At 49.7% G+C, this 284,692-nt stretch overlaps 2 protein-coding genes across 8 annotated transcripts; one reads left to right on the top strand and one right to left on the bottom strand.

Annotated features, from left to right (window-relative positions):
• Positions 1-76,214: 76,214 nt before the first annotated feature.
• On the bottom strand, positions 76,215-182,844 carry WNT3A (Wnt family member 3A). 7 transcript variants are annotated; one of them, XM_068145826.1, is made up of 5 exons: positions 182,583-182,844; positions 180,028-180,209; positions 119,397-119,638; positions 84,544-84,809; positions 76,215-82,435 (listed from the first exon to the last, which is right to left on the bottom strand). In XM_068145826.1, exons 1-5 carry the CDS (start codon positions 182,730-182,732, stop codon positions 81,956-81,958), a joined length of 1,320 nt encoding a protein of 439 aa, XP_068001927.1. In that variant the 5' UTR covers positions 182,733-182,844; the 3' UTR covers positions 76,215-81,955. The 7 variants fall into 7 exon arrangements, with proteins under 7 accessions (XP_068001927.1, XP_068001928.1, XP_068001929.1 ...); XM_068145827.1 differs by having other exon boundaries at positions 182,592-182,844; XM_068145828.1 differs by lacking the exon at positions 182,583-182,844 and having other exon boundaries at positions 180,028-180,510.
• A 35,975-nt stretch (positions 182,845-218,819) lies between these two features.
• Positions 218,820-280,746, top strand: WNT9A (Wnt family member 9A). The gene is made up of 4 exons (XM_068145824.1): positions 218,820-218,948; positions 255,315-255,574; positions 261,304-261,566; positions 275,468-280,746. Exons 1-4 carry the CDS (start codon positions 218,854-218,856, stop codon positions 275,939-275,941), a joined length of 1,092 nt encoding a protein of 363 aa, XP_068001925.1. The 5' UTR covers positions 218,820-218,853; the 3' UTR covers positions 275,942-280,746.
• Positions 280,747-284,692: the final 3,946 nt, after the last annotated feature.

Below are 284,692 nucleotides of genomic sequence, written 5' to 3'. Positions count from 1 at the left end.
AGAGTTATAGACTCATAGACATAGAATCATAGAATGATTTGGCTTGGGAGGGCTCTTTAAGGCTCATCTAGCCCCAAGCCTCCTCATCTTCAACTAGAGATGAGGAGAGCTGGATCTCCAGTTGGATCCCAGCCACGTTTGGAGGAGGCAGAGCCAGCAGCAGGCAGTGGCTGAGCAGCACCAAGCAGGGCAGAGGTTAATATATGCAGTTTTTCAGGTGCTCTGAGCTGCACACAGGAGTAAAAAGCACCTTTATGCAGAGGGCTTTTGCCCTTGTGAAGCCCTGTGTGTGAGCAGGTCAGGGCTGCTTCAGAGGGGCAAATTCCACCCTCTGCACGCTGTGCCTTGCAGCCTTGTCCTCCTGTGAGTGGAAACAAATACCTATTGTTGTTGGGAAAATAATTAGGAGCAGGTGAAAGCATATTTTTAATGATCCTCTGACCAAACTGATGGTTAATTCACAGCAGGAATATTTGCCTCTCCAGCTCCTTGCCTCTTGCTCCCAGATGTTAATCATGCTTTGTCACTCCCACGTCTGTTGGGTAGGAGGGGTTCCTCTGAGTGATACCCAGTGCTGACCTCTGCCTTGGCATCCTGGAGAGCACTTTTCAAACCATTCTTTCTCTTTGGAAGGTTCCTAACATGATTGAGCTCCAGCCTTTGAGATGGAGGAGGCAGCTGGAGCATTTCGCAGCCTCAAACTGCACCAGGGGAAGTTTAGGCTGGAGGTGAGGAGAAAGTTCTTCCCAGAGAGAGTTGTTGGCCATTGGAATGTGCTGCCCAGGGGGGTGGTGGAGTCCCCATCCCTGGAGGTGTTCAAGAGGGGATTGGATGTGGCACTTGGTGCCATGATTTAGTAGTCATGAGGTGTTGGGTGACAGGTTGGACTTGAAGATCTTTGAGGTCTCTTCCAACCTTATTGATTCTCTGATTCTATGATTGTTGAATCCCTCATTTCTATATGAGCTTCTCATATAACCTTAATCTGAGGCAGCCTGTTTCAAGCAGTCTACTAGGCCTCATAGTCTTGGGTTTGATGCAGTCATGGGACTCTGTCTGCCCCAAAGTCTGGTGGTTCTCTTGGCCCAAGACGAAGTCTCCATCCTCAGAGATGGAGACTCAGGTTGAGGTCTGAGGTTTGCCAAACAGCCTTCTGCTTCTCAGGCTTCCTCAAATCCTCAGGTGATGCCACATCCAAGTGGGGGTTTTTTTCAGATTCAAGCCCTGGCCTCAGACTTTATGATGTCTCCATCCTTCTGTGGTCCCTTCCCAGCTAAATGACACCCTGGATATCACAGATTTCATGGGAAATCTGAAGCCAGCAGCACAGAAAACACACAAGAAAATCCTAAACTGAAGTCCAGCAAATGCAGTGGGGGTGAAACTCATCTCACCAGCCCTTAGGTGCCCACAGGCTTGTTTGCTTTGGTAGTCTGAAGCAGTCATCTGTATTTCACTTGGTTGCCCAAGGCAAAAAGGTTTGCTCAATGGCATGGAAGGAGCTAGAGCCACAACAGGGCAAGGCTGGAGGAGAAGAGCTGGTCAAAGCAATTGTCCCAGCTGGCAATGTGTGGTTGGAGATGGATGTGGTGGTTTATGTCCAGCTCCTCTAGATGTCTTGTTTCACAGCTGAGGGAGTGACCAAATGCTTCCTTGGCTGTGCCAATAGGAGCCCTACAATTATCCAATAGCCTAAGCAAAACCCTCTCACAAAACCAGCATGGGATCAGCCAGGGCTCCAGTCTAGGAGGAGCTCCATGCAGGGTTGGTGTCCAGACACCAGGGGAATGAGCTGCTTTAGAGCCCATCATGCATTCACACAAGGCTCGTGAAGCATCACATTGCAGGGACTGTCAGAGAAGGCTAACATGCCTCCACTCCCCACCCTGTGCTAGTGACACAAGGGTGGTGTGGCACTGACATCCCTCATCTGTGGCTGCATCTGGGGAAGGGAGGATCAAGGCTGACTGAGCCAGCTTCTCCTGGTGGTCAGCAGCCTGGGGTTTGCAATGTCCCTCAGTAAGAGAAACCTTTTCCTATGGGCTTGGGAGCACTGGATGAGAGAAAGCCACATGAGTTAGAGGCAGGTCCTGCAGCATGGCTGAGCTGAGAGATGAGAAGGATTTCAGCCCAGGACTACTCACCTAAAGCTCATGCCAGTTTCATAGAATCATTGAATCAACCAGGTTGGAAGAGACCTCCAAGATCACCCAATCCAACCTATCACCCAGCCCTATCCCATCAACCAGACCATGGCGCCAGGTGCCTCCTCCAGGCTTCGCTTGGAGATCTCCAGGGACGGAGACTCCACCACCTCCCTGGGTTTAACAGTCCTGGTGGGGCTGTGGTCCTGTAAAACCCACTGTGTAGCAGTCCTGCAAGGGAGAGAGCAAAGAAGCCTTTACCCAGGGGCATGCAATGTCATTGGAGGAGCTGGGAGCAACCTGGCATCAGCCAAAGCACTTGTTTGCTCATTTGGGTGGTACCTCCAGCTAGCAGCAGGAGCTGCCAGGATTGCTTGGCTGGCAGAGCTATCTGGAGACCTCCTGCTGCACGGCATTAGTGCCTGCTGGATCTCATCCAGAGGGACACCTGCATTAGCAGAGGCTTCTCCTGGTGCTGCCCGGGAGTGCAGAGCCGGGGCGTGCTGCTGCACGCAGGATCCCACGCTGACAGGCTCTGCTCTCCGCAGGCATCTCCGCTCCTGCTGCTGGGGTGTCCCTCTGCACGGAGCTCTGCCACCACCTCTCTGCTCCCTGCAAACTCTTGCAGAGCTTCTGCTCTGGAGTCAGACTGTTGGAAACCCTCTCTTGGGCTCCTGCTTCCTCCTCCCAGCTGTCCATGCAGGCAAGTCCATGTCCATGCAGACTCATGGATACAGACTGGCTGTGTCCAGTGAGAGCGCAAGGGGCAGGGGTGGAAGGTGAGGCGTAGGAAGTTCCAGGGAAACAGGAGGAAGAATTATTTCCCTGTGAGGGTGACAAAGCCCTGGAGCAAGCTGCCCAGGGGGGTTGTGGAGTCTCCCACTCTGGAGATATTCAAGAGAATCTGGAGATATTCAAGACCTGCCTGGCTGTGTTCCTGTGTGGCCTGCCCTAGGTGATCCTGCTCTGCCAGGGGGCTTGGACTGGATGATCTCTCAAGGTCCCTTCCAGCCCCTGACAATCTGTGATGATTCTGTGTCCTGTGTCAGGGACTCCTCACCCACAGCCCAGCACACTTGCAGGTCCAGCCTCAGGAAGGAAAATGGCTCAGCTGGCAAGAAAGATTGGACCAGATGAGGCTTGAGGTCCCTTTCAGCCTGATGTTCCATGATTAAGGAAAAACCAGGACACCAAGTTGTATTTCATTTTAAGCCACACTAGAGCAGAACTTCTGCCCAGATGTCTCCCACCTTACTAAAATGTGGATCCACCTTGGAGAGCTGGCTTTCCATTTCCTTGGAGAGGGAGAGACCTCTCAATTGGCAAGTCAGATCCGAGGTGACCTGAAAAAGCCATTGGGATGAGGTTTCTGCATCTCCCCACAGCTGTAGATGAAGCTGGGTGCAAAACCTGCCTGATCATGGGCATCCACAGAGCGTCTGTTCTTCTCTGGGGACAGCAAACCCAGGGCATATTCAAGCTCTACCTACAGGAGACAGGAACACTCAGCAAGCAGGACCTGAAAACCCCAGTTTGCTTTGGCATTTGAGATCCAGCACCCATGGAAGTTCAAACCAGCGCCTCCAGCAGGTCCTTGCACAGAGAACTGTGACCACAGAGCAATGAGTTTCTTGCAGGTGTCCAGAGAAGGGCAACAAAGCTGGGGAGGGGTCTGGAGCACAGCCCTGGGAGGAGAGGCTGAGGGAGCTGGGGTTGCTTAGCCTGGAGAAGAGGAGGCTCAGGGGAGACCTTCTTGCTCTCTCCAACTCCCTGAAGGGAGGTTGTAGCCAGGTGGGGGTTGGTCTCTTCTCCCAGGCATCCAGCACCAGAACAAGAGGACACAGTCTCAAGCTGTGCCAGGGGAGGTTTAGGCTGGAGGTGAGGAGAAAGCTCTTCCCAGAGAGAGTTGTTAGCCATTGGGATGTGCTGCCCAGGGAGGTGGTGGAGTCTCCATCCCTGGAGGTGTTCAAGAGGGGATTGGATGTGGCACTTGGAGCCATGGTTCAGTTGTCAGGAGTTGTTGGGTGCCAGGTTGGACCTGATGATCTCTGAGGTCTTTTCCAACCTTATTGATTCTATGATTCCATGACCTGCACTGGGTGCTTGTGCCTCCCAAGCACTCCTCATGCAGCTCCTCACCTCTGTGTCAGCTGCCCACCAGCAAACCTTCCCTGTCTGACTCCTGAGACCGCAAACTGCTTTGGGGGGTGCGGTGATGTCTTCTCTTGCACGCAGGCAGCACCAGGGGGGCTTCGCCTCCCGAGAGCCAAGCTCCAAGGCTTTGCAGCTTCACCACTCACTAATCACTGCTAAATAAGAAAAGGGGCAGGGAGGCCACTGAACTCATAACAGGCGTGTTTAAATCAAGGAAAGAAAAATCAGAGGCCAAAAATTAAGGGGCTTTGATCCTCGATTTCATGTCAAGAGAGACGAAAGGAGAACACTAAGTCTTTTGACTTTTTACCAGCTGCCTCTTGAAACAAAATAATTGGATAATTAAAAGGCCTTGCCTTATGTCAATTTGATGTAGGTGCCTTGATCCACTGATGGAATGTGTCATTGATAGAAGGTTTAAGAGCTCATTAGAAAAATCCCAGAGATAAAGCCAGGGCTCAGCCCCTTCAAAGGGCTGTCAGCTGGGAGGGGAGCAGGGATGCTGTCCCAGAGTGGCCCAGCAGAGTGGTACCACAAGGCAGAAACTGTGCTGGGCAGCAGCTGGAGAAAAACAGGTTCTGCCTTTAGCACAGCCAGGCTGCAGGTGTGGTGAACCCCCCACCCCCTCCCCAGCCCTCCCTCAGCACCTCATTTGGGTCTGAAGGAGCAGATTTGCTCTCTGTGATGGTGTGGCACTTTTCCTTTGCAAGGTGTTAGTGTTCTGGTGGGGGGTGACCACGACATCCCATCTTAAAGCCACTCTTCCATCCCTGCCAGGGGAGGTTTAGGCTGGATGTTAGGAAGAAGTTCTTCCCAGCAAGATTGGCCATGGGAATGTGCTGCCCAGGGAGGTGGTTGGAGTCACCATCCCTGGAGGTGTTTAGGAAGAGCCTGGATGAGGCACTTGGTGCCATGGTTTAGTTGATTAGATGGTGTTGGGTGATAGGTTGGACTGGGTGATCTCAAAGGTCTTTTCCAACCTGGTTAATTCTATCCTATCCTATCCTATCCTATCCTATCCTATCCTATCCTATCCTATCCTATCCTATCCTATCCTATCCTATCCTATCCTATCCTATCCTATCCTATCCTATCCTATCCTATCCTAGTTGTTCTCACCAGCCATTGCCTGCCTTGTCTGATGCTGTCAGTTGGGGCTGGACAGGGCTGAAGACCCTATAGAAAATAGCATGGTGAGCACACCTTGCCCTTCTCCACCTCCCTTGGCTCCCCAAGCCCCAGTAGCTGTTTACAGGACTCAGTTGCCAGCTATTAATGACTCAACAAGCTCTTGCCTCTTTTGAAGCCATCACCACATTTAATAAAGACACTTAATGCCTTGCAAGGGAGATGGGCTCCTGTAGAGGAGCTCTTGCAATAATCTTTAGCTCTTTTAGTCTGGAGAAGAGAAGGCTCAGGGAAGACCTTCTTGCTCTCTACAACTATCTGAAGGGAGGTTGTAGCCACGTGGGGGTTGGTCTCTTCTCCCAGGCAAACAGCACCAGAACAAGAGGACACAGTCTCAAGCTGTGCCAGGGGAGGTTTAGGCTGGAAGTGAGGAGAAAGTTCTCCACAGAGAGAGTTGTTGGCCATTGGGATGTGCTGCCCAGGGAGGTGGTGGAGTCATCACCCCTGGAGGTGTTCAAGAGGGGATTGGCTGTGGCACTTGGAGCCATGGTTTAGTCATGAGGTGTTGGGTGACAGGTTGGACTTGATGGTCTCTGAGGTCTTTTCCAGCCTCATTGATTCTATGATTCCTTGTGTGCATAACACTTGGACTTGATGATGTTTAAGGTCTCTTCCAACCAAAATGATTGAAAATGCCTCTCTTTAGAGCTGAGGCTGAGGCTGATGATGCAGAGCTCCCCCCAGGGAGGCTGGTGCCTTTGCAAGAATCAAAACATTTGGGACAAAGAACAATTCCTTTTTTATTTTGTTTTTAAGTGTTTCTTTACCTTGATGGATTTTGGATGGAAGCTGCCAAAGACACCTGAGCAGGAACAGGTGGTCCATCAGAAGCACATCCCTCACTCTCATCACAATGTGAACCTCATCACCTTTGGAAGGAGAGCTCAGGGTGCTGAGCAAGGAGGCAGTCTGGGAAAATGAGCCTTTAGCTGAAGTCTCTGCATCAGTTTCTTGACACTGGAGATATAATCACAGCCCTTGCTGACTCTGTTTCCCTCTTTATTCCTCTTGTGACCCCAACAAACTGCAGCCCCCAGCTAGAGAGATGATGTTGTGTTGCCTGCACTGGTAGGACAGGTCTCATGCTGTCAGTAGGGACACAGGTAGCTTAAGCTGCTCCTTTGGCCCTGTCTTGAGATGGGCAGCTCTGGGGCCTGGCACTTCTGGGTCAAAATAGGACCCTGCACCGAATCCCAGCAGGGCTGGGGTAGGAAGGGACCTCTGGAGGTCATCCAGATCCACCCCTCTGCTAAAGCAGGGACACCAGGAGCAGATTGCACAGGATGGGTTTGGAACATCTCCAGAGAAGGAGACTACACAACCCTTCTGGGCAGCCTGGGCCAGGGCTCCAGCAGCCTCACAGCAAAGAATGTTCTCCTTAAGTTCAGATGGAACCTCCTGGGTCCCAGTTTGTGCCCATTGCCCCTCATCCTGTCCCTGGGTACTGGTGAATACTGACTGGCTTTGTCCTCTTGCCTCCCACCCTCTAGCTCTTGCTGAGCATTGCTCAGATCCCCTCTGGGGCTGCTCTTCTCCAAGACAAATAGTCCTAGGGCTCTCAGCCTTTCCTCCTCACAGAGATGTTCCAGGCCCCTCAGCATCCTCTCTTGGACTCTCTTAGGTAGTTCCTTGTCTCTCTTGAACTGGGGAGTGCAGAACTGGACCCAGTCCTCCAGCTGTGACCTCGGTAGGGCAGAGTGGAAGGAGTAAGAACCTCCCTTGGCCTGCTGGCCACACTCTTCTCCATGCACCCTCAAAATACAGTTGGCCTTCTTAACCCTGAGGGCACATTGCTGGGCATTTTGCCACGAAGGCAAAAGGGCTACAGTAGGCTTTGGTCCTGACTCTGAAGGAGCAAGGGTAGTAGAGGCAGCTCCCTGCACCTCTAGAAGTACCAGAATCCCATCCCTGGCGCTGCTGGCGCCGCTGGTGGGAGCAGGTCTCCATGCTGTGTGAATCCCAGGAGACTGTGATCCTCACAGCAGTGGGTGGTAGAAACCACAGAGTGTGAGCTCTGCTCTCTGCTTTATTGGATTTGTGACTGATTTATAGGCTCCTCTGCGGTGGAATTGGCTTCCCCTGAGCCCACTGTGGCTTCTCGCTGCCATGGCTGGGAGCAGGGCTTGGCTCTGATCTCCTCTCCCCCAGCTTCTCCCTGCAACAATCCGTGCACTGCTCTGACATGTGGAGAGATTATGCTGTTGGCTGAGGAGCTGATTAGTCTGCATGATAGCTGCATGATAAATATCTTTATAAAACACTTTCCTGAGCAGATTTCATTAGACATCCCTCAACGAGCACCAGGGCTTGCTGAAGGAGCAGCCACCGCTCCTCAGCCCTCTTTTCCCAGGACACTTACCTCTGGGGCTCCTCATCACTTCAGAGACTGGCTGTGCCTGCTCTGTGGGGTCATGGGGTGAGGGATAGCTGTGGGGTGATGCTGTTCCTTGATGCTGTGCCATCTGGTACCTTGGCTGAAGGGCATGAGCACAGCCCTACGAGGAGAGGCTGAGGGAGCTGGGGTTGCTTAGCCTGGAGAAGAGGAGGCTCAGGGGAGACCTTCTTGCTCTCTCCAACTCCCTGAAGGGAGGTTGTAGCCAGCTGGGGATTGGTCTCTTCTCCCAGGTACCCAGCACCAGAACAAGAGGACACAGTCTCAAGCTGTGCCAGGGAAGGCTGGAGGTGAGGAGAAAATTCTTCCCATCAAGAGAGATTGGCCCTTGGGATGTGCTGCCCAGGGAGGTGGTGGAGTCCCCATCCCTGGAGGTGTTCAGGAAGAGCCTGGATGAGGCACTTGGTGCCATGGTTTAGTTGATTAGATGGTGTTGGGTGATAGGTTGGACTGGATGATCTGAGAGGTCTTTTCCAACCTGGTAAATTCTATTCTATTCTATTCTATTCTATTCTATTCTATTCTATTCTATTCTATTCTATTCTATTCTATTCTATTCTACCCATCCCATGCCATCCCATGCCATCCCATGCCATCCCATGCCATGCCATGCCATGCCATGCCATGCCATCCCATTCCATTCCATTCCATTCCATTCCATTCCATTCCATTCCATTCCATTCCCTCTCCTCCCCATAGAAGGGGATCCTGACCAGAGGAAGGGCTCAGGTCTGCTAGGTCCTCCAGAAGCAAATGGAGAAGAAATACTGCATGGGCAAGAGAGAGGAGGAGGTCAATATCACCAGAACAAAAGGACACAGTCTCAAGCTGTGCCAGGGGAGGTTTAGGCTGGATGTTAGGAAGAAGTTCTTCATAGAAAGAGAGATTGGCCATTGGAATGTGCTGCCCAGGGAGGTGGTGGAGTCCCCATCCCTGGAGGTGTTCAGGAAGAGCCTGGATGAGGCACTTGGTGCCATGGTTTTGTTGATTGGGTGGTGGTCAGGTTGAGGCTGCTCTAGCTGCTCTAGCAGCCTAAAAATCCAGATGAGCAATGGTGGCAGAGGAAATGGGAAGGCAAGTGGGTGGAGGCCTGATTCTCAGCAGAGATACATGACCACATCTGCCCTTGGTAACGTTGGGTTGAGAGAACATTGCTGGTTCCTGGGGAAATGGAGAGGTGCTCTGGAGTGAGTGGATGTGCATGTGTGTATGGAAAGGAGGAGGAAAGCAAACAGAAGACAAAGAAAACCTTCCCCTGACAGAAGGGATGAGAGGACTGCTTAGAGTTGTGGTCATCACAGGGGTAATTCTTCCTCCAGGCAGCTGAGGGTGATTTCCCATGTGATGTTGGCTGTGTGGGTGCCTGGGCCTGTGGGTTGGACTGAGAGTGACTCATGTAATGATGCTTGCACGGTCCTCAGAGGACAGTCTTCCTCCCCATCCTCTGCCTCACATGAAAGACAAAGTTTAAATGGCCAGAGGGAAGTACTGAGGTCACTCTCTGATGCCTCCTGTGTTCAAGAAGCCGGAGGAGGACGCTGCAGTAGTCCTGCTTGAACTAGAAGAGTCATTTAGATGAAACATTTGGCCTTCCTTTTAAAATCTGTGTGATGTGAATCACTGACTCAGAGAATGGCTTCATGTGGAAGGGACCCTGAAGATCATCTGGTTCCAAGCCCCCTGCTATGGGCAGGGCCACCTCACACTAGACCAGGTTACACAAAGCTTCATCCAGCCTGGTCTTAAGGAGGTTGTGGATGTCCCCTCCCTGGAGATGTTCAAGGCCAGGCTGGATGAGGCTTTGAGCAGCCTGTTGCAGGGGAAGCTGACCCTGCCCATGGCAGGGGGGGCTGGAACTGGATGATCTTTAAGGTCCCTTCCAACCCAAACCATTCTGTGAATCTCTGTAGCACTTTGTTTAATGGTGGGCTTGGGAGATTCAGGTTTATGGTTGGACTCTATGATCTCAAAGGTCTTTTAGAAGGTAAATGATTCTTTGATCCCATGTCCCTTTGCTCTCTTGGAGGAGCCAGTGGAGCCATTTGGCATTTCTCTCAGCTGCTCTAGTTTAGTTTGTATCCTGCCCAGCAATAGCATCTCCTTCCCTCCTCTGCCTGCAGAAGCAGCCCAGTGGAACCAGCTGGTTCACACAGCCAGCTGCCTGGAGTGTGGGGCAACAAAGGCATCCCATAAATTCCTCCTTTCCATCATCCAAGAGTGCTAGATCTTTTAGCAACAAACTCCAACTGCAAGCAGAGTGCATTGTCTGTGGTGATGCTCAGGTCTCTCCCAACCTTGCTGCTTCCCAGAAGGGGGACCATGGCCTCTTCACATCTACATTGGGAATCAGCATTCTAGAATGGGTTGGGTTGGAAGAGACATATAAAGATCATCTAGTCCAACCCTCCTGCAGTCAGCAGGGACATCTGCAACTGGATCAGGTTGCTCAAGAGCCCTAAACAACCTGACCTGGAATGTTTTGGGGCATCTCCTACCTCTCTGGGCAGCCTGGGCCAGTGTTACATTACACTCATGGTAGGAAATTTCTTCCTTCTCTCCAGTCTGAATCTTGCTCTTTCAGTTCAAACCATCCCCCCTTGTCCTGTCACAAGAGGCCCTGCTCAAAAGTCTGTCCCCAGCTTTCTGATCAGCCCTCGAGGCACTGAAAGGCCACCAGAAGGTCTCCCTGGAGCCTTCTCTTCTCCAGGCTGAGAGGACTGGCTGAGTCCTCAGCCTGTCCTCAGAGCAGAGGGCTTCCAGCTCTCCCACCCTTGCTGTGGCCTCCACTGGTCCCTCTCCCACAGGTCCCTGTCACTGCTGTGCTGAGGGCTCCATCACTGCAGGTGAGGGCTCAGCAGAGCAGAGGGGCAGAATCCTCTCCCTCCTATCACAGTATCACTAAGGTTGGAAGAGACTTCGAGGATCATCGAGCCCAAGCTGTCACCACAGACCTCATGACTAAACCATGGCACCAAGTGCCACGTCCAATCCCCTCTTGAACACCTACTGCACCACCTGCTGCCCACACTGCTGGGGATCAGCCCAGGACGTGGTTGGGTCTGGGCTGTGAGTGGGCACTTGGCCCTCCCCTGCCAGCTCTCTGCCTGCCTCCCTCTGAGCAGGTGAACCCTTTCCCCCCCCCCCCATCGCCCTCCACCATTACACACTGATGCCTTAGACCTTGTGTTGCCACCAGCAATTTCATTTTGAGCACTTCTTGTTTCCCTGGCCCAGAACATGAGGCAAATGTGCCGAGAGCTCCTGAAGGAGAGCTCCCCGTGGCAGCTGAGCAGGAGCACACCCAGCTGGCGGCGCTCCCCGGGCTGGCGTTGCGCTCCGAGACCGACGTTAGCCGCGTTTGAATCCCTTTCATCTGTGCCACGTTTGGTCCTCCAGCTTCTTAATCAACAGCTCAGGCAGTACCCAGGCACCTGCCCCAGGGGAAAATCTCAGTGAAATTACATCAGCACTCTTCCCCCTTATTAACCACGCTCCTGCTCTTATCAGAAAATACATCAAATTAATTTGACAAGATCTATTTTTCATAACCCCCAGTTGATTGGCAGCAATTATATTACCTCCCTTTGATTCCATAATAAACAAATCTCATATGAGCTGCTCCATTATTATTACTTTTTTTTGCTCTGTTCCCTCCCCCCCCCCCTCCCTCCCCCCTGGGATTAGTGGCAGGCCAGCAGTCTAGAACCCATCTTGTCCTGCCTCCTCTTTGTAAACACCAGCAGAACATTCGTTTGCCTCCTGCTCCTCTAGAACTTCCCCTGGGCTGCAAAGACTTTTGACTGGGCTCCAACCCCTTCTTGGCCAACTCCCCTCCAAACTCCTGGATGTAAAGGATCTGAATCTGCAGATTTCTTAATGGCTAGCTGTGGGAGATGCTGATTACCATCTCCCTTGCTTATGGTTAGAGCCCTGAGTGTGAGCATCAGCAGTGTGTGGTAGAAGTAGCTTGTGCAGCTTTTTCTCAACCATTTATTGGGCAGGCAGGGCTTTGCCTGGCTGTCATCCATGGTTCCACTGCTCCCCTGGAGTAACAAATTAATGCTCTCATCAGGGTTTCTTTTGTTGCTTGTTGCCTTCCCTTCAACCTTGACTCTGCTGACTATAAATATTCCTTCGTGTCCTTTATTTCCCTTATTGATTTTTCTCTGCTCCCGAGCTCTGGTGAGGACAAAAATCTCTCTCTCCCTCCCTGCTCTATGCTGGTTTCCTTTCCATTACAACAGCTCACTTGTTTTAGGCCTTATCTCAAATACCTGCTTTTGCTCTCCTTCTCAACCTGTCCTGGAGAGAAGCTAGTGTGGGCTTCCCTCCTTGCTGATAAGGGTTGTAGATTTTACACCAGTAAGTAGAAGCACTCCTGAATAGTTCACATATTGACTCCTGTGAAGTCTCTGCTGTTGGAGCTTCTGCTATTTGACCCTTTGGAGCTGTTCCTCCAAGGCCTGTAAGGAATTCCTCTCCCTGGGGTGCAACAGGTGACCTACAGAGTGGCCACCCTTCATCTCTGCAAATGTGAAAGGTCTTTCTCTGGCATGTGGCTCACTCCAGCCACGTGCATGCAGCCAACCTCCCTCAATGCCTCTGACACCGTCCCCCACAGCAAGCTCCTGGCCAAGCTGTCAGCTCCTGGCTTGGACAGCAGCACTCTGAGCTGGGTTAGGAACTGGCTGGAGGCTGAGCCCAGAGAGTGGTGGTGAATGGTGCCACAGCCAGCCCTCTACAACTACCTGAAGGGAGGTTGTAGCCAGGAGGGGGTTGGTCTCTTCTCCCAGGCCACCAGCACCAGAACAAGAGGACACAGTCTCAAGCTGTGCCAGGGGAAGTTTAGGCTGGAGGTGAGGAGAAAGTTCTTCACTGAGAGAGTCATTGGTCATTGGAATGTGCTGGCCAGGGAGGTGGTGGAGTCCCCATCCCTGGAGGTGTTCAAGAGGGGATTGGATGTGGCACTTGGTGCCATGGTCTAGTCATGAGGTCTGTGGTGACAGGTTGGACTGGATGATCCTTGAGGTCTCTTCCAACCTTAGTGATGCTGTGATCCTGTGATACCAATGGTGTCTCCCAAGGATCAGTGTTGGGCCCCATCCTGTTCAATATCTTTACTGATGATCTGGAGGAGGGGATGGAGTCCATCCTCAGTAGATTTGCAGATGACAGCAAGCTGGGGGCAGGAGTTGGTCTGATAGACAACTAAATAGCTGGTGACCTGAGTCTGGTGCTGAAGCCTACTAGGAAACACATTTTAACTAGAAGAGGAATTCTGACATGCAGCCCAAAGTGACAGTGCTGTTTTTCACATGCTGTTTGCTATTTTTAACCAAAGAAATCACAGGCTCATAGAAAACATCAGCTTGAAAGGGACTTCAGCTCTCTAAGCTCCTGCCCAAAGCAAGACCAGCTCTGAGGTCAGACCAGAGTGCATTAGCTACAAAAATCACAGAATCTTAACTACACTACAACAGGCCTAGTGCTAAGGAGCCTGGTTTGACCTGCCAAGACCTCTGGCAAGCACTCCTCCAGATGGAAGGGGGAGCTCCACAACAGCACCATCAGATAACTGCCTATAACCACAGTGGCAGCTGTCTGCCAGTGAGACATGAAGAGGAAAGTGTCAAGAAACCTTCATAACCACAAAAGGAAAAAGAGCAGACCAGAGGCTGGTGTGAACTAATGACCATGTCCTTGAGCACCTTTCTGCTCCTTAGTCATAGAATCAATAAGGTTGGAAAAGACCTCAAAGATCATCAAGCCCAACCTCTCACCCAACACCTCCTGACTAACTAAACCATGGCTCCAGGTGCCACATCCAATCCCCTCTTGAACACCTCCAGGGATGGTGACTCCACCACCTCCCTGGGCAGCACATTCCCATGGCCAATCTCTCTTGCTATGAAGAACTTCTTCCTAACATCCAGCCTAAACCTCCCCTGGCACAGCTTGAGACTGTGTCCTCTTGTTCTGGTGCTGGGTGCCTGGGAGAAGAAACCAACCCCCTCCTGGCTACAACCTCCCTTCAGGGAGCTGTAGAGAGCAAGAAGGTCTCCCCTGAGCCTCCTCTTCTCCAGGCTAAGCAACCCCAGCTCCCTCAGCCTCTCCTCCCAGGGCTGTGCTCCAGACCCCTCCCCAGCTTTGTTGCCCTTCTCTGGACACCTTCCAGCATCTCTTTCCTAACCTGAGGGGCCCAGAACTGGACACAGGACTCAAGGTGTGGCCTAACCAGTGCTGAGTACAGGGCAGAATGACTTCCCTGCTCCTGCTGGCCACACTGTTCCTGCTGCAGGCCAGGATGCCATTGGCTTTCTTGGCCAGCTGGGCACACTGCTGGCTCATGTTCAGCCTCCTATCAACCATTACCCCCAGGTTCCTTTCTGCCTGGCTGCTCTCAGCCACTCTGCCCCCAGCCTGTAGCACTGCCTGGGGTTGGTGTGGCCAGCCAATAGTCAATAGTCAATAGTCAATAGTCAATGACAGTCACTAGAGATCCAGTCACCAGAGCTCACAGAGCCATCTGGCCAACCAAAGCTGTGGGTGAGCTGCACTGGGATCTCTGGGGTCTGCTGCTCAGATCATGGATGCACACAGTCATGTGGGTTGTAGACCCCCTGAGCAGGACTGACAGACCTGGCACAAGAGCTTGTGAGAGCCCAGTGTCCTTTGCAGCCATGGCCTGAGGGCATCTCACTGGGCATGAGAACAGAATAGAATAGACCAGGTTGGAAGAGACCTTCAAGATCATCAAGTCCAACCTATCACCCAACACCATCTAATCAACTAAACCATGGCACCAAGCACCCTATAAAGTCTCCTCCTGAACACCTCCAATGATGGTGACTCCATCACCTCCCCAGGCAGCCCATTCCAATGGGCAATCACTCTCTCTGTGTGAAACTGCCTCCTAACCTCCAGCCTGAACTTCCCCTGGTGCAGCCTGAGACTGTGTCCTCTTGTTCTGGTGCTGCTTGCCTGGGAGAAGAGACCAACCTCTGCCTGTCTACAGGCAGCACACCACGGCCTGCAGCAGCAGCCCTGACACCCAGGAGACAGCCTGCAGAGGGGTGTCTGAGCATTTCTGGCACTCCCATCTTCTGATGACATTTCTTCATACCAAACTGCAGGTTCTCACCTGGGATTACTTTGACACATGACTTTTCTCCCTTGAGCTTTCTGATTCCCCCACAGGGCTGTCAAACATAGTTTTGCATACATCTCTGAGCAGCTCTCTGCAGCTGTCTGCAGGTCCCCAAGTCCACTATGGATGTTTCCCTGGTGCTCTCAATGCTCTTTGGCTTGGAGCCTTGCTGGTTTACAGACTCCTGCCCAGGCACCCCCTTTATTTAGGGTTCCAGAGCTGTGACTGGTTCAACAAGGACAAGTGCAGAGTCCTGGCTGTGGGGAGGAAGAATAGACTGCAGCAGTACAGGCTGGGAGGTGATCTGCTGGAGAGCAGCCCTGTGGAGAGGGACCTGGGAGTGCTGGTGGATCACAAGTTATCCATGGGGCAGCAATGTGCCCTGCTGGCCAAGAAGGCCAATGGGGTCCTGGGGTGTATGAAGAAGAGTGTGGCCAGCAGATCCAGGGAGCTTCTCCTCCCCTTCTACTCTGCCCTGGGGAGACCTCATCTTGAGTACTGCCTTCAGTTCTGGGCTCCCCAGTTCAAGAGGGACAGGGATCTGCTGGAGAGGGTCCAGCAGAGGGCTATGAGGATGATGAGGGGACTGCAGCACTGCCTGGGGAGGAGAGGCTGAGGGACCTGGGGCTGTTCAGTCTGGAGAAGAGAAGACTGAGAGGGGATTGGATCAATGTTTATGAATCTCTGAAGGCTGGGGGTCAGGAGGGAGGGGACAGGCTCTGCTCACTTGCTCCCTGGGATAGGACAAGGAGCAAGGGATGTAAGCTGCAGCACAGGAGGTTCCAGCTCAGCACAAGGAGGAACTTCTTTAGTGTGAGTGTCTCAGAGCACTGGAACAGGCTGCCCAGAGAGGTTGTGGAGTCTCCTCTGGAGACTTTCAAGCCCCATCTGGATGTGTTTCTGTGTGACCTGAGCTGGATTGTATGGTCCTGCTCTGGCAGGGGGCTTGGACTCAATGATCTCTTTGGGTGCCTTGCAACCCCTGGCATCCTGTGAGCCTGTGACTGCCTTGGATGGTCCCTTCCTCTCTGTGGGAGGTCACTGGCTCCTCAGAGGGACTCCTTCCCAGGACTCTGATCTTGCTCCTGAGCCAACACATTTTATAACCCGTTCTTCTTAGTGTAAACTGACATTGGCAGCAGTTTATGTCAATATGTTGGGCCAATCCCCCAAGACTCCAGATAAGAGGCAAACACTCCACTCTTCTGCTGCCTACAGCATTGAGAGAGAGGCCAGACTTGATCTAATCTCTCTGTTTGCATTATAAGCATGCCTAGAGGCCTTGCTGTGCTAGGTCCTACATGTTGACCTAACGAGAGACGGTTCCTGCCCTTGAGTACCTGGCAGCCAAAACAGGTGAGAGAGATGGAAAATGTGAATGGAGCAAAAAAAGCTCTGCAAGCATCTCACCCAGGGTCTCCTGGTGCTGGCCAACAGAATCCTTATAGCTCCTGATCACCTGTTAGGGCTCTAGGAATCTATTACACAGACTGAAGGGAGAAAGCTGGAGGAGAGAATGTGTTCAGGTAGCTAAGGGCTTGGTCAGTTGCATGTCCTCACAGCACTTCAGAGAGCACCTTGGTTCAGGGGCTCTCCAGCCAGGGAACCTCAGTGCTCTCTAAGGAAGCTCTTATGGCTTAGCATTGCACTGGGGCAATCCCCAGTGTTGGAGCAGGCTGAGGGCTGGAGGGCTGGAGAGCAGCCCTGTGGAGAAGGACTTGCAGGTGCTGGTGGGTGAAAAGCTGGACATGATCTGGCAATCTGTGCTCACTGCCCAGAGCCAGCTGGGTCCTGGGCTGGTCCTCAGCAGTGTGGACAGATGGGGAAGGGAGGGAATTCTGCCCCTCTGCTCTGCTGAGACCCTACCTGGAATCCTCAGCACAGCAGAGACATGGAGAGGAACCACAGGAGGCCACAGCAATGCTGGAAGGGCTGGAAGCCCTCTGCTGTGAGGCCAGGCTGGGAGAGTTGGGGCTGTTCAGCCTGGAGAGGAGAAGGCTCCAGGGAGACCTTCTGGGGACCTTTCAGTGCTGCAAGTGGACACCAAGAGAGCTGGGGACAGACTTTGGAGCAGTGTCAGTTACAAGAGGACAAGAGGTGATGGGAATAAACTAAAAGAGAACGTTTAGGCTAGAGAGAAGAGGAAATTTTTTACCAGGAAGGTGGTGAGACACTGGCCCAGGGAGGTGGGAGATGGGAGATGCCCCATCCCTGGAACCATGCCAGGTCAGGTTGGTTGGGTCTTTTGAGCAACCTGCTCTAGCTTCAGATATTCACACCTTGAGTCCTGTGTCCAGTTCTGGACAGGTTAGGAAAGAAGTTGAGTTGCTGGAAAGTGTCCAGAGAAGGGCAACAAGGCTGGGGAAGGGGAGAGGCTGAGGGAGCTGGAGTTGCTTAGCCTGGAGAAGAGGAGGCTCAGGGGAGACCTTCTTGCTCTCTCCAACTCCCTGAAGGGAGGTTGTAGCCAGGTGGGGGTTGGTCTCTTCTCCCAGGCAACCAGCACCAGAACAAGAGGACACAGTCTCAAGCTGTGCCAGGGGAGGTTTAGGCTGGATATTGGGAAGAAGTTCTTCATAGAAGAAGAGATTGGCCACTGGGATGTGCTGCCCAGGGAGGTGGTGGAGTCCCCATCCCTGGAGGTGTTTAGGAAGAGACTGGCTGGGGTGCTTGGTGCCATGGTTTAGTTGATTAGATGGTGTTGGATGATAGGTTGGACTTGATGATCTCTGAGGTCTTTTCCAACCTGGTTAATTCTATTCTATTCTATTCTATTCTATTCTATTCTATTCTATTCTATTCTATTCTATTCTATTCTATTCTATTCTATTCTATTCTATTCCATTCCATTCCATTCCATTCCATTCCATTCCATTCCATTCCATTCCATTCCACTCCACACCTCTCCATGCCACTCCACTCCATTCCACTCCACTCCATTCCCTATTCTTGCTGACTGCCTGGAGGAGGACTGGATGACCTTTCCATGCCCATTTCAGACCAAACCATTCTATGAGTCTATGAGTCCAGGACTGTGAGATTCTAAATGGTCAGCATGGAGCATTATGAATGGCCAGCAGCAAGTTCAACCTTGACGGCGCTCCCGAGAGCTCTGGCACTGCTGCCTACCTCTGGGGAATGTACATGTCTTACTTAATTAGCTAAAGAAGGCCCTGGGAGCTTGGGTGTTGAAAGCTCTGCTGTTTAATTGCACTCATTTCTCTCACATCATATCTGCTCACTGTGCATGCCCCACCTGCTTTAGTCATCGTGAGCTAACTGGCGAAGATGGACATTTCCCAGTCACCCAGGCAAGCTGGTGGGAATGGGATAGGAAAGGGCAATGCACTCCTTGGAGCTGTGCCCACTTTTCAAGTCTAACCAAGCTCTGGTGACACGGGGTGTAACCTAATAGTTTTCTTTTGGGGTTTTGTTTGGTTTTGCTTTGCTTTCCCTGAATAATTGCTCTTCCTGAGAAATCCAGCGGGAGGTGGCTGGTGCGAAGGGCCATGGGCTGGAAGTCATGCTGGAAGGATGCCCTGCTGTACCCAGCCTTGCAGAGAAGTTTGCTGGCTGGATTCATGGGGTCACAGAATGGGTTAGGTTGGAAGGGACCTTGAAAATCAGAATACAGAATTAACCAGGCTGGAAAAGACCTCTGAGATCATCCAGTCCAACCTATCACTCAACACCATCTGATCAATTAAACCATGGCACCAAGGGCCCCATCCAGGCTCTTCCTAAACGCCTCCAGGGATGGGGACTCCACCACCTCCCTGGGCAGCACATCCCAAGGGCCAAGCTCTCTTGCTGGGAAGAACTTCTTCCTCACCTCCAGCCTAAATCTCCCCTGGTAGAGCTTGAGACTATGTCCTCTTGTTCTGGTGCTGATTGTCTGGGAGAAGAGACCAACTCCCACCTGGCTACAACCTCCTTTCAGGTAGTTGTAGAGAGCAAGAAGGTCTCCCCTGAGCCTCCTCTTCTCCAGGCTAAGCAACCCCAGCTCCAGTTCCAACCCCCTGCCATGGGCAGGGACACTTTCCACTAGCCCAGCTTGCTCAAGGCCTCATCCAGCCTGGCCTTGAACAACTCCAGGGAAGGGACACCCTTAGCCTGCCTGGGCAACTTGTTCCAGTGTCTCCTCATCCTCACTGTGAGGAATTGCTCTCTAACATGCAGTCTACATCTATCTACATCTACATCTACATCTACATCTACATCTACATCTATCTTTCTCAAGCTTCAGTCCATTCCCTCCTGTCCTATCACTACAAGCCCTTGTAAAAAGTCCCCTCCTGGCTTTCTTTCAGGTACTGGGGTGGATGGAGGAGGTGTGATCCTGGCCAGGAGCAGAGCCCAGCAGAGGGCACTTGCTGAATACTCTGGGACTCGTCTTTGGGTTATAGTTAATTAGAGCCTTTGGCATGTGGTGATCTCCTTGTCTAGAAGAGTCCAGGGCTGCTCAGTGGAGCAGCTTCAGAACCTCGCCTGCCTGCCCTCTGTGACTCACTTAATAATAATTAAATGATTCTTTAACAATGCTGGGGAGCTTTCCAGCTATTTTTCCATGTGCATTAATAATCCTCCATGCTGGTCAGCTTCCAAAATTCCTGGGGTCTGGGTTGCTGAAACCTCCCCACACCGATGGCTCTGATTCCCTGTTCCCCTGGGCAGCCACTTACTGGCATTTCAAATGCAAAGTAGGTGTCAGCGTGTGGAGAGTGCTGATATTGGGAGTATTTTCTCTTAATGGTGCTCTGGTTTGTGAACCTGCTCCAACAGCCCTTGGTGCTGCAGAAGCAAGCAGGCTGCAGGAGGCTTTGGAGGGGACTGGGCATGGCTGTGCACGGCGAGAGGCGGCGGGGCGTGAGATGTTATCCCAGGCTCCTCCGACAGCCTCAACTTGCTGACTCCCTGCAGTTAGGCATCTCCTGAGGACAGGCTGCTCTGGTGCTGTGTCCTATCATGAGGGAAAAGCTCCAGATGCAAAATTTCCCACCATAGCTGGGCCCAGCTGCCCTCTCTCATGGCCAGAACCCGAGAGCATGAACATGCCAAACCAGCCTCCCAGGGGATTTGCCTTCAGCTGATCTTGGCAAAAGCAGCAACCCTTGCTGGAGCTTTTCATAGTATCAGTCAGGGTTGGAAGGGACCACAAGGATCATCCAGTTCCAACCCCCCTGCCATGGGCAGGGACACCCCACACTAGGTCAGCCTGGCCAGAGCCTCATCCAGTCTCCAGGGACAGGGCCCCAAACACCTCCCTGGACAACCCATTCCAGGGCTTCACCACTCTCATGGTGAAGAACTTCCTCCTCACATCTAGCCTGAATCTCCCCACCTCCAGCTTCATTCCATTCCCCCTAGTCCTATCACTGCCTGAGATCCTGAGCAGTCCCTCCCCAGCCTTCCTGTAGCCCCCTTCAGATACTGGAAGGTCACAATTAGGTCACCTGGGAGCCTTCTCTTCTGCAGACTGAACAGCCCCAACTCCTTCAGTCTGTCCTCATAGGAGAGGTGCTCCAGCCTTCTGCTCATCCTCATGGCCCTGCTCTGGACACCTTCCAGCACCTCCAGATCCCTCTTGTAATAGGGGCTCCAGAACTTTTAGGGGGAGCTGCAGACTCTGAGCCTTAAGATTCAGGACTCAACCAATAAAGCAGGAAATTCCTAGACTCCTGAAACTGGGAGGTCACACCACAAATGATCTGAGGTCTGATCCCTGGCATGATGCAAGACAGAGGTGCCCACCCAGTGGTTCCAGGGGCAAGACTTAAGTGGCAAAAGATCATTTTGAGAACAAGAGGATGGCCTTCATTCAAGGAGTGTATCTCATTAGTTACTAAATGGGGTCTCTTCCAGGATGAAAGTGCTGAATGGGTTATTTCTAGCCCTGATGTACTGAGCCACAGCATCACAGAATGGTAGTGGCTGGAAGGGACCTCTGGAGATCATGGAGCCCAACACCCCTGCCAGAGCAGGTTCACCCAGAGCAGGTTGCACAGATGCTTTGGGGTGGAGGGAGTTCATCCTGTAGCTCCACAGGCTTTGCTGGCAGGAGCCATGCTGACCATAAAGGCAGCTGAAGGAAGTCAGTGGACAGACATCCACCACATTTAGTCACATGAATGCAATCCAGTACAGGATTCAAGAGGGGATTGGACGTGGCACTTGGTGCTATGGTTTGGTCATGAGGTCTGTGGTGACAGCTTGGACTTGATGATCTTTGAGGTCTCTTCCAACCTTGGTGATTCTGTGTGACTCTGTGTGATCTGAGGGCTGGGGGGCAGGAGGGAGGGGACAGGCTCTGCTCACTTGCTCCCTGGGATAGCACAAGGAGCAATGGATATCAGCTCCAGCACAGGAGGTTCCACCTCAACATGAGGAGGAACTTCTTCACTGTGAGGGTCACAGAGCACTGGCACAGGCTGCCCAGAGAGGTTGTGGAGTCTCCTCCTCTGGAGACTTTCCAGCCCCATCTGGATGTGTTCCTGTGTGACCTGTGCTGGATTCTATGGTCCTGCTCTGGCAGGGGCGTTGCACTTGGTGATCTTTGGAGGTCCTTCCAACCCCTAACACCTTGTGAGCCTGTGATCTGGTCCATCTCTGTTTGGTCACAGGCTGCTCCTGAGGCTGGAGGCCATGCTGCTCATTTAGGTCCGTTTGGAGACTGCCTCCAGGCAAAGATGTGGACATACATTGCCCTTTCCTTGGGCATTTCTACCCTTTGTATGCCATGCTTTGGAGCTACACCTCGGAGCTCTGAGCTCCATCCAGACATCAGGAGGTGATGAATCAGCATCCCCCAAAAGCCAGCTGTTCAGCTGGAGTGAAATGGCAGCCTCCTGCTGGAGTCAGTGGAAGCAGGCTGAGTTGTGTCAGCTGAGGGGTTGGCTGCAGGGGTTTTCAGTGAGCTATCCTCTATTTTCTCCAGGCACTAACAGGCTGAAGCAGGTAAATAATCCTTGGTGGATGGTACCTGGCTGCAGAGAACACCTTTGGCCTTGATGTTGGGTGTTTAATTCACCCAAGCCTTGGCTTTGGAGGCTAACAGACTGAAGGGGATCTGAAGGAATCATCTTTCATTATCAGAGTCATCCCATCATTGAAGTAGCTCCAGTGATTCTTCACAATTACAATGCCTAATTTGCCCTCTGAGCTAAAATGATATTAATGCCAGTGAGGTGCTCAGCCCTTTTTCCACCTGCAACTGTTTGGGGTAATCATTGCAGGTGCTTCTTTATAAAGTGAGGCAACTGCCTTTAAATATTTCAATTATTTTTATTAGATTCCACTGTTTTGCAAACCTCATTGGCTGCTGGCCAGTCCTCAAACCTATTCTCCTGTCTTTTAGTGGCTTAATGTTAAAGAGGATTCACCTTGCCCTTAGCCTGGATGTGTTTGTACAAGTGAACCCTCTGTTGATAAAACCAGATGTGCAAGCCCCAGATTTCTGGCATGTTTGGTCCATGTCAGTCCTGGAAACAGCCACATACTCCAGTATAGATGAGGGCTTGGCCTGCTGGGGAGCAGCCCCATGGAGAAGGACCTGGGAGAGCTGGTGGATACCAAGTTCACCAGGAGCCAGCAATGTGCCCTCGTGGCCAAGAAGGACAAAGGTGTCCTGGGGAGCACTGAGTGTGGTCAGCAGGTCAAGAGAGGTTCTTCTCCTCTTCTACTCTGCCCTAGTGAGGCCACAGCTGCAGTACTGGCTCCATTTCTGGGCTCCATGGCTCAAGAGAGACAGGGAAGTACTGGACAGAGTCCAGCAAAGGCTACAAAAGCTGCTGAGGGGCCTGGAGCAGCTCTGTGAGGAGCAAAGGCTGAGAGCCCTGGGGCTGTTGAGCCTGGAGAAGAGCAGCCCCAGAGGGGAGCTGAGCAATGCTCGGCACGAGTGCCTGGGGAAATTGGCTGGAGTGTCTTGAACAGAGCCCCACTTCTGTGACCGTTTGAGGATGTGCCTTTAAGAGGGACATTGTGACCACATCCTTTTTCTCACAGCAGCCACACTTTTCCCCTCTAGATGTAATTCATGCCCCCAGTTTCTAAAGTAGGCTTGTTTCCCCCCATAGCTACATCAGCTGGAGACAAGGAGCAGTCAAGAAGGCTCTAAACCTGCAGGTCTTGCTTCCTATGACGGATGTCTTTTCCCAGTTAGGAAGAAGGTTAGGTGAGATGTCCCTTGGGCTGATTGTAAGGGCTTGGACTCCATGACCTCTTGAAGCCCCTTCCAAGCTCTGATGTACTGTGCTACTGTGATTCTCATGTAAAACAGCTCCCAGGGCTGCAGGAGATGGTCATGGCTCCATTCCCTAAGGCAAACCAAACATCTCCCCTCTTGAAGCCTCTTCAGGCAGATCCAATTCCATGTCTGTTGCCTGGCCCTCCTCAAGTGTCACCAGCAGGATGAGATGTGGTGTAAGAAAACCCTTCTGCCTCCATTTAGGGCTCCAGTAGCCTGGGACTGGCTTGCCAGACTGTCTCCAGCCCTGGTGTTGGGGCTTATGCCTGGCCCATCTGGCCCATCCCAAGTGAGGTGAGACAGCCATCGCCTCCCCTCGCTCTGCCAACACTTTCCCCCTTCACCCAGCTGCTAATTGCAGTTCACAAGGAGATGCTTGCTAACACCTTTCACCACCTTTACCTCCTTGCTGGGAAACTGAAGGACTTTATTGGCCCAGGAACAGACATTCAGACTTCAAAAGAAATCCTGTTTGTCTTTGGAGGAGGGGGACCTGGTCTGGGGCTCGGGAAGTGCATGCAGCACGTTGCCTGTGGATCCTGCCCAGCTCCAGCAGGACATGGAGGGACTTGCATTAAGAGGAGTGCAGCTCTGTTGGTGGATTTAGCTGAAAGTGGGCAATGTGCTCAAAAAGGGCAAAGGAAGGCTTGACTCACATGGTTTAAAATCACAGCCAGTGGCCTGCTGGCAGCAGCATATTCGGATGCATCTGTTCAGGTAGGTAGAGCCTGGTGCAGGATGGTTTTGCTCCACCATCAGATTTCTGAGTGCTTGGGGTTTGTGCTGGGCAGGTGGAGGGTGGTGCAGGCAACTGCTCTTTTTGCTTCATTGCCTTCCCAAATTGTTCAGAGAACCAAACAAAAATGTCAAAACCATTTTGCTTTGAGCCAAAGGAGATGCAGTGTTTGACTCCCAGCCGATCCCTTTCAGTGGTGTTTCTAAACTCTTCCTGCATGGGTTTAATCACTTAGTAGTTTTTTTTAAAGGCAAGAAATACCAAGTGGCAGAGCCCCTGTGGGTTAACTTTTTGAGATGTTCTCCCACTTCCCCAAACCCCTTTGCCTGAAACAGCATCAATTCATAGTAGTATCACAGTATCAGTCAGGGTGGGAAGGGACCACAAGGATCATCTAGTTCCAACCCCCCTGCCATGGGCAGGGACACCACCACAAATTCTCCCACAAAACCAGCTTGGATTAATCACACCTGGGTTTCCCCACAGGAAACACTTCTCCCCCTTCACAGATGGTGGTGCAGATCCACCAGAGAAGTGGAAGCTTGTTTGCTCACCATCGTGAAGCTCCAGCCCTACCCCTCACCACTGTGGTGCCTGTATCCTCACACCTGCTTAGTGAAGAGGGATGGGTTATCTCCACTGCTCAAAGGGGAGCACTGGTCACACAGGCTGCCTGTCCATCTGGGAGCTGAGACCTCCTGTGAGGTCCAGGCTGAGCAGCAAGGCTCTTAGATCAGCTTTGCCTGTCCCTCTCTCAGCCTGTGTGCCTTTGGCCTGGGATTTGTGTCCTTGAAATCACAGAAACATTGAGTTATGGAGCTGCTTGTGTTGGAAAAGACCTTTAAGACCAAGTCCAACTGCTAAACCAGCTCTGCCAGGTCACCACTAAACCATGCCTGCATGAAATGGCTTCAAGTTGCACCATGGGAGGTTTGGATTAGGCATCAGGAACAATTTCTCCACCAAAAGGCTTGTCAAGTATTGTCTGCCCAGGGCAGTGGTGGAGTCCCCATCCCTGGGGGTACTTAAAAGGCATGGAGATGTGAGGGTGAAGGGCAGTTCAGGGGTGACCTGGCAGTTAATGGTTGGACTTCATGATCTTAGAAGTCTCTTCCAAGCCAAATGATTCTGCCTGTATGGTTCCAAGTGCAAAAGAGCAGTACCTAGCTGCTCTCTGGCATTACCAAAGGATGGATAACCTTTGTATCCAAGATGCAATTCACACAGGTAGTTGAGCAGGGCACCAAACCCCTCCTCAAGCAACAACCCTCAGTTTTTCACCCTTATTGAAGAGTGGACAGCTTCAACATCTGGTCAGACACATGGACAGCAGCTTGCTTCTTCTGGCTGAGCTCACTGTACAGGCACAACTTAGGCAATTCACAGTCCAGCTCTAATGTAATATTTCCCCTCCCCCCCATTCTTCATGAGGTAAAAATGCCCATCCAGAACTTCATTTCAGCCTAGGCAGTCACTATGTGAGCCCAGCATTGTAGCTTGGAAATGCAGAGGACATGTCCATGCAGCTCTGCAGCACTACACTCCTCCCTACACCCTCTCCACCCGCGCTTCCCACCTCTCCCCCCCTCCCCAAACTATGACTCATCTTAAGGCTGGAGGTTAATTTAGGTTAATTATCTTCCTGGTTAGCAGTGCATACATGTCCTGAGCAGCAATAAAGGTTTGACACCCCTCCTGCTGCTGCAAATCAATTTTCTTCCTCATTTACTGTAAATGGACAGGAGCCAGGTTCTCTGGCATCAAAGTCAACATTGCTCTGCATGAAACTCAACTTGTGAACCTGGTAATTTCAGATTTGCTTATAACATGTGCACTTGCCAGGAAAGAAAGAAGGGGGGGGGGGGGGGAAGAAAAAAACCCCACACAACAAACCAACAAAAACCCCCCCCAAAGAAAAGCAAAGCAGCTGTTTGATGTCTCCAACAACTGGAATCAGCCCCACGCAGATCAAACATCGACTCGCCTGCTGCTGTAATCATGGAAGGATCCAGTTGCAGGGAGCACGAGGATGTCATTACACCCTGCACCGCGGTGCTTACACATAAGCTAACCCCTAATTCCCCTACTTAACACCTAATGCATATGATTATTATTTACTCTTTGAGCCAGAGGCTCAGCCCTGATCCGCGTCCTGCGGTGCGAAGCGCTCGGCAGATCCGCACCAAAGGAGAGTCCCTGCCCCGAAGAGCTCCCGAGCTAAACAGACACAGAAGACAACAAAGGAAGTGTTGCTGCCCCGCGGGGAAGAGGAGCATGAAGGGGCACGCAGGCACCCCGGAGCAGGTTTGCAGCAGAAGCAAGAAGAAGACGCTTGTGGTTAGAGCCTTCATCTAATCAGCTGCCACTCCTGAAGGTGGATGTCTTGGGAAGGTGGATAGCTTCAAAAGGTGGAAATAATTTGCCCTGACTTTAGCCCCTTAAAAGGGAGGTAGTTCACCTTTGCAGGCTGTCTTCACAGTCAGTGGAGACCTTTGGAGCATGAATGATAGATTCACAGAATCATAGATTCCTGGAATCACAGAATCATAGATTCATAGAATAATAGATTCATAGATTCACAGAATCACAGGTTCATAGAATCATAGATTCATAGAACCATAGAATCATAGATTCATAGAATCATAGAATCATAGAATACAACAGAAGAGAATTAACCAGGTTGGAAGAGACCTTTGAGATCATCAAGTCCAACCTCTCACCCAACACCATCTGATCAACTAAACCATGGCACCAAGCACCCCATCCAGTCTCTAACTAAACACCTCCACTGATAGTGACCAGGTTCATAGGTTCATAGATTCATAGAATCCCAGATTCATAGAATCATAGATTCATAGATTCATAGAATACAGCAGAAGAGAATTAACCAGGTTGGAAGAGACCATTGAGACCATCCAGTCCAACCTCTCACCCAACACCATCTGATCAACTAAACCATGGCACCAAGCACCCCATCCAGTCTCTAACTAAACACCTCCACTGATAGTGACCAGGTTCATAGAATCATAGAATGGTCCAGGCTGGATAGGACCTCCAAAGCTCATCCAGTCCAACCTCCCTGCAGTCAGCAGGGACATCCCCAACTAGATCAGGTTGCTCAGAGCCCCACCAAGCATGACTTTGAAGGTCTCCAGGGATGGGGCCTCCACCACCACCCTGGGCAACCCATTCCAGTGTTCCCCTCATGGTAAAGAACTTTTTCCTAGTGTCCAATTTAAATATCCCCTTCTGGTTTGCTCAGGGAAGAGACAAGGAGCAAATACCTCCAAGTTCCTTCAAGCAGGATTACCTGGGCCTCCCCAGATGTCTGGAGCTCCAAGAATACAAACCCAGCCATACACAATCTCATTTCATTGCCTTCCTGAGCTGTTCCTTGATGCTCCTATAGCACAAGAGTAAATAAATAACCCAACACACAAGCTGGGCTGAGATACCTCCTTACCCTGACTGCTCTTTACAAGTTTTACAAGTATCACAGTACCTTAGAGGTTGCAAGGGCCCTCAGGAGATCATTGGGTGCAACCCCCCCTGCCAAAGCAGGATCACTTAGGGCAGCCAATTCTTCCTATCCACAAAAAGCAGCAACTTGACTAATTTTAACAAAGTTATCATAATCACAGGGCTCAGGGAGCTGAGAGCTGCTCAAAGAAAACACTGAAGCAGTCATAGAATCTAAACTTCCTGCTTGGACAACACTTCTGTAGTGCAATGGATCTCAGACTGCTTCCTTACCCTCTTGTGATCTCTGCTTCCACATTTCTACATCTCTAGACCCTCTTTTTACACTGCCTTGGTTAGGATTTACCTACCCAGGCAAAACCATCTGAACCAAACCAGATCAACTTCTCTCTCTTCTTGCTCCCTGCTGACCTTGAGAGGATTCTGCTGTGAGGGAGCTGGGGTTGCTTAGCCTGGAGAAGAGAAGGCTCAGGGGAGACCTCATTGCTCTCTACAACTACCTGAAAGGAGGTTGTAGCCAGGAGGGGGTTGGTCTCTTCTCCCAGGCACCCAGCACCAGAACAAGAGGACACAGTCTCAAGCTGTGCCAGGGGAGGTTTAGGCTGGAGGTGAGGAAGAAGTTCTTCCCAGGAAGAGAGATTGGCCATTGGAATGTGCTGCCCAGGGAGGTGGTGGAGTCACCATCCCTGGAGGTGTTCAAGAGGGGATTGGATGTGGCACTTGGTGCCATGGTCTAATAGTCAGGAGGTGTTGGGTGAGAGGTTGGCCTTGATGATCTTTGAGGCCTTTTCCAACCTTATTGAGTCTATGATTCTGTGTGAGAGGCTCACACCTGAAGTGAGCTGAGATGAATCCCATCCCTGCTGCCTGCACTCAGCTGGCTTGTGCCAGCTTGAAGACCAGACTTGTTCAGGATAATTACACTATTCCCAAGTGCCTGGAATCCACAGCTTAGCCTGGGCCCAGAGAATGAAAGCTGTTCCTATTCCTCAAGAAATCAGAGTCTAGCTGGTAGAAGCAGAGCGTTCTCCCTTGGGTTATGCCTTCTGAGGCCGGGTGGCAGCCATGTCCCTCTTGCATGTGCAGAGCAGCAGAGGCAGCCAAGCAGTAACTTTTCTCTCTCTCTCTCTCTCTCTTTTTTTCCCCCCTCTCTCTCTCTCTTTTTTGGCTGAGAAGGCAAGTTTTGCTGCAGGATTACTTATGCAAACAGCCTGCTCTCTGCGTGGCTATAAACACTAATTTTGAGACCAACACCAAGCCAAGGAGTTGTTTATGAGATGTTTATGAGGTGGAGGCCAAATAGGTGTTTATGAAGGCAGTGGTAGTGCCAAAGTCAAATAGCACCTCTAAGCCATGACTGGCACAGCACCATCTCTTCAGGCTCAGCTGCAGAGGAGAGCTTATTGAATTCACTGGAGCTTCCCATGAAGCACTCTCTGCAATTAATCCAGCAGTGGGATGGATGGGGCAGAAATGAACCTTCCCCAGGTTCAGGTAGCTGGGAGCAAGAGACACATTGCAAAGAAGACCAGAAAAGTGGTGTGAGAAGAAGAGCATGCTATGGAAACCTGCAGAGACTCAAGGTTCATGGTGCCCCTCACTCTGCACAGCCTGAAAGCACAGCCTCCTGCCTGTCCTGAGAGTTTAGACCAGGGCAGGACCTGCAATGTTCTTGCAGAACCTCCCCACACTGAGACTTGAGATCTTATCCTCCTGTAGTTGGAGGCCTCCCATGCTTCCAATGTTGGTTTTATTTAAGTATGGCATAATTTGGGGCTGATTACCTGCACAGACATTGTATTCAGTACCCTGTGGAGATCCTACAAGGCTCTTGGATACAAATGCAGGAGCTGGCAGCCCCAGAAAACCCCAACACTATCCTGGGCTGCATCACAAGATGCATGACCAGCACTTCAAGGGAGGTGATTCTGCTCCTCTGCTCTTGTGAGACTCCGCCTGGAGTACTGCCTCCAGCCCTGGAGCCCCCAGCACAAGAAGGACATGGAGCTGTTGGAGGGCCACAAAGATGCTCAGAGGGCTGGAGCACCTCTTCTGTGAGGACAGGCTTATCAAGTCAAGTCTGTTCAGTCTGGAGAAGAGAAGGCTTTGGGGAGACCTTATAACAGTCTCCCAGAACCTGAAGGGGTCCTTCAGGAAATCTGGGGAGGGACATTTTTGTAAGGGTCTTTGGTGACAAGAAAAGGGGGAATGGTTTCAAAGTAGAGCAGGGTAGATTCAGATTGGACCTTAGGAAGAAGTTCCTTACTTCATTTACTTGACTCTTTATTTCATTTTAGTTTTCTCTGTAAGTTTTTGTGCCAGTGCTGAGGTCCCAGCTGGAGCAGGAAGCTTATGAGAAGGATCTCATAGGGGAGTGATTAGGTCCAGTCTCCCCCAGAGTAGGCATGGCAGATCCTGGCACAGGAGCTGGAGGTGGGGACTGAAAAGGGATTGATAGGGAGGACACAATGTCATTCACAACCCAAGGAGGATGCTCTGTCACCTGGAGGAGGTTGCAGGAGGCAGCCTGGACAGAGATCCTGCTGCAAGCAGAGTGCCATCTCCTCCAGAGGCAGAGCCCACTTCTTCCCTCCTCTGTCCTCACCACCATGCACCCTGTGCAGCATCCTCACTGAGAAACAACAGGATCACAGCCCTGCCAAAGCCAGCCACCACCCATGCCTGTGAAGCACAGCACAGATCCCAGGTGAGCCATGTCAGTTCCTTCTGGAAGGGAGTGGGGAGCAGACATTATTCAAGAGGGACAGGGATCTGCTGGAGAGGATCCAGCAGAGGGCTATGAGGATGATGAGGGGACTGCAGCACTGCCTGGGGAGGAGAGGCTGAGGGACCTGGGGCTGTTCAGTCTGGAGAAGAGAAGACTGAGAGGGGATTGAATCAATGTTTATGAATCTCTGAGGGCTGGGGGTCAGGAGGGAGGGGACAGGCTCTGCTCACTTGCTCCCTGGGATAGGACAAGGAGCAATGGATGCAAGCTGCAGCACAGGAGGTTCCAGCTCAGCACAAGGAGGAACTTCTTTAGTGTGAGTGTCTCAGAGCACTGGAACAGGCTGCCCAGAGAGGTTGTGGAGTCTCCTTCTTTGGAGACTTTCAAGGCCCATCTGGATGTGTTCCTGTGTGACCTGAGCTGGATTGTATGGTCCTGCTCTGGCAGGGGGGTTGGACTCAATGATCTCTTTGGGTCCCTTCCAACCCCCGACACCCCGTGAGCTGTGATCCTGTGATTGTGCTCAGAGCAGATGATAAGAAAAAAAAAGTAATTATAAGAATAACCAATTAGAAATGAAGACAGGGAAGGAGAGACAGCAGCTCCTGCCCTGTGAGAATTCTGCAGGCCAGGCAATTGCCAGATGAAACTTTCTTTATACGAAGGGAAGATGCAGACGTCAGCACCGCCGCATCACCTCCAGCGGTTTAGATGCTGGATGTTTATTTACACAGCAAAAAGCCACGTGGGAAGGTGGTTTCTCTCCTCTTACTGAAACCATGTGGCCTTATTTAGAAGAAAGAGGTTCCCAAGATAAACACAGCTGCTGTTGTGGCACAAGAACACGGGACTGGGGAGGAGGAAAAAAAAACCCAAACCCCCAAAAGACCCCAAAACAAAAGACAAAGGTGATGAGCCAGCACCTTCCCAAGCCTTGGTTAGATGCTGCTGGAGACATAATTCACCTCAGAGACACAAGAACAAACCCCCAGCTAAGATCTGAAAGCCTAGAGACTGTGGTGGCCGTGGCAGGAAATCCTCTGTCAGGTGGTTGGGCTGCAGGCGTGTGGAGGTGAGCGGGAGGTGTGCGTGAGCCTGGTGCCTCCATCGCTGTCCTCTGAGCTGCAGCTCACCTGAAATTACAGGCTCCCTGTGCCCTTAATAAACCAGAGGTTGGCTCATTATTCACATAATCACCTGGAAAACATATTTCTCAGCCTTATTCTTTGCTTTATCAAAGCCTTGTTTCTATCTCTTCTTCTCCATCCTCCCCTCCCCTTCTTGCCCCTGTGAAGCGACCAGGGCTGGCCTGCAGTGTAGCCCTTGCCTGTGATTAACGTGCTGACCTAGCAATTATTCACATCTGGATGGGTCTTTGTTCTACTTTGAAGTCTCTCAATGACTTCTCTTTCCCCTCACCTGTCTTCATTTTCCCCTCTGTGCCCCTCATCCCACCTCCTCCCTCTCCACCTTGTCTATTACTCCTCAGAAGTGCCAATGGGCCCAAAATGAAATACAGGATGGACCAGAAATTCCTCTGTAATGGGACCAGGTGAGCTTGGAGTGGCAAAGGGAAGGTTCAGACCTTGAAGATGACCTTTCCAAAGTGCTTAAGTCAATAACAGTGTACAACCCTCCCTAGGCTCTTGTTGATAATTGACAAGGTGGAGATGGAGATGGGCTGGAGGCTCTTTCTTCAAGCAAGTGAGATCTTAACCAAAAAAAGGAAAAAAAAAGAGAGGGTGAAGGGAAAAGCCAGAGCAAAGCACTGGATGATGAAAGAGAGAGGGTAATTGGTCCACTGCAGAGTGAGGCTGAGGAGATGCAACTCCTTCTGATGTCCTTCTGTGACATAGACTCATAGAACTGTTAGGGTTGGAAAGGACCTCAAAGCTCAGCCAGTTCCAACCCCCCTTCCATGGCCAGGGACACCTCACACTACAGCAGGTTGCTCACAGCCACATCCAGCCTGGCTGCAAACACCTCCAGGCAGGAGGCTTCCACCACCTCCCTGGGCAACTTGTGCCAGGCTCTCACCACCCTCATGGGGAACAACTTCTTCCTCACATCCAATCTCAATCTCCCCATTTCTAGTTTTGCTGCATTCCCCCCAGTCCTATCCCTCCCTGACACCCTCAGAAGTCCCTCCCCAGCTTTCTTGCAGCATTGTCCCTTCTTAGAAAGTCTTCCTTTGTACATCTGGAGAGGAGGGGGGACACACACCTCCCTCTGACACATTCTTAAACCCAGCTCCTGAGGCCCATCCACCAGCAACTGGTTAAAAAGAAAGATGAAGGCTTGTGGGGCTTGAGGGAGTGGGAAGTCCCTTTGCTTTGAGGAGATTAACTTTGGAGATGAAGTAAAACACAAGGTGATAGTCTTTCAAACTTGCCTTCCAGCTGTGACAGGCAATGGTTAGATTAATTAGATTATGGATGCTCTTTTATAGTCAGCAGATGGGTTGGGACAAGGTGGGGTAGGGGGCTGGGAGAAAACTGCTTCAGTTTGTCTTGTTGGCTTTGTGATTTTTCTTCCAGTGCTGCTGCTGCTTTCTAACGCAGCACAGGTCAGGAAAAAGTCCTCCCAGGGGCCTGAGTGGGCTTTGGAAAGCAAGACTGGAACCAAGCACTGCTGAAGGAAGTCATGGAGCACAGCTGTCCTCAAAAGAAGCATCAAAAATAGATGATGAAACCTAAGGTGTAGGAGGTGATGACCAGCATGAGGTTGGTGTAAGATTCAGCAAGGCCAAGTGCCCAGGCTTGGGGCAGAGTGGCTGGAGAGCCTCCTGCTGTAGGCTCTGGTTGGAGCAGCTGCCTCAGTCAAGCACATGGGTTCCTCTGAGACTCAGCTCAGGGGAGTTTTAGGCTGGAGGTGAGGAAGAAGTTCTTCCCAGGAGGAGTAATTGGCCATGGGAATGTGCTGCCCAGGGAGGTGGTGGAGTCACCATCCCTGGAGGTGTTCAAGAAGGGACTGGATGTGGCACTTGGAGCCATGGGTTAGTTGTCAGGAGGTGTTGGGTGATAGCTTGGACTTGGTGATCTCAAAGGTCCTTTCCAACCTGGTTGATTCTATTCCATTCCATTCTATTCCATCCCAAACTATCAGCTGGTGCTAGAGCAGCCAAATGGCACAAGCTAACCCTGGGGACATCTGGGAGAGTGAATCAGTTGATCATAACTGGAGAGATTGCTCTGCTCTCCTTTCCTGAGCACTTTGGGTTGTGTTTTAAACCAGCCCCTTGGCATCCTGTGATGACACAGCCTGCTCTGATGACTTTATCTCTTAATTATGCAGGGATTATAGCAGAATTAAAGGTGCATTTATAAAGCTTTTAGAAGGAGCCTATGCTCTGTCACTCACCCTGGAGATGAACCAATCTAGTGACTTTTATCTCCTGTCCCACCAATGCAAAAAGCCTCTTTTCAGCTTCCAAACCTGTAAATCACCTGCCTTGAAACAACCCCTGACCCTCCCTCCTGCCCTCCACACTCCTTCCACTCAGTTTTCTTCCTGTAATAGGTCTGAAAAGGTTGAAAGGTGCTGAACTCTTGTGCTGGGAATTCAGCTTTAAAGACCCTGAACTTTTAGATTCCCTGAGGGCCATAGAGAAGGGGAGGAGGAGGAGGAGGAGGAGAAGGAGGAGGAGGAGAAGAAGGAGGAGGAGGAAGGGGGGAATGTCCTGTGCTTTAGCACAGTGACCTAAATGATACATCTCATGTACATGTCATGTCAAATGTCATCTCCAGGGCTGGAAGTACTCTGAATAACCTGTCTGGTCAGCAGAGGTGACTGAAAAGACTTAGCTGCAAGCCATCACTTTGAGACAGCCTTGTCTTTTATACTTCCTTCTTTACTCATCTAGGGGGCTGGGGATTTGTTTCTTTGCCCTCACCTTGTACAAGATCCACCAACTGGCTTTTGCTCCCAGCACTCTGCAGAACTGCTTGATGGGCAGCAAAGAGCAGCTGCAAAACAGGGGAGAAAAGGTGGAACCCTATGGCTAGGTGGTTTTAAAGGGTGAGAAATGAGAGACTGTGCCTAGGAATGATGGCTGAAGGGAGAAGCTGGAGGAGTTTCATTTGACTGGGCCCAGCAAGGAGGAACACACTCCTTGGGACCCTCCATCAGAGCCTTGTACCCCATGGCCTGCAAAGCCAAGCAGTGATATCAGCGTTATGAGCATCGCCCCTGGGGGTTCCAGTTCCACCTCCTCTTTCCTGCCTTCCCTCTGCTGCAAGGCCTCTTCTCCTCATCCCTGGGGAAGCACCTGCTGCTTTTCCAAAGCAGGGTGTTAAAAGGTCCCTTCACTGCTGCCTGCTCAAGGGCTCTTCAATCTGCCAGGGGAAGGCCTGGAACAAGCAGAGGGAGATGAAAACATGGATTAGATCAAGGCAGAAATGAGGCAGAGTTGCTCTAGGAGGGCTCTGCAGCCCATCTGTGTATCTCTAGCAGCCTGGGAAAGCTTTGTTGGCCAGGGTGAACATCCAACTTTTAAACAGGTTTGGGATGCCATTGAGCAAGGAGGGGCAGTGGTAGAACCCCAGAATCATTGAGGGTTAGGAACAGACTTTTAAGCTCATCATGCCCAGCTGTTAACACAGCACTGCCAGGTCCACCACTAAGCCAAGGGTGGTTCCCAGAGTGCTGATGGCATTGGTTGTGGCTGCCCAGCACAAGCTTCCCATGAGAATGACTCCCTCTGCACAACAGGAGGGCTGGGTTTGCACGCACAAGACTAAAGTAAATTGTCTTCTTATGATTATTAGTTTGGGCTTCTAAGCTGTGTCTTCCTTATGGCCTTCAAATTTGGCCATTAGCTGAGGGGGGAAAGAGAAAGAGAGGGACAGGATCCTGGGCAAGCTGCTGTGGGTGACCCTGCTCTGGCAAGGGGGTTGCACTAGATGATCCCCAGGGGTCCCTTCCAACCCCCTCCAGACTGTGACTGCACGGTGGGAGGTCCTTGCCAGGTCCTTCAGAACTCAAAATACCAAACACCAACCACTTCATTGCTGAAAACAAAGGATGGCTCAGAGGTTGAGGCACTACCTGTGGGTGGGAGAGACTTCTTGGATGCCCTTGCGTGAGTCACTTACCCTCAGCTGGCCTCCTGGTCTTCAAAACTGAAGCTGGTGTTGCTTCCTCAGCTTGGAAAGCTTGAATGAAGACAAGCAGGTGAGGCCACAAAGCCCAGACAGGGAGGGTGGAAGGGATGTGCAGGGTCTTGCAGCCAGCAAGCAAGAAGTCACCTCACTTGATGGGTCACTGGGTGAAGAGAGTGTTCCCCTTGCAAGGAGCTTAGAATCATAGAATCAATAAGGTTGGAAAAGACCTTAGTGACTCCACCACCTCCCTGGGCAGCACATTCCAAAGGCCAATCTCTCTTACTATGAAGAACTTCTTCCTCACATCCAGCCTAAACCTCCCCTGGCACAGCTTGAGACTGTGTCCTCTTGTTCTGGTGATGCTTGCATGGGAGAAGAGACCAACCCCCACCTGGCTACAACCTCCCTTCAGGGAGCTGGAGAGAGCAATGAGGTCTCCCCTGAGCCTCCTCTTCTCCAGGCTAAGCAACCCCAGCTCCCTCAGCCTCTCCTCCCAGGGCTGTGCTCCAGACCCCTCCCCAGCTTTGTTGCCCTTCTCTGGACACCTTCCAGCAGCTCAACATCTTTCCTAAACTGAGGAGCCCAGAACTGGACACAGGACTCCAGGTGTGGCCTGAGCAGTGCTGAGCACAGGGCAGGATGACCTCCCTGCTCCTGCTGGCCACACTGTTCCTGATGCAGGCCAGGATGCCCTTGGCCTTCCTGGCCACCTGGGCACAGTGCTGGTTCACATTTAGCTGCTGTCAACCACTACCCCCAGGTCCTTTTCTGCCTGGCTGCTCTCAGCCTGTAGCACTGCCTGGGGTTGCTGTGGCCAAAATGCAACACCTGGCACTTGGATTTGTTGAATGCCATCCTATTGGACTCTGCCCACCTGTCCAGCCTGGCAAGGTCCCTCTGCAGAGCCCTTCTGCCCTCTAACAGCTCAACTCCTGCTCCCAGCTTGGTGTCATCTGCAAACTTACTGCTGATGGACTCCATCCCCTCCTCCAGATCATCAATAAAGATATTGAACAGGATGGGGCCCAGCACTGATCCCTGGGGGACAGCATTAGTGACTGGCCTCCAGCTTGCCACAGCTCCAGAGCCTTCAATGTCTGTTGTTTTTTTTTTCCTGGGGGGAAGACAACATTATTTAGCTGGCCAGGAAGGCAGAAGTGGTGATTTATCACAGGGAAAACCCACAACTGCTCCTGCTGGTGCTTACATAATTGCTGAGGCTGTCGTGGAGCAAGGCTAGGAATGACTTAGAAAGCAACATCTCTTTCTTTTGAAATCAGAGCTTCAATAAATGCTTCCTGCATGTTGTGACTGGAGAGGTGAACTGCTCTGCTTCATTTATGGTTCCCTTTGTGTTTGACTTTTTTCTAACCCTCCCCCTCCTCCCTTTCGTTTTCCTAATAATCATAGAATGGTTTGGGTTGGAAGAGGACCTTTCAAGATCCTCTTGTCCAAACCTCCTGCAGTCGGCAGGTTGGGACTTGAGAAGAAAGGGTTACATGCAGACAACCAACAGAAACAAAGGCAGGGGGGGTGAAAGCTGAAGGATCTGGTGGTGCAGATGGATGGTGCACCGGTTCCAGAGCTGACTGTGGAAGGGGAAAGGGCAGGCAAACCTGCGGGGCTTGCTGGGAGAGGGAAGGTGTTGAGGGATCTTATTGGGGCTGGCTGGGAGAGGGAAGGTGTTGAGGGATCTTATTGGGGCTTATTGGGAGAGGGAAGGTGTTGAGGGATCTTATTGGGGCTTGCTGGGAGAGGGAAGGTGTTGAGGGATCTTATTGGGGCTGGCTGGGAGAGGGAAGGTGTTGAGGGATCTTATTGGGGCTGGCTGGGAGAGGGAAGGTGTTGAGGGATCTTATTGGGGCTTATTGGGAGAGGGAAGGTGTTGAGGGATCTTATTGGGGCTTGCTGGGAGAGGGAAGGTGTTGAGGGATCTTGTTGGGGCTTGTTGGGAGAGGGAAGGTGTTGAGGGATCATATTGGGGCTTGTTGGGAGAGGGAAGGGAAGGTATTTAGGGATCTTATTGGGGCTTATTGGGAGAGGGAAGGTGTTGAGGGATCTGGAGTGGGTCTGGGGAGAGTGGCTTATTGGGAGAGGGAGGTGATGGAGTCACCATCCCTGGAGGTGCTCAAGGGGGGACTGGATGTGGCACTTGAAGCCATGGTTTAGTTAGTCATGGGGTGTTGGCTGACAGGTTGGACTTGCTGATCTCTGAGGCCTTGTTGATTCTGTGACTCTATGATTTTCCTCATTCAGCAGATGCCCACCCCCAAACCAAGTCAAAGAGCAACAAAAAGGGCTGTGGCATTGGGAAAAGCAAAAGTGATGTTCTCAAGCAAGCAAATGAGTGGGAAGAAAATTTGCCCCCATCAAAAGTGAGGGTTGGTTCCAAAATCCTCACCCCCGACCCCCCCATTTTAAATATCTATTTAAAAGGGGAAAAAATGTTTTAAAGAGTAACAAATATTTTTAATAACAAAAATGCCACTGAGTCGTGTTGGGGATCAGAAACCATGCTTCTGCCTCTGGAAGTGATGAAATGAAACATTTCCAGCTCCCTCTGACTGCCCACAAACAGGTATTTCCCCCCTCTCCCACAAGAGAAAACCCAAAGCAGCCCTTCAATCACCGCAGCCTTGCAAAGCTTTTCAGCACCAGCACATAGGGGACGGAAAAAAGAGATGGCTGCTGGAGAAAAGTCACTTTGCCAGGTTCTTGTTTCCATTACAAGAATTACCTGAGCCTGTCTGGGGGAAAGCAAGAGCAGTTTTGCCACAAAACTCCTCGCTTTGGGTTTGCTTTCTCTGGGGACACACGCACATCTGGGATGCCACAGCCAGCTGCTGCCCAAACAACCCCTGGGAGATGTTGCGATGCTCACCCACATCAAAGGGCAAATTATTCGACCTGGAGTGTGACAAGTCCTCAGGCTTGGGAAAGCAGTGCCAATAGCCCCCACCGCCGCGGTAGGGACGTATAGATATGCAGGAACGCGGTCCCCATGGGCTGTGCTCCTCGGCAAGGGGACGGCAGCGTTATGGCTGTGGGGTTTTGTGCTGGGGATGATTGGGAGGGAGCTGATTGCCCTCAAAGCCATCCCCAGCCCTTTTATATGGTCATTAGGAGACCTGAATGGGGTTCTTCTCACGCCTCCAGCCCAATCCAGCCAGCAGCTCCTCTCTCAAGTACCTGCTAACAGGTCGACTGGCCTTTGGTCTCAGTCAGGTCTCAGCGGAGAGCAGGCACCATTTCCTAGGCTAATAGGTGTGAGGAGAGCCAAGAATGTCACTCCTTTTTTTCTCTCTCTTTTTTTTTCAGGGTCTTTTCAAGGCAGGTTGTAAACCTCTCCTTTTACTCCTCCCTCCCTGGGTTTGTTTCTCTGCTTCCTTCCCCCACCCCCGACAGGTGGTGTTAAAAGTCAACATGCTCCTTTATCTCGGGGCTGGCCCTCTTCCTCTGGGATGCTGGAGCAAATCCACATTGCTGAAGAGGTGGCAGTCCCACATCCTTTTGGTCTTTCCAGGTCCTCGCAGGGACTTCCCCCACCTTTTGCTGCGGCAGATGAGACCCAGGCCTGGGGCAGGGTCCCCGTTGGGCAGATTGTGGCTGGGCAGGGATGAAAATCCCCATTTGCCTTTGGCTTGCAGTGATGCAGCTGGACTGGATGGACTTGAAGGTCTTCTCCAATCTAAAACCTAGTTTATTATCCTAAGATGCAGCTCAAGAAATGCTGCATGATGAGCTGCAGAGATGCTGAGCTGAGGATAACCTGTCTCCGAGCAGAGCCAGGGGCCAGCAGCTGGAATTTCCCCTCCTGCCCTGGGTTAACTCTTGAATCACTGGGGGTTGAACTGGAGGGCCCCCACTTTGCCTTGTAGCTCCTGAATCACCACTGAAGAACCCAGAGCAGCAAAACCAGTGCATGAGGGTCCTGGCATGGATGTGATTCTGCCTTTTGCTCTTCTCCCTGCTAGACAGAACCAGCCACCCTCCTTGCCCTGGTGCAACAACTGGCTGCAAAACCCCTTGCAGGGCTTGACAGGGGAAAAAACTTTGTGGTGCTCAGAAAACTCCCTCTCCTGGGAAGAGATTTCCTACAGAAAGCCTTAGAGCTTGCAGAATAGAGGCAGTCCAACAGTGCTGAAGAGCTGTAATGACATCCTATGACCAGGGAACCCTAAAGGAGTGTCTCAGACCTGAATAAGGAAGGTCTTGAGATAGCAAGGGGATGCTCTGGGCTTAGACAAGAGCTTGGCAGTGCTGCTCCTTCTCTAACTGCATTGGCTTCCTTAGAAAAATAGGCATCTTATCCTTGCCCTTGCCTTCCCTCAGCTGTTTAGACTGGAAGAACCTCCACATGGCCTAGATGCTTCCTGTTGTGGGCATGGAGCTGGAGAATCTGTCACTTCAAAACCTTGCAAAAAGGAAGGTGAGCTCTTCACGAGGTCTCTAAATTCCCCTAACCAGCAGAGCTGAAGGGGCTTTCCCAACACCTACCTGGAGAACTGCAGACCCCTCTCTCTCCCACTGCTTCTGGTCCGTGGGCTGGGTTGTGGTCAGCACCGTGGAGGTGGTGGGGATGGATGGGGAGAGGGGTGATGGGGAGAGGGGTGATGGGGATGGCTGGGGAGAGGGGTGAAGTCCAGCCCGTGGTGTGGGGTGCAGGGGGTTAATTGTATTAGAGCAAATGCCTGAGGAATTAATGATGATTTGCTGCTCAGCAGGCAGCCTTCCTGCAGAAATGTAACACAAGAAAAAACACGTCAGGAAAGGCTGGAAAAATGCAGCAAAAAAAGAAGAGAGGGTGGATGTGTGGGGGTGGGAAGCAGCAGTCTGGGACCTCAGTGGGGCTTGGTCTAGGAGTCTCATTGCCTGCTGGATGTTTCAAGGCCTGATTCTACCTATTGCTCAACTCCTCCAGCCTCCTGGAGACTGAAGGCTCTGTGGGGGCTTTCGTGCAGAGCATGACCTGGCTTGCTGTGGTGCTGCAGCTCCATAAAAGGAGGTTGGGGGAAGCATCTGTCCACTGTGGTATGCCAAACATTCGTGCCCAGGATGGATCACATGGATTGCTGTCAGAGTGAAAGCAAGGGATGCAAACCCAACGCAAGGGAGGTGCAGCCATTGGGCAGGGTCCCATCTGGGGAGGTCCTTGCTGCAGGCTGCTGCTGGGCTGTCATAATAAGTGATTTAGAGGAGGTGTAACAAAAGCATCTGAAGGTCTTCTTGGACCTCTGAGGGCTTAAACTTGTTCATGTTTCAGGATACAGGGAGGTGAAGTAGGGATGTTCAGTTACTAACCTGAACTCTGCACATCAAGGATTACCCATGGACTCTCTTGTGACAGGACAAGGGGTGATGGCTTCAAACTAAAAGAGGGAGATTTAGGCTGGGTGGAGGAAATGTTTTATGTTGAGGGTGTAGAGACCCTGACCTGGATTGCCCAGAGAGGTGGCAGATCCTGGAACTGTTCCAGGTCAGGCTCTTTGGGGCAGCCTGCTCTTAGCTGCAGATGTCCCTGCTCACTGTAGAGGCACTACATGACCTTTGAGGTCCCTTCTGATCCAAACCATGTTGTGATTCTCTGGTTCTGTGTGATGGCAGAGAGGTCCAGAAACCACAAGAATTTCTGGGGGTTTCCCTTCTCTTTTTGGAGCCTTTTTGGGGTACCTAAGCCTAACCATTAGGCAAGCCAGAAGCATCCATGCAATCCGCTACCTGCCTCCTGCTTCCTCTTCCTCCCTGAAGTGCAAGATCTCTCTTTGGGGGGTTGGAAACTTTTCAGGCTGGATGTCAGCTCCTCTATCACAGGACTGAGGCAGCTGGTTTGGGTGTTGAGGCCTATTTTTTGATAGCCAAGACACTGCTCCCAACTTCCTTGCCTGTCACTCACTCGCAGGAGGAAGCTGCCTCACACGTTTGACTTGGAGCCAGCCTGTTGATGGAGCAATGCTGCTTTCTCCCTGGGCTGGAAGCTCACATCGCTGCCAAACAGCTGATGAGCTGCTGCTCAGCCATCTCTCTCTCTCTCTCTGCCTTTTGCTAGGCTTGATTGCTGCCTTGATACCAGAGAGCTGCTGGAACACGGAGGGGAGTTTGTTTGCAAGAAGAAATCTGCAATTGTACTGTGTCCAAAACCCAGGCAACAGAAAGGAAATACCTGCTTACCCCACAGACATCCAACTCATTGATCTTGGGGAATATCAAAGTTAATTAACAGTCAAGAACCTGCCTTAAAAGGCAGAGATCAGACCCTGGCTGTTGGATGTGTAGGGCTGATACAATCACAGAATTGCCTGGACTGGAAAAGACCTCTAAAAGATCACAGAGTCCAAGTATTAACCTAACACTGCAAGTCCTTGGCTAAAGCATATCCCTAAGCACTAGGTCTACACAACTCAAACACCTCCAGGGATGGGCACTCCACTGCCCTGGGCAGCCTTTTCCAATGCCTCAGAACCCTTTCAGTGAAGATTTTTTTCCCTAATATCCAATCTAAGTTTCCCTTAGGATAGGATAGAATAGGATAGGATAGGATAAGATAGGATAGGATAGGATAGGATAGGATAGGATAGGATAGGATAGGATAGGATAGGATAGGATAGGATAGGATAGGATAGGATAGGATAGAATTAACCAGGTTGGAAAAGACCTTTGAGATCATCCAGTCCAACCTATCACCCAACACCATCTAATCAACCAGACCATGGCACCAAGCTCCCAATCCATTCTCTTCCTAAACACCTCCAGGGATGGTGACTCCACCACCTCCCTGGGCAGCACATCCCAATGGCCAAGCTCTCTTGCTGGGAAGAACTTCTTCCTCACATCCAGCCTAAACATCCCCTGGCACAGCTTGAGACTGTGTCCTCTTGTTCTGGTGCTGCTTGCCTGAGAGAAGAGACCAACCCCCACCTGGCTACAACTTCCCTTCAGGGAGTTCTGGATGGCAAGAAGGTCTCTCCTGAGCCTCCTCTTCCCCAGCCTAAGCAACCCCAGCTCCCTCAGCCTCTCCTCACAGGGCTGTGCTCCAGACCCCTCCCCAGCCTAAGCAGTGCTGAGCACAGGGCAGAATGACTTCCCTGCTCCTGCTGGCCACACTGTTCCTGATGCAGGCCAGGATGCCATTGGCCTTCTTGGCCAGCTGGACACACTGCTGGCTCATGCTCAGCCTACTATCAACCAGTACCACCAGGTCCCTCTCTGCCTGGCTGCTCTCAGCCACTCTGCCCCCAGCCTGTAGCCCTTCATGGGGTTGTTGTGGCCAAAGTGTAGAACCTGGCAGTTAGATTGGCATAACTTGAGGCCATTTCCTCTTGTCAATACTGAGTTGGACAGACCTCCCCCCACCTCTCTACAACCTCCTTTCAGGTAGCTGCAGAGAGCAAGTCCTTCCTAGATGACTTTTCCCAAAATGACCTGTGAGGAAAGCAGGAAAAAAAAGCCCCAAACCAGCACAATTTGTGTCCATTTACAGACCCCTGCCTGGTGCAACATCTCAGCTCATTCTCTCCTCTCTAATTGCTGCTTTCTTCTCTTCTCAGGCTCCTTTGTTTCTCTCTGCAAGCAGCCACAGCTTTCAGATGTTCCTCCCTGTGCTGCAATGCTAATGATTTCTTCTGCCCTAATTTGGTTTCATGTATCACTCCCAGGCACACAGCCCACACAGGAGCACAGAGAGGGGATGAAGACACTCCACAGACAAATGGGACAGCACGAAGCTGTCAGATCCTGGTGCTGGAGAGCAAACCATGGCCTGGGGCTTCTTCACAGGATCATAGAGTTGTAGAATGGTAGAGGTTGGAAGGGACCTCTGGAGCCCATTGAGTTCAACAGCCTTGCCAAAGCAGAATCTCTACTCTAGGATTAGCCTGGAGAAGAGATGACTGAGTGGGGATCTCATCAATGCTTATAAATACTCCAAGGACTGGTGTCAGGAGGGTGGGGACAGTGCTTTTTTCAGTGGTGCCCAGTGACAGGACAAGGTGTAACAGGCACAAACTTGGACATAGGAAGTTCTAAATGTGAGGAGGGACTTCTTTAGCTTGAGGGTGATGGAGCCCTGGAGCAGGCTGCTCAGAGAGGTGGTGGAGTCATAGAATCAGAGAATTGTCAAGGTTGGAAGTGACCTCAAGGCTCAGCCAGTCCCAACCCCCTGCCATGGGCAGGGACACCTCACACTGCAGCAGGTTGCTCACAGCCACCTCCAGCCTGGCTGCAAACACCTCCAGGCAGGAGGCTTCCACCACCTCCCTGGGCAACCTGTGCCAGTCTCTCACCACCCTCATGGGGAACAACTTCTTCCTAACATCCAGTCTGAATCTACCCACTTCTAGTTTTATTCTGTTCCCCCAATCCTCTCATTACCTGACACCCTCAAAAGTGTCTCCCCAGCGTTCTTGTAGGCTCCACCTCCATCTCTGGAGTCATTTAACCCACCTGGATGCCATCTTCTGCAACCTGCTCTGGCAGAGGGGTTGGACTAGATGATCTGCAGAGGTCCTTTCCAGCCCCTACCATGCTATGATTGTGTGATTCATAGAATCAGCCAGGTTGGAAGAGACCTCCAAGATCATCCAGTCCAACCTATCACCCAGCCCCATCCAATCAACCACACCATGGCACCAAGTGCCTCATCCAGGCTTTGCTTGAAGGTTGTGCGGTGCTGCCATCACTTCCCACTCATGCCATCTCAATTAGAGGATTTCCAAAGCTGTGGACTGAATTCACCCCACTAATGCTTTGATGGAAGGAAGGGAGTGTTGATAATGGTTGGAGGTGTCCAAAGCCATGGACCAAATTTCACAGAATCACAGAATTTCAGGGGCTGGAAGGGGACCTGGAAAAGTCATCTGGTCCAACCCCAGTTTCCCTCACTAATGCTTTGATGTGATGAAGGTAATGCCGATAACACTTGCCCAGACCCCTTGGCTTGGCATTTGGAAGGGTCTCCCAACAGCCTCCAAAATACATGAAGTGGAAACTACTCAAAAAAGGCTTTCCACTTAATGAATGATTTGGGAAAAGCTCTTCCAGACCTGACCAATATTAGAACTGGTGCTGATGCCATGGTGCTGATGCCATGGTGCTGATGCCCCATTCAGAAAAGCTCTTGAAGACAGTCCAAATTCCTCTGGCCTGTTCAACCTCTTTTAATTTCTCTTCTTTGTGTCTGTGCAAGCTCTGTGTGTCTTTGTGGTTGGTTGTTTGTTTCCCTCTTGCAGAGGGTAAGTTTTAATTTGGCATCCTGGCCTGCATCAGGAAGAGTGTGGCCAGCAGCAGCAGGGAAGTCATTCTGCCCTGTGCACAGCACTGGTCAGGCCACACCTGGAGTCCTGGCTCCAGTTCTGGGCTCCTCAGGTTAGGAAAGAGCTGCTGGAAGGTGTCCAGAGAAGGGCAACAAAGCTGGGGAGGGGTCTGGAGCACAGCCCTGGGAGGAGAGGCTGAGGGAGCTGGGGTTGCTTAGCCTGGAGAAGAGGAGGCTCAGGGGAGACCTTCTTGCTCTCTCCAACTCCCTGAAGGGAGGTTGTAGCCAGGTGGGGGTTGGTCTCTTCTCCCAGGCAGGCAAGCAGCACCAGTACAAGAGGACACAGTCTCAAGCTGTGCCAGAGGAGGTTTAGGCTGGATGTTAGGAAGAAATTCTTCCCAGCAAGAGAGATTGGCCATTGGGATGTGCTGCCCAGGGAGGTGGTGGAGTCCCCATCCCTGGAGGTGTTTAGGAAGAGCCTGCCTGGGGTGCTTGGTGCCATGGTTGAATTGATCAGATGGTGTTGGGTGATAGGTTGGACTGGATGATCTCAAAGTTCTTTTCCAACCTGGTTAATTCTAGTTCTAATTCTAATTCAAATTCTAATTCTAATTCTAATTCTAATTCTAATTCTAATTCTAATTCTAATTCTAATTCCAATTCCAATTCCAATTCTAATGTCATTTGCATGTTGGGTTGCTGCTCTCTTTTCAGTCTTAGTGTGTCTGTGCTGTGTTCAGTATATTCAGAGCACTTGGGGAGCCTGAGGTTTGGAGGCAAGAGGGGAGGCTTGTTTCCATCGATGAAAGTGGCTTTCTGCAAAGGAATGGAAAGGGGTTGGTTGGACTTGCTGATCTGTGAGGTCTTTCCCAACCTTGTTGATTCTATGATTGATTTTCTTTGTTCTTTTTTTATTTTCTATCAGTTTGGGAAAATATATTCCCTGAGCGCCAGGAAATGGAGGAGTTCTTATTTTACCTTGGGGTTTTCTTTTTGCCCCCAGAAAAAGATCAGGAAAAAGCTTGGCCTTCCTCCTTTTAGTGATTTGAATTTGTTTATTTAATTTTATATTATTTTAATATTTTTATTTTATTTTATTTTTTTTAAACAATTTTATTTTCTGTTATTTTCTTTTGGTTTATTTTGTTATTTTCTTTGATCTTTTTATTTTGTATTTTATTTTATTTTATTTTATTTTATTTTATTTTATTTTATTTTATTTTATTTTATTTTATTTTATTTTATTTTTAGATGACTTCTTTTCCTTTTATTTTGCTTCATCTTTCTTTAGTTTGGCTTTATTTTATTTTTAGATCATTTGTTTCATTTGACCTTGCTTAGTGGTCTTTTATTTTGGTTCAGGTTAGAATTTTATCCATTTAATTTAATTTAATTTCATTTCATTTCATTTCATTTCCATTTTATTTTATTTTTAGCATCATTTATTTCATTTTACTTCATTTTCTTCTGCTTTCCTTTTAATTTTCTTTCATTTTAAATTTTATTTGAAATGTGATGTTATTATTTTCTTGTAAAAACTTTATTCTGGTTTATTGATTTGATTTATTTGATTCTATTCTATTTATTTTATTCTATTTTATTTTATTCTATTTTATTTTATTATTCTATTTTAAATTATTTTATTTTACTTTATTTTCTTTTACTTTATTTTATTTTATTTTATTTTATTTTATTTTATTTTATTTTATTTTATTTTATTTTATTTTATTTTAAGTTATTTTATTCTATTCTATTTTATTTTATTTTATTTTATTATTTTATTTCATTTTATCTTCAATCTTTCAATTATTTTAGTTCATTTTGTTTTCAATTATTTTCTTTTATTTTATTTCAAGTTATTTCATTTCATTTCATTTTTTTTTTCATGGCATCTGCTTTAATATAAAATACTTGCAGCCATGGGCAAGCCAACAAACCCCAGGCAGGGATGAAAGTAGATGGGTCCCAAGGCCAGATTAATTGGACAATGCACATGAGAGGCTTCTGCAGAGGTCTCCAGGCACAACCTTGTGTCTTGGGACTCCGTTGCAACCTGAGGGCTGCCCAGGGGGATGAGGGTGGGGTGGGATGGGGGCACATCAGCAGAATGTTTTCTGATGTCTTAAGCACTCTTTCTTCCAGACAGCTTCTTCTCTCTCCCCTCCCCTCCTCAAACTTGCTTTGTTTTTCCCTTGGTGACATTTCTGATTTCATGTTTTAGAGCCTGAAATGAGCAATGTTTTAGGAGGAGGAGGAGGAGGTGGCTGATGCTGAGGACTCCTTGCTGAGGAGCCTGCCTGTTTTAAAGAAAGATTTGGCATTTGTCAAGGAGAATAAACAGAAATATGCAGTTATAGGAAGGCTCATCCCTGGGCAGGAAAGGGCTGTGTGACCTAATCAGATTTTGCCTCCCTCAGCTTCTGAGGCTGGGGTGGTTAAAGGACCCTCCATGCACCTGCACCCAGAGTCAACCTCACTGACTGTCTCTCCAGGAAACTCAACCCTGCTGTGGTCTTTGGGAATGTTTGGCCCAATTCAGACTTGCTTTTCAAAATCAAAGAGAAGGGACTGGTGGATGTTTATTTTCTGTTTTTCCCCTCTTCCCTCCTCCCAAACCATACATTAAGGAATGTAACCACATCTAGAAAGTGCATTTGTTGCCCAAGTGGTGGTGGTGGTGGTGGGGCATGTGCGTGCAAACCACTCTGTGATTCTGTGAGAGAGGTGATGCTCAGGGGTGCCCAGAGGAGGGTCAAACCTCTGCATTTCCCACTTAATGCTGGAGACCCATGACCACTCTGACATGAATTCCTGGAGACAATGCAAGCCTTCCCCCAGCCCATGAAAGGCTCCCATCCCGCTGGGGCTTCGGGGAGATAACCCCAACAAAACCCCTCTGCCGCGAGCCTCCAGCCCTCCCTCCCGCTCTCCCTCCCTACCCCCCCGGGGGTAACCCGGAGGATTGCATCCCCCCCCCCGTGCTTGCAGTTAGTGTGTGTGGCACCATTAAGAATTGATACCTCGATATGAATGGCCATACTTCAAAATGCCTGAATAGACACCCCCCCTCACCAAAAAAAACCCCACCCAACCCAAACCCACCCAAACAAAACCCCACCGTCCGCCACCCCGCACAACATTGTTGAAAAAGTCCCCTCCTCAGCCTGGGAGGGAAAGTTTGTGTATCAATCTAGTTCTATAATAGTGTAATTTAGTGTCTAGGCTCGGGCTCTGGTGGTGATATTGTGCTGGGATGAATGAGACAGAGGACTCCAGGCTGAGCAAGAGCTTGGAGGACCCGGCTGGCTCTATTCAGCCCAAACTAATCGGCTTCAGCTCAGCTCTCCGCCAAAGCTCCCCTCTCAGTAGTGGGTTTTTCTCTGGGTTTTTGTTACTGTTTCTTAAAGAGCTCAGCTGGCTGCTGAGGCTGAAAAGAATCAAATTATTAAAGATTTTGTGGAAAATCCAATGAGAATGGGCCCATGCAAGAATAATAGCATTGTGCCACCATGGGCCATTCCCAGCTTCCAGTCGGGAGAAATTGTCAACTCTGTCTTTGTTTTCTTAACCCTTTCAATGGAAACAAAATAATATTTAGCTCAGCACAAAATACCTTCTTTTTCATTTCTAATCCTTTCAGGTTCTTTTTTTTTCCCCTCTCTTTTTTTTTCCCCTTCTTTTCCCCTCCCCTCCCCACCTTTTTTTTTTTCCTTCCCCCTTCTCCTCTTCCTCCCTCCCTCCCTCTCTTTTTCTCTCTCCCCTTCTCCCTCTTTCTCTTGGCTGTCCCCTGAAATCCATTTATATACCTCATACATTCCCATTTTCCTTGCCAGTTGGCCAGAGGGGCATCTGTTATCAGGAAAGCCCCTTCTCTTTTTTTTTCCAAACAGGATGTAAAATGGGTGATTAAATCCTTTATTAGCAGTTGCCACCACTAAAAGGGGAAGAGGAAAGGGAAACCTTTTCTTTCCAGCTTCCACCTTCAGCATTTAGTAGGAGTTAAGAAAGCATGAGGATGGTGTTCAGTGGCCTGGCTGTGGAATATGTCATGGGTTTTAGCTCTCTATGCACTTTAAATGTAGGAAAGTCTTTAACTGGGGCGTGGTGGTGATGGCATTAAAAGGAACTGTCTGCCTGTCTGTCTCTGTCTGTCCATCCTCAATCCATCAGCGTAGACACAGTCAAGGGGTTTAACCACTCTCCTCCCGTTTTGTTTAGTGTAGATATAGACAAGGAATTTAATGACTCCCCTCCTGTTTCATTTAGCAGCTTTCCCCTTGTGAGCTCTCTCTCTGCTGGGCTCTTTCTCCGCTGCACGTGCCACGGAGGAGCAGCATTGTCTTGGTGACGGGGAGTGAAAGGCCTCTTGCCACGGCATGGACATCAAACCCAACTGAGCCCCAGGTCTTTCCAGGTGGCAGAACAACTGGGCCTGAGGACCTTGGCTGCACCCCATCTCTGCAGGGGGAGCAGGAACCCACTTCCATGGCGGCTTTGTGCGGGGAAGCTGCTGCCACCTTCTCGAGGCTTCCTCAGGAATGGAGGAGGAGGAGAAGAGTTAACAACAACAAAGTTCTATTTCTATTTCTATTTCTATTTCTATTTCTATTTCTATTTCTATTTCTATTTCTATTTCTATTTCTATTTCTATTTCTATTTCTATTTCTATTTCTATTATTTCTATTTCTATTTCTATATTATTTCTATTTCTATTATTTCTATTTCTATTATTTCTATTATTTCTATTTCTATTTCTATTTCTATTTCTATTTCTATTTCTATTTCTATTTCTATTTCTATTTCTATTTCTATTTCTATTTCTATATTATTTCTATTTCTATTTCTATTTCTATTTCTATTTCTATTTCTATTTCTATTTCTATTTCTATTTCTATTTCTATTTCTATTTCTATTTCTATTTCTATTTCTATTTCTATTTCTATTTCTATTATTTCTATTTCTATTATTTCTATTCCTATATTTCTATTCTCTATATAAAGTCTCCAAACAAGCCCCCTGCACACCAACCAGCTGGCACGAGGGATGGTGTGACAAAGCTCGACCTGCTCTTGGTGTAAACTTGATGCCAGCAGAGCCAGGCAGAGGTGAACCAGACGAGCTGGTAACCCACCCAGTTCTAATGCTGATGGCAAGGGCAGGATGAGGGTATGGGGGTGAAAATGAAGGGACAAAAGGGTACTCACTGTCCCATTGTGGGAGATCTCTCTAATCAGGATATTCTCCCTCAACTTTGCTCCGCTCTAACCTATTGACAACAGAACTAGGTCATCTTGGTGAATGGGGTAGATTTTCTGCCTGCTCAGTGTCTTTGAGGCTGGAAGGGATTGTGTGTTCAGGCTTACAAACAGACCTTCTGTCTTTATTTCCCGACCAGCAGCGCGCCTCTCAACAAGGAGAACTGGACCAGCCATTTCTTTCCCCCTCCGTAACAAACGGAGGAGCCCATCCAAGACGCCTTTGCCAGTTGGCTTTCGGACAGGGGGAAGCTTATTCATGTTTTAAGACCTCAGCCAAGTTCAGTCAGGAAGCCTGAGATGTTTTAAACTGGGGGAGAGGCAGGGGGATCCAGGGCTGCCTTGCCAGCTGGGAGGAGCGAGGAGTTGCATTATTTGGGCACTTTCTTGAGTTGAGGCTTTGTTGTTGTTGTGCACTCCCAGGGATAGAGTTGTCCCTCTCTATCCCTGGCATAACGCTGCCTTGGGAGGGAGGTGCCTAAGGACTCTCTTTTTTTGTTCTCCTGGCACTCCTCAAGGGGACAAGTCCACCCCTGCTTTCTTCAATCACCAGCAACAGTGGGAGAAGAATGGAGGATGTGCACCCAGGTTGCTAGTGGTGAGGGATCTGACAGGTGAGTCATTGCCAGTGTAGGTGGATATTACACTGCAGCCCAAGACACTCAAAGGTCTTGTGGTGAGCCAGACACAGAGAAGCTGTTGATTAGCTTCCTTTGGAGAAGATGTTTAGTCCTTATCCCAGCCTATGCTGTTTCCTCTTCAGCTGTCTGTTTCAGGGAAGGACAGAGCATCATCATGCTTTCCATCTGAGCTCATGGCACAGTGTCCCAGAAAAACATCTCACCACCTTCATGTAACGTTGCTCCTGGCCCTTTTCAAGTGTCAAAACATCTGTGGATCTTACAGGGTGGATGAAAATAATACTTCCTTCTGGGAATCAGCCTTGCCCTATCCTAGAGATGCCACAGACAGTGGCTCATGGCCTTGTACCCATCTTCTAGTTAGCCAAGCCTCATCTCCACTATTGTGAGTGAGTGGCTGGTGTCCTGGATCCTTCTCTGCTTAGTTTCAGGCATCATGCAGAACTGTCACCTGTACCTGACTGAGCAGCCACCTCCTCTTGCTACCCAGGAGGGAGCACCCTACACTGTCTGCTGGGTGCCCTATGATTCTCCCCACTGTGATCCCCACTCCTGACTCCCCAGCACCTCCTCAGCAGTCCCTTTTGGGACATCTGAGACCAGGATGAGGGGAGAACAGCTGGATGGGGCCATGAAGAGATGAGTGATGAGTGATGGTGTTTTGTGGAGCAAAACCTTCTCAAGCACATGTCTCACCCTGATGGGACTCAACCTTCTTCACAAGCTTGGAGCTCACAGAATTCACTGGGTTGGAAGGAACTTTGAAGATCATCTAGTGCAACACCCCTGCAATCAGCAGGGCCATCCCCAACTAGAACAGGTTGCTCAGAGCCCCATCAAGCCTGACTGAATGTCTCCAGGGATGAGGCTTCTACCACTTCCCTGGGCAACCCACTCCAGTATTTCACTGCCCTCATTGCAAAGACAGGACGAGGAGGATCAGCAGCAGAAGAGATCCTTCTCCAACTGCCCTGTTTATTGTGGTCATCTCCCACTGTCCAGGTCTGTCTGCTCTTGGAGATGAGTTTTGGGGTTCAGGGGGACTTGTGGTGCGCTCCATTAGAGCTGCTGTTGAGCAGCAGCACGCTCATCCAGCTGCTAGGGCTGCTTGCTGAAGACGTCGTAACACAGGAGACAATGTGTCCTAAACTTGGCTGTGTGCCTGGATTAGAAATTAAAGGCAAATAAGACAACCTAAGGTCTGGAACTGCATCAAAGGCAAATCCAGGCTAAATGGGAAGGATCCAATTTCACAGTTAAGTTTGTTAAATAGGTGGGTGGTGGTTGCTGGTGGTGCACACTTCCCTTCATTAACAGTTTGAAAATGAAAGGTCCCTGCCTGGAGATAAACTGGAGGATCAGACCTCTTTTTTTTTTCCTGGATGTCTTGCAACAGCTAATTCTTCCCCATGGAAGGTTTCTACTTGACTCTAAAGAGCTACTCTCCTGCACGAGGCCCATCCTGGATAAATGGAATACAGCAACGATGGTGAGGGGAAAACTGTGAGGCAAGCTTGGCAGACCCCTCACAGCAGACCACAACCCAACAAAAAGCTCTTTCTCTTTCACTTGGGAGGTGTCTGCAAGCAAATCATTCCCAGGCAGAAATTATTCAGTTCAGGATAAAAATATGGAGAAGAGCCTTTGTCAGATTATACATACACACATATAGAGAGATTTGGTACCAACCATAGAATCAATAAGGTTGGAAAAGACCTCAAAGATCATCAAGTCCAACCTGTCACCCAACACCTCATGGCTACTAAACCATGGCTCCAAGTGCCACATCCAATCCCCTCTTGAACACCTCCAGGGATGGTGACTCCACCACCTCCCTGGGCAGCACATTCCAGTGGCCAACAACTCTCTCTGTGAAGAACTTCCTCCTCACCTCCAGCCTAAACTTCCCCTGGTGCAGCTTGAGACTGTGTCCTCTCATGTTGATTGGAAGAGACCTGTAAGATCATCAGGTCCAAGCATTTGCAAGAGTGGTGATGAAACAAATCCTTCTTCAAGTGATTTAGAATCACAGAACTGTTAGGATTGGAAGGGACCTCAAGGCTCAGCCAGTTCCAACCCCCCTGCCATGGGCAGGGACACCTCACACTACAGCAGGTTGCCCAGAGCCATGTCCAGCCTGGTCTTAAAAGCCTCCAGGGATGAGGCTTCCACCACCTCCCTGGGCAACCTGTGCCAGGCTCTCACCACCCTCATGGGGAACAACTTCTTCCTAACATCCAATCTCAATCTACCCATTTCTAGTCTTGCTCCATCCCCCCAGTCCCATCACTCCCTGACACCCTCAAAAGTCCCTCCCCAGCTTTCTTGGAGCCTCCTGCAGGTACTGGAAGGCCACAATGAGGTCTCCTCAGAGCCTTCTCTTCTCCAGACTGCACAACCCCAACTCCCTCAGTCTGTCCTCACAGCAGAGCAGCTCCAGCCCCCTGCTCATCCTTGTGGCCCTTCTCTGGACACCTTCTAGCACCTCCAGATCCTTCCTGTGCTAGGGGCTCCAGAACTGGACACAGAGCTCCAGGTATGGTCTCAGCAGAGTGGAGCAGAGGGGAGAATCACCTCCCTGGCCCTGCTGGCTCTGCTTCTCTTGCTGCAGCCCAGGCTGTGCTTGGCTCTCTGGGCTGCAAGTGCTCACTGCTGGCTCCTGTTGAGCTTCTCCTCCACCAGCACCCCCCAAGTCCTTTTCTTCAGGTGACTTCTGTGCTCAGAGAGGATGGGACTGACCATACCTGTTCAGATCAGGGCAGACACTGCTTTTCTGAGGGATGAACTTACCTAAGATAAAAGTTCCTGCAGTCCCCATGAGAAAGGTTAGGAATGTCAGCAGGTCACCTGGAGACAGAATCTTTGCACCTGAGTTTGGTTGTGTGTCTGAGCTTCTTAGAAGTTACCACCTCCTCAAGCATTTGCCCACACCACTGCACCTTGCAGAGCAGTGTCTTTAGTGTGGCTCAGCTCCCACCACCTGCCCTGTGCTGTGGTGGATTTAATGTGTGTTTAAGTGAATCACTTGGCCCTTGGCATCTGATCTCTGTTGCTTGGTAGTGACCCTGCAGAAGCATTAATCCTGCCCATGGTGGATGATTTATGGAGCATGCATGGTTGATGGGCAAGTGATGAAACAGCATATCATGTTCAGGCAGCATCAGGGAGCCACAAGACCATAGGACCTCCAGGCCAGCTACCCCAGAGGAGAGATGCCTGCATGGTTTCTACCACTTTGATGGAGAATGAGGACTCTTAGAAGCTTTTGGGGACAGAAGAGAGTGAGAATGTTCTCCTCTTGTCAAGCATTGCTGAGGAAGTTGGCCAGGCTCTTGATTCTGATGGTCTATAGATGCAAGGGGAAATCAGTGCTACAATGGACACAGAGACTTTGTGGGGAAGGGGAATATGGTTTATTAGGTCATCTGATTGAGCTTGAGCAGAGAGATGTGCTTCTGGGTAGGCAAGATCTTCTTCTCATCTAGATTAGACAAAATTAGGAGAGATCAGACAAATGCAGTAGGCAGATTGGGTTGTGCCCTGTGGTGGCAAATGGTTTCCAGCCTCTGAGCTGTGATGTAGACTGAGCCTTATCTCATCAAGCTATGCTCAGAATGAACCTCAGGGGCCTTTCCCAGCTACAGTCGTTGGCACAGGTTGGCCTTGTGTCAGAGGCAGTTCCTAAGGATGTCAATGGAGGGCATAGGCTGCAAGGCCAGTGTGTGGCAAGAGCAATTCCCTACTCAACATATGGATCAGAGGGTTTTTTCCTTTGTTGCCAAAAGGCACCTTCCAAGGGTTAGGTTGAAAGGCTGGCCCTTGGAATGAGAGGATCCAATCTCTGTGATGCAAGTGCAACACTGAGGAGGTTGTTGATGTGGGACCCATCTCTCATTACCTATCAAAACAAATCAATGTCTGATCAAAGAATTGTCAGGGTTGGAAGGGACCTCAAGGCTCAGCCAGTTCCAACCCCTTTGCCTTGGGCAGGGACACCTCACTCTGCAGCAGGTTGCTCACAGCCACATCCAGCCTGGCTGCAAAAACCTCCAGGGATGAGGCTTCCACCACCTCCCCGGGCAACCTGTGCCAGCTGCTCTTTTGGTCCTTCACCTTTTTGCAGCTAATTGGAGAGATTCAGCTGTCCAGAAAGTGATTTCTTGCATCCATGCCAGGGGCAGAGTAAGTTCAAGCTGTGGCAAACCAAAGTCTCATCGCAGAAGACCTTCTGGAGTGAGACATCCTCATCTGTCTCTCCTGAGGGCAGCAGGAGTCTTCTCCCTGAATTTGAGAAGGCCAAAGTCAGGTGAGAGGATTGGTGTCTTGGCTTCCTTGTGTAAAACAAATGTCAGTGTGCTTTGCCCCATCAGAGAAGTATGGATCACAATATGGCAAACACCATGAGATGTCTGGAGAGAAGCCAGGCAGAGAGGGACCTAGGGGTACTGATTCACAGCTGGCTGAACATGAGCCAGCAGTGTGCCCAGGTGGCCAAGAAGGCCAAGGGCATCCTGGCCTGCATCAGGAAGAGTGTGGCCAGCAGGAGCAGGGAAGTCATTCTGCCCTGTGCTCAGCACTGCTCAGGCCACACCTTGAGTCCTGTGTCCAGTTCTGGGGCCCTCAGTTTAGGAAAGATGTTGAGCTGCTGCAAGGTGCCCAGAGAAGGGCAACAAAGCTGGGGAGGGGTCTGGAGCACAGCCCTGTGAGGAGAGGCTGAGGGAGCTGGGGTTGCTTAGCCTGCAGAAGAGGAGGCTCAGGGGAGACCTTCTTGCTCTCTCCAACTCCCTGAAGGGAGGTTGTAGCCAGGAAGGGGTTGGTCTCTTCTCCTAGGCAGGCACCCAGCACCAGAACAAGAGGACACAGTCTCAAGCTGTGCCAGGGGAGGTTTGGGCTGGAGGTGAGGAGAAAGTTCTTCAGAGAGAGAGTTGTTGGCCATGGGAATGTGCTACCCAGGGAGGTGGTGGAGTCCCCATCCCTGGAGGTGTTCAAAAAGGGATTGGATGTGACACTTGGTGCCATGGTTTAGTTAGTCAGGAGGTGTTGGGTGACAGGTTGGACTTGATGACCTCTGAGGTCTTTTCCAACCTTATTGATTCTATGATTCTATGTTTGTGTGCTGTGGGCACAAAGCTGCAAGGGCAATTACCTTGACTCTTGCTGTTTTCTGCCTTGCTGAATGAACAGTGGGGGAAGACATGGAGCTGAAATAAGGCAACTTACCCAGTGACCCTCATCCCCACTGCTGTGTGCTCAACAACCAAAGTCAAATGGCACCACTGGGAGGCATCAGTGGCAGGAGAGACTTTCAGCTGCACTCATGAGTTTGGACTACAGCTGGTGAAGACACCACCTTGGTGTTGGCATGAGGAAGTGCTCCAACTTGCCTGGAACAAAACTGACTCAAGGGATTTTTCTGGGTGTTGATTCACTAGCCAAACAAATAGTGATGGGGAACCATGGGGAACTGTGTGACCTTGCTGGCAGCACCACTGTGCTGTTACCTTTGGCCTCCTAAGCCTGACTGAAGTTCTCATCTAAAAAACACCTTGGCCAATAAAGAGGAGCAAAACACAACACAGATAGTGGTAATCAAGCAGCTCTGTGCTCCAGAAGTTCTTGGAGTGCAATGAATGGGAGGAAAACAATGCAGTGTGGGGCAGCAGGGGACAACAAACTTTGCTTTGGTCATTGTTTTCCTCTTGTCTTTTACTTCATCCCCTGAGTAGGGAATTCCAGACCAAATTCCCATGCTGGTGACTCTTCAGGTTTAGAGTCTGGAGAGATGAACAGCCAGTGAAGGTGTGTCCGCTCCAGCAACACCTCAGGTCTTCAGATCTTGAGAAGGTTTCTGCACTGGCCACACAGTGGGAGGTTAGGAGGAATCATTGCCAGTGGCTCTGCAGGATTATTTTCCAGCTCCTGGTTTAAAAGCTGCAACTCTTTAGGCAGTTTTTTGCTTTGGAGGACTGCAGGGAGGTGGTGGAGTCACCATCACTGGAAGTGTTTAGGAAGAGCCTGAATGAGGCACTTGGTGCCATGGTTTAGTTGATCAGATGGTGTTGGGTGATAGGTTGGACTGGATGATCTTAAAGGTCTTTTCCAACCTGGTTAATTCTATTCTATTCTATTCTATTCTATTCTATTCTATTCTATTCTATTCTATTCTATTCTATTCTATTCTATTCTATTCTATTCTATTCTATTCTATTCTATTCTATTCTATTCTATTCTATTCTATTCCAACCTGGTTAATTCTACATTCTACATCTCAGGGGTTAACCAACCCTTTGCCCCACCTGAACCTCTGCTGCCAGGTGCAGAAGAGTTCCTTAGGAAGCCTGGTGGGGGAAAGAGTTATTTTTGCCAGTGTTTTGTGTAGAAAAGGAGAAATCAAGACCTGGCTGCTCACCACCCTTGGGATGTCCTCTGAGGTGAAATGAGAGAGGGCTGGGATGAAGAATATGAGCTTGAAGCCAGGACTGGAATTTTTTCTGCACCCTCTGTGTCTCTCTAAGCCCTCAATGAGATATTTTTAATCTTCCATAAATAAGTTTCCCATTAGCTATCTATTCTGGTTGAAGATGCCCCTGCTCACTGCAGTTGGACTGGATGACCTTTAAAGTTCCCTTCCAACCCAAACCATTCTATGATTCTATCACAGAATCTGTAAAGTGGTTTGGGTTAGAAGGGGCCTTGAAGATGACCCAGTTCCAACCCCTCTGCTGTGGGCAGGGACACCTTCCACCACAGCAGGTCGCTCAAGGCCCTGTCCAACCTGGCCTTGAACACCCCCAGGGAGGGGGCAGCTGATTCTGTGCTTCTGTGATGTCTCCTTCCTGTCTGTTTTTCACCCCCCTGGGGCACAGAATGCTTCTCATTGTGCCCATGCACAGTAGCCAACCTTTGCTTGTGCCAGAATTAGAATTAGACAAATGGGGGGGAAAAAAAAGGGTTTTTCTTGAGGCCATCCTGGCAGGAGGACTGCTCAGCACCAGCCACATTGAACACTTTTGCTGCACTAAGGCTGTGCAACCTGTCTCTGAGACTTGAGCCTCTTTTTGTGCTGGTGTAGCCCCCAGCACAATGGAGACAATATAATTGTGACCTTCAGCTGGATTTGAGCACAATAGCTGAGCACTGTGGCTGTGGCAGTGCAATGCAGGGGACAATGTGCACCTGCTGGCTGCTGTCTTCCACCAGGACAATGCTCAGGCCACTGCTCCTCTGCATTCCACAGGGCACTGAGATCAAATGATAGGCAACAGCATTTTTAGAGCAAAAGGAACTGAATATGCTGCTTACATGAAGAGAAGGGAAGAGAATAGAATTAGCCAGGTTGGAAAAGACCTCTGAGATCATCCAGTCCAGCCTATCACCCAGCATCATCTAATCAACTAAACCATGGCTCCAAGCACCCCATCCAGGCTCTTCCTAAACACCTCCAGGGATGGTGACTCCACCACCTCCCTGGGCAGCACATCACAATGGCCAATCTCTCTTGCTGGGAAGAATTTCTTCCTAACATCCAGCCCAAACCTCCCCTGGCACAGCTTGAGACTGGGTCCTCTTGTTCTGCTTGCCTGGGAGAAGAGACCTAACCCCGCCTGGCTACAACCTCCCTTCAGGGAGTTGTAGAGAGCAAGAAGGTCTCCCCTGAGCTTCCTCTTCTCCAGGCTAAGCAACCCCAGCTCCCTCAGCCTCTCCTCACAGGGCTGTGCTCCAGACCCCTCCCCAGCTTTGTTGCCCTCATGAAGCTGCTTATACAGATGCTGCAGACCTAGACTTGCCCCTCTCCAAACTCCCAGGCCTTCTACCATTGTCCCAGCCGAGAAAGAGGTGATTCCACCCAGCTCCTTTCAGTTCTCTCAGCAGCTTCCACTGCAGTCCAGACTCTGAGGCATCAAGAAGAGATTTGTTTGCCTTGTCAGACACATTTTTGGCAGGGGTGGTTTTGTTTTGCCCCGACGAACAGATGGCAGATTCGTTATTGAAGAGGGAGGTGTGGAGGTGCGTGATGGTGCTTCGAGTGAACCCAAGGGCACGGTGCCTCTGAAGGTACAAATCCTCCTGGAGAGCGCCGCCCCAGCAGGGACACGTCCGGGGAGCAGTGCCGTCTGCTTGCAGGGAAGCATTCAGCCAGCAGATGTCCCTCCACGCTCCCCTGGCGAGCGAGGCAGACAGCCCCGGGGCTGGAGTCGTGGGGAAATGCCCATTTACAGACCCTAACTCTGGGCTTTATTAAACGTCGTCTGCCTGGAGCTGGCTTTCATAGAATCAGAGAATGGTCTGGGTTGGAAGGGACCTCCAAAGGTCATCCAGTCCAACCCCCTCTGCAGTCAGCAGGGGCATCCCCCACCAGAGCCCTGTTGAGCCTCACCTTGAATATCTCCAAGGAGATACTCTGCTTCTTAGGTGGATTTTGATGCATCTCCTTGGCTTGAGGAGACTGGGAATAAATGCCCTTTGGAGCTCTGTAGGGCAATGTCTGTTGTCTGCCCGTGGTTGTACATGACAGCACTGCCTGAAGGTTAGGACTAAGGATCATAGAATCACAGACTTGTCAGGGGTGGAAGAGACCTCAAGGATCAGCCAGTTCCAACCCCCTGCCATGGGCAGGGACACCTCACACTACAGCAGGTTGCTCACAGCCACATCCAGCCTGGCTGCAAACACCTCCAGGGATGAGGCTTCCACCACCTCCCTGGGCAACCTGTGCCAGGCTCTCACCACCCTCATGGGGAACAACTTCTTCCTAATATCCAACCTGAATCTACCCATTTCTAGTCTTGCTCCATCCCCCCCAGTCCTATCACTCCCTGACACCCTCAAGAGTCCCTCCCCAGCTTTCTTGGAGCCTCCTTCAGGTCCTGGAAGGCCACAATTAGGTCTCCTCAGAGCTTTCTCTTCTCCAGACTGAACAGCCCCAGCTCCCTCAGTCTGTCCTCATAGCAGAGCAGCTCCAGCCCTCCAGAAGGTCACTTAGGAGGTCAGAGGAGCTTTATGGAAAAGATGGCCCTGAGTGAAGGAGTTTCAAAGTGGAGAGTGTCTAATACAGAGGGGAGCAGTCCAAGAAGGACATCCAAGCATGAATTCAGGGCACGGTAAAGAAGCCTATAGAGGACTCATTTCCAACATGCAGTATCTCTCCAAACTGCTGCTTCCCAAGCTTCTCATCCTTCAGTTCCCCTGGACTGAAACAATCTGGAGTCTAAAGCAGCTTTTGCCTCCCATTTGTTTGGAGACATTTACAGTTAGGGAGCACTGTCTCAGCCTCACATTCTAGAGTGCTCTGAGCAAAAGGGGAAATGGCAGCTTTCTGATGCTGCTGGGAAATGGTACATCTGATTGAAGGAGTTGGGGCTGTTCAGTCTGGAGCAGAGAAGGCTCTGAGGTGACCTCATTGTGCCCTTCCAGTATCTGAAGGGGGCTACAGGAAGGCTGGGGAGGGACTGCTCAGGATCTCAGGTAGTGATAGGACTAGGGGGAATGGAATGAAGCTGGAGGTGGGGAGATTCAGGCTGGAGGTGAGGAGGAAGTTCTTCCCCATGAGAGTGGTGAAGCCCTGGAATGGGTTGTCCAGGGAGGTGGTTGAGGCCCCATCCCTGGGGGTGTTTAAGAGCAGGCTGGATGAGGCTCTGGCCAGGCTGACCTAGTGTGGGGTGTCCCTGCCCATGGCAGGGGGGTTGGAACTAGCTGATCCTTGTGGTCCCTTCCAACCCTGACTGATTCTATGATACTATGATCTGGAATAAGTAAGTGCAGCTTCACCTGTCCTCACCAACTCTGACTGACTTTGCTTCCCAATGGGACAGGTGATGTTCTTCTCCTCAGTAGCCAGTCTCAGCAGGTTAGGAATGAAATGCCCCAAAGCATTTTCTCTTCTCTTTCCCACAGTGCATTCATGATTTTCCTTAAACACTTTGGTAGGAGCTGAGTTTGTGGCACTTGCAGAGTTCCAGCCCCTTAAATCTACTCTTCAAAGCCACTCCCTCAATTCAGATTTACAACCAAGCTCCTGAATCTGGCACTGAAGCCCTTCTCCCCTGGCAATGAAGAGACAGGAGATGTGATGACTGTGGACCTGAAAGAGGTGGCCACTCACCATGGCTGGCATGCTCTGAAAGACTCCTTGCTCAGGAAGGCTTAGCAAGAGGAGTGCTAGGTTCGAGCTCCCCAGATTCCTGCTAACCACAGAGCCAAAATCCAGCTGACTCAACTCCAAGCTTTTGTGCTTCTTCAGCAGCTGAGTAGGCTCTGTTCAGATTGCTCCCATTAAGGATATGTTTTAATGGTCTGGACAGACATTGAGGTCATCTTTTTTAAATCAGAAATGAGATTTGGTGTGGTGTCCTCAGCCACAAATCTCTTGCTGGTTAGAAGTGGCCTTCACTTTTCATCTCCTGTGATTATCAGGAGCTTATCCTGCTTGTGGAAAGCACTGTAGGCTTCTCAGGAAGAGCTATTGTTGGCCCAGGAGCTGGTATGTAAAGCTGTGGGGTTCAAAGGGAATTAAATTAGCCTCTATAAACCAATTTTGAATGATATGTGCATTTTCTTCAGTGTTTAAGGCTCCCTTGGGTACTTTTTTCTGTGTTCTAGCTCACAGTTGAGGCTCCTGCAAATTTGAGGTGAGGCTTGCAAGCTTGGAAGGGTTTCATCAGCCCTGATTTACACCTCTAAAAGCCAGATGCCCAGGTCCAAGTTAGTCAGCCCAGGCTTGCTTTGCAGTCAAGGCAGAAGAGAATCACCCTTAGGGTGAGATTCAGCTCATAAAACAGACATCCAAGGTAGGTGATGCAAATCACTTGCTGGACATGTCCCATTCTCTCTGTTGGCTGGAAAGGTTTGGCTGCCTTTTAATCTTTTGGAAGCTAAGGTGGGATGACCACGGTCTTCAGCTGCTTTTTCTTTTTCCAGCCAGCCAGACTGAAAGAATAGCTCACCCTTTCCATTCCCCTGAGAGCCATTCTCCCCTTGAAGTGCAGAAGCAACCTCAGTCTCCCCCAGGTTTGTTTCATGGACCTTTACATTCCAGCTGTGCTGGATCAGACAGCAGGTTGAGTTTGCCCTGTCTCCTGTTTCTGGCAGAGGCCAAGAGTGGGTGCCTGGGCAAGAACAGGACAAGCAGAGGGTGATAGTTCCACTGGCAGACACCCAACTCCCAGCAAGACCTGCCTGGGATTTCTGATAGAGGAGCTCTGGGTTTGGGTGTGAAAACTTCCCTCATCCCTTCTGCCTCAGTGCTTTTTGACTGGTTCATCTTCATCTTCAGGTCAACTGCAATATCCACAGCTCCCTGTGGCAGAGATTTCCACTGCCAAGCTCTGTCCCACGAGAAGAAGCACTCTTCTGTGTTGTTTCCCACCTGCTCATGGCAGTGGGTATCTGCTAGTTTTACTGCTGTGAGAAGTGGTGAGTATTTATCCTGTGCTCACCTTTCAACCCTTTTGGTCTGGCTGCTCCAAGGGTTTCTTTTGCAGCTCATGCCAGCTTGCACCCCATGGCCTGTGCTTACAGAGCAGTTCCCATCTCCTTCATGCCAGCAGGGCATAACCACATGCTTGGTGAGCTAGCAGAACTGTAGCTGTTATTACCATTGTTATTGGCTTGCACTAATTCCAAGCCACAACTGCAAAAAAGTAATTTCCTGCACATGACATGGCTGATAAATGGTGCTAGGAGCTGGACCTCCCTTTTCTCCAGTCAAACCAGACATTCCTACTGACTTGATGCTGGTTTTGCTTCCAGATGACTTGCAAGACATCTGCTTGCCATGGACAGACAGCTTTGTGGCCTCCTTGGTTGTGGCTACTGAAAGAGTGGCTCAGGCAGCCTGCAGCAATGGCTAGGAGCTGGGTTTATTTATCAGCATCATTGATGGATGTAGACAGGGTTAAGCAGGAGTGGGTCACTTGGAGATCTTTAGGACAGGGCCCACCACCTTGTTCTGCCTTGCACATAACCTAGCCCTTGGGGTGGCCTTCAGCTATGATGAGCACCACAGACACCATCACAGAATCATGGAATCAATAAGGTCGGAAAAGACCTCAAAGATCATCAAGTCCAACCTGTCACCCAACACCTCCTGACTAACTAAACCATGGCACCAAGTGCCACAGCCAGTCCCTTTTTGAGCACCTCCAGGGATGGTGACTCCACCACCTCCCTGGGCAGCACATTCCAGTGGCCAATCTCTCTGCCTGGGAAGAACTTTCTCCTCACCTCCAGCCTAAACCTCCCCTGGCACAGCTTGAGACTGGGTCCTCTTGTTCTGGTGCTGGTTGCCTGGGAGAAGAGACCAACCCCCACCTGGCTACAACCTCCCTTCAGGGAGTTGGAGAGAGCAAGAAGGTCTCCCCTGAGCCTCCTCTTCTCCAGGCTAAGCAACCCCAGCTCCCTCAGCCTCTCCTCACAGGGCTGTGCTCCAAACCCCTCCCCAGCCACGTTGCCCTTCTCTGGACACATTCAAGTGCCTCAATGTCCTTCTTAAATTGAGTGGCCCAGAATTGGATCCAGCTCTCAAGGTGTGTCCTAACCAGTGAAAGGAGTATGGTTATGGCTGAGACTACCATCAGGCCATGACACCTAGAACTCACTGTGTTCCTTGGATATCAAAACATCTAATTAAAGGTAAAGACAGAAACAAACAAACAGCAATTGAACAAAGTTGTGCAGCCAGCCCCTTAGCTGTGTTTTATTCCACATGAATTTGGAGTGTCTGCTGCCTTTTAATGTGTAACCTTCCTTGTCCCCTCAGGAACATCTGCTGCTAAGGTGAGGTGTGTGGAGCACTCCCTACCAGCCTGTAAGAGCAGCTGGGGAACTTACTCAGAGCTCTTGAGGACCACTCAGCTGTCATTCATTAACAAGTCTAGAGGTTAGTTCCTTGCCAACCCTCCATGTGCCAAACTCCTTTTGGGTGAGTGCCATGCCTGGGGGACGGTGCTCCCACTCCATGGGTGAAGCAGTAATGAGTGTGATTATTGATTTAGCTGTTAATAGCAGCCAGAGTCCTTCCCTTACCCCCTTCAGGACTCTTTGCTTGTCCTGCCCTCCACACTTCATCGAGAGACCCTACTGCAACCTTCCAGTACCTGAAGGGAGCCTTCAGAAAGGCTGGAAAGGGACAGGTTATGAAGGCAATGATTTTAGAATAGAAGAAGCTTAGGCTGGAGGTGAGGAGAAAGTTCTTCACAGAGAGAGTTGTTGGCCATTGACATGTGCTGCCCAGGGAGGTGGTGGAGTCACCATCCCTGGAGGTGTTCAAAAAGGGATTGGATGTGGCACTTGGTGCCATGGTGTAGTAGTCAAGAGGTGTTGGATGACAGGTTGGACTTGATGATCTCAAAGGTCTTTTCCAGCCTTATGGATTCTATGATTCTAAGAGAGTAGATTTAGGTTGGACATTGGGATGGGATGGGATGGGATGGGATGGGATGGGATGGGATGGGATGGGATGGGATAGAATAGAATAGAATAGAATAGAATAGAATAGAATAGAATAGAATAGAATAGAATAGAATAGAATAGAATAGAATAGAATAGAATAGAATAGAATAGAGGAGGAAGTTCTTTACTGTGAGGGTAAAAGAACAGTGGAACAGAATGCCCAAGGAGGTAGTTGAAACCCTGTCCTGTTACACAAGATGAGGCTCAAGAGGTCTCAGGGCAACCTGATGGAGCCCATCCTGTAGGATGCTCCTGCTCACTGCAGGGGGTTGGGCTAGATGACCTTTGGAGGTCCCTTCCAACCCAAGCCATTCTATGCTTCCATGATTCTAGTGCCCCAATGGCCACTGCCCAAAGCATGCCTGGAGAGAACCCTCTCCTTCAAAGTCCAGTCTGCTGTTCTGGTCTAGGAGGACAAATCTGGAAGCTGAAGCCATCTGCTAGGAGTTCGAAGGGGCTGTGTCTCGTCAGAGTCTGTGTGCAGAAGGGATAATCTTTGTCAAAGAACTCACTCATCTTCCTGCACATTGACTAGCCCAAGGCTCCTGTGACGGGCTCTGCTGTGACAGTCTCTGCTGTGGCAGGCTCTGCTGTGACAGGCTCTGCTGTGATCTTGGGTCTGGAGAGTGGGTGGAACCCAAGTGACTTCGTCATTTGGAGAGCACTTGGAATTCAGGTGCGTGGCTTGGTGAGGGAGCGGTATGAGGAAGAGAGGGAGCAGCCATCCCAGAGGAAGCATTTCTCCTCTGAAAAGCACAAAATTGCAGTCAGGTTGCTCAAGACTAGACTGGAGCTATCAGTCACTCAGGAATGGCTGGTGACTCAGCTGGGATCCTGGCTGCAGGTTCAACTCTCTGTCTGATAGGGAGGGGAGCTCTGCACTTGGACTTTCATATGCTGCCAAGTTGTCCTTGCTTGTGAGATCCTTTTCTCACTGAAGCTATCCCTCTTTGCATAAAGGCCTTAGTATTTCCAGGATGAAAGACACTGCCTGCATAATCCATCAGCATTGATTAGGACAGAAAAAACAGGTTCAAGACTCTCCTGGGATGCCTGCATGAAGGCAGTTGTCAGTACAAGTTGGCAGCCCACCACCATTACCTCTGCTCTTTCCCACACAGGATCACAGAATTGCTTCAGCTGGAAAAGACCTCTAAGATCATCAAGTCCAGCTGCTGACCTAACACCACCATGGCCATTAAACCATGGCCCAAAGTGCCATGTCTACACATCCTGTAACCCTGGAGTCTCCTTCTCTGGACTCTTTCAAACCTGTCTGTCTGTGTGTCTGTGTGGACTGCCCTAGGTGAACCTACTTTGGCAAGGGGGTTGGACTTAGACTGCCCTAGGTGGACCTACCTTGGCAGGGGGGTTGGACTCAATGATCTCCAGAGGTCCCTTTCTGTGATTCCAGGGATGGTGACTCCACCACCTGCCTGTGCAGCCTGTTCCAATGCCTGACCACCCTTTCAGTAAAGAAATTGTTCCAAATATCCAAGCTAAACCTCCCCTGGCACAACTTGCACTGATGTTGCAGGATTGGGAGGGACCATGGCCTCACATATCTTGGGGAGAAAACATCATTAAGCCATGTTATTCCCCAGAGCTCAGGTGCTTGGGGTGACAACACAGCCTTGCTGCACCTTCTCTCCCCCAAAACACCAGATGAACTTTAGGGTGTTGGGATGCTCAGGAAGCAGGGAGAGTAGAACAAGCAGGAGCAGGGAAGTCATTCTGCCTTGTGCTCAGCACTGCTCAGGCCACACCTTGAGTCCTGTGTCCAGTTCTGGGCTTCTCAGTTTAGGAAAGATGTTGAGCTGCTGGAAGGTGTCCAGAGAAGGGCAACAAAGCTGGGAGGGGTCTGGAGCACAGCCCTGGGAGGAGAGGCTGAGGGAGCTGGGGTTGCTTAGCCTGGAGAAGAGGAGGCTCAGGGGAGACCTTCTTGCTCTCTCCAAATCCCTGCAGGGAGGTTGTAGCCAGGTGGGGGTTGGTCTCTTCTGCCAGGCACCCAGCACCAGAACAAGAGGACACAGTTTCAAGCTGTGCCAGGGGAAGTTTAGGCTGGAGGTTAGGAAGAAGTTCTTCCCAGCAAGAGAGATTGGCCCTTGGAATGTGCTGCCCAGGGAGGTGGTGGAGTCACCATCCCTGGAGGTGTTTAAGAAGAGACTGGCTGGGGTGCTTGGTGCCATGGTTGAGTTGATTAGATGGTGCTGGGTGAGAGGTTGGACTGGATGATCTCAAAGTTCTTTTCCAACCTGGTTAATTCTATTCTATTCTATTCTATTCTATTCTATTCTATTCTATTCTATTCTATTCTATTCTATTCTATTCTATTCTATTCTGTTCTATTCTATTCTATTCTATTCTATTCTATTCTATTCTATTCTATTCTGTTCCTTTGTAAAAGGTCAGATCCAGAGCCCAGACCTGGTGCAGAAGGCTGGGAAAGCCTATTCTACCCTTGCAGTCCTTGCATGAAACCATCTTGCAGAGCGACTGAGCTGACCTCACCTTAACACCACCACCAAGTTCATTAGTTAACACTTCACCTGTTGACACTCGCAGGCAAATCCCAGACCGGATTGTAGCCCTCTGGAATGCAAATCTGGCTATGTGCCTCCAAATGACTGTGTGATGGAGGAGGGGGGAGAGGGGGGATAAAAAAAACCCCTGAATCCACACCTGCAAATAAAAGAGATCAGTAAGCAAATTCCAGAGCCAGGCTGGGTAGCAATGAGATGGCAAAGCTTTCAAATTAGGCTGGGTCAAAGCTTATTTCTTTATGGCCTGGTTAGCTGCTGGTTAGGAATTGCTTTCAGCTGGTTTTCACAGCTTCAAAGGATGTTCTCTTGAACTGATTGCTCAAGCGGGATCCAACTTGCAGATGAAGACATTGAAACGTAGGCAGCAGCATGCAGGGTGCTGCCTACCTGTGCTCAGAGAGCCCAAGCCCCCAGGACACCCAGTGGAGGTGGAATTTTCAGTCTGCTTGCCCAAACACAGGTGGTCCAGCACCATCCTGGCCTGGGTCAGCAGTAGTGTGGCCAGCAGGAGTAGGGAAGTGATTGTCCCCCTGTGCTGGGCACTGGTGAGGCTGCACCTTGAACCCTGGGTTCAGTTTTGGGCCACTCACTACAAGGAGGTCATTGAGGGGTTGGGACAGGTCCAGAGAAGGGCAATGATGCTGGTGGAGGGTCTGGAGAACAAGGGGCAATGAAGCTGGGGAAGGGTCTGGAGAACAAGGGGCAATGAAGCTGGGGAAAGGTCTGGAGAACAAGGGGCAATGAAGCTGGGGAAAGGTCTGGAAAACAAGGGGCAATGAAGGTGGGGAAGGGTCTGGAGAACAAGGGGCAATGAAGCTGGGGAAGGGTCTGGAGAACAAGGGGCAATGAAGGTGGTGGAGGGTCTGGAGAACAAGGGGCAATGAAGCTGGGGAAGGGTCTGGAGAACAAGGGGCAATGAAGCTGGGGAAAGGTCTGGAGAACAAGGGGCAATGAAGCTGGGGAAAGGTCTGGAAAACAAGGGGCAATGAAGGTGGGGAAGGGTCTGGAGAACAAGGGGCAATGAAGCTGGGGAAGGGTCTGGAGAACAAGGGGCAATGAAGGTGGTGGAGGGTCTGGAGAACAAGGGGCAATGAAGCTGGGGAAGGGTCTGGAGAACAAGGGGCAATGAAGCTGGGGAAGGGTCTGGAGAACAAGGGGCAATGAAGGTGGTGGAGGGTCTGGAGAACAAGGGGCAATGAAGCTGGGGAAGGGTCTGGAGAACAAGGGGCAATGAAGGTGGTGGAGGGTCTGGAGAACAAGGGGCAATGAAGCTGGGGAAGGGTCTGGAGAACAAGGGGCAATGAAGCTGGGGAAGGGTCTGGAGAACAAGGGGCAATGAAGCTGGGGAAGGGTCTGGAGAACAAGGGGCAATGAAGGTGGTGGAGGGTCTGGAGAACAAGGGGCAATGAAGCTGGGGAAGGGTCTGGAGAACAAGGGGCAATGAAGCTGGGGAAGGGTCTGGAGAACAAGGGGCAATGAAGCTGGGGAAGGGTCTGGAGAACAAATCTTGTGAGGAGTGATTGAGGGATCTGGGATCATCTAGACTGATGAAAAGGAGGCTGAGGCTCTGTGAAGCTCCCAGCAAGGAGGCTGTAGTGAGGTGGGGGTTGGTCTCTTCACCTAGTACCCGGTGATAGAATGAGAGGAAGTGGCCTCAAGTTGCACCCACCAGGGAAGGTTTAAGATTGGGTACTGGGAAAAATTTCATTGCTGCACGAGTGGTCAGGCATTGGAAGAGGCTTGCCCAGGGAGGTGATGGAGCCACCATCCCTGGAGGTGTTAAAGAAATGCGTGGCCATGGCACTTTGGGGCATGGTTTAATGGCTATGGTGGTGTTAGGTCGATGGTTTCATAGTTTCATAGTTTCATTCAGGGTTGGAAGGGACCACAAGGATCATCTAGTTCCAACCCCCCTGCCATGGGCAGGGACACCCCACACTAGATCAGCCTGGCCAGAGCCTCATCCAGCCTGCTCTTAAACACCCCCAGGGCTGGGGCCTCAACCACCTCCCTGGACAACCCATTCCAGGGTCTCACCACTCTCATGGTGAAGAACCTCCTCCTCCCCTCCAGCCTGAATCTCCCCACCTCCAGCTTCATTCCATTCCCCCTAGTCCTGTCACTACCTGAGATTCTGAGAAGTCCTTCCCCAGCCTTCCTGTAGGCCCCCTTCAGGTACTGGAAGGCCACATTTTGTCTTCCATAACATCAGGTTGTACTCTGTGATCTTGGAGGTCTTTCCCAGGTGAAACAATTCCATGCTTCCATGGCACTGTTGTGTCATTCCTCTGGCTATCTGCCTGCCACTCCAGAAAGACAGGGATCTCCCAAGGGGTCTGTAGCATCATGTGTACCAAACCTGTATGATATTGCAGATGCCTTAAGGGATCTGAGGCAGCACTCAGACCTCATGGTGAAGTGAGTCCCTCATTAGACTTCATTACCAGTAATGGGAACTTGAAAGTCAGAGCTCAAAGCCAGTTAAATTGGGTTCAGTTCCCTTGACTGGTGTCTACTGCCTTGTGACATGGCTTGGGGTATCTGAGACATCTTCCTGAGGGCTGAAACACTTCTATGAAGAAAGGAGAGCTGGAGTAGTTCAGCCTGGAGAAGAGAAGGCTCCAGGGAGACCTCCTTGTGGCTTTTTGGTACTTCAAGGGGGACTGTAAGATGAGGACAGTTGCTTTAGCAGGATCTCTTTTGACAGGGCAAGGGATGATGGTTTTAAACTAAGAGAGGAAGATTTAGTCTAGGGGGAAGAAAGACATTTTTGATGCTGAGGGTGGTGAAATGCTGGCCCAGCTTGCTCAGAGAGCTGGCAGATGCCCCATCCCTAGAGCCATTTCAGGTGAAGCTGCTTGGGTCTCTGAGCAGCCTGCTGTAGTTGAAGATGTCCCTGCTGGCTGTGGGGTGCTTGGACTGGGTGACCTTTACAGATCCCTTCCAAGCCAAAGCATTCTAGGATTTGATGGTTCTGGGAGCTGCCTAACGTAGCACAGACTCACATGAGACCTGGGGAGGTTCTCAAACAGCACCTGGAGGACAGACAGAATACTCCAGATCACAAAATGCCCAGAGGACATCCATATGGCTCTGTGTGGTTCTGTGGGCACCTGCATTCGTGTGTTTGAATCTGGGAGCTGAATCCCAGCTCCTTGTAAGCAGTGAAGCCTGTGTGGCAAGTCTGCACCTTTGGGAGGCTTTGGAAGCCTTCTTCACATGCAGAGCTATCTGACTATGGGTGGTTTGTTTCCACCAGAGTGGTGCACAAGGACTTTTTGGGGGGCTCTCAGAAGTATTGGGCTCAACTTTGCATGCACAGATCAGTTTGCACCTGTGCCACGACCCAAAACTGGCCTGAGTATGAGACTGGGAAACCAGGCAGGAGAGATGCAGCTGGGAAAATGATCAGGAGAGATGCAACAGAAAGCAGTCAGGAGAGATGCAACAGAAAATGATCAGGAGAGATGCAACAGAAAGCAGTCAGGAGAGATGCAACAGGGAAAGCAGTCAGGAGAGATGCAACAGAAAATGATCAGGAGAGATGCAACAGGGAAAATGATCAGGAGAGATGCAACAGAAATTGATCAGGAGAGATGCAACTGGGAAAATGATCAGGAGAGATGCAACAGAAATTGATCAGGAGAGATGCAACTGGGAAAATGATCAGGAGAGATGCAACAGAAATTGATCAGGAGAGATGCAACTGGGAAAATGATCAGGAGAGATGCAACAGAAATTGATCAGGAGAGATGCAACTGGGAAAATGATCAGGAGAGATGCAACAGAAATTGATCAGGAGAGATGCAACTGGGAAAATGATCAGGAGAGATGCAACAGAAATTGATCAGGAGAGATGCAACTGGGAAAATGATCAGGAGAGATGCAACAGAAATTGATCAGGAGAGATGCAACTGGGAAAATGATCAGGAGAGATGCAACAGAAATTGATCAGGAGAGATGCAACTGGGAAAATGATCAGGAGAGATGCAACAGAAATTGATCAGGAGAGATGCAACTGGGAAAATAATCAGGAGAGATGCAACAGAAATTGATCAGGAGAGATGCAACAGAAATTGATCAGGAGAGATGCAACTGGGAAACGAGTCAGGAGAGATGCAACTGGGAAAATGATCAGAAGAGATGCAACAGAAAGCAGTCAGGAGAGATGCAACTGGGAAAGCAGCCAGGTTTTGCTTGGGAGCAGTGTAGCCAGTACTGATTTTTCTGCTGGGAATCCAACCTCTGGCCAGGTCCAGTGCACTGCTCCTCAAAGAAGCATGGAGCTCTCAACTCTGCTTCTTACAAGGAAGTTAGCTGCCTGCTTACCTGCTTGCTTGTGTGCATGTCAAGTAATTAAATTGTGCTTGGGAATGAGAATACAGAACACAGGACACAGAAGTAACCAGGTTGGAAAAGAACTTTGAGATCATCCAGTCCAACCTATCACCCAACACCATCTGATCAACTAAACCATGGCACCAAGTGCCTCAGCCAGGCTGGTTTTAAACACCTCCAGGGATGGGGACTCCACCACCTCCCTGGGCAGCACATTCCAAGGGCCAATCTTTCTTGCTGGGAAGAACTTCTTCCTAACATCCAGCCTAGGTTAGACCCTTCTGCTTATCAAGCAGCTTCCACCTGACAGTGGAACAGTTGTAGGTGACTTCTGGGTGGCTTCTTTAGGCATGAACTTAGGCTGCCATGAGCAAAGGCCACTGCCTTGGCAAACTGTGACCATGGTTAGGCTGTGCTGCCAGCTCATAGAGGGAGAAAGAAGTCTGTTCCACAAAAGAGAAGCCTTCTAGATTTCCCCTAACCATGAAGAAGAGTCCAGGTGATGGGGCAGCAATAGGTTCTCAGCAGTAGATTTTCCTCTGTAGTTCACAGAAGGGGTTAATAGGATGCACCAGGTAAGGGTGACTGAGTTGTCCACTCTTCTCTTAGTTCTTTTTCTTGCTTCAGCTCAGAAAAAAGGCTCTTGCCAAAGCTGGCAGGGCAGGCAGCACAGCTTCACAAACACACTTATCTCAAGTGCTCTTTAATAAGAATGTTTGTCATTTATTTCTGGAAAATATGCTGAGTCTGGAATGCTGAAAGCTCTCCCTGGTGTTTGAGCTGGGTTGCTCAGAGCAAGGTGTGGATGTCTGGCTGCAGGGAGGATGTTCTTCCTGGGACATCACCTTCTGGGGATGTTCTTTCTCATAGCAAAGATGCCTCTGATGGTTGGTTGGTTGGTTGTGGATGTGCTGATTTAGAGTCTCTTGAGAAGAAAACAAAGGCTCCCAGGGGCATCAAGTCCAACCATCAACCAAACACCGCCATGACCATCAAATCATCTCCCCAGGTGCCATGTCTACACATTTCTTGAACACCTCTGGCCCCAGCCACCTCCCTGGGCAGCCTGTTCCAACCCCTGACCACTCTTTAGTAAAGAATTTTTTCCTACTCTTGAATCCAAACCTCCCCTGGTGAAACCTGAGGCCATTTCCTCTTGTTTCACTTCATAGAATGGCTCAGGTTGGAAGGCACCATAGAGATCATTTGCTCCAGCCTCCCCAACATGGGCAGGGACACCTCTCAACTAGGCTTGGCCACTCTAGGCCTCATCCAGTCTGGCCTTGGACACCCCCAGGGAGGAGGAATTCCACAGCCTCACCTGGGCAGCCTGTTCCAGGGTCCCACGACCCTTGTACTGAAGATCTTCTTCCTAAGATCCAATCTAACCCTACTCTCCTTCAGTTTAATGCCATTCCTCTTGTCCTGTTTGCTGTACACCCTTATGAAAAGTCCCTCTCCAGCCTTCCTGTAGGATCCCTTCAGGTATTGGAAGGCAGCTCTAAGGTCCCCTAGGAGTTTTCTCATCTCTAGGCTGAACAACCATGCTCACAGCAGAGGTGTTCCAGCCCTGGGATCATCATCATCTCATAGAATCATAGAGTCAATAAGGTTGGAAAAGTACCTCAGAGATCATCAAGGTCCAACCTGTCACCCAACACCTCCTGACTAACTAACCCATGGCTCCAAGTGCCACAGCCAATCACTTTTTGAACACCTCCAGTGATGGAGACTCCACCACCTCCCTGGGCAGCACATTCCAATGGCCAATTCTCTCTTGCTGGGAAGAACTTCCTAACCTCCAGCCTAAACTTCCCCTGGCACAGCTTGAGACTGTGTCCTCTTGTTCTGGTGCTGGGTGCCTGGGAGAAGAGACCAACCCCCACCTGGCTACAATCTCCCTTCAGGGAGTTGTAGAGAGCAAGAAGGTCTCCCCTGAGCCTCCTCTTCTCCAGCTAAGCAACCCCAGCTCCCTCAGCCTCTCCTCCCAGGGCTGTGCTCCAGACCCCTCCCAGCTTGGTTGCCTTTCTCTGGACATGTTAAAGAGTCTCAATATCTTTCTTAAATTGAGAGTCCCAGAGCTGGACACATGGTGTGGCCTAACCAGTGCTGAGCACAGGGCACAAAGACCTCCCTGCTCCTGCTGGCCACACTCTTCCTGATTGCAGGCCAGGATGCCATTGGCCTTCTTGGCCAGCTGGACACACTGCTGGCTCATGTTCAGCCTACTATCAACCACTACCCCCAGATCCCTTTCTGCTGGCTGCTCTCCAGCCACCCTGTCCCAAGCCTGTAGCACTGCATGAGGTTGCTGTGACCACAGTGCACTTCATCCCATGATATGAAGTATCACCCTGGTGGAGGGATGGGGGAAAAAGACTCAAAGCCAGCTTAAAATGAATGCTTTTGTTTTTTGTTTTTTGTTCTTTTTTTTTTTCTCTTTTAAATTTTCATTATAAAGTTAACATATCTATCAAACTTAACTGTAACAAAAAAAAACACCCACCCCACAACAACAAAACAAACCCCAAACAGTTACAAGACATCTCTAGTGTGCTGTCAGTAGAAAACAGGGTACAAGCCAATATGGAGGTCACAAGCACAAACAGCAGAGCAACAACACTGTCCCACGGGAGTTATTCTGCAAATAATACTCTTGCTAATATATACATTTATTCATGAAATAAATAATCATAACAACAACCAAAAGGGAAAGAATCATCATCATCATCAGGCTTAACAAAAATACTGAGGGGGGGGGAACAGGAAAAAGAAGAGGAGAGAAGAGGAGAGAAGAGGAGAGGAGAGAGAGAGAAGAGGAGAGAAGAGGAGAGAAGAGGAGAGAAGAGGAGAGAAGAGGAGAGAAGAGAAGAGAAGAGAAGAGAAGAGAAGAGAAGAGAAGAGAAGCAGAGAAGAGAAGAGAAGAGAGAGAAGAGGAGAAGAGAAGAGGAAGAGAAGAGAAGAGAAGAGAAGAGAAGAGAAGAGAAGAGAAGAGAAGAGAAGAGAAGAGTAAGAGAAGAGAAGATAGGATGAGGAGAGAGAGGAGAGGAGAAGAGAGGAGAGGAGAAGAGAGGAGAAGAGAGGAGAGGAGAAGAGAGGAGAGGAGAAGAGAGGAGAAGAGAGGAGAGGAGATGAGAGGACGAGGAGGAAGAGAGGGGAGGGGAAGGGAAGGGAAGGGAAGGGAAGGGAAGGGAAGGGAAGGGAAGGGAAGGGAAGGGAAGGGAAGGGAGAAGGGAAGGGGAAGGGAAGGGAAGGGAAGGGAAGGGAAGGGAAGGGAAGGGAAGGGAAGGGAAAGGAAGGGAAGGGGAAGGTAAGGGAAGGGAAGGAGGGAAGGGAAGGGAAGGGAAGGGAAGGGAAGGGAAGGGAAGGGAAGGGAAGGGAAGGGAAGGGAAGGGAAGGGAAGGGGAAGAAAGAAAAGAAAAGAAAAGAAAAAAGAAAGAAAAGAAAAGAAAAAGAAAAGAAAAAGAAAAGAAAAGAAAAGAAAAGAAAAGAAAAGAAAAGAAAAGAAAAGAAAAGATAAGAGAAAAGAAAGAAAAGAAAAGAAAAGGAAAAGAAAAGAAAAGAAAAGAAACAGAAAAGAAAAGAGAAAAGGAAAAGAGAAAAGAAAGAAAAGAAAAAGAAGATAGAGAAGAAAACAAAGGGAGGGGGGAAGGGAGAATCCTACTTTGTACAATAGCTTTGGAATTTCAGGTTGTATCATACATGCAGGCTGTACAAAGGGGGTGGTGGGTGGGGTTGAGGGCAGGGGAAGGCTTGGGAAGGGTTACAGACAGTGATGTTAGCTTTGAAGGAGGTGATGTAATCGGGGCAGACAGTCTGTGGGAAGGGAAAGCAACAACAGCACCACACAAAAAAGGAAGAAGAAGAAACCCACCCACAAGAAGATACTTGTCCTTGACTGCTGGACAAGCACGTTTTGTACCGTGGGGGGAATCCCCTGGGGTGCTGCAGGTCTGTGGTTTATGTCTTCCACACTGCTGGTGGGCTTGTCAGATAGTCCAAAAGCTATGACAGGTCTTGTTTGGGCAGGTTCTGTCCCTGGGAGCGACAGAAAGCAATGCCCTAAGAGACAGAGCAAGTCGGTCTCCGCTGAGATTAAGAGGGGTAAGGCTGAACTTGCAGGCAGTAAGGGGCAGGCAGTAAGGGGCAGGCAGTGGGGCAAGGCAAGAGGTTGTTTTGACAACTGGTCAAATGCAGGGCAGTGGGGAGAATCTCATCACACACAGGAGGAGTATTGGACGCCTTGGGAGCCTGCCTCGAAACGACTCAGGCCTCAGAGGCTTTCTGAGTGGGGACAGCTGAGAGGCAAGGGCACGTTGGGAAGGGGCTGTGATTGGAATGCTGCCTTCCCTCAGAAGCTTGGGTGATGCTCAGCCTATGTCTGTAGCAGAAGTGCCTTCAGGATGTTTGGTGGAGTGGAATGAATAATGAGCAATAAATAAATACTAATAAATAATAATAATAAACTTGGAAAAGGAAGGAAAGCAAGGAAAGCCTCCTCACAGTTTGCTCACTCTCCACTGCCATGCAGGGCTGTCCAAGACCTCCCCTGGTCCACAGAACATGTGTAAGGAAAACAAGGCCTACAGAGACAAGTGGGGGGTGACCAAGTCATGCATCTGCCTTCAAGTCTCTAAAGACATGAGTTAGGCATCAGTAAGTGGGATCCAGCTCACAGATCAAGACACACGCTTGTAGGTGGACCACAAGAGTGTGTCTCCATGTGAGTTAGACCACCCCAGATCTGATGAGCTGGTCAGCAGCCAGTGGAGTCCAGAAGGTGGTTCAGCTTGACCTGCAGTGGACACAGATTTGGCCAGCAGAATTGTTCTCTAGCCTCCACTGTTTATCGACCTGGAGCTCCACTGAGTTGCTCATTCACAGGCATTTATTGCTACCTAAGATGCCCCTGGGGTTTCTGAAGCATCTGCATGGATCCTGCAGATACCCCATGGGCCTTAAGGGAAGCCCAGACTCTTCCAGAGTAGCTTCTAGAGTCAGTGGGGTACCCTGGAGCATCCAAATGGCTTTGGACACCAGTCTTCAATAACTCAGTTTCAAGCCCAGATGCTGTGTTCAGACAGCTGGGAGCCCATCATTGAGCTTGTGTGGGAGTTCAGCACCCAGCTCACTTGGAGGTACCTGGATTCCAGCACCTGCCTTTGCATTCAGAATTCTACCCCAGGTACCACTGCCTGGGGAGTTAACTACAGGCCTGTTGTTTGTGCTTGACAAAATCTCCCCCAGCTTGGTGGAGATGCAGCAGAGACACCTCTGGGAACTGCAGCAAAGTGGAGGTAGAGTGATAAAGACATTGGAAGTGTCAGGATGGGGGCTAAAACATCCCTTTCTCAAAACAGAGGCCACTGGAGCTTCCATTGTCCCACTAAATGGAAGTATCTGCACCCCTGGAGCCTGAGGCAGTGAGGGTTGTGTCCCCTTGATGAGAAGTGGTGAGCTATAGATCAGTTACTTTTGTGGGAGCACAGAAGACAGGAGGCATGAGCTTGGAGTGAAGCCATGAGTGAAACAGTTTAGGCAAACAGCAAGACAGATCCCTCTGCTGCTGCCCAGGGAGGGAAGGGAAATCTAGCAAGAGGTTCTCCCACATTAAGCAGTCCCTCCTGTAACAGCCAAGGTTTAGCTTGGAGGGAGGTAGAAAGTAGGAGGCATACAGCTATGAAGAAGAGAAGGGATCTCATCCTACCCAGCTCACCTTCACTCCCATTGTCTAAGGCTCTCTCTCTAACTTCCTGTCCAAGCAGCTGCTTGGACACAAACCTGACAGACCCAAGTGAGCATCCCACTCATTTGCTACATCACTGACATCAGAGCTTTGCCTTCTCAGCAGCAGCCTCAGCTCTGCAGCAGGTCTCTGGAAGACTCAGGAGTAACTTTCCTCTGGGCAGCTCATTTAACCAGGTATGATAACAGTTTGATCTGGTGCCTCCTCATGGCCCTGTTTTGTCCTCCCAAAACAATATCATCAAGGCATCAAAGAGAAGCCTGGAGCAATTTCCACAGTGCAAGACCTAGGACTGGATGCACAACTCCTAGCTCCTGCAGGGTACTGATGCTGTGACCCTGAATATCCCCAAGAACATCAAAGCCCAGACATTCAGCACTGAGACCTCTCTTGGAAGCTTAAAAAAGAAGTGACCCAAAGCTCCTAACCTTTCTCCTGTATTTGAATTCAGGGATGGGGACATGAAGACACACAGTGCAGATATTACAATCCAGGGACATCCCTGTGGTAACAGATCTGAGTGCACTGAAAACATCAAAAACATTCCAGCTGCAGTGGCTCTCTGAGGTTTGCTAATGCAGAAGACCTACAAGGTTCAGCTAAGACAGCGACACTTCTGCCTTCAGGGCTGGTGTGGCTGAGTGGGAGGATCCTGTACCATCTTGCACGTTGTGGTGTGGTTGCCTCTGCCCTTCCCTCCCCCAGATTCAATCCTGACTGCTTTAGTTCTGCACATGAAGCCCCTTGTAAGGAGTGAAAACCACGCTGGAGACTTCAGGGTGCTGTGGAGGAGACTGTCAGTGTTGACAGGGGTCAAGAAATAGGAAGTGTCCTGCATTTCCCTCCCCAGGGTTCTGTCTGTTCGTTTGTTGTGGTTGGGTTTTGTTTTTTTTCTCTGAGAAAGAGAAGTCCCCAAATTCTAAAACTAAACCAAAACAAGAAAAAATAAGACAAAAAGAAGCTCCTAAACTTTGCATTTCTTTCATAGAAAGAAAAGAGATGAGGTCAAATTCACCCCTCACAGGTAACTCCACTGACTTTAGTGAGGTTGGATGTGGAACTGTCCAGCTAAAGGAGAGGTTGGATAGCAGCATGCAAGAGGCTGGAATTCTGTTTCTTTCTGTGTTGCTTGGTTGGATGCCATCATCTCCCTTTACCCTGGGACTGCCAGACACATCCCCAACACAAACCAGCTGCCTGAGGACAAACCTCAGCAGAGGCAAAGGCTGAAGGGAAGAGCACCATGGGTCGTGGAGGTTGAGTTGGCCACCTCCAGTTTGTGGGAAGTGTTCTTTCCCTTTTGACTCTGGGCTGGTGCATGACCCAGCTCAGCTGAGATGGAAGGAAAGTTCTGATGGAAAACAGGTGAGCTACTCAGTTGACTACACATGGACATCTTGTGCCGTTTTGGACACCCCATAATCCGTGACACATCTTCCCAGGTTTCAGACTTGGGAATCTCGTGTCATTAAAGCGACAGCTGGGTCCCAATGGGATGTTGTAGGGCATCAAAAATCTCACCAGATGCTTGTAGTGTTGAGTTAAACCCTAGCCCCCCTTGGTAAGGAAGGCTCTGTTTTCACAGCATGGCAGAACCTGAGGCAGAAGGTGGCTCTGGGTTGTATTCACACCACCTCCTAAAAGAGGCCCAGTGTAGACATGATAGTGTGTAGGAAGGGATGACACCTCACCCACCATGGACTCAACCTTTTGTACCAGTGGAGTGGCAGGCCTGCCCTCAGACACCTGGGGTGGGCAGTGGTGTGGGACTTGAGCTTTCCAGAGACACTTGCTGGATTCATGTGTATTAGGTAGTGATGGCCCAGCTCCCTTCTCTAAAGTCCTGGGGTCAAACACAGGCCCAGCCCATGCACTCAGCAGACCTCTAGCAGGCTCTTTCTCTTCCATCCTCATGGATGGGCAGAGACAGATCCAGGACTAGGACCCTCAGATGCACTTGGGGAGATAAACAGAGTTCACACAGACATTTTTCAGTGACTTTAGTAGCAGCTACTCAATCCCTTACATCATAGCATCATGATGGATAACCAATTACATAATAAACCCAAAGAAATATGCATAGGCTTTGTTCAAAATCCCTTGAATAGGGTGGAAGTCCCCCACCACTGAGCTGTTTCAAGCCTGACCCCAGCTCTGAATGAAGGAATACAACTTCCAGCCCATCTCAGCTGACGATCAGATTGCATCTTCACCTCCTTGACTCATGGTGGACTTCACATCATCAGACTGTATCCATCATCATCTTGTATGAGCTCAGCAGCTAAAGTCAGAGGAAAGACAGATGTACACCCAGAGGGCAATTTACCAAGCATAGCTTAGATACCATCCTAGGCTATAATGAATCACCTTCTGGACTTGTTCCTTTCTTGCCATTGATCCTAGCAGAACACTAGAGAAGCAGCTTAGAGTAGGTGCCATGGCCAGAAGAAATAAACTCCACTGCTGCAGTCAAAATCTGTCCACCTTAAGAGGCAATTGCTCAGCAAATGCCTAGTTTGTTTCCCACCCCCCCCCGCCGTGCTTCCCAAAGTGCTTCACCTGATAGTGATGTTGGTCTTGGATCTGATGCAGAAGCAGAAACAGGGGGTGTTGGCCTGCTGTGGATGGGTTGGGGGCAGTCCAGCTTCCATGCATCGAAGACAAATCCTTCAACCCATTTCTTCACTGATATGGTATGAAAGAAAGCAGTTTGAAACCACCTTGCTTAAAAATGTCAGAGTGAAGCGAGTTGTGGGGGTGAGCCTGCTGGAGTCAATGGATTGAGGTCTTCCCTTCTCCCATCTTTTCCAGTTCATCAATATCTTCCACCACCTCTGTGGTTTTCTTCAGCCTTTGCTTTCTTGACAGCTTGTGTTTGAGTGTTGGTCATTGGGGCAATTTCCCCTTGCAGTGGCTTCCTCCTGTTTGCTCTGATGATCAAGTTTGCCTTTCTTTGTCCCCAGACTGCAGCACAAAGATCAGTCCTACCTCCATTCATTGGTGTATCTTTCTCCCAGCTTTTAGTGACCTCTTGCTCTCTGCCAGCTGGTGTGTGTGCACCCCTTGGGTGCAATTTTGCAGGTACAGATACAACTGATTGGTCTTCTCTCCATTTTTGTCTTTCTCTCTCTTGATCACTGCCTCTCTCCTTCCTTCCTCTCCGTGTCTCTGCTCTCATTTTCGTGGCAGCTTCTCTTTGCAGAGCATTGATAGAAGTGCCTCCATCAATAAGCAGAGCTTGCTTGTGCCCTTGGGCACAGCCCTGAGGCATAAGGGTGATGCATAAAGTGCACCAGCCTAGGAGTAGTCCCAGGCGACGCCGTGACTCAGAGTCAACCCTTGGAGGCATCATTTCCTCCTGTTTTCTCTCTGAAGGGATTAAGCTCTGTTTATTCCCTGCCTCTTCTGCATACTCCCTCCTTTGGTTCCCAGGAGTAAGCTGACATGCAGGGAAAGAAGAGAACTCAGATATCTCTATATAGACACCCAGGTTTGAAGTAGCCAACACTCATGATTATATTGCCATGAAAAACCTCTTCTGGGACACGGGGACTTAGATGCCCAATTTCCCTTCCTGTACTGAAGAGAAAGCAAAAATGCCAATCCACTGTCCTTTTCCCAAGATAGGAACCCAAACATATGAGGAAAGCAAGGAGGGGACAGGACAGGTGCAGCTGAGGTTCATGTTTGGTTCATCACTCCTTTATACCAGTATCTAACACGAGTAACTCTAGCAGTGTTGTAAATACCCAGGTGATGGTCTGAAGCTCACACCTGATGCCCACATGGCTGATGTAAGCCTTGATGTCCATGAAGGAGGTGAGAGCCATTTCTGTAAACTAGCAATCCTGATCTGAAATCAGAAGTAGAGCAGCATGCAAAAATGGGAAGTCAGAGGGGAACAGCAGAGATGGGCCAGCTCTGCAAAACTGAGACTGGCCTCTCTGTCCAAACTTGCCTAAGTTCAGGTTCAGAGTCTGGCTGTTGTGCATTTTAGCCTGTGCCACTTGTAGGGAATGGCTGTAGAAATAGGGTGTGGAACAAAATTTGGCTCGAGTCTGAAACGGTTCCAGGCTGTGGGGGGTGATGAGGGTGGGTTGGTTCACCATCACGTCAATTAATGGGTGAGGAGCAGTCCTTCAGAGTCATGTTCCTCACAAAGTTGTGGTCTAAGGCTTTTGCTAAGTGCCCAGAGGGTACAGGAGGTGCAGAGAGCAGATGGACTAAGTGCACTTTCCACTGCTGCTGCTGACTTTCTCTAAGGAGATGGGAGAGGTAAACGCTTCCCTTTTCCTCCTCTGCAAGAGCAAGCTGGGGTGAGGAGGAGCTGGACGTCCTGTGCCCAGCAACCAGTGTCCAGCCCCAGCACACTTGCTCTGCACCACATGTTTCCAAGGAAGACTCATTGGCTGAGCCATGTACTAGGCCACAGCTGGAGCAACATCTCTGTTCATGGGACTGTCTCCTCCTCAACACCCAGACCAAGTCCTCTTCACTTCACATCTCAGGCACTGAGCTTTGCCATTCCATGAGCACCACCTGCGTGCCCACAGGGCATTTGCAGGAAACCATCAACAATTCTCTCTCTTTCCCTCCTTCTCCTCCTCCCTCTCTACAGGAGTCACTGAATCCTGTGTCAAGTCTGTCAGAAGCTACTCGGAAGATTCACTCAAAGGCTGCCCACTGTAGGGAGCAGTCTGTTCTGGATTTGCAGACTTCTCTGGATCCAGGGTAAAACAAAGGAGCATTTGCCTGGTTTAAAAAAATAATAATAATAACAATAATTAAAAAAAAAATCATTAATTTATTCTGCTTTTATTTCTTTTGCTGCTGTTGTTGTTGCTCATATTCTACAGAGTCTGGCCATTGAGGGTATGCAGGCAGACAGTCAGGAAGCTTCAGTGCTGCTGTCCAGCACAGCCTCTGCCTGGCTGAGGGCAGAGGAGCTATGCAAGGAGATGCAAGTCTTTCCAAGGGCACTTAGTCACAGGAGTCACTTCAGGTGGCTGAGAGCAGAGCAAATCCATCCTTTCGCTGCTGCTCTTCCTTCCAGCTCTGCCTGGCTGGTGGGATGAAAAACCTCTGTCCCCTAGGGGAGGCCTCGCTGGGGTGGAACTTGGGTGCGTGCCGGGTGTCCCTCAGCAGAGCCCAGAAGTCATTCGGCCCTATTCTATCCAACCACTTTTAGCCTTTCTTGTCCTTTGCTTTGAAGTTTTTTTCTCTTTTTAATTTTTTTTTAATTTTTTTTTTTTTTTAAAAAAAGAGTTTTTTTATCCTTTTAATATTTATATATATATATATATATATATATAAAACAACAAAGAGTGAGACTGCTCTCATGGCTGAGAGAAGTCAGCGGAACCTCAGCGGAAGCAGGCTGGAATGGGTTTCTGCCCTGGGAGCCCGGCGCAGGGCTGCGCCTCCCCTTATTTGCACGTGTGGACGTCGTAGACTCGTATGCACTCCTGGCAGCGGACGTAGCAGCACCAGTGGAAGATGCAGTGGCACTTCTCCTTGCGTTTCTCAGTCCTCGTGTTGTGGCCCCGGCCGCAGCACAGCAGGTCGCAGCCGTCGATGCCGTGCGAGGTGACGTTGCAGATCCTGTCGCGGGTGCCGAAGGAGCCGGTCTCGGGGTTGGGCTCGCAAAAGTTCGGCGAGTTCTCGTAGTACACCAGGTCCTTCTCGGTGGGGGCCTTGAAGAAGTTGTATTTGGGCCTGAGGGTCTCGACCCAGCCGCGGGACTCTCGGTGCTTTTCCACCACCATCTCGGAAGCGCTGTCGTACTTGTCCTTGAGGTAGTCGCCGATGACCCTGAAGTCCGGCTGGGACCACCAGCAGGTCTTCACTTCGCAGCTGCCGGAGAGGCCGTGGCACTTGCACTTCAGGTGCATCAGCTCAATGATGGACTGAAGAAAAAGAGGAGAGGAAGGGCCAAGAAGAAGGAAGACGTTATTAGCTTGCAAGTAAAACACACAGTTCATTCGGCTCTCCAGCCAGGGCTTCCTGCAGACCTCTGGTCTTTTCAGGGATGCGAATGGAATGGAATGGAATGGAATGGAATGGAATGGAATGGAATGGAATGGAATGGAATGGAATGGAATGGAATGGAATAGAATAGAATAGAATAGAATAGAATAGAATAGAATAGAATAGAATAGAATAGAATAGAATAGAATAGAATAGAATTGAATTGAATTAACCAGGTTGGAAAAGACCTTTGAGATGATCCAGTCCAACCTATCACCCAGCACCACCTAATCAACTAAACCATGCAACCAAGCACGCTATCAAGTCTCCTCCTAAACACCTCCAATGATGGTGACTCCACCACCTCCCTGGGCAGCACATTCCAATATTCCAATGGGCAATCACTCTCTCTCTGTAGAATTTCTTCCTAACCTTCAGCCTGAACCTCCCCTGGCACAGCTTGAGACTGTGTCCTCTTGTTCTGGGGCTGGGTGCCTGGGAGAAGAGACCAACCTCTGCCTGTCTACAACCTTCCTGCAGGGAGTTAGAGAGAGCAAGAAGGTCTCCCCTGAGCCTCCTCTTCTCCAGGCTAAGCAACCCCAGCTCCCTCAGCCTCTCCTCACAGGGCTGTGTTCCAAAACCCTCACCAACTTTGTTGCCCTTCTCTGGACACCTTCCATCAAGTCAACCTCCTTCCTAAACTGAGGGGCCCAGGACTGGACACAGGACTCAAGGTGTGGCCTAACAAAAACCTCAGACTTCAACATAAAACACCAGCCTGGAATAAATGGGAAGGTGATTATTGATCCCAGAGGCTTGCTATATGTTTTTACCTCTCATGAATTTGGTCCCGAGGTTTCTACGAGGTGTTGCCCTCCAGTCCTTGGAGGTGGGAGACAAGCCTTATGCAACTGACTTGATAATCTGCCTTTTCAGACTGATCAGCAAATTTCTGGGTACGTGAACAGACTAGTGCCAGCCTGAGTCCAAGAGATATGCCATGAATCAGCACCTTGATGCTCACCAGGTGCTTTCCTGTGTTATTTACGGAGTATCACCCGCCGCAGAGCAGCTTGTAATTAGCAAGGAGAGAGAACCACAAGAGCTTTGGTTCATGTAATCATGCTGAACTTAATCAAAGCTCCTGGCAGAGCGGAAGGGTTTGAGTTCATAGGGGAACTCACACCAAACACTGCCCATGGCTCAGGTTTAGAATCATAGAATCAATAAGGTTGGAAAAGAACTCAGAGATCATCGAGTCCAACCTGTCACCCAACACCTCATGACTAACTAAACCATGGATTCAAGTGTCACATCCAAACCCTTTTTGAACACCTCCAGGGATGGTGACTCCACCACCTCCCTGGGCAGCACATTCCAATGGCTAACAGCTCTTTCTGTGAAGAACTTTCTTCTCACCTCCAGCCTAAACTCCCCCTGGCACAGCTTGAGACTGTGTCCTCTTGTTCTGGTGCTGGGTGCCTGGGAAAAGAGACCAACCCCCACCTGGCTATAACTTCCCTTCAGGGAGTTGTAGAGAGCAAGAAGGTCTCCCCTGAGCCTCCTTTTCTCCAGGCTAAGCAACCCCAGCTCTCTCAGTCTCTCCTTATAGGGCTTGTGCTTGAGACCTCTCCTCAGCTGTGTTGCCCCTCTCTGGACACCTTCAAGATTCTCAACGTCCTTCTTAAACTGAGGGCCCCAGAACTGGACACAGGACTCAAGGTGTTTCCTAACTAGTGCTGAGTACAGGGCACAATGACTTCCCTGCTCCTGCTGGCCACACTATTCCTGGTGCAGGCCAGGATGCCATTGGCCTTCTTGGCCACCTAGGCAACACTTGAGTATGGAGTGGATGAATTTCCTTCTGGCTATCACCAATGGCATCCATTGATCATCTCCCTGACAAGGGCAGGTCTCACCGTTTCATGATGCCAAGCTGCACAGGTTTACCTCTGGCTACTCCCCTCAGTCCCCTCCTGCTGCTCACTATGGCAGGTAAGAAAAGATTAAGGAGAGCTCAAAGAAGGTGAAATGGAAATGTCCTTACGGTCCTCCCGGCTTCGTTGTTGTGCCTGTTCATGGCTGAGCGAGCGTCTGGTCTGTTCTCTCGAGCGTCTGCAAACTCCCGAGACACCATGCTCCCAAACTCCACGTCCTCACTGCAGCCCCCCCACTTCCAGCCCTCCCCAGGAGAGCCCTTGTGGCGAGTGTCGCAGCCGCAGATGGTGGCCGAGCCTTCGGCGCAGGACCTGGTCACGGCGAAAGCCACTCCGGCAGAGGCGATGGCGTGGACGAAGGCTGATTCCCTGGTAGCTGTCAAAGAAAGCAAGCAAGCGAGCAATAAGCAGTGGCCAGTGAAGGAAACGTGCATGGCTTTGATCAGCCCTGTCAGCACCTTCTCTTGAGGGCATGGCAGCAGGCCAGGAAACTCTCCTCTTCCCTGTGGTCCAGTTTGGATCTGCTCCAAAGAGGTTTTCTTTTACTACTAAATAAGCTTCTGCATAGACAGGACCAGGCTTGATTCAAGGCCACTGAGGTCAGCCAAGACGTTCTGACTAAGGTCATCCTAAGGTCTTAGGATAGGGCCATGGCAAAACCAGAAGCAGTGCAAAGCTGAGTTTCAGGGAACATGCAGAGTGCACCGTACGGCACGTTGCAGGCACTGCACCACGGAGACATACCCCGAGCTCCGCTCTTGGCTTCAGGTGCAAGGAATCTGGGCTGTGTTCCCATACTGTGGAAAATGCAGGTTTACACTTAATGACAGCCTCCACCCTTAGTGGTGGGACCAGCACCAAGTAAAGCATCTCCTTCTCCTCACTCTGGGTGACCTGCTGATGGCTGGAAGGTAGGAAAATGCCAGGACAGCCAGATACTCCCCAGTCCTCACTGTGTAACCTGACCATTGTCCTCACATTCCTCCCTGAGGCCACCTTCTCTTTCCTAGGCTATCTAGCTCACTTAGAGACAATGTTCAATATATGACATGTTGCTTCTAGGTTAGCTTTTGCTCACTTGTTGGATTAAGCCTCCTGCCAAGGGGGCTGGAAGTGAGTTTCTGCCCCTTGCCTCAGGATGGTGGGTAGGATCAACCAAAAGATGGCATGGCTAAGGACTGAGGAGCCTTAGACTCTGTGTAGACCTTGCTTCAGAACATTTCATCCAAGCTGGAGCTGGGTGGAGAAGAGCAGCTTAGCATTGGCCTGGCTTTCCTAGATGCTTTTTCCTACCCTGTAGCAAACCCCAAACATTTCAAACTGCTTTACAAATGAGGAATATACCAAAATACCAAGTTTTGGTCTTGCTGTGTTTCTTCACTCACTAGAAGTGACCCTGGATTTCAACACCACACCTCAGGAGACACCACTGCAATGATTTTTGGCTTCAGCAAAATGGCCTTTTTGTCATGAGCACAGCTGTTCTCCAGCCCTCAAGGCAACTCTAAGAGGACACAACTGCTAAGTGGCCTCTCTTAACCTCCTACACCATTCCCCACACGAGCTCACTCATAGACCATGAAAGTTAGCCAAGAAAGCTTGTTGTCCCTGCCACCTTTCAGATGTTCAGGCTAGGACAGTGCTGAAATATGAATGGAACCACAAAGGCTGAATGCCAGGTTGTCAGTAGATGCAACTTCACCAGCTTCTACTGAGCTTTCCATCAGCTGACAAGGTGCCTACTCAAAACCACTCAAACCTTCTCTGCGCTGCATTTTGCTGATCTGAGCTTTCCCTGGGCATTTTGGCCCAATCTTTACCTTCTAGATGCTTCCAGGCTTTACTAAGGCAAAGAGAGTTTCACATGCCAAGCAAAAAGAAGCCAACACGTTCTGGGGGAGAAATCAAAATTGCATGCTTGCAGAGCAGTCCTGTCTGGATGGAAGGCTTAAGCACCACTTGGCTTTGGGAAGCCTACCAAATACAACATGCAAATCAAGTGATGTGCATGAACTTACAAGCAGAAGGCATGAGCAATGTCCTGGAGCATGTTGTCAATGTGCATTGTGAGGTTAGTAAGCCACCGAGGGCTAGAACTGCGAAAGGAAAAGGCAGAAACCCTCAGCTCCCCAACATGCTCTTCAAAAGCCCTTGTTCAGCATCTGCCCAGCCTGGAGGATCCCAGCTTCCTGCAAATGGTGACTATGAAGTTCCTGAGCTGTGTGAAAGCTCAGCTTCTGAGCGTGAACAGAGGAGTCCAGTTCTAACAGGATGGTTGATTCATCATCTTGCACTTGACTAAGCACCAGACCTTAGGGGTGGAGAACGTTCATGACGTCTCCAAGGACACTGCTGACCAGTTCTGAGGTCTGTGAAAGGCAAAGGCTTCTTGCAAAAGCCAGGCAGGTGAGTTGATGGGATGAATGCCAGTACTTTCTGGTGGGGAGGTAGAGAGCATAACGACCAGAAAAGAGCTGACACACACCTTTCACCTCCTCCTGTGGCCTTACGAAGCTTGGAACCTTTTCACAGAATCATAGAATGGCTTGGGTTGGAAAGGACCTTAAAGCTCATCTGCCCTGCCATGGGACATCTTCTACTAGCCAGGCTGATCAAAACCCCATCCAGCCAAGCCTTGAACACTTCCAGGGATGGGGCATCCATAATTTCTCTGGGTAACCTGTTCCAGTGTCTCTCCACCCCCACTGTAAAGAATTTCTCCCTAGCATCTCATCTCACTCTCCCCTCTTTCAGTTTAAAGCCATTATCCTGGCCCAAGTCTGCTCTCCCGAAGCCCAGGGTGCTGAGCTTGCTGTGCGCTCTCCTCACTGCCCTAAGGCTCTTAAACTCCAGCATTTCATGGTCACTGCAGTCAAGGCTGCCTTTGACCTGTGAGGGTGATGGAATCCTGTTCCAGGCTGCCCAGAGAGGTTGTGAGTCTCCTCTGGAGCTTCCAAACCTGCCTGGGCATTGTGATCCTGGGCAATCTGCTGTGGAGGACCTTGCTTTAGCAGGGGCTTGGACAGGATTATCTCCAGAGGTCACTTCCAACCCCTACCGTGCTGTGATTCTGTGATTCCTTGGCTTGACCACAACTGAACAAGAAGTTACAGGAGGACAGCTCTGTTGTGGATACCAAATCCTAAATCCCAGCTCCCTTACCTAAGCTCTCCACTGTTGAATGCCAATAGCTGCAAGAGGAGTTTAATGGGATTTACCTTAAGATGCACCAACTCTACTCAGCTCTCCTCTTCCCAGAAAGAGCCCAATGCCTTTTACAGCCCATAGATGCCATAATCACTCCCCTGCTTTTGAAATGCAGCCACCCCTGGGGTGGAGTGCAGCCACCACTTAACAGCACACAACAGGAAGCAAGCAGCATTGTATCTGATGGTAACTACCTGGGGAATGTAGGCAGGCAGAGCAAAGAAGCTGAGATCTGGCCCGGAGGCACAGAGGTTAGGAGGTTGTCTCTTGAGAAAGTTGTAACTGATCTCTTTTAATGACTCCATGAAATTAGGGCACTGGGTTTACATCTCCTACCCCTAACTCCAGGCACCGAGTTCAGTATTGACGCAGATGGAGAAGAGCCATCGGGTGAATCACTTCCTGTCACCTTCTAACTTGTAGGACTGTCCTTTGATTACTAATCAGAGGAAACGGCGTGAAATCGTGCCAGGGGAGGTTTAGGTTGGATGTTATGACAAATTTCTTTACTGAAAGGGTAGCCAGGCATTGCAAGAGGCTGCCCAGGGAGGTGGAGGAATCATCACCCCTGGAAGGTGTTCTAGAAGCATGTGGACACGGCTCTTTGGCTTAGAGGGCATGGTGGTAAGCTGATGGTTGGACTCAGTGAGCTCAGAGGTATTTTCTAACAGAAACAATTCTGTATTTCTATGACCTGACCCTGCTGAGCTCTGAAGAGCTTCCCCAGGTCGTAGCCGGAGGCAGTGTGGCTGCAGGAATGGAGAAGGAGTGGATGGAGGCAGAGATAAGCAGAAGGAAAGCATGCACTTGTAATGGAAATGAGGGGTTATTAAGGTGCCATATAAAAATGCAGGAGACTCGGCACAGATAACAGGAAAGTGCAGTGTATTTGTCAGGTCGACTCATTCCTCTCTGGGTGGTTCTGGTAGCAAGAGACAAGCAGCTCGTTAGGACTTGATGAGAGCTTCTGGAAAGTCATCTGGCAAGAGAAGGTTAATAGGGACTAATACCTCATGGGGATGTTGACTTAACAGCAATTTAACCACTGTGCTTTCAGTGTGCCACAAGGTCACCAAAGCTCTGGCTTCAGCTTGTGTAATTCCTGCCAGCTCCTGAGTTTCCCTGCAGGGCTTAGAGACTCGGATGGCTGGCATGGACCCTTCTTTTCAGGGGGTTGGCTATCTCTGAAAAAGGTGCTGAGACTTATCGAGGGCCTTCAGGGATGCTCTGTAGCTGCCTTCTAATGCAGAAATCTCCAAGTCGTTGTCTACTTCTTGAAATTCATAGAGTGGCTTGAGTTGGAAGGGACCTTAAAGATCATCTAATTCCAACCCCCTGCCACAGGCAGGGACACCTTCCATTAGACCAGATGGCTCCAAGCCTCATCCACCCTAGCATGAAACACTCCCAGGCATGAGGCATCCACAGCTTCTCTGGGCAACCTGTGGTCTTGCAGGTTAGACATCATGGGGAGGAAGGCGTTGTCCAGAGGAGGAAGGTGGTGAGGAGTTTGTGAAGTGAGGTTTGAGAGCTTTGGAAGCCAATCTTTGACTCAGATGAGGTGAACTCTGTTTTCAGTTGCAGTATAAAGAGGACTACCCAGCTGCTATCAGCACTCTGTGGTTTCCTTTATCTAGATGTGGGTGGAGAACTGTGCTGTTTTCTTGTGGGCAGGGTCACCCCTGAGCATCTCCATGGCCAAAGCTTAACCAGAAGACCTGAATGAAAAGTCAGGTTGTCTCACTTTGGATGAAAAAGGAGGATGGTAGGAAAGAATAACCCCAAATTCTCCTCACCAGGGATGCAAGAGCTGAAGCACTCACGATGGAAAAGCTGATGCCTGCTCCTTACTGGCAACTACACTGAAGCCCAGGCTGGAGGAGAACCTCAACTCTGAAGGGTGGCTCTCAGACCCATCTCGAGCCACAGTCTCATCAGTGGCTAAGGAGATGATGGCCCCCAGCAGGAGTGGGTTTCTTTAGGCTCACACTGACAGCCTTGCAGGCACAGCTGCTTTCTGAAGAGCAGAAGTGAAATCCAACGGGACCGATGAGTCAGAGCTCACAGGAGCTGCACAACCGTACACAGACAGCGGTGCTGGCTCATACCACCCTGAACAGCATTGCCTCCTGGCCCTGAAACCTGTGTGCAGGGGACTGCCTGCAGCAGAGCAGCCAAGCCTGCCCCAGATTCCAGCAGATGATACTTCTGTCCCTCAGCCCAGATCCCTCAGAACAAAGAACTCAAGGTTTAGGACATGGGGATGATGTCCCCCAGCTGACAGTGCTCTTTGCACTGCAAGAAAGCTGGGGACAGTCCTTTTAGCAGGGTGTGTAGTGACACGATAAGAGGTGATGGTTTTGAATTAAGAGAGGGACATTTGGACTAGACAGGAAGAAGAAATTCTTAACAATGAAGGTAGTGAGACACTGTCCCAGCTTGGCCAAAGAAGTGGTAGAAGCCCCATCTCTGGAGCCACTCCAGGCTGTTTGGAGCTCTGAGAAACCTGCTCCAGCTGCTGATGTCCCTGCTGAGTGCAGCAGGGTAGGACTAGATGAGCTTTCAAGGTCCCTTCCAACTGAAACCATTCCATATTCCTGTGGTTATAAGAAACAAAGGGTCACAACTCAGAGCCCAGAACATATTCCTCCCCAGGGGAAGGAGGAAAAAAGATAGGGGAAAAAAAACAATCATGTTAAAAGGCACTGGGTATGTGTGATGATCCCAGAGAAGGAAATGGTTTGCCAATCATAACTATTAAATGTTGGCACAGCACCAGGTGAAGACAGAGAACAGGGAACCCCTTGGCACAAGCCACCTGACAGATCCATCCACACTAGAGACAGTGCCCAAGTGCTGGAGGGGAACAAGTGTTGTTCCCATCACAGATTAGGAGGAGGAGGAGGCTCACAGTGGTGTCATGGCTGCTGTGAGCCTGACATTGCTTGTGGGGAAAATACTGGGAACGTTGGAAACAAAATATTGGCGCTCACCGCCTCGGAGGCAGGCGAGCTTCAGTTTCACCACATTCCTCTTGATTGTAGCAATAGAGGATCCCATCTCAGATAAACTACCTGTGAAGGTTTTACATAAGCCATCTGGATCAGCCTCAAGCTTCCTTCAGCTCCTCTGCAGAAAAGTTCCTGTTCTTGCTGCTCCTCTTTCCCTTGACCCATCCTCAGCATCCCCAACATGTGGGTCGCCTGCAGCAGCCCTGGCCTGGCACTGAAGGCTCTTCAATTACCCTCTTAACCCTTCTAAAAGAGGATCTTTGTACCATGCTTGCTGTTTGGTGTCTGTAGTGGTGTGTCACAGTGTCCAAGATGCATCTTCTGCCCATTAGGAAAGATGGAGAAGAGCAAGTCTGGGCCTTGGATATGGTCAACACAAGGATTATAAAAGGATAAGAGAAGTCAGGCTTCATTCCACAAAGCCCATTCCCCAGCTGGTAAGGATGTTGGAAAATGCTTTCCAGAGTCCAAGCTTTAGGAAGAGATCCTGAGCTTCTGTAAAGCTTTCATTCTTTCCTTGGTGACACTCTCAAGTCTGAACACCAAGCAGCCAAGTGCCATGGCCCTGCTTTTCTGCTCAGTCACAGCAGCATCAGCCAGGAAGTCCCTGTTGGTACTCTGAGAAGACTCTGGACACTTTAGGAAGATAAGAGCCAGGTGACTGCCTTACCTAGTGGGCCACAAACTCTGCACAAAGTCCTTCTCTGGACACAAGTGACTGTGACACTCTGCCTCAGTGTCCTGCCTACAGAAATCCCTACATCTGCACAAATCCATCTCTCAAGGGACCTAAAAAGCCACTCAGAAATTCACTGAGATGGTGCTGCCTACTAACTGGCATCACAGATCACGTTTGGCATGCTGTCCATGCAGGACAGAGGCAGAAAGCTCAGCTTCAAATTTGACACAAGAGCAAAAAAACTTCACAAGGCAAACAATCAACACTTGGAATAAATCTCCCCAGCAAAGTGGGGAAGTACCCAGTGTTGGACACTCTAGGCCATGATCTTGCCAAAGAAAGGTTAGACCAGATGGTTCTTGAGGTTCCTTCTGACCTGATAGGCTATGATTCAATAGCCTGAGCTGTGAGCATCCTTTCAGCCTGCAACATTCCAGAGCAGAGGCAAAAAGAAGGACTTTCCTCCTCACCCAGTACTGCATGGTACCTTATTAACCTAGGAGTGATACCTATGCTTGGATCACTCTTCTTCCATAAGGCCTTCTATGAGATTATCAGAATCTCAAGCTGCCTTTGTTCTAAGCTGTTCAAAGCTAAGACTCTTTTCTTGCCATCACCTCCTCTGGATTTAGAGCCATTACAGGTCTTGCCCCTAGCTCCAGGACTTTCCAGAGCAGTGTGGTGCACAGAGAAGACACATCCAGAGCTACACAGACCTCCAATCTTGTCCAGAAGAGATTGCATGGGATTCTCTGGGCAAGAGCAGAGCCTAAATGATTGCCTGGGATCCCTTGGATGCAGAAGGATCACCAAGACCATTCCTCAGAGATCTGTTTGAAAGACTATAGATAGAGTCTTGACAGAGATTGACAGGCTGGTCTGGATGATTTGGAGCCACACCAGTGAAAGACAGATGTCTGCTGCCATTCTCTGGGGTGTAGACTTGTCTCAGGTCTCCTAGTTTTTAGCAGCATTTCCTGTGTGGGTTTATAGAATCATAGAATTGTTAGGGTTGGAAGGGACCTCAAGGATCAGCCAGTTCCAACCCCCCTGCCATGGCCAGGGACACCTCACACCACAGCAGGTTGCTCACAGCCATGTCTAGCCTGGCCTTTAAAGCCTCCAGAGATGAGGCTTCCACCACCTCCCTGGGCAACCTGTGCCAGGCTCTCACCACCCTCATGGGGAACAACTTCTTCCTAACATCCAACCTGAATCTACCCATTTCTAGTTTTTTTTTCCATCCCCCCCAGTCCTATCCCTCCCTGAGACCCTCAAAAGTCCCTCCCCAGCTTTCTTGGAGCCCCCTTCAGATACTGGAAGGCCACAATTAGGTCTCTTTGGAGCCTTCTCTTCTCCAGACTGAGCAGCCCCAACTCTCTCAGTCTGTCCTCATAGCAGAGCAGCTCCAGCCCTCTGCTCATCCTTGTGGTCCTTCTCTGGACACCTTCCAGCACCTCCAGATCCTTCCTGTACTAGGGGCTCCAGAACTGGTCACAGAAGTCTGGAGAAGGCTGCTCTGCAGCAGTCCTCAGGGACTGCAGATCATCAAGTCTTTCAGACCTAACCCTGAAATGGGATGAAGCTGGCTCCAAGAGCAGCTGCAGCAGTGGGAGAAGCACAGCTTTGGGGCACCCACACTGCAGTAAGCGATGCCATCCAGGAGCTGCCCTGCAGATCCATGCCGGGCTCTGCATGATGCCACAGCCTCTGCCCTTCTTCACAGGGAGCTGTGCCAACTCCATGCCCAGCTGATTCTGCACGGTTTCTCATCAAAATCCAGCTCCAGGGCTTGTTTGACTTTTTTATCCTTTTAAAACTCAGGCCCCTAAATGCAAAGACTTATGCAAATGCCAGGCATTAATAACAAGCAGCTAACCACACTTTTGCATATCTTAAAGGAAAGGTTAGGTTTGGGTCCCATCTGTGTTGTGAAAGAAGTTCTGATTGAGTTCTTGTTTCCTCTGAACCAGTGTGCTAGTGTCAACACATCCCTGGGAAGATGAAAGGCCCCAAAAAAGACATTTGATCAGATTAGCCATGATTCAGATCATTGGAGGGAAATTATTAAGTGGGCAGCTCCTGCCAGGGAACATGAAGGTGATACAGGTAAGAGGGAGTGTTGGATTGAAGGGGGTTGGATTAACACAGCTTGTAAAATCCTGTAGGCCAAGTTCCCCTAAAACATCTGAATGATTTTTTTCCCCTCCCCCCCCCCCCCCCCCTTTTTTTCCTCCCCTGGTTGCTTGTGGTTATCACTGCACCCAGCACAATGAAGCTCCAACCTCCAGCGTGGTACTTCAGCTTCCAGACCTTTCAGGCTCTACCTGAAACAGGTAGATCCAGATTGTCAGACACTGGGGCAGCCCAGGAGCTGCACACAAGGTGCTGGGAGCAGGGTTGGTGCTCCCTGCCACCCTCCAAGCCCTCATGTGAGCTGAGGGTGGGCTGAGGGCTGGAATGCTCTGGCTAATTAGCTACTGTCAAAATAACCCCAGGTGATCACAGGTAACCAGACCCCCAAGAGAGGCAAATCAGCAGGATGGTCTGGTATCAGTAACCCAGGGCTGATACCTGCAAAGCAAACATCCCTCTATCTCTTTCTCCATCACCCTATCTCTCTGTCCATCTAATCATTACTGTCTCCTTACCTTCCCTGCTCAATGCAGACACATTTTATCTGTCTTTCTGTTGGCTTGGTCATGTGCGAAACACTGTGGGAGTCTGATCCCCCCATTTCCACCATCCTGTAAAAAATGCCTTCTGCATATTTCAAGTTCTGAAACAGCACCATCCTCTCAGCCCTTCAAACCACCCCAGACTGCCCCAACCCCTCATCTCTCTCAACCACACGACGGGCGTCCCCAGGAGGCTCTAGACAAAAGGAAGCTGTGTGCCAATTGTGGGTTATTAGCAGAGATACAGCAAGCTCATTGTGGCAGGACTCAGTCCTTAATGAAAGGGGAAGGAGGAAAAGGAGTGGGGCAGGACTGGGGGGGTGAAAATCTCAGGAGTGTGTTCCACGTTAAAGAATCACCAAGGATCCTTCCTGGAAAAACAAAAATAGGGGAGGCCAAAAAAGAAAACCAAACCCCAGGCAAGAGAGCCCAAACAGCGCTACGGAAAACAGCTCCAGTGGCCAACAGGGCATGGGGATAAAAATAATGATCTTATTAAAAAGAATTGTTTTTAAATGTATTTATTAAAAATAAGATCATTGCTTTCTCTTCTCAGGAGCAACATGGGCAGGCAAAAGGATTGCCTTTGCCCACCTGAGAGTGGAATGCGAGGCTCCGTTTCACTGCTCTGAAACAGCGCTATGGAAAACAGCTCCAGTGGTCAGCAGGGTATGGGGGATAAAATAATGATATTATTAAAAAATAATTACTTTAAAATATATTTATTAAAAATAAAATCATTGCATTCTCTTCTCAGGAGCAACACAGGCAGGCAAAAGGATTGCCTTCGCCCACCTGAGGATGGAATGCAAGGCTCCATTTCGCTGCTCTGAAACAGTGCTATGGAAAACAGCTCCAGTGGCCAACAGGGTAAGGGGATAAAAGTAATTATATTATTAAAAATAATTGTTTTTAAATGTATTTATTAAAAAGAAAATCATTTCATTCTCAGGAGCAACATGGACAGGCAAAAGGATTGCCTTCTCCCACCTGAGGATGGAATGCGAGGCTCCATTTCGCTGCTCAGAAACAGCGCTATGGAAAGCAGCTCTAGTGGCCAACAGAGTAAGGGGACAAAAGTGATTATATTGTTAAAAATTAATTATTTTAAAATATATTTAATAAAAATACAATCATTGCATTCTCTTCTCAGGAGCAACATGGGCAGGCAAGAGGATTGCCTTCACCCACCTGAGAGTGGAACGCGAGGCTCCATTTCACCTCTACGGAAAGCATCTCCAGTGGCCAAGAGGGTATGGGGGATAAAATAATGATCTTATTAAAAAGAATTGGTTCTAAATGTATTTATTAAAAATAAAATCATTGCTTTCTCTTATCAGGAGCAACATGGGCAGACAAAAGGATTGCCTTCGCCCACCTGAGAATGGAATGCGAGGCTCCATTTCGCCGCTCTGATCGCATTTGACAGCCCCCCTCGAGACTGCCCGGTTGGTATGGCAAATCGTCCTTATTACCTGCTGGGGTGAATGAATCCCCCTTTGTGCTGCCACTGTCACGCTGCATTAGGTTGACAATGGCCCCAGATATTTTATATGAAATTTGCCCTCACTTGTGATTAGCCAGCACCAACTAAGTCATAGCAACCTAGAACTATGCATTGGCCGGGCCCCGTTGTCGGCCGAAAGGGAAATCCCTATTCAAATGGTTTAATAAAACAATCTAAAGGGCGTGTGAATCGTGAAAAGCATTTTCACTTTTCTCTTTAGCTTAATCTCATGGTCGCTGGGATATTGTGCTCCGAGCAGACCCCAGCAGGGTGTGGGCTAAGGTCCCCCATCAACTTCTTTTACAGCCTCCTTTTCTGTGAGTTAATGATATACCGGTGTGATTGCCTCCCGCAGCAAGAAGAAACACGCAGCTGATGAAAAGGATGGACCTCCTAACACATCCTAAATGGCAACAATTTCTCATCCAGAGGTCACAGGTCGTAACCTGGATTTTGAATCACCACCCAGATCTTTTTCAAAGGCCCTTCTAAAGCTGGGGGGTTCTGCAAGGCCGTTTTACGCACACACAGACACACAGACACTGCGTTATCTCCAGAGGTTCCTGCCCCGCTTGAGGTCTGAGTTTAGGGGTTGGAAACAATCAGATTCTCCCCTGGGTTTGGGCTACAGTTTTCTGCCTTTCATATCCTCTCAGCTCTTGGGAAGGCTCAAGACAGAGGTGGGCAATGAAGAGGTAGGGAGACAGTAATGATTAGATCGACAGAGAGCTGCGTGATCTCTCTGCAAGGCACCTCCTCAGCACCTCCAGAAGGTCACCCAGGCTGCCTTTCATATGCTGTCAACTCTTGGGAAGGCTCAAGACAGAGGTGGGCATTGAAGAGATGTGTGACTTCTCTGCAAGGCACCTCCTGAGCGCCTCCAGAAGGTCACCCAGAACTCAGCAGCACCCTCAGTTGTCTCAGCAGCACCCTCAGTTGTATCAGCAGCTGGCCCTTCATCCTAAGCCTGTCATGCTCCCAGCACGGAGCATCACTTCCACTGAGGTTTCAAGGTCTCTCCTCACTCTCTTGCAAGCGTGGAAAACTCTCCTAGTGCTGACCCCTCCATAAGAAAAACCTCCCACACATGGGCAAGATGCAGCTGCAGAGATCTGGCTGTGGAGTTGGGTGGGAGGAGGGAGAAGAGAAGCGTAGGGTTCACCTTTCACAGTTTTACTCCACTTCCTTGCCCAGGCTGGGAAGCAGAGGAGGGCAGCAGTGGCAGTTGTGGGGTCTCCAAAGGCCAGCTAAAAGCTGGGTGCTCACCCCAATGTTTACCTAGAGAGAGGAACTCCTTGGCTCTGCAAAATGAGCCTGGAAATCCCCAGGGAAAACAAGCTCCCTCATGACCCTCCTGCAGCCGAGCCTCCAAGCACAAACAGAAGGTGAAAGGGAAAAGTAGCACAGGAATCAGTTTTGTTTCCCCCACCTTCCTCTATTTTCCCCTATTCCCATCTTGCCCTATCCTACTGAGAGAGCAATACTCATAGGACATCTTATCCTAGAGAGAGAGCAAGAGGAAACAGACTCAAGCTGCACCAGGAGAGGTTTTGGTCAAAAATGAGGAACAATTTCTTCCCCAGAAGAGTTGTCAAGCCCTGGACCAGGCTGCCCAGGGCAGTTCAGGAGTCCCCATCCATGGAGTGGATTCAAAGCTGTGTAGATGTGGTGCTGAGTGACATAGTTTAATGGTGACCTGGGTTAATGGATGGACACAGTGATCTTAACAGCCTCTTCCAACCAAAATGATTGTGTGCAGCCTTGGGCCAGGCTGGAGGTTCCTCTGGTGATTGTGTGTCAGTGTCCCCCCTTGATTTTTCTCCCAGCAAAGCTCAGCAAGGACAGGGCTGCAGGGAGCACACACTCTGAGAACAGCCCAAGTTTTCACCAGGGATCCTTTGGGCTCTCAACCCCCACTTTAGCCTCTCCTAAAAGGTGTTCACAGTTGTGGTGTGCTTCTACCACAGCTCCCCAAGTCACTCCAAGCTATCTGGGGCAAGGAGTGATTTTATTATGTGCTTCTAACAGTGTTTAGCACAATGGGGCCCTGATCTCTGCTTGGGGCCTCTGAGTCTACTGTAATACAAATAATTAACCATAATGGAGCTGGGAAAATATCTTAATAAAACCATGGAATCAATTTGAGGCAATTAAGCAATTTTTCGGCTTGCAGAAGTTTTTTTATTGCTTTGCAGGCTCAATTTGGAGAAGGGAGGGGGTTGGGGATGCTGGGGGAGCTGCAGGGAGCTGCTCATCCCCCTGCAGCAGGCTTTGGTAACCTCATTTTGCTGTGGGTTTTAGTTTCACCCAGCTGGGCAGGCAGAGAAGTTTTATGCAGCTCTGGAAGCACAAAAGCCACTTTTTATTAATAGCTCCTGAGAGGAAGCATGGTTTGGAGGCTGGATCCGTGGTTCCTAAGGGAGAAGGAGCTCAGTCTTAATCAGCATGGCTTTGGACAGGCTCACCTGCCCTGCCTCTGCCTCAGCTGCCCACCTGTGAAATGAGGAGCAATTCTTAGCCTCCTGCTTTCTAGTCTCAAACACTTGAGGATAGAGCCAGCTGCCAAAGCAATGGGGGATCACAGAACCACAGCATCTCAGAATGGCAGGGATTGGAAGGGACCTCTGGAGATCATTTAGTCCAACCCCTCTGCCAGAGCAGGCTGCAGAGGATAGCATCCAGGTGAGCTTTGAATGACTCCAGAGATGGAGACTCCACCACCTCTCTGGGCAGCCTGTTCCAGGGCTCCACCACCCTCAAAGTAAAGATGTTCTCTTCATGTTTAGGTGGACTTATGTTCAAGTCTGTGCCCATTACCTCTTGTCCTGTCACTGGGCATCTCTGACAAAACACTGTCCCCATCTTTCTGATGCTCACCTTTTAACTATTGATAAGCATTGATAAAATTTCCCCCTCAGTCTTCTCTTCTCCAGGCTAAAAAGCCTCAAGTTCCTTAGCCATTCTTCATGTGATAGATGTTCTAGTCCCCTAAGCATCTCTGCAGCCCTTTGCTGCACCCTTTCAAGCAGTTCCCTGTCCTTCTTGAACCAGGGAGCCCAGAACTGGACCCAGTCCTCCAGATCTCTTTAGACAGAGAGGAATAAGAAAGCTGCCAAGCCCTGGACCGAAACCAGATGATTTACAAGCAATTAGAAGCCGGCAGGTAAGCTCTGGATGACAGAGATTCTGGTTAGGGCTGAGGCTCTTGCATAATTTGCAAGTGGAAAAGGCAGCTAAATATAGTTGAACACTTGTCTAAAGGTGTGTTCAGCTCTGTACTTGTCCATCCTGGAAAGGGGTGCATGTGAGGACAGCACCAGCACCTTCTAAGGGTGGGCAAACTAACAAATCCATCAATTCACCCAACCAAATCTGACACCTCAAGAGCTGAACTGCAGCTTGTGAAGGAAAGAACAATAGCCTCCATAAACACATCTGCTGCTCAAGGGGGTTCAGACCCCAACATTTTTTTATGCATAGATCTAGCATGGCCAAGCCTCTGCAGGCACTCTTAGCATCAAGGCATGTTCTAAGTGGTGTTCCCTTAAAGCTTCCAGAGCTAAAGAGAGGGAGTCAGAACAACCACAACAGAAAAAGTGGGGGGGAAATGCAGATATCCCTCCATACATCACGAAAGCATGACTGAGCCTATGACCTGGGGATCACTGAATCACTGAATGGTTGGGGTTGCAAGAGACCCTTCAAGGTCATCCAGGCCAACCCCTCTGCAGTCAGCAGGGACATCTTCAACTAGAGCAGGTTGCTCAGAGCCTCAGACAATCTGACCTGGAATGTTTCCAGGGATGGGGCATTCAGCACATTAACTTTGGAGGAGGAAGGGTGATGACCTGCTCTGCCTACACTGTCTTTAGTGGGAGTGGAAGGCATTTGCCAAGCTGCTGGAGGAACCTTAAGGGCTTACTGGCAGGGTACATTGCTTTCATCCCTGCCTATCTCACAGCAAAGGAAATCAAAGCTACACATCCTCTGGTCTCTTGGGATGAGAGCTGCTAAAGATTCCTCTCTTGCTGTTGAAATGTAAGCTCCCTTGGTGGCATCACTGCTGCTGCCCTGTGTAATGAGTGAGGAGAGAGGATTATGTGACGTGCAGGGATGGAAGAAAAAAGAACAACCACCACAAACCCTTAGGAAATGCCTTTGAAAATCAGTTACTGAATACATCAGGTGAAGTACAAAATGGATGTTTTGGCCATCAGCAGAAGAACATGGGGCCAGATTCTCCTCTTGGCCTGGTGTGAATCAGAATAATCATTACCCAGTTCAGGGGAAGTGGCACAAGATCGAAGCCACAGTAATTAGGGAAGCATCTTGTATAGAATCACAGAATGGTTTTGATTGGAAGATCATCGAGTCCAACTTTCAACCTAAGACCACTATGGCCAGTGCCACACCTGTATGTGCCTTGAACACCTCCAGGGATGGTGACTCCACCACTTCCCTGGGAATAGGAGTTAGCTTTTTAATAGAGAAAGAATGGAATAGAGCCCCAAGTCCCCTGCCTGTGACTGAAGTGGATGTGGAGGGGAACTTGTCCCATGAACTGCACCAGTACAGGCTGGGAGGTGATCTGCTGGAGAGGGACCTGGGAGTGCTGGTGGATCACAAGTTATCCATGGGGCAGCAATGTGCCCTGGTGGCCAAGAAGGCCAATGGGATCCTGGGATGTATGAAGAAGAGTGTGTCCAGCAGATCCAGGGAGCTTCTCCTCCCCTTCTACTCTGCCCTGGGGAGACCTCATCTTGAGTACTGCCTTCAGTTCTGGGCTCCCCAGTTCAAGAGGGACAGGGATCTGCTGGAGAGGATCCAGCAGAGGGCTTTGAGGATGATTAGGGGACTGCAGCACTGCCTGGGGAGGAGAGGTTGAGGGACCTGGGGCTTTTTAGTCTGGAGAAGAGAAAACTGAGAGGGGATTGAATCAATGTTTATAAATCTCTGAGGGCTGGGGGTCAGGAGGGAGGGGACAGGCTCTGCTCACTTGCTCCCTGGGAGAGGACAAGGAGCAATGGATGTAAGCTGCAGCACAGGAGGTTCCAGCTCAACACAAGGGGGAACTTCTTTAGTGTAAGGGTCCCAGAGCACTGGAACAGGCTGCCCAGAGAGGTTGTGGAGTCTTCTTCTCTGGAGACTTTCAAGCCCCATCTGGATGTGTTCCTGTGTGACCTGAGCTGGATTGTATGGTCCTGCTCTGGCAGGGCTCTGACAGGACTTGATGATCTTTTTGGGTCCCTCCCAACCCCTGACATCCTGTGAGCTGTGACCCTGTGAACCACACCAAACCAAAGGAAGGGGTGGAAGAGAGCAAACCGAAATGGTGTTCAAAAAAGGGTTGGACGTGGCACTTGGGGCCATGGTTTAGTTAGTCATGAAGGTGTTGGGTGATGGATTGGACTTGATGATCTCTGAGGTCTTTTCCCAACGTTATTGATGCTATGATTCTACGGAAGTGCTGCTGGGAGGTTGTGTGTAGCACATGGGTGGCAGAGCTGGGAATAGAGCTCAGCTCCCTTGACTCCATGACTTATAGCTGCGTAAGCGAGGGAGCCCTCTCCTTATTGATCCCTCTGGGCACCTCGCCTTTCTCCTGGCCCTTTTCCTCTCCCCCTTCTCCTTGCTGTCTTCCATCTCTCATGCTAATATCTCTTGCCTCTCAGCATCTCACAGGACCCCTCAGAAGGGAGAGGCGGTTGCTGCACGCGCAGCCTTCGACTGATTCATCCCTGTGCTGGTGTGTGACTAACACCCCTGCTATTTGGCCAGCTGCTGCCATTAATGTACATTTCATATGTCAGAATTTAATTAAAGTCTTATTCATAAAAAAAAACACCAAAACCTAGGCCAGTTTAATTTTTTCTTTCTTTTTTTTTCCTCTCTTTTTAATGGAATACCCAGAGGGGATATTGCAATTGGGGATTAAATGCCAGAAAACGCTGTCAGATTCACCCCCATCCCCCTCCCCGCTACTACATCTCTAATCAAAGCAGCAGGTTTGGATATCATAAAGAAAAAGCCACCAAACCCACAACATCATTTGCAGGAATTCGCTCTGCAGGTGCAAAGATCAATCCTGAGAGAAGCTGAGAGCTTCCAGCTCTTGGTGGAAGGCAGTGGAAGGTACTCTGAGGAGAAGCCAACTGCACAGCAAGAGCCAGCTCCTCACCCAGTGGATCTGAGCTCATGCTCTTATGGGAGACTTTGCAGGGTCCTGCAACCTTTAATCATGCAAATGGCTCACGTCTTCAGCGCAGCTCCAGACTTGCCAGCAAAAGGCTTGCAGGACCGAGTGTGGCAAGGGGAGCTGGGATTTGTGCTGGCACAACAAAGTTTCTGGCAGTTATGGGCTTGAAAATCCATCCCTCCAAAGAGATGCTTCTCCTCAGTTAGCTGGGAGGAGTGAAAACTCTTGGGCTTGCATGTTCCATGGCCTAGCAAGGCTCTTTAGTGGACAACGTCATGCAGAAGGTTGGCAGATAGTTCTTGCTTCGAGGTCAGGCTCTGAGCAACCTGATCTAGTTGGGGATTTCTCTGCTGATGGCAGCAGGGTTTAAAGATGGTCTTCCAACCCAAGCCATTCTCATCACCAAGGCTCCGAGGTGACCTCATTGTGGCCTTCCAGTATCTGAAGGGGGCTCCAGGAGGGCTGGGGAGGGACTGCTCAGGATCTCAGGGAGTGATAGGACTAGGGGGAATGGAATGAAGCTGGAGGTGGGGAGATTCAGGCTGGAGGGGAGGAGGAAGTTCTTCCCCATGAGAGTGGTGAAGCCCTGGAATGGGTTGTCCAGGGAGGTGGTTGAGGCCCTGTCCCTGGAGGTGTTTAAGCCCAGGCTGGATGAGGCTCTGGCCAGCCTGATCTAGTGTGGGGTGTCCCTGCCCATGGCAGGGGGGTTGGAACTAGATGATCCTTGTGGTCCCTTCCAACCCTGACTGATACTATTCTGTGGTTCTGTGGTTCTGCAATAGTGAAGGAGTTAAATGGGAACCACGACCCAAAAATCCACAGCAAACATCTGAATATGTGTACCCTAAGAGGACCAACTTGGTCTGGGTCTTGGGAAGAGGCTGAGACCAAATCAGAGAGTCTTCAGTGATCATCATCCAGATTGAAGGCACAGCCTTGGTCAGAAAGTCTGGTCTCCAGCAATTGCCCTCAAAATTCTGCCCAGGACAGCTCTCCCCAGCAGGGCTGCTGGGTGTGTGCTGTAATGGTGAGGACACAGGAGGCTTGCATGGCTCATATCAGGGTGCCACACCAGTTAGGGCTGATGATGGCCCCTACTTCTTGTCAACCTTCCATTGCCCATCACCAGCCATCAAAACTTCTTCTCCCTAAGACTCCCAGGGCTGCCTAACAAACTTCAGCATGAAACAGTAAAGCCTCAAGAGCAGCAGTAACCCAAAGTCCTAAGCAGACACCTTCACTCCAAAACTTCAACTGCTCCCCAGCTGACATCTGCCTACAGGCCTCTGAGACCTTTTCAGGACTTGTGGAAGTCATGAAAGGCATCACCACAGCTTGAGTGCAAGGCAGCTGCAGGGATGTCAGAGTATCACACAGAATCACCAAGTTGGAAAAGACCTTAAGATGACTGAGCCCAGCCATAACCTAACATCTCCCTGTACATAACTGTTACACCATGTCCCTGAGCTCCTCATCCAAATGTGCTTTAAAGCCCTCCAGGGATGGTGACTCCACCACTTCCCTGGACAGCCTCTTCCAGTGAAGAATTCTTTTCCTGCTGTCCAGTCTAAACATCCTCTTGTGCAACTTGAGTGCATTTCCTCTCCTCACTTGTTACCTGGGAGAAGAGGCTGGCCCCCACCCCACTAAAACCTCCTTTCAGGGAGTTGTAGAGAGTTTCCCCTCAGCCTCCTCTTCTCCAGGATGAACATCTGCAGCTGCCTCAGCCACTCCTCATAGGACTTGTGTTCAAGACCCCTCTCCAGCCTCAAATTGGAGTGGCTGCTTCCTGCTTAAAGCAAGAAACTCACAGCTGCCATGCCAAGCCCATGCCAGAGGAAATGCTGTGCAACACATGCAAGGAGAAGTCCCCAAACTCTCTCCTGCAGAAGGTTGAGTTAGTCATGAGAGTCATTCTTCAGGAAGATCATGGAAGTGTTTAGGTTGGAAAAGACCTCCAAGATCCTAGAGTCCAGCCATCAGCCTTAGACCACCATGGCCATTAAACTGTGTCCCCAAGTGCCACATCCACACGTTTCTTGAAAACCTCCAGGGGTGGTGACTCCAACCACATTCCTGGGCAGCCTGTTCCAATGTCTGGCCAGGCAGATCTCCAAACCCATCTAACTCAAGCCTCCATGTCAGGTATTTTTATGAGGGTCAGTCACTTCAGTCACCAGGGTGAGCTAGCAGTGCACCTGAAGTGTGAGCTGGGACGTGCTTGACCTCCATGGAGCAGCGGCCTCGCAGCGCACACGTAGGAGCTGTTAGATATGCTAATATGAGAGCACCAGGCCCTCATCTGGAAATCTTAAGAGGGGATTAGAGCAGATGAGTCCTCATTTAGTTTTGCAGAACAGCAGCAGAGATAAAGCTGGTTGCTCCTTTGCAGGGTGTTAAAGGGGGATTTCCTGGTGGGTGGGTCTCCTCAGTGGGGTATTATTGTATTGACAGTGGGGCGGGAAGGAATGGATTAAGCAACTGGCAAGGGGATATTGGAGCCTTTGCATGTGCTGACAATGGATATAAGCTGGGGAGGGTGGAGAGCTGTCAGTGGGCTATAGGAAATGAGGTTTGGAGCCTGGTTTATTCCTGGAGACCACACTGTTGCTCCTGAGCAGAGCATTGCTCTTCAGAAATTCAGCCAAGGCTCCCATGCTGAGTTTGTCACCTGTGGCCAGCGACAGGTCAGGTGTTGTCCATGCTGCTGGACCTCCTGGTGTGGAAGGCAGCCAGCCAGTTTGAGCTGCTGAAGTTGAGTCACCCACACACTGCCCAATCTGACCCTGCAGTGGAGCAATGCCAGTGCTGGTAAGAAATCTTATCTTCTGCCCACAAATAACTCCCAGGTCTCACCACCCTCTCGGCCTTCTTGAATGTCTGCAATTTCCCTGCTCTGTCCCTTGGCTGTGGTGAAGATTTTGGCATGCTTTTCTTCTAATCTTCATGGTTGGTCTATTCTGGCCAAGTGCAGGTGCTGTGGGCATCACCATCAAGTCTGGTGCCAGTTTGGGGCACCTGCAAGTTCTGTGGGTGGAAGCCTGCAGAGATTTCAGGAGTTGAGAGCAGAGCTGAGCAAAGCAGGTGTTCAGGAGGGGATTGGATGTGGCACTTGGTGCCAGGGTTTAGTAGTCAGGAGGTGTTGGGTGACAGGCTGGACCTGATGATGTTTGAGGTCTTTTCCAACCTTATTGATTCTATGATTCTATGAAAACAGAGCTGGGAAGAGGCTTCCACTTCACCCTGGAGAAGTCATCTCATTGAAAGAGGAGAGATTTTGATGAGGAACTGCAGGGATTCCTAGACCTTAAAGACCTGCATTTGCCCTTATTTTAATGCTAGGTGCAACATGCTGGTCCACAAAGCTCAAAGGCTGTTTAATTTAAGGAGCAAAGTGCCCACAGTCTGCAGATTCCCACAGAGCTGCTCAGAGATCAAGCCCAGCAACAAAGAGCTCCTAGCTGGCAAGCCCCACACAAAGAAGAGACATACTTCATCCAGGATGGTTAACCTCAGTTGGCTAAGTTGGGTTAAAATGGTTTTCAAGGCAAGGCACTTTGTGTATTGGTTCAGGTGAGCAGCTGAAGTTCAAGGCATGTTTGGGTACTAGCTTAGGTGGGTAGATTAAGGTCACAGTGTCAGGTCAGGAGTGGCTCCCCAGCAGAAACTGAATCACAGGTGGCTCTCCAATGTTTTGTATATGGTTCTTTGCCTCAGCTATGGTGTGTGCTTGGTTAGCAGCAGGGCTGTGCTGTGTTGAGGCTAAAAGCCAGAGGATCCAGCGTTATCTTCCAAGGTAGTCTTGGTACACCTCTGCCCTGGACGTTCTGATGTACATCACATGGGGTTCACAGAGTGAAGAAGATCCACCACCCCACACCAAGGTCTGTGCCAAGCTATCTGATCCCAATCCCTACCAACCTTAGCTCTTTTGCTGTTTTAAGACAGGCTAACTGGCTTCCCAGTTTGAATTTAGAACACACTTCTTCTTCTGGCAGGGTGAATGGAACCAACAAGAAGTCTAAAACCTCAGGAGGCACAAACCTCATAGAACAAAACAGAACAGAATAGAATAGAATAGACCAGACCAGGTTGGAAAAGACCTTTGAGATCAATAAGGCTGGAAAAGACCTCAGAGATCAAGTCCAACCTATCACCCAAGACCTCATGACTACTAAACCATGGCTTCAAGCCATGTCCAATCCCTTTTTGAACACTCCATCACCTCACTGGGCAGCACATTCCAATGGCAAATTACTCTTTCTGGGAAGAACTTTCTCCTCACCTCCAGCCTAAACTTCCCCTGGCACAGCTTGAGACTGTGTCCTCTTGTTCTGGTGCTGCTTGCCTGGGAGAAGAGACCAACCCCCACCTGGCTACAACCTCCCTTCAGGCAGTTGTAGACCACAGTAAGGTCTCCCCTGAGCCTCCTCTTCTCCAGGCTGAACACCCCCAGCTCCCTCAGCCCCTCCTCATGGGGCTTGTGCTCAAAAGGAAGGTGCAGCCCTGGATTAAGCAACTAGAAGTCAGCCTCACCCCTCCCAGATATCATAACGCCCAGCCTCAGCTAGCCAAGCCTCACACACTTCCAGCTTTTGGTCAACCCCATTAGTGGTCAGCCCCACAAAATAGGCAAATGCATGCAGTTAATAGTTCAGAGTGACGCAGTGACCTCACTGAGTTGCAACACTGGTGATTACAGCCTCTTTTCCAGGGGAGCTATAATGCTGATACATAGAGTTTTAAATTGCATCTTTCTACCTCTGCAGGTTTCGAGTAAGTATTGTTCCACAGCCAGCACCAGTGTGGGATGCTTGTGGCAGAGCTGTAATGGTGACTCTGGCTGTTTGAGCAGCCTGCCATGCATTTAGGAAGTGTCTCCATCAAAACTCAGGTTAAACACAGAGAAATGTTTGGATTCCTTAAAAAAAAAAAACCCAACAAACCCAAACCCAACCTAAAACACACCAAAAAAACCCAAATCAACTTTTGTTTTCTTTCTTTTTTTACCCCCCCATACAATCATGGAATTGTTTCAGTTGGAAAAGAGCTCTAAAATCATCAGGTTCAACCATCAATGTAACACCACTGTGGCCACTAAACCGTGTCTCAAGGTGCCATGTCCACCCATTTATCTGAACATCTCCTGGGATGGTGACCCCACCACCCCCCTGGGTGACCTCTTCCAGTGCCTGGCCACTCTTTCAGGCCATTTCATAGAATCACAGACTTGTTAGGGTTGGAAGGGACCTCAAAGCTCAGCCAGTCCCAACCCCCCTGCCATGGGCAGGGACACCTCACACTACAGCAGGTTGCTCACAGCCACATCCAGCCTGGCTGCAAAAACCTCCAGGCAGGAGGCTTCCACCACCTCCCTGGGCAGCCTGTGCCAGGCTCTCACCACCCTCATGGGGAACAACTTCTTCCTAACATCCTATCTCAATCTACCCACTTCTAATTTTGCTCCATCCCCCCCCCCATTCCTATCACTCCCTGATGACTTAAAAAATCCCTCCCCAGCTTTCTTGTAGCCCCCTTCAGATCCTGGAAGGCCACAATTAGGTCTCCTCAGAGCCTTCTCTTCTCTAGACTGAACAGTCCCACCTCCCTCAGTCTGTTCTCATCTCCTCTCATTCTATCACTTGATACTAGGCAGAAGAGACCACCCCCATCACCCCCTAACCTTCCACTCCAACCTCCTTTCAGGGACTTGTAGAGATTTTTGCCTTGAAATTGATGGGGACCTACAGAACCTCTCCCTTTTGATACAGCTGCCTTTGAGTTTTGATTGAGCTTGTTGTTTGTTTCCCTCCTTTTGGAAAACTGGCCCAGAAAATGAATAAATCCATGTTTTTGGGACATGATATAATACCTCCTAGGCTGGATTCAGTGTGCCTAGCCTGAGGGACCTCCAAGTTTTTTATGGCTGCGGGTGTACAGAAACATCTCCCGGGTGCCCTCCCCGTTCATTCGCACTCCCACAACGTCCCTGTGGCAACAGCTTCCCTGGGAAAGCAGCATTACTAGGAAAGGATAAGCCATAATTATTAGCTATCACTTAATGTGATTTAGCACCTGGAAATAAAGGAGAAGACATTCTGCCAGATGCTTAGTCAACAAACTGCAGCCTACCAGGATGTGCTCCACGAAGCGTTACTGCCCTGTCCATCAAACCTGAGAGCAACACTCACAAGGAGGACAATAAAGCGACCTAAATCATACAGCAAGAGCTATAGGGCCCTACACATGACCTACTTTGGTACCACTCATTGTGAAGCATCCAGTCATTGCTGTGGTGCACTCCACAGGAAATGGAGCTGCAGAGGAGGGAGGACCTGCTCCATCGTCCTCACCACAGCCAAAAGCAAAGCCAACACCAGACACAGGAGCTTGCTTTTCTCCCCATCACTGTCCCTGGCTGGGCCTGAAGAAGCCAGTCAGATAACATGTATGCTTTTTTAACTGGTTTACTCCTCTGGGAAGGGTGAGATAAGCAAGATGAAAAGTGGAAGACACTTCCAATTCCTTCACCCATGACTTATACCCACTCTTGAGTTCCACCTCGAGCCATTTGGACAGTTCTGTGGTTCCCATGATCTAATGGGCTCTCAGGCTGTGCTTTGTCATCAGGTTTTAGGGTCACCTACAGCCAAAGCTCCACAGCCTCATGAGGTCCTGCATACTGCCTTTCCCTTCCTAAAAAAAGCCATTCCCAAACCCAAACCAAACCACAGCAGTTTCCTTCAAGCCTTTGCCTAAAGCACATCCATCCCCTGACATCTCTGCAGCCCTCTTTTATGGCCTCACATCACAGTGATCTTCTGGAGGCAACAGTCTCCAGGATCATCTCAGTGACCCATGGAAGCAAGATGAAGGTGATCCTGAGGCAGTGTGCTGAGCATCTCTGCTTTGTGTCCTGGGGTCTACTTCATGCAGTCCTCATCTACCTCAGCTTTACCCAGCTCATGCTGGTTTTCCAAACCTTACCACTTCTGTGCAGCACCTCTCTCTACCCTGGGGAGGTGGAAGTCCTTACTTCAGCCGAGTTCTGCCTCCCAGAAGGCTCTCTGATGATGCTGACCTTCCATTTCCTGAGACTTTGGAACACCCAAAAGGCTGATTTCCTCTTACTGCTGCTTTCTCCTCACTGCTCAGTCTGAAGTCAGCTGTGCCCTAATCATTCATGTGCACAACAGAAACCCAACCACTGCCCCAACCAGACTTCTGAACCATTGCCTCTCTTGGTGGCTGATGTTTCTCTCTCTTAATCCTATGGATCTTCTGGATGAATGGAATAGAATGGAATAGAATGGAATGGAATGGAATGGAATAGAATAGAATAGGTTGGAAAAGACCTCAGAGCTCATCCAGTCCAACCTCTCACCCAGCACCATCTAATCAGCTCAACCATGGCACCAAGCACCCCATCCAGTCTCTTCCTAAACCCCTCCAGGGATGGTGACTCCACCACCTCCCTGGGCAGCACATTCCAATGGCCAACCTCTCTTGCTGGGAAGAACTTCTTCCTAACATCCAGCCTAAACCTCCCCTGACACAGCTTGAGACTGTGTCCTCTTGTTCTGGTGCTGGGTGCCTGGGAGAAGAGACCAACCCCCACCTGGCTACAACCTCCCTTCAGGGAGTTGGAGAGAGCAAGAATGTCTCCCCTGAGCCTCCTCTTCTCCAGGCTAAGCAACCCCAGCTCCCTCAGCCTCTCCTCCCAGGGCTATGATGAATCCTCCCTTTGAAGGAAGCGCTCCCTGAAAGATGGGGCTGAGTGGGTGAGGGATAGGAGAGGTTGATCCATCAAGGTGCACACAGCCTCCTTCAACAGACATTAGCAGGGGGTGTGGTGACCTATCTTCTGCCAAGAAGTGGCTCACTGTCTGCTCTGCAGGAGACAGCCTTGTTCCTTGCCAAGCAAGCCCATAGCACAGAAGGAAGCGTGCAGGGTGTCTTTATAGACCCTGTTTTCCCTCTTGCTGCCCTGTCATATCTGCTCAGGGAGGAACAGGAGGAAATTCTCTGCTTGTTATACAGGAATCCAACCAGATGATCCCACAGCCCCTTCTGGCCTTAAAATCCTTGCATCTATTCAGCACTGCCAGCTCATAGCACATCCCACAGGGAAGAAAAGCCACATTCACGGGCTTGCATCCCTCTTTGTCAGGAGACTTCGCCTGCTTTGGCTGTTTGGTGTGTAGCAGACACATGCTTACATTTTAACAAGAGAAAGCTACCCTTGTGGGACCCGTGGAAGCTGCACCCCACTTCAGGAGCCATCCCATAGGAGCACTTTGGGGATGAAACCCACCGTGTCCCACTTCCCCCCCTCCCCCGCCCAGTGCTTGGATGAAGGCGACCAAACTTCTGCCGTCCCTGGCTGCCGTCCATGTGTGTGTGTGTGTGTGTTTGTGCCTCCCGTGGTGCTCCAAGGGCCCATTTGGGGTTGGGATTCTCCCAGGACAAAGGGATGCTAATCAGCTCCCTCTACTGTTCCCTTTTGTCTAGGACTAGCTCCCACGCTTGGACTTGGCACTTTGGGATGCGGCAGAGGGAGCTCCTTGTTGCAACCAGTCCGAGCCCAGTTGGGGAATGCAATGTAACCCAGCAGGGAAAGGGGAGGAATGGGGAGAGGGGAGGAGGGGGGGAAGGAAATAAATCCATAACTCCTGACGCATTGTGCGCGCTGCCCCAGGCAGAAGCTTCCAGTGCCTCCCGCCGCCGGGAGAGACGCCACTGGTTTTGTAGCCACGGGTTGTCTTGTTCCTTCTCCCCTCCCCAGCTCCCCCCCTCCACCCCACTGGCATGTTTTAGTTGCCAGACAAAAATCTCCATGTCGGGGCTGACAGATGAGGCTTGGTGCAGTGGGAGGCAGAGCGAGTGTGGAAAGCAAAGCGCAGCAGCTCCTGGCATTGGGAACTCTTTCTTTACTGGAAGAGTGGTCAGGCCTCAGAACAGCCTGCCCAGGGAGGGGTTGGAGGCACAGTCCCTGGAAGTGTCCAAAAAATGTGCAGACATGGCACTTTGAGACGTGGTTGAGTGGGGTTGGGTTGACATTTCATGGAGTCATAGAATGGCTTGAAGTGGAAGGGACCTCAAAGATCATCTAGTTCCAAACTCCCCCCCACCTGGCCATAGGCAGGGTCACCTCCCACTAGACCAGATTGCTCCAAGCCTCATCCAGCTTGGGCTTAAACACTTCCAGGGATGAATCAGCCACAACTTCTTTGGGCAACCGGTTCCAGGGGTCTCACCACCTTCATAGTAAAGACCTGCTTCCTAATGCTCAATATAAATCTACCCCACTCTAGTTTTGGACCATTGCCTCTCTCCTATCAGCACAGATCCTCACAAGCAGTCCCTCTCCATCTGGACCTGATGATCTTTAAGGTCTTTTCCAACCCAAACTATTCTCTGTTCTCTGGTTGTTGCCATTTTCTTGTCGCCATCGCTGCTCTCCTGGGTTTGCAGCCCACATCTGGGGGTTGGCTGTTTACAGCTAATTGCAGCTGTTCACACAGGCTGTCTCCTCTCCTGACAATCATACACATGCACAGGAGCCAGATCTTTATCCCAGGATCACTTTGCAGGTGAAGAGCTGAAGAGGTCCAAGGCCTCTTGCTCAGAAAACACTTGAGCACACCAAACCCAGGCCATGCACAGCCTCCAGCTGCACTGGGGATGGAAGGGCAAACGTAGCCAGATGTGATGCCAACCACAATCTTCTGGATGCTATCTCACTGTCCCAGCTTGCCCTTGAGCACCTCTGAAGTCACAAGAGACAGAAGTGACCCCCTTCTGATGGTGACCTGTCCTACCAGCAGCTCCAGCAGCAAGAGAAGTTGCTCCTCTACCACCTCATTGGTTTCCTGTTCCCAAAGGCTGAGGGACTAACAAGTTGGCACATAGCCTCAGCTTCTCTGTTTGCTGATGTTACAGCCTGCAGCCCTTGCCAAAGCTCAGTGGAAGCTGCTAATCTCCTGGAACTGTTGTGGGCTGCAAACCAGAGATGTGGCTACAGCTCATCTAGATCTCCCCAGACTGCATTTCCCCTCTGATGCTGCTGCCTGCATTGAGGCATCCACACAAAAGCCATGAATATGAGCTGCCCTGTGCCTCTGGGGTGGAATGTGGACTGAGGCAGTACAGAGATAGGGTGGCACTCCCACCTGTCTCAACCCCTGTGGTAATCCCCAGCTCAGAGTTCAGTTCACTCTGCTACTGAGCACAACTGATGCTTCCATCTCGAGCCAGGATCTGCCAGGCTGCTCCTCAGCAGCACTGGCAAAAGCTCTGCCCTACAGTGTTTATGCATCTTGACTGCTGAGTGCAGCTCACATAGTCACATTTTCAAATCCTGATCCTTCCAGTTTCCTTCCCCATAGTTACAGGGCAGAGTTTGTAGATCTCCGTTGTTGATACCAGGGCAGCTGCCCAAATTGCCATTAGCAGAGAGGTAGACAGGGTGTGGCTGGAAATCAGATCCTCTTGGGAAGAGTTTCATGAGAGAGCAGAGAGTACCTCCTACATGTAACTAACCTCCTGGATGGATCAGTATCTTGTGGCTTTCTGCTCATGCCTTACTTTATTGCAGGAGTGGAGAAGGCAGATCTGGAGTGAGGGAAGCAGGGGGAAAGCGTTTGGCACAGAGGCAGCTGAGATGCCAGAATAACATCAGGAAAAGGTGATGAGGTCTGCTAAATGTATGGATTTTAAATCATGCAAGGCCTCATGAGGTGGTGTGACACCTGAAATGGCCAGGAACTGCCTCTATTCAGCAGTCCAGAAGACCTTTGTCAGTGCCATGCTCTTGCACTAGTCAAATGGCCTCTCCAAGAGAGGCTGGATGTCAGGGCTGCTTTCCTGCAGGAGAAGGATGGGTGGGTGGGAGCTATTTGCCCCCAAAGTGGGCCTCTGAGAGCTACAGATGGAAGTCTGATCCTGTAGCCCTAGGCTCCCTCTATAGTCAATGGAGAGGAATAAACATCTTGGTATGATTCATGTTACCCTGAGATAGGTGTCTAAGATAGGTCAGATGAATTGCTCTCTGGAGATGCCGATTGCTCTCCACTGCCTACAAAGGGAGCCTGGGGTGACTAGCTGAGACTTTGACATCTAACTCAGGTAGATGAGATCAGGCCTATCAGAGAGCCTGTGGAGTGATATTGTTACGACACAGCAAGAAAATAACACACAGGAGACTTGTGTCTCCAAGCTATCATAACTTCAACTTAAAACCCTTCTTCTGTCCTTGCTGGATCTGGGGAGAAAAAAATCACATGGGTTTTGCTGGACACACATGAACTCTCTCATCCACAGGAATAGAATAAACCAGGTTGGAAAAGACCTTTAAGATCATCAAGGCCAACCTATCACCCAACACCACCTAACCAACTCAACCATGGCACCAAGTGCCTCATCCAGGCTCTTCCTAAACACCTCCAGGGATGGTGACTCCACCACCTCCCAGGGACAAAAGGGTCAACTCATAAACACAGCCATGTTATAGCTCTCTTGAGAGAGACAAGACATGGGGCTTGCACTCAAAAGGTCTACAGTCCATGATAAGCCTAGACATACAATGATCCCAGTTCAAACTAAGCCTAAATGCACAGGCAACAGGGCCCAGCACCCTCTAGGAGTCTGAACATGACTTACATTCCACATCTTTCACGAATTGGACCAATACCTGCTCTGCCCTTCATTGGCCTGGCATTGGAATATGTTGCACAGGGAGGTGGGGGAGTCACTGTCCCAGGAGGTATTCAAGAGCTGTGTGGCCATGGCACTTTGGGGCTTGGTTTCATGGCCATGGTGCTTGGACTCTCAGTGATCTTGGAGGTCTTTTCTAACCAAAACAATTCTATGATTCATGTGAGCCTTGGAGCAGGATGCTTCTCACCAAGAGCTGGAGTCCCTCAGCAATTGATGGAGAGGTGCAGGAACTTCAGGTGCAAATGTTTTAATCCAGTCTAGAATATTCTTAATGAATGATGCCTAAAGAGGACCCCAGCATCAAATGGAATTCCTGTGAGCTGCCCCACTGTCTGACATAAAGGACCCAAAGGTTTGCTGACCTACTGCTCTTCTGCAGGCCTCAATTTTTACTTATTATGAAATGTAATTAGCAGAGATAAAGCTCTGCTCTGGAAGAGTCATTCTGAGTCTAGCAAGTTAAAAACATAAGGGCTGTTTGTCAACAGCAGAGCCATGTCACACTAGAAATGAGGAGACTTTTAAAAGGGAAGGTAGACAGATGGAGAGATTGGCCATTGGATTGGCCAGGGAGGTGGTGGAGTCACCATCCCTGGAGGTGTTTAGGAAGAGGCTGGAGAGGGTGCTCGGTGCCATGGTTTAGTTGATTGGATGGTGTTGGGTGATAGGTTGGACTGGATGATCTCAAAGGTCTTTTCCAACCTGGTCTATTCTATTCTGTTGTCTGTCTCTTGGTGGTTTGCCAAGGCAAGATCTCCTTTGGGAGTAGATGTCATAATCAAATCCAGATTTTGGTTTAAATCCAGAAGTTTTGTGGTGAAATTCTCCAGCCTGCATCATCCAAGAAGGCTGCTTGGATAGTGTGATGGTCATGGCAGGCTATAAACACACAGCAAGCGAGAAGGAAAGCAGGATTTGTGTCCCAGAGACCTCATACCTCTGCCAGTAGCACACTGTTATTGCTGCCCTTTTCCATTGCCAAGCAGCCTTCAAAGAGATTATTTGGTATCATTTTCTGAAGGGCAGTGCCATATCTGTAAGACAGTGTCACCTTCAGGAGCATCATGAGTGAAGGAAATACTTTAGGCTTTGTGGTCTCTCTAGATAAGATGACAAGGAGTTACTACCTCATCCTATTCAATCCCATTCCACCCCATCCCATCCTGATTCGAGTCAAAAGTGCTGGAAAGGAAGACATCTACCCAGTTTAAGAAATCAAATTATCTTGAACACACTGTATTTCACAGACTTGAGAACTGTTTTAGTAGGAAAAGGCCTCTGAGGTCATTGGGTTCAACCATCAACCCAACACCACCATGGCCATTAAGCCAGATCCCAAAGTGCTGTATCCACATGACCCCATAGCACCTCCAGGGATGGTGACTCCACCACCTCCCTGGGCAGCACATCCCAATGGCCAATCTCTCTTGCTGGAAAGAACTACTTCCTAACATCCAGCCTAAACATCCTCTGGCACAGCTTGAGACTGTGTCCTCTTGTTCTGGTGCTGGGTTCCTGGCAGAAGAGACCAATCCCCACCTGGCTACAACCTCCCTTCAGGGAGTTGGAGAGAGCAAGGAGGTCTCCCCTGAGCCTCCTCTTCCCCAGGCTAAGCAACCCCAGCTCCCTCAGCCTCTCCTCACAGGGCTGTGCTCCAGACCCCTCCCCAGCTTTGTTGCCCTTCTCTGGACACCTTCCAGCAACTCAACATCTTTCCTAAACTGAGGAGCCCAGAACTGGACCCTGGGCCTCTCCACCTGCTTCTGTGTCTCTCGTCATTCTGCCTCTAGCAGGGGCGGTGGCCAATAGTTATTTCCTGAATGAATTTATGCCTCCAAGCCTCCACATCAGCCATTAGCCTCTCATTTGTCCGGGGTGGGGAGTTTGATGTATGTCCTCAGAGGGCACATCCGACGGGCGCCGCCGCTCCACAAAGCAAGAGGACGCGCGCCCGCCCCGGCTCCTTCCAATCCCCCGCTCCTCTTCACGTGCTGGTGAACATCCCCAAAACACCCACACCCCCACCCCAAATGAAAAAGAAGGGAGGGAAGAAAGAAAAAGGGCTGGTGAAGCTTCCAAAGGCTGCCTGAGTGCTAAACTCTAATCAACAAGCCCCATCGGCGAAAGCTGAAAGAATCCGAGCCCTGCCTTACAAAGCATTTAATCCAGTTTGGCGTAACCTTTGACATTATTAGGGATCCCAGTGACCCTAATCCAATCAGATTGATTAACTAAAGAGGAGACCCCATAAGCTGACCCCCCTCTGGCCTCTGCTATTTAGTCCTGACCAAACAGTGGGAGCGACCTGCTGTATTTACACCACAATGGGGCCGCGCTGAGAACCTGTTTCATTACAGAGCGACTTAAACTCCCATTACTCCATCAATGTATCATTCTTCAATAGTTCATTAAAAGCTGCTCCTCCACAATAACTATTAACCATTTCTCAGCCCAGCTGGCAGGTTTAAAGCCCCAGCCAGCCTTTGGCAGGAGGAGGTGGGAGGGAGTGAAAGAAATAGGGTAGACAAGGGCTCCCTTTTTAAATTTAAACGAACTGGGGGGGCTTAAAGAGTTTGAGGTAATTTACTTTTATTGAAAGGGGGGGGAGGGATTTTGACTTCATTATGTGCTGAGGGTCCTTTAAAGAGACAGGGCCATGATAAGGGTTTGTTGTGTTTTGTTTTGTGTTTGGTGGGTGCCCCCCCCCCCCCCCCCCAGAGTCACCATGGCTGGAAAAGTCTTCTAAGATCATAGACTTGTTTCAGTTGGAAAAGACCTCTAAGATCGAGTCCAACTGTCAACCCAAGGCCACCATGGCCACTAAACCGTGTCCCAAAGTGCCATGTCCACAGGTTTCTTGAACACCTTCAGGAGTGGAGACTCCACTAACATCCTGGGCAGCCTGTGTCAATGCCTGAGCACTCCTGAAGTAAAGACCATCAGGCCCAACCACTACCTAACTCTGCCAGGGATACTACTACACCACATCCTTGAACCCTATCTAGAAGACTTTAAAATACATCCAGGGATGGCGATTCAACAACTTCCCTGGGCAGCCTCTTCTAGTCTTTGGTATGGTTTAGTCAAGGACTTGTCAGTGTTAGGTTATAATGATTGGGCTTGATGATCTTAAAGGTCTTTTCCAATCTACTTGGAGATTCAGTCTCAAGCTGTGCCAGGGGAGTTTGAGGCTGGATGTTAGGAAGAAGTTCTTCCCAGCAAGAGAGATTGGCCATTGGGATGTGCTGCCCAGGGAGGTGGTGGAGTCACCGTCACTGGAGGTGTTTAAAACCAGCCTGGATGAGGATGGTGTTGGGGATAGGTTGGACTCGATCTCAAAGGTCTTTTCCAACCTGGTTAATTCTATTCTATTTATTCCACAGCTAAGAACTTGCAAAATAAAGTAATAGGTGGATGGCAGAAGGGCTTTCTGCTCTTCATTGCTCTTTAGTGCTGGTTGGACTTGACAGTCTTGGAGATCTCTTCCAACCAAAATGATTCTATGATGCTGTATGTCCAGAGTGACATATGATGAGCCAGAGGAACAGAGAACCAAGCCTGTCAGTAATGCCTTCAAAAAACGTCAAGTCTGAACCCCCTGAACATCACCATTCCCTTGTCACCAGGGTCATCAATAATATTGCTGTTTAATATCTGATTTGTTAGTTCTGGATTTGGAAATCTTAGAATAAATGAACCATAAATACAGTTGCAGGTGAAACATAGAATCACAGCATGGTTTGAGCTGGAAGAGTCTGGGTTTAGGTGAGACATCAGAATATGGCATCACTGAATGGTTTGAGTTAGAAGAGTCTAGCTCTAGATGAGACATCAGAATTTGGCTCCTAGCAGGACCAGAGTCTGGGGACAATTTGGCACCACTGAATCACAGCTTGAGCTTAGCCCTGAATTAGCAATAGATACCAAAGCAGGGGGAAGCCCAGACAGCGGGGCAGCCTCAGTGAGATCTGGACCTAGGTAGTGTCTCCTGAAGGCATTAAAATCATTCTTCTTATCAATGCAAGAATTGCAGATAGTCATGTCAGGACAAAGGGAGCTTGGCTGAGGGAGGATGGGGTTTGGCTGAGGGAGAATGGGGTCCTTACTGACTCAAACGAGAAGCCCCACTTAAATCTTGGGTGACCTGAAACCAGAGTTTTGCTTGCTTGCTTTTCTCTCCTTTTCACCTCCTCTCTTTCTGGGTAGGAGCTCAAATATGTTCCTACCCTGGGGGATCTGCCGCACAAGAATGCAACTGAGCTGTTTCTTTTTTGTTCTCCCCCCTCCTGCTGTAGGTGAAGCAAAACTGAAGGGTGGTTTGATTCTCCCTCAAGGAACAACATTCTTCAGCTATGAAATCGTCCCAGCCTTCCTTCCCTCCCTGAGCCAGGCTACTGGAGGCTGCAGTCTCAAGCAGGGGCTGACCCTTTGTGTCGACACTGCTGCGAGATAAGAGCGTTTGGCAGCTTGCAGGATCAGGGTTCCTTCGGTCAGCAAGGAGGTGAGGGTCACTTTCCTCGTGCAGGGGGTGAAATTGCTACAGGAGTTTTGGATCACCTAATTTAAGGGCATTTGGGAGCACGAGGAGCTACACTTGATGAGGCAAAGCAAAGACTTTAAAAAAGTCAAACCCCACTTCTTAGGGGCTAAAATGCTATGATATAATGTGGGGAGGGACTATTTGCAAGGGCTTGTAGTGACAGGATCATGGGCAGTGGATTTAAGCTGGAAGGGGGAAAATTTAGAGTAGAGATTAGGAAGAAATTCTTTACAGTGAGGGTAATGAGACACTGGAACAGGCTGCCCAAGGAAACTCTGGACACCTCATCCCTGGAAGTGCTCAAGGCCAGGCTGGACAGGGCCTTGAGCAAGGTGGGCTAGTGGAAGGTGTCGCTGCCCATGGCAGAGTGGCATGAAACTAGATGATCTGTAAGGTCCCTTCCTACTCAAACCATTCTATGATTTCATACAAATAGCCTCCTGTCAACTTACAGAGGGAAAACAACACCAGGTACTCATTGTTATCCAAGTGCTTAAATCTCTCTGCATTCAACAAGTTAGGGCAAACCATGTCTAAGATCTCCCACTTGCAGCAGAACCAATGGTGGTTTCCTCAGACCTTTGATCTTCATTGTATCTCATTAGGGTTATCAAACCCAATGCTATCTGGTAAGTCCAGCCCCTAGGAATCATCCCCAGCAGCCCATCATTTGCCCTCTGCAATCACTGAGAGAGATGAAAGTGCAGCATGAAATGCCATGGGGTCAGCAAAGCAGCCCAGCATCCAGCTTGACCACTGACAACACAGTAGTCCTTTGTGTTCCTTCCAAGGCACACAAGATCATAGGAGAATTCATGTTGAAAGTGACCCTGGGAGGTCTCCAGTCCAAGCTTCTGCTCCAAGCATGGGCAGAGAGGACTCTGGTGTGTGGTCAAATGGAGAACTTCCCAATTCTCTGGTAGAGGTTTGAGATAGATGGAATCATGGAATCATCCAGGCTGGAAGGGACCTCCAAGGGTCATCCAATCCAACCTCCCCTCAGTCAGCAGGGGCATCCTCAACTAGATCAGCCTCACCTTGAGGCTGGTTCCACCACCCTTACAGGAAAAAATGATTACCTGTGGCTGGATGTTGGCTGTACAATGGAGGGGTTGGGTAACCACCCACTTACACTGATCAGGCACAGATGCACTTGCTGTCCTCATAAGAAAGTTTAATGATCTTCCTATCTCTATGAAAGACCTTCTGGGTCAGGTTTGAACTGCTCAGATCACACCCTGGTGAGCAAGATTTTCTCTACCTGTGCCACACATCAACTTCATCAAGCTCAATGCCCATCCCCAGCAGCAGCCCATTGAATGTGATAGCTTGTCAGAAGCAAGTGACTTCACAACAGGTTCCTCAAGCTCTCTGATGCTGCTCCACCACGGAGGTGGCTGCCACCGACGCCCGAGCACCGCACTCACCTTTATCCAGCACAGGCCCAAAGATGGCCAAGCTGTCATTGACGGTTGTGCAGTTCCACCTCCTCCCTCGAAACTGGTGTTGGCATTCCTGGATCCCAATCTTTACCCCTTCTGCCACGCTGGGCATGATCTCCACATAGTTCCTACAGAAGCGTAGCTGCTTGGGTACCAGCCCCGGGATGCTCCCGCAGAGGATGGGTTGAGTCCCCAGGGAGGAATATTGGTGACCTATTGCCAGGGACCTAGAAGAAAGAAAAGGACAAGGGCAAAGAGCTGCTGTCAGGCTGGCTTTCACCTTTGTACTTGGTTCACAAGAATGGGGACAGAAAAGCAACATCTTCAGTTCCCCTGCATTTCCTTCCCCCACCGTCTTCCCTCTCCAGCACAGTATCCTCTCTCTTCTGAAGTTTTACCTTTAATATCCTCCTTCCCTTTCCTTCATGCTCTCAAAGCTTTAGTCCATCACTCTGTTCCTTCCCAAAGATGCTCAGCTCATACAGGTAGCTGCTTCTGCACCCAGAGGGTCACAGAGAATCACAGAATCCCAGAATGTTGGAGGCTGGAAGTGACCTCTGGAGATCATCTGTTCCAATCTCTCTGCTAAAACAGGATCACCTACAGCAATCACAATGTCCAGGTGGGTTTGGAATCTCTCCAGAGAAGGAGAGTCTGCACCCTCTCTGGGCAGCCTGCTTACAGGGCTCCAGAACCTTCATACCAAAGACTTAATTTTCTGCTTGCATCCAGGGAATGTGAGCAGAGAGGGAACAGACTGAAAAGGAGGTGGTCAGGTGCCATGTCTCAGTAGCTTTCCAGACTCATCTTAATCACTTCCAGACAAGGGAGACATAGAAACATCTACTTGTAGATCCCAAATGACTCCAAGTAGGAGTCCAGACACAAGGTAACGAACTCAGCCAAGAATTTGTTCTCCAGCAAAACAACTTCAGGTGGACAAAGTAGGAGGTGGGAAAGCAAAGAATTTCCATCTCCTTTTCCAAACTTAGCTGCTTCCTCCAACCTCAGGGGGACTTCTGGGGGAAGATTAATCTCACTTAACTGTAGAGGACAACTCACTCTACACCAGGGGGGGAAGGTGAGGCAGAAAGCATGAATTGCTCTCCAGGAGTGCCTCTCTTTCCATTGAATTAAAAGAGGAAGGCAGGCAGCTGAGACTGACCAGGAGCTGTGTTCATCTCACCCACCTTCTATGTCTACAACAGAGACATCTCCAGCTGATCTCCTCCCCCTAGCCTGCTTTTGTAGTGCCTCAGTGGAGAGAAAGCTGCACTTCCAGGGCAGGATTCATCTGCCCTATTTTAGATGTCTGCTGTGGGATGAGGTGAATCATGGCCTTGCCTCCATTCACTGCATTGGCCAGACTACCCAGGCAGCCTGGGTGACTGGTTGAGTGGGATATAGCTGCACTGTAAAAGTCTCCAGGTGAATCATGCCATGATACCTAACAATTGGGATGGCTGAGTTCCTTGAAATAGTCCCACCCAGGAAAGCTAAGCCCTGTGCTGGAGCCCATGCACAAAGCTCAGCTGTAGGAAGGAGGCAAGTTCCTGCAGGAGCCTGCAGCAACCCACAGGAGAAGACCGAGGAGAGGACACAGTTAACTTGTTTACCCTATCTAAGCAGCTTGATGTGGCTTTCCTTGAGCTTTAGATTAATTCAGGGAACAACTACAGGCAGAAAAGCACCTGTGAACTGGGGCCCATGCCAAGCCAAAGGGTGTTTTCACTTGGGTTGCACTGTGGACAGTTTGGTGGTGTTATTAAATTGCATACAAAACACTGCATCAGTTTCTGGACAGGAGACACCCATTAGAAACACTGTTTCAGGCTTCAGAGTGCTTGTTGAGTGTGTTGCCCCTGCAGTCTTCTTGAGACTAGAGATGTGGCACCCTGAGATTCCACAACTCTCAACCCATCCAACCCCTTGAGGACTGGGAGGTATTCACTGATGCTGAACCTCAGGTTCAGGAGCCAGGTGGTCCCTAGGTCTGTAACTGCATTAACTTGGTTGCTGTGACCCACATGAACCTGAGGAAAAACTTCTTCCCTTTGAGGATGACAGAACACTGGGACAGGCTGCCCAGAGAGGTTGTGGAGCCTCCTTCTCTGAAGAGATTCCAAACCCACCTGGACATGGTCCTGTGAACCTACTCTAGGTGACTCTCCTTTCACAGGGGTAGTTGGACTAGATCTCCAAGGGCTCCTTCCAACCCCTCACCATTCTGTGAGCTCTCAGACAATAGTTCACAGTCACTCTAGAATCAGTAAGGCTGGAAATTACCTCAAAGATCATCAAGTCCAACCTCCATGAACACCTCCAGGGATGGTGACTCCACCACCTCCCTGGGCAGCACATCCCAGTGGCTAACAACTCTGTGAAGAACTTTCTCCTCACCTCCAGCCTAAACCTCCCCTGGCACAGCTTGAGACTGTGTCCTCTTGTTCTGGTACTGCTTGCCTGGGAGAAGAGACCAGCCCCCACCTGGCTACAACCTCCCTTCAGGGAGTTGGAGAGAGCAAGAAGGTCTCCCCTGAGCCTCCTCTTCTCCAGGCTAAGCAACCCCAGCTCCCTCAGCCTCAGGATGGCTGCTTGCAGTATCTAAGGTTAACTTTGATGTAAACATCTGTGGAGGTTGTTCCCACATCAGTAGAGTCACCAATGTTCTTCTCAAGCCTTTCCAAAGTGACCTATTCAGTTGTCACCAGAGACAAAGTACCCTCTGAGATAGAATCAACCTGCTGTAGGCTCCATCCACCCTGCTGTGAAACCAGGAGGACTTTCTTGGGCTCTTTCAATAGAACCTTGGAGGAAACTTGAAGATTCCAGTCTCAAAGACTTGAATTTGCTCATGCCTCTCTTATTTTGGTGGTGCCAGTCCTAGGAAAAAGAGTTTGTAGCTTGGTGCCCTCAACCTTTCATTCCCATTGCTGAGAAGATCATCTAAGATTTAAACAACCAACCAAAAAAACACTTAATAAAACCATGCAGGAATACTTTTAATTGCTTTGCACACTGCTCCCTTCCCAATACAGGAGGGAAACAGTCACACCTTGCTTTGATCTGTGTTACAGTCTGGAAAGTTTAATCTGCAAAAGACAATCTCCAGCAGGAGTCTTGTTCTCAAGGCGTCATCAGGCACCGAGACAGCGTGATGCAAATGGGGCATTCATGGAGGAGTCTGGAGTCACTTTCAGCTCCACATCCAGGGTGAAGTCTCAAAACATCTCTCCAAGAACAGGACCTTTGCTGTGCATAGTCCTTTTCCTAGCCCACTCCCAGACTTGAGCCTTCAGAGGCCCTTTCCAACCCCTACCATCCTCTGATAACATCTATCAGCTCACTGGCTTTGGGTCTCAGCTTCCAGCTGTAAACACTTTCTGCCTCTCTCTAAAGTCAATTCATCTTTAGGAGAACCAAGTCCTTTCAGCTCTCTGTCCATTTTATTGATCAGATGAACTGGATTTGCCTTAGTTTTTGCCACAACCACCCCACACAGTGCTACAGGCTGGGGTCAGAGTGGCTGAGAGCAGACAGGCAGAGAAGGACCTGGGGGTAATGGTTGATAGTAGGCTGAACATGAGCCAGCAGTGTGCCCAGGTGGGCAAGAAGGCCAAGGGCATCCTGGCCTGCATCAGGGACAGTGTGGCCAGCAGGAGCAGGGAGGTCATTCTGGCTTGTGCTCAGCACTGGTCAGGCCACACCTTGAGTCCTGTGTCCAGTTCTGGGCCCCTCAGGTTAGGAAAGATGTTGAGATGCCGGAAGGTGTCCAGAGAAGGGCAAGAAAGCTGGGGAGGGGTCTGGAGCACAGCCCTGGGAGGAGAGGCTGAGGGAGCTGGGGTTGCTTAGCCTGGAGAAGAGGAGGCTCAGGGGAGACCTTCTTGCTCTCTGCAACTCCCTGAAGAGAGGTTGTAGCCAGGTGGGGGTTGGTCTCTTCTCCCAGGCACCCAGCACCAGAACAAGAGGACACAGTCTCAAGCTGTGCCAGGGGAGGTTCAGGCTGGATGTGAGGAAGAAGTCCTTCCCCAAAAGAGAGATTGGCCATTGGGATGTGCTGCCCAGGGAGGTGGTGGAGTCACCATCACTGGAGGTTTTTAGGAAGAGCCTGGCTGAGGCACTTGGTGCCATGGTTTAGTTGATCAGATGGTGCTGGGTGATAGGTTGGACTCAATGATCTCAAAGGTCTTTTCCAACCTGCTTAATTCTACTCTATTCAAGAGCCTTCCAACTCTTCCCTAACCCCAAGAAACCACAACAAACTGACAACCAAAACACCTAGAAAACTCTGTCAAAGTCTATAAAGATCAGAATCTCATTTCAGTGTTGCTCAACTCCCCAGGAGCTCCCATCATTCATCTTTTCCTCACTGTTTCCAATGGTTAAACCTGTCTTGGGCACCTTCCCCTTCCCTGCCTTCTGCTTCTAAGCTGCCTCCTGCACGTGGGTGACTTTGAGAATGTGGTGTCAGGGAAGTGAGCCAAGTTTCACCTACTGTGGTCTAACCAAGCATCACCTTCCAATTTCTTAAGCACCAACACTTCCTGCATGCAATGATACCACCCTCTCTTCCACTGCACAATTCATGAGGCACTCAGGTTTACAAACACACTCATGCCCAGAACAGGTTCTGCTCAAGTTTGAACCAAGGAGAGGGGTCAAAGAGCTGCTGCTTTTCAAACCAATTAGCCTTTTCTTCCCCTTAGCTCAGGAGGAGCCATCAAAACACTGTTCTGTATGTCCACAGCCAAAGTTCTTGGCTTATCTTTAAGCTTTGCATGCCCTGAAGTGTTTAATTCAGCCTTCAGTGAGCATTTTTCTCTGCCAACACACCTAGAGTGCTCTTCATTTCCCTTATCTCAATCTATCTGCTCCTTCAGCAGAGCCGTTGTAGCTAAGTACCTGGCCACCTTCTGAATACATTACATCTGCCCTCCCTCTTGGAAAGGACACCAGAGCCAGTTGATGAGGAAGAAATATGCAAGCAGTGTGTGCTCACAGCTTGCTCTGAAAGAAAGAAGGCTTCAGTTGTGGGTGACCTTCCTCTACAGCATCACTCGACTGACTGCTCAAGGTCTCTACTCAGGATGGGAGTCAAATGGCCTTGACACACCAGCAGCATGTATTTGCACATGCATCTACTTTCATCTTCCTGATCTCAGTTGATCATGAACTCTGTAGGAGCTCTCTTGTGCTATTTCTCTTGGAGAGGCTCATTGCTGGCTCCAAGTGTGGCTGAGAAATTCCTCAGCAGATGTCCTTCTGGAGTCCTCAACACAGGTGAATAAGTGCAATCATTGATCTTGTACAGCAAGAGTGTAGCTTCCCTAATGGCCCAGGATAAGGCCCAGAGAGCATTTCAGTCCTTGCTAACTACTGTGACTTTACTCCCTTTCTGGGCCCCTCAGTTTAGGAAAGATGAGTTGCTGGCACAGCTTGAGACTGTGTCCTCTTGTTCTGGTGCTGGTTGCCTGGGAGAAGAGACCAACCCCCACCTAGCTACAACCTCCCTTCAGGGAGCTGGAGAGAGCAAGGTCTCCCCTGAGCCTCCTCTTCTCCAGGCTGAACAACCCCAGCTCCCTCAGCCTCTCTTCACAGGGCTGTGCTCCAGACCCCTCCCCAGCCTCATTGCCCTTCTCTGGACACATTCAAGTGTCTCAATATCCTTCTAAAATTGGGGGGGCCCAGAGCAGCATCAACTTCATGCAACCAAGGATGCCTGAAACCACATCTGGGGAGAACTGAGCTGCTAGCAGGCTGTCGAGCTGCTAGCAGGCTGCCAAGCTGCAAAAGCATAGAAACTACCAAGAATGGTCAAAGGCACCTGAATGTTCAAGAGGCTCATGGAATAAGAGCTGTAAGTCAGCCCTGATTCACTTCCCACAGACCCTCACCACATGAGTGAGGTACTCCCTCAGCATGGACAACTGGAATCTGAGAAGGATGATGCAGGATGTCTAAACCAGAGCTAGGGACTCAGCCTAGGAGGTTTAGTTGAGCCACTTGTGTCTTCTTTTACCCTCCTATAGCCTACATCAATTCTCAAACTTCATGAAACTTCCCCAGGGTTCTGAACCACCAGCCCAGAGGCCGACAAGTTAATTAATCTACATTCATTTAATGACTTTTTTTCACACACAAACAGGGCAATATTCTAGCCCATAGAATCATAGAATTGTCAGGGTTGGAAGGGACCTCAAGGTTCAGCCAGTTCCAAGCCCCCTGCCATGGCCAGGGACACCTCACACCACAGCAGGTTGCTCACAGCCACATCCAGCCTGGCTGCAAACACCTCCAGGGATGAGGCTTCCACCACCTCCCTGGGCAACCTGTGCCAGGCTCTCACCATCCTCATGGGGAGCGACTTCTTCCTAACATCCAGCCTGAATCTACCCAGTTCTAGATTTTTTCCATCCCCCCCAGTCCTATCACTCCCTGACACCCTCAAAAGTCCCTCCCCAGCTTTCTTGGACCCCCCTGCAAAGACTGGAAGGACACAATTAGATCTCATCAGAGCCTTCTCTTCTCCAGACTGTACAGCCCCAACTCCCTCAGCCAGGCTGGATGTGGCTCTGAACAGCCTGATCTATTGTGAGGTGTCCCTGCCCGTGGTGGAGGGGTTGGAACTGGCTGATCCTTGAGGTCCCTTCCACCCCTAACAACTCTATGATTCTCTGATGGGTTTGTTCTTTTTGCATGGAGGCAAAGCCAACCATGAGCTGTAGTTGGGCATTATGAGTGTCTAACATTGATTGCAGTGGGGTCTTCAGCATCTCTGAGCATCTGGCTGGTGAGGTTCACAAAGAGAACTAGGAGATCTAAATCTGTTATCATTTAGCCCAGCAGTAGTGGTGGCATTGTGAGCTCTGAGTGAGGGGCTGGACTTGATGATCTCAGAGGTCTCTTCCAAGCTCAGTTTCCCTCCTTCTAATCTGAAATAAACCCCACCAAATCTGGCTGAAGCCTACCAGATCAACTCCTCATTCCATTCCTCTCCTTGGATACCTCATTTTCCATCCTCAAGTAGAGCACAAGAGCTGCATTTAAATCCTTTTTACCCTTCTAGCCCAGAAAGTATGCAGATAATTGTGCAGCTGGGCCTGATCCTGCAATCACACAGGGCATGGAGGTAACTTTTCTCCCATGAATAATTCCCTCACCCTTGTCCTGCATTAATAATAATGCTGGTGCTGATGATGCAGCATTGTATTTGGCACCTTTCATCAGAGGATCTCTCAGCGTGGGACTCATCTCACCCGACTTTGACCACTGGAAAATGAGACATCTCAGCTAAGTTAGCTGTCTACCGGAGTCCAGGGAGCAAGATCAGCATCTCCAGAGGGCAAATCAGCCTATCCTGAGACAGATGCCTCAGATAGGTGGGTTGAATCACTGGAGATGCCCAGGAGGCAGCACTGGTCTTGGAAAAGGGATGAGCAGAGACTAGGCACCTTGTTTTTTAGCAAGCTAAAAGGTAGGGACCAGGAATTTCACCCTTTTGTTTGATCTCAGACACCCCTGGAGGGCTGGTAAGGGGGCACCAAGGAAAGCCTTTGCTGAGAGACAGAAGGCATCTCTCTCCAGCAGGGACCAGAGCAGAGTGTTTGCAACACCCAACAGTAGTTTGGGTCTGGATTTGGAAAATAACATGCTCCATGGCAACTCTGAGTGGATGCTAGGAAAGCAGACTGTAATTATCTGAGTTGAGGCTTGGCCAGGAGAGTGAATTCCCACAGGAACTAAGACACACCACAACACTCAGCACCTTCCACTCTAAGCACAAGATGTTGCTTTGACTTTGTCTTCCCTTAGGATCTACAGAACAGAGGAGAAGAGGAGAGAGGATGAGCATTAACAACCTGGTTCCTTGCAGAAAGTCTCAGGAACTCTTTAATTACCCAGAGGCAATTAACACCTCTGTTACACATATCATCCGAAAAACAACCCAGCCAGCAGATTCATGGCCCTTGAATCCACGTTTTTGAGCCTGGCTCCAGGACATGGAGACCCTGCTATGCTTCCCATGCCACATCCTACATCTGGGGCTCCTCCTTGGAGGTCTCCCTGCTGGGATATGCCTCCATCCAGCTCCCTTTCTCTCATCAGACTTGCCAGGCTCTCAGGACAGGGTATTAGAGATGTATAAGCCTTAACATTTTAATCTGCCACCTACACTGCAGTTTATGAGTGCTGTAAATCTCGTGGTTATAATGAACTCATCTAATGATGTTGCTGATGGATAAATTCACCTGGGCTGAGGAACAACAGTTACTTGCAAATGAAAGCAGAGTAATTTGAAGTTTCGTGTAAACACCTTTGCTGCCTTCCTTCTGACTTCTCCCAGCCTAACCCCTAGCAGGGTTTCATGACAAGTGGAAAATATGCCTCTGTGTGCCTTTGTGATGCAAGAGCAGATTGGCCCTGCGAGAGGACCTGCCTCTTTCTACCCACTGTAATGCTGCTCTCACTTGCATGCTGGAATCGAGCTATGGATGAAAACACTGAAGGATTTTCTGGGTCAGTGAGGGGAACGGAGGGAAGGGAGAAGGCAAAGCATTAGGCAATGAAAAATGCCTGCAGTACTTAAAGGCATTTAGGCTCCTACTCTGAATTTCAATAATAATTAGGAGTGTGGCTAGTCTTAACCCTCCCATTCCCCCCCCCCCCCAGCCCATTCCAGCCTGAACCTTTTCTAAATGATCAGCAATATAAAATACATAAATGTGGTTTCACAACCTCTCATTACTGCTCATCCCCCTGAACCAAGCTCTCTTCTGGCCTATGTCAGTGCTAAATACCTGGGAGGACTGGGCTCCAAGACCTCAGATCCTTGCAGAGATTGGATTGGGGCTCCTAAATTGCTTAAGTGTTTAAGTGCTTGGGGGAATTTTATCCTGAAACTCCTCAGCGCTGAGGCCAGCTCTGGAGCCACGGATGGAAGAGCTCCACCAGGGTTGCTGTTTGGGCAACCCTGCAAGAGCAGGGTGATTTTTCACTTCCCACCCTCCTAATGCAGCAAGTCACCACTCTTTCTCAACTTTGCCTCCAAGAAAAGGCATTCTGAGTGCGTTTGGTCACGCTGACCACCACACGCACAGATGCAGATCCCCTCGCTGCGTGGCACACACCGACACACGCGGAGAGGTTGGCGAGTTCCTCCTTGGGCTTTCACTGAGTCATCAGGCTCCCCAAATGTGTGAACTCACGCTATAATGTTCTCCCAGAAAAATAACAAATTGATTTCATTTTTACAGGCTACAGCATGCTATATAATTGGAGACACTGCCTTGTCAACTCAGACCGGTCTGACCCGACCAGAGACATTGCTTACAGCTGTTTACGAAGCCATAAAGTTTCCTCCTCTTTGTTTTTCCTTCCTTTTGCACACTCTCTCTCTCTGCTCTTCCCCCCACCCCCCCCACCCCTCTCCTTTCCCTTCTCCCTCTACTGAATCCTACTCTTCATTCATACTGTTAAGGAAAACGCAGGGAGCCTTGATGGAGGCAAGCACATCAGCCTATGCTTTGAATTAGCTCTGCAATTAATGGGTCTTCAGCACACATCTAACTGAGCATATGTTCAGGGATGGTTATTGTGCCAGGAGAGTCACTAAGGAACCTTGTTACAGCTCTGTGTGCCTTTTATTCATTGATTTGAGTTGTCTTTCTTAATTAACAATACCAAATGAGCAGCTTGCATGCAGCAGTCTCAGGCACTGTTTCTTTGGGGTTGTATCTTTTAGCACAGCTCCAGTTGCATGAAGCATTTTGTCATTTCTCCTTCTCACTGTGTCCAAGCACTGATCATTTAAGGAAGTAAAAAAAACCAAACCTCCTGCACCAGGTTGGACTTGATGGTCTTTGAGGTCTCTTCCAACCTTGGTGATTCTGTGATCTACTCCACTGAAAGAACCAACTAGGACTGGGTAATATTTTGGTTGTTGTTTTGCTTTAATGAATGAATTTCCCATAAAAATCATAAAATGGCTTGGAAGGGGACCTTGAAGATCACAATCACCAAGGTTGGAAGAGACCTCAAAGATCATCAAGTCCAACCTGTCACCACAGACCTCATGACTAAGTGGCACCAAGTGCCACATCCAATCCCCTCTTGAACACCCCCGGGGACAGTGACTCCACCACCTGCCTGGGCAGCACATTCCAATGGCTAACAACTCTCTCTGGGAAGAACTTTCTCCTCACCTCCAGCCTAAACTTTCTCTGGCACAGCTTGAGACTGTGTCCTCTTGTTCTGAATCATCTAGTTCCAACCCCACCTGGACATGGATACCTTCCACTACAGATCAGGTTGCTCTCTCTCTCTCTCCCTCTCTGTATGTATAGAATCCCACCCTGAAAACCTCTTTTTTTCCCCCCTATGCCTCTGTGCTTTGCACCTTTGCCAAGTGCTCAGAATCTAAGTGCACTTTTAGTTTTTATTTTCTGGAAAGAAAAATGCAGACCTGAAAAAGCTTCAATGTGTTCCTGGAGAAAACTCTTCCCTGACCAACTGTCCTCTACACAACTGAAAATCATAGAATCAGTCAGGTTGGAAGATACCTCAAAGGTCATCAAGTCCAATCAATTACCCAAGACCTCATGACTACTAAACCATGGCACTGAGTGCCACATCCAATCCCCTCTTGAACACTTCCAGGGATGGTGACTCCACCACCTCCCTGGGCAGCACATCCCCATGGTCAACAACTCTCTCAGTAAAGAGCTTTCTCCTCACCTCCAGCCTAAACCTCCCCTGGCACAGCTTGAGACTGTGTCCTCTTGTTCTGGTGCTGGGTGCCTGGGAGAAGAGACCAACCCCCACCTGGCTACAACCTCCCTTCAGGTAGCTGTAGAGAGCAAGAAGGTCTCCCCTGAGCCTCCTCTTCTCCAGGCTAAGCAACCCCAGCTCCCTCAGCCTCTCCTTGCAGGGCTTGTGCTAAAGATGTCTAAAATCCCACCCTAAAATCTTCTCTTTTTTTCCCCCCCTATGCCTCTGTGCTTTGCACCTTTGCCAAGTGCTCAGAACCTAAGAGCACTTTCTCTGACCACTGTCAAAATACAGTTTCCAGAAGGGTTGTTCAGCTTTCCTGCGTGCAAACATCCCCAGTGTTTATCTTCATACACTCAGCAGCTCAAAACTGAAGTGGAGCACTTTGATTTCTGTGGAAAAAGGATCTCTGATCAAATGCTTGATTGCATGGAGAAGCTGTTTCATTTTGAACTACTGAACTGACACACACACAAAAAAAAGGAGAGATCCCCAACCTGAAAGAGCTTTTCATCTCATTGCACCATCCATCAAATTCCCATTTAACTGCTTTGCCATAAATTACAGTTGTGCTTCCTTTCATATCCCCCATTCATCACAGGATCTGCTTCTGCTTTGGTCTGAAATGTCACCAGGCTCATCTCATTCAATCCTTCTGGAACATGCCCAGAGAAGGGCAATAAAGCTGGGGAGGGGTCTGAAGCACAGCCCTATGAAGAGAGGCTGAGGGAGCTGGGGTTGCTTAGCCTGGAGAAGAGGAGGCTCAGGGGAGACCTTCTTGCTCTCTACAACTACCTGAAGGAAGGTTGTAGCTAGGTGGGGGTTGTCTCTTCTCCCAGGCAACCAGCACCAGAACATGAGGACACAGTCTCAAGCTGTGCCAGAGGAGGTTTAGGCTGGATGTTAGGAAGAAGTTCTTCCCAGCAAGAGAGATTGGCCATTGGGATGTGCTGCCCAGGGAGGTGGTGGAGTCCCCATCCCTGGAGGTGTTTAGGAAGAGCCTGGATGAGGCACTTGGTTTCATAGTTTGGTTGATTAGATGGTGTTGGGTGTTAGGTTGGACTGGATGATCTCAAAGGTCTTTTCCAACCTGGTTTATTCTATTCTAAACCAAACTAAACCATAACAACCAACACCAAAGAACCCCCCAAAAACAAAACCACCACCAAAAACCCAACTACTACTCCAAAACCTCAAGAAGCCCCCACCAAACCAACCCCAAAGAGCCAGATGAAAACCCACACCCCCCAAAAAAAGAAATCATGAAGCAGCAGAGGTCAGAAACCTTAACCTCTCCTTCCCCTTCTTTTGTTGCAGCTAAAGAGGGCAATGCCTATGGAAGCAGGCCAAGAGGAACACTCCAACCCCAAACAAAGTCAACTCTTCTTTGGAGCTGAACAAGACTGCAAGGAGACAACCACTGAGCACAAAACTATTTTGCTGCTTAAAAAACCCTCTTATTTTTCCTCAATGAAACAGCCATTTCTGCTGCAAGAGGACAGCTGGATTTATTAATGATTTCTTTTTTCCCTCTGCAAAGAAACTGCTTTGCATGGGGAAAAAAAAAAAGTGAAGCATCCTCATGGCTCCTTGACATGTTTCAGCTAGATCTCAGTAAAATTAAGGAGGCACAGACTGATGAGTCGCTCAGAGGTACAGGAAAGATGCCAGTGAGTGTCCTGGCATTTGTATAGGCCTTGAGAGGGAGAGGAAAAAAACTCTCTCTCAAAGCTCATCTCTCACAACAGACAGAAAAACAGCAGCAGTGAACTCCACACAGAGAAGGAGCTGCTGGAGTGTGTCCAGAAAAGGGCAAAGAAGCTGCTGAAGGGTTCAGGGCACAAGTCCTGTGAGGAGCAGCTGAGGGATCTGGGGTTGTTTAACCTGGCAAAGAGGAGGCTGAAGGGAAGCCTCATTGCTCCCTACAACTCCCTGAAAGGAGGTTGGAGTGAGGTGGGGGTCAGCCTCCTTTCCCTGGTGTCAGAATGAGAGGAAAGGGCCTGAAATTCCTCCAGGGGAGGTCTAGGTTGGATAGTAGGAAAAAAATCAGGAGGTTTAGGCTGGAGGTTAGGAAGAAACTCCACACAGAGAGAGTGATTGCCCATTGGGATGTGCTGCCCAGGGAGGTGGTGGAGTCACCATTGCTGGAGGTGTTCAGGAGGAGACTTGATGGGGTGCTTGGTGCCATGGGTTAGTTGATCAGATGGTGTTGGGTGATAGGTTGGACTGCATGATCTTGAAGGTCTCTTCCAACCTGGTTGATTCTATTCTGTCCTGCAAGAGTGGTGAGGCACTGGAAGAGGCTGACAGAAAGCCCTGCATGTATGCAATGTGGATCAGTTCACAACCAGCTGGCTTTTCATAGCCATTTTCTGTGGCATCTTAAGGAACAGGCCACCCACTCCAGATGCTGGAGATTCAGGATCTCCAGAAGTGATGGCCAAAAAGAAGGTGATTTGTGTGTGAAAAGCTCTTCCAGTCATTTGACTAACCAAGCAACAGACTCAGACTGGCTTCCTGCACCATGGCTGGAGATTTATGGCACCATGCATGCATCACCAGACCCTGCAAAGAAGGTCCAGGCACTCTTCTGCAGGGTCCTCCCTCTAAACTTGCTGGAGTTTGATGTTTGCACACCAGGCAGTGTGGCTCAAAGGCTTTCCTCTCTAAGTGGTACTTTGATGTTCCTCAGAAAGGAAAACATAACTGTTCTCTAGCCTGCAAACTTCTCAGTGTGATTGGTGACTCAGTGCCAGGTTGGCAGTGGTCAGGCTGATGACTGGGGGAGAAGTTCAGGTGAGAGAGAGGAAGCATGTAGGAGGGGTAGGACTGGGAGGAAAGAAAGTGGGTAGGGAGTTGTCCTTGGAGCAGGAGAACATAACTGTAGCCTCTGACTTGGAGGCTGAAACAAAGATGCTTGGGTGAAGAGCAGATATCCATAGCAGCAGGCTTGTTTTCCCTGGCAGGGGAGGGTAAACAGCCCTCAGCGCTCCGGGCAAGGAACCTCCTCCAGAAAGCCTCTGAGAGGGTGGCAGCACCTGCAGACCTCTCTGTGCAGCATCTGAGCCTTAATGATTTCTTTCTGAAAGTGGCTGGGGAAATGCAGACAGGCTGCCAGATAGTGATCAGCTCGTGGAGGGGTGATCACCATTAGGCAAAGATACCAGCTTTGACATGCAGCTAGGGAAGCAGCCAAGAATTTGGGAAAGCAATCCCAGCTTTCTGATGCACCTTCCTCTGCCAAGACACCTCCTGTGTTTACTTTAGAAACCAGAGACAGCCCTCCTCTTCATCATCATAATAATGAAGCTGCAGGGTCATTCAGTTTAGCAGATGGATTCCTTCCAGCTTGGATTTCTCCTCGTTTACCTGCAGGTCTGAGGTATCTGGGGGGGATTAGGCAAGGTTAATAATCAGGTTTCACAGCAGATCTGATCAGTGTGACAATGGGAGGCTGTGGGAAGGATGCTCCATCAGAGAAAATTCAACTTGACCCATGGATCTCCTGTGGATTTTGTTGGGATCACAGGGTGTCAGGGGTTGGAATGGACCCAAAGAGATCATCAAGTCCAAACCCTCTGCCAGAGCAGGGCCATACAATCACACAGGAACACATCCAGATGGGCCTTGAAAGTCTCCAGAGAAGGAGACTCCACAACCTCTCTGGGCAGCCTGTTCCAGTGCTCTGTGACCCTCACAGTAAAGAAGTTCCTCCTTGTGTTGAGGTGGAACCTCCTGTGCTGCAGCTTACATCCATTGCTCCTTGTCCTCTCCCAGGGAGCAAGTGAGCAGAGCCTGTCCCCTCCCTCAGATATTGATAAACATTGATTCAATCCCCTCTCAGTCTTCTCTTCTCCAGACTGAACAGCCCCAGGTCCCTCAGCCTCTCCTCCCCAGGCAGTGCTGCAGTCCCCTCATCATCCTCATAGCCCTCTGCTGGTCCCTCTCCAGCACATCCCTGTCCCTCTTGAGCTGGGGAGCCCCAAACTGAATGCAGTACTCTAGATGAGGTCTCACTAGGGATCTGAAAGCCTGAGGAGCCACAGGGACCATGGAGACCCCTGCAGCAGGAAGCTTGCTGTTCTCATCCATGCAACAGAAGTAGCTTTGTGTCACCAAAGAGCCTGAGGAGCACTCAGCCAAATTGCTCACCTGCAGATTTTGCCTTTCCCATGCTAGTAGGCCCTACTAGATCCTTCCCATGCTTGTAGGTTTACCTAGCAGTGCCTGTAATAGCAGGGACTGAGACAGAAGCCTGCAGGAGTAGCCTCTTGCATTTATTTTCTCACAGAAACCTTAAACTCCAGATGTGGCTGGGCTGAAAGCCTCAATGGCCCCACAAAGAGTTTCTTCCATGGGGAACAGGCAGTGTACAGAACAACAAACCTGGGCCAGGGTCGGGCTTCACCTACTCAGGTTTGCATTTTCACAGAGGAGGTTCCACCTCCACATGAAGGGAAACTTCTTTACTGTAAGGATGATGGAGCCCTTGAGCAGGCTGCTCAGAGAGGTTGGGGAGCCTCTTCTCTAGAGGCTTTTCAAGACCCATCTGGATGTGTTCCTGTGTGACCCACCCCATTAGTGGACTCTGATCCCCAGAGGTCCCTTCCAACTCCTACCAGAGATTCTGCCTGCCCTAGGGCACTGAAAAGGAGAAATCTAAAAGGAGATGCTTTAGCTGATCACAGAATCAGTAAGGTTGGAAAAGACCTTAAAGCTCATCAGAAGTATTTAATTGAACACATCACACAGCTTCAGCTTATTCTTTTGTCTTTCCTTCCCTTAATGAGAAGTTTCCAGCTGTCCATGTTGTCTGGAAGAGAAAGAGTTCAGCGTTCAGCTTTCAGCCTATCAAGTGGTACAAAGGTGTTAAAATTACAGTAGTTGAAGGACCTGCACTGTGCTCAACTAATTAACTAAGGGAACTCCCCTTCACAAGCTGCCACCAAAGCCTAGAGTTCAGCAGGAAGAAGAAGGGATCAACTCTTCCACACAAAGCAGGGACACCCAGAGACTAAGAGCACAAAGACACCAGAGGCTCTGAACACTTCACCTGCAGGATGTTAGCTCCTTTACAACCAGCCAGGAAGACAAAGAAAGAGTTTTCTTTGGAAGGAAAAGCTTATTCCTTAACTGCAAGGCTGAAAACGTCCAGGGGAACCAAACCATGAACAGAAAAGGAACACCTAAACCCTTCTTGCCACCCCCAGATGCTTTCTGCCTTCTGCTTCCCTCTACACCATCCTCCACCCTGCCCAAACAGCTCCTGCTCCCCCACCACCATCACTGCACCCATCCCAGAGCTAGGGGCAAGACCTCACCGGCCAAGACACCACCCAGAGGAGCTCAGCCCCAGCAGGGAGCCCCAGCCAGCACCCGTGGAGGACATTGGAGCAGTCATCAATCATAGCCCTAACAACCGGGGGGCCACCAGGCCCCCCGGCCTTTGTTGTCACCACCACCAACACCCAGTGGGCACCAGGGGTACTCACCAGGGATGAGAGGAGGATCCTCCAGCCCTAGAAGGGCTCAGCTTAGGGCTTCAGCCTACCCTGGTGGGGATTAAATAGGGGAGTGGGTGGGAAGGGCCAAGTGGCCACACCTGGGGTGGGAGGAGACTCCAACAGAGCCCAGGTGCTCTGGGTTTGAGGGCAAAAAGGGGAGAAATGGGGCAGGTGGGGTGGGAAAGGGGAGGTGGTGGTAATGAAAGAGGGGGATTTAAACATAACTTTATTTTCCATGTGTCTTCCATGCTGCACAACTGCAGCTCCTGGTTGGCTTTGCCTCCATGCAGAAAGGACAAACCCAGCAACACTTCATCAAACAAAGCAAACTGCTGGCTGCTGTTGAGCTTCTCATCCCCCAGCACCCCCAGGTCCTGCTCTTCAGGGCTGCTCTCAAGCCAGTCCCTGCCCAGCCTGTATCGGTGCTTGGGATTGCCCTGAGCCAGCTGCAGGACCTTGCCCTTGGTCTTGTTGAAGCTCATGAGGCTGGCATGGGCTCAGCTCTGCAGCCTGTCCAGGTCCCTCTGCATGGCACACTTCAGCAAACAGAGCACAATGGTGGCTGTTACAGTGGAGTCTTTCCATCATTAGCTTCCAAACCCCAGGGAGGTGTTCTGAGACAGGGGAGGAACAGTTTGGATGACTCTGCAGGAGCATCTCTCTCCCTTCCAGCTGTGACTGAGGATCACACCTGGCTTCTAGCTGTCACACCAAGAGAAGGTCTGCTTCTGTAGGATCTGTGTGGTAGCTACCAGCCCCATTTGGGTGTCTTGGGTACCCCAGGGAAGAGTAAAGTGACTGTCCCATAATCCCAAGGATCAGCTCCTCTTACCAAATCTTCCTGGGATTCCTTTCCTGCAGCCACTGCTCCCCTGCAGTGCAATTTTGCACTCAGAGAACTACATCCATCTCACAAGAGACTGAGAGGGCAACATTCCTGATCGTGGCAGTTACTAACCCAAGCATGGAAAAAACCAAGGCAGGAAGAAATCTGCACTGTGATCTGAAAAGCCCTGATCTGCCCACCAAGCAAAGAGACAATGATGGAAAGACTTCATTGTAACAGCCACCACTGTGCTCTGTTTGCTGAAGTGTGCCATGCAGAGGGACCTGGACAGGCTGCAGAGCTGAGCCCATGCCAACCTCATGAGCTTCAACAAGACCAAGGGCAAGGTCCTGCAGCTGGGTCGGGGCAATCCCAGGCACTGCTATAGGCTAGGCAGTGCCTGCTTGAGAGCAGGACCTGGGGGTGCTGGGGGATGAGAAGCTCAACAGCAGCCAGCAGTTTGCTTTGTTTGATGAAGTGTTGCTGGGTTTGTCCTTTCTGCATGGAGGCAAAGCCAACCAGGAGCTGCAGTTGTGCAGCATGGAAGACATATGGAAAATAAAGTTATGTTTAAATCCCCTTTTTTCCTTACCACCACCTCCCCTTTCCCACCCCACCTGCCCCATTTCTCCCCTTTTTCCCCTCAAACCCAGAGCACCTGGGCTCTGTTGGAGTCTCCTCCCACCCCAGGTGTGACCACTTGGCCCTCTCCACCCACTCCCCTATATAATCCCCACCAGGGTAGGCTGAAGCCCTCAGCTGAGCCCTTCTAGGGCTGGAGGATCCTCCTCTCATCCCTGGTGAGTGCCCCTGGTGCCCACTGGGTGTTGGTGGTGGTGACAACAAAGGCCGGGGGGCCTGGTGGCCCCCCGGTTGTTAGGGCTATGATTGATGACTGCTCCAATATCCTCCATGGGTGCTGGTTGCTGGTTCTATGTTTCTATGATCTAGTTCCAACCCTCTTGCCATGGGCAGGGACACCTTCCTCCAGACCAGGTGAGCACCTTTAAGGGCCTCTGCCTAGAAATCAAAACCCGACCTGGCAGCTAGGATGAACCAATGGATTTTGGGTTTGAATCCACCTTGTGTTGAAAGTGAGGTCTCCTGGGTTTTAACATAGGAAATAAAATGGTTCCATGGAATTCAAGAGTGACTAAAAATGGTTGGCATAAGAACCTTTTAAAATCCCACTGACTGGGTGGTGTGTTTCAGTGCTGTTGCTCAGCAGAAGTTAGGCTTTGACTGAAGTGGGAACACTGAAGTAAATCCATAGCTCCAAGACAAGTTGTCTTATGGATACAGTGAATTATGTCATTCTAGAAAGAAAGTGTCCTAATCCATGCCTCATTTTGCAGCCTGACTCACTTAATTCTGGGTCAGGAAGAAGGTAGGAAGGATACTCCAGGAGAGTTGGGCTTAGATGATCTTCAGAGGTCCTTTCCAACCCCCACCACTCCCTGGTTCTGTGGCAGGCATTTGTTAGTAGCCAGCTTTGCTTCCACACACACTGAAGTGTAAGGGAGCTGGGGTTGCCTAGCCTGGAGAAGAGGAGGCTCAGGGGAGACCTTCTTGCTCTCTCCAACTCCCTGAAGGGAGGTTGTAGCCAGGTGGGGGTTGGTCTCTTCTGCCAGGCACCCAGCACCAGAACAAGAGGACACAGTCTCAAGCTGCACCAAGGGAGGTTTAGGCTGGAGGTGAGGAAGAAGTTCTTCCCAGCAAGAGAGACTGGCCACTGGGATGTGCTGCTCAGGGAGGTGGTGGAGTCACCATCCCTGGAGGTGTCCAAGAGGAGTCTGGATGAGGCACTTGGTGCCATGGTTTAGTTGATTAGATGGTGTTAGGTGACAGGTTGGACTTGATGATCTCAAAGATCTCTTCCAACCTGGTTAATTCTATTCTATATGTAAATAAACACTTCCCTCTACTGAGGGAATTTCCCCCCCCCCCCCCCCCCCCCCCCCGAGACAGGTTAATTTGAAGGTGATTATTTCAGCAACTAACCTCCATGTTTTCTGAGTCTTACATTTTAAACAGGTTTCCTCTACAAGCCTTCATAGTACCTCAAAACCTAAGTCTGGCTTCTGAGCTAGAAGAATGGTAACTGCCTTAGTAAGTGAACAACTTGGTGGAATTCTGCTGTGCCTCTGTAGTAAATAAAGGTCAACGTGTGGAAAAAAAGACAATTGCTTAATTCTTTTTTAGCAGCTCTTCTCAGTGAGGTCAAAATATGCATTGTGATAGAATAAGAAATGTTCTATCCCCTCAAGTTTGTGTTTCAAGCCTCTCTGCAGCTGCAGTTGAGTTTGCACCCAGGTGGAAGGGTTGGGGTTTGGATTCTAACAGCTCCTTACAGTGACAGCTGAGGCTTTCAGTCTCAAGTCTCCTTGTAGAGCCCCAGCTGCTCTCTTTTCACTTCAAACACTTTATCCACACTTCCTGCAGAGCCTGGAGACTGATAATCTGGGGCAGAATAGTTTGAGTTATGGATGTGGACCTCCAGCACAGGAAGCTCCACCTCAACATGAGGAGGAACTTCACTGTAAGGGTCACAGAGCACTGGAACAGGCTGCCCAGAGAGGTTGTGGAGTCTCCTTCTCTGGAGACTTTCAAGACTCCTCTGGATGCCTTCCTGTGTGACCTGCACTAGATTCTATGGCCCTGCTCTGGCAGGGGGCTTGGGCTAGATGATCTTCAGAGGTCCCTTCCAACCCCTAACATGCTGTGATCCTGTGTTTGCAACCATAGACCACACTCCAGAGGCTTGTGCAAACAGAATATAGCTTTCCAGATGTGGGCCTTGCTAATTTGGGTCTGCTGGAGAGGGTCCCGAGGAGGCCACAAAGATGATCAGAGTGCTGGAGTATCTCTCCTGTAAGGGCAGGCTGAGCAAGTTCCTGTTTCCCCTGGAAAAGCAAAGGCTTCCAGGGGACCTTACAGCAGCCTGCCAGTACCTGAATGGAGCTGACAGGGCAGATGAGGAAGGACTGTCTATAAGATCCTGTTGTGACAGGACAAAGGGCAATGGTTTTAAACCAGAGCAGGGTGGGTTTAGATTAGCAAACTTTTCACTCTGAGGGTGGTGAGATACTGGAGTGGGTTGCCCAGAGAGCTTGGGGACACCTCATCCCTGGAACTGTTTGAGAGCAGGCTGGATGAGGCTTGGAGCACCCTGCTCTAGGGGGAGGTGTCCCTGCCAAGGACAATGGGGTTGGGACTAGATGATCTTTAAGGTCCCTTCCACCTCAAGCCATTCTATGACTCTGTGAATCTTAATACCACTAAAAAATAAGTGAGACCTGAATCCTGTCTAGAGTAGGAAGGAAGAAGAGGAAAGCACTCTGTCCCTTGCCATTTTTAGTCTGATTTTGATCTAATCATTAGGGAATTGAAAGCTTCACCCACTCCCTACAGCATATCATTCATTCCTTATGCTACAAGGTAAGTTTGGGAGCAAACATGTTAGACCCCTCCTGGAAGGGCTTCTGGTGGTGGTGTCCAGTTTAAGGAGGGTGATCTCACCAGCTGGAGAGGGAGCTCGGGGTGGGGAGGATGGGAAGGTTTGCACTGTTTAAGGAGACTCCCTGGGGAGGCCAGGGACCTTGCCTCCCCTCCACCCCATGCTGCTCTCCCCTCAGCTCCCCACCATGCTAACCTTCTTTTACTCTCCCAGCAGCAAGCTGCTGCTGGTGTTATTGACACATATTTCAAACAAGCCTGTGCAAGGGACTCGAGACACATTACATTGCACTCGCTGCCCCGGGCCACAGATTCGCCTCCTTACACCGACAGCACGTTTTGCTTCATAAAGAATGTGCAGGCCTTCACCTCCAGCTATTTATCTGCTCTGCTCAGAAGAAAGAAGAGAGAGGGGGGAAAACCCCCCTACCTGCCCAGGGTGGCTGTTAACCCCATCCTACATCCCCCCAAAATGGCCAAACCTTGACCTTCCTCTGCATGAGCTCTGGCCTGCTCTTTGCTGAGCAACCTGCAGAGATGCCTCCAGTCCATCCCCAATCTTTTCCCTGCACCTGTGGCTAGGAAATGGGCACCTTGCATCTCTGGGGATTCACTGGCCATTGCTGTTCAAGGTCAGGTTGGATGGGGCTCTGAGCAACCTGCTCCACTTGAAGGTGTCCCTGCTGACTGCAGGAAGGTTGGACTAGGAAGACCTTTAAAGGTTCTTTCCAACCCAAACCAGTCTGTCGTTCCATGTCCCTGCTTGCTGCAAGAGGGTTGGAATAGATGAGCTTTAAAGGTCCCTTCCAAGCCCAACCACTCTCTGACTCACACAGCTCCCAGCACGTGCTGCATCACAGAGCACAACTGCAGCTCCCTCTCCCCACACTGGCAGAGGAAGGCTATCTGGTGCCTAAAAGTTGCTGATCCACACCTCTTTCCAGGATCAGGATAACCTTCCCTTGCTGTCAGCAACACTTTTTTCCCCCCCTGCTTTCTCCAAATCTTTCCATCATTGTTATTTTAATGATAAGAGCAGTAATTATTATTATTATGCCCTGAGTCAAAGATTAGGGCTCCCATTGTGCTAAGAACTCGATAGAGAGATGTCAAGGAGCCCATGCCTGATGGTTAAAAGAGCAGCTCATTGTTGGCATTCAAGCAGGACATGAAGGGGTGGAATGAAACAGAGAAGAGGGGCCAGGCATGAGGTAGGATGAGAGGCAGCAGCAAGGAGGGAATGAAGAGCAGGGAGCAGAATAGCAGGAGTCAGCACTGGTGCCTTGCCTAAGCAAACCCCACTCCTTGTCTGTGTCCACACATGTCAAATCTCGGCAGGGAGAAGGGGAAGGAACCCTCCCTTGAATTTCTCAGCTGCAGCAATGTGGGATTTATTTATTTATTTCCCTGAGAAGAGCAGTGGGACAGCCCTGAGCAGCTGCAGGCAGCTCTGCCCCCTGCGAGAGCTCTGCTCCCAGTATGGCCAAACCACGGGGGGGCAAATAAACCAAACACCAAAACAACTTCTTCTGTGGTAAATGAAGAACTTTCCACCACAAGATCCCTGCACTGCTCTCAGCTCCAGAAGAGATCTCTGCAGTCATGTCCCTTTGGGGAGCTGGCAGGCTGCCAGGCATCTGGGGTAAGGAGTTGCTAACATCATGCCATACTAATAATTCTTCATTTCACCCACCTTCTCCCCCCCTGCCTCTTTAGATTTGAAGGGCTCCAGGGCAGGGACTGTCTCTTGCTGCTTGGAACTGGCAACTCCTAATGTATTGCAATTAATAAATAGTTGGGAAGAGCTGGAAGGTGAGAGGAGAAATGGCAAACAGCCTGGAAGAGAGGGGCAGAGAGGGTTCTAACATCTATTAGCATGATTAGTTGTTATTTTTTGTGACCTGTTTGCTTTGGGAAATGGTTTAAAGATTGCACAGATTGCCCTGTATTTGGAAAAGAATAAAGCCCAGCACCCTAATCTGAGCTCTTGCCCAACCTCATTATACAATCATAGAACAGAATCATAGAGTCAACCAGGGTTGGAAGGGACCACAAGGATCAGCTAGTTCCAACCCCCCTGCCATGGGCAGGGACAGCTCACACCACAGCAGGTTGCTCACAGCCACATCCAGCCTGGCTGCAAACACCTCCAGGGATGGGGCCTCAACCACCTCCCTGGACAACCCAGTCCAGGGCTTCACCACTCTCATGGGGAAGAACTTCCTCCTCCCCTCCAGCCTGAATCTCCCCACCTCCAGCTTCATTCCATTCCCCCTAGTCCTATCACTACCTGAGATCCTGAGCAGTCCCTCCCCAGCCTTCCTGTAGCCCCCTTCAGATACTGGAAGGCCACAATGAGGTCACCTGGGAGCCTTCTCTTCTGCAGACTGAACAGCCCCAACTCCTTCAGTCTGTCCTCACAGGAGAGGTGCTCCAGCCCTCTGCTCATCCATTGATTCTGTGATTCAATGATTAATGTCATTACCTTTGCTATGGCACTTGAGCATTGACCTACAGGTCAGAGAGGGTAAAAGTAAAGTCTGTCCAGGCAGAGTGGCAGGAGAAGCTTAGGTAGAGTGAATGTAGATCCCTTAGTGCTGTCTACAACTGCCTGAAGGGAGGTTGTAGCCAGGTGGGGGTTGGTCTCTTCTCCCAGGCAACCAGCACCAGAACAAGAGGACACAGTCTCAAGCTGTGCCAGGGGAGGTTTAGGCTGGATGTTAGGAAGAAATTCTTCCCAGCAAGAGAGATTGGCCATGGGAATGTGCTGCCCAGGGAGGTGCTGGAGTCCCCATCACTGGAGGTGTTTAGAAATATCCTGGCTGAGACACTTGGTGCCATGATTTAGTTGATTAGATGGTGTTGGGTGATAGGTTGGACTGGATGATCTCTGAGGTCTTTCCCAACTAGGTTAATTCTAATTCTGGCACAGGAAGTTTCATTTGAACTGAAGAGAAACTGCTTTGAGGGTGCTGGAGCACTGAAGCAGGCTGCCCAGAGAGTCTGTGGAGTCTCCTTCTCTGCAGAGCTCCCAGACTTGCCTGGACATTGTGACCCTGGGCAACCTGCTGTGGGTGACCCTGCTTTAACAAGGTGGTTGGGCTGGATGATCTCTAGAGGTCCTTTCCATCTCTCACCTCTACTCTAAAATGAATGTATTTAGCAGGGGTCTACAACTTACTCTCCTGGCTAAGTCACTGTAATTACATGGGGTGCAACCCTGAATCAGAGCAAATCTGGGCTAGCCACAGTCTGACCTGGACAGCAGAGGCTGGGAACACAGGATTCTACTCTCCACTGACACCAGTCATTCCTTTCTACCCAATAATGTTTTTACTGGATAAAAACCCCAACCAAATACCCAGCTCTTAGGGTGCTCCATTTGTGCCAGCTCTCAGCATCAGCTCAAGCCATGCAGCAAAGGCAGGACCTAGGCATGGTGATGTTTATCCCACGCTTTTCAGGTCCCCAGAGCCACTCAGTGAGATGTTTCCAACTCCCAGCAAGCTGGGATGCTATGGTTCTGTGAAATGATGAGCATCATTAATACAAATCAGGAGTAACTAAGGCAGGGAAGAGCTAAGGGAAGCTCAAGCCCCCAGTGAATAAAGCTAAGGAGATGAGAATGGCCATGAAGTAACTGATTCATGTCTTGTTAGAGAACATGCAGAGGCATCCACACACATTCATCCACAAACATCCATCTGTAGTCCTTAACAATACAGTAACCCTAAGGAGATAACCAAGGAGATAAAGAATGAAGGGAATCCAGGACATTTCTGGAACTGCTGTTAACATTTGCAGTAAATCTCAAAGTGATGATGGAAAACAAGGGAATGCCAAGTAGGTTAAGGATCTACTCTGCAGCTCAAGAGCAGCTGGGTAACTGTAAATCTGTTATCTGGCCCAAATGGGAAGTGGATGATACAGAGCTCAACCCACAGAGAATGAAAGAGTTGGAATATAATTAGTGGGAGTAATCACACTTAAATGGAAAATTAATTTCATGCCATTTTTAAAATGAGGTCGTTAAAGACAGCTGATGAAAGTGCTGGGAGAGCAAAGAGGGAATAAAGAATTCAGGAGTGGGAATAGGTAGGATTGGTATAGTCCAACATAAGCAGGTGCACAGCTGCCACCTCTGCAGTGCCCTTCTGCAAGACAACCATCGTCAGATCACAGCATCACAGAGTGACAGGGGCTGGAAAGGACCTCTGGAGATCATCAAGGCCACACACACCCCTGCCAGAGCAGGCTCACCCAGAGCTGTTTGCACAGGATAGCCTCCAGGTAGGTTTTGGTGGCTCCAGAGAAGGAGACTCCACCACCTATCCGGGCAGCCTGCTCCAGTGCTCCACCACCCTCAATGTATAGATTTCCTTCTCCTGTTTAGATGGAACTTCCTGTGTTCAAGTTTGTTACCCCTTGTCCTGTCAGTGGGCTCCCCTGAAAAAGGCTGATCCCATCCTTCTGACACCCACCCTTGAAGTATTGATCAGCACTGATGAGATCCCCCCTCAGGCTGATCTCCCCCAGACTCAAAAATCCTCCTTTCTCTCAATCTGTCTTCATAAGAGAGGTGTTCCTGTCCCTTCATCACCTTTGTAGCCCTTCCCTGCATTCCCTCAAGCAGTTGCCTCTCCTTCTTGAACTGGGGAGCCCAGAACTGGACACAGTCCTCCAGATGAGGTCTCACCAGGTCCGAGTAGAGTGGAAGGAGAACCCCAGGATGCATCAAGATGCGTGAGGCTGTTTCTAACTGAAGCTCTCCCAGATCATCTCAGAGCTATTTGGCTTTCATGCCAACAGTCCAAACCCAACTCCATCATAGCATTACTGAAAATATCTGCAAGAGATTGAAGCACCAAGGAAGTGAGAGGATACAGACAGGGCAGCTGCATAGTGAGGCATCACTATGTGTCCACCTAAAGCCACTGCCATGCCCCACATGCCAAGCTAGGGTGGCATAAGTGACATAGACTGTGTCAAGGCTCCAAGAGGCTGCAGGAATCTGAGGGCTGATCTCTCTGATGTGAATGCTGAGCACAGCAGGGGAGTGAATACAGAGGACAGCACACAGCACTGGTAGGGACACTACTGAAACACCACATCCACATGTACTGAAAAGCTGGAGAAGGCCTGGAGAAGCAGAAAGACTCCCAAACCCTGCAAGAGTCTCCCTGGGTAGGTGGTTGAAACACCAATCCCTGGAGGTGTTTCAGAGAGGCAGAGACGTGGTCCTGAGGTTCATGGTTTGGCACCAGACTCGGTAGAGTTAGATAATGGTTGGGCTTGATCTTAAAGGTCTTTTTCCAACCAAAACAATTCCATGATTTTATGTTGTATGAGAGGAATGACTGATTCATACCATCTGCAGTCCACAGCTGCTACATCATCCCTCCCTTTACAGTCAGTGAAGAGAGTGGACACGGGATTGAAGCCAATCATGTGCAGGAGAGGCTTTGAGTATTACCAAAGCCTCTTTCTGGTGACTCAGAGAGAGAGTTTTGATTTTCTTGCTCTCTGATGCTACAGCATGCACCAAGAAGGTCCTCCAGGGTCTAAGAATAGTGCTCTGAATGCAAGAGACAGGAGCTTTAGGAAGTGCCACCTTGAACAGCTTTCTAATGGCTCTGGCTGAAACATAACTCACTAGACCTGACAAAGGAGTGACCAGATGCAGCTCTCAGATGCCATGGCCATGATGGTCCTGAAGATACAGAGTCACACTAAGATTTCCTTGAAGGCTTCCCACCCAAGTAGTGACTCAACCTCTTTATTGTTTTAGGTAAGGAAGCTGACATGATCAAGCCCAAGATGGTCTGTGGCTTCAGGCCATGAAGTCCCCTATCACCAAGTGCTATAAAATCCTCTGATCAGAGGAACGTTCACCACAAGCCTTCAAAGGGTTGAGCACCAAGATCTGCCTTAGACAATGGGATGCAATATCTACAGCCATATGAATAGCTAGTTGGATGAGAGCTGGATAAGATCATGGCTTTACAATGCTGCCCCTCCTGCTTTTAACCCACCCCAGCGTTGGCTGAAACTAGGATGTGGCAAGCCTCAAAGGGATTTATGCCTTGGAATTGCCAACCCTCTTCAGCCTTACAGGAATAAGGATGTTGATTCTCACCAGCAAATTGCTCCCACTCATCACAGACTTTCCTTGCTGATCCTTTTAGCACCACCTTTATTTTTTTTGGTTGTTGTTGTTGTTGCTCAGAGCATCTAATCATTTTATCAGCAAAGGTCTTAAACTGAAAAGGTCCTTTGGAAACGTCTCAGCCGTGGCCCTTTCATTCCATTGTCCCCCAGCGCCCTGATCAAGCAAGGGGCTTGCACCCTGGGCTCTTCCTGTAAGTGATACTCTACCTACCTACCCAGCTTGGGTCATCATTGTGAAAGACAGCCTGTGCTAGCAGAAGGGAAGGAATTGCCTTGCTGCAATTCCAATGCTGCTTGCTGTGACAGGACAGAAATGTCTTTTCGGTACCCAGAGTTTGGTTGGCGCCAGGGCTCTGGGAACAGACTGCAAGGCGTGGGCTGGTTTTGAGTGAATCATGTTTTTAATCATCAAACACTGCCAATCAGAACTGTGGCAGATTTGCCCCGTTTTTTTTTTTTCCCTGTTTTGTTTTGCTTTGGGTTGTTTCTTTTTAGTTTACCCTGAGAATGAGGATTTCAGGCCTCAGAACCCTGGATTAAGCACAGGTAGGATCTACCCTGACTAATGAAACCTCACAACCCTCTTGCTGGAGATGAAGAACTTTTCAACAACAAGATTAAGTGACTTATGAGCCTGTCTTTAATGGAGCTGACATTAGATTTGAGATAATAATCCTTCCAGCATGCACATGGATCAATTATAGCAGTGACTAACTTTAATTAGAAGAGAATCATGGAGTTGTTAGGGTTGGAAGGGACCTCAAGGCTCAGGCAGTTCCAACCCCCCTGCCATGGGCAAGGACACTTCACACTGGATCAAGTCGCTCAGAGCCACATCCAGCCTGGCCTTAAAAACCTCCAGGCAGGAGGCTTCCACCACCTCCCTGGGCAACCTGTGCCTGTCTCTCACCACCCTCATGGGGAACAACTTCTTCCTAACATCCAAGCTGAATCTCCCCATTTCTATGTTTTTTCCATTCCACTCCCTGGCATCCTCAAAAGTCCCTCCCCAGCTTTCTTGTAGGCCCCCCTAAGATAGGATGACAACATTATTAAGCCATGGATAGAGGACTGTGGGTTCAATACCTCACTGCACAAAAGATCCCCTGTGGACTCGAGGCAAATCAGGCTGTTTGCTTTGCCTCAGTTTCCCCCTCTGTGAAATGGGAACACCATTACCAGAGCCACCCATGGAAACAGCCATGTGTTTAAGGAATTAAAGGCCATTGGCACTCAGATGATGGATTATTAATGATGACCCATATTGCAGTGGTAAACTGAGGCTCCTGCCAGCCACAGGAACACAGGAGCAGGAGGTGCTGCTGGCTCTCTGGGTGTATCATCTTGTAGGAGGCACACATCACATCTCTTGTGTAATCAGCTGTTTAGCAGTATGATGGAGTGTGCAAACTTCACTTCCAAGCACTGCAGCACTATGTTCACCCCTATTTCTGTGCAGGCATCCCTCCATTAAATGTTCTCCTTTCTGTCTTGGCAGCAACACCAAACACAGCTGTTTTCTGTGGCTCTGATAAAGCCAGTCCTGACCACTGGTGGATTTTTGTGTTCAACCCACTTGAGTAGGCAAGGCAGATGGTGAGAAGCTGGAAGTTTCCTTCTCTCACTCCTAGGTCAGCTACATTTGTTCCTAACTTACCCAATGCCCCAGCCAAGCTATGGATCAATGACATTAAAGCAAGAATGTGAGGACAGGATGTCCCAGGTGCTGAAACATGTGGCTAAGGCTTTGGCTGAGCCACACTCCTCATAAGGATTAGATTTAAGGCAATAAATGTGAGTAATCCCGTGCATGGCCCAGGCTGTGCTGTGATAGGTGCTGTAACCTTGCACTTTACCCTGAAGAAACTGCTGCTGGGTTTGAAAGTAAGGCTTTCAGAACTTAAAAGCATAAAAGCCCAAAGAATTGAGAACAAAACCAGGAACCAAAGCCAAACCAAACCACCAAGCCACCAAACCACAGAAAGCACTTTCAGGTAAAGCTTCCAATAAAAGTACATTCAGCTTTGCTTTACTGACCACAATCATCTCTCTGTGGATTTAAGTCAAAATTTGTTTACTTTAAGGCATTCTGTCTTCACAAGCCAGCAAAGTTCTATGAGGATACTTCAGAAGTCGTAGAGCAACAAAAAAAGTGAGCACATCATGAAGTTGTGTCAGATGGAAAGCCTGAACCATAGCCTGAACCACACAGCCCAAAGACTTCTGCTGAGTAAAGATCTCCAACAAAGAGCTCTAGGGAACCTGTGTCTCTGCAGCTGGTTGCACCTGGCTTAAAGGGGAGCCCAAAAAGAAGCAAGCTACAGAAGACTGAGTTAAGAAGCCTTAGTCTGGAGAAGAGAAGGCTGAGAGGGGATTGAAGAAATGTCTATGAGCATCTGAGGGCTGGGGGTCAGGAGGGAGGGGACAGGCTCTGCTCACTTGCTCCCCGGGATAGGACAAGGAGCAAGGGATGTAAGCTGCAGCACAGGAGGTTCCAGCTCAGCACAAGGAGGAACTTCTTTACTGTGAGGGTCTCGGAGCACTGGAACAGGCTGCCCAGAGAGGTTGTGGAGTCTCCTTCTCTGGAGACTTTCAAGCCCCATCTGGATGTGTCCCTGTGTGACCTGAGCTGGATTGTATGGTCCTGCTCTGACAGGGGGGTTGGACCTGATGACCTCTTTGGGTCCCTTCCAACCCCTGATGTGCTGTGATCCTGTGAAATGAAAGCAACAAGGTGGCACATTGGTGTCTTTGCACAAGGTTTTCACCAGCTCTTTCCATTACAGCATCTCCTTGAGTGGTGCTCAGCAGGCCAGGTTCAGCCTGCAAAGCACAAGTGTGTAAGAAGCTCAGATGAACCCAAAGAAACAGCCCTCGGCTCTCTAAGATCTGATACTCACTGAGATGAAGGCAACGATCCTGACCAGGCACTGACCTGGGCAATCACACAAACACAGTGCAAATAAGAGTCCTGAGCTCTCACATTCACTTTAAACTTCCTTAACCACACACACACTTAATGCCTGCTCTTGTATCATCTGACCTTCTTCTCCTTCTCCTTCTCCTTCTCCTTCTCCTTCTCCTTCTCCTTCTCCTTCTCCTTCTCCTTCTCCTTCTCCTTCTCCTTCTCCTTCTCCTTCTCCTTCTCCTTCTCCTTCTCCTTCTCCTTCTCCTTCTCCTTCTCCTTCTCCTTCTCCTTCTCCTTCTCCTTCCCCTTCCCCTTCCCCTTCTCCTCCTTCTCCTTCTCCTTCTCCTCCTTCCCCTTCCCCTTCCCCTTCCCCTTCCCCTTCCCCTTCCCCTTCCCCTTCCCCTTCCCCTTCCCCTTCCCCTTCCCCTTCCCCTTCCCCTTCCCCTTCCCCTTCCCCTTCCCCTTCCCCTTCCCCTTCCCCTTCCCCTTCCCCTTCCCCTTCCCCTTCCCCTCTATTTTTTTGTCTCTACAGAGACAGGTACAGAAGCAGCCTGGATTTAAGAGGCCATGACTAACACATACACTGTCCCAGAAGAAACAAGTCCAAAATAGGTTGTCCTCATCTGACCCAGGAGCTCATCTCCTGGAGAATGGTTGCATGAAAGGCATTTTGCATAATCCCTCTGCTGTATGTGCATCACTTCTACCTGTTCTGAGTGGAGGCAGTATTTCCTGGCAAGAGGTGGCTTCAGAGCTTCACCAGGGCTTTGAATAATACAAAGCAGGGTCTTGGTCACCTCTTTTTTGCACCCTGAGTCCCATGCATAGCTTCTGCCAGCTGACTGCTTTTGGATACCCATAGAGTGCAGACAAGATCAACTTAACACACAGTCATGATTCAGGGATTCCATCAAAGGGAGGAGATAAGAATCACAAAGGCCACCTTTATGGCTCTGTTCCTGATAAGGTGACAGAGGAGGGACTGATCCAGATAGTAGCATAATTGATAATAAACTTGGAGCTCCTCAGAGCTGCTTAATGACCCAGGAATCTGGAGAATGCTCTTGCATGGCAGAACAACTGACATGTGCCTAACACAATCTCTACCTTGGGCTGTGAGAAAGAGGCATTAGGTCAGTTCCACTGGATCAGTTGGCCAATACTGAGTTCCATTGCATCAGTTGGGCAATACTGAGCAAAAGGACTGTTTCAGACCCCAATGTTCAGAGGGATCTCACAAGAGAAGCAATGGATTGCCCTGCACTGCTCAGTTTGAAGACTCAATGGAACTGATCAGTTCCATTGGATCAGTTGGGCAATACTGAGCAAAAGGACTGTTTCAGACCCCAATGTTCAGAGGAATCTCACAAGAGAAGCAATGGATTGCCCTGCACTGCTCAGTTTGAAGACTCAATGGAACTGATCAGTTCCATTGCATCAGTTGGGCAATACTGAGCAAAAGGACTGTTTCAGACCCCAATGTTCAGAGGAATCTCACCAGACTAGTAGTGGATTGCCCTACACTGCTCAGTGCTAAGACTCAGCTCGACAGGGTGCTGAGGAGCCCTGTCATTTAAACTACACTATCACATGGCAAGGTTGAACCAGAGGATCCTTGGGGTGCCTTCCAGCCTGGCATCTGTGTGATTCTGGGAAATGCTGGGTGTCTGACATCTCATCTTCTGCTGCACCCCCAGTCCTGGAATACACCACCCTGAACGTGAAGGAAAAAACCCAAAGCAAACATCTCTCTTGGCTAATTCACCAGCTGGGAGACAATCCAAATTCACCAGGCAAATGTGCTTCCATGAGGTAGGAACCTGCCTGTCACGCCTCAGCCTGGAATCAATCATGTTTCAGTAGCTATGGTAAAACATGCAAACAGTCACTTCCAGCCGAGACAAGTTCAGCACGGCTCGGCCAAGGGGGTGGAGGCTCCGGTTTTGACTCACCCAATAAAGCTACTGCCTAAGGACCGTGAGGGTCTCTGTGCAACGTGCAGATGAGCCAGGAAGGCCAAGCCAACGCTGGCAGAAGGGGTGGGGAGGATCTCTTTGTACCTTTGTCCGCCAGCTGGGCTGGGAAGAGCGAGACGCTGCTCCTGAGCTTGTCTCAGCTGGAAGGAGCTCACTGCAGACATAATTCACCCAGATTCTGTCCTCTGGAGCTTTCTGTGTAAATCTCATCCCAAGGCATTTTGGAGCAGTACATAATGTAACATGACAACGCTGTTGAAATCCAGGGATCTCTATAGCAAGGCTGAGGGAGGGCAGATCCTCAGGTGGTGTCAAACAGCAGCGCTCCTGGGCCCTCAGAAAACCAGGACTCGGGTCCTTAAAGGCATTTAGCAGCCCATTTGTCTCTAAAGATACCGACCCTCCTTTGACTGTGATGCCAAACCCCTTTCTCCTTCCTACCAGCTTCATGCTTTTGTATTTAAAGAGTGATCCAAGCACTGGTGCAACTCCACAGCTAACAGCGCACTGAAACTTCAGCACAGGCTTGGGGACCCCAGGGATGGGTTTGCAAGTTACATATCCCCTGCTTCTATCTGTGTCTTGTCAAGTCATTCAGTAAACTCTGACTCCTTGCCTAGAATAGAATAGAATAGAATAGAATAGAATAGAATAGAATAGAATAGACCAGACCAGGTTGGAAAAGACCTTTGAGATCATCCAGTCCAATCCATCACCCAACACCATCTAATCAACTAAACCATGGCACCAAGTGCCTGAGCCAGGCTGGTTTTAAACACTTCCAGTGATGGTGACTCCACCACCTCCCTGGGCAGCACATTCCAATGGCCAATCTCTCTTGCTGGGAAGAACTTCTTCCTCACATCCAGCTTAAACCTCCCCTGGCACAGCCTGAGCCTGTGTCCTCTTGTTCTGGTGCTGCTTGCCTGGGAGAAGAGCCCAACCCCCACCTGGCTACAACTTCCCTTCAGGGAGTAGTAGAGAGCAAGAAGGTCTCCCCTGAGCCTCCTCTTCTCCAGGCTATATGCATTCCTTACACCAGTTTAGATGTCCTGTGAGGGGCCTCTTCCTTAACACCAGCTCCTTGATTGCACGAGCATCCTGGTTGCCCAACTTTTCAGCAGGGTGCTAAAGACAGAAGTAGCAGAGCTCCTAAAGACTGTTGATCCTGAGTCATGTAACATCTGCCACAGTTACAGCTCTTTCACACTCTGTGAGACTGGGAAGTTGAGAAAATTCCTGTTTCACACTAAGGGTGTGTCCAGGAGAGGTGAATATCTAGGTCCTGCTCTAGCAAGAGGCAGATCACTCCTTCCTTTCATCCTGTGAAAATCTGAAGTAAAGCATTGGCCTTGGCTTGGGCTCTCTGACAAATTGTCACTTTTCCCCATGCATTCTGCAGTTTCTCAAATGCACCTTTGCAGCTCAGGTAGGATTCATCTCACCTAACATTAGCCCTCTAAAGTCTAGATGTCTAACCACTGGTTAGGCCACACCTTGAGCCCTGTGTCCAGGTCTGGGCTCCTCAGCTTAGGAAAGATGTTGAGATGCTGGAGGGTGTCCAGAGAAGGGCAACAAAGCTGGGGAGGGGTCTGGAGCACAGCCCTGTGAGGAGAGGCTGAGGGAGCTGGGGTTGCTTAGCCTGGAGAAGAGGAGGCTCAGGGGAGACCTTCTTGCTCTCTCCAACTCCCTGAAGGGAGGTTGTAGCCAGGAGGGGGTTGGTCTCTTCTGCCAGGCACCCAGCACCAGAACAAGAGGGCGCAGGAATGATTCCTCTTTGCCTTCCTCTATTTTTCACAGTGAGGGTGACAGAGCCCTGGAGCAGGCTGCCCAGGGAGGTTGTGAAGTCTCCTTCTCTGGAGACTTTCCAAACCCACTTGGATGCCTTCCTGTGTGGACTACTCTAAGGATCCTGCTTTGGCAAGGGGGGTGGACTCAATGATCTCTTGAGGTCCCTTCCAACCTCTAATGCACTGTGATGCTGTGGTACACCTGACAAATCTATAACCATATCATTGTTTGGCCCAGATGATACTTGCTGCTCTGTGCTCATCAGCATCAGTCCTTCCAGCCCTCTGGCTCCTTGAATACCCTCCAGTTTGTCAACATGTTCCTGGCATGAGCATGGGATGAAACACAGTAGCCCAGGTGCACTCTGGAGCCATATCATCACATCAACTGGATTCCAGGGCTCAGTCCTTCTTTTCCATCACCTTGCATCTGCCACTCAGGCTGAAGGATGCGTGCCTGTGCCTAGCTGTCCTGCTCACCTGGTGTCCAGGTGAAGTTGTGCACGTTGGCATGACAACACCCTTCATAAACCTGCAGGCTGGGGGCTCTACCTCCCTCTGTTTACTCACCAAGGTGATGAGAAGCAAAGTATTGGCACACAGTGAATGAGATCAAGTAATTGACAAGTTCCTGCCTGCCAGCAGAGCTGCAGCTACGGTTCATGTGAGTGCTCCTACCCTACACCAGCTGGGAGATGTACCAGCTTCAGCCTCCTTCTTTCTCCTTGGCATTAGATGAAGTTGAGGTCACCTGTAGGTGTTGTGTTGCTGGTGGCACGTGGAGCCACAGCAACTATATTGCCTTTGGTTATCTGAGGAGGATGCATCTTGTTTTAACCCCAGGGGAAGCTAAATGTTTTGATAACCCATCTGTCTTCAACCGTAGTGCAGCTGCTGTGGCAGCACATTCATAGTTTGATAACCCATCTGTCTTCAGCCTTAGTGCAGCTGCTGTGGCAGCGTATTCAGAGCACCACAGAATGTCAGGAGCTGGAAGGGACCTCGAGAGATCATCTAGTCCAATCCCCCTGCCAGAGCAGGATCACCTAGACCAGGTCACATGGGAACTCATCCAGGAAGGTCTTGGATATCTCCAGGTTCTCTTGGATGTCTCCAGAGCTCTTGGATATCTCCAGAGCTCTTGGATATCATACATACAGTAATCATACAGTCATTAAGGTTAGAAAAGACCTCTAAGATCATCCAGTCCAACCTTCTATGCAGCACCTCCATGACTACCAGACCCTATCACATAGTGCTGCATCTACTCATGTCTTGAACACCTCCAGGGATGGTGACTCCACCATCTCCCTGGGCAGCCTGTTCCAATGCCTGACCACTCTTGCACTCTTCATATTTTTCCTGATATCAATCACAGAATGGTCTGGGTTGGAAGGGACCTCCAAAGCTCATCCAGTCCAACCTCTCTGCAGTCAGCAGGGACATCCCCAACTAGATCAGGCTGCCCAATATCTCCAGATCCTCTTGGATATCTCCAGATTCTCTTGGATATCTCCAGAGCTCTTGGATATCTCCAGATTATCCTGTGCAGCACACAGAAACCCAGAATGATAAGGGTTGGAAGGGACTTCTGAAGATCCTCTAGTCCAACCCAAACACCACAACTTACCCTTCTAAGTAAGAATAACATCTTAATTTTCTTCTCCCCTACTAAGCAAAGATCTAAGTCAGTAAAGCTGGGTTATTCCAGAAAGTGAGAGGCCAGTTTGGAACTGGTGACTACTGGTTACCAGTAACTGGTGCTGCACTGCCAGTCTCTGGAAAGAGGTTTTCCTTCCTCCCCACACATCCACTGGCAAAGTGAACTTCCACTTCCCTGGGGTTGCTTAGCCTGGAGAAGAGGAGGCTCAGGGGAGACCACCTTGCTCTCTACAACTACTTGAGGGGAGGTTGTAGCCAGGTGGGGGTTGGTCTCTTCTCCCAGGCAAGCAGCACCAGAACAAGAGGACACAGTCTCAAGCTGTGCCAGGGGAAGTTTAGGCTGGAGGTGAGGAGAAAGTTCTTCCCAGAGAGAGTTGTTGGCCATTGGAATGTGCTGCCCAGGGAGGTGGTGGAGTCCCCATCCCTGGAGGTGTTCAAGAGGGAATTGGATGTGGCACTTGGAGCCATGGTTTATTTAGTCAGGAGGTGTTGGGTGACAGGTTGGACTTGATGATCTTTCAAGTCTTTCCCAACCTCACTGATTCTATGATTCTGTGAGGCACTCAGTGCCATGGTCTGGTTGACTGGATAGGGCTGGGTGATAGGCTGGACTGGATGATCTTGGAGGTCTCTTCCAACCTGGCTGATTCTATGAACAGGCTAAAATAGCTCCAGACTACCCACACCAGATGAAGATGCTTCCTTCCTTTCTCTGCTATTTCAGCTCACTGACTCCATGAACTCCCAATGATTGCTGTTACAGTCAGGAGCTGCATGGCCAGGCTGATAGACCTCTCAGCCACCATTCCTGGGATAAATATCCATTGCTGCACCTCATTTCTATAGCAATATTTCACATCATGCCACTTCCAGGTGGGAAACAAGTTCTGAAACAAGCCTGCTAACAGCTGCTTTGGGGGAGAAATGTTTTTGTGCCTGCTTGAAGTTTGCTTTTGTTCTCTTCCCCTTAGTTTATCACCTTGAATTCTCAGGGTGGAATTCAATTGCTTCAGCAGAGCTGTGTCAAGCACCATCTGAGGTCCTTTACAATGTCCACCTGGCTCCAGGCTGCCTTTCTGAAGCATGTGGATACCTCAGATGACATAAAACATCCCCAATGGCTCTAAACACTGCTATGCCCATAACTATGTGGAATCCTAGGTCTCCACTAACTGTAGTGAGAAACTAGCTGGGTATTGATGTCCATCTCAATGAAACCCAAGAGAAAGCCTCTCAGCTTGAAGCTCAGGAACCAATTCAACTGCTTAAATATTTCCACATGGAAGACCCTATGTGAGACACCTACACAAGGCATGCAGATAAGATGTGTGCCCCATGGGAGACCTGTATCATTCTACAGCTCCCTGGGGAGATTCAGCTTGGATGTGAGGAAGAAGTTGTTCCCCATGAGGGTGGTGAGAGCCTGGCACAGGCTGCCCAGGGAGGTGGTGGAAGCCTCATCCCTGGAGGTGTTTGCAGCCAGGCTGGCTGTGGCTGTGAGCAACCTGCTGTAGTGTGAGGTGTCCCTGGCCATGGCAGGGGGCTTGGAACTGGCTGATCCTTGAGGTCCCTTCCAACCCTGACAATTCTCTGACTCTATGACTGCTGGGTTTGTTCTTTTTGCATGGAGGCAAAGCCAACCAGGACACCTTGCATTAGACCAAGTCAGCCTCTCTAAGGGCATATTTTTCTTTTCCTGTCCCTAGAAATCCAAGCACAACCTGGGAGCTAGGATGGACCAATGGATTTTGGATGAGAAGCTACCTTATGTTGAAAATGAGGTCTTCTGTATGTTGGCAGATATGATTCTATGATTAAGTCTCAGCTGGCTTTAAGCACCTGTGTTTAACTAAATGTTCCAGGCTCTCAGTGGGGACTCATGCTGTTCAGTTTGATAATGTACTCCACACACCTAAAGGCTTCCTCCTTCTCTTTGCTTAGGATTGTACCAGAAATTGCACAGGCTACTGAAAGCTACTGATTTAAAATGGAAAACTGCCTGGTCAGGCCATCATGGAACTGTTGGGGTGGGAAGGGACCTCAAGGATCATCTAGTTCCACCCCCACACACCATGGGCAGGGACACCTCACACTAGACAACTTTTTGGACAACTTTCAGCCTCTCCATTCATCTCTTGTGGACTCAGTTACCCAACTGCCTTGGAATTTGACCAATTCTACTCTTTTGGCTCACATGAAGGCAGGAATTACATGCTGCAGAGTATCTCCCATTCTCTGACTCATCCCATCCACCTATAGAACATGCATAGAAGTCACTAATGATTTACCTACATGGGCCTGAAAAACCTCCAGGCAGGAGGCTTCCACCACCTCCCTGGGCAACCTGTGCCAGGCTCTCACCACCCTCATGGGGAACAACTTCCTAACATCCAAGCTTAATTTACCCATTTCTATTTTAGCTCCATTCCTCCCAGTCCTATCCCTCCCTGACACCCTCAAAAGTCCCTCCCCAGCTTTCTTGTAGTTCCCTTCAGATCCTGGAAGGCCACAATTAGGTCTCCTGGGAGCCTTCTCTTCTCCAGACTGAACAGCCCCAACTCCCTCAGTCTGTCCTCATAGCAGAGCAGCTCCAGCCCTCTGCTCATCCTCCTGGCCCTTCTCTGGACACCTTCCAGCACCTCCAGATCTTTCCTGGAATTTCAGGCTATTTCCTCTCATCCTAACAGCAGGGAGAAGAGACCAATCCCCATCTCACCACAGCCTGCTTTCAAGCAGCTGTAGAGAGCTATTGCTATTGACAGTAAAGGAGACAGAGGAATCTGTCACAGGTGTCTGGACAGGGATGTCCTCAAGCACATCCTGAAGGAACCAGCACCCAGGCATCATTGCTGAACAACTCCAAACCCCCACTTCAGGCTCAACCCCGTGGTCAAGCCAGTGGAGCTCGGGTTCCCTGTGCGCTGCTTGACCCACAGCAATGCTGCCCCTGTGGATTCCTAGCCTAGAGCCAAGGCGAGTGAATGTGATTTAAATTAACCCCTTTTTTATTGTGGGTAAGCAAAGCCTAATTAGCTGCCTTGCTGCAGGCTAGCAGGGAGCACCCAGACAGTTACCAAGGGTCAGCTGCTGTGTGGTAACTTGTTGCCACCGCAGAAACTTGATCAGGAGTTTGATTTGCTATGACTTCCACGCACTGGCAGCCCCCTCAGACCCGGCTTCTAATTTCTCCTCGAGCCTCAGGCAGTACAAAATTGGCTAAATGCTGTTTTAAGGAGAGGGAGAGGTCACACCAATCCCCCACCCTCTGCTGGGAGGTGCTACAACGTGGTGGGTATCGATCCCCTTTCCTCCAAAAGCTTCCATTCTGTGGAGTATCTGCCAGGGGTAATGAGAGGGGAGAAAACCCATCCCTGAATTCCTGGATCTTTTATCCATCTTAAAAGATGGAGAGAGAGCTGCTTGTGTCAAACAGCAACAAATCTCTTTCATCCAGTCCAGCCTATCACCCAGCACCATCTAATCAACTAAAGCATGGCACCAAGGGCCTCAGCCAGGCTCTTCCTAAACACCTCCAGGGAACTATGAAGAACTTCTTCCTCACCTCCAGCCTAAACCTCCCCTGGCACAGCTTGAGATTGTGTCCTCTTGTTCTGGTGCTGGTTGCCTGGGAGAAGAGACCAACCCCCACCTGGCTACAACCTCCCTTCAGGGAGTTGCAGAGAGCAAGAAGGTCTCCCCTGAGCCTCCTCTTCTGCAGGCTAAGCAACCCCAGCTCCCTCAGCCTCTCCTCCCAGGGCTGTGCTCCAGACCCCTCCCCAGCTTTGTTGCCCTTCTCTGGACACCTTCCAGCATCTCAACATCTTTCCTAAATTGAGGAACCCAGAACTGGACACAGGACTCAAGGTGTGGCCTAACCAGGGCTGAGCACAGGGCAGAATGATCTCCCTGCTCCTGCTGGCCACACTCTTCCTGCTGCAGGACAGGATGCCTTTGGCCACCTTGGCCACCTGGGCACACTGCAGGCTCATGTTCAGCCTACCATCAACCAGCACCCCTCGGTCCCTTTCTGCCTGGCTGCTCTCAGCCCCTCTGCCCCCAGCCTGTAGCACTGCCTGGGGTTGGTGTGGCCAATGGAACCCAGCACTTAGCTGTGTGAAGGTGGTGAATCCTCGAGCTCACCGAAAGAGAGCATGGATTGTCCCTCTTCACCACTTCAGGCTCCCAACTGAAAGCTCTGCAAAAGTACATTTCAGTGCAGTACAAGCTGTTTGCATGAGTGGGGGCAAATGTGGTGGAATCCTCATTGTCCTCTTAAGAAGCAAGCCAGCAGATCTTTACGTCCCAGACTCACTTTCAAATGGATCAAACAATCAGTCACCTCACACTGAAGTTTCTCAGGGTGCCACTCAGTTCACAGAAGCCTAGATGAGTAAATGTCTGCATACAAAAATGTCCAACAGGACTAATTCTGGCTTTACTGAACCCACCACACAGTGTTTTGCCATTAAACCTTGTTCATCCAGGACTGCTGAGGTCCCCAGCCACCTCTGGGACCAAGCTCTCAAGGAAACCCTGGAAACATGGCCCAGTGTTGTGCTAAAGAGCTGAGTTTCCCTCTGAGAGTTCCTGAAGAGTGGAAGTGCATTGTGCTGGACAGGCAAATGAGTTTCTTACAAGCCAGGTGAAACTCATGCAGAGAGCAGGGAAGTGAAGGGCAAGGTGTCCAGCTATCATGGAGCTCCAGGAGAGCAGCTGAACGTCTCAGAGAGAAGTGTGGTTCACTTGGGTTCAATTTAGCTGAAGCTTTGTACTTCCTGAGAAATCTGTTGTCCCTTTTGGCATAAGGATGGGAGCAGGAACAGGATAATCAGCATTGAAGAGAAGAGAGAAGCTATGGGATTTTGCAGGTGGGTGCTGACCAGAGCCATACCCCACAAAGCCTCAGCAGCTGCAGTGACACCTGAGGATGCTCTGAGGAAACCTCCCCGTTTCCAGGTTGCCTCATCTGACCACACAGCCACAAAACCCTAATGAAATGCTGAGGTTTATGCTTATGAAATCAGATTGGAGACAGAGACTTTCTCACTGGAGAGGGCTGAAGCAAAGCAAGAGAGAACCTTCCAGAGACTCATAGCTGGGTTAAAAGCTTCCCTGGAGTCAGGGTTGCTCTAGCATTAGCACAATTAAGCTCTGGAGAGACGTGTAGGTACTAGTAAACTTCTCAAGCCATAACACTGTGCAAGCAGCTTCCGTAGGTTCCTCAGCCACAATGACCTCATGTTTCATCTCTGCACTGTAATACTCCTGGTGTGATATTTGTCAGCTGCAGTCCCCATCCTCTAGGCTATAGAGCTGTGCCAGTTCACACCATTCCAGCCTGAAACAGGTTCTCAAGGCTGCAGGACCTCAAGAGATTTGCAGAGACAACTCAGTTCGCCAGGACTGAAACCTCTCACGTGCTCAGGGCAGAAATCAAATGTGCTCACCTGGAACAGAGTTCATCTCACCTTCCTGCAGCCACCTGAATGCTGCTCAAACATGTCCAGAGAAGGGCAGCAAAGCTGGGGAGGGGTTTGGAGCCCAGCCCTGGGAGGAGAGGCTGAGGGAGCTGGGGTTGCTTAGCCTGCAGAAGAGGAGGCTCAGGGGAGACCTTCTTGCTCTCTGCAACTCCCTGAAGGGAGGTTGTAGCCGGGGGGGGTTGGTCTCTTCTCCCAGGCAAGCAGCACCAGAACAAGAGGACACAGTCTCAAGTTGTGCCAGGGCAGGTTTAGGCTGAAGGGGAGCAAGAAATTCTTCCCCAAAAGAGAGATTGGATATTGGAATGTGCTGCCCAGGGAGGTGGTGGATTCGCCATCACTGGAGGTGTTTAAAAAGGGCCTGGATGAGGCATTTGGTGCCATGGTTTAGTTGATTAGATGGTGTTGGGGGATAGGTTGGACTTGGTGATCTCAAAGGTCTTTTCCAACCTGGTTAATTCTGTATTCTAAAAGCTAGGGAAGTAGTTAGTGATACCACCAAGGTCCTCTTTGTCCTCATTACAGAGGGATCAGAGCCTCAGAAGCAAGTTGCTCTGTCCTGATACAGGTGTCTAGGTGGCCCTGCTTTAGCAGGGAGGTTGGACTAAACGTTCTGCAGAGGTCTCTTCCAACCCCCACCACTCTGTGACTCCTTGGTAGGTGGGCTGAATTGCCTTCTTGGGAAGTTAGTCCCTAAAAAAGGAGCCTTCAGGAAAGCCATGAACTAGATGATGAGATTTTAGATGGCAGAAGCTTGCTAAGATAGATCCTACACTTCTCTTGAGCTGCATGCACACCCCCCAAAATTCAACAGCAAGTTCAGAGGGAAAGGCTCTTACATCACCTCTCAGCATGGTTAGGACACATTGCTGGCAACTCAGCTTAATACTTCTCCAAAACACTGCCAAAGGAGCTGTGCTGCTGGGCAGTCACAAACCATCCACTGCCCTCTGAAGGGCAGAGGTGAAAAACTGCTTCTGTGTTCTCTGCAAAGGTCTTGGTGTCCCCACTGCTGCCATAAGTGGGTTAGCACTTTGCACACCAAGGTGGTAGCAATGCTCCAGTCCTATAGGAAAAGGAACCCAGCAAACCTGAGGCCTGTAACCCTGCCCTAGAGGGGCCAGCATCAGCTGCTCCAGAAGAAAAGGCAAGTGCCCTGCAGAGGACATTGGTGGAGCATGATTTCCTTGCATGAGTTTTTATGCTGGGCTTCCATAGCCCAGAAATAAAATCCCCCACAAATAACTTTTTGTCATTAACTGTAACAGTCTTGAATCTTTCCAATGCCTCTGCAGATATTGCCTTGAGGAAGTCGACTGAGAAAATCCTCTTGAACCTTAAGTTCTTGGCCTGATTAGCAACCTGTCGTCCACCTTAAAGACTGACAGGTTCTGCTTCTAGCTCAGGATGAAGCATCAAACTCACTTTCCATGGGATGGAAAGTGCTCTTTCTGAGGACTTTTTGGCCTTTGGAGTAGACCTGCCTCCCCATTCAGCTTTCATTACTTCATGACAAGCTTTTTCTGTCCCCTGAAAGGACTCTTCAAATTAATGTCTGCTTCAGCCTGTTTATGTGCTTCATCTGGAAGAGTTGTGCTCTTTGCACCAGAGAGGATTTAGGTCTTCTGCCTCTTATCTCCAGGCAAAATCACCCAGGAAGGTCAAGGACCTGACACACACTTCAGTCTTCTCCTCTTAAAACAGGGATGAAAACCTTCCAGACACCAACTGGCATCACACCAGTGACACTGGTTGGGTGCTCAGGCACTCAGCCCTACCTCCCAGCTTTAGCTGTCTAAAAGGTAGGTGTTTAGGTTGTTTCTGGAGTGGATGGAGAAAGAGAGGCAGCTCCAGACAGTGACTCATCACATCCACTGAAAAGATACCCATCTCAGGAAGGATGAATCTCCTTCAGAAGATGCCCATCTTTCTAGAGGGAGGTAAGATGATTAGCTCAGAGAGTTAAGCACTGTGTGGCCGAACTGGAGTGAATTCCATCCAGAGGTCTGTTAGGGGAGTGTGCTCTCACCCAAGAGGGTACAGATACAGCTCCCTGTGTGCTTGGAAGCTTTATGAGACAGTCCTGTTTTCAAAGCAAAGGTGCCCTCAGTGGGTGTGGAACACCTCCTCAAGGATGAACTGAATCTTCCCAATCTAACTTAAAAGGTGGTGCTTCAAGATAGCTTGAGCCAAGCAGCCTCTGGGATCCTCATGAGACCAGGTCCCACCACACAAGCAAGTGCTGAGGTTTTTTTGGACTGGACCATCTTAAAGTCTACTTCCTGGAACATCTTGAAGGCCTTGTGTAAGGTTCAGTCACTTGGGCTCATGCACAATAAGGCTCAGCCTGCTCCTAGGCAAAGTTCATAGAATCACAGAATGGTTTGGGCTGGAAGAGGCACCTTAAAGATCAGCCAGTTCCAACCTCCCTGCCACAGGCAGGGACACCTCCCACCAGCTCAGGTTGCTCAGAGCCTCATCCAGCCTGGCCTTGAACACATCCAGGGAGGAGGCATCCCCAGCCCCTCTGGGCAGCCTGTTCCAGGGTCTCACCCCCCTCACTAGAAAGAATTCCTTCCTATATCCAGTCTTCAATTCACTGCCTCTTGTCCTATCACTACGAGCCCTGAATGCAGTAGATAGTGTTGGGTGATAGCTTGGACTTGATGATCTCAAAGGTCTTTCCCAACCTGGTCAATTGTATTCTCTTCTACTCAAGATGTGGCCTCACCAGTGCCAAGTACAGGGGGGAAGCTTCTAGCAAACAAGAAGAAGAAGAAAGCAGCACTGAAATACCTGGAAGTGTAGGCAGAGCAGGTTTGGAAGGGGCTTTTCATTTAGTCCTTTTTTCTTATTTCAGAGTGGATTCTCAAGGATATTGAGGTTAGAGGCACAGGCCCAAGTTACTGGGAGTCAAACCAGGGTGTGAACACCCATGTGAGCGTTCTTACCCCCTGGTGCATATGAACCATCTGCATTTATTGCAGGGTACAGGCATTCACACGGGCAGTTACCACAGAAAAACTGGCATCTTATTAGTTCACACCCTAACCTACCTCCTGGTAATTTGTTCTTGTGCCCATGCCCTGAGGTGCCATTCCCAAAGCAAAGTGAGAGGACGCAATGTCCCCTTTATACTCAAGAGTCAGCAGCTTAGTGGTTAGGGCACTTACCCATGGGATGAGAAAATGAGCTTCAGAAAGTTGCCTCTGCTTGGTTTGAAGCAGAGTTTTAACACCCCCCCACCCCCCAGTTTCTCCAATCTCAGCAGCACAGCCTTGCCAACAGATTATGCTGTTCCACAGAGCTACCAAATCAATTATTCACATTGAGTGAGGCTTGGCCAGCACTGGGGATTCAGCCAGGAGCCTCTGGAGCTCTCAGTTTTAACACCCTCAGCATTTGAGACCTGGGTGCTAGAGGTAGTGTATGAATGGGTGTTGCAAACTCTGCAGCCCATCATGAGAGACACAAAACCTCTGCAATTCTGCCTTTGCATGCCTCCAAACCCCATCCAGCCCCTAGCCAAGTTTTGCTGCATCTTGTCAGATATATACAAGCCTTAACTGGGTTCCTTCTCTCTCCTGTGATGGGATAGGAGATGGGACTGAGAGATATGCCTGTAATTTGAATACATTATTACTGGATGTCCCTGATAGCATGTAAAATAATGTATGCACTCTGTGCAGCAGCCCCACACAGGAAAGACCTTCCCTGCTCTCAGGCTTGGTCTCAACCATGGTGAGATCCCACCAGCTTGGTGCCTGCACACAGAAAATGTAGAGAACTGCCCAGCTATTTAGGAGAAACCTGAGGCTAAGCAGCACTTTCCTGGCCCAGAACCAAAGTATGAAGCAACTTGGAGGATCAAGACCTAAAGGAGCTCTGAGTCCGAGACAGGAGGCAAAGAGCTTGCTCTAAAGGCTACTAAAGCCCAGGGAAGATTGCCCTTGAGTTCAGCCTGTGTTTGGAGTAGGAGTTAAAGCTGAGGAGAGGGATCTGTGCGTGTACTGTCTGTCCATATTCATACATACACAGAGCCCTATGTGTATAATGAACTTCTTGCATAATAGGTACTTCTCTTGTCCAAGGAGTCCTCAAAGTAGTCATTAACTGGACTTAACTGACCTGGACAGGCTGGAGAGCTGAGAGAAAGGTAAGCTCATGAAGTCCACCAAGGGCAAGTGTAGAGTCTTGCACCTGGGACAGAATAACATCCTGCACTGGTAGAGGGGAGGAAAGCAGCTCCGTGGAAGAGGACCTGGGAGTGCCAGGGCACAAGAAGTTCACCATGAGCCAGCACTGTGCTCTTGTGGCCAAGGAGGCCAATGGTCTCCTGGAATGCATTAAGAGTGTGACAGGCTGAAGGAGGTTCTCCTCCCCATCTACTCTGTCCTAGTGAGGCCACAGTTGAAATGTTAGGTCTAGCTCTGAGCTCTCCAGTTCAAGAGAGCCAGGGAACTGCTGGAGAGAGCCCAGCAGAGGCTATGAAGATGATGGGGGGCCTGGAGCATCTCTGTGAGGAGAAAAGGCTGAGAGCCCTGGGGCTGTTTGGAGTGGAAAAGAGCAGCCTGAGAGGAGATTTTCTCAATGCTCAGCAAGAGCTAAAGGGTAGTGGCCAGGAGGGTAGTGCCAGACTCTTGCCAGTGGGCTCCCAGTGACAGGACAAGGAGCAACAGGCACAAACTGGGACACAGGAGATTCCACCTAGACATAAGGAAAAAACCCTTTGCTGTCAAGGTGCTGGAGCCCAGGGCCAGACTGCCCAGAGAGTTTGTGGAGTCTACTCTGGAGAGAATCCAAAGCCACCTGGGCATTGTGATCCTGGGCAAGCTGCTGTGGTTGATCCTGCTTTAGCAGGGGAGTTGGACTAGATGATGCCCTGAGGTCGTTTCTAACCCCCCACCATGCTGGGATCCTGGGGGTTTTCTGGGAAGTGTCACTGGGAGCTGCAAAGAGCACTCCACCAGGCAGCTGGCTGCATTTCTGCAGCTACCACACCATCACAGAATCAATAAGGCTGGAAAAGACCTCAGAGTCCAACCTGTCACCCAAGATCTCACAACTACTAAACCATGGCACCAAGTGCCTTCTCCTCCTTCTCACAAAACACCCAAGGTGTCTCCATCTGTTCTCTCTTAATATTAGCAATGAAGTCTAACTTAGCAGGGTAGCACCTAAGGCTAAGTTCATGCCTAACTTAACACCCAGAGAGTTTCAATAGCAAAACCTGTGCACCCTTCCATCATATTGATGCCACCACATGCTTCTGGAATCAAAGAAACTCCCAGGCATCTTTCCTGACATCTTTAAGATCAAGGAAATTTAAGATAAGGCAAACTCTTCCTCGTTCATGGTAAGAGAAACAGTCTGGGAATTTGAGGACTAGACAGCACAAGTGTATGAATAAACCTGGACAGATCTTATCAGCAAGGTCAGCAGAACCACCAAAACCTCAGGCTCAGGAGAAGACAATATGAGCTGGTGACTTGCTGCAGTGATTTCAGAGTCAGGATTGGCCCTGGAGGGTTGCTGTCTGTCAGGGTACCTCCACTTGGCTGTTTTTTGTGGCCAGCTGCCCGGGGTGACTGTGTTTTGGATGAGTGATGCTTTTGCAACAGCACTTTCCTTGAAGCAGGTTGGTGTCACAGGCCAGCATCACAGGGAAAAAGCTAAAGGAGAGGCTTCTGCAGAGACACAGAGCTGTGCTGGGTCGAAAGTTCCTCCTCCCACCTCCCCAACATTAAATTTGCCAGGCCCAGCTCAATGGGAAGCAAATGAAAGCTGTATTTACAAGCAACACCACAATCTACACTGAAATGCAATGGCTGTGTACCAAACACCCAAGATTTACATCATTTACAGGGATTTACAATTGATAAACAGCACAAGAACCCTCCCCTGGCCAAAGACCAGTGGAAGCTACTAGCTTCTCCCTCTCTACCTCCCCCTTACCCCTCTGTACACAAGAAGGGACAAAAGAAAGGAGCAGAGAAGTTAGACTTAGCCAAAACAATGCAGCCAAGGTCAAGCAGAAGCAAGTTAATATCACTCCCAGAGTGAAGAAGTGAGAGAAGAGAGAGAAAGTGTTTTGGGACATCTAGTTTTAGTCCCTTCCAATGGATTGTTTAGAATTAACTTTGTTTTCCTTTTTACAGCCAATAGTGATTGATCTGCATTTTACTGCTCAAGATCTGTGAAACATTTAAAGGCATGGCCTAAAACTACCACAAAAGTCCTTGTTCCTGAGTCATAGAATCATAGAGTTGTCAGGGCTGGAAGGGACCTCAAGGGGAAGTTTAGGCTGGAGGTGAGGAGAAAGTTCATCCCAGAGGGAGTTGCTAGCCATTGGAATGTGCTGCCCAGGGAGGTGGTGGAGTCACCATCCCTGGAGGGGTTCAAGAGGGAATTGGACGAGGCATTTGGTGCCATGGTTTAGTCATGAGGTGTTGGGTGGCAGGTTGGACTTGATGATCTTCCAGATCTCTTCCAACCTTGGTGATTCTGTGATCAGCCAGTTCCAACCTCCCTGCCATGACCAGGGACACCTCACACTACAGCATGTTGCTCACAGCCACATCCAGCCTGGCTGCAAACACCTCCAGCAATGGGGCTTGACCCACAGCTGTGGGCAGGATGAGCATATGGATGTGGGCAGGATGAACATATGGATGTGGGCATGATGGGCTTAGAGCATTGGACCTAACCTTGCTGATGCAGAAGTCAGGAGTTCAGCTAAGTCATTGCGGCTCTCTCGAGCACCGACGTAGAGAGCTCAGCTGCTAAAGAGAGTCATTGCATCCAAAGATTGACATCAAAGATAGGCCTGGTGAATCACAGAGAGGAAGTGTCAGCCTTCATTCATTGACTAGAAAGGGAGCTGAGATGACTGCCTGGGATGAGATGTGCGGCTCTGAGATGGAGGATGACGAACCCCGCCGGGCACAGCGGCGGTGCGTAAGCGTCACGGACGTCTCTAGAACAGAACCAACAAACCTAAACTCTTCCCTCCTGCTTTCTGTCGTGCTGACTCATGTGTGTCCAGCTGCCCTGGCTGTTGGTCTCACCTCAGTGTTGGGGTTTGGGTTTGGTTTTTTTGAAACAGTGAGTCAAAGGTAACTCCAGCACAGCTGGAGCTCAGGATCTGCTCTTCCTGGAGCTCAGGATCTGCTCAGCGCCACCCATACCATCCCTTAACGTGGCACATCCTCTGGCAGAGGCTGTAAGAGGTGGCCTTGTTTTCCAGCTTTCTGCTTCCCACCTCTTCAGCTCCCCAGATCAATTGCTTAGGCTTGTGAAGGGCAGAGAAGGGATAAGAAGAGTGGTCCCATGTCACAGGATGATTGGGGTTAAGGAGTCCTACAACAAAGCTGGGGAGGGACTTTTGAGGATGTCAGGGAGGGATAGGACTGGGGGGAATGGAACAAAACTAGAAGTGGGTAGATTGAGATTGGATGTTAGGAAGAAGTTGTTCCCCATGAGGGTGGTGAGAGCCTGGCACAGGTTGCCCAGGGAGGTGGTGGAAGCCTCATCCCTGGAGGTGTTTGCAGCCAGGCTGGATGTGGCTGTGAGCAACCTGCTGTGGTGTGAGGTGTCCCTGGCCATGGCAGGGGGCTTGGAACTGGCTGAGCCTTGAGGTCCCTTCCAGCCCTAACACTTCTATGATTCTGTGCAGGAGAGAGCTTCTCAATGTAGTCTCTTGAAGCACCTATGTCAGAGACAGCAGGAGCCAGCACCAGCATCACTGTGGGTGGGAGGCACCACGACTCTTATCTGTGGCTGTCAATACATGGTGGACCAAACAGCTCTTGAATTAATTTCTGCCTTGTAATTTGGAGGCTTTTCTGGTGACCATAACTTCCCTGTGATTCAAAGTGGAGCTGTCAGAAAGCTGGACTGACCACACGCTGCCTCGGATTACGCCTGAGCTTGAACTTTGGCTCACCAGGAGACTGAGACTACACATTGAGTCAGCAGGACAGAGAGACTCAGTGCTGGTTTCTATCACAGACTTCCCATGTGCCTGTGGGCAAGTTGCACCAAGGATTTCAGAGGGCCAGTGAATTAGCATTTCCCTGGCTGATTCCCAATCTTCTGCTAATGTTTCTTATCTGCTCTCTTTCAACTCAGTTGTTTGCCCCATCTGTCTGGACCTTACACTCTTTCAGGCAGAAACTAGTTCCCACTGTGCTCTTAGACTTCTGACCTGGCTTTGAGGTGTTGCAATCAATCCACTAAGATCCATGACCTGTCTTGTCAAAAAAAGGTGGTGATCCAGGAGCTCCTTCCTTGCCCAGCTGATGCTTCTTGTTAGTAATGACTCAGTGCTGACTATCTCTGATACCCATGCCCTCCTCCCAATTCTCATTTCAGTCTGTTTAATGCAGCCTGAAGGACATGGGGATGGATGAGATGATTTCTGGATTGAATGATAGTAGAAGCTGTTATAGCTCTTATAGCATGAGTGGGATGCATCTCAACTAACTTCAGGTGCCCACTAGTTAGACAGCTAAGGCTGTGCTGCTTAACTCCTGGTCTCTCTGCAGCTTGTGAGGAGAAGTGAGCACTCCAGTAAAAGCCACAGAGCTAATTCACTTTCTCCCACATTCAGAATGAGCCAAGGGTATTCATGGAGCAGTCACTGCATGGAGCAGTCACTGCATGGAGCAGTCACTGCAAGCCACTGAAAAGGGGCAGCTCAGGAAAATCAGTCAATTGATCAGGTTGCAGCAATGCAGTCACGAAGTCTAAGGCACAAAGCAGGAGTTCAGTGTCTGAGTAGCTTTGCCTTTCACAGTTCACCCAGCTCTGGGCTCCTCAGCACAGTAAGGGCATGGACCTGCTGGAGGGGGTCCAGAGGCAGCCACAAAAGTGGTCAGAGGGCTGCAATATCTCTGCTGTGAAGAAAGGCTGAGAGAGTTTGGTTTGCTCAGCCTGGAGAAAGGAAGGCTCCAGGGAGAGCTTCTGGTGGCCTGAAGGACTTAAAGAAGCTGATCATAAAGACAGGGACAGACTTTTTGGAAGGGCCTGTTGGGACAGGACAGGAGATGATGGTTTTAAACTAAAAAGAGGGAGAGTTGGACTAGAGAGAAGGAAGAAAATTATAGTGAAGGTGATGGAGCACTGGCCCAGGTTATCCAGAGAGGAAGATGCCCCATCTCTGGAATCATTCCAGGTCAGGATGTTTGGGGCTCAGTTGCAGATGTCCCTGCTGACTGCAGGGGGGGGTGGACTAGAGGAGCTTGAAAGATCTCTTCCAACACAAAGCAGGGGGAAGGCAGCTAGATTTATCTGTCTGAAGAAGATATCTTTGTCTGAGCCAGTCAGCCAGGATCTTCTTGCAGGCAATGGCGAGAAAAGTGCTGCAACTGGGATCTGATTCATCACCTCTGCAAGTGAATGTCTGATGTATGTCACACAACTTGCATCTCACTTCTCACCAATAACTCAGAAGGAAACTTGACTGGAGACTGCTAAAGCTGTGAGATGATTCTCCCTGCAGAAGAGAGAGGATTCAAGCCTGGCTCTCCCAAACCCCAGCATTAGCAAGAGTATTATGACTCTAAAGGACCTGTGGCTCTCCCAGTATACTCTGTCAGCCTTCACTGGGCTTTGCATGGGCTCCTACCTGCCCAGCAATGTTTAGACTGTTCCACTTCTTCTCAGCCACTGGAGGATCATGAAAAGATCAGGGGGAAAGCTGCCTTCAGTGTGTCTTTCAGCCTGCAAAGGATTTAGAGTTGCTCTCTGTCATTCCACACAACACTGTCTAGCAACAGGCTCTATTGTTGCTCTTCTGGGGGCAGAGGGACAAACTGAATGGTGAGCTTGGCAACTGTTCAAGGAGTTTCACTCCTGCCTTCCTACCCCTTAGGGAATATCTCTATTAGGCAAGGTGGACCCTCTTGGATGCAGAAGGCACAGGAGTTCCTTCTGCTCAGTGCTGATCAGCTTCACTTCACAGCCTTGGCTAGAGCAGAGATGGGCTCTGCCTTTCCTCACTGCTCCATCCCACAATCTGAATTCTGCTGAGTAACAGCAATGTCTTCTGAAGTCTCTGGGCTCCAGCCCATTCTGAGCCTACAGAGAGCTCAAACACATTTTCAGCCTGCAAAGCCTTCAACACATTCTGAACCTACAGAGCCCCCAACACATTCTGAACCTACAGAGCCCCCAACACATTCTGAACCTACAGAGCCCTCCCCCCAGAAGACAAGAAGTGACCATCCCAAACACCTGGGATAGCTAGTGAGAAAGGAAGCAGCCCCCATGCTGTGATGTGACCTTGTTGGTGAAGCTGGAGAATGTGCAAGGATGCAACGAGAGGAAAGCATTTCACACCAATAGTGTGGGGGAATATCTGTGATGGGAAAGAGTAACCACATCCCTGAGAAGAATTATCAGCACACCAAAATAAAGCATAACTGGCTGTCATTTACACCAGAACAGAGACTGCTGAGGAGGAGACCAAAGGCACCTTGAACTCCTTTGATGGCCCAGGCTCTACAAATGCAAAACACTCTCTGGGTATCAGCAACATCCAAGTGGGAAGGGGACTGTGAATATGCAGGTGGCAAACAAGGAAAAGGGACAAACAGCACCTTTGTGATGCAGAAGGCTCTCCCCTGCTTTACAGGCTGCTTTTGAAAGCAGTGCCCTATGTTAGGAGTTCAGAACAAGGGAGTTAATGTATTGGTCCTTCCTCCCTTGCCTTGGTTTTGGCAAGCACTGGTAGAATTTGGAGGGAACTGATGAATTTTTACATGTTGTGCTAAGATGATAACAGGGCTTAAATCAAACCATGCCACTTTTAAAGGGGCAGGAGGTGGGGGTGGGGGGGGAAGTGCATTCTAAATGGCCCAGGCTAGCTGGAAGCAGTTGGCATCAACAGAGAGGTTTTTCTGCAAGAGCAACTCTGGGCCTGAGTCAGCAGAGCATTGGTGGGTCCATCATGGAAGTTGCAGACTTCCTTGAGTGTTTATCTCCTTCCAGCATGAAGCCTCACAGACCTCTCTTGACTTTTGCAGACCCTTGGCCTTCAGCTGGCTCTTGGTGATGTCACCAAGGCAGAGACAGCTTTGGTGGGACAGGGTGGGAACAACTCTTGCTGCAGCCTCGGGGCTGTGCCCAATCCAGCCTTAGCTGAGCAGGTGAACAAGACATTACTTTCACTACTTCTCCCCTTACCATTTCCACTTCCTTTAAGTTGCATTTCAATGGTTTTAACTGGGACCATCACCCTGGCACCTGCCACCACCTGACTGGGTAGAAAGAGCTAAGCTCCACATCACTAGAAGACAAACAGCACAGACCAGGTGCCTGTTCTGAAGCTGGAAAGACCTTCTACTTCACAGCAATGTTCTCCAGGTTTCCTGTATGCTCCACCTCCCCTCTTCCCAGCTGCATTCTTTGACCCTGCCTGGTTTCCTTTAAGGTCCAGAGCAAGATCAGGAGTCTAGTCCTACTCCAGGGAGGACATTTCAACATGGATTTTGGTGGGAGTATAGAATCACAGAATCAACCAGGTTGGAAGAGACCTCCAAGATCATCCAGTCCAACCTATCACCCAGCCCTATCCAATCAACTAGCCCATGGCACCAAGGGCCTCATCCAGGCTTTTCTTGAAGATCTCCAGGGATAGCTACTCCACCACCTCCCTGGGCAGCACATCCCAATGGCCAATCTCTCTCTCTGTGAAGAACTTCTTCCTAATATCCAGCCTGAGCCTCCCCTGGCACACCTTGAGCCTGTGTCCTCTTGTTCTGGTGCTGGGTGCCTGGGAGAAGAGACCAACCCCCACCTGGCTACAACCTCCCTTCAGGTAGTTGTAGAGAGCAAGAAGGTCTCCCCTGAGCCTCCTCTTCTCCAGGCTAAGCAACCCCAGCTCCCTCAGCCTCTCCTCATAGGGTTTGTGCTGGGTAGGACAGGTCCACCCCTGCTGGCAGGAGGCCCTGGGGATGAGGCTGTTCAGGGCACTGCATACAGCTCAGCTACCCAAATGGAGCCCAGCATCCGTGACTCAGAGCCTGGAGGACTCCCCCAGTGACACAATGGTGCAATGCTCATTAAGTGCTGTCATTATGCCCAATAAAGCCTTTTGAAATGCAGCCGGGGCTATTGGAATCGTGAACACAGCACAGATGCTGAGCAAGGAGGAAGTGGGTCCATCAACCCGTCGGGCTTTTCTTGCTCTCTCCCATGCACACAGAGGGAAAACATCTGCTCCTCATGAGGTCTGGCACAGAACAGCCGCCTTCTCCTGATGCTTTTCACCCGTGCTTAGCACTAATGGCACAGGAAGAGGTGCAGGGACTGGCAGCCCCTGTCTGGAAAAGCTGTGGCATGGCTGCAGGGCTGGAGTCAAGCCAGCTCATCCCAGGAAGCAGGATGCAAGCAGGAAAGGAATCCTGTAGATCTGGGATGGAGAAACCAGTGGCTCAGCCTCGTTTCCTCCTCACAGAGTCACCATGGTTGGAAGAGACCTCTAAGATCATCATAATCTAACTCTGCCAGGGCCACTATTACACCCTCTCCTTGAGCACCATGTCTAAGTGGCTTTTAAATGCATCCAGGGATGGTGACTCAACACCCCCCTTGGGCAGTGTGTTCCACCCTTTGAGAACCCTGTCAGTCTAGAAGCTCTTCCTAATGTCTAACCTAAACCTAAACCTCTCCTGGCACAACTTGAGGCCATTTCCTCTTGTCCTTGTTTCAGCACCCCCTGACTGTGATTTCCTAAGAGAGAGATCACACACTCCCAGCAGCAGCCAAAACTCCTGGTGTGTTTTTAGAAGGAAGACTCAGAAAGCCTTTTCTGGCCAACAGGAAGCAGCAGGGTTCTGGCCATCCTCCTGTTCCAACCTCTCTGTACTGTGACTAGCTGTAGAGCTGAGTCTGGAGGAAGGAATGCCATGGGCACAAGCAAATGGCTCATCTAGGTGGCACTGGAGCTCAGAGAGGAGGACAGGAGCCACCTATTTCATTAATGACCCCTGCCCCTGAAGCAGGCACTTTGTTACCCTGCCCTTGGTTACCCCCAAAGACATTAAGCCTGTGCAGAAAGGTCTCCAGAGAGAAGATAAGACCTGCCTTGCCTTGGTGAACCAGACAACCCAGAGCTTCAGTGCTGCAGGCTCATTGCAAGGTCCAGGGCAGGGCTTTTAAATTCTTCTGCCTCTGTTTACCCACCTGTAAGACAGGGCCACAAAACATCCTCTCCCTTCCTAGGCACATATCAAAGCCTAAGCCATGTTAGTAGGTGCTCAAAGGTTTTCAGGTGAGAAGTCTTAGAGGTGTTCAGATGCCTGCAGAGGACATATTTTGCCTCTGGGGCTACCTGAAAAGGGCTGGGGAGCAAAAAAAATTCCCTTTTCCTTGGTGAGGTAAGGTTTGCTGGGTTGAAGCAAAGCCTTCATTCAGTGCTTTGAATACCAAGTTTGTGATTTTCAGGTGAAATAACACAACTCCTTGTACAATTGAAAGGGGAAGAAACGATGAGTTGGCAGCAGGACAACACCATTTAATGAGATGAATCTAAAGTCTGAGTGGATGAGGACTCTCTTGCACACACTGTGCTCCCTGCAAGACTCCCAGCCCTCCCCATGTTTGAATCAGGGGCTTCTTCCTATGACCTTGCAAAATGTTGAGCTCCTGCCCTGAGAAAGGCTTTTTGTGTGACCTGGGTCCAGTTGTTTAATCTCACCAGCACAGCTCCTCCACACCTGGATGACACAGGGAGCAGCATAAATACCATCTGAGTTTGTTTCCTCAGTCCCACCATGAGAAAATAAGAGGTGGAGAAATAGTTCCCTTAGCCTTTGCACACCCTACCCTACCCAGGGGCCAGGCAAGGGCTGTTTCTTGATCTACACAGCAAGAGCCCCTTGACCCAGTTAGATGCTTTCTATCCTCATTGTGGGTTGGGTGCAGAGCACTCATACTGTGACCAGAGAAAAACAGCTGGTGGATCAGTTGGCACCTGAGGAAAGTCTGAACCATGACTCCATGCTTATCCACTGCCTGGCAAAACAAAACCATGTGAGATACAGTTGTAACTTAGGTGTGTGTACACAAAGACAATCCCCAAGCCTTGGGGCAAGAGTGGGAGAAGGCTGCATGTGCCTAGATTGCACCATGCAGAGCTGACATGCAGCCACCTCTGCAGAGGAGCGTGACAGCTCTTTAACCTGCTGCAGCAGCAGAAGCAAGGAGGAGAAATGTCATCACCTTGGAAATACCAAAGCCCTCACCTCTGGCCAATGGAGAGGAGAAGTGGATAGAGGCAAGTCTTATTTCCAAGCTCTGGAGATTGTTTTAGGAGCCCTGGTGCCAACAGCACACGGCTCATGCTGTCCCTTGGGTGACCTTGCAGAGCTCTGCCTCCCTCCTGGCTAACGAGGCTTGATCATCTCTCACTTAACAGACTTGCTCTCTGCCAAACCCGAGCTGTGCTTCCTCAAGTGAGGAGTCTGCCAAGACTCAGCTTGGTTCTCCAAGATTTCCAATAAAATGAGAATCAGCTTTCTCATGGGATCCAGAGTGTGGCCTGGCTTTCACTCACCCCACTGCAAACCAGGGACTCTCCCACCCAGCTGGGCAGGGACAGATCCAAGGAGAGACCTAAGCCAGGGTACAAGCCAGGACTTCATCCTTGTGCTGCTTTTACTGAGGTGATGCCATCAGGCTCCGGCAGGGACACACTCAGGTGTTGCACCTGTGTGTTGCTGGAGCAATGCCACCAGGTTCCTTGTCTCTCTGCTGGCAAGGCTCCCTCCAAGCCTGCTCCCATGCACTAACAGTTCCTGAATTACAAGAAGTGGAGATGGATAGATCTGTCAGATCCCTTTCACCAGCCCTCATGGGTTGTGAAGTGGCTATTGCAGGACTTCATGGGCTTTGACCAACTTCATCCTGCATGGATGAGTAAACCAACAGAGCTTTTGTGACCACTCTTGGGGAATAAACAGTAAGAAGCCAAGAGCAAACACAGCTCACAGCCACAGAAACCTTCCTGACATATATCCTTCCTGGCATCTCCACTTTCCCCACTTAGGATGTGAGGTGCAGGTGCTACAGAGAGCAGCAGAGCAGACAGAAGCTCCACCATGATCAGTAGGACAGGGACCACTGCCCAAAGGCCCAAAGCAATGCCACCACAAGGGGCCTGAGCTGGCACCTGTCAACTTCCATGAGATCTCCTCCTCCAGCCTCTCTCCAGTCACATCCAAGATGCCAGCTGGCAGGTTTCTCCCGTGGTGAAGAGATCTGCCTAAGCTTTTAATTCAGCCAAAGTTCCTCCCCTGGGATCACCTCTCCTAAGACCAGCTTCCTGAGCTACAGAAGGTTAAGCACCCCAACACTGAAGCTCTGTGTTAATTTTGGTGATTCTTTTTCCTTTGGTCCCCTGAACCAAACCTTTGTCCCTTCCAAGTCATTTCTGTGCTCTGGCTGTCCTCACAGCAAGTCAGGCTCCACTTCACAAAGAAGGTAGAACTTGGTGTGGTGCAGCTGCTGTGATCCCAACCAACCCCCCCCAGGAGGACAGGTAACATCAGATTCTCCTCCACCCATCAACTCTGCTTCTGAACTTCCCAAGACTTCCTCCACTCCAGTCTCCAAAAAGAAAAGAGCAGCATTAATGTTTCTAAAAGAAGCCAACAGCAAGCAAACAAAACCCTCACACAGTTTTGCCCTGAATCTGGCCCCTGGGTGTAGCAGAGCCTGTTGCTGCTGTCAGGAGCTTCTTGAGGGAGGCTGAAGAGCCCAGTGCTGCTTTGCAGGAGGTTCCATGCCACAATAAACCACACCAGCACATCCCTAGAAACTTGCCACATCAGTCCCAGTGGGATTAGGTGCACACTTCTTCCATTTATTTTTGAATCACTACTTTTAGAGCCTGTTTCATCCCTCTCCAAGGGCAAGGTTCAGGAATTTTCTGGGTTTAAGAAGCTCCCCTAGCTTTCCTCTCCTGATCACTGCAGAGCAGAAGGTTCTGGGTTTAAGAAGCTCCCATGGCTTTTCTCTCCTGATCACTGCAGAGCAGAAGGTTCTGGGTTTAAGAAGCTCCCATGGCTTTCCTCTCCTGATCACTGCACAGCAGAAGGTTCTGGGTTTAAGACGCTCCCCCAGCTTTTCTCTCCTGATCACTGCACAGCAGAAGGTTCTGGGTTTAAGAAGCTCCCATGGCTTTTCTCTCCTGATCACTGCACAGCAGAAGGTTCTGGGTTTAAGAAGCTCCCATGGCTTTTCTCTCCTGATCACTGCACAGCAGAAGGTTCTGGGTTTAAGAAGCTCCCATGGCTTTTCTCTCCTGATCACTGCACAGCAGAAGGTTCTGGGTTTAAGAAGCTCCCATGGCTTTCCTCTCCTGATCACTGCAGAGCAGAAGAGCATCACTGCTCAGGGGGGATCACAGAACGGTTGGGGTTGGAGGGGATCTCTGAGCATCACCCAGTCCAACCCCCCCTGCCAAAGCAAGGGCACTTAGGGCAGGTCACACAGAAACACATCCAGATGAGTCTTGAAAGTCTCTAGAGGAGGAGACTCCACAACCTCTCTGGGCAGCCTGCTCCAGGGCTCCAGCACCCTCACTGTAAAGAAGTTTTCCCTCATGTTCAGGTGGAACCTCCTGTGCTCTAGTTTGCACCCTCTGACCCTCATCCTGTCACAGGGCACCAATGAAAGAGTCTGGCCCCTTCTCCTTGACACCCACCCTTCAGATAGGTATAAAGATTAATAAGATCTCCTCTCAGCCTTCTCTTTTCCAAACTGAACACCCCCAGGTCCCTGAGCCTTGAGATCTTTTCCCTTTTGCTTCAATGAACTTTTTCTGAGGGTGCCACTTCTCCAGGGCTGTGCAGAGCCCCCCCCAGCACCATGCAGAGGCCCCCCCCCAGCACTGCATGGCCTGATTTTAAGCAGATGCCTCTATGCCATGGCAGCAACAGCAATTTAAACATCTTGGCCACACAAGGAACTCTATTTAGAGGTAAAAATCACAGTAACAGCCACATGGCCACTTGCTCCCTCTGCCAATGCCCAGCTGCTGCCCTGCACAAATCCACACTCAGTGTTTCCCTGAATTTCTTTCCTTTGGGAGGATAATTAACCAAAACCTCCAGGCAAGTGGTGCTTCCCACTCCCTGCTTTCGCTCAAATCCTCTTGGAGCTGGGAGCAGTGGCAGGATCCATAGCTCTGTGTGCTTTGGGGTGAGTTTAAGCTTTAATTAGCAACTATTACTTTGAGGGGATGGGGGAAGGGGGGTGGCACAGTTTGGGGATGGTGAGTGACAGATTTTGTGCTGTAAGCAGTCAGGTTTCTCTGAGCTGATGTAGGGGAGATGAATGGGGGGAGATGGGGGTGGTGGGAAGAGTTGCAGATAGTGGAATGAGTTGCCTGTAAGACTTAAAAACCCAAATCCTGGCCCTCTCTAGAGTGCTTTCAAGCAAGAAAAGTAACAAAATCAACCCCAACAAACTCAAACCAACCAAACAAACAAAAAACCACCCCAGAACAACCCCAAATCCAAACACACACACAGGGAGAAGCCCACAGCCAACCAACCAAATAAAACTAAACTACAGAAGTGTGATGGAGTTGCTAAATGAGCTGGATTGGGTGGGATGGGCATGGATGCATCCAGGGGGCCCCCAACCCACCCTCCTTCAGGGCTTATCCCCCAACTGCCTCCGTGGAGGATAAATAAAGAGGGAAAGGGGTGGGTGGGCAATACAGGCAGCCAGTGTAACAGTATCCAGCCTCTCCTCCGACACCCCCACCCCAATCCGAACGTCCTTTGCATTTCCATGACCTAAGGGGAGGTTTGCTCAACGCTAGAGAAAAAAAAGAAGGTCTAAAACCTGGCAGGTTAGCACCTGAAAGGAGGGAAAGGGAGGGAAGCCACCTCCAGCCCCCCCGAAAGTCGCTGTTGCAGCCCCTCTACGCACACCTGATGCTCTAGCTTGGGGTGAACCCTTCTGCCTCCCCTCCTCTCACCTCTCCCTGCCTTTTCCCACCCCCGGGAGCTGCTCGTCCCGCAGCTCCGGGAGCAGGGCAGCGGGATAGGGGAAGGGACGGGGATGGGGACGGACAGCGGCGCGGCTCCGCTCTCCGCTCCCCTGGGTGGGTGACAAGGAAATATTTCTGTTGGTATTGGAGGAATGCGTTTCCTTCTCCAATCGGGAATGCAGCCGGAGTTTTCTAATTATAAGTTAGATGGCGGCTGGGAATAAAAGATCGTTTTTTAATGACTGCCGTCCAGGTGCTCCCGCCGCCTCTCTCTTCCCAAGCACACATTTGCATTTTATGGGCTCTCTCCCATCCCACCGAATTCCCTCTCTTTTCAGGCATACCTGACATAGCTGGCGAGGCTGCCGCCCTCAACAACCCTCCGCTCAGCGCGGCCGCTACCGCACCCGCGGGAGCCCCGCTTGCTTTCGCCCACGGATCGCACCTGAACCCCGCTACGGCCCCTCCGCACCCGGGTGCGGGGGGGAGGCAGAACATTAAATACACTTCAAATAATTCATTATCATTAAGTCTTTTTTTTGTTGTTTTATGGGGGGGAGGGGAGGGGGGGAACGACACTTCTGAGTTATTTGCACACCGCCGCGAGTGCGGAACTCGGCGCTTGGGCTGCGCTTACCCGCGTAGCTCCGCACCCACACAACTCCCTACCCTGGTAGCTCCGCATCCGCGCAGCTCCGCACCCACACAACTCCCTACCTGGGCAGCTCCGCACCCGCGCAGCTCCTCATCCGTATAACTCCTTACCCAGGTAGCTACGCACCCCCGTAACGCCCTGCTCGGGTAGCTCCGCATCCACACAACTCCCTACTCGAGTAGCTCCGCATCCGCGCAGCTCCTTATCCATATAATTCACTGCTCGAGTAGCTCCGCACTCACACAGCTCTCTACACGGGTAGCTCCGCACCCGCGCAACCGGAGGCAAAGCGCGGAGCTCCCGCCCGTTTGCCTCCTGCCTGCACCGCTCAAGGCTGCTGGGCTCCTCTCCGCGCTTCTTACGCCAGTTGCCTGCGGAGCCAGGAGCCTTCCTGCGTTTCCCGGAGCCCAATTACCTCCGCGGGGTAATTAGAGCAGCTCTTGCAGTTACATGTCTTGCCCTGCACCATTTGCTTTTTGTGGGGGAGAGACAAGAGAGGGAAAAAATAAAACCACCTCTTAAAGGCGTAGGGTGCAAAGTGCGGAAAAATAAACCACCTCCAAAACACTACCCAGGCCCCCAGCAGCGCCTTATCCCAGGGGAAGCGGCGTACGCAGGTTCCCGCGGGTCTTCCGCGGGCGAAGCGCCGGGTCCGTCTCCCCCAACCCCATCCTTGCTCGCAGTTTTGCCTTCCCAGAACTAAGCCAGGTTGTTCATCCTCCTCTCATCTCCTTTCTCTCTCTTTCCTCAGTTCCCACCACCACCACCCTTGTTTGGGTTTTCGGTGGGGTGGGTTTGGGGTTATTTTGTTTCTGGCTTTTCCCTGCAATATTCCTTAAAGCCAAGGGGGGGGGGGGGGGGGGGGGAAGGAGGGTAAGAAAAGTTTTCATCCTTTTTCCCTCCCCGCTTCCTTCCACCTGACTAGCTCGAAATCACCTTGAAATGCTCATGTCAACTTGTATCATTATCTCTTTAATTCAGGCAGCGCCTTTTGTTCTTCACAGGAGAGGATCAAAGCACTTTCAAAAAAAATAATAAAAAGAAGAAGAGAGGGGGGAAAAAAAAAAAGAAGGAGAAGAAAATAACTTTCCGATCGCTCTCTCGCTCGCTCTCTCCCTTTTCCAGCAGGAGAAGGGGAGAGAGATCAGGTATAACCCAGTCAAAATAAACAGAGGGAATGCATAAATAAGAGGTGAAATGCAGGTTCTAAAGAACTTGCTGGCGCTGGAACAATCCCACCTCTTTCGCTGAGTGGCAACGAAAGGAGAATCTCAAATCATCTTAAGCACGGGGGGTTGCGGGGAAAATAGAGGAGGGGGGAGAAAAAAATATTAAATGAAAATGAGAGAAGAGAAGGGAAAAAAAAAAACCAAAACAAAAAGAGAGAGAGAGAGGAGAAGAAGAAGAATAAAAAACTTACCACCAGATTGGGTAACTTGACAGAGCCTGACTCAACCCACAAAGAAACAGGAAATATCCAAAAGAGGCCATTGATGAAAAGTTGTCTTTCTTCTTTTTTTTTTTTTTTTTTCTTCTTTCTTCTTTCCTTTTTTTTTTTTTTTCCTCCCTCTCACCAGAGTTGCCAAAAAACCTTCCTTTCTTCTGCGGCAGGGTGATTAGTTTAATAATCAGAAGAAGAATAGCAGCAGCAGCAGCAGCAGCAACAGTTGGGGGGGAAAAAAAAAATAAATAAAAAGCAATAATAATAATAATAATAATAAAATTAAATCCGAAAAGAAGAGCCAAAAAAAAAAATTAAAATATATATAAAAATAATAATAATAATAAAAATTAAACGAAGTAAAACTCAAGCCCCGGACCAGGTAAAATCCTCTCTTGCTTCCTCTACTACTCTCAAGGAAAAAAAAAAAAACCTAGCACACAACAAAAAAAAAATCAGAGAGAAGTTAAAAAAAAAAAAAAAAACTAACTCTTCTCTCAGCCAAGACACTGAAGGCAAATATTAAAAAAAAAAAAAAAGAAGAAGAAGAAGAAGGAGAAGAAGAAGGAGGGAAAAAAAAAAAAAGAGAGAGAGAGAGAAGAAGGAGGTTAAAAAAAAAAAAAAAAAGAAGTAAGTTTGAAGTAGCTCTCTCTTAAAAAGGACCCAATCAGCACTTATTGCCAAAGGGAGAATTCTGATGCTTTGGCTTGTTCTGTCAATCAGGAGCGCGAAGTCAGGAATGAGCTAATTGCGAGGAGATAGTGTTTTAATACTCATTAGGGGGCACGTTGGCCCACAAGCCAAAGGGATAAAATGTAAAGGGGGGGGGGGGGGGGGGAAGAAAGAAAGAAAGAAAGAAAGGGAAGGGAAAAACAACACAAAAAAAAAAAAAAGGAGAAGGGGGAAGGAAGATTTAGGGGGTTTAAATAGACAGGGGGGACCCCTGTGGATTTGGGTAGCTATAACAACCTGCCCGGATTTCACTCCCCGGGTTGAAGCTGCTGAAATGCAAGGGGAGGGAAAAGAAAAGAAGGAGAAGGAGGAAAAGAAGGAGAAGGAGGAGAAGAGGGGAAAGGGAAAATATAAAGGAGGGAAGGAAAAGGAGGAAAAAAGAGGAAAGTAAAAGGAAAAGGAGGGAAAAGGAGGAAAGTAAAAGGAAAAGGAGGAAAAAGTAGGAAAAGGAGGAAAAAGTAGGAAAAGGGGGGGAAGGAGAAAAAGTGGAACAAATGAAAAGAGGGAAAAAGAGGAAAAATATAGGGTAAAAAGAGGAAAATTATAGGAAAAAAAGAGGAAAAATATAGGAAAAAAAGGACAAGGATAGGGAAAAAAGAGGAAAAATATAGGGAAAAAGGAAAAATATAAGGAAACAAGAGGAAAAATGTGGAAAAAAAAAGGAAAAATATAGGGAAACAAGAGGAAAAATGTGGAAAAAAGAGGAAAAATATAGGGAAAAAAGAGGAAAAATATGGAAAACAGAGGAAAAATATAGAAAAAGAAAAATATGATAAAAAGAAAAAAGAGAAAATGGAAAAAAAGGAAAAAAGAAAAAAAGAGAAAACCAGGGAAAAGTAAAAAAGTGGAAAAGAGGAAAAATGTGGGGGAAAAGAGAGAGGAAAAATAAAAAAGAGAAAGAGGAAAAATATGGGGGAATAAGAGGAAAAATGTGGGGAAAAGAGAGAAAGAGGAAAAATATGGAAAAAAGAGAGAAAGAAGAAAAGCTAAAAAAAGAGAAAAAGAGGAAAAATATTGGGGGGGGGGAAGAGGAAAAATATGGGGGAAAGAAAAAAATGAAAAAAGAGAAAAAGAGGAAAAATAAAAAGGTAAAAAGAGGACAAATATGGGGGAAAAGAGAAGGAGAGGGAAAAAAGGAGAAAAAGAGAGAATTATAAAAGGGGAAAATTTAAAAGGATATGAAAAGTGAAAGAAAAAGGAGGAGGAAATGGAGGAAAAAATAGGAAAAGGAGAAAAAGAGGAAAAATAAAGAAAAGAAGAGGAAGAAAGGGAGAAAAGGAGAGGAGAGAATGAAACAAGAGAAATGAAAAAGGAGGTAAAAGCATAAAAGAAAAGGAGGGGGAAATGGAGGGGGGGAAAAAGAGGGAAAAAGGAGACAGAAAGGAGAAAAAAAAAAGGGAAATGAAAAGAAGAGGAAAAAAAAAAAGGAGAGGAGGGAAAAAGAGAAAAAAAGAGGGAAAAGGGAAGACTTTTTTCCCTTAAATCATGATTTTCCCTCTTTACTCCTCCTTTCCATTCTCTCCTCTTCTCAAATCCCTGTCCACACTCAGGATACATTTGAACTGTCTTTCTAGAAACTTTCAATAGCTTCTGGGTGTTTTTTTTTTGGGGGGGGGGGAATCCTCATTTTTTTTTCCCCTTAAAAAAATATTAAAAAGGAAAAAAAAAAAAGGCAAGAAAAATAAAAAGCAGCAGCTCCACACCCAGCCACGCACCCCCTCCCCCCCCCCAACCCCCACATCTCCCTCCCCCCCCAACCCCCACATCTCCCTCACCCCCCAACCCACACACCCCTTCCCCACCAGTCCAACCAGCCAAGAGCTCCACTGAAGACATCTTGCTAAGAAATCAACTTCTTCCATGCAAATCTCAGTGAGGCTCATCCAGATCATCACCACTTGGAGACAGTCCCAGCTGCAGGCTTTAGGAAGACGTTGCTGAAACGACTTCATCCACCAGATCCACCCCACGGGGCACCAGTAATTGATTATTTTTTGTTTGCTTGCTCCTATTTCTTCCTCTAGTGCACCAGTTCCTCTCCTCTCAGTGGAGGCTGGTGGGGAGGGGGGGTGGGGGGGGAGTGAGCAGGGATGGATCTCGCCGTTCCCAAAACTCTGCAGGTTCCTTTTCTTTCCCCCCCACCCCGGGTTGGAAATCAGGGGGGGGAAAAAAAATGCAATCAAATCATCACGATGAGAGGGGAGAGGTGGGGTGGGGAGGGCTGTGATCAAGAGGTGGCTCCTGGAGGCTTGGGTCCGTGGTGAGGTTTGTTGTTCCCCTGGAACAGATCGTTTAAGGCTTTGCTGCCTCCGCGAGCAAGTGTCACCCCAGCTGACAGGGCTCTGCCTGTCCCCTGGGTCATTTGAATGGGGCTTGGAGAGGCGAAAACGAGGGGATGGAGGCAGCGGGAGAGGTTTTTCTCCCCGGAGTAACAACGAGGAGTCGTTTTTTTACCTGCTTCATTTGGAGTTTATTTGGGGGGGTGGGGGGGAGTTGTGTCTGCTGCCTGTTGCTGGTTGTGTTTCATTGTGGTTGTGTTTAGTTGTGTTTATGTTTGGTTGTTGTGTTTAGTTGTGTTTGGTGGTTGTTGTGTTTAGTTGTGTTTGGTGGTTGTTGTGTTTAGTTGTGTTTAGTCATTGTTGTGTTTTGATGTTGTGTTTGGTTGTGTTTGTGTTTGGTTGTTGTTGTGTTTAGTTATTGTGGTGTTTAGTTGTTGTGTTTTGATGTTGTGTTTGGTTGTTGTTGTGTTTGGTTGTATTTGTGTTTAGTTGTTGTTGTGTTTGGTTATTGTTTTGTTTTGATGTTGTGTTTTGATGTTGTGTTTGGTTGTTGTGTTTGGTTGTGTTTGTGTTTGGTTGTGTTTGTGTTTGGTTGTTGTTGTGTTTGGTTATTGTTGTGTTTAGTTATTGCTGTGTTTAGTTATTGTTGTGTTTAGATGTTGTGTTTTGATGTTGTGTTTTGACGTTGTGCTTGGTTGTTGCGCTTGGTTGTTGTTGTGTTTGGTTGTTGTTGTGTTTGGTTGATGTTGTTTTGTTGTGGTTTTTTTTTGTGTTGCCTTTTATTTTATATCTATATCTATATAATTATATTTTTTTTTAGGAGAGAGAAAGGAGTGGATGAGATTTGATTTGTTTATTTGCCCTTTCCCCCCCCTTCCTCCCCCCCCTTATTTTATCAGTGAAATCAGACAATTTCTGTGGCTCAGAGGGAACAAAGGGAGAGGCACAATTTTTGTAATGGCTTTGCTGGAGGAAAGCTTTGCAGCCTCACATGAGCTCAAACCCAAAAAGCTTTTTTTTCTCCCTCATTAAGCCCTGCATATGTATTTTTCCCTGAGTGGGGAATATTTCTATTTACACACTGGGGGAGCTTTAGATGCATATATATATATATATATAAATACACAGAGATATGTTTGTGTTTAGGGAGATGGAGAGATATGTTCATTCTAGTGAAATTACACTGGCAGTGCAGTTCATTCGGGGATATTTAAATCACTGGGAATTTGGCAGGGGTCGGGCCCTGATTATTTTCTTTAGGGGTTGGATGACAAGTGATTGCAAATGTGAGCTCTGGCAAGTGCTCCCAGATCTAATCACCCTGTTGTGCAGCCGAGCTGGAGTTGAGCTGAGCAGCTTCTTTGCTTGCTTCCAGAGGAGGAATGGGATGATCCCTCTGGCTCTCCCAGCAAATTGATGTTGAGGTATTAAATCCCCCCCCCCCCTCCCATTTTTTCAGCAGCTTTCCCCCACCCTGGAGGAGCCAAAAGGGGTTGCAGAAAGGGAGTTTTATTGCATAAGGGAGGATGAGGAAAAGGGGGAGGCTGGTGGTGTGTGGAAAATCATCTTAAGGACTTTCCCTCTGTATTAGAGAAAATCCCATCCAATTATAGCATTACTGGGAGAAGAACCAAACACTGAGACTTTCAAAGGAGGGGATTTCTCTGTCTTTTCAAGTGAAATTGCTCACACTGCAGACTGGAACACACACACACACACACATACACACACACAGAGGGACCTGCAGACACTGGGCGTGAGGGTCTCAGCAAAACAGGGATGGAGGGGGAGGAAGGGACAAGGACACACATCCCTTCCAGGGGTCGAGCTAATCTCCCTTCCTTTTGTCCCTGGGGAGAGATTTAAACATTCTCCCAAAGCTTCTGCCCCTCCCACCAGGAAGCACCAGGCAACTTTACCTGGAGGTACAAATTCAGCCACTCTCCCTTTTTCCTCTTTGCTCTTGCAGCTGCTCTTTGGGGAGGATGGAGATAATCCACTTTGTCATAGACACACACACCACACACACTCACACACACACAAGCAGGGGAGGCTGGATTTCTGCAGCAGGCAGCCTTGCTACTTACTCTGCCACCAACTGCTTTCAGTGACACTTCCTGGCCAGGGAAGTGGTGGAGTGACCATCCCTGGGGGTGTTGAAGAACTGAGCAGTTCTGGCATTCTGGGACATGGCCTAGTGGTCACAAAGGTTATTGAGCAGAAGATTGGTCTTGATCTTAGAGGTTTTTTCCAACCTTCATAATTCTATGATAAAAAGGTGTACAGCAGCTATTCCCATCCCTGGGAACACTGCAGGAGATTAGTTATCTGCTATCAACCTTACCTTTGAACCCAAGCCCTTCAAGGACCAGATTTTGCAGTCCATAAAAGCAGCAAAAAAGTCTTCCATGGCCTTTATGGATGTGGCACTGCTGGCATTTGGCTGCCCAAATCTGCAGTGTTTCCTCCCAGCAGCTGGTTTTAGGGCTTGATGTCAAACCCTGGCTAAGTTCTTCCATGCTGGTCTGTTGGTTTCCATCCTCCTCCCAGATACCCAGAGATGTGTTCAGGCATACAGAACCCCAGAATGGTGGGAGTTGGAAGGGATCTCTGAAGATCAACTGTCCTGCTAGAGCAGGAGCATCACAATGTCACAGTGGTTGCTCTCCAGCCCCCAGTAAGACATGAGGAGCATTGTTTAAGTCCTCATTGTGAAAAGCACAAATTCTGTCTTCTTCACACACAGCACATGGGCTTTGTAGTGGGAAGGATCTGGTCCTCAGTGGTGTGACAGCAGCATGGATTTGGCTTCTTTGCTCTTGGCATGGCTTATCAGTGTCTAGGGAGAAGCTCTGGGGGAAGTCCAGCTTGGGGCGTTGTGAATCCTCAGTGGTAGGCACCAAACCTCAGGCTTGGTGAATCACAGAAGCAGTAAGGTTGGAAAAGTCCTCAAAGATCATCCAGTCCAACCTGTCACCCAACACCTCATGACTAACTAAACCATGGCACCAAGTGCCACATCCAATCCCCTCTTGAACACCTCCAGGGATGGTGACTCCACCACCTCCCTGGGCAGCACATCCCAATGGCTAACAACTCTCTCTGGGAAGAACTTTCTCCTCACCTTGAGCCTAAACTTCCCTGGAGTTCCAACCTGCCTTGTACATACTTGTCCACATCCTTGCACCAGCAAACTGAACACCAGTTTTGGTTCAATGCTTCCCTGGGAAATGAAGGTCCATCCCCCTGGCTGTCCAGAAGTAGAATAAAGCCTTGAGAGCGCTGTGGGGCCAGTTCCTGAGCTCCCATAAGCCTGGTGTGGAAAAGGGTGGGTAACTTCCGTCAGCAAGCTGGCATGGGGAGAAGGGGATGGGAGGAGATGAAGCAGGCCTCATGGCCACGGGGTTAGGATGCCTTCTGAAGGCATTGCAGTCTGGTCCTGTCCTGCTTACTCATGTGGATGGCCCAGCTGGCATCTTCAGGGCCCACTTGAGTGTGTAAATAGAGCTGGATTTAGAAACATGACTGCTTCACGGTCACAAGAAGGAACAGCTGTGCTCACTCACATTCAAAGAAAGGCATGTCCAGGGTGCTTCCACCCCAGAGAAGTCTATGTAAAGAGATCAGGGTCAATGGGAGGAGGTTTGGAGGAGCAGACTGGTGCAATGCAGCCCGTTGCACTGCTCAGACATTGTGTCACCTCTCTTGCTCTCCTTTCCGCCTCTGCCCTACATGGAGAAGACTCATTGTGGTGCAGGAGGGGAAGATCACCCTCAGTGAGATCAAGCACAGATCCAGGGAAGGCTCCTCCTGGGGCAGGAGGTTTTGTTGGTTGTGGTGGAGGACAGAAGTGCATTCTGCTGCCCCTTCCCTCGTTAATATTTTCACTCCCTGTAGCCAAACTGATTCATTATCTGCTTCTGCAAATTGCAGCCAGAAACAGCTCTTGCTGGATGATGGTTCTCCTTCCCCACCTGCAGCTTACTCACTGTCTGCCCTGCACATCCTTCTCTCACAGTGGTCTCCAGGGCTTATTTTTCCTTCTGTGCCAAGTAGCCCCCACCATATAAATGTAAGCACCAACAGATCCCCACCAGGCAGCTTTGCAACCCACCCCTCCTAAAGCCATTGCTGGTGAGGAACCCCAGTAGCACCTAGGAGTTGCTACAGATATCTGAACACTTCAAAATATACTGTGGGCACTAAACCTACTCCTTCCACTGATGCTTAGAAAGCATCATATAGCTTCTGGAGACCTTAAATGCCTGCCTGTTGGGTTGCTGGAGGGCTGGCTGTGCCGCGGAGCTGTTGACTTGGGGCATGTCATTCTGCTTCCCTCTTTCACTCTGCCTCTGTGCCTTTTAAGGTCCATGAAGGCTGAGATCCTTGCCACTCATGCCATCCATTCACCCTGACCAGGAGACACAAGCAGTGCAAATAGCAACAAGGTAGGTGAATAACAACCTCAGCAGCTGGGGAGGAGAAGGCTGGGGATGGGCAATGGCATGGCTAGCTCGTGGTGTGATTCAGGGGCAGAACCAGTAAAAAGATGGATCTGGCTGCTGAATTTGTGTCATCTCTTCCAAAGAGATCTCTGTGACTGGCTGGTTTGGCTGGAGAAAGGTCACTGCTGCCCAGAAGTGAAGGCTGGGCCACTGCTGGAGGTGGGGAGGGCTTTCAGAAGTAAGCCAAATCTCCCAACAGGATGAGTTTCACCATTCCTGCTTAGATAATGTTGGCTGCTTCTGTGGTCAATGGTGCTGTGCAGACCTGAGCAGCTCAGCCCCCTATAGATACTAGTCTATGGTAGGTGGGGTGAATTGCTTCTGGAGTTGCTTTTCTCTTTGATGTGATCTAGTTTAGACTTGGTGCCTAATCTTCACATACTTTAAGTTAGGTGAGATGCCTACAGGCCATTGCCTCCTAGGGCTCTAAAGAGACGCTGATAGCATTGAGCAGATCAGGAGCACATTCCAGGTGGGTTTCTCAGCTCTTTAGGCTGAAAGGACATGTCCTCAGCTGCAAGGGAGCAATATGCATTTGGTGATCCTTCCCTTTGAATTTCTATCTATAGGATCTTCTGCCACCTCACCCTGGCTGAACTAAAAAGTGTGACTTTGGAGAGGGTTCTTCTCTCCTATTTTGTGTGCTATCAGTTACTACCTGCAGGGACTGGTGCTGACTGCTTGCTCCACAGCAGGCTCTGAAGAGCATGTCCTGGCCATCCATGAGCTGCTTTGGAAAGGCAGTAGCTGGTAAGGCCAAGCCTGGATCTGGTGCTGGCAGCTCTGCTCATGCCTTTGCCGCTCTGTGGTGTGATTTTGGGACGTGTCCTAGCTGGGTTGGCAGCCCTGAGATGGTCACTTCTTTAGGACAGGACACTTCTCATTCTAGGGCTTGAAATAGTCAAGGTGAAACACGGGGCTCTGACTCCTTTCCTGTTGCTTCCTTCCATCTCCTGTCCCTCAGCTGGCTGTCCCCTGGCCAGCAGGGCTCAGCCAGGCACCTGCCTTGCGATCTTCTGCGGGAGAAGTAGGACTCTGACCGGTGTAGCTTTGGCCCACCTAGTGGTGCAGCAGGAGAACAAACCTGGAGACCAAAACCCAGCCAGTGCCCAGGGATCTGCAGCTTCAGGCCTCTCTTTTCCTTTTCTCACCACAGAAGACTTGGCATGGCCCAAGATGAGGAAGGGGGTTGTCTCTAGGTCACTGCTGGGGGCATAGAGGCATCAGAGAGGCCTGCTAGGCAGAAGAATAGCAAGGGTTTGCTTTGGAGCAGTGGGAGGATGAACTATGGGTGCTACCTATTCTCTTACCTCCTCTATGCATGCTCAGGAGAGATCAGTGCCCTAGGATGGTGCTAGCATGAAGCTATCTCCTTGTCATCCACACCCTCAGCAGCACAGGGTGGGTGAGGACAGCAGCAGCCCTGCCCCTGTCCTTTTTCCCTGGTGGAGAGGAGGTACCAAGGCAGGCAAAGCATCTGAGAGGCAAGCAGAATTAATGTGGGCTTCACCCAAATGTCCCAGCAGAGGCCAACAGGAAGGAACTGAACATGCCTGTCCAGTTCTAGTAGATAGCAACAGACAAGAAGTCAAGGCCATGTCTGTGTCCAGAGAAACATTTCCCCTCACTGTGCCTGCCCCCTGAACCCACTGAGCAGGCCACCTTCAGCCCTCTTCTCCAGAGCTTCTCACAGCACCTTGGGTTTGTGGCAGGAGGAAATCAGTGTTCTTTTCAGTAGGTCTCTTTGATGATGGAGGGGAAAAAGCCTTTTCCAGGTGGTCTCCACCAGCAGTTGTTGCAAATTCACTTGGTGAAGACCATCCTCTGACAGAGGAACGCTGTGAAGATTAAGTTGAGATCTTCCTCACAGGAGGAGATTTGGAGAAAGCCAGTTTGTTTTGAGTAGCTGAGCATTTGGAAGCAAGCTCAGCTCTCTGAGCAGCTAAAGAGCAGTCCTGATTTTCTGGTGCATGGACAGCTTCAGGTCCATGCAGGACGTAACTCAAAACCAGGAACAGAAGAATCTGCTTAGTGTAAGCCTTCTCCTCTTCTTTAATCCAATAAATGTGAACATAACCTCAGCCCTGCATGTGTGGAGTGTATTTGCTGATGTGGGAAGTCTCTGGGCCAGATTCAGACTAAAAAACTCTTAGTCAGCAGTAGAAGATGAGAGTCTCCAAGGGGTCCAAACCTAACCATTCACAGGATAATGCAGACTTTGATGTTCATAACCATGGACAATGACATCTTTCCAAGAGAGTCACAGCAGTCACCTGCTTTCTTGGACAGAAACATTTCAGGCTCTGCTATTTTGCCCCCCTAGGAGCCAACCCTGCATCCTTTTCTGGAGATATCCCTCTTGCCAAGTCTCAGCACCTAAAAGGGGGATGATGATTTAATTCACATTCAAAGGGAGTTCATGTCCTTGGAAGTAAAGCTCCTTCAATGGGTGGAGTGAAATGTCCTTTGGAGGTCCTTCTTTTCTGCCCTCCCCCCTTTTTATTGCAGCCATAGACTCACTTTGTGTGGAAAAGACCTTCAAGAATATCGAGTCCAAACATAAACCCAGCACTGCCACTAAACCAATTCCCTCTGCACAACATCTACAAGGCTTTTAAATACCTCCAGGGGTCCTCCACCACTGCCCTGGGCAGCCTGTCCCAGGGAAGAAATCATTCCTAATGTGCAGCCAAACCCTCCCATGACACAATTTCAGGCCATTGCCTCTCATTCTATCACCTGGTACTAGGGAGAAGAGACCAACCAAAACCTCACTGTTATCTCCTTCCAGGGTGCTGGAGCATTTACTCTGCTCTGTCCAATCTTTCTTTACAGAAGTGATGTTTTGGGGAGGGGGGGCATATAGAATCATAGAATCAATAAGGTTGGAAAAGACTTCAGAGATCATCAGGTCCAACCTATCACCTAACACCTCATGATTAACTCAGCCATGGCTTCAAGTGCCACATCCAATCCCCTCTTGAACACCTCCAGGGATGGGGACTCCACCACCTCCCTGGGCAGCACATCCCAGTGGCCAATTACTCTTGATGGGAAGAACTTTCTCCTCACTTCTAGCCTAAACTTCCCCTGGCAAAGCTTGAGACTATGTTCTCTTGTTCTGGTGCTGGGTGCCTGGGAGAAGAGACCAACCCCCTCCTGGCTACAACCTCCCTTCAGGGAGTTGGAGAGAGCAAGAAGGTCTCCCCTGAACCTCCTCTTCTCCAGGCTAAGCAACCCCAGCTCCCTCAGCCTCTCCTCCCAGGGCTGTGCTCCAGACCCCTCCCCAGCTTTGTTGCCCTTCTCTGGACACCTTCCAGCATCTCAACATCTTTCCTAACCTGAGGAGCCCAGAACTGGACACAGGACTCAAGGTGTGGCCTGAGCAGTGCTGAGCACAGGGCAGAATGACCTCCCTGCTCCTGCTGGCCACAAGGGGAAAGAAAAAAGACAAGCCAAGTGTTTGTGAGGCAGAGCAACAAGAGAAGCAATTACTTATGAAACCATCGATGCATTGATGTTGGAATATTCTAATCCCATTCTAATAAACAGCTCAAAAATAAATAACAAACAGCCAAAGAAATCCCTTTTTCAAAGGGCTGGCCACGCTCCTGCTGCAGGTGCAAACAAAAGGCAAAGATTAAAATGGAAAGCAGAATTGTCTGCCTTTGTGAGCTCACTCCCAACACCTCCCTTTGAAACCCAGGCGATAGCATCGCTGGAGCTGCCTGTTGGGCCCCGGCCTCGCGCTGGCAAATCAATGTGCATTTCAAACGAGGATTATTCAGTGCTGCTGACAAGCACTGGACTGAAAAACTACCCAGACTGGAGTGTCTTCTCTTCAGACATAGAGCAAGCTAATTAAGAGACATTAAAAGCAGTCAGCAGGGAACACAAGGTGAAATTGGAAAGCTTAGGAGGCCTGGGCAAGGCTGCCCAAGGAGGTTGTGGAGTTTCCTTCTCTGGAGGGATTCCCAACCCAGCTGCACATGATGATCCTGGGCAGCCTGCTGTGGGTGACTCTGCTTCAGCAGGAGGTTTGGACTAGGTGGTCTCCAGAGGTCCATATCCACTCCCATCATGATGGGATTCCATGATCTGCCAGACTGGCACTCCCATTACTGCCTGGTATTGCAATAGTGCCCTGGTCAAAGACTCCAAACCCTTTTGGATGTATGTTAAGAACTCAGAACATGAAGACTTTCTAACTTAGAATAGAATAGAATAGAATAGAATAGAATAGAATAGAATAGAATAGAATAGAATAGAATAGAATAGAATAGAATAGAATAGAATAGAATAGAATAGAATAGAATGAACCAGGTTGGAAAAGACCTTTGATATCATCCAGTCCAACCTATCACCCAGCACCATCTGATCAACTAAACCATGGCACCAAGTGCCTCACCCAGGCTCTTCCTAAACACCTCCAGGGATGGTGACTCCACCACCTCCCTGGGCAGCACATTCCAGTGGCCAATCTCTCTTTCCTTGAAGAATTTCTTCCTAACTTATTTGGTTGTTTGATGGGACATAGAATGCATCAGGTTGGAAGGGACTCCTGAAAGCCATCTAGTCCAACACCCCTGCAGTAAACAGGGACATCCCCAACCAGGTTCAGGTTGCTCAGAGCCCCATCAAGCATGACTTTGAAGGTCTCCAGGGATGAAGCCTCCACCACATCCCTGGGCAACTTGTTCCAGTGTTCCACCACCCTCATAGTTCTCCTGATGTATTGCTTTGGGTACTAGCCCTCTGCAGCAGGCAGGAGGGGAACATAGTGGGGGCCAACGAGCTGGGCCAGAGCTTTGCCCTGTGGTGTGAAATAATGCATTAAGCAGTGGTGTCTCTCATGCACTCCAAAACCCACTCTCAGTGTCAAGGGCTGGACAGGGCTGGATGGGGGTTGCCTGGTGTTTTGCTCTAGGACATTCTCACGCTGAGAGACAAAGCACTGCTGCAGAAGTCCTGGGAAGCAAAGCAAAGAGCTGCCTGAACACAGAAGCAGGGGGGGGGAGGGTGGAAAGAAAGAGCAGGCAGGTTTGGCTTGAGAGAGTTAAAACCAAACCAAACCAAACCAAAAAAACCTACAAAGGATCTCCCCCCTCCCTCCAAGGTGCTAAAACCTCCGTCAAGTGAGGTGTTGACAAGGGATTCAAGTCGATAAATAAACAGAAAGGAGCTCTCCCTTGCAAAGCCTGAATGACAAAGAGGAAAAAACCAGGCACCAGAGAGTGTCCCTCACCATTTTCATCACAAAGGATGATGGTAGGGGGGGAAGTTTGAACAAGGCAACAAGTTTGACTTTCTCTCCCTTTCTCCTTCCTCTTTTCCTTTCTTTTCTTTCTTCCCCCCCTCCCTCCCCCTTTTCTTTTTTTTCCCCCTTCTTTCCCTTTCCTCTCCTTCTTATAAACAGAGAGGACAAGAGGTCATATCCCCAGGGTTTAAAGAGACACTTCTCCCCCTTCTAGGGAGGGTGGATGTTCTTTCAGTCTGTTTACAAATTACTCCAAGTTATGATGTCTTAATGTACTTGCCGGGTGGCCACCTGCCTGGGACTTGCTGCTGGTGCTTGGGCTCCATGAGCAGGAGTGACACCTGCAGATGGGGTTTTTCCTTCCAACCCAGCATCCAAGTCTGTGTGTCAAAACAAAAAGGGCAAAATGCCACCAGTCAGGCTCTTTGCTCCCATTTTGCTCTGCTCTAAGCAGTGGTGAAGATGGTTGCATGGGTCTGCTAAGTCTGCGGGGTGCTTTGAGGAAGGGCTGTGCTCCCAGGCAGGCTGGCTGATGGGTGTTGGGTGCTGTGTGGACCCAAAGGACACCTTAAGGGAGGGATCTCTACCAGGGGATTTGAAGTATGGTGATGCAAGGGCTGTGTCACTCTGGTTTGCTCTCAGCTTCTCATTGTGGCCTGCCAGTATCTTAGGGGGACCTAGGGGGGATGGATCTGGGTTAGAGGAGGATAGGTTTGGATTGGACATTGGGAGGGAGCTCTGCACCATGAGCAAGCTGCCCAGGGAGGTGGTGGAAGCCCCATCCTTGGGGTGTCAGGTAGTGACAGGACTAGGGGGAATGGATCTGGGTTAGAGGAGGATAGGTTTGGATTGGACATTGGGAGGGAGTTCTGCACCATGAGTAAGCTGCCCAGGGAGGTGGTGGAGACCCCATCCCTGGAAGGTTTTAAGGCCAGGCTGGATGTGGCTCTGGGCAACCTGCTCTAGTAGGGGTTGGAAGGGGATTGGCAGGGGGTTTGGAACTAGATGATGCTCGAGGTCCCTCCCAACCCTGACAATTCTGTGATCTTCATTACTGCAGAATCAGAATTAAGCCCAGGTCCTCCCATTCTTCACACTGCTTTCAAAGGTTGTTTCCAAGCCCTGGTCATGCAACAAAGTGACTTCAACAGCAAGAAGCTCATTAGGAGCTGGTGCTAATGATGCTTGGTGTCTCCTGTACCTTCCTCCTTCCTGTGTAGGCTCTCTGGTGCTTAGTGAAGGTTGAGCTCCCGTTGCAGCCCTTTTCAGCCAGGGGATAAGGAGGGGAATGCACTGACAGGATCTTTCTTCCTTACCTGGGCTTATTTTCAAACAACTTCATCTCTCTGCAACTTTTATCTTCCTGCCAAACTGGGCTGGGCAGGGCCAAGGAGTACAGAAGTTGGAAGGAGGAAACAAGAGGAGAGAGAGTGAGAGGCACACAAAATACAATCAGCTAACCCAAATTTGCCAAGGAAACCAAACTTCAGATGCGTTGCAGGAGCCAGAACCGGAGCCAGAACAGCCTCCCAGTGACAGGCACTGTGTGTCAACATAGTCCCCAACACAATCCTTTCCCCAGGCCAGCACTCAGGACTGTAGAAGAAGAAGTTTAAGGCACCTTAAGAAGTTCAAGGCTGGCAAGCACCCACTTTTCAATATGAATGTAGAGCAACTCCCTTCATGTGGGTTGGAGCTGGCTGGATTCTGCAGGAGAGCAGAGCTGGGCCCTGCTGAAGTGTTTGATTTTTTTTGTGGTGTGGGGCTTTTTAGTGATTATTATTATTGTCATTATTGGCTTGCTGTTTGTTTGTTTGTTTGTTTGTTCCACCCCACTCCTCCCCTTCCATTTGTCTTTTTTTTTTTGTTTTGATTTCTTCCTTTTTTTCCAGGGGAATGGCAAGGAAATCACAGGGCTTGAAGAGCTTAGCCTCCTAAGAGCCCCACTTGGCTTTGGTCCTAGCCAGAATTCCTGTTGGTTTTGTGGAATAAAGAAGGGAGGAAAATCTGCTGCTCCTCACCAGACCTGTTCTCTAGATGCTTCACCAGCTGCATTGCTCTTCTCTGGACATGCTCCAGGACCTCAGTGTCTTTCCTGGAGTGAAGGCCCCAAAACTGAACCCAATATTTGAGGTGTGGCCTCACCAGTGTCCAGCACAGGGCACAATCACTTCCTTCCTCCTGCTGGCCACACTACACCTGACAAAGGCCAGGATGCTGTTGGCCTTCTTGGCCACCTGAGCACTGCTGGCTCAGTAAAAGTGTTTAGGTCTTCACAGGGCACTGGGTTACCCATATACCATTGCCCTGCTGGTGTCATACCAGGGGTCAACTGGTCCAGTGTGTGGGAAATGCCTTTGCCTGCTAGGGCAAGTGTTAAGCCCTGGAGCCTGCAGTGGGACCCACTGCACACATAATTCCTTCAGGATCATCAAGCCCAGCTCCATGGCTCTGCATGCAATTTCTGCACTGGCAAGAAGCCAGCCAAGAGATCAGACCTGTGTGAGGGATGTGTGAACCCACAGGAAGTAAGATGTTCAGGAGGTGTGGTCAAGCCCTGTGTCTCTTGTGCCACAGAGAGGATAAACGAGCTCAGACCGCTCTATTTTAGGGTGGGCATCAAGGAGAAGGGAGCAGTGTCTCTTCAGGGGTGCCCAGGGATAGGACAAGGGGCAGTGGGCACAAACTGGAACCCAGGAGGTTTCATCTCAGCATGAAGAGAAACTTCTTTGGTGTGAGGGTGCTGGAACCCTGGCTCAGGATGCCCAGAGAGGTTGTGGAGTCTCCTTCTCTGGGAAGATTCCAAACCCACCTGGACGTTCTGGTCCTGGGCAAGCTGCTGTGGGTGCCCCTGCTTTGTCAGGGGAATTGGACTAGATAAATCCAGAGGTCCCTTCCAACCCCTGCCCCCTGCCATTCTGTGATTCTTTCTGCTGTCAGAGCCCTTGGAGCTACAGATTGAAACAGCTGGCAGGGTCTCTGTGTCCTGAGCTGGTGCAAAGTGAAGACCATCCAACAGTATAGCACTAAGTGGACAACAGTCTGTGGCTCTTGCTGATTGGCCATTGGAATGTGCTGCCCAGGGAGGTGGTGGGGTCACCATCCCTGGAGGTGTTTAAAAAGAGACTGGATGAAGCACCTAGTGCCATGGTTGAGCTGATCAGATGGTGTTGGGGGATAGGTTGGACTGGATGATCTTAAAGGTCTTTTCCAACCTGGTTAATTCTGTATTCTGTCTCCATGGCCAGATATGGGAAGAAGAGCAGAGCCTCTAGCTCTGACTTGCTGTGACACATCGATCCAACACTGCTCGTAATCACTGAGCCTCTCTGTTTCACTACATAGCTGATCTTGGTGGTCTACCAACCAGCATCCATCCCTGCAAGCCACCAAAAGGTCCTGGCTGAGAATCTGACACCCATTTCTTCTCACCCCTCCTCTGCCGAGGGCTGCCAAACATAAACAGTCACTGCCATCTAGTGACCGTGCGGCAGCTCACGGCTCCGGGAACCTCTTCTGGCTGCCTGAGCGGCGATTGCCAGGGAGCTTGAGAGAGGAAATGAGCAGCTGGCTCCTGAGAAAGATCCGCAGAATACTTGTGGGTACACGTGAAGTTAATGTGGGGGTGCAGCTGGAAAAGGCACTTCACTGTCCATTAGTCTGCCGTCTCTTGACGAGCCTTTGAGCACCCTGGTTCTAGTGGAAGGTGACCCTGACCAGGGGGAGTGCAGCTAGATAGACTAGACTAGACTAGACCAGACCAGACTAGAATAGAATAGAATAAGAGTACAGTCCAAAGTGGCACTGGAAATCTCTCTGTCCAAAGGGGCGCTGGAGATCTCCCTGTGCAAAGGGGCACTGGAGATTTCCCTGTCCAAACGGGCACTGGAGATCTCTCTGTCCAAAGGGGCACTGGAGATCTCTCTGTCCAAAGGGGCACTGTAGATTTCCCTTTCCAAAGGGGCACTGGAGATCTCTCTGTGCAAAGGGGCGCTGGAGATCTCTCTGTTCAAAGGGGCACTGGAGATCTCTCTGTCCAAAGGGGCGCTGGAGATCTCCCTGTCCAAAGAGGCAGTGGAGATCTCCCTGTGCAAAGGGGCGCTGGAGATCTCCCTGTGCAAAGAGACAGTGGAGATCTCTGTGTCCGAAGGAGCACAGGCCGGCCAGAGATCTGCAGGCTATGTGCTGCCTGACTTGCTGGCGCTGGGCTGGGAAAGGTCTGTTTTGCCAGAAGATGGCACTGGTTCTCCATGGAGCAGCGTGTGGGAGCAGGTGCATCCCTCCCCGTGCCAGCTGCTGCTGCTGCCAGCTGCTGATGCTCCTCACCTTCTCCCAATCCCAGAAACAACCAGGTTGGAAGAGACCTCCAAGATCATCAAGTCTGTTAAAGTCCTTCCCCAAGAGACTCCTTCCCAAGGATCCTGCAGGTTTTCAGCTCAGAAGGAACATGAGGGCTGATTTCTTCACAGTGGAGCAGAGTCCAAGTCCCTGAGATCTGCATCTCCCAGATCAGCAGTGGTGTGGCCAGGGAGTAAAGCGATCATCTCCCTGTTCCCAACACTGGTGAGGCTATACCTCGAATGCTGGGTTCAGTTTTGGGTCCCTCACTGCAAGGAGGACATTGAGGTGATGCAGCAGGTCCAGAGAAGGGCAGTGAAGTTTGTTGAAGGGTCTGGAGAACAAGTCTTGTGGGGAGGCAGTGAGGGACCTGGATTTGTTCAGTCTGGGTACAAGGAGGCTCTGGGGAGACCTTTAGGCTCTCTACAACTTCCTGAAAGGGTGAACCTGATGATCTTACAGGTGTCTGACCAAAATTGCTCGGTGATTCCTGCTACACACCCGGCACAGACCGTGCAGAGGGGATTCCTCATGTGTAAATAGATGAAGAAGCCACCTCTGGTTCTTCTTTCCTACATATTTCATTCCCTCACCATGAAACTTTGCCTATTTATTCATTTGTTTATTTATTAGTGGTGAAAAAGCTCCTGAAAGAAGCCTGGCAAGGACCATTTGAAGTCAATGGCAGCTGAGTGGCAGCCCCTTGAAGATAGACATCAGAGGAAGCCTACAGAGATCGTGGCGAGGAGCAGGAAACCGAGAGCTGTGATCCAGCGGCAGAGGAGTCGTTTGCTGTGATTTCACCGTGGACAGAGTTTTGTGGCCAATAGATGGGGCCCTTGCCACACCTACTACCTTCAGGTCCACCACAGCAGGGTCTCCTGGTGCCCGCAGGAAGGGGTTCCCGTGCCTAGGGGATGAAGGCTTCCTACATCTGTGGTTGGGAAATGCTGTCGGTGCCTGGATTCTCCTTCCCTTTGCAAAAGGCCAGCTGACAGGCAGGAGTAAATCTTCTGTTGCTTCACTGTGAGAACCCTGCTAGTTCTCCCAACTAAGGCTGGAGAAACTACCTGAGGACAGCACTGATTCGGGGGGGAGGCTCTCCCAGGCAGCCAAAACCTCTGCAGAGAACAGCACTTCCAGGGGGCAAACGAGCAGACTGCCTAGAAAGGTTTGGGAGTCTCCTCATGTGGAGAGATGCCAAACCCACCTGGACACTGTGATCCTGGGCAAGCTGCTGTGGGTGACCCTGCTTTAGCAGGGGGGTTGGGCTGGATGATCCCCAGAGGTGTCTTCCAAATCCCATCACTCTGTGATTCCACTCTCAGCAGGGCCAAAAGCAGCGCACCCACTCTGCTCCTGAGCTTTCCATCTGCAGTGCCAGGGGACTTCTCTATGCCTGGAGGAAAGCCAGCTATTAATAATTGAGTGACTCATGGCACTCTGAAGAGGTCAGATGCTCACCAATGAATCACAGGATGCACAGTCTGAAATCTGGGCCCAGCAGTGGATCCATCAGAATGAGAGAACCCCCCCAGTTCTCCCTCACCTGGACAAGCAGGTGGATGGAGGAGCCCTAGCTGGAGAGGAAGAGAGGAGCTCCTCTTTTATTCCAGTTTCAAAAGTCATTGTCATAACTTTTTGCATTAAGACCAACTACTGGGACAGGCTCCCCAGGATGCTAGTTGAATCCCCATCCCTGGAGGTGCTTAAAGCCACAGAGATGAGATGCTGAGGGGCATGGTTTAGCACCAGACTCAGTAGAGTTGGAGAATGGTTGGACTCAATAATCTTAGACTAGGAGGGGGTTTAATAAATGTCTATCAATATCTGAGGGCTGGGGGTCAGGAGGGAGGGGACAGGCTCTGCTCACTTGCTCCCTGGGAGAGGACAAGGAGCAATGGATGTAAGCTGCAGCACAGGAGGTTCCAGCTCAGCACAAGGGGCAACCTCTTTAATGGGAGGGTCACAGAGCACTGGAACAGGCTGCCCAGAGAGGTTGTGGAGTCTTCTTCTCTGGAGACTTTCAAGGCCTGTCTGGAAGTGTTCCTGTGTGACCTGAGCTAGATTGTATGGTCCTGCTCTGGCAGGGGGGTTGGACTCGATGATCTCTTTGGGTCCCTCCCAACCCCTGGCATCCTGTGTCCCTGTGATGTTAAAAGTCTTTTGCAACCAAACCAATTTTGTGATTCTGTGCAAAAAGGCAGAATTAAAGGCACCCACAGAAGACTTTCCCTGCTGATTAATTACCCTCAGACATGAACAAACAGCTAAGCTAAAGAAAGTAGAGCTCTGACTTGTTTTGGCCTGCAAGCTACCATTTTGTGTGGATTTAATTGTCTGGACACTTAAATTATCACTCATGTCCTAAGGGGTAAAAAGAAACCCAATTCCCCCAACAAATAGGAGAACCCCCAGGTTAAAGGCTAGTTCAGCAAGCTTCAGTTTTAGCCTAGGGCATCTCTGAGTCACCCAACCACGATCCAGCAGCACAGCTAGGGGCTAGGCCTATATTTTTATGAGGTCAGCCATTTCTGTTTCCATCCTTGTGTCCCCTTCACAGCACCACCCAAAATAAACCCCCATGTGGACATGGAGTTTCAGCACATGGCTCAATGGCCCAGGGTTGGGCTCAAGGGTCTCAGAGGTCTTTTCCAGCTGAAACAACGCTCTGCTGCTTCCTCAGAAGTCACAGCAGGTTCATGTCACTGGTGTCCCTCTCCTCAGAAGTCACAGCAGGTTCATGTCACTGGTGTCCCTCTCCTCAGAAGTCACAGCAGGTTCATGTCACTGGTGTCCCTCTCCTCAGAAGTCACAGCAGGTTCATGTCACTGGTGTGCCTCTCCTCAGAAGTCACAGCAGGCTCATGTCACTGGTGTCCCTCTCCTCAGAAGTCACAGCAGGCTCATGTCACTGGTGTCCCTCTCCTCAGAAGTCACAGCAGGTTCATGTCACTGGTGTCCCTCTCCTCAGAAGTCACAGCAGCTTCATGTCACTGGTGTCCCTCTCCTCAGAAGTCACAGCAGGCTCATGTCACTGGTGTGCCTCTCCTCAGAAGTCACAGCAGGCTCATGTCACTGGTGTCCCTCTCCTCAGAAGTCACAGCAGGCTCATGTCACTGGTGTCCCTCTCCTCAGAAGTCACAGCAGGCTCATGTCACTGGTGTCCCTCAGAGAGGAAGCTTTCAGCAGGACAAGATGGCCCAGGATGTGCAGCACTTTTTCTACACCCCCCACCCCCCTGTGCCTGTGAGCTATCAATGCAAGGAAAGGTGAAGCTCCAAAGAATCCATCCCACCTTCTGGAGAGAAGACTGCCAAAAAAAGAAGCAACCTGTTCCCAGCTTTGCAGCATCATGAACATTGCATTATCCTAGTTCTCCCCTTTCATCAGTCCTCATGTGTTTCATCTTCTCTCAGGGCAAACTGATTCACCCAAAAGCCTCTTCCCAGGCTCTTCCTCCTGTTGCTTCTGGCCAAGGCTATAAGAACCTGGAGCTGCTGGAGGATGCACAGAGGAGAGCAGCAAAGCTGGTGAAGGGCCTGGGGAACAGGTCTTATGAGGAGCAGATGAGGGATCTAGGGTTGTTTAGTCTGCAGAAGAGGAGGCTGAGGGGAGACCTCCTTGCTCTCTACAGCTCACTGAAAGGAGGTTGGAGTGAGCTGGGGGATTGGTCTCTTCTCCCTAGTATCAGAAGATAGAACAAGAAGGAATAGCCTCAAGCTGTGCCACAGGGATTCAGGTTGGACATTAGGAACAATTTCCTTCCTGAAAGGTATTAGAACAGGCTGCCCAGGGAGGTGGTGGAATCACCATCCTGGAGGTGTTCAAGAAACATCTGAGAAATGGTTTAATGGGCCTGGTGCTGCTAGGTCAGGGGTTAGCCTTGATGATCTTTTCCAATTGAAACAATTCTATGACTTTATGACATCAGCTTCCAGCACCAAGGCCACCTTCAGCAGCCAAACCTTCCTTTATTAGTAAAGAATCTGCTGCTATAGACCTACTTCAGTGCTTTACAGCTTGGATCTGCCAGCCCCAGGCTGTGCTACAACTTGCAACTGCATTTACAACGCTCAGAATGGCTTTGCTTCAAGACAGGACCTGAAGGAAGGATGGACTAGGTCCAGCCTGCACCAAAAGCACCAACAAACCTTGGCCAACTCATGCATACTTTTGAGGATTTAAAGTGAGTGGTTAGAATAAAGGAGAATTATTTTTCTCTGCCCCACAGCACAGACCAGCAGAAACATGCAGCTGGAGGCTGCACACAGCTCTTGGGGGTTTAACCTGCACTGGTTTGGCCTCACCTTGAGTCCTGTGTCCAGTTCTGGGCTCCTCAGTTTAGCAAAGATGTTGAGCTGCTGGAAGGTGTCCAGAGAAGGGCAACAAAGCTGGGGAGGGGTCTGGAGCACAGCCCTGGGAGGAGAGGCTGAGGGAGCTGGGGTTGCTTAGCCTGCAGAAGAGGAGGCTCAGGGGAGACCTTCTTGCTCTCTCCAACTCCCTGAAGGGAGGTTGTAGCCAGGTGGGGGTTGGTCTCTTCTCCTAGGCAAGCAGCACCAGAACAAGAGGACACAGTCTGAAGTTGTGCCAGGGGAGGTTTAGGCTGGATGTTAGGAAGAAGTTCTTCATGGAAAGAGAGCTTGGCCATTGGGATGTGCTGCCCAGGGAGGTGGTGGAGTCACCATCACTGGAGGTGTTAAAAAAAGGCTTGGATGTGGCACTTGGAGCCATGGTTTAGTTGTTAGGAGGTGTTAGGTATGAGGTCATAGGTTGGACTTGATGAAGTTCTCCTTGGAGCCTTCTCTTCTCCAGACTGAATCGCCACATTAATGGCAATTGCAGAGAGATGAAGTGATTCAGGTTGGTAGGGATCTCAGGAGGGGTATGTTTGAGTGAGGGGTGAGGACAGATGGGGAGGTGCTGGCTTGGCCTGGAGGTGGGATGAAGAAAGAATGTGGAATGGAGGAAAAAGAGGACCTGATAAAAAGGTTAAGAAGGGGATTAAGAGAGGCTTATGCGAGCTGACCACAACAGTCTTTGTGTTTGCCATCCACACTTCTGTTTGTCTGGGTCCAGATCACATGGACAGTCAACACTGTGCTCAAGAAGCACACCATTCTCCTAGCAGATAGCCTGCAGGAGACCCATGGCATGCAGCTGATGGCCCATGGTGTGCTGCCCTTTGCCCATGCTCTACCCACACACCTCACAAGGACAAGATCATGGTCAGGTAGGCTCCCTCTTGACAGCAGGTGGGCTCTAGCATTTCTTTGCTGGTGAAACCAGCATTTTCCATGTGTGAGACCTCTGCATGTGACAAAGCTGCACCTCCTCTAGCCCACAGAAGCATCTGAAGGTGTCCTGTGCTCCCCAAAGGCTGACACCCCCCTGAACTCCTGAGGAACCATCTTGGGAGTGTTGTGCTGCAAGTGCTGGTAACGCCAGGGGATGGTGGCAGGTTTGAGAGTGGATGCTTCACTGGTTAGTCCCTGAACTATGGCCTAATATGTGTGAATGCTGACAATGATTTACAGGCCAGGGGTGGTTTGTATGCCCACACACAAGCATGCTCACGGCGCCCAAAATGCCCTTGTGTGCATTCCCCCTCCATCCCCTGGGCTGCCCTGCTGCATGGGACAAGTTTTGTCCCACTGGCCCAGCGCCATCCAGCTGTGCAAGGTGAGGAGAGAGAGCAGATTCATTTCCTCCTGCTCTGCATTGAGGTTTAGCAAGAAGTGAAACAAGGCAGAGGAGGGGAGATGGCTGATGGGGAATCTGCTACAGGAGGAACCTGGGCTGAACTCTGAAGCTCACCAGCAGGTTCAAAGCCATACTGCATTCTGAACTTGCGTGGAACCCATGTGAAACTCCTGATGGCCATGCTGGCCACAATGCTGGCCACAATGCTGGCCACAATGCTGCCCATGTTTACCCCATGCCCTGAGAGCTGACCTTGGAGGACCCTGTGGCAATATCTGTGCCCCCAGAGAAAACAAGCTGGAGCATGCTTTCTGCATCTAAGGGTGAGCAGCACAGCACAGAGCACATCCAGATATGTGCAGAGTGTTCCCCCTCCAAGTATGGTGGCTGCCCCAGGCTGGCTTCTGACTTTATTTTCCCCAGGAAATTGTATTTTCTCCAGAATTGTACTGGAACAGAAGAGAGCCCAGCACAGATCCCCACACTCTGGCCATGCTCTGATCCTTTCCCCCAGGCATACACAATCCATGCAACAACCAAAACCTTGGACCAGTGAGCATCCCAAGCAAGCCACCCAACCTGTGGTTCATGCACATGATGCTGTGGTGTGAGTTGGAGCAACAGGAAGGAGCAGACCTGAGCATCCAGCATCTACATCTGCATGCAGCAGAATGTCTTCCTACTGTCTTGTCCTTGGAAACCCACCAATGGTTCAAAAACTCCAGAAGGTGAAGGATAGCCAAAGTAACATGGAGGTAAAGTGGAAAGTGGTGATGGTGGCTCCCATAACCTCACCAGCAGGTTGCAAATGCAGAGCTGCCCTCAGTCTGCTTTGTGGTTCCCTCCAAGGTCAAATTTGGCTTCTCATTCTAGGTCAAAGCTGAGGGCACAAGGTGATGATGTGCAAGTTAACCTACCACTTATGGACCTCCAGGCCCCAGAAACCTCCTGGAAAAAGGCTTTCCTGATCCCCCTTGATCAGATCTCCACTGACTATAAAGGAAGCTTAGATACCCCCTCAAATGCAGACCCCAAAGCTTGAGTCAGCTGCATCAGCATAGGTGTCTAGTGCTATTTGAGGCACCCTGGGGCATCAAAAACACCCACATGAACCTGGCCTTCAGGATCCAGGGCATTTTGGAGGACTGCATTCAGGTGAGGGGGCAGCTGGGGACTGGTGGGACATCCCACAGAGTGTTTTAAGTGGTAGTAGGCATCTCTGCTTTAAGCAACTGACTTGTGCTGTCAGATGTGGATGCCACAGTTTAGGTGCTTTGATGTGCAGCTAAATCTCACTTCCATGGCTCTTTCCAGGTGGAGGTTAATCCCAAGGCTTCTCATGGTCAGCAGAGCTTTAAAGGCAGTGGTGAGTGAGAAGAAAGCCAAACTGGTGAATATCTGGCAGCTGGGTCTGGAGGTGGCTCTCCACCCTCTGCATCATTTTCTTGGCCCTGAGCTCTGCCACCAGCAGTCTCCTAGTTAGGTACAAGTGAGCTGCCTTGGGCTGCTGCCAGCTTTGCCTTTGGCCATAGACCTGACAGCCCCAGAGCTCATGTAGAGAGCTGAGGACGTGATAACATAAAACCGTTTGCTCCAGGAACATTCAGAAGGGGAACCACCGAAACCCAATGTCAAGAGCTTTACCCAGGCTATTTTTCACAGCAACCACATTGAGAGGAGCAATCACATCCCACAGGAGTGGGAAATGAACCTCTGAAGGTTTTATTTTAGCTGACAATTAGTGTGGCAAACACCTTGGATCTGTTGGAAAGAGACACTTAGGATCATAGAATGGTTTGGATTGGAAGGGACCTTAAAGGTCATCTAGTCCACCTGCCCCTGCAGTCAGCGGGGACATCTGCACCTAGAGCAGGTTGCTCAGAGTCCCAGACAACCTGACCTGGAATGGTTCCAAGGATGAGGCATCTACCACCTCTCTGGACAACCTGGAACAGTGTCTCCCAACCCTCCTCCTCAACCTCTTTCCTTTTCTCTAGTCTAAACCTCCCTCTCTTATTCTAACCCACCAGCCCTTGTCCTGTCACAACAGGCTGGGCTAAAAGGTCTGTCTTCATCTTTCTTATTGCTAAACCATGTCCTGGAGTATCACAAACTCTTTGGTCCATAAGGGACAAGCTTTGAAAAACTAAGATAGGGAAACCAGAGACGGGCGACAAGAAGCAGCAGAGTGATCTGCAGGCAGGACTGCTATCAGAAATGACCTCTGCCTGGCTCAGCTGCATGTTTCTTATGTACATTGCAGACCTCATCAGTAGAGAATAAATTAGGATGTAAAGGTGAACTTCAGTTCATGAGTTAAGGGCCTTGGACAAGAGAGGTGTGGCTCTCAGAAAGCTGTAACTGCTGCCCAGGGAAGTGGTGGAGTCACCATCCCTGGAGGTGTTTAAGAAGAGACTGGATGGGGTGCTTGGGGCCATGCTTTAGTTGATTAGATGGTGTTGGGTGATAGGTTGGACTTGATGATGTCAAAAGTCTTTTCCAACCTGGTCTGGTCTGGTCTGGTTTGGTCTATTCTATTCTATTCTATTCTATTCTATTCTATTCTATTCTATTCTATTCTATTCTATTCTATTCTATTCTATTAGATTCTACTCTACTCTACTCTACTCTACCTTACTCTACCCTACTCTACTCTAGTCTATACTGAAAAAAGGTACTGGGCATTTCTCTGCTCTGCCCCAAGACATCACTCAGGAAAGGATGGGCCCTTAAGGATCTCCAAAGGCAGGCTGTTTCCAGGATTTCACACTGGATTCCCACTTAAAAACCCTAAGCCTGGTAGCCAAGGCCTGAAAGACAAAGCAACCCACTCATCACTGGTGTCCTCCAGGCAGAAAAGATCCCAAAGGCTGGGTGTGTGTGCTTGTACTGGATGGAGGGGAGCAAAGCTAAAAGAGGGGGGACAATCAGGCAGGTGTGAACCATGTTTGCTATACACAGGTGATTGGTTGGTTGGTTGGGGTTTTTTGTGTGTGCTGGGGAGATATCGTGTGTGTTGTTTTGCTTTCCTGTCTCGTAGGAGTTGCTTTTTTTCCCTTGAGTAAAATGCTCCTTGTTGACCTAAATTATTTGCCTTGGTGAGCAGGGGAGTTTTAGCTCAAGCACATTCTGTTGTGTGTCCTCAGGTTCCTGGGGCTGGAAGCCCAGGCTGGTGTTTTCTGAGTGACCCCTTCACACTTGAGCCTGGTCGATGCTGCAGCCAGCCAGGCCTGCAGACAGGTCACACTAATGTTTAACTCCAGCCTGTGTCACTGCATTCAGAGCCCCTTGTTGCCTTCCCTCTAGATTTGTTCCCTCCCTTTCTCAGCAGTGTGAGTAGATATGCTGACTCCATCACCTCCCAAGCAACCCCTACACCAAACAAGTCTATTCTTCCCTTTGCCCTTCAGAGGTTCTTCTTTGAGAGCTCTTATCATGGTTGCTGTCCTTCAAGGGTGGATGCAAGACTTTAGCTAGGAAGGGCATGTGGATTTCTGCACTGGGATGAGGGTAGGACACTGAAACAGGTCAAATTCAGGGCTGCAGGGTGAGAAGTCTCTGCCCCAGGGCAGATGAAGGGTCAGCTATTTCAGCCAAGGCTGGGCTATGTGTGGGCACTGTTCACAAGCTCCTCCAGGAGTACAGAAACCTCCTGCACCAGGGGAGCTCATTCCTGAATCCAGGGCAAAACGATCCACGGCAGCTCAGGCCACCTGTGTTCATCTCAGCCTGCTTCCTTGCAGAGAAAATGCTGCCTGTGCCATTTCCCCTGGCTTGTGAGCTGAGCACATTTTGCCCCTGGAGACAGGAGTTAACTACTGACCTCCTTGTCTAACCTGGTGGCCACGACCTCTATCCATCATCTGGCTGGCAGTGTGTTCACTTCTTAACAACAAGGAAATCTGGTGAGGCTGTGGTGTTGGTGTGCCTCTCCAGATGGAAGTGGGACCTTTAACTTCAAAGGTTGCCCATCTGTGCCCTGGAAGGCTGGAAGTACTTCCCAAGGGACAAGCATCCGTTGGGGAGGAACAAACACTCCAAGTGTTTGTAGACCATTCTCCTGTTACCTCTTACCACCCTAGATGGTGACAGGAAGTCAAGGTCACTGTTCCTAAGTGGACTTGAAGTATGTTGACCCTATTGAGTCACAAGCACTTCAGGATTCCTGTGGGGAGTCCTGTGTCTGGTCTGTTAGCCCTTATTGTCTGAGATTCTAGCTGTCTCTTTTAATCTAGTGGTTTTCCTGGTGTTGAGTTGCCTGGTAGGAAAGCAGGGAGGCAAGTCACAGAATCAGCCAGGTTGGGAGAGACCTCCAAGATCATCAAGTCCAACTGATCAGCTAACCTTAACTAATCAGCTAGACTATGGCAATAAGTCATGGAATCATAGCAGCGTTTTATTTGGAAGAGACCTCCAAGTCCAACCATTCACCCAGAACAGCCAAGTTGCTGTGTCCTGCTTAGAGCAATGGCAATGTATAAAGGACATGTCTCCAGCATATTGGTGATAGGAGTTCCCTCCTATCAGCTCATAAAGCTCTGTCTCTAGGGACTTGCAAGCCCCATCTGGATGTGGTTTTGTGTGTTCTGGGTGATCGAGCTTGGGCAGGGGGATTGGATTCATGGAATCATAGAATCAATAAGGTTGGAAAAGACCTCAGAGATCATCAAGTCCAACCTGTCACCTAATACCTAACACCTCCTGACAACTAAACCATGGCTCCAAGTGCCACATCCAATCCTTTTTGGAACACCTCCATGGGCAGTGACTCCACCACCTCCCTGGGCAGCCACTCCACCACCTCCCTGGGCAGCACATCCCAAGGGCCAATTACTCTTTCTGGGATGGACTTTCTCCTCACTTCCAGCCTAAACTTCCCCTGGCACAGCTTGAGACTGTGTCCTCTTGTTCTGGTGCTGGTGGCCTGGGAGAAGAGACCAAACCCCACCTGACTACAACCTCCCTTCAGGTAGTTGTAGAGAGCAAGAAGGTCTCCCCTGAGCCTCCTCTTCTCCAGGCTAAGCAACCCCAGCTCCCTCAGCCTCTCCTCATTCGATGATCACTGGAGGTTTCCTTTCAACCCTTACCATTCTATGATTCCATGATTCCATGATGCTATGATCCCATGATTCCATGATTGTCTGTGTGTGTGTGTGTTCACACCCACTGCTGCACCTGTGTGCCCACAGAGCTGTGTGCACGCACACATCTACGCGTTTCTGCATGTCATCGCTCCAGCTATTGCCACCAGTTTGAAGTCAGAGCCTCCCAGCCTGGCATTTCTCCTCTCCCTCCTTCTCCCAGCATCAAACCCTTTGCCTGCTCCCAGCTGGGAAGTCAGCCCGTCACATGCACCGCCGGCAAGCAGCACTATCTGCGCGGGTTTGCTCGTTGAACAATGTGAGGTAGATGATTAACCGTTAAAGCAACAGAGTTTGCTGACCCGTTAACCAAAGAGGAAGGCCTTTGGGTTTGCTGAACAATGGGTCCCATACAGAAAGCACCCCGACTTGTCCCCCTTGCTGCTGCTGCTGCTGCCAGCCCTGCGCCGATATTGCAATGCAATGAACTCCCTTTGGGCTCTCACGCAAGTGACCGCGTGCCGGAGGCTGCTGCTCCTCGTATTTTCACTCATGTTGTGTTGACCTTGGAAACCAAGCTCCCCTGAATCCATCTTCTGTATCAAACCCTGGGAGACTCAATAGCTGACCCTCATTCTTCATTCTTCACCCTTTCTTTTGCACAGAAACATGCAGGTTGGACAAGACCCTCAGGATCACCAAGCCCAACTGGTGGAATGGAATGGAATGAAGTGGAATGGAATGGAATGGAATGGAATGGAATGGAATGGAATGGAATGGAATGGAAACAGCAACAGAACAAGAGGACACAGTCTCAAGCTGTGCCAGAGGAGGTTTAGGCTGGATGTTAGGAAGTTCTTCCAGAATGAGAGATTGGCCATTGGAATGTGCTGCCCAGGGAGGTGGTGGAGGGGTGCCATGGTTTAGTTGATTAGATGGTGTTGGGTGATAGGTTGGACTTGATGATCTCAAAGGTCTTTTCCAACCTGGTTAATTCAATTCAATTCAATTCAATTCAATTCAATTCAATTCAATTCAATTCAATTCAATTCAATTCAATTCAATTCAATTCAACCCAACCCAACTCAACTCAACCCGGTTCTGTTCTGTTCTGTTCTGTTCTGTTCTATTCTATTCTATTCTATTCTATTCTATTCTATTCCATTCCATTCCATTCCATTCCATTCCATTCCATTCCATTCCATTCACTGTGAAATAAACCACTTCATTATTATTATTATCATTATCATGAAATTCCCTCCCCCAAAGTGAAATAACATGACCAAAAGAAAAAAACACTGAAATAACAAGATCAAAACAAACAAAAAAAATTAAATAACATGACCAAATTAAAAAAAAAAAAAGTAGTAACATGACCAAAATAAATAAAAAGTGAAAGAACATGACCAAAATAATGATAATAGAAAGAAAGAACATGGCCAAAATAAAAAAGAAGAGTGAAATAACAGGGCCCAAAATTTCCCTTCATCTCAAAATCAAAGCAAAGAGAGAGTTTTCAGCAGGGCTGGAAAATGCTCAGCACTGAGTTCAATAGGTGGCCTTGATGCTGGGGCTGCAAAAATACCTTCCCTCAGTTCCTTTCTGGCTGCTCCGCAGCTGCAGCTTTGCCAGATCTCTTGGCTGCACTGAGACGGCTTACCCCGACTGCCTGAAAACATGGTGGTGCTGCTGGGCTCAGGGAGATGACCCCCTTGGTGCAAAACCTCTGAGAAGTATCCCACTGGCTTCTGAGCCATTGCAGCTGTCAACAGCTTCCCAGAAACTGCCCAGGGCTGCTTAAAATGCAACCAAACCTCAGCTTCCCGCTGTGGTGTTTCCAGCAGGGCGCAGCGGGCCCAGGGAGCAGCGGTTTTCTTTCTCTGGTTGAAGTTAGTGTGGCTGCTCCTGGGATGGAGGAGCACAGGAGGACAGCTCCCCGGGGAGGAGCTTGCCATCCAAGCACTGGAAGTGAGAGGTTTTGGACAACCTTCTCGGTTCTTCTCTGCCAACCCACATGGCTCCAGCGTGGGGCAGGGAGGGGAGAAAAGAGAGAGGTGGATCTCAGTACTCCTAAGGTTGGAAGGGACCTCAAAGATCATCAAGTCCAACCTGTCACCACAGACCTCCTGACTAGAGTAGGGAGGACACCACTGCCCACTGCAGGCTTGAACTCACGACCTTCCCATTAAGGGTCTTGTGCGCTACCACCTGAGCCACCTGTCCCCCAAAGAGGAGCCCATGTGCCTGAGGGACAGCCCAAGGGCAGGATGAACTCAACATAAATTAGGGGCTGGAATGTGGAGACCGAAATAAGTGCAGGTAGATTGGAAAGACCAAAGAGGTTTTGTTTGGTTTGGTTTTGTTGGGGTTTGGTTTGGGTTGGTTTTGGTTTGGGTTTTTGTTTGTTTTGTTTAGCTTTGCTTTGTTTTGGCTTGATTTGGGTTGGGTTTGGGTTGATTGGGTTGGGTTTGTTGGTTTGGTTTGGTTTGGATTTGGTTTGGTTTGGTTTTGCTTTGGTTTGGTTTTGCTTTGCTTTGTTTTTGGTTTAGTTTTGGTTTGGTTTGGTTTCTTGGCTTGGTTTTGGTTTTGGTTTAGTTTTGGTTTGGTTTTGGTTTGCTTTGCTTTGCACAGAATCACAGAATCACCAAGCTTGGAAGAGACCTCAAAGATGCTAAGGTTTGGTTTTGCTTTGCTTTGTTGGTTTGGTTTTTCTTCGTCCCCCAGGCTTTTCAGCAATAAATGCAATTGGAGAACAGCAAATGTCCTGTTGGCTCAGCTTGGAACAGACCCTTTGAGCTCAACTGCTGGTTTTGTTTCCTTCTGAGGGCATTTCCACTCCTCCCTTTGCTGCTTTTCCTTTGCACATAGGGATATATTTTGTTGTTGCTGTTGTTGTTTTTAAAGAGAGACTGTGACTATCAAACACAAAGGTCATGTTTTGAAATACCCAAGGAAACCTCTTGCTGGTTTGGACCTGCCTGGAGAACGTTCACTTTTTTTCTCCACTAATTTTCTCCCACCTGTTTTTTTTTCCCCTCCAGCTCACAGAATTTCAACAGGAATTTATGAAAGCCTTCTCTCCCTCCCCAAATCTCCATATCTAAAAAAAGTCACTATTCATGTTAAAAAAATTATATATATACATATGTATATAAAATATATAAATATATGAATTTATATATATAAGTATATATAAAAAGATACAAATATATGTGTGCATATACACACACACACACATATATACACACATAAAAGACACTACCCAGGCCTGCTGCTCAGCCACTATTATTACAAGTTCTTGGTCTTTGCCATGTTAGAAACTGATCTTAACATCATGGAACTCCCAGGGAGCTGGATCCAGGACGAACCTCCCCATCCCATCCACCCCCTTATCGGAAGGACAGCCAATGAAAGGAACTTCACAAAACCCCCTGGTGGATGGCAACGTTCCCAGGCAGCTGGGGTGGGGAGAAGTTGTTACACAACATCAACCAAAAATGAATTTGTGGGGGGATCTGAAGAGGTTTCTGTAGAGCTCTCTCCAAGGGGATGGCAGTGATCGCAGCCAGGGACGCAGAAACCTGGGTATGAGAGGCAGCATCTGCTTCTCACCCTCCTTTTTTCTTTCTTTTTCTTCTTCTTCCCTTCAGCCCCCTCCCCCTTTCCCCCCCCCTCCAATTATCATATCTCTGCTTTCCCCTCTCAGGGACCACGTTATGTCCTTCAGTTAATTAGTTTAGTATATGTTCAAGGTCGAAGACCCTTGACTTGGGCATATCCCTGGTCGTTGCCATCAGTCCCTAAGATACAGAGGCAAGGTGGGTGACCTTAAAGATAGAGGAACAGGTTATTCCAGGGCACCTGTCACCTTAGGGATGAGGTAAACAAGAGGTCCTAAAGGAGCAGAGCTAATGAGGTCTCCTATAGATCTGCAGACAACATCCTGGTGTCTACCCTCACAGTAACCCTTGCATCACCTTCAGCCTCCCGAATGCTTGCCCCCCCACATACACAGTCTCAGTTTCCTGGCTGCTCCCTGGACACACAGCACAGCATCACAGAATGATAGGGGTTGGAAGGGACCTCTTGAGATCATCTACTTCCACCTGCCTGCCAGAGCAGGTTCACCTAGAACATGTTGCACAGGATGGCACCCAGGTGGGTTTTGAATGACTCCAGAGATGAAGACTCCACCACCTCTCTGGGCAGCCTGGTCTAGTGCTCTACCATCCTCAATCTAAAGAAGTTCTTCCTCATGTTTGGATAGAGCTTCCTGTGTTCAGGTTTGTGCCCGCTACCTTTTGACCTGTCTGTGGGTACCACTGAAAACTAGACTGCTCCCATTCTCCTAACACCCAACTTTTAAGTATTCATAAGCATTGGTAAGATCCCCCAGAGTTTTTTCTTCTCCAGGCTAAAAAGCCCCAAGTCCCTCAGCCTTTCTTCACAAGATGTTCTAACCATCTCCAGTATCTCCACAGCAACCCAATGAGCAGCATGCCCAGGGCAATGCTTCAGGGCTGCCACCATGCTGTTGATAAGCTCAAAGGAGCTGCTGAGCCCTCACAGGAGCTTCTCCAGCTACCCTGCATGACTTCAGGTTTCTTTTACCTGATTTTGCTAAGGAAGCAAACTGTCATTGAAAGCCATCAGACAATGGATGGTCAATCAGAGTGTTTGACAGCAGGGGCTCAGGCAGAATGTGAACAGAGTCCCTGCTCCCTTGGCACTGTTCCCTCAGACCTCAGAAATACCTCCTGCAGCTCTGACAAACACACATTCATTCCTGACATGCCTGACTGTCATAATGACAGTGAGGAGCTCATTTTGACACTGCAGCTAATTGCATTACAGAATCATAGAGAATCAGAGAAGCACAGAATTGTTTTGCTTGGAAGAGACCTCTAAAAGCCTCGAGGCTAACCATCAACCCAATACCACTGTGGTCATTAAACCATGTCTCAGAGTGCCATGTCTACACATTTCTTGAACACCTCCAGGGTGGTGACTCCACCACCTCCCTGGGCAGCCTTTTCCAACGCCTGACCACTCTTGCAGGAAAAAAATTGTTCCTAATACCCAATCTAAACCTCCCCTGGTGCACTCTGAGGGCCATTTCTTCTCATTTCAGAGAGAATCACAGAATCACCAAGCTTGGAAGAGACCTCAAAGATCATCAAGTCCAACCTGTCACCACAGACCTCATGACTAAACCATGGCACCAAGTACCACATCCAATCCCCTCTTGAACACCTCCATGGACGGTGACTCCACCACCCCCCTGGGCAGCACATTCCAATGGTGAATGACTCTCTCAGTGAAGAACTTTCTCCTCACCTCCAGCCTAAACTTCCCCTGGTGCAGGTTGAGAACCTGTCCTCTTACTTCATGCTAGGAAGAACAGACCCAAGCCTCACCTCACTCCAACCTCCTTTCAGGGAGTTGTAAAGAGCAATAAGGTCTCCCCTCAGCCTCCTTTCCTCCAGACTAAACACCCCCAGTTCCCTCAGCTGCTGCTCACAAGATCTGTTCTCCAGACCTTTCACAAGCTTCATTGCCCTTCTCTGGACACTTTCCAGAAACTCAGTGTCCTTCTTGGAGTGGACCAGCAATAATTCTGGTACAGCCTATCCAGCCCCTGGTTATCCCTGCAATCAGCAGGGAAAAGGTGATTTCCATGTAAAGGCCAGCTGGCTTTTCCTGGCTTTACTCAGAGGGGCTCTTTCGGTAGTACCCATGCACTTAAGAAGAAAAACCTTTGCAAAGCCAGGCCACAACTCAGCATGGAAAGCAGGATGCAAAAAGGAAAATCTCTGGTTTCAGGCAATTTGAAGATAATTTTGCCAGGTTTTTGGGAACATCCCTGGAAAAAGAAATGTTCTCTGCTGTCAGAGAGAAATGATTTGCAATCTGAAGAGAAGCATTTCCTGGGCTTTCCATGACATTCCCCAGTTTCAATTCTTTAATGCTGGAGAGCAATCAAAGTTTGGAAACATTTCCCTTCACACCTACACATCCATAATATCAGCAAGCTTTGAGGCTTGGGGGACCACTGATGGTGCTTGCATGTGGTTCAGGCCCATCAAAGCCATTTGAGAGGGTCCCACTGAGTCACCTGCCACTCTCCTCCTCGGTGCCAGGACCTGTGCATCAGCAACTGCACCTGGCCCTGGGCTTAATTTGGTCACAGCTTCACTTCATGGATGGATGCAGAACTCTGCATCATTCTTTACCACCATGGAGACTTTGCAGCCCAGCCTGAGGGTCCAGAAAGCCTCCTCATAAATAGGAGATATTTCTGATGCTGGAGGGAGCCTGGGGAGCTTCTTTTGATTGGATTGCCTTAATCTGGGATCCTAGCAAGTTCTTGCAGATGCTGTGTTGCCCCTACCACTGCACATCAACCCAAAGACCAAGAGCAGGTGTAACAGGGCTGCCTGATCTTGAGTCTCTCCAGGACTGGGGTTTCCATCACCTTCCTGGGCAACCTGTTCCAGCATTCTACCACCCTCACAGTAAAGAACTTCTACCAGTCTGTGACTGCGTGGTTCTGCAGCACACTGCCTGAAGCTCAGAGCTGTCCCTGGGGTGACTCTAGCTGCATTCAAGAATGATGGAAAAAGAAGCAAGAATCTGGCTTCCAGCCCACATGTGATCACTGGAAGGGAGGAAACACCCTGGAAGTCCATGTGATGGTGGAAAAAAGAGCAACTGGAAATGAAAGGCGGTGTCAGGAGTGGGGACAGGCACGGCATGATCCCTGAGAGGGTGGAATCAGCGCTGCCCCGTGGGCAGGCGGCGTTCCCGGGCCTTGTCTGTTATTTCAGCCTGCATCCGGAGGGCAGATAAGTGCCAGGCCCTCTGCTAATTAAGGAAACTGAGGAAGGGAAATGTGAGTGGCTCGTCTCGGAGGCGATCTGTCAGGAGGAAAAGCAGCTGAAGGCTTCTCCACTATCCCAGGCACAGCCTCGGATACCCAGCCCAGCCCCAGCCCGGTGCGGTCCCCACCTCTTGCTGCTTTGCTTGAGTTCCTCAGATCTGGGATAGAGTGCCAAGTGTCTGGGGGGGAATCCATGCAGGACTGGCAAAGGGGAATGAAGGAGATGATCTCACAGGTATTTTCCTTGCCTCTCTCACTCCCATGACTCAACCACCCCGCTGAACTAGAGCTGCTGCCCTGGAGAGGTTTGGTTTGTGCAGTGAGACCTTAGTGAGCCAGTCTAAGTCCTTGCCTCTCTAATAGGAGCTGCTTGGAGGGCAGATGGAGCCTGGCTCTGAGCTGCAGAGAAGAGCACCAGGAAAAAAACCCAACCATAGGGAATCTAGGGAAAGGGGAACCTGGAGCAAAAGAGCTGCTGGGTTCCCTGCAAAAAGCCCTGATGAAGATGGTGGTGAGGGCTCCTCTTGGGCGGGGAAGCCTCTGGAGCAATGCAGGCAGGCTGAGCTCTGCTTGAGACCTGAGTCACAGAGAAGGAAAACTTGAAGTCACTTTCCAGATCCCCCATGCACTTGGGAAGAGCCTGACAGGGTGGCCACATCAGCCTGTGCTGTCTGAGGGTGTCCCGTCAGCTCTGCGTGTTGGCTGTCACGAGTCCGTGTCACCCACGGGGCTGGGAGGCAGAGTTCACCTTGGCAGTGGGTGCAGGATGCCAGGACCCTTGGCAGGGCACCAGACCCTTTGCTGGGATCCTCACAGGTCACCCCCACAACTGCTTTGCAGGCAGGAGCACATTATGTGCAAGTGGTGGAGTCCTCATCCCTGGAGGTGTTTAAGAGCCTTGTAGGCGTGGTGCTGAGGGCCATGGTTTAGTGGTGATCTGGGCTAAGGGTTGGGCTTGGTGACCTTAAACCTCTCTTCCAACTAAACTAATTCTGTTATTCTATGGAAACATAATGATCTGGTTGGTGTGAGGAGGAGGATGCAAGCTTTGTGCTGATGCCAAAGCAGAGGCAGGTTCAGTGACAACATCTCTGGGACTCCTTGCCCAGCATTTAGAATTGCACCTTGTCATCTTCCTTTGATCCTGCAGAAGATGGTACGCTGCTGGCAGTGCCATCATTCCCTGATGGGAACTTCAGGAAGAACTTCTTTACAACAAGGGTGGTGAAATAGTGGAACAGGTTGTCCAGAGAGGTGGTGGAGGCCTCATCCCTGGAGACATTCAAGGTTAAACTTGATGGGGCCCTGAGCAGCCTGATTTGCATCAAGATGTCTCCTCTCACTGCAGGGGGGTTGGACAAGATGACCTTCAAGGGTCCCTTTCAACCTAATGTGTTCTATGATTCTATGGTGTGGTTATGTTCCTTTGAAATAGTCATTTGTAACACCAAACTCCTTGGCCCCTTGGCTGCTTCACTGCCTGGCTGTGGTGTGTCCTCTCCATCCTGGGTATAAAACAGCCTGCTGACAGACGTCCCCTTCAAAAGCCAGGCACGCAGCTGTGTTACCGCACCGCCCTGCACCGCCTAAGGCTGAGCCTATGTGGCACTGCCCTCTGCTGTCGGTGGCTGTGGGGACACCAGCCCAAGCCACCACGGCTCAGCTTTTGTGCTCTTCTGGGGAGTACCAAAGGACTTGGAAAGTCACAAAATTGCCCCAGGAGGATGCTGCATCCAGGACCAGTGCGTGGTCCATAGGCATGACAGGCGGAGGTCTCCAGGCGTGACTCCTCAGGCAGCAAAGCCCTGGAGCAGTCAATGCCTGCTTGGGCTTCCCCTTTTCCCTGGCTGAAAGCAGAAGTGGTGACTATTTTTGGTGTCTTGCTTTGGAAAGAGTCACACATGCCCCAGAGCATAGCCCCAGCTATGGGACCTTGCTTGGGGCAGAGGAAATGAGTAATGGTGAGGGTCCTGCTACCTTTCCATGACCCAGCCCTGGCCGTGTGCCCCAGACCTCTGCCTCGGGGCCGCCTGGTGTAAGTGGAGTTTCCTTCCACGTGCTGGGCACACCAGCTTCTTGGGGACACACACGGAGAGTGACTCTCAGAGTGTGTTTTCCAGCAGAGAAATGCTCAGGCAGAGCCTCCCAGTGATACATATCTAACCTTGCTTGTCCTCTCCCCCACCAGCAGTCCTTTAGTGTCCGTTCTGAACCTGGAAGAGCTTGGGTGGGAGGATGAGGACATCCCACACGATGCCAGAGCTGGTCCTCACCTCCCAAACTCTCCTCAATAAAAGGCCTCTAGATGGGGCTTTAATGCAATATTGCTGCTGGCCTCCACCGCGCTGTGATTGCCCGCAGTGCTCTGGGGCTTCTCACCTTCCAGTACCCACAGTGGCACAGGAGGCCACCCCAGCCATCAGGGCAGGGCAAGGGAGATGCTCCTAGATCCTGATGAATGGATCTGAGGAAGCCATTTGCTGAACTGACCGCCCCCCCCCCCCCCCCCCCCAGCACATTTTATCCCCCACCCCAAAGGATGCTGAGGCTTGTGATAGGCACCTGCAGTGGAAACCACCAACCCCACCTGTGCGTGCATGTGGATGTGCAAAGCTTTGCATGGTGCTTCTCCAGAACTCTACACTGTGAGGGGCTGGGCTGGGCTGTTTTGCGCATTAGAAATCAGAAGCAGCTTCCTCCCCCCATGCTTTTAGTCTGAAAATAAGCAGAACCCAAAAAGTTTGCACGGGGCTGGGAAGAGTGGAGATGCCCAAGGGCATGGGAAGCAGCAGTGAGAATACATTCACCAGGCTCCTAGTGTTGCTCCAGAGGCTATTCCAGGACAAAAAGTTCATCCTCATTCGCCCACCCCCTGAGTGGCTCCTGAATCAGTTTTTCCACAGGCTGTGGAGGTCAGGAACACAGACAATCCCACCAGGGTTGTTTTATCACGGACCCAGTTGCTGCCTGATGGGTACAGCTCTGTGGAGTTAAACCCTGGAGATGGTGGCTTTTGAGAGGAGAGTTCAGTGCCAAGCACCTGTGTGTCCTCCTCTCTCCATCCCCGTGGGGATATGGTGAAGTCCAGCAGCACCACACACAGACATTCATGCTGAGGAGGGAAAGAAGCCTTTTATTCTTGGATGGCAGTGGGTACAGAAATCACCTTGAGGATGACAACGAGAGTGACATTGACCAACCTGGAACAACACCCCTGCCAAACACCAGCCCCAGGAGCTGACTCCGGGGCATTATCTGCTTCCCAGCATTATCTGTTTCACCCTGTCTGTGCACTGGGGTCTCTGTGCTCCCCCTCACCACACCAGCGAGTCCATCACTCTTGTGCAGGGCTGGGAGTATGTGATCCCTGTGCCATTCCACATCCAGCCTTTGCACAACTGATCAGCCCAGCCTTGCCCACCCATCCCTTGCTGCCCAGACAGGTCTCACTCATCCTCTGCTGCACCCACCCCCGGGACATGCAAGACAGGGACATCCAGGCTGGGGACACCCATCTGCTGCACACCCATCATGGGACATCATTCCTGGGATATAATTCCCGGGACATCCAGAGCAAGGACATCCGGTTCAGGAACACTCGTCCCCGGGACACCCATCCCGGGACATCCATTCCTGGACTTCCATGACCAAATACACTTGGGTTAGGGACACATGGCCCGGGACACCCATCCCAGGGATTTCCAGACCAGGGACACCGATCCCGGGACACTCATGCCCTTTCCCATCCCTCCCAATCCCATTCTCTCCTACGGGCTCCTCCTTCCCTCCCTCCCTCCCTCCCTCCTTTCCCGCTGCCTCTCCCGCCTCCCAGGGGCGTGCCCTTCCTCCTCCCTCCTCTGCTCTCCTCCTCCTCCTCCCCGTCCCGTCCCGCCCCGTGCCCGCCCCGTCCCCTCCCCTCCTCCCGCCGGGCTCTCGCTGCCGGCCGCGCTATATAAGAGGCGAAGCGGGCGGCGGGCCGGGCAGCGGGCGCGGCGGGGGAACGAGATGAGCAGCGCCGGAGCCGCTGCAAGATGCTGGATGGACACGTCCTGCTGGGATGGCTCTTCTCCTGCGCGCTCCTAGGGCTGCTCGCCTGCACCCCGCGGCCCTCCGCCGCCTACTTCGGGTAGGTGCCCAGCGCGGACCTTGCTAATTCCTTTCGGCAACTTTTGATAGTTTTTTTTTCTTTCCTTCTTTCTTCTTCCTTTTTATTTTCCCCCCTCTTTTATTTTATTTTCTTTTTCTTTCTTTTATTTTTTATGTTTTTACTTTGCAAGAAGGGATTTTTTTTCCCCACTTTAGCCGAGGTTGGGATGCTGTCGGCAGCTCTTTGCTTTGGGCATCCCTCTCCACCGGTGCTGACAGCCCGTCCTGGGAGAGGGATTTTGGAAGGACTGCCCGATACCCACGGTTTCCCCCCGGTGCTAGGATCCCAAATTCCTTTGCGGTCCCCCCCGGGAGTTGCCGGGGGACCGCAGGCAGAACCTCTGCGGGTTTCCTTCTGCCTTTTCCAGGCGTGTTGAGTTCTCAGGGAGCGGAGCCGTAGCGGGGTTGCCGGTTGTAACCTCCCTCAGCATGAAATACCCTCAGAAGAACTTCCCCAGCATGAAGCATCCCCCAAACCCCTCCTTTTCTCCCCAATTCCAGTTCCTGCTTTAGCACCAGGTAGTAACAAGCGGGCCCCGACATCACCCTGGCGCCGACTTACCTTTTTTTGTGTGAGGGTTTATGCTGCTGTCACCTACCTGCCGTGGCGCAAGGCTTTATCCCCCGAAAGAGATGAAGGTCCCCGTCCTAGCTGTGAGCGGAGAGGTGCGGAAGCTCCGCATCCCGCGGAGCTCACCTGTGCGCGGTGCAGGGGCGCGGCCGGCAGGGGGCGCTACCGGCTCGGGCCGCACCCGCTCAGCAGCGCGCAGGTGGATCCGACTCCCTCCATCCCTTCCTTTATCCCCTTATTCCCCTTATCCCACATCCTTGACGGCTGAGATGGAGAAGCCACAAAAATCCAACTCCCTTCTCTTTCTAAAGCCTCCCCTGCTGCCCCTTTGTGAGGCTTCAACCCACAGCTTTCCTCCTGTGCACCCTCCCACTCTGACTATTTTTGGGGGGGCTCTGTGTAGCTGCTTCTTGTCTCTTCTTAAAAACTTGTCCCCAAAATGGGGCTGGTTTGTGAATGAGAGGCAAGAACCTGAAATAGAAGCTTTGGTAAAAGTTTACTCCAGGCGAGAGGAAATGGCCTCAAGTTGCACCGGAGGAGGTTTGGGTTGGTTATTATAGGAAACTTCTTCCCTCAAAGGGTTCTCAAACCCTGGGAAAGGGTCCTCAGGGGGGTGGTTGGGTTTCCATCTCTGGGGATCTATAAAAGATGCAAATCTGTGGTGCTGACTTGGGCTAGCCCTACGTCTGGTAGACTTAAGGCACTGTTTGGAGTTGATCTTGGAGGTCTTTTCCAACCCAACCGATTCTGTGATTTTAAGAGCGATGGTTCTCGCTGCTGTTTGGGATGGTGTGTTGTGACCGCTGGTAGGAGCCACCAGACCAGCCCTGGAGAATGTTTTAGCAGACTTGAGGTTTTTTTTTTCCTCTTTCCTCCCCTTCTTTCCAGTAAAACAAATCCTGGTGTTGAGGCTTGTCCATCGCTTGTGGTCTGGCAAAGCTTTCCAAACAGCGCTACTTACATCTTCTGTTTCCAACTCAAGAACCGTTTAACTTCCTGCTGCTGGGGCTGGTTTTCTGAGGAAACAGCCTGTACTGTCTGTGCAGGTTTTTAGGAATCACAGAATCGTTTGGGTTGGAAAAGACCTTCCAGACTCTCCTCTCCCCCTGCAGCACGCAGAGGGCTGTACTGAGCCTGTTAGCTCGTGTGTCTGCTGAAGACCACCGGCACCGTGCCCTAGGGACTGATAGGAGCTTGGCTGTAACTCTCCTGCTAATCCCTACGATGCTGATATCTGCTGCAGAGCAGCAGGTAACTCGTTCCAGCCACTTCTGGGATTCCTTCTCTGACCTCCTGTGGCTGGTGTGGATTTTAACTCGCGAGCGAACGTGTTGAGTCGAGGGAATTGCGCTGCTAGCTCTGTCCTGACCGCTCTGAGTTCTTCTCTGTCTCAACACAGCTGCTGTTTCTGATTTGAGGCTCCCTCCCTGGTAATGAGGAGGGGAGAGGAGATGCTGCCAGATGTGTACCCAGCCAGATGTGCGCTCCAAGTGCTCCGGGGCTGCTGCGGCATGCAGTGAAGTTTGCTTACGCGAAGCATCCTGCTCTCTGCGTAGAGCACAGCAAAGGAGCAGCATCTGCTGCTAATCTCCTCTTTGTTCTTCCAAGAGGCCTAAAGCAGAGATTGCACTTGCTGAGCTGCTTGGGACATGGAGGGAATAGTGCTGGGGTCCAGGGTCCCTGCTAATCCCCAGTGATGTGCTCTAAGTGTGCATGGAAGAGCTGAGCCCCCTTGCTTCTGTATATTAAGGAAAGAAATCTTTCCTGGAAAACCAGCTGGGTGTTCTTGCAGAGCTGTTTGTGCCTCTGCAAGTGCCCTGAGAAGGCTACTCCTGCCCCTTCTTGCTATGCCTATGAAGGTAGCTACCTGCCTGGAGGAACTTCTCCAGGTGAGGAAGCACATCAGTTTATCCTGAGAGAAATCTTTCCTGGATGCATCACCCTTTGCCCGGGAGCTGAGCCTAGGTGTTGAAGTAGGCTGAGTTAGAAACACAGAATCGTTTTGGTTGGAATCATAGAGTCCAATTGTTACCTAGCTCCAAGTCTGGTGCTAAACCATCTCCCTCAACACCACATCTCTGCCTCTTTTAAACACCTCCAGGGATGGGGGTTCAGCCACCTGCCTGGGGAGCCTGTCCCAAAGCTTGAGCAACCTTTTGGTAAAGAAGCTTCTTCTAATATCCAATCTAAACCTTCCCTGGCACAGTCTGGGATTATTTCCTCTCATCCTGTGTATGCAACACCCTTTCCAACCAGGGAAGGGATGCTTCTTATTCCCACTCCAAGCCATCATCAAAGCCACCATGACACATTTTGAGGGCCTGCTAGACCCTCTGCTCTGGGTGCTAACATCTCATTGGAGGACGTGGTGGGCAGCAGATGGCTTTGTTAAACAGATGTCATGCTGTGTCTGCAGCTTAGCTGCTCAATTCCATAGTCTGGTGGGGGCTAGGGACAGCTGTGGATGATCCCTTCCTCCTCCCCCCCACCCCCCATCCCCAATGTCTTTTTTTCAGGGAAAGAATTTGGTGTCTCCAAATGTGTGGCCCGGCGGGGAATTAGTGCTTGGGGACGGGCATGGTTACATGATAACAAGATTGTGTCAGCATGTGGTCATGTCTCTGCCTGTCCCGTGGGGACACATCGGGAGGGAGGGAGGGGATGCTGGGGTGGGAAGACCACGGCTGGAGGCTGCTGGTGCTTCTCTGGATGTCAGCCTCTGGTGTTTTAGAGGGATGCACAAGCAGCCAAGAAATGCTGAATGTCCTCAGAAAGTGGAGATTGGTCCTCTTACGTACAGCAAGCTGCCCCATGGGCACCTTTCTTGGTGCTGTCTTGCTGCCTGCTTAGGACATGTGCTGAAGGCTCGCTGTCCAGAGTGAAGAGAGACAGGCTTGTCCCTTCCCCAGGGTTACACTGCCAGCCTCAGTGCTGCTCCTTGGATGTTGCTGACCTCCCTGGTGCAGGAGAGTTTGACCTGGGGCTGGTACACAGCAAAGGCAGGACCTGAAGTGACGTTGATGCTTCACAGCAAGCAGAGCTGAGTCTGTGTAGGCACCTGTTCAGGAGGGATTTGCCAGCTTGAAGTGCTGGGCAGCAGCTCAGAGGTTGGCTTCAGGGATGTGGTGATGCTACAACTCCTAAACCTTGTCTGAAGTGAGACTGTCTGGTGCTGGAGAGGAGAAAGCAAGGCTGCACAACTGAGCAGGACGTGATGCCTTGGGGTAGGCTTAGAGCTGCCCATCAAGCTGCCTGATAATGACGATGATGAGTGTGCTTTGGGCTAGGAGTTAAGCATGGGAGGCTCACTGGCTGAGTCTGTACTGGAGGGGGAAGCATTGCCTTGAAGTCAACTTGTCGAGGTGCATTGCTGTGCCAGAAGTGAGCCTGATCTGCTCAGCCACCTCCACTGCAGCTGGGCTGTCTGAAAACCAGTTTGCACCACAGTACAACTGGCTGCTGCTAGTGGTGGGGATGTAGTCTGGAGCAGCCTCAGGCTGCTGGGATCCCCGAGAAAGCATTGTCTTTCACTTTTCTTCCCTGCTCTGCTTTCCCTGTGCCTCACAAGCTTTGGTTGTGGATACCTCCCCTTCCTGCTTTTCCTCTCTCAAATGTGAGGGAAGGGGTGGTGGAAATGCCATAACATCTTGGAATTGTGTTGGTTCTTCTGCTACAGGGCTTTAAAGTGGCAGATGAAAAGGTTAACCAGGCCGGGGTGAAAGCAGTCTGATTAACTTCAGTCCTGCTGTGCCTTCATGCTAGTGGGAAGCCAAACTAGTTTGTAGGAGCAGCCTGGGCTGCTGGATCTAGGGGCAGGGGGGGAATTGCAGCCTGGGCTGTTGGATCTAGGGGCTGAAGGGGAATTGCAGCTTGGGCTGTTGGATCTAGGGGCTGAAGGGGAATTGCAGCCTGGGCTGTTGGATCTAGGGGCTGAAGGGGAATTGCAGCCTGGGCTGCTGGATCTAGGGCTGGGGGGAAATTGCAGCCTGGGCTGCTGGATCTAGGGGCAGGGGGGGAATTGCAGCCTGGGCTGCTGGATCTAGGGGCGGGGGGGGGGGGGAATTGCAGCCTGGGCTGCTGGATATGGGGAGCTTGCAAACTATCCAGACCATAAATCAAACCCTTCTGTTTCTTCCTGGATTTTCTGCTTGATAGTTTGATTCAGTTTTCCTGAACCCCTTCTGTATTTTGTTCTTTTCTTGCTGGAAGGCTGATTTATTTTTTTCCCCTGGAGGTTGGGATTTGCTCTGCTCCCTTCCAGCAGCAGAAGGAGCTGAGCAGCTCTACCCCCTCTGCAAACACTTGTCAAGACAGTAGTAATGTTCCAAGTGGCTCATGCTTACATAGTGTTTATATTGACAGATTGCAATGTTCTTCATCAATGTAACTGATCCCCACGCTGCACGCAGGCAACAGGAACCCTTAAATGCTCGCGTGGGGGAGAGGGAGGGAGGGAGGGGAAGCATAGCTTGTCCTAATTTACCAACACATCACTAGCAAGAGCAGGTTCCCTTCTGCCTGGTGGAGGGGCTTCTCAGTGTGGGAAGTGCAGGATATTTTTGTTCCTGTTGGTATGTAGACAATAGATACCCCTCGGTGGTGCTGCTGGGGCAGAAACCTTGCAGTTCAGGGTGTGGGTCTGCTAGGATCCATAGAGTTAGAGAATGGTTTAGGCTGGAAGAGAGCTTGAAGATCATCCAGTTTGAAGATCATCTAATTTCAACCCCCCCTGGCATTGGCAGGGATACCCCCCCCCTAGCCCAGGTTGCTCACAGTCTCATCCAATCTGGCCTTGAGCACCTCCAGGGAGTGGACAACGAAGACCTCCCTGGGCAACCTGTTCCACTCTCACTGTGAAGGATTCCTTTACTTGAAATTATTTAGGGAAAAAATATCTGAATATGGGACCTGAAGGGATATTTGGGGGTTGTGACCACCCTGATGGGGGGTGGTTTCTTAAGTGGGCTGAGAGCTAGCATGAGAGTTTGACATCTGCCACTGCAAGTGTGGTGTCAGCTCGAACGTCCTCTCCAAGCAAAGCAAACTCTCTGGGGCTGGCAGCTTCTTGCTGCCTTTTTCTTTTCTTTCTTTCTTTCTTTTTATTTTTCTCTTTCTCCCCCAGCCTGTGGGATATGTTAGGTGCTAACATGGCTGGTGGAGATCAGGAATTTCTGTGCCTGTCACTGGATGGTGGTGTGGGGCCACAGGCTGGCGTTCGCAGCTTGGGCTGAAGGCGTGTGAACTTCTCAGGAAGCTGTTGCGTAGCCAGGCCACAGAGTGTTGGCTTTCCAGCCTTGCTGGTCGTCTTCTGGCGTGTGTGAGATGGAGCAGCTGGTTCTCAGCACAATTTCCACCCCACCCCACCCCACCCCCCCCGCCTAAAGCCCCCCTCCCAGAACTGGACTCTTGGGCGGTGAGGGAGGAACGGAGCACGCAGGCAAACGCAGCTGGAGTGTGAGGAGGCAGCTCCTGGGGCTGGGAGGGTGGCTTTGCCATCCCACCCTCTGGTGGGCTGCTGCTTTTCAGTCTAGTTGTGGTGATGCTGGGTTTTTAAGGTGCTGGATTGCTGGGTTTCTTAGGAATAGGTAGGGTGTGGCTGGCTCTGCAGATTGTTTTGATTTTTTTCACCCTTTCTTTTTTTCCTTTTCCCTTTTTTTTTAACCCTGCCCTTATTTGAGCTGGGTGAGTTGTCACGTAGAGACTGATCTGTCTGAGTCCTGCCTGGCTTCTGTCCCAAAGCTGGCCTCTCTGGGTCAGTTCAAAGCGGTGTTTAACCTCCATTCCTTTGCAAATGGGAACCCCGTGCCCAGAAGCAGCACTTGCTTTGTAGAGGCTTGGAGGCGGCTCTGGAGTTGCAGAAGTGCCACGAGGCTGCTGACAAATCCAGGAGCATGTGGAAGAATCACTCTGCACACAGCTAGGGTCCACCAGACCTGTGCCTTCAGCCCTGGGGAACCAGGGGCTGCCCCAGATGAGGCTGGGAGGTATCTGAAGGTTCCTTCCACTTGCAGTGCACTTAGAAGATAGAGGAAAAACTTTATTCAGGTGGGGGTTAGGATGTCTTACACTTAGGCACTGCATTGACCACGTTGCTTGAGACTTGGGAACCACTATTTTGTGCCTCAGATTCCCTTTCTTGGAGGGGGCTGTTTCCCTCTGAACTCAGCAGTCAGCTTAAAGCCCAAATATTGGAGGGTTTTGGGTGGGTGTGTTTTTGTTTGCAGGGGTCACCAGGAAAATAGCTGGCTCCCTCAGGGGAGAAGATGGCTTGTTAGGAGAAGATTGAGTGTGTCCCTGGCCAAGCAGGAGGCCAGAGACTTCCTTTAGCGTGACTCCTGATGCATAACAGGAGACTAGGAATCTCTGGGACTCTGGTCTGCCGGTGAAAGGCCTGGTCAATGATTAACTTGCCTTCTGGAAGCTGCTCACAGCAGTAAAAGGGAGTCCAGCCCCACAGCCCCAGAACAAAAAGCCCAGGAGTGTTTAATAATTAAAGGCCTTGTGCTTTATCACAGGGTAATGAGAATCGCCCCAAGGCTTGCTCGGTGCGGGGTAATTGAATTAGCTTGTGGGACTGGGAAGAGGGAGGAGGGCTAAGTGGAAGGTCTGCACAGAGAAGCCAAGGTGATGCTCCTCAGTTTGAGCCTTTCTGACCAGGCTGGGCTTTGCCAGTCATTGCTCTTTCCTTTTTTTCCACTCTGTTTTTGTCTGCTTCAGCCACTGATGTGGCAGCTTTGATAGAATTACCTCCTGGAGGTGGTCCTGTCCTGGAAGATGTCCAGGTCCCCCTGCATCATCTCCATTCCCTTCAGTTGGAGGAAATCAGCACATGAAGAGGAAGCTCTTTGCACTGAGGGTTTTGAAATACTGGCACAAGTTGCCCAGAGAGGTGGTGGAAGCCCCATCCTTGGAGATGTTCAAGGTTAAAGTCAGCAGGGCCCTGAACAACTTGATCAGGAGGAAATGTCCCTGCTCACTGCAGGGAGGCTGGGCAAGATGGTCTTTGAGAGTCCCTTCCAGCCTGATGCATTCTCTAACTCTACATGATTCAGTCTGGGAGATGTTCACAGGATTCATTCCTGATGCCTTCTGTGTTGATGCTTAAAGGCTCTTTGAGACTGATTTGGTTTTGGTGGAAGACCCAAAGCAGAAGGTGATGCTGAACTATGCTATCCCTGCTCATGGAGGAGTGACTAGCCAGAGGAGGTGCTGAACCAGTGAGCATCAGCAGTATTTCCGCTGCTTGGGGCAGCTCCTGGTGCAGAGCTGGCCAGAGCTGTGCTTTGGGGGCGAGACCTGGAAAGCTCAGCTGAGAAGAGCTAAAGACTAGACTTGCCTGCCCTGCACCTCTCAGCTCCCTGTGCTTAGCTGCTCTCTAAGAGAGACTTAGGTTGGAAAGGGGCTTTGAGGCTTTTTTTGGAGATGCTACATTAGAATAGCCCTGTGGGAGAGACTGTCTTGAGCATGGTCTCAGGCCACCAGAGATGTAAGGACCTCTGCCAGCAGCCTGATATAGATCCTCTGCTCCGGTTTCATGGAGAAATGTGGCACCTCCAAGGCTTGGGTTCTCTGCTCACTTGAATTCTTCAGGGGGACAACTCATCCTAATGTTTGCTGCCTGAGGCATTCGAGAAGGCTCAGTGCATTAAACCTGTCTTGATCTGATGTTTGTGTAGGCTCTTTCTGTTGCCTCACCATGCAGCTACAGCTACCTCCTGGAGAAAGCACTCTTGGGTGGGATGGCACTGGTTTAGTTCATGTTAAAAGCCTGTGCTAGACAGAAACTTCTTTGCCCCAAGCTCCTTGCCTGCCCAGGTAGCAACCTGCCAGCTTCTCTGAGGGTGTGTGTTGAAGCAATGCAAGAAGTCTCACGTACCTGGCTTTCCAAACTGCAAACATGCTGAGCCTCTCTGGCTCCCCTCCATGATGAAGCAGCCTTCGTGCAGCCAAAAAAGCAGCTCTCTGGTGGCTTGGAGAGCGTTAATGCAGCGGGTTTCTCAGTCTGAGCAGCCCTCAAGCAGAGGACCTGTTGCTTGTGCTGTTATGGGAGGCTTCAGAATGTGGCTGCAGGGAGACTGCAGGTCCTGGGCCAGCACGAGGTCTGGCTGCAGGCAGGACTGGTAGGATGTCTTCCTTGCTGGAGAAGCCAGCACAGGTCAAGCTGAGCAGGAATCAGAAATGATGATAATCTTGGGTGGAAAGGGTTGACCCTTTAGAAGCTGGGTTGGTGGGGGTTTTGTTTTTGCTGTTTAGACCCAAGCTTTTCCTCTTCCCCTGGCTTTTTAACTCTGCTTTTCAAGTCTCCCTCAGATGGTGGCTGTGAGTGCTAATGAGTCTTATCTCCTGAGATACTGTCATAAAATACACTTATGAAGTTTATCAGCTCAGCAAGCTTTACATTTCATTGTAATGTGTTTGCACTGTGCTGAGTGGAACAGGGAGTATTTTGACTACATGAATAAACATAGCAGTTATGGGATTTGCTTTAGCTGATACAAAAATCTACTCTGAGGGTGATTTTTCTTCCCCCCCTGGTCCCCCCCCAGCCCCTTTTAGCTGCTGCAGCTATTTTCAATGGCTCTAGCAGCTCCTGCATGTGAGATGTGGTCTTCCACTTTGCTTGTGACCTTAAATCCTCCTCCTCTCCAAAGTATTTTGTTAATTCAGTTGCTGAAGGATTTCTTTTGGGGGAAGGGGAAATGGCAGGTTAAAAAAACCTTGAACTCTTCCTTTCTGGAAAAAAAACCCCATGGAGCAGAACAGCTTCTCTATGCATCCACTGTAGAACATGCAAGCTCAACAGTATCTGACATAAATGCTGAGTCTGTGCTGGCATGGAGGGTGGCATGGAGCATACAGCTCATGTTGATGGGATGTCAAGCTGTATGGGAGTTGGCATGAGTTTTATGGGCAGACTCATTTGGCCTAGCTCATTAAAATAGCATCAATTGGACAGACAGATGCCTCTGGAGTTTGGAGAAAAACAGCTCTGCTTTGACTTCTGCCTTTGCTGTCCACTGCATGGATGAGTTTCACAGTTGGAGCAAAAGTTTCCTTTCTTGGAAAAGCTGCTCTGTGTCTTCCAGAGACTGAAGGAGCACAACTGTGTGCTCATTGTGCCCAGCAGGAGGTAGCTTCTGCTGTGGAGCAATGTGATGTGAGATGCCCACAGAAATAGCTGAGCTTTGCTTGAACCTGCCCAATGCCCCTCTCTGGCTAAGGGAATCCTGGGAGAAATGGGCAGAAGCATAGCCCAGAGCATTGGCCTGCAGTTGGGAAACACCTCAGAAACCAAACCATGGAGAAACCTTCCACAGCAAGTTGGGTCAAGCAGCTGCTGCCTTCAAGGCCAAGCTCTTTCCATAGAATCTACCAGATTGGAAGAGACCTTTTGGAGGGTTTGGAGGAGGTCAGCTGATGAGCAGAAGAAATTCTTTCCATTGCCTCTTGGATTATTTATTTTCTTCATCTTTAGGACCTGGCAAAATTCTTTGAGATGCACAAGGATGAGTCTTGAGTCTGACCTGAGTGATGCCTTAACGTGTAGTAATCAAAGCACCAGGTTGGAAGGGATCTCAAGGATACAGAGGTGTTCAAAAAACAGTTAGCATAGAATAGAACAGAATTAACCAGGTTGGAAAAGACCTTTGAGATCATCCAGTCCAACCTATCACCCAGCACCATCTAATCAACTAAACCATGGCACCAAGTGCCTCATCCAGGCTCTTCCTAATCACCTCCAGGGATAGTGACTCCACCACCTCCCTGGGCAGCACATCCCAATGGCCAATCTCTCTTGCTGGGAAGAACATCTTCCTCACCTCCAGCCTAAACCTCCCCTGGCACAGCTTGAGACTGAGTCCTCTTCTTCTGGTGCTGGTTGCTTGGGAGAAGAGACCAACCCCCACCTGGCTCCAACCTCCCTTCAGGTAGCTGTAGAGAGCAAGAAGGTCTCCCCTGAGCCTCCTCTTCTCCAGGCTCAGCAACCCCAGCTCCCTCAGCCTCTCCTCCCAGGGCTGTGCTCCAGACCCCTCCCCAGCTTTGCTGCCCAGTGTGGCACTCTGGGCTATGGTTTAATGGCCATGGTGTTGCTGGCTTGACTGCTGAACTTGATCTTACAGGTCTTGCCCAACCAAAACAATTCTGTGGCTCTTTGTAGCCACCCTTTAACTATTGGAGCATGGTGCTAAGGTAGATGAGACAGGCTGCCAAGATGAATCATTTTGATGGATAGAGCCCATGGCTTGACCCTGGGTTTCTTGCTTCTGTATCTTAAACATCTCCTTAGTTCTTCCCAAAAGGAACAGGCCATGACTTGGCTCCAAAAGCATCAGCACTGCCAGGTGGGGATCTGCTGAGGTGGGCTCACCTGCATCTTCAAGACTACCTGTTCTCACTTCCAGTCAGAGCATGTTACTACCCTTTAAATTCCACCTCCACAAAGTGCCTTATGTTCCCTGCTGTCATCAATCAGCTGTATGTGACAGCTTCCCCAGCTCTGCCTGGGGGAGTGTGCTGTGTTGCTTCAGCATGACAAGGAGTGCACTGGTGCTAACTGACCCCTCGGTAGGCTTGGCTGGAGGGGCCGTTGGTGGGGAGCTGCAGGATCACCCAGTGCTCATGTTACAGAGGAGTGCCCATCTGCTGAGCTCTGGCATGCACAAGCCTGGCAGGTTGCTCTCATGACTTGCTGTGATCTCTGCAGGGCTTCCCAACCTGACTGCTTAAAGGAACTGCTCAGAGGTGTGGCTGAGCCCTAGTGCTCAGGGCCTGCCTGAAGCCAGCTCACAGGGTGGCAGCCTGGGCTGGTTGGAGATGTCCCTGCTCACTGAAGGGGCTGGACTGGATGACCTTGGAAAGACCCAACCCAACCCATTCTGTGGTTCCATGATCTTGCTGGGTGAACCCCTGCTGGGCTGGTTGCACTGAGTGGCTTTCACCCTTCTGGTGAGCTCAGACCTTTAAATACCCTCATTGTCCTGTCCTGTCCTCTCTGGAGGCTGACCTTTTCTGATTGGTGATCTCATGCCTGGTATTGCCATGAAACAAAGCCAGGCAGCCCTGGTGGGGACACAACTGTGCTTCTGTTAGAGATTGCAAGCAGAGTTGGTAGAGGAACCTGGTTCTACATGCTGTAGAAGAGCTTGTGTGGGGCTTTCCAGGTCCATCCTTTACAATTACTCTTAAGTAAATGCCTTCCTGAAGTCTTCAAGGTGGAACTGAGCACCTGGGAAAGAGCTGAGCGTGACCATGCTTAGGATGAGGATCCAACCTGGGCAAATCCTTTTGGCCTGGCTCCTTTGGTGTTGGCTTACAGGGACCTCACTCAGTGCAATCAATGACTTCAGTGGAGCTTGCCCAGCTCAGGGACACAGTTCAGCTTACTCTGCTACAGCTCTCCAGGACTGACAAGAAACCCTATCCTGGAGCCCAAGCCCCTCTGGGGACAGTTCCCCAGAACTGATACCTTGTGTAAAAGAACTGACTTGTTTTGCTTAATCTTGACAAAATTCTTTTCTAGCCCTAATCCTCTTCCAGTGTAAGGTGAGATCTTGAAATACCTGGCAAACTTCTAGCACAGCTCTTTCTGCATCTCTGGGCCTCTCTGTAATCCAAGGTGAGGCGGGGGTAGGGATGTTTTCAGCCCCTGCCAAAGACAAATCTCCTGCTGGGAGCTTGCAGGGAGTGATTTCCCAGTCTGTGGTTAGCAAGTTGATCTCAGAGGCCAGAGGTGAAACAGCCACTTGAGCTGAATTACAGGGTCTAACCAGAGATCCAACACTTCCTTTGGCTGTGCTGCATCTCTGGTGACTATTTCTATCTCCTGGCTTGTCCTGTTGTTGACTCTGGACAATCTTAATGGTAAGCATGAGTTTGAAGAGGGGACTGAAACTGGAGGGATGCTCTTGGGAGAGTGTGAACTGGACTGAACAAGGCTTTGAGCAGTTCCTGTGGTCAGTACTGCAAGCCATGATCTCCATGCTGGGTTTTGTGGCTCATAAAACAAGTGTTTATAGGCAGACACTCGCCTCTGGAAGGTGAAGGACAGATGCTGGGCCAAAGAGATGGCATTTGGAGAAGAATGAGACCAAGCATAGTGCTACATTTGTCTCCTGAGCTTGCAGAGGAATCAACAGCCATGCAGGAACAAATCTCACTTCATGTAGAGGAGATGTCACAGAATCATAGAATCAATAAGGTTGGAAAAGACCTCAAGGATCATCAAGTCTTAAAACTTGTTTGCAGTCCCCAGGGGCTGGGCTCCCTGGGGGCTGCCCCACATACTGTCTGGTGGGGAGACAGCAGGGTGAGGGAAGGGAGTCCTCCCTCAGCACTTCATCCCTTGAGGCACTTGCTTGGGCTGCTGCAGGGCTCGTGGAAAACCTGAGAGCTGGACCTGCTGCTGGGAAGGGTGATGTGAACTTGAAGGCTTTGCACTTTCTGACTCACCAGGGTTTGGGACTGCACCAGGCTTGCTGACCCTGTTGAGTGATGACACTGGAAAGATTTTGACCATGTCCTCCAGCAGCTGGCTGGAGTTGGATGCTTTCCTTTGCAGAGCTTGCTGTAGGCACCTTGTGGTGTGGAGGTGGGATGGGGACTCCATCTGCTTCCAGAGGTTGTCTGCTTCAGTGTTGTGCAGTGTGAGGCTGGTGAACTGCTCTGTGCTTAACTTGCTGTTGGACAGATCAGCAACACAAGGTCAGAGGCAGGGACAGCTGAGTTGCCTTGTCCAAACATGTTTTTGCCTGCTTGTGTGGGGCTGTTTACTCTGTTACCAGAGCTCTTTGGAGTGCTCCTTTCAACTGCTTTCAACTGAAGTGGCTCTAAAGCTCATGTCTGATCCATCTGGAGATGTTCAGAGGCCAGGAGTAAGCCTTACCCAGCTGCTCCATGGGGGTGAAGGAAGCAGAGATATTGCCAGGCATCTGCATGGCTTTGGGCACATTCACTGACCTCAGGGTACTTCAGCTTGTAAAACAGAGCTGTTTTCATGTGGAACAGGCTGTGAGTTGAGATGGGGACTTGGTGTACATCCTTTGACTCTTCTTTGGACCTCCAGGGGCTGCTAGATTATAGACCAGGTCTCAGTGTCTTCTGCAAGCACCATATGAAGCAAGCAGAGCTCTGTGGGATTGGAGTTACTGTTTCCTACTGCAACAGAAAAGGGGGTTCAAAGACAACATTTGGGGATCTACTGATGGCTTAGTGAGCTCTGAAATACTTACAAGCAAGAAAACCTACCAAGATCCCTAAAACAAAGCTCATTTTGCAGTGTTTCACCCATCCTGGGAACAGGTTGCCCAGAGAGGTGGTAGATGCTCCAACCCTGGAGCCATTCCAGGTCAGGTTGGATGGGGTTCTGACCAACATGACCTAGCTGCAGTTGCCCTGCTGACTGCAGGGGAGTTGATCTAGATGAACCTTTAAGGTCCCTCCCAGCCCATTCAATAATTCTGTCTTATTCCAGGTCTTTACAGGGAGATGCAGGGCTGGATTTTCAGTGCAGCTGCTGCCCTTGCATAAGGCACCAGCCAGACATTGCTCTCACTACTGTCAGCTGCCCCAGCTCCTCTGTTTGTGTATCTAAAACTTTAAGGCTGGAGAAGGAAGAAATCTGACCAGTGCAATGGAAACCTTCAATTCCCTGCGGTCCCAGGAGGAGAAGAGCAGCTCCAGGCTGGAGCTGGGAATGAACTCCATTTGTACGCTGCCTCGCCTCCTCCAGCAGGATCAGCCAGGAAAAATATCAACAGTTCCATTAAAAAGTCTGCTGGTTTGCTCAAGTAGTGGAATAAACATACCTGTAGGCAAAGAGACCTGGACCACAGAGGAAATGTTAAGTAGAAGGAACACACGCAGCCTTGCTCCTGCTCCCCCTCTGTATCTGCCAGATTAAACCCCCCATGTGTCCATGGTAATGGGTAAATCAAACAGCAGCTGGGGGGATTATTCTTAGCTGGGGAAGAACTGGCTTGGCTCAGAGGGGCTGGGTGCTTTCCTAGAAAGGCAAAACCTCTGCTGAGCCTGCTCTGTGCCGCTGCCTGCTCTGGAAAGGCAGAGGACCTGCGGTAGAGACTGGGGCAGGATGAGGTTTTTGGTTGGGTGGTAGCCCTCTCTTGGATTCCTGTCGCCCCTTCTGGGGCACCTGGAATACTGGGGTCACTTTTGGGCTCCTCACTTCAAGCAGGATACTGGGGTGCTGGAGCATGCCCAGAGAGAGGTAGTGAAGCTGGTGAAAGGTCTGAAGAACCAGTCTGAGGAGCAGCTGAGGGAACTGGGGTTGTTCAGTGTGGAGGAAAGGAGGCTGGGGGGAGACTTGCTGGCTCTCTAACTCCCTGAAAGGAGGTTGGAGCCCAGTGGGGGTCTGGCCCTTCTCCCAAGGAGCAAGTGACAGGATGAGAGGAAGTGACCTCAAGTCACACCAAGGGACATTTAGGTTGGACACTTAGGACAACTTTTTCTCTGAAAGGGTTGTCAAAGCCTGACCCAGACTGCCCAGGGCAGTGGTGGAGTCCCCATCTCTGGAGAGATTAAACAGACACAGACCTGCAGATGTGGTGCTGAGGGACTTCAGTGGTCAACTTGGCAGTGTTGGTTTGATGGTTGGACTTCCTGATCTTAAAGGCCTCTTCCAATGTCAATGAGTCTCTCATTCTCACCTCCACAGTTCACACAGAAATAGGGAGAGGGAGGTTGGACTGATCTTGCTTGAAGCAGCTGAGAAGCTGTGCTGGAAACTGGTGAGAGCTTGTAGAAGAGTGCTGTGGGTGTAAGCAACGGCCTCAGCCATTAGTGCTTGGTGGAGATGGTCCCTTCAGTCCTCCACTGAGCCCACAATCCATCTCCTGTCATCTCTGGGGCAGGGGGAGTGAAGCCCTGCAAGCTTATTTCAGGAGAAGTTTATTTGAGGAGGTGTGAGCTTCAAGCATGACTTGAATGAGTGATGCTGACAGCGATTTTTTTTGGACCAGCAGCCTGGTCCTTGAGCTGCCTGTGGTCCCTGAGCTGCCCATAAAAACAGCTTCTCCCTTGGCCATACCCAGCCTATATGGTATGTAGAGAAAATGTGTGTGTGGAAAATGCCTTTGGTTGCAACCAGATGGCACCTGTCAAGCACAAGTAGATGTTTCTATTAGTGTTTTTATTTGAGTGTCTTGGATCATTCCCAGCCTCTGGATAGCGAACCAGTCCTGCTGTAGCTGTCCTCCCAGAGGCAGATTGATGTGATTCTTGCATGCTAGAGACAGTCCCAGGTCTCCCAGGCCTCATCTGCACAGCCACTTAGCACAACTAATCTGAGCTGACTTTTAAAGTGGATTAGTTCAATTACTCTTAACCAGCCCTGGTGGAAACCCTCTCCTTGGGGATTAGAGATCCTTAATTCACTTTAACACACTTGATTTCAATGCAAATCGGGCTAAACTGAATTAAGGACACTTTAGAGCCTTGTGGGGAGGCACATCCTTCAAAAGTGATGGGGTTTAACCAGCCCACTGTGCATTCCTGTGCTCCATTCATCCCATTTAGCACTGCTGGAATGTCCCCTTCCAGAGAATTCATCAAAGCAGCCTCTCAAATATAAAGCTGCGAGCACATCACCTAGGCTGATGTGTGGCCCAGCTCCTGCATCTGCTGACTCAGTGCTTCAGCATGCCCAGCCAGAGGGTTTTAGAGGTGTTTGCTCTCTTCTTTTCTTGTCTTTTTCTTTTTTTCCCCACCTTTTTTTACAAATACAATTCCCCAAACCAAGCTTTTTCACTTGAAAATGCAGGGCCATGAGTCACATGCCAGTTTTCCCCTGTCCTTAACTTCCTGCATGAAATGGGAGTACTTTAACTCTTAGCTCAGTGATGTTTTAGCTCTCCACTGGATGAGCAGTGCTTGTGACAGATTGGCCTGTGCTTCCCTGAAGCTTGACTGAAAAACACTCAATGTGGTGCCCTGGGCAACCAGGCAGGTGCTTGGCAGAGTCCAGTGGCTGCTGGGTGTTGAGGAGCAGAGGTGGAAGGATGTAATCTGCCATGGTTAGGTTATGAGTTGGGTCTGGAAAGGTCCCCATTTCAAATGGCTGAACCATCCCTGACAGACACTTTCCCCTCCAGGCTTGCAAATGCTCCATCAATGATGTTCTGCTGTGAGCCTGGCTGCTTTCAGCAGTGCTTCACTTCCTAGCAGTAAAGGTTTTCCTCTAACAGGAGATGGAAACTTCTCTGCCTGAACCATAAACTGATTTCATCTTATTTTCTTACCACCCAAAGAACTCCTCCTTCCCTCTCTGTAGCAGCCTGTGCATGGCTGAAGAACATCACCATGCTGCCCCTCAGCTCCTGGCCTTCCTCAGGCTTAGTCACGAGGTGAGCACAAACAGTGACAGCGTGGATGTTTGTTGATGTAGTTATGCATTAAATCTGGTTTCTCTGGCTGAGTTTCCTGGAGCAGTCATGGAAATCAGCAGCCAGGCAGCTTCTCAAAGTATATCCTCAGAAACAGCCTCAAAACTGAATCTCTCTCTCTTCAGATACTCAAGAACCTGCCTGGATGTGATCCTGTGCAGCCTGCTCTGGGTGACCCTGCTTTAGCAGGGAGGTTGGACTAGATCTCCAGAGGTCTCTTCCAGCCCCCAGCATGCTGTGAATACTCAGAGCATTCTCTACCCAGATGGGGGAAAACTCCAGTTCTATTGTATCATTTAGGTTTCTAATTACCTGAGACAAGAGCTGAGTCTCACTAGGTTTTGGTGGCAAGATGTAATGAGTTGAACACAGCAAGGTGTTTGTTTCCTTCTCTGAGACGTGAGGCCTCATCTAATCAACCTAATCTTCAGCATCACTGAAGATTTCCTGAGGGCTGTCGCTCTGGGCAGTACTGAAAGCAGTGATGACTGAGCACACATCACTTCTTGTGTTAGCAGCCAACTTGTGACTTCACTCCTGGGAAAGATGATGCTGAAAGATGATGCTTCATCTAGCTGCAGATCTTTACCTGAGGCTGACAAGGGCAACAAAACTGGGGAGGGGGCTGGAGCACAGCCCTGGGAGGAGAGGCTGAGGGAGCTGGGGTTGCTTAGCCTGGAGAAGAGGAGGCTCAGGGGAGACCTCATTGCTCTCTCCAACTCCCTGAAAGGAGGTTGTAGCCAGGTGGGGGTTGGTCTCTTCTCCCAGGCAACCAGCACCAGAACAAGAGGGCACAGTCTCAAGCTGCACCAGGGGAGGTTTAGGCTGGAGGTGAGGAGAAAGTTCTTCCCAGAAAGAGTAATTTGCCACTGGAATGTGCTGCCCAGGGAGGTGGTGGAGTCACCATCCCTGGAGGTGTTCAAATAGGGATTGGATGTGGCACCTGGAGCCATGGTTTAGTTGTCAGGAGGTGTTAGGTATTAGGTCATAGGTTGGACTTGATGATCTCTGAGGTCTTTACCAACCTGGCTGGTTCTATGATTCTATGAATAACAATCTCTGTTGTGGGGGGTTTTATACCTCTTGCTTAATGCCTTCACACTGGAACTATGCCTTCATCTCTTCTTGCCCTGTTTTCAGCGGCCTCTGGGCACTCTGTGGGCCATTACATTTAGGTGCCAGCAACACTTGGGGTGAGGATTTGTCCTTTTGGAATGGTTTCTTTCCCAACTCCCTTGTTTTGAAAGCTGCTCTAATTCCATAGTGCCCTAATTGTGATATGCAAATGGTAAGAGGAGAATAAATAAATCACAGCACCGTGGTTTAAGATGCTTTGGGGCAAGCAGCCCCCTGCTTAGCGTGATACATTTGGGCAGCTTTTCTCCCTGAGGGAAATCAAAAGCCTTCCAAACCAAGACAATTATGTAAGCAAATCCCATGAGTGTGCTCTAAAATTAAACCTGCCCCTCAAGCTCTGGGGCTTTCGGTGTGAAGCCAGTGAAGAGTCTTTTGGGCAGGCTTGGAAAGCCTTGGGATGTTCAGTGGTGGCTTGAGATGAACTCCCCAAAGGGCTTTTTTTGGCTGGAGAAGACTGAGAGGGGATTTCATAAATGTTTATGAATATCTGAGGGCTGGGGATCAAGAGGGAGGGGACAGGCTCTGCTCAGCTGCACCCTGTGATAGGACAAGGGGCAATGGATATAAACTACAGCACAAGAGGTTCCACCTCAACATGAAGAGGAACTTCTGCACTGTGAGGGTCACAGAGCCCTGGCACAGGCTGCCCAGAGAGGTTAGTCTCATTGTCTGGAGACTGTCAAGCCCCATCTGGATGCATTCCTCTGTGACCTGTGCTGAGTTCTATGGCCCTGCTCTGGCAGTGGGGGTTGGACTGGAAAATCCCTTCCAACCCCTAGCATCCTGTGATCCACTCATCTGCTTGTTGGGATCTAAACACCAGGAAGAATCTCTCACCATCCTCACTGTGAAGATTTTTCTTTCTAATATCTGATTTGAATTTACCCTCTTTCAGTTGGAAGCTGTTACCTCCTTATCCTATCACTATGCTCACTTGGTAGTCCCTCTTCATCTTTCTTGTAGGCACATTTAAGGACTGGAAGGCTGCCATAAGGTCTACCTGGAGCCTTTTCAGGCTGAACAACCTCAGCCTGTCCTCACAGCAAAGGTTCCATGCCCTTAATCCATGGCTTTCCTCTGAGGGGCAACTCCCTGTCTTAGGGAGGTTTTCCCCTGGGGTTTCTGGTGCCAGTTTGGGGTGGGAGAAGGAAAGACCATCTCTGCATATGGTTGCTAATACAGTGGGAATTAACTGACCTCCTCCTCAGTGTTTGTGTTGAGAGAACTGTGGGCTGTTGCTAGATGGGGGATGATCTTAAAGACTCCATGGCACTTTTCCTGGCTGAGACCAGATATAAACACCTGGGAAGTCTTAGCAGCGAGCATCTCATGGTGTTGCTCTCAGCTCTCCTTGTGCCTAAAGCTCCCCTGTCAACTCAGCTGCACAAGGTATTTCCATCTGGGGAAGAATCTCCCCCAATTTTGCTTCATTTCCAGGCTGATGGCAGGTTTCTAGCAAACACACAAAGCATTTGTTAGCGTTGCTATCCTTTCCCTTTGAGTCATTCTCTTTTCGTTCTTGGCCCTTGGTCCTCCTGGGCTCTTGCAGCCAGGAGACACTGAAATCACAAATGTGCAAAATACAGGATGGATAAACATCTTAATCTCATGGATACTTCAATCTAAATGTTTTCTGAGGCCCTCCTTGAGGGAGGATTAGCTGGTAACACTCCGAAAGGTCGTAGCCTTGCTCCGACTCGTGCTGCTGCTCAAGATGCTGAACGTGTGTGAAAGCTTCAGCAAAAGGCCTGAGATGCCATCACTCTTCTCTGAGGCTCCAGGGAGCATCTGTGTGTCCTCTTGGGCTTTGGACATTCATCTTGGAGCTCTGCCTGCCTGTCTTAGCCATTGTGATAGCGTTGCCTAGGGCCCCTGAATGTGACATGTATCAACTGGCATTTTGGCTGCTGGAAGTGTAAGATTTTTCCAGTGTAGGTTTATATCTCTTGTGTTGGGTTTTTTTTTCCCCCCCCTCTCTCAAGTGTGTGTATATTACTGTTAGGATTTATTTTCAGGCTGGAACTTTGGTTTTATCACATGGAATACTTCGGAAACTTGGAGGGCTTTTCTTTGTTGTTGCTGTTGTTTTGTTTTCAATTAGTTACAAGCCCTCTTCACCTTGGAATTTTCCTCCAGGTTAAAGAATGCTTTTGATTTCCAAAGAAACCCTATTGCAGAGCTCTGGTAGAAAGGTCTCCTCTCATCCTTGGGTTGTCTGGGCTTTGCTTTCCTCCTTGAAGCTGCTGTTTGCTTTGATAAAGTTGGCTTTGCTGCTTGATGTCTGCCACAATAGATCAAAGCTTTTTGGTGGAATGTCAGGGCTCTCCTTCAGCAGAAAGCTGGGGGGAGGAACTCATCAGCCTAAGAAACTTGTCTTGGCTACCTTTTCTCCCACCTATCTCCAAGAGTTTAAGCAATGAATGCAAAATGGTTTTGACCCAAAAGAGTAACAGTTGCGTGCTAAGCTGAGTTATTCTTACTCCCTTCTAGGGGATCCCCAGGCCACCTAAGCTGCCCTGTAACCACACCAACAAAGTAGATGCCTCCTGGTTGTTGCTTTGCTGCAAACAAAATGTCTCTCCCTGATCTCAGAGTAGGTTCTTGCTCACTGCTCCAGCAGTGTGTGGAAGTCAGATGCAGCTGGGGCACTTTCAACCACTGGTATTTTTTTGGGCTGGCGAGGAGTAAACTAAAGGGATTCCTTTCTCCACCACCAAGCAAACAAATGTCCCCCTGGGGGTTGTGGTGGAGAGAAAGCTGGCAGAGCAAGTGAGATCCTGCCACTATTGTTCCTGCGGTTCAGGCTGTAGAATTGCTAAGTGTAACCCCACGCTTGCAGGGTTTCAGGGCAGAGAGGTGTGAGACTTGTGGGTTAGCATCCCTTGGGGATGCAGGTCAGGGAGCGCTGGATGCCTCCCTAACCTCAGGGAGGGCTGGAGGGGGAGGGTGGTGGAAGGCTTGGCAGAAGGCACGTGCCCTCGCAGGGATGAGAGACCAAGGCTGGGGGGTGGGGGTGGGACAGTCTTTTTGTCACAGGGCCAACTGGAAAATCTCAAGCACAAGTGAAGAAAGGGGATGGGGAATGTGATACCATCTACCAGGGAAGGACCTAAAAGCTAAGAGAAGGAGGTGGCCAAGTTTTGTTGTAGTGCTATAGGGTTTCAGCTGCTGCTTCAGCAATGCTCTTGTGCAGTGATTTGTTCAAAGTGCTGGGAGTTCCAGTTCAGTTTGAACAGGAATGACAGGACCCAGCGTGGTGGGGGTTGGATGGGACCTCTGGAGATCTTCTGGTTCTATCTCCCTGCTGAAGCAGGGTCACCTGGAGCAGACTGCAAAAGAGATCTCTTGTTTTGGTGTATCTAAGTCAAAACTTCCTTCAATCTCCTGGTTATTTCCCCATACTTTTTCATTCCAAATCCTCTCTGCCACATCATTCAAGGGAAAATAGAAATCATGCTGAACAGGAGTGCAAGGAGGGCACAGCTGGTGGTTCAACAAGAGGACACAGTCTCAAGCTGTGCCAGGGGAGGTTTAGGCTGGAAGTGAGGAGAAAGTTCTTCCCAGAGAGAGTTGTTAGCCATGGGAATGTGCTGCCCAGGGAGGTGGTGGAGTCACCATCCCTGGAGGTGTTCAGGAGGGGATTGGATGTGACACTTGGTGCCATGGCTTAGTAGTCAAGAGGTATTGGGTACCAGGTTGGACTTGATGATCTTTGAGGTCTTTTCCAACCTTATTGATTCTATGATTCTATGATGTTTTGACCTTTGTCTTCTTCATTGTATCTGGTATTGAGCAGCTGACTCTGGGCCTGCTTACCCTCCATGGTGAGAAGTCTCTCCAGCAGGCTGCTTTCAATAAAAGAAACAACTTCTCTGTGAGCAGAGCTGCACTTCTGTTCCACTTTTAATTAAATAAAATGATCTTTTGTCATTTATTTTTAGCCTAGTGGCTCTAATTCTGATAGGCACCATGTAGTTGTGCCCTGTATTATGCTCAGGGTGATGACTTCAGGCTCCAGACCCACTGGAGGAGGTGGGATGTGGGAATTGTAAAGCAAGCCCACGTGAGTTCTGAAGGCAGATGGAAACCCCATCTCAGGCTGGAGCTTCTCTGGTGGTGAGAAGCTCTAATGAGCATCTGTTGATGGATCAGTCCAGGGAGAGGGTTCTCAGTGTGCTTTATTACTACTCTAGATGAACCTGCTCTGGCAGGGGGGTTGGACTGGATGATCTCCAGAGGTCCTATACAGATCAAAATTATTTTACATGAGATGTCAGCTAAACAGCATCTTGAATCTGGGAAAAAATGATCATCATACAATGCCCTGAAGGGAGGTTGTAGCCAGGAGGGGGTTGGTCTCTTCTCCCAGGCAACCAGCACCAGCACAAGAGAACACAGCCTCAAGCTGTGCCAGGGGAAGTTTAGGCTGGAGGTGAGGAGAAAGTTCTTCCCAGGAAGAGTAATTGGCCACTGGAATGTGCTGCCCAGGGATGTGGTGGAGTCACCATCCCTGGAGGTGTTCAAGAGGGGATTGGATGTGGCACTTGGAGCCATGGTTTAGTTGTCAGGAGGTATTAGGTCATAGGTTGGACTTGATGATCTCTGAGGTCTTTTCCAACCTTACTGATTCTGTGATCTATCCCTGGACTGGAAGACTACAGAATGGGTTGGAAGGCACTTCCAGACATCCAGTCCAGCCCTCTTGCTAAAGCAGGGTCACCCACAACATCTTGTACAGGATCACAATGTCCAGGAGAGTTTGAAACCTCTCCAGAGAAGGAGACTCCACAACATCTCTGGGAACCCTGGGACAGGGCTTCAGCACCCTCACAGCAAAGAAGCTTCTCCTCATCTTCAGAGCCCTCCTGCGCTCCAATCTGTGCCTGTTGTCCTTTGTCATGTCACTTGGCACCACTGCCAATGAATCTGACTTCATCCTTTTGACCTCTCTGCATTAGGTACTGACAAGATCCCCTTGGTTTTTCCAAACTGTGTGGATGAACAGAGCAGCTCTCGGCTGGGACTTTTGACCTTGCTCTAGTTTTACACAGGCAGCTGAAACTTTATGCCATTCATTCAGCTGAAACTTGATTAGCTTTTTAAGGGGGAACCCCACAAAGGATTAAAATCCCACATTGTAAATTTGTTGAAGAGAGTTGACCCCAAAATAGGAACTGTTGGAGTGACCCCAGAGGAGGCCTACAAAAGATGATCAGGGGGCTGGAACACCTCTGCTATGGAGAAAGGCTGTGAGAGAATTGTGGTTGCTCAGCCTGGAGAAGAGAAGGTCCCAGGTAGAACATATTGTGGCCTCTCAGTACTCACAAGGGACTGTAGGAAAGATGGGAAAGGGATTTTAGTGGTAAGACAAGGAGCAACAATTTCCACTGGAGAAGGGAGATTTAGATGAGATATTAGGAAGAAATTCTTTATGGGGGGGAGGTGAGACACTGAAACAGCTGGCTGAGCTTGTGGGTGCCCCTTCCCTGGAAGTGTTCAAGGCCTTTAGGATGAAGTTTTGAGCAACTTGATCTAGTGGAAGGTCTCCCTGACTGTGATAGAAAGGTTGGAACTAGGTGGTCTTTAAGGTCCCTTCCAATCCAAACCAGGAGGAGACTTGATGGGGTGCTTGGTGCCATGGTTTAGTTGTTTAGGTGGGTTGGATTGGTTGATGGGTTGGATGCGATGATCTTGAAGGTCTCTTCCAACCTGGTCTGGTCTGGTCTGGTCTGGTCTGGTCTATTCTATTCTATTCGTTATTGGGATCCCTGTCAAGCATGAGCAACTTGGTGCCATGGTTTAGTCATGAGGTCTGTGGTGACAGGTTGGACTTGATGATCTTTGAGGTCTCTTCCAAGCTTGGTGATTCTGTGAAGTGACTGCCTTACTTTGCTACTTCTGAGGCTGTGTTTTATAGGCAGTGGTTATAACTTAGAATCATAGAATCAACCAGGTTGGAAGAGACCTCCAAGATCACCTAGTCCAACTTATCACCCAGCCCTATCCAATCAACCAGACCATGGCACTGAGTGCCTCATCCAGGCTTTGCTTGAAGATCCCCAAGGAAGGTGACTCAACCACCACTTAAAGCTTGCTCTGAGCTGCTTCTTGGAACTGAGATGAAGCTGAGTCCCAGTTTCATGAGCTGGGTTACAGCTCTCTTCAATGGATATGGATCCAGCTGTGGCACCCCACAACGCTGCAGATTTGCTGCCAGCCTTAGTGAGCCTCTATCTCCCCAGTAGTAACTTGAAGTCTGTCAAAATGCTATAAAGAACAACTTCCATATTCAGTGAGGATTGGGCTGGCAAGGCACAGTGTGACATAATATGTCTTTGCCCTCTGTAATCTCCTACCCCTTCCAGCATCCAGGCACACAAGAGCCGATTCAATGCTTAATCTCGGTGTAACGAAACCACCTCGTGGTTTCTGTGTTTGAGTTGATCTAAATTGGGATGGCAGGAGTTCTTGAATCCAACAGCTTTAGGGCTATTTTAGGTGGTGAAAATCTGCCACTGGCACTATGGGGAGGCATTTACAAGTAACAAGCTAATTATGTAAAATGCACACTGTCCACTGGGTCAGATCATCTTGGTTTCATAATCTAATCACAGTTGGCTATGTAGAACCCTTGGCTGGTTGTCCTCTCCCCACCCCTCACCACCTTTCTAATGCAACTTAGTGGGGTGGGTGGATGCATGATCAATTCAAGAAGGAAATGCTTTGCTTAATACTGGTTGATTGAGCATGCTGGCCTGAAATTGTGCCAAAGGAGGTTTAGGTTGGATGTTAGGACAAATATCTTTCCTGTGAGAGTGGTCAGGCATTGGAGCAGGCTGCCCAGGGAGGAGGTGGAGTTATCATCCCTGCAAGTGTTCAAGAAGCCTCTGGATGTGGTTTAATGGCTATGGTGGTCTTAGGCTGATGTTTGGACTCTCTGATCGTAGAGGCCTCAGAGAAGGGCAACAAAGCTTAGGAGGGGTTTGGAGCACAAGGAGGAGAGGCTGAGGGAGCTGGGGTTGCTTAGCCTGGAGAAGAGGAGGCTCAGGGCAGACCTTATTGCTGTCTACGACTACCTGAAGGGAGGTTGTAGCCGGGGGGGGTTGGTCTCTTCTCCCAGGCACCCAGCACCAGAACAAGAGGGCACAGTCTCAAGCTGTGCCAGGGGAGGTTCAGGCTGGATGTTAGGAAGAAGTTGTTCCCAGGAAGAGAGATTGGCCATGGGAATGTGCTGCCCAGGGAGGTGGTGGAGTCACCATTCCTGGAGGTGTTTAGAAAGAGCCTGGCTGAGGCACTTGGTGCCATGGTTTAGTTGATTAGATGGTGTTGGATGATAGGTTGGACTTAATGTGATCACAAAGTTCTTCTCCAACCTGGTTAATTCTATTCTATTCTAATTCTCTGATTCTCTGTCCTTTCAATGCAATGCATGAGGATGGATGCTATGGATGCTATGGATGCTATGCAGCCCCATCTGCTCAGCAGCACTCATAGATCAAGCTTTGGCTTTCCCTTGAGCTTATTCATTTGAAACCTTGGCAAAGTTAGGTCTGGCTGAGGTCTTTGCCAATAGCCTGTAGTCAGTTACCATCCAAAGACAAAGGAAGATCCTGCCAGTAGCACAGTTTTGTTAATGCCATCTTGGCTATCAATATTGATTTATTCATCCCTTGCTATTAGCACTTACTTCCCTTCTGCAAAACTCTACATGGATGCAGTCCTCTGAGGAAGGATTGCACCATTCCCAGAATGATGTGGGACCTGGGTTTTGGTGGTGAATGGACTCCTGGAGGTGTTCACACTTTTCTTTCTCTCTTTTTTCTTGCTGTGATGAGTTGTGGTGTGGTGGAGCAGTGTTATGGGGTGCTGGGGGAGATTAAGTGAAAGAGAGCAATGAATGATGGATGGCAGTGATTGAAGAACCATCCATGCCCCTGCATCTGGAGCAAAGGATGGTAAGGTTCATGATGTTGGTTGGGTTCACAGGAACCTGCTCTAGGATACATCAGGAAGGATGCCCTCTGCACTGGGGGTTTGTCCTGACCTGGTGAGTTTGAAACTTCAGCCAGACCTTCAGCTCAAGGTCTGACTGCTGAAGCTTCATTTAAGGCTTGTAAAACCTCAGGAGTGCAAAGCTCCTTCAGAAAAGGCATTGAGCCACCTTTTGTCCACAGGATGGCCTCTGTGCAAAAGCCCTTTGAGTGTCTTTTTTTGGTTGGGTTTTGTAAGGAAGCAGCTACTCTGTTTGCAGTTCATTCCCACAAGCTCTGCTGGGGGTCAGGACAAGGATAAACCTCTCCCATCCCATCACCATCCTGTTCCTCCTGCGCCCTGCTCTCTCCAGTGCCCAGAAAGTTTGTTTTTTCACCTGTTTAGTTTTGAAACCTGCCATGAGGATAATGTGACATTAGAGTGGAAAAGCTATCGCTGCTGTGCAGGGGAGGAATTGCAGAGCTGTAAACTGCTCTCAAAATAGATCAGATGAGGTGTCAAACCGCCCAACCATCTAAATACTCCACGAGCTGACCTCCCTGCGATATCTAATAGGGGCCAGCTAAAATGTTTGGAGGGGAGGGGGAGGTGAAAACCCTCTTCTGCCTGAACCTACATGCTTGTTTCTAGAAGTTGTCACTAGCCCCCAAGTTGATTAGCAGCCACTCTCTGCTTCCAGCTGAGACCTCCTGGCTCCAGCTTTCATATTCAGGAGGAAGCAGCTCGTCTTCCTCTCATTTTTCTGTCCCAACAAACTTTAGGAACTCTTTGCTTCTCTCCAATGTTCAATTTCAAACCTCCAGCTTCTGAGAGTTGTCTTGTCTGGACAATAACCTTTATTTTCTCTCTAGTTTCTGTGTGTGTGTGCACAGGATATCTCCTAGCAGCAAGGGAAAGCACTGCTTTGGCTACATGATGTTTCTTCCCTGGCTGCCAATCTCTGTGGTCTGGGCAAGGGCAGCTATGTAACCTCAGCATCTGCTGAGAACAGACTGGGCAGTGTTTGGGAGGGACAGCACCGAGTTATCCAACAGATTGGGATGAGGAGGGGGTGGGGAAAGAGCCAGCCAAGTGCTGCTGGACGGTGTGTGCTGTGGAGCTGCTGCGCCTCGATCCCCCCCAATGTAACAAAAGGGCTGGCTGAGGTGTTAGGGAGACAAGTGGGCGATTCATTACCCAGTCAGATGTGTTCCCTGGCAAGGGTGGGTGGGAGAGACTGACACTAACACATGGCTGGCCGTGCTGCTGCTGGAGCTGTGCGAGGCATGTCCACGTCCCGGGGTGCCGGGGGCTGCGGTGGGTGGGAGACCTGCTGGGGATGTGGCAGGATTGCTGCTGGGACTGTGAAGGTGGGGTTGTCAAAAGTGAGCCTGCCAGCTACAGCTTCTCCAAGGTAAAAAACAAACCAAAACAAATGGGGTAGTGTGGATGTGGGGACCTGCCAAGCCTGGTGTTGCAACGTGCTAGCGTGTGGCATGTGCTTGGCACTGCTGGTTTGGTTCTTGCTGTCATCCAAGGGATTGGAGGGTACAGGTGGGTTCAGTGCTGCAGCTGAAGAAAGGTTCTGTCTTGGTGCTGAAAGCTTAATGGCTGTAGGAGGTTGAAGCAAAGGTGTGGACATCTGGGGAAGCCAAGGGGCAGTGGGACGAGGCACCTGGGGAAGCCAAGGGGCAGTGGGACAAATGATGTGTCTCCTGGCGTGTCCTGTTCACTCCTGGCAGACTGGTTTAGAGGCTGCTCGAGCCAGAGGCTGCGTTCAAGCCCTCATATTTCATCACTCACCTGGGTGAACCTCCCTTTCCTGAGTTTGTCTAATCCCTTTTGGAATGCATTCATAGTCTTGGGCTCCATGACATCCGGTGGCACCGAGCCTTGCAGTTTAATGATGTGCTGTTTAGACAAAGAAAAAAAGGCTCCATTCTTGGAATGTCTAGCATTTATTATTTATCTTTCAAAATGCTGCTTCTGACCTGAGTCAGTAGACCTAAGTTCTTGCATTGCCCTGGGCAAAGTGCTCCCTGGGGAGCTCCCAGGCTTGGGCGGATCTGTGAGCCTTCGTGGGGCTTCCTGGCAGTAGGTTCAGCTGCAGAGAGCTAGAAGGATGGATGGGAGGTGCTTTGGGAACTGAAACTGCCTGTGTGGAGGAATGCCCTTAATCCATCAGCAATGATTTCTGATGCCCTCTCTAAACCTGATGGAATATCTGTAAGCAGCAGCACAAAAAGGACAATGGTGAAATACATCCGGGGGGTTCTTCTGGAGTGTTCTGCTTACATTTCAGATGCTGAACATCCTTTGCACTGTGCAACTCTCCTCAGACAAGGGAAGCCACCAAGGAAGACCACAAGCTTGGATTTACCTGTGCTTGGAACAGAAAAACAAAGCACTTGCTGCAGGTTTATAGCCCACATGGCTTTCTGGCATTTAGGCTTCATGGTTGGAGCAGGTGTAACAGAGTTTGCATACAACTCAACTCTTTGTGGCAAGAAAATCACACAGTTGAGCCCCTGGCCTGCTTCCTTTGGTGTACTGGCTTCAAAAGCTGATACAACTTCTTTTGCTGCATTTCTGTGAGTGATCTGTTACATCTGTCTTGTTTTCCTGGTCCTGCTGCAAAGCAAGGTGAGAGGAGGGATCAGGATGTGTATTTTCTTACAAGTGTAGTCTAGAAATGTCCCCTGATTGCTGTCCTGGAGACCCGGTTCTATATTAAATTGGATGACTCTAAACCTGCGTCAGGGCTGGAGCTGAGCTGCTTTGTAGCACAGCAGGGACCTCAGACCCTGGGATGGCAGCAGTGTGAAATAAAACTGTCCTCCAAAAACCAAACCCACCCAACAAGCTCAAGCAATTTCAACCCCCAGAACACCACAACAATCAAACAAAACCCTCCACTTTGGAGCAGCTTTGCTGCCAGGAGGTTTTACTGCAGGGCTTGGCCATGTTGTGCGTTTGAGCATCTCTCCACCCATTTCATCCCATCATGGAAAATATCCTGGAAAACTCCCTTTTTTTACCTCCCCCCACCTTGCATGGAGCTAAACACATCCTACCAACCCTTTTTGTTTTCTTCTCCAGGCTCATTTCTTGATCTTCCATCCCATTGCTTCCCACTTAACTGCTGCCCTGCACCGAAGCTCGCCGCTCTGTGCTGCCTACAGTCTAGAGGGATTCATGCCAAGAGAAACACTAAGCTAAAAATATTAAATCAAATCAAAATAAGCAGTGGTCAGGATAAGGAGCAGTGGTAGGTTATAGGGTGAGGGTCCAGGAGCTGTCCAGCCAGAGAGGGGGCACCAGTGAGGGCTAATTCCTGGCGCAGGCTGCCAAGGGCAAGGCTAATGCCGTCTGAAATGGGGAGTGAAAGCCCCTGCTGCCTCCTGGCCTGTGCATTCCACTGGCACCGTGCTTCACGGGCTGGGTTTAAGTTGGGTTGAAAATCCTCCATAAATCTCACTGATTGCTGTTTCATTCTTGAGAGGATGAAGGAGAGAGGAAACAGCCTTCCCCTCCTCTTCCCTCCCTTCCCCGCCTCCTTTCCCCACCTCTGCTCACTCACAGACAAAATGAGTTGTTCCAATGGAATTAGGCTGCTGGCAGCTCTTGGAGCCAAGCTTCTGGGGACCTCCCAGCCCAAGGGTAGCTAAATAGTCATTAGAATCATAGAATGGTCTGAGTTAGAAGGGATCTCTGAAGATCATCCCGTCCAACCCCCTCTGCAGTCAGCAGGGACATCCCCAACTAGATCAGGTTGCCCAGAGTCCTGTTGAGCCTCACCTTGAATATCTCCAGGGCAGGAGCCCCAACCACCTCCCTGGGCAACCTGTTCCAGTGTTCCACTACCCTCATGGTAAAAACCCTGTTCCTAACATCCAATCTCTGCTCTGCTCTAGTGTGAAGCCATTGCCTCTCTTCCTATCCCCACAGTCCTTTGCAAGCAGTCTCTCTCCATCCTTCTTATAGCCCCTTTCAGGTACTGCAAGGCTGCTCCAAGATCTCCCCAGAGCCTTTTCTTCTCCAGGCTGAACACCTCCAGCTCCCTCAGCTTGTCCTTGTAGCAGAGCTGCTCCAAGCCCTTGATCATTTTCATGTCCCTCCTCTGGTCCCCCTCCATCAGGTCCATGTCCTTCCTATATTGAGGGCTCCAGACCTGCACACAGCACTCCAGGTGAGGTCTCACCAGAGCAGAGCAAAGTGGCAGAATCACCTCCCTGGATCTGCTGGCAACGCATCTTTGTATGCAGCCCAGGCTGTGATTTGCCTTCTGGGCTGCAAGCTCACACTGCCTGCTCCTGTCCAGCTTCTCATCCAGCAGCACCCCCAAGTCCTTTTCCTCAGGGCTGCTTTCTATCACCTCCTCCCCCAGTCTGTATTGAGAGTGAGGATTGTCCTAGCCCAGGTGCAGAACCTTGCTGCACCTCATGAGGTTCACTTGGGCACACACCTCTCCAGCTTGTCCAGGTCCCTCTGGATGCCATCCTGTCCCTCTGGCATATCAACAGCACCACACAGCTTGCTGTCATCCACAAACTTGGTGTTGCATTGAGTTGTAACAAGTGAACACCCTCTCCTCAAAACCCCAGAAGCTGTGTTCTGAAGGTGGTTTGGTGTTGGGAGCTGTTCAGCACCAGCCATGGAAGTGGCAAGGGAGTATTGCAAACACTTGTTGAGATGGTCCTGATGTTTCCCTTCTTGTATGGTTTCCATGCTGGTGAGTCTCAGTGCTGCAGCTCTTGAGAGATTTGCCTAGAATGGAAATGTCTTTTGTTGTGGTGAGTGGCAGAATTATTTGTCCCTCTTTGAGCTGGAAGAGAGCTGATTCTGCTCAGGGATTTGACTTCTCAGCTCAGGCTTTGCTCAGTGAGGGCACTTTCTGAAGTTCAGGGCAGGTTTGCACAGCCAGTGGCTGCTGCTAGCAGGGCAGAGCACTTGGCAACTCCTCAGAAACCTTTAACATTATTTAAAAGCATAATAAGAAATGAAAGAAGTGGTGGGAAGGAGAAGAAAAAGGGTTGGGAGAGTAGCGGAGTCGTGCAAAAAGTGAAGATGGAATCAATTTGATCGTACAGATGTAGCAGTGATAAATGTCCTGACAGGAGGAATTGCAGGAGGAAGGGTAGGAATGCAGTATTTCAGTGCCTGTCATTCCAGGCAGTGTAGCAGAGGTGTTTCCTTGCAGGCAAGCAGCTCACCTTGGCTCGCATCTCTGGCAGCGCTCGCGAAGGAAACTCTTGAGCATGTCAGAAACGAGAGCGTGCTTGCAGGTCTGTGCAGGCACCTGACTTCTGTCTCATAACCCTTCAGTTCTCATCAGGAAAATCCCTCTCAGACAAGGGCAGAATACAGGGACGCTGATGGAAGTGTGAGCTGACGAGGCAATAAAGCCTCTTGACTTCCAAGATGAGCTGGAAGCAAGACCCATCTTGAATTGCCTCTCCTGGAAGGGCAATAATTCCGCGGTGCCGCAGATAACGCTTGGCTAGTGAGCTGTCAGGGCTGGGGCTGTGCTTGGACTTCTTCCCAAACCTGGGTGATTGGAGTCTGAACTCCAGCAGTTATCAGTGTTTGACATGAGGATCACAACCAAGGCAGACAAATGGGTAGGTCTTGCCATTTACATCTGGTGATAATAATCCTTCTGGAGGCTTCAAACCAGCGACAGATTAAACTGGAAGGAGAACAGTGCAAACGATGTTGCAGAGGTTCTTCTCAGGTAGGTAGGACACTGAGACCAGGTCCTTCTGGAGGTCTGTGCAATGCAATTGTGCCTTGGAGAACAAGTCAGGCAAGGTGCACAGAAGATTAGGTCAAAATCTGAAGCAGAAATGGCTTCATAAAAATGCTGTGAAACACTGGCACAGGCTGCCCAGAGAGGTTGTTGATGTCCCATCCCAGGGACCCTAACCCAGGTCAGGTTGCTTGGGGCTCTGAGCAACGTGATCTAGTAGGGAATGTCCCTTGTTGACTGCAGTGGAGTTGGACTAGATGACCTTTAAAGTTCCCTTCCCACCCAAAACATTCTGTCACAGAATGTCAGGGGCTGGAAGAGACCTCGAGAGATCATCTAGTCCAACCCCCCTGCCAGTGCAGGATCACACAGGGACTATGACACTGCCTTCACAGAGACCACAGTTTATGCCCAGAGTTACAGCTTCCTGAGCTGCGTGCAATGAGCTGTTTGGTCTCTCCCCAGGTTCCTAATGGAGAAACCTACCAGCTTGCCATGCTGGAGCCCCTAAATCCCAAATAATACTGGCTGACAGCTCCAGTGGTGGATCAGGTACATCTGCAGTAAAAACAACAACTCCCCCTTCCCTAAAAAATAAACCAAGCTGTCCTTGGAAGGAACAGCTCAGTCTTTGTGAGGAGCTGAGAAAGCATCCGACTGACACCGTTGCCTTACGGGACCTCACTCAGCCTTAGGTTGCATAAAAGAGCTTTATAGGATTATAAAGGTTCCATGCAGCGGCAGCTCCAAGGCAGTTTTTTTTCAGGTGGGGGCTCCAGCTCTCTCCCTGGCTCTTGCCTCTGCTTGTTTATTATTGATGCCATGCTCAGAAAAGTGCCACCTCACCCCCTGGTGTTTTTTTTTCTCCCTGGGGCTGCTGGAATGTGTGTGTGGAGCTGAGGTTGCTGCATTGGTCCCCACTGTTGGAAAGGGCACACGTCCAGGACTGGGGAGGGAAAGTGTGGTGTGTGCATGCACGTGTGCTGCTTTTGCTCATGGAAGTCCTCACCTGGAAGATCTTCATTGTTTGGCTCCTTTCCTCTAGATTAACTCCTTGTCTTGTTCTGGAGATGCTTTCCTTGGAGGTGTTTAGCCTGGCTGAGGCACTTGGTGCCATGGTTTGGTTGATTAGATGGTGTTGGGGGATAGGTTGGACTGGATGATCTCAAAGGTCTTTTCCAACCTGGTCATTCCTATTCCTATTCCTATTCCTATTCCTATTCCTATTCCTATTCCTATTCCTATTCCTATTCCTATTCCTATTCCTATTCCTATTCCTATTCCTATTTCTTTTCTATTCTAATTCTATTCTAATCCTATCCTATCCTGTCCTATCCTATCCCATCCCATCCTATCCCTAATTGACTTGCTTTGACCCAGACTGGCTTGAAAGCCACAGGAATTACTGCAAGCAGTGATGGCCAAGGCTGTGTTCAGCATGGCTGTTGCATGGCTTCTCTTCCAGCAGTTTGGGTTTTCATGTCTCTTTGTCTTGCAGAGGGTGAGGGCAGGGCAGAGCTGGTTCAGGAAACAGGAGGTGGAAAAAGGTGATCATGTTGGCATCTTGCTTTTGGGTTGGGGTGAAGTGGGTGTCTGCATTGGACTTTAAAGGCCTCTTCCAACCCACTGCATTCAGTGATTCTCTGGTGGCTCAGCTTTCTCAGCTCATTATGACCATTACCTGTGTGTCTCAGATACTGCAGCTGGTGAACTCCTACCTAAGCCTTCTGCACAGAGCAATGCAAATGGACTTTGCTGATGATCAGTCACAGGATCACAGGATGTTAGGGGTTGGAAGGGACCTCTGGAGATCGAGTCCAACTCCTCTGCTGGAGCAGGACCATAGAATCCAGCACAGGTCACACAGGAATGCATCCAGATGGGTCTTTGAAGTCTCCAGAGGAGGAGACTCCACAACCTCCCTGGGGAGCCTGTTCCAGTGCTCTGTGACCCTCACAGTGAAGAAGTTCCTCCTCATGCCGAGGTGGAACCTCCTGTGCTGGAGTTTAGTCCATTTAGTGCTTCAATTTTCTGTTCTTTCTGGAGACTTTCTATCCACTGGCTCTAAGCTGATGGTGGAGGCTTGTCCTCTGGTGCTTTGCAGCACCACAGATCCTACTTCCCACCTTCTCTACATCCCTGGCACTTTATTTTGGCTTTATTTAGGTGACTTTCATTGGAGATTCCTGCAGTGGGGCTGTGCCATCAGTGAGTTTTGCAAAGCTGACCTGTGGGGAGCCATACTTTGAAGTATTTCAAAGCCAAGCTCCGAAGAGGGAGGGTAGGGAGGGAGCTCACAATCACCAATTGCTCTGCAGAAATCTTGGCTGTAGAATCAATTCCTGTATCCCTCCACACCGATAGCCATCTGCTACATGATACTTGCAGCTTGTGTTTTCCAGAGCACTAGCCAGAACAGTACCTGCTAAGCTGGAAAGGTAAATTGGAGTGGGGGACCTGTAGAAAATGCTTTTGTGCTGCCTCCTTTCTTTGCAAGCTGAAGGTATTCTCTTGTCAGCTGTGAAAGGTTACAGAGAAACCTCTCTGGGCAGCCTGCTCCAGCGTTCCAGCCCCCTCACAGCAAAGATGATTTTCCTCATGTTGAGGCAGAGCTTCCTGTGGTGGTGTTTGGGCTCATTGCCCCCTGTCCTGTCACTAAGCACCAGTGATAAGAGACTGGCTCCATCTTCTTGCCACCTGCACTTGAGGCATTTGTGAATGTTGAGGTCTCCTCTCAGACTTCTGTTCTCTGTGCTAAACAGCTCCAGATCTCTCAACCTTTCCATGTGAGAGATGTTCTCTTCCCTGAACCATCCTTATAGCTCTCTGCTGGACTCTCTCCAATGATGGAGGTATCTGAACTTGCAACTCCTCTCTGTGCTCACCTGTGCAGGACTGCAACCCTCCAGTGTTTTCAATCCTGATTTGGAGTAATCCTTCCTTTTTTGGCAGGGGAAATGTCTTCAGGTCCTTCAAAGCTCCATGCCTTTGGGTCCTTCAAAACCCCACAGAGTGATTCCCATTGACTGCATGGACTGGCACCCAGCCTGAAAAGGCAGAGCCAGGAGACTGGGGTGAGGGCAGCCTGGCCAACACACCACCCATGATCCCAGCAGATGTTCCTGCAGTGTCTCTGCTGCCTAGAGCTGATGCCAGCCTGGTCCTTTTCCAGCAGTTTGTCACTTGACACCAGGAACAGTACTCTGGCTTCTTTTGTGGCACATTGCATGAGTCAAGGACCTCGTGTTTGGAGAAGGCAGGGCAGGAGAGAAGGCAAAGAGACACAAATTTCTTCAGGTCATGTTTTAGCTTTTGAGCTTGTTCTGCTGTGCAAAAGCTTTTGGCAGCATCACCTGGAAAATGAATCCTGCTCTCGAGCCCCAGGCTGTGGCTTCCTAAGCTTTGTCAAGGTCTCTTCTGCCGAGGACAGGGTGGCTCTGTGTGCGTTCTTGGTGTGTCTCTTGGGATCTGTTGGGATGAATTGTCCTTTCCCTTCTCAAGCAGAGTCTGGCTCTGCTTGATAAGCTAATTGTTGTTGTTGTTTATGCACAGTAGAGTGACTGTAATGAACTTTTCTTTCTGCTGGTTATCCAGGTTCATGCAGCTGGGTACATTCATTTAGTTTTTATCCCATTTCAGTTTTCAGCACAGCCCTGTGGTGGAGGTTGAGGTCTTATGTCCAAGCAAGTTATCTGAAGATTGAGGTCTTATGTCCAAGCAAGTTATCTGAAGATTGAGGTCTTATGTCCAAGCAAGCTCTCTGAGGGCTGGTAGAGAACGTAAATCCAAGCATTTCTCACCCTTCTCACACTGCTACCTTCCCCACACAAAGGAGAACCTCACTGTAAAACCACTCCTCACAAAGACATCCTGGAATAGAACCACAGAATTGCTGAGTTTGGAAAAGACCCTTTGAGATCCTCGAGTCCAGCTGCCCTCCTCCAAGCTGGCAATCCCACCACTGCTGCTGGTGGGAGACCTCAAGCACAAGCCCTGTGAGGAGAGGCTGAGGGAGCTGAGGTTGTTTAGCCTGGAGAAGTGAAGGCTCAGGGGAGACCTTCTTGCTCTCTCCAACTCCCTGAAGGGAGGTTGTAGCCAGGTGGGGGTTAGTCTCTTCTCCCAGGCAAGCAGCACCAGAACAAGAGGGCACAGTCCCAAGCTGTGCCAGGGGAAGTTTAGGCTGGAGGTGAGGAGAAAGTTCTTCCCAGAAAGACTAATTTGCCATTGGGATGTGCTGCCCAGGGAGGTGGTGGAGTCCCCATCCCTGGAGGTGTTCAAGAGGGGATTGGATGAGGCACTTGGAGCCATGGTTTAGTAGTCATGAGGTGTTGGGTGACAGGTTGGACTTGCTGATCTCTGAGGTCTTTTCCAACCTTATTGATTCTATGATTCTATGTCCCTGAGATCAGCAGGTCCACACAAGTGCTCACCCAAGGAGAGCCTGATCCCACCACAGCCTGAACTTCTCCCACGAGCTGCATCCTTCCCCCCTCACCACTGTGCTCCTCTGCTCCTCCTCAGGCTGACAGGGAACGAACCCCTGACCATCCTCCCTCTGACCTCGGAAATGGAGGAAGCTGCCATCAAAGCTCACTACAAAGTCTGTGACCGCCTGAAGCTGGAGAAGAAGCAGCGCAGGATGTGCCGGCGGGACCCCGGCGTGGCCGAGACCCTGATGGAAGCCATCAGCATGAGCGCGCTGGAGTGCCAGTACCAGTTCCGCTTCGAGCGCTGGAACTGCACCCTCGAGGGGCGCTACCGAGCCAGCTTGCTGAAGAGAGGTGAGCAGGATGGGGCCTTGGCTAGGGGTGCTGGCACCTCCTGCACCTGCTGGCTTCCCTGGCTTGTTGCAGAGTGGTTATCCTGGTGCATCCCTGAAGGGGTGGCTCACCACCTCCCCAGAGGTCCAAACAGAGCCTGGAGAAGATGGACCTGGGGCTTTTTAGTCTGGAGAAGAGAAGGCTGAGAGGAGACTTAGCAAGTGTCTATAAATATCTGAGGGCTGGGGGTCAGGAGAGAGGGGGCAGGCTCTGCTCACTTGCACTCTGTGATAGGACAAGGGGCAATGGATATAAACTTCAGCACAGGAGGTTCCCCCTCAACATGAGGAGGAACTTCTTCCCTGTGAGGGTCACAGAGCACTGGAGCAGGCTGCCCAGGGAGGTAGTGAGGTCTCTTTCTGTGGAGACTTTCAAGACCCATCTGGATGTGTTCCTCTGTGTGACCTGTGCTGGATTCTATGCTCCTGCTCTGTCAGGGGGGTTGAACTCAGTCTTTGGAGGTCCCTTCCAACCCCTAACATCCTGTGAGCCTGTAAGCAGCAAGCCAAGCTCAGCTGATTCATGAAAGTACACAGGAGGCAAAGGATGTGCTGCATGGTGGTAACTTATGTTGCTTGTACTAATGAAGCAATTTCTGTCTGCTTTTTGCACTCTTGGGCATGGCTCCTCTCCTTGGAGGCTGCAGATGTTTGCATGTGTGCAGCAAGCAGGCTGATACAACCCTTTTGGTTGGAACAGACTTTGCAGATCATGAAAGCTGGGGAAGGACTTTTTAGGATGTCAGGGAGTGATAGGACTGGGGTGAATGGAAATAAACTAGAAATGGGTAGATTGGGATTGGATGTTAGGAAGAAGTTGTTCCCCATGAGGGTGGTGAGAACAGATTGCCCAGGGAGGTGGTGGAAACCTCATCCCTGGAGGTTTTGAAGGCCAGGCTGTATGTGGCTGTGAGCAACCTGCTGTAGTGTGAGGTGTCCCTGGCCATGGCAGGGGAGTTGGAACAGGATGATCCTTGAGGTCCCTTCCAACCATAACAGTTCTATGATCATTGAGTCCATTCACCACTGCAACACTGCCAGGTCACCACTAAGCCACGTCCCTCAGCACCATGTCTGCACACCTTTTAAGTCCCTTCAAAGATGGGGACTCCACTACTGTCCTGGGCAGCTTATTCCAGGGTGTGACAACCCTCTTGGGGAAGAAACTTTTCTTGATGTCCAACCTAAACCTCCCCTGGTGCACCTTGAGGGCATTTCCTCTTATCCTTGCACTTCATCCTTGAGAGAAGAGACCAACCTCCCACCTCCTTTCAGGGAGCTGTAGAGAGCCAGAAGGTGTCCCCTCAGGCTGAACAACCCCAGGTCCCTCAGATCCTCCTGAGGAAACTTCTTCTCTAGACTCCTCAGGCAGTTTTGTCACTCTGCTTTGGACATACTCTTCATTTCTGCCAGAAATTGAGCTGTTGTTGGAGGGGAAAACAAGGTTCCCAAAGCTGTCCCTTTCTTTTGTTCTGTTTTATTTTTGCCTTTATTGTTAAGTCAGCTTTTCAGGAAACATTGAGGAACCACCTTGTGAAGGGCAGTAAGGCAACACAGACTGTTCTGAGCTGTCCTGATAGTGCAGGCAAGGAGAACCCTGACACAGTGCAGAGCAAAAGGTGCAGATGGCTGTGTCCTGCTACTGTTCTACTCAGGGAAATGCTCCTGAGATGAGTGGTGGACAGCAGCTCAGGTGGAGATGCCAAGAAGCTGAGAAGAGAGTATTAGAAGAGTAGATGCTTTCTTCTGTCTCCAACTTTTCTTTCACATGACCCTGCACCCTCCCAGTAAACCCCAGTGAAGCCAGCAGTGCAGCAGGAACGTTTCCCAAGCGGGTCCTGAGGCTTTTAGTGCTTTTCTGACAGTCCCACACTCAGCAGTGGAGCTGGACCTAGAAACCCAGAGTGTGGCAGCCTCAAAGATAAGAGCAGAGACTTGGGAAGCTCCTTCCCATTGCTAATTAGCGAGCAGGAGTAATTCAGAAGCGCTGAGTCTCAACCAGTGCACTGTCACTGGCTGGGGTGGAAACAAGGAAAGTCCTTATGAAACCCAAGAGGTCCAGCCAGAGCTGCAAGACGTTTAAAAATATCCTTGCATGCCAGAAGTCGTCCCTGGATTCGTGGTGCCTTGGGAAGGCCAAGCACTTTCTCATGCTGACACCTGGAGGCCACAGCTTGTTCCTTCAGATGTCTGCCCCTCCGAGGGGCATTTCAAAGCAACCCGAAGCTGAGCTGCCTTAAACCACCATTGAGAGCCCTCCGTCCCCTCACCCCTTGTCAGGACCCCCGGTAATAAATGCTAGCTCTGAGGCTTGCAAGGCTCTGCCTGCTGTCTCATTCTTCCGTGTTTTATGCCCCTGCAACATCTCTGCCCTCCACCCATGCTGTAAATCCTTCAGGTGTTGGTCCTGCAGCATAACAAGCTGCCCTGTAAATCTTTCTCCTCCACTCCAGGAGCTGCTGGTTCCTGGTTCAGCATCGAATCAAGTGATACCCCAGGGCAAAGGGGCACATGGGTCAGCAGCTAAGACGCAGCCACTCAGATCTGTCGGTGTGGGTTTGTTCCTTCTCCCCCAGGAGCGTTGCAGCTTTTATTTTTTAAGGAGAGAAGGAAAAAAAAAAAAGAAATGAATTAAATATAACCTCTGCATTGTTAAGGGAAGCTTCTCCTTCCATTTCTGCACTTGGTCACCAGCAGAGCCTGGCTGTGGGTTTGCAGCTTTGGGCTGATGCAGCCCATTTCTTAAAATAACGAGGGGATTGTTTCAGGGACTCGTTATCCTCTTTGGATCCTCAGGCCCAGTTTTGGAAAGGGTTGAAACTGGAGAGGGGCGGGCGGCAGGCTGTCGATGTGCTGGGGGTTAGAATGCCTGCATTGATTTAAAGCTCATTATCTTGTTACAAAATATCTTGGTGCAATCAAATAGTGCGTGGCGGAGATGGCTTTAAATCTGGCCAGAGCCAAATGTCACATGGACTGGCTTGGAAGCTGCCTGAGCTGCCTGTGGGTGAGATGATACCCGTGCTGATGGGCACTGGGAATCTGTGAAGCTCCCAGTGATGGGGGGAGTGGGAGGAGCGGAGCTGAAGCTGATGGGGAGATTGATGGAAGGGGAGAAGCTGGCAAATGAAGCGTTCCTCCTGGCCTGCTGTCAGAGCTGCTCTGCCTGGTGGCTGCGCAGCAGCGCTGCTCTGCTGAGACTTCACCACCGCTCCGAATTCAGTGCTTCACAGCATCCCAGTGTGGTGGGGGCTGGGAGGGAGCCTCTGGAGATCATCTAGTCATAGAATCATGGAATCAGTAAGGTTGGAAAAGACCTCAGAGATCATCAAGTCCAACCTGTCACCCAAGTCCTCATAACTACTAAACCATGGCTCCAAGTGCCACATCCAGTCCCCTCTTGAACACCTCCAGGGATGGTGACTCCACCACCTCCCTGGGCAGCACATTCCAATGGCTAACAACTCTCTCTGTGAAGAACTTTCTCCTCACCTCCAGCCTAAACCTCCCCTGGTGCAGTTTGAGACTGTGTCCTCTTAGTGCAACCCCCTTGCTAAAGCAGGGTCAGCCACAGCAGGTTGTGCAGGATCACAACATCCAAGTGGCTTTGGAATGTCTCCAGAAGAGACTCCACAGCCTCTCTCAGCAGCCTGGGCCTCCAGCACCCTCACAGCAAATAAGTTTTCCATTATGTTTAGGTGGAACTTTCTGTGTTCCAGTTTGTGTCCATTACCCCCTGTCCCTGAGGCACCATGGATAAGAATCTGGCCCCAATCTCTTGCCTACCCACACATCAGCTCTTGCTGAATATTGAGAAGATCTCCTTTCAGGCTGCTCTTCTCCAGGCTAAACAGCCCAGCAAGCCTCCAACAGCCTGTAGATTTGGGCTATCAGCTAAATCGAACCACATCCAAAGTGTTTGCTACTAATTGCAGTAAAAAAAACCCTCTCTGGTGATTTCCATGTCTTGTTCCATCAAGGGCTTTCTGTTAGCACATTGGTCCTTCTCCATATTGCAGCACAAGTAGTAGTGGTGGCAAGAGGCCAAATGTACAAGCCAGGAGCGTGGAGGGTTGGGAGCATCTCTCTTGAGCAGGGGCTTCTGGCTGACCTAAGGTGTAACCCAGCAAAAGCTGAACTAGTTTAGGGAAGATGGAAGCTGCCCAGAAGGTGTTTTCTACCCAGAGGAGTTTGGTGGTTGGCATGTCCACGAGGTTTGATGTGAATCCAGTAAGGAATTCTCCCACCACCTGCAGTGAGAGGTTGCAAGTGCTGAAGATGCTTCTGGTGTGCCAGAGGACATGGTCTAAGTTCAGGGAGTAAACAGAGGCAAAAGCCCTCAGATTTGGTTTCTCAGTGCTGACCACTCTTTGCTGTGTCCTCAAGTGTGGGGCTGAGCCTTTTTGATTTTGACCTTCCTTCAAGTGAGGGCAAGGTTTGTGCTTCTCTTTTCCAAGTGAGCAGTAGAAGAGTTGGACAATTCCTACCCCAGCCTGTCTTGAGCCAGCCCCCTCAGGAAGATCAAACCTCAGCGTCCTGGGTTGGATTTTCATCAGCCTTCTGCTGAAGTTCAACGTTGTGCACCTGGGAGTGCTTGGGGAAGGCATGTTCTGGGAAGGGGCCAGGATAACACCCCATGAGCTTGCTTGGACTCCCATGTACCTCCCAAGGAACAGTTCCAAAAATGACCTGGCAGTGTCTCTGCATGTCCTTGGTTGACTCACCAGCACACAGATATATCCCCTACTGTCACCCTCCACTTGTGTTATTTTGGAGTGGGGGATTTCTTGAGTCAAATCCAAAGCTGTTCTGGAATTGCATCTCAAATATGCAGTCGTTTACAACTTCCATAGCTGGAGAATGAGGAGCTATAAATACTGCCAGGTTTGCTTTTTCTTGCTGGCTTTTGCCGTTTAGAGCAAAACTACGCTGGGCTCCGTGCCTCAGTTTACCTCTTGCAGTTGTTGCTGTTGCATCTCTGCAGGTGGTGCATGGAGGTGCACAAGAGGGGTTGTGCACAAAAGGGTTGAGGGGCAAACTGCATTTTGAGGTGTTTAAGTGAGGGGCTCCATAGGGTGACAGGCACCACCTGCCCAGCCCTCCAGTGCCTTCTGTCATAGAGTCATAGAATCAATAAGGTTGGAGAAGACCTCAGAGATCATCAAGTCCAACCTGTCACCCAGCACCTCCTGACTAACTAAACCATGGCTTCAAGTGCCACATCAGGGTCTCTTGTGACAGGACAAAGGATGATGAGTTTAAACTAAAAGAGGGAGATTTGGGCTAGAGAGAAGGAAGAGATATTCAATGCTGTAAGAGGTTGACCAGGTTGCCCAGAGAGGTGGTAGGTGGCCCATCTCTGGAATCATTCCAGGTCAGGTTGCTTGGGGTCTGAGCAACCTGTTGTGGTTGCAGGTGGACTGCTGGAGGAGTTGGACCAGATGACCTTTAAGGGTCCCTTCCAACACAGACCCTTCTATGACCTTCTATTTCCATGCCCTGTCCATCTCTTGCTCATGTCTTTGTTTTCAGGCGGAGTCATGAGGTGTTGGGTGCCAGGTTGGACTTGATGATCTCTGAGGTCTTTTCCAACCTTATTGATTCTATGATTCATAAGGGGTTTTGGCCTCGATTTCCATTCTTCCTTTGCTCTAGCTGCAAATTAAAGCCACCCCCTCCTCTCTGCTGCAGGTTTCAAGGAGACAGCCTTCTTGTACGCCATCTCCTCGGCGGGGCTGACGCACGCCATGGCCAAGGCGTGCAGCGCGGGGCGCATGGAGCGCTGCACCTGCGACGAGGCCCCGGACCTGGAGAACCGCGAGGCCTGGCAGTGGGGCGGCTGCGGCGACAACCTGAAATACAGCAACAAGTTCGTCAAGGAGTTCCTGGGGAGGAAGCCCAACAAGGACCTGCGAGCCAGGGTGGACTTCCACAATAACCTCGTGGGCATGAAGGTGCAGTGCGGTGCGGGGCTGCTGGGGGTGGGGGTTTCCTGCTGCTGCTGCTGCTGTTGGGGGGGACGTAACTTGCTGTGTTTGGATGTGGGAAGAAGTGTTGGATGCAAAGTGGATGGAGCAATCCTTCCAGAGCGGTGATGTCTCGGTTGTGGGACTGTGCCCTGGTTTTGTTGCTGTGCTTCGAGAGAAGGAGTAGGGCAGGGAGAAATGTAATGAAGTTCAGCAAGGGCAAGTGTAGAGTCTTGCACCTGGGAAAGAGAAGAGGAGAAGCCTGGAGAAGAGGAGGCTCAGGGGAGACCTTCTTGCTCTCTACAACTACCTGAAGGGAGGTTGTAGCCAGGTGGGGGTTGGTCTCTTCTCCCAGGCACCCAGCACCAGAACAAGAGGACACAGTCTCAAGCTGCACCAGGGGAGGTTTAGGCTCAAGATGAGGAGAAATTCTTCCCAGAAAGAGTAACTGGCCATTAGAATGTGCTGCCCAAGGAGGTGGTGGAGTCACCATCACTGGAGATGTTCAAAAAGGGATTGGATGTGGCACTTGAAGCCATGGTTTAGTTGTTATGAGGTGGTGGGTGACAGGTTGGACTTGATGATCTCTGAGGTCTTCTCCAACCTTGTTGAGTCTATAATTCTATGATTCTAAGAGCAACCCCATGGAGCAGTATAGGCTGGGGACTGAACTGCTGGAGAGCAGTGAAGGGGAAAGGGACCTGGGGGGCCTAGTGAATGGAAGGTTGACCATGAGCCAGTAATGTGTTCTGGTAGCCAAGAAGGCCAATGGTATCCTGGGATGTATCAGAAGGGCTGTGGTCAGTAGGTCAAGAGAGGTTCTCCTCCTTCTCTACTCTGCCCTGCTGAGTTTACTTCTGGAATACTCTGTGCATTTCTGGGCCACTCAGTCCAAGAAGGATCTCAGGGAACTGCTTGAGAAAGTCCAGTGCAGAGCCATGAAAATGATGAGGGGAGTGGAACATCTTCCTTATGAGGAGAGGCTGAGGAAACTGGGGCTCTTCAGCTTAGAGAAGAGGAGTCTAAGGGGTGACCTCATCCATGTTTATAAGTATGTAAAGGATGAGTGCCAAAAGGATGGAGCCAGGCTCTGCTGGGTGATGCCCAATGACAGCATGAGGGACACTGCTGAAATTTGAGGCATAGGAAGTTCCATGGAAACAGGAAGAAGAATTATTTCCCTGTGAGGGTGACAGAACACTGGAGCAGGCTGCCCAGAGGGGTTGTGGAGTCTCCCTCTCTGGAGATATTCAAGACCTGCTTGGATGAGTTCCTGTGTGACCTGCTCTAGGTGCTCCTGCTCTGGCAGCGGGGTTGGACTGGATGTGATCACTCAAGGTCCCTTCCATCCCCTACCATTCTGTGATTCTGTCAAAGGAAGGGCCTTTCCACCTTCTCCCACAATCCTTTTGGCTGTACCTAGCCTGGAGTTGCCCAAACACAAAAATCCCTTAGACTGGCCAGCACAGGTGCCTAGGATCAGTGTTTCATTGCCCCAACCTCCAGGAGGGACATACTGTAAGGCTATAAATAGCCTTCCAGCCTTGTTATTGTCCGTGTGATTGGATGGAGGGTTGGGGCTGGGATGGGGGGACCTGGATCTCCAGTTTCCCAGGCAAATGCAGCCCAGCCAGTTGTGCATTCTAGGAATCACCGCCCCAGCTCAGTTGTTCCTGTGTGTATGCATAAAATGTCATTCCTTGTGACAGAGTTGGGGCATAAGAGAATGTCACCAGCAAGAGCTGGCCAGCAAAAGGGTCCCCCTCTCCCCACCACCAGATGCTCCTAGACAGCACTGAGATCAGGATTAGAAATATCCTGGATTTAGCTGGTGTCTGGCTTCAGCTGACAGCTTTTCTGCCTCTGGATTAAAAGGCTCAGTGCCTCTGAACTCCTGTTGCAGCTCTTTGGCGTGTGAAATAGGCTTTGCAGGGTGATGAAATTTGTTTTAATCCTTGTGGCTGGTTGTTCCCAAGGGCCTGTCCCAACTCTTTGGAGTTGGCTGGGTAGCAGATGGGGCTGAAAGTGGAGAAGATGGTCCATGGAAGCGGTGATTTCATGCTGGAGATTTGCTGTGAGATGTCACAGCGCTCCTCCCTTTCCAGCCTCGCATAATGCAGTCCCAGCAAAACCTGCCAGGCTGTGGCTTTAGGTGCCACTGGCATGTTCTTGTAACTGCAGGGATATGTCCCTCCCAAAGGCAGTGGGGCTAAAAAATTACCCAAGGTGTTTGACCTAACTCCCAGTGCTCTCCAACCCAGTAGCTACAGCGAGGATGCCCACGTGGCTGAGACCCAGTCTTGAATGTAGCTTAGGTGTCCTTATTGGTTGTGTCTGCTCTATTCTATGTGACTTGGAGCTAAACAAACTCCAGGGATGACCTGGAGAGCATGAATCTCTCCTTTCTTCCTGCCCTTTTGTTCTGATCCCACTGTGAGTCGGTTCCCAGGGGACAGGGAGATGTCAGGGACTCTCCAGCATCCTCTGCCTCCACCTTACTTGGCACGGTCAGGCTCCAGTCACTGGCAGTGGTGTCTAAGCACTGGTGTAATATCTGAAGCTAAACAGCTGAGTAACAGTTGTGACGGTTGTCCAGACACCGAGAGCCCTCATGGCAATCCAAGTCAAAGACCTTTGCTGCAGGTCAGTGATCTGGTGTTCCTATTTTTGGCCACCCACACCGTGTCTGAGTTGGGATTGCTGTCTGACAGCTTTCCTTGCCTATTTGCAGCACCACTTGGAATGATTTCTCTGTTTCTGCTCCTGTGCCATGTTCTGGTGGAAAGGCAAGCCATGGAGCCCAGCAGATTCACACCACCACCATGAAACCAGGCAGAGAACAACCCAATTCCCTGCTGAGAAGGAAGGGTTTAGGAGGGTGGTGGTTCAAGATCAGGAGAACTTACGGGGTTGCGTAGCCTGGAGAAGAGGAGGCTTAGAGGAGACCTTTTTGCTCTCTACAACTACCTGAAGGGAGGTTGTAGCCAGGTGGGGGTTGGTCTCTTCTCCCAGGGAACCAGCACCAGAACAAGAGGGCACAGTCTCAAGCTGTGCCAGGGGAGGTTTAGGCTGGAGGTGAGGAAGAAGTTCTTCCCAGCAAGAGAGATTGGCCATTGGAATGTGCTGCCCAGGGAGGTGGTGGACTCACCATCCCTGGAGGTGTTTAGGAAGAGACTGGATGAGGCACTTAGTTGATTAGATGGTGTTGGGTGATAGGTTGGACTCAATGCTCTCAAAGGTCTTTTCCAACCTGGTCTATTCTATTCTATTCTATTCTACTCTACTCTACTCTACTCTACTCTACTCTACTCTACTCTACTCTACTCTACTCTACTCTACTCTACTCTACTCTCCCTGTAGTCAAGCTGTGTGGGCTTACATCACTGGTACAATATGGTTCTATTAAGATGATGGTCAGAGGTGTTGGAGTTGGAGATGAGGTCTCAGGCTGGCTCTGGAATGTCAAGGTCAAAACTTGCAGCACTTGCTCCAGATTTTGAAATCCTGGAAATGATTTAAAGCTTGAGCATTGACCTTTATAGAATCATTGCATCATTTTGGTTGGAAAAGACCTTTAACGTCATGACATCCCACCACTGGCTGACTGTACCAAGTCTGCTCTTAGTCCACATCTGTGTCTCTTAAACACCTCCCCGGGGAGCCTGTTCCAGTGGTTGAGAACCCTTTCAGTGAAGAAATTTCTTCTAATATCCAGCAAAAACCACGTCTGGTACAACTTGAGGCTGTTTCACCTCCTCCTCTCAGCATGCTGATGGCTGAAGCCAATGCTCCTGAATTGCTGGTCCAGCACCTGCTGCCTTCTTCCCCTCAGCAAACCACAAATCTTATGCCTGTTAGTGAAATCACACCAGCATGAACTGTAATTAGGCTAGGTGTAAAGAAGAAATATCCTCCAATCAGGGTGGTGAAATGCTGACACAAGTTGTCCAGAGGGGTGGTAGAAGCCTCATCCCTGAAACCTTCAAGGTTGGATGGGGTTCTGAGCAACCTGCTCTAGTCAAAGATCTCACTGCAGGGTGTTTAGACTAGATGACATTTAAAAGTCCCTTCCAACCCAAATTCTGTGAATCCCTTGTCCATTCTCAACCCAGTCCAAAGCAGTGCAAAGGCTCTTTTCCACCACCTTGCTTTGCTGCAGAAGCTGTCTGCAGTGCCAGGCTGTGTTGGTGTACCTTCAGTGGATGTATGGATGCCCATCTGTGTGTTTGAGAAAGTGGAGCAATATCTGTTAAAAGCACAGCACAAGCTTGCTGCTTTCTCACTGATTTTTAACATCACCAAATCCTCCCCATTTAGTAACTCCCAACTGTGGCAAAATGTATAAATACTCCCTTGAGACATTCCAGAGCAAAACGGACCTGTGCTCAACTGCCTGACTTGGCAACCGGCTCTGTAACCTTCTGGCCAGCACGGCGCTTTCTCCATGGTGTCACACTTGCAGTCTGTGCATTTCTGTGAGGGTGACATTATCCTATCCCGCCTAGTTTTAGTGTCTCTTGGTAGATGTTCTCATTTAATTATTATTTTACTACTTTTTCTCTCCCTCTTCTCCCCCCCACCCCCTCCAAACAACCTCGCTGGGCTGACTAACTGTGCCACCACCAATGAAATAACCGCTGCACATGTTGTGCCCATGATGCCTCACAAAGTTATATGATATGACCTCAATCACTAATGAAAGGGTGAGCTTGTCTAGTGTGAGGATGAGGTAATTAGACCAAGACTTCTCCAGCCTTCTCTTTATTGAAAAGTAGGAGCTCTGAATAGACCACTTATTAAAAAAGCAATTTCCCTTCCCTGGCCAAATCTACTCTTGTTCATTCAGCTATTCTTTCAGAGGGGTCCTGGGTGGAGAGGAGGGTGTGTGTTGGAGGATGTGTCTATGTCAAGGGGATAAGGGGGGAGATAAGGGGGGTGGTGGGAGAAATCAACTGTATTAAAGCTCTATTGCCAGCAATGAAGTTTCTTGGTTATATTAAATGAAGCAGAGGCAGCCTAGCTAAAACTCTCCTTTTCTCTATCCTCCCTGCCTTGTACACACAAGGGCAGCCCTCTTTTGTAACCCATTAATGAAAAGTCGGAATATTAGAGCACTCAATTAGTTCCACTGGGCTCGAGTAAGTGATGTTTTAATTAAATTTGCCTGGTTTCTCAGCAAAGTATCATTAAACATGACTTTCCAACTCCCTCCTTGGAGCGTTGCTAAGTTTCTTAATCCCAGGAGTGCTGACCTCTTCCAGAGGTATGTCTGGTCAAGCATGTCTTACAGATCCAAGGGGCACTATTAAAGGGGGCTGCTGTTACCCAAGGAAAATACATAATTGTCATGTTCTCATTCCTTTTCCCTTTATCCTCCCAGAAGGAGGGACAAAAGCAAGCCTTTGCCTTCAGGACCCTGAAGTCTGGGATAGACCACAGTCTTCTGGAGAGCCAGGAGCGTTCGGTACAAAACTATGAGGTGGTAGAAATGGAGAACAAGAAAATGCCTTCCTCCCCAAATGCCCTGAAACAGTACCTCCATTGAAACTGCTTCCCTTCACAAGGCTTCCTTAATTGTTTTCATGCTATCAGCTCATCTGGTTCAGATGCATGTTTCTGAAGAATCCTTCTCACCCCTGTTGATGCAGGGTTCAAGTCCTGACCCATCCTGAGACATTTTATGCCTGTGTCTCAAACCATGAGGGATGCTCTGGAGAGGATAGTAGGAGGTGCATGGACTTCACATGGGGATTGGTGTCTTTTCTGAAGGCTCAAGTAATAGGGTGAGAGGAAACAGACTCAAGTTGCACCAGGGAAGGTCTAGGTTGGAAGGAAGCGGAGTCACCATCCCCGGAGGGATTTAAGATGTGCAGATGTGGTGCTGAGCAGTGACTTGGCAGGGTTAGGTTAATGGTTGGACTTGATGACTTTAAAGGTCTCTCCCAACCAAAATTCTATGATTCCCCTTGCTGTTGACTTGCTTCTTTTGGAAGTCCATGTGAGGGATGGCTTTTCCCCTCAGGCGGTGCTGGCAGGGATCTATCTCAAGGGCTGAACGTGCCTCCTGCGCTGGAGACGGACTCTCCATATCAGGTAGATGTTTGCCCAGCTATCATCTGTCTGAGGAACTTCAAGCTATCACATAACACGTTATTGGAGCACACCACCCTCTTCATTTCTCTATCTCCATTTGTACAGAGGGGAAAATGAGACCCAGAAAGATTAAGTGACTTACTAAAGGTCACACTCAGGAGTAGCAAAGCAGAGCCTTGCACCCTGAGCTCCTGCTGCACAGGCAGTGTTTACAAGCGTTGCCCATCATGGTTCCTACTTGCAAACATGATTCCCATCAAGCTCTGGTGTTTGAACAGACAAGTCTAAACACTAATCCTCTTTTGCTGCACCCACATAGCTTAAGAATTGCTCTGTCTAATCATAGAATTGTTTCAGTTGGAAAAGAACTCTAAGCTCATGGAGTCCAACCATCAACCTCAGTCCACCATGGCCATTAAGCCATGTCCCAAAGTACAACATCCACACATTTCTTGAACACCTCCAGGGACGGTGACTCTATCACCTCCCCGGGCAACCTATTCCTATGCTTACTAATCAAGTTGGTGCCTCTTTTAGGCACTTACAGTCAGGATGCATTTCAAGTGAATAGAATAGAATAGAATAGAATAGAATAGAATAGAATAGAATAGAATAGAATTAATGAGATTGGAAAAGACCTTTGAGATCATCCAGTCCAACCTATTACCCAGCACCATCTATTCAACTAACCCATGGCACCAAGTGCCTCATCCAGGTTCTTCCTAAACACCTCCAGGGATGGTGACTCCACCACCTCCCTGGGCAGCACATTCCAAGGGCCAATCTCTATTTCTATGAAGAACTACTTCCTAACATCCAGCCTAAACCTCCCCTGGCACAGCTTGAGACTGTGTCCTCTTGTTCTGGTGCTGCTTGCCTGGGAGAAGAGACCAACCCCCTCCTGGCTACAACCTCCCTTCAGGGAGTTGGAGAGAGCAAGAAGGTCTCCCCTGAGCCTCCTCTTCTCCAGGCTAAGCAACCCCAGCTCCCTCAGCCTCTCCTCCCAGGGCTGTGCTCCAGACCCCTCCCCAGCTTTGTTGCCCTTCTCTGGACACCTTCCAGCATCTCAACATCTTTCCTAAACGGAGGGGCCCAGAACTGGACACAGGACTCAAGGTTTTAGTGAGGTGCAAATCAAGCCTAGCAAACAGCCACCTCTCTCAGCCTACCTCCTGACTCTGTATGCTCAGATCAGCTTGCAGGGCCACCAGTAAATTAATGAATTGCTCTAGGTTATGACAGGTAGGAATGCACAAGCGTGTCCTTTGGAGTTTTCCCTTCCTCCTTTCAGGCTGAGCCTGACTCAGCCAAAAATCTTTCAAAGGTCTGGAAATCAACACGTTGGGAAAAAAATTGCTTGCTGTCTCCCATCAGTAATTGCAGTTGGTTGTTTATGTGGAGCTTTCTTAACATGTGAAGCACACTTGGAATACTGAAGGGAAAACCCCCCAAGCTTTTAAAGTTCTCAATTAGAAACCAGGTTATGTTTTTCTGTTTAAGTCTTTGTATTTTCATGCATATTGAGCTAAAATATTGGTGTCTGTATTATTAAGGAGGATGGGGCAGTGAGAAGGGGAAAAAACCCAATTTGAGGACAATCTCAGAAGAGTGGTTTTGAGCAAGATAGACTGCAAAAAGGGAGTGAAAAAGAAGGGAACAATCAGAAAAGGGAATGAAAAAGAAAAGGACACTTCTGATATTCTGTCAAGGTTGTATCATTCAACAAACAGTGATGGCCAGGGATGCTGAGATGCTGGAAAGGGCTGTCCAGAGAAGTTATGGATGTCTCATCCCTGGAAGTGTGTATGACCAGACTGGATGAGACTTTGAGCAACCTGGTCTAATGGATGTGTCCCTGCCCATGGCAGAGATGCTGGAATCAGATGATCTTTAAGGTCCCTTCCACCTCCAGCCATTCTGTGACTAAGGGACAAGCCTGGTCTCCTAGTTGTTTGGGCACTGTGAGGAAATGAGGACCATGGCTGCTGTCCAAACAAATGTTGATAGTTGACCTGAGAGAATAAGGTGTTTCAAAGGTCCTTTCCAGTCTAAACTTGCCTCTGATAACCAAGCCTATTCAAACTGAAGGAGGGCACGTGTATAGAGGGTGGAAGGGATTTGATTCACAGAGAAGCATCCCCAAGCCCTTTCTGAAGTGAGGCATGAGAAAGGGCAGGCTTTTCCCTGGGTGAGCAGCTTCTCTAAGGAGGTTCCTCTGCTCCCTCCTCTTCCCCCCCCCCAAACCATAGCGAATGGTTTGAAGCCTTGGAGCCTCAGACCAGCCATGACGACAGCTTAGTTATAACAGAGGAATTCCCACGGCTGCGCGTCCGCTCCGGCCTGCTGCTGCTGCTGCTGCTGCTGCTGCCCAGACAAGAGTTGTCTGAAAAGCCACTGCCAGAGCCCCGTGACCCAGCTGGGAATGAATGGGAATCTGTCCTCGGCGTTTCAGCTAAAACACTGAGAAATTGTGCGTTGCAGCATGTCTGAGACTGATCTTTGCAGGGGCACTTAGTCTGAGCTTCGTAGCAAGCCATTGTTGTGAGGAAGGATTACATGTTGCATAGCAATGCTCTGCTGTGATCCCTTCTCCCCATGGCTCTCGTAAAGCCATGTGGGCAGGAGGTCCTGCAGTGCTATCTAATTTCCTCTTAGCTGCAAGCAGCAATAAAGGCAGCTTGGTCTCTCTCTGTCGTTGCTGTCGTTTGTGTTTCGAAGTAAAGCAAATCTGCTCAAAGATGATTATTTTCCTCTCTCTGTTTGAGACTGCCAGCCCAGGTGCTTGTTCAGAGGAGGGTGGGAGGACATCATTTTGTTGTGTGGTGCTATCCCTGACCCACTAGTTGGTTTGGGTCAACTTCCCTTTCATGCTGTCTAAAATGCAGAACACAGCATGGGTTCAAATGCACGCTTGTTGGTTGCTCTTGAGTTGCTACATCCCTGCTGATTTGTAGCTTTGACAGAGCACTGCACCAGGCTGTCCAAAGAGGTCTCCTTCTCCAGATATTCAAAACTCACCTGGATGTGATCCTGTGCAACTTGGTCTACTTTAACCTGCTTTAGCAGGTGCGTAGGACTACATGGTCTGCAAAGGTCTCTTCCAACTCCTATCAATCTGTAATTCACAGAATCATAATCTGCGCTGGAAAGGACCTCAAAGATCACCTAGTTCCAACCCTCTGCCATGGGAAGGTCTGTCTGCTATGGTTGTTGTACTGTTTGAGGCCAGAGGGAGCAGGAAATACTTTGTGCTTTGTATTCATACTCTTATTTTTCTTCACACCTGTGAAGAGACAGAAGCAGCATGTACCTGGTGATGGTATTCAAGAGAGCTCCAAGCCTATGTAGGGTGAAGGCAGATCAGGCTGAACTGTGTGATATGGCTTGGAAAGAAAACAGGAGCTACCTGTGGCTCTTGAAATGAGCTTGTGTTAAAGTTTTACTCTGCCTTGTGGATGCTAGACTTTTGATTTTGCAATAAAAACTAAGTTATTCTGTCCTGGAAGTCCCTCTAGGTTTGAAAACATGATCTAGACATTTACCCACTTATCCCAGGGCCCAGCCAGGAAAGATTTCTCCCAACACTGCTCCAAGCAACCTGCTGACTTGGATAAGTTTTGCTCTGCTTCTTGGAGGAATGAGTTGGATTTAAGTGTCTCTGACAGGAGCCTGCAACAAGAGGAGGAAAGTCTATGTGGAAGCCGGGGAACAAGACAGGAAACAGAAAGGCTTTGCCAAGACTCATTTGGCTCGTGGGTGGTTAGGGGCCTGGAGGCAGCAGTTCTCCGTCGTGCATTGCCTTGAGTAGCTGCATCGTGACTGAGAGCAGCACATTAGTACCCTTGGATTTACCTCTATGCTCTTGCAGGGGAAGCTAGGGGTGAAAAGCAATGGTTTACAGCATCTGAAATAGTGCTAGATGGTGGTACTTAGACACTTGATTTCACCTAAGGACATAGTTTAACGTTGACCCTTCAGTGCTGAGTCAAGGGTTGGACAGGATGACCTTTGAGGTCTCTTCCAGCTGGATGTTTTCTATGATTGTGTGTGATCCCAGAGGGTGGGATTCTGCTCACAGGTTAGAGGCACCTCAGTGTAAGCTGAGTTCCTCAGCTCTTGTTAGCAGAGAGGTGGTCAGCACAACTGGTGAAGTCTGAAGAGCTCCACCAGCTCTGCAGTGGAGCACGTGCAGATGTCTGCATCAGTGCAGGATCCTCTGCCTGCTTTGGCACCATGAAGTCAGATGGGAGTTTAGAGGTGTTCCTCAAATGTAGGCATTTCAACCCAAGCATCTGCCTCAGTGATGTCAGCTCTGGCTGGCTGGTGTGATTCAAGTGCCTAAACCTACATGCCTGTTCCTGACTGAAGCTCTGCTGCCATCTGCTAGCTGCCAATCCACCAGGATCTGGGTTTCCAACACGTGTGATGCCCTATCTGCTAGCCCCACGTGGGTGCCTTGGATACACTGCACCTGCGATGTCAACTCTCCCACTGAGCTCTGGAGAGGCAGCTCCCGACAAGAACTGCCCTGTGTCCAGGTTCCTTGCTGCATTTCATGACTCTGCCTTGTCCACCCAGCCCCAGATCCTCCACACAGGAGCATGGCTACCAGCGGAGCCAATTCCTGCTCTGTGTCCGGGTTCCCTTGCTGCATTTCATGACTCTGCCTTGTCCACCCAGCCCCAGATCCTCCACACAGGAGCATGGCTACCAGTGGAGCCAATTCCTGCCCTGTGTCCGGGTTCCCTTGCTGCATTTCATGACTCTGCCTTGTCCACCCAGCCCCAGATGCTGCGCACAGGAGCACGGCTACCGGCGGAGCCAAATCCTGTTGGTTTCTTGCTTTCCCATTTCCTGCACACTGGTGGTCGTCTCCATTCCCAGGTGGAGCAGATGCGGATGGGCTGGCAGGGAGGTGGAAAAGTTGAGAAAAGCCTGAGCTGATGAATGACTGCAGTGTGCAGCCCTTCCTGCAAGTATCTCAGCAATGCTGCCCGGTTTGCCGATGGGCTGGGCATGAAATCGGGTCTAGGAGCTTTGTTCCACACGAACTCGGCTCCCGCTTTTGGGCACCCGGTGGAAATGTGACTTTAGAGAAGGGAGAGCACGGGTGAGGGTGGTTGTTTTTCTTCTTCCCTCAGTGTTGAAACGTGTTCAGTACGCCCTGCTCCAACGCTGTGGGATTTCTTGCAGAGTTGGCTAGACGCTTTGGCACGCAGAGCGTGACAACCCCTAGCCAAGCCCGGCCAGCTGAGTACTAGAAGCAGCTACACTTCTCCCTCTGTAACCCACCACTTGTTTGAATGCTACTGTGTGTTACTGGCTTGCATTTGCAAAGGTCTGGGCTGTCACAGGAATGAAGTGTGACCGCCGGGCTGGCTCTGCTGAAGGCTGCGTGTTATGCAGAGCATCTTGCTAAAAATGTCTCTGTAATATCAGGATTGGGCCAGACCCCAGCTCTGAGTCCATGACCTATTGCACCATTTGCACATGGTGCTCAGCGGGACTTGGCCAGCCAAAGCCAAATCATTAAGAACCGGATGGTCAGGAAGTGGACTGGAGCCAGCCTTCTGCTGTCACGAGGCCATAATATGGGCAGGTGCCATCCTGGGCAGACAGAAGCAGGGGGGGAGATTTATTTTCTTGTGTAGATACCTTAGATGCCCCAAGTCAGGGCACTTTCACTAGTACCTTGGCAGGAGGCAGCTCTGTGAAACAAACTCTGCTTTAATCTGCTGTTTTAAGGGGTGCTACCTTCCCCACTTACAGTCAAAATGTAAGCTGGGTTTGGAGGAGGGAGAGTGAGAGCTGGAAATACCTCTTTATAACCTGTAGACAAAATGCAGGTTATCTGTGGCTGTCCAAAGAACATACCTGCTCTCATGTTGCTCCCAAGAATAGATCTATCTCTGGAGAAGGTAGAGAGGTAGTGAGGTGGGTGTTGGTCTCTTCTCCCTAGTATCAGGTGATAGAATGAGAGGAAATGGCCTGAAACTGTGCCAGGGGAGGTCTAGGTTGGAGATTAGGAAAAAAGTCTTTGCTGAAGGAGTGGTCAGGCACTGCAAGAGGCTGTGCTGGGAGGTGGTGGAGTCACCATCCCTGGAGGTGTTCAAGAAACCTGTGGACACAGCACCTGTGGACATGGTTTAATGGCTATGGTGATCTTAGGTTGATGGTTGGGCTTGATGACCTTAGGGGGCTTTTCCAACCAAAACAATTCTATGATTCAGCCCTTGTTTATAAGGAGATGGCTTCTGTGCCATGACACATCCAGGGAATGGATGGGATTCCTTGTTAAGCATCAGCCAAGCGATGGGTCCTTTACAGCACCCAGGGGGATCTTAGCACATATCAGAGAGTGGTAGGACTTGGAAGGGACCTCTGGGGATCATCTTTGTCTCTCTCCAAGATGAATGACCATTGACTCTCTGTGCTTCAGTAGAGATGTTGTTGGCCAACAAGCAATAAGGCTCTTTGCTTTCAAAAGCATGTGCAGGTGGCTTCAATGCTAGCAGAAAATAAACTGGCAGGTCCTTTTGTACATGCTACCACACTCAGGAATATGATCCTGAACACAGATTGAAGAGACAGAAGCTACCTGGATGTTTTTTGGAGCTGCTGTCTCTGGTGATGGTGTTTCAAGCTGTTCTCAAGGAGTTATCTCAGCTGCACAAGGATTTTTTTCCAGCCAACTGAACTGGGTGGGATGCTGTGCCTGGTTGCTGCTGGTGGAGACATCACAGCTTAACCATGTTTCTACTGAGCCTGTGCTGCTAACTTGGAGGAGTGTGACTTTAAGGTGATATCTTGGATATTGTGCTATGGAGATGGTTCCTACTGTCCACACTCATGTTCTGGAGCCTGTGCTATCACAGCTGTGTGTTTGTATGTGTTATAGCAGTGGTCTCCCTCTTCTCTCCACTAAACCAACTCCTTCCACTTTTGTTACATCTTATCTTCTTGTTCTTATACTTTAATGCCTACTTATCTATTTTGATATGCAGCAGAGGGCCAGCACCAGACAGCATTTGAACACCTTACTGGTATCATTACCTAGCTAATAATATTCTGGAAGGTAAATGTCATGTTCCCAGAATCATGGAATCATAGAAGCAATAAGGTTGGAAAAGACCTCAAAGATCATCAAGTCCAACCTGTCACTCAACATCTCATGACTACTAAACCATGGCTTCAAGTGCCACATCCAATCTCCTCTTGAACACCTCCAGGAATGGTGACTCCACCACCTCCCTGGGCAGCACATCCCAATGGCTAACAACTCTCTCTGTGAAGAACTTTCTCCTCACCTTGAGCCTAAACCTCCCTTGGCACAGCTTGAGACTGTGCCCTCTTGTTCTGGTGCTGGTTGCCTGGGAGAAGAGACCAACCCCCACCTGGCTACAACCTCCCTTCAGGTAGTTGTAGAGAGCAAAAAGGTCTCCCCTGAGCCTCCTCTTCTCCAGGCTAAGCAACCCCAGCTCCCTCAGCCTCTCCTCGTGAGGCTTCTGCTCGAGGCTTCTCCCCAGCCTCATTGCCCTTCTCTGAACACGTTCAAGAGTCTCAATGTCCTTCTTAAACTGAGAGGCCCAGAACTGGACATTGGGATCCTTCTAAAAAAAAAAAGTATTTCCTGTAGTTTGTGTTTTCTGTTCTCCTCCAACAGGTAGTTTTGGTGATGGTGCCAGCTTTGTGTTCCACAAAGTGTCTTCCAGCAAATGTGGGTTGTTTGGGGTTGTTTTTTGTCTTGATTCCTTCCCCCATAACTGATTTTCTTCTGGGCCCGTGTGTGTCCGCAGGTCATCAAAGCTGGAGTGGAGACAACCTGCAAATGCCACGGTGTGTCTGGATCCTGCACTGTCAGAACGTGCTGGAGGCAGCTCTCTCCGTTCCACGAGATCGGGAAGCAGCTGAAACAGAAGTACGAGACCTCGCTCAAAGTGGGCAGCACCACCAACGAGGCCACGGGAGAAGGGGACATCTCCCCGCCCAAGAAGTCCATCCCTGGTCACAGTGATCAGATCCCAAGGACTACGGATCTCGTCTACATTGACGATTCCCCCAGCTTCTGCATGATGAGCAGATACTCCCCCGGGACCTCGGGCAGGAAATGTTACAAGGACAAGAACTGCGACAGCATCTGCTGCGGGCGAGGGCACAACACGCAGAGCCGCGTGGTCACCCGCCCCTGCCAGTGCCAGGTCCGCTGGTGCTGCTATGTGGAATGCAAGCAGTGCACCCAGAGAGAAGAGGTTTACACCTGCAAAGACTGATGGGTCTCGATGGCAACCCTGGGTGACGGGCACTGGTGGTCTATGAGAACTACACTATGGAGACAAACAGGGTTTGATCGACCTTCTGGGATCTGGAAGCTATGTTGAGACATAAGCACTTTGTAGGGTACAGGTGACCCAGCTGTGTTGCTGTTTTGGGGCTTTTTGTTTGTTTGTTTCTGTTTTGTTTTGTTTTGTTTTCCTGCAGACTGAATTTTAATGAGGTCCAACCATGTGGAAATAAGTGCCTGTCACACTGGGGTTAGACACCAGTTGACCTTCACCTTCGTCATCTGCACAGTTCGACAGATTGTAGAACTCTGGAACATCTTTATTGCTTCACCGATCCTCCGTGAACGCCTGGGGCTAATATATTCTCCTTCTCTACTACTTGATTCCTGAAAATCACCCAACTACTTAAAGAGAGCTGAGCAGATGCAAAAGAAAGACCTTTCTGCTTTGAATGCAACGGAAGGGGAAGTGGTCATATATTTCCCCTTCTAGAACTGGTGTGTGAGGTGAGCAGGAACAGCCCTGAGGGTTCCTTCAGCGGAGTTTCTGCACATGGAGCAAACAAGGCCCTGACAAAGACACCCACCAGGAGGAGGGCAAACCTGGTAACGACGGCTTCCTATCCCCATGCTTTGATCACAGCTCAACAAATGTTGGGTCCACTATGCTGCAGACACATAAAACATCCAAGGAAGAGGTTGGGAAGATGGTAGAAAATCAGAAGTGCCTGTCCCCTCCAGTCCAATCCTATGTCGTTGTTTCAAAGCAATTTCTTCAGATGCAGTTTCTTTAGCACTCTCTCTGTCTAATTTGAAAAGAACCACTAAATCATTTTGGTTTATTTTCACTTTCTGCATGATTTTTTTCCCCCCCTCTCTTTCCACCTCTCGTTGATCTAATTCACCCTGTGGTAACCGCTTCAGAAATCGCGATGGGAACGTGGTTTAGCCTTATGCCAGCTGAATTTGGATGTTTTAGAGGAGGACACAAGAAATCCAGGCACATCATGGAGCGTGGTGCTGTCTTGCGTTGTACAGCAGCCTTTGTGAACTGGATCAGACCTCTGGAGGAGTTGACTTTTCTTTTACTAGGTCACCATTCCATTTACTCTAAACCATGGCAGTGGTACATGACACAAGCTGTATGTAAACCCTATGACCTTAAGATTAATTATTAATTATTATTATTATTTTTAACCACTAGATTGAGAACTGTATATTCGAAACACAACTGCTAAATGGCAACCAGCTGTTGGGTTTGGAGCAGCCAGTTTGATGCAGAGACAAACTCTCAAGTGGCTGGAGAAGCCAGCGAGTGACTGCAGTGGTGGGAGACGGAGCTGACGCTGTGGAATAGATGACAACCTTCAGCATTTCATGTTTTGTTTTTTCTTCTTTGAAGAGGATACCTGCAATCCAGGACTTGAGGAGGCCATGCCATTCAGCCATCCAAAAGTGGATTGGAAGCAGCCAGCGAGTGCCTCGACGGAGCTTTCGAAGGAAGCGCTGGAGAGCAGAGGGCATTTTAGTTTATTTTTGGTAACAGTTTTTCCCTTGTCCCAGAGTAGCAATTGCCACCAGTTCTCTAGGAGCCATTGATCTGGCTCTCAAAAGGGGAAAGCTGGCTGGAATTCTTCAAGCAGTAGATGTTAAACCAGCCAAAAAGAGGGCAGTTTTCCAAGAAGGACCATGACTTCTCAAGCTGTAGTTGTTCTTTTATTTCCCTTTCCCCTTTTATTTCCCTTTTCTCTTTTATTTCCCTTTCCCCTTTTATTTCCCATTCCCCTTTTATTTCCCTTTTCTCTTTTATTTCCTACCCCCATCCCCCAATAGAAAAAAAAAAAGTAGCCACTAATATTTAAGCTGTTTCATGTGCATCTACTGGGAGGAGTAAAGATATATTTGGTTTGTTCTTGGTAACAAATACCTGCAGTCCAGCCTGGCTCCTGGGCATCAAATCTCGAGGCGGGGGGCACAAGGAGGGACAGGATGTTGCTGTTCATAGCTCTCTGGTCCTGCTGTTTCTCTTTCTTTTTGTTTTGTTTTTGTTTGCTTGTTTGCTGTTTGATTCTGGAGGTTGAGGTAGTGCTGGAGAAGGAGGAATCCACACAGGGTGTTTGCGCCTCCCACCGCAGTGGCGGTGATGGCGCGTTCAGCGCCGAAGGCTGGCAGCAAAGTCCTCACAGCTTCTAAGAGAATGCACTGCTTCCAAAGTCACCCATGAGCAGTTGATCTAATGGTTTAAAAAAATAAACTGACTAGAAACCTACTCTTGAGTGTGTGCATGTGTGTATATAGAGATATACACGCAAGCTGACACATAAATCTATATATAAATATTGAACGAACCTTTATTTATTGTAAAGCCCTTCAGAAGGACCTTCTTATGGTTTCAATGTGGTATTATGTTAAATTCTCTTTCTCCTTCTGTCTCTCTCTCTCCTTCTCTCACACATATGTGCAAGCTCACTGTTACATTTTTGTGTGTGTACTAGACTAGCTCTTCCCCTCCAAAGTAAAGCCAGATCCAAACCTGCTCAAGACATGAGGAGTTTTGGGTCGGAATTAAACTTGGACAATGCTTTATGTTGGAAGGGACCTTTAAAGGTCATCTAGTCCAACTCCCCCTGCAGTCAAGCAGGGACATTTCTGGTTCCATTCTTTCTAAACAAACAAACAAAACTTAATAGTGATTTGTTCTTCACTAAAGAATGGGCCACAATTTATGTGCATTACTATTATTATTATTATTATTAATTAATATTATTGTTATTATTGTTGTTATATTTAAACCATGTGCCTCATTTTCCTCCTTCTCACTGGTGTCTCTCTCTCCATTGACCTCGCTGGAGTAACTCCACATTGCACTGGTGTGAGAGGAGAAGGAGGCCCTAGGTGCAGAGGAGAGGGCAGAGTTGGCATGGATATGACTGCAGAGAAAAATGCCAGGGTCGGATGGGATGGGGGATAGCTTGGTGAGATTGGCAAGGGGGTGGGGGGAGGAGAAAGAAAGAGAGGCAATAAGGCTGTCAAAGTTTGACTGGAATAGAGCAGCAAAGAGTGAATGAACTACTGAGTGAAAGAGCTCTTCTGTGTATGGTAACTCACGCACTGAAGCCTGGATGCTTTCTGTTGAGTATTTAAAAGAACCAAACACGCAAAAGGAAAAACAAAACCAAAACGGACACCAAACAAAAAACTCCCAACAACAAACAAACCAACCAAACCAAAAACAGCAACAAAAAACCCCAAACAAACAAAAAAAAAACCCAACCAACCCAAACAAAACACAAAACCCCCTCAAAAACAACAAAAAAAACCACATAAACCCCCCTACCCTTCCCTATAACCTCCTCTTCCACCCCCAAGCTGTATTGATGTTAATGTGGATATATTACTTGCCTGTTATATATTGTAAATAGCAAGGTTTATTCTCCTGTGGTTAACATAAAATCAAAAAAAAAGAGAAAAAAAAGGAAAAAAAAAAGAGAAAAAAAAAGGAAAAAAGAGAAAAAAAAAGGAAAAGAGAGAAAAAAAAAGGAAAAGAGAGGAAAAAAGGCAAAAAAGAGGAAAAAAGGCAAAAAGAAAGGAAACAAAAAAAAAAAAGCAAAAGAAAACAAATTCTAAATAGCTAAATAGTAGCAAGGCACATGTGTTAAATGTATAGGCAGTGTATAAAATGTACTAACACTCTGAAATCAGGAGAACTTGGCTTCTTGGCCTTTGGACCTAGGGTGGTAAAATAGATGTGGGTTACTTTTCTTCTCCCTGCCCCCACCCCCCTGCCCACCCCATGTTGTGTGTCTTGTGTGTGTGTGTGTGTGTATGTATGTTTAGTTCTAATGTTTTCCCATGTTTGCTTTATCTTTGAAGAAAGAATGGGGGGGAGGCAAAGCCTCATTCTGGAAAAATCCAGTGGAGTTTGAGTGGGATGGAACAACCACTCTGGGATGTGGTTTAGAATCGTAGAATCAATCAGGTTGGAAAAGACCTCAGAGATCATCAAGTCCAACCCATCACCCAACACCTCATGACTAACTAAACCATGGCTTCACGTGCCACATCCAATCCCCTCTTGAATACCTCCAGTGATGGTGACTCCACCACCTCCCTGGGCAGCACATTCCAATGGCCAAATACTCTTTCTGGGAAGAACTTTATCCTCACCTCCAGCCTAAACTTCCCCTGGCACAGCTTGAGACTGTGTCCTCTTCTGTTGCTGGTTGTCTGGGAGGAGACCAACCCCCACCTGTCTACAGCCTCCCTTCAGGTAGTTGTAGAGAGCAATAATGCCTCCTCTGATGGCAACAGTCACTCTGGGATGTGGTTTAATGGCCATGGCAGTGTTTGGGCAATGGTTGGACTGGATGATCTTAGAGGTCTTTTCCTACCCAAACAATTCTATGATTCCAGAAGGTGCAGTTGCTAGAAAAGATGCCAAACTTCCTCAAAGCTGCCTAAAGTGCTCAGTTTGGGTTTTCTGCTGATGATGGATGTTTTGGAGTTGAATTAACCTGTGGAGCATGGGGCTTGTTCTTATGCTTCTCCGCTTGTGAGTTCAGATAACATTGGCCCTGAAGTCCTCCATAAAACATTGGGTAGTATCCTACAAAACCCTCTTGGTTCCAGCTGTATGAGACTGGATTTTTCCAGGGAGGCTTAATCCCACCACCACCCCATTTGAGCTCCAGCACAAGCCAATGAAATTGCTCAGCTTTGTCAAACTACTACCAGAGTGGATTTGGGATCCTGAGCCCTTTCATGGTGTCATTCATAGGAAGGAAAAAATAAAAACCCCAACCAAAAAAAAGTGCAAAGCAACTTTTCAACTTTTCCCCTTTTCTTCCCCCCCCCCCCCCTTCTCCTCCTCTCATCCCCCCAGAGAATCATTTTTTTTGCAGCAGATGTAACTGGAGAAGGATGGACAGGTGGGAGAGAGCTCTTTGGTTTCTCATCCTCTTTCACCTCCCCCTGTCCATCCTCCCCCCTTTAAAAATGTCCAAGTGGTGTTCTCCTAATCTGATCCAGCAGGACTTGCAAGATCAGTGTTGGAGGTGGGGAGGGTGCAACCATTATTTATAGAACTTTTTTTATTCCTTTTTGGTTTCTTTTCTTTTTGTTTGTTTGTTTATTTGTTTATTTTGGTTTTATTTTCCTTTTATTTTGTTTGAAAGAGAAGTTAGCTGATGGCAGAATATTTTTATCGAATAGTGCATTTAGTTATGTCAGAAATATATGGAGAAAAAAAAAAAGAAATATATGATATTTTTGTAAACAAGGCAGACTGAAACCGTTTGCTGTTTTATATTATTAGAATTTTCTATGGAAAGAAAGAATAATAATAATAATTAATAATAATAATAATAATAATGATGAAAAGACAAAAAAAAAAAGAGAGAGACCCTCAGAAATAATTGTTGCACCCATCATCTGTTTGGGTTTATTTCATTAGTGATTTTTTTTTTTTGGGGTGGTGTTTGTTTGGGGGTTTTGGGGTTGGTTTTGACAAGCTCCCGTTCGGTGTGACTGACTCACGGGTGCCGGATGTGGGGGACGTGCAAAACAAGTCCTAAACCTTACGTTCTCCCTCTGATCTTCCAGCTCTCCAAAAGGGGCTCCACTTGGTGAAATAATCAGTGCTTCATCAAAAGGGGCTTTGTTTTTCATGTGGATTCTTGACACTGAAAATGAGTTGTGATGAAGGAGTAGCTTCAAATGCAAAATCTTCCCCCCAAAACTCCAAGGCTGGCGTTCTTTAGTTGTGCCATCCTAGTCCTGAGATGCTCCTGGGCGGAACAAAGACAAAACCTACTAGGATTTTGTCCTTGATCTCAGCTGGCCTGGGAAGAACAGCTCCCCAAAATGATGAATGAGTACCTTAAAATGCAAAATCTTCCCCCAAAACTCCAAGGGTGGTATTCTTTAGTTGTGCCATCCTGGTCCTGAGATGATTCTGGATGGAAGGAAGGCAAAACCTATGAGGTTTTTGCCATTGATCTCAGTTGGCCTGGGAAGAACAACTCCTAAAAATGAATTGTGATGAATGAGTAACTTAAAATGCAAACTCTTCCCCCAAAACTCCAAGGCTGGTGTTCTTTAGTTGTGCCAATCGGGTCCTGAGATGCTTCTGGATGGAACAAAGCCAAAACCTACTAGGATTTTATCCTTGATGTCAGTTGGCCTGGGAAGAACAGCTCCCAAAAAGGTTGTTGTTGGGGAGGGGCAATAATCAAACCTGAAGTGCATGAGAAGGTGGAGTGAATAGGACCAAAATCCAGACTTGGATTTAACACAAGCAATTTTTATCTAGTTAAGTGGGGTAGAGTGAAAATTAGGGAGCTGGGAAGTAGGGCTGCTGCAGATCAGGAAGCCTGCTGTTCGCCTTTGGAAGCAGGGGATGAGTTCTGGACCATCTGTTTGGGGGCTTTATTTTGTTCAAATGAAGGTTTTGGGTTGTGTCTCTTGTTGGAATTGCTGGTTTGGAGACCTGAAATACTTTCTGAGGATTTTTGTTGTTGTTGTCAGCCAGTTCGTTCCCATCTGCCTCCCTTCAGCCCAGGTCATGAATGTCTTTGTCAATTGTTTTTCAGCTGCCCTTATTTTAGCCAACACAGCTTAGGTTGGTTTGGCTGTGGTAGGGTTGGATGAGAACCCGGATGAAGGGGCAGATTTCTCAAGGGTACTTTCATGGAGTAGATGCTGCTTAAGGTAATTTTCTGCTGGATTACAGTGCCTGTGAAAAATTCCTCAGTTGATGTCGCAGTAAAATTAGGTCTGTTCTGTTCTCGACGAAACAGGTGCAGCAAAGCTCCTTGTTCCCAGTTCATCTGGCTCTGTGTCCACATCTGTTGGGTTGAGTCTGGCTTCTGTGGTCAGCTTGCCCTGGCTTTCAGGATGCTAACTAGGTGATGACTTTTGGAGAGCAAGATTTTGCCCCACCACATAAGAAATGGTGCCCTTTGTGACCAGCAGAGCTTGCCTAGCTCAGAGGAGGCTCAGTATAGCACAGGATCAGGCCTGTGGAGAGCTGGTGGCTGCTAAAGCAGGCAGGGTTAGAGTCATGGATGTTTCCATTCAATAGCTTTTAGATCTATTTTGTCACTGGTGAACGTTGGGATTTGACCAATCTATTTGTAAGTTCCAAGGAACAGAATATTTCTGAGCAAAAAAAAAAAACACCCAAAAGGGAAGGTCTTGTGTTTGTGGGTGGAGAGGAAAAGCAGATTTAGCTCTGGCTTTATGGAGGGCTTCCTCTAACTACATTTCTTCAGGTGGAGGGAATGAGTGGGGTGTAAATTAAGACCATAAGTGGTTCAGACACATAAAGCTCAGCAGTCTGCCAGGGGACACAGGTGAATAACAGATTTTTTCTAGTTAGAATAGAATAGAGTAGAATAGAATAGAATAGAGTAGAGTAGAGAAGAAGAGAGTAGAGTAGAATAGAACAGAGTAGAGTAGAGTAGAGTAGAGTAGAATAGAATAGAATAGAAGTAGAATAGAGTAGAATAGAGTAGAAGTAGAATAGAGTAGAACAGAATACAGTAGAATAGAATTAACCAGGTTGGAAGAGACCTTTGAGATCATCAAGTCCAACCTATCACCCAACACCATCTAATCAACTAAACCATGGCAAAACCCCTTCCCAGCAGCATTGGGTAAGGTGATTCAAAAGGAGAGGAGAATCCTGCCTCACCAAGTCCTCCCTTTCATCCCAGGGTTGCTCAGGAAAGCTGGGAGCAATGCTGACAGGCTGGGTTTAGTTGGTCATTTACTGTGAGGCTGGTGTCTTACCCCTTAGATAAGGAGTCCATTGTCTGCTATCAGCGTAGGCATCTCCACAAAACTCTACAAGGCGCTTTGGCCCATGTGGAGGCATGAGTTTCACCCAGGTGACAATCAAAAGGGGTAAAGCTATGGACACCCAGGTTAATAGAGATTAATAGAGGTGGAGATGAATTCAGGACTAAACAAGGTGTGTGTGTGTGGATAACCCAGGCAGCAACCCTTGGGCGTGGGCACATCTGAAATGGCAATCCCCAGACTAGCACTAGAAGCTTCCCTTGCTCCACCCCAGCCTCTGACAATGTCCTGTGAGGCCTGAATGTAAAGTCTAGGATTTGTTTTGCACACTTGGGATGGCATTTTCCTTTTAAAGGGAGGTGGGAATACTAACATGAAGGATTATTAGTGATTTTTGTTTCCTTTTTCTTTTATTTTTTCTTTATTTTTCTTTATTTTCTTTTATTTTTTCTTCTATTTTTTTTCTTTCATTTTCTTTTTTCCCCCCTTTCTTTTCTTTTATTTTTTTTGCCCTTGCATTTTGTTTTTATTTTCCAATGTCTTATGGGAGCCTAAGTTATTTTTCTCTACCTCATATGTACAGCTTGTAGGTATAAAATCTGATTCTGAGTGACTGTTGAGAATGTATTTAAGTTATTTAACATCTTTGTATAACAAAATAAAAAGGAAAAAAAAAAAAGGCAAAAAAAAAGAAAAGAAAAGAAAAGCCAGAACAAATGAGACAATAAATGTATTTTAAATTATAATGGAAGTGTGCTCCTCCTTTTTCTTTCACCTCTGTTAGTAAAGGTCTGCATTCAGTGGTTGCAGCAACCCCTGCCACAGAATCTCTGCGTGGTGTTGGAAGGGACCTCTGGAGATTCCCCGCTAAAGCAGGGCACCCACAGCAGCCTGCCCAGGAGCACAAGGGATTTGAGATCTCTCAGAGGAGAAGACTCCA

The sequence above is a fragment of the Melanerpes formicivorus genome, unplaced genomic scaffold (genome assembly GCF_026170545.1).
Source record: "Melanerpes formicivorus ecotype bairdi unplaced genomic scaffold, bMelFor1.0.p_v2 SCAF_13, whole genome shotgun sequence".
Taxonomy (NCBI): Eukaryota; Metazoa; Chordata; class Aves; order Piciformes; family Picidae; genus Melanerpes; species Melanerpes formicivorus.
Note: the sequence above shows the minus strand (reverse complement) of the source record. Positions and strands in the feature narration are given on the sequence as shown.

Coding starts and splice junctions, on each gene's coding strand:
- WNT3A (XM_068145826.1), bottom strand. CDS start 182,732: ATGAAGTCGTTTCAGCAACGTCTTCCTAAAGCCTGCAGCTGGGACTGT. Junction 119,639..180,027: donor TCAAGTTACCCAATCTGGTG/GTAAGTTTTTTA, acceptor TCTTTCTTCTAG/GTCCCTGGCAATAGGTCACC. Junction 84,810..119,396: donor TGGGCCTGTGCTGGATAAAG/GTGAGTGCGGTG, acceptor TTTCTTTGACAG/CTACCAGGGAATCAGCCTTC.
- WNT9A (XM_068145824.1), top strand. CDS start 218,854: ATGCTGGATGGACACGTCCTGCTGGGATGGCTCTTCTCCTGCGCGCTC. Junction 218,949..255,314: donor CCCTCCGCCGCCTACTTCGG/GTAGGTGCCCAG, acceptor GCTCCTCCTCAG/GCTGACAGGGAACGAACCCC. Junction 255,575..261,303: donor AGCCAGCTTGCTGAAGAGAG/GTGAGCAGGATG, acceptor TCTCTGCTGCAG/GTTTCAAGGAGACAGCCTTC.